The sequence below is a fragment of the Pteronotus mesoamericanus genome, unplaced genomic scaffold, assembly GCF_021234165.1.
Source record: "Pteronotus mesoamericanus isolate MK-2021 breed Mesoamerican mustached bat unplaced genomic scaffold, CSHL_Meso_final contig_90, whole genome shotgun sequence".
In the NCBI taxonomy this organism is placed as follows: Eukaryota; Metazoa; Chordata; class Mammalia; order Chiroptera; family Mormoopidae; genus Pteronotus; species Pteronotus mesoamericanus.
Window position 1 is genome coordinate 16,453,638 of NW_026555277.1, and position 288,358 is coordinate 16,741,995.

The 288,358-nt window shown below is 42.1% G+C and overlaps 3 protein-coding genes across 3 annotated transcripts; 2 read left to right on the top strand and 1 right to left on the bottom strand.

The window, feature by feature from the left end:
- The first annotated feature begins 23,285 nt into the window (after window positions 1–23,285).
- Window positions 23,286–190,298, top strand: PLEKHM3 (pleckstrin homology domain containing M3). The gene is made up of 9 exons (XM_054585747.1): window positions 23,286–23,447; window positions 25,335–25,503; window positions 41,328–42,195; window positions 59,172–60,107; window positions 88,416–88,561; window positions 97,459–97,652; window positions 114,457–114,520; window positions 164,498–164,655; window positions 188,832–190,298. Exons 3-9 carry the CDS (start codon window positions 41,589–41,591, stop codon window positions 189,007–189,009), a joined length of 2,283 nt encoding a protein of 760 aa, XP_054441722.1. The 5' UTR covers window positions 23,286–23,447; window positions 25,335–25,503; window positions 41,328–41,588; the 3' UTR covers window positions 189,010–190,298.
- A 49,064-nt stretch (window positions 190,299–239,362) lies between these two features.
- FZD5 (frizzled class receptor 5) lies at window positions 239,363–245,472 on the top strand. Its single transcript, XM_054585748.1, has 2 exons — window positions 239,363–239,773; window positions 240,056–245,472. The coding sequence occupies exon 2, from the start codon at window positions 240,310–240,312 to the stop codon at window positions 242,068–242,070; it is 1,761 nt and encodes a 586-aa protein (XP_054441723.1). The 5' UTR covers window positions 239,363–239,773; window positions 240,056–240,309; the 3' UTR covers window positions 242,071–245,472.
- Window positions 245,473–253,289: 7,817 nt separating this feature from the next.
- Window positions 253,290–284,898, bottom strand: CCNYL1 (cyclin Y like 1). Its single transcript, XM_054586198.1, has 10 exons — window positions 284,673–284,898; window positions 276,167–276,241; window positions 274,457–274,491; window positions 268,451–268,551; window positions 265,300–265,335; window positions 264,100–264,151; window positions 263,170–263,289; window positions 259,532–259,698; window positions 255,639–255,801; window positions 253,290–254,474 (listed from the first exon to the last, which is right to left on the bottom strand). Exons 1-10 carry the CDS (start codon window positions 284,896–284,898, stop codon window positions 254,364–254,366), a joined length of 1,086 nt encoding a protein of 361 aa, XP_054442173.1. The 3' UTR covers window positions 253,290–254,363.
- Window positions 284,899–288,358: the final 3,460 nt, after the last annotated feature.

The following is a 288,358-nucleotide window of genomic DNA, read 5'->3' on the forward strand; positions in this document are numbered from 1 at the left end:
ACCAAGATTAAAGAATTCACTCATGTTGTCTACTAGTCTTCATGATAGGGGAACTCAAGAGTCAAAGATCTTGGCTGTAGTTATAGTTGATAGACTTAAGTGACTAATGCATGTTGAAAGCAGTTTTTCTAAGAACTGGAATACAAGACCTATGTGACTCCAAGAAGCTGACAAGCAGTTCAACCTTTGTGTCCCAGGGGGTCTGCCAGCCATCCATCTAGATGGTGTCTGAGTCATTGTGTTCCGGTGAAATGGATAAGAAATTCTTGATCAGCTGACAAAGAAATACTAGGAAAATCACAGCTGGACTGCAACTCTTATCTGATTAACCTTTTTTCTAAACCCCTTAGAAACTAAGGAGATTTTCTATCTCCTTAGAAATCTCTTTGGCTTTTCTTCTCCATTTGTAGGATGCAGTATTTCTCATTTAGGTACCTGAACATTTTAAGTTAATTCTTGACTCTTGTGTGAGGTATGGGTTTAATTTTATCTTCTTGCTAATATATTATTGGTCCCATTATCATTTATTAAAAATCCCATTTTTGCCTGCTGATTTGAGATGCCACTTTGTCATATACTAAATTTCCATATGTTTTGTTTCTATTTCTAGGTTTTTTATTTTATTCTGTTAGTCTGTTTGTTCAGCCATGGACCTGTATGATGCTGTGTTGGTTATAAAGGCTTTACAGTATGTTTTAATATTTGATAGGACTAATCCCCCTCTCAATTTTAAAAATTGTTTTCCTGACTATTTTTACATGTCTTTTCCATATAAACTTTAGTATTAAGTGGTCTGGTTCCACAAAGAAGCTTGTTCTTTTTATTCAGGTTGTGAAAACTAATAAATTGACTTAAGGACAACTGATATCTCTGATGTTGAGTCATTTTACCCAAGAATAGATATTTTAATTATAAAGGCTTTATAGAATATTATAATATCTGGTAAGGGTAGTCCCCATTCAAAGCTTTTAACTTTTTTTCCCTATTTATTTTTTCATATAAGCTTAGTATCAACTTGTTTGGCTTTATAAAACACTCTGTTGGTATTTTTATTGGGATTGTCATAACTGATACATTGAATTAGGGCAAACTGACATGTCTCCCAAATCTGATCACTTCAAAATAGATAGTTTTGGTTTGAATACACATACACACACACGCCCCAGAATCTAAAAATTCACAGCAGATGTGAAAAGAACCAGTTTCATTCAATTCATCAAGCATGTACTGATTACCTACTACTTGCAAGTTACTATAAAATATAGGTGATGAGCAAGGCATAGTCTCTGTCCTCAGGAAGATAACTACCTTAAGAGAGCCATGTGCACTTACATAAATAACTACAATGTGCTACCCCTAGCATTTAAAACAGTCTATCTGTTGGGTTAGCAGGTCTCTGAGCCACAGAAATCTACAGCCCAAGTATCAATGTGAAGTGCTTACATATATCTATGGTGATCCATGGTAGAAATGTCATTTGTTTACTATTGTATAGACTGCATGCTAATTAATTATTCTCCAGGTATCCTGACTTCCTCCAAAATGGTCTCTTTCAAAGGAGAAGAAAGGACCAAGATGAGACCACTCATGCATTCTACAAATAAGTATTGACTGCCTTCTGTATGTGAGGAACTGCTCTTGGAGCTGAGATCACAGTAGATACAAGAAAGACCACATCTGTCCTTGTGATTGTTGCATTCTAAGGGCCAGAGACTGAAAACAAACATTAAGATATTTAAGACATAACTTCAAGTAGTGATAGAGCTGTGAGGAAGAGCAAGGAGAATTAAGCAGAGATGGTGAGCGAGCACCATCTCTCCCTTGGGGAGAAAGCATTTGGGCAGAGACTTGAAAGATATGAATGGGTAAACCAAGCAGAGGTCCTTGGAGAAGAGCCTTGCGTGCACACGGGAGCATGTGCAGAGCAAGGGACCACTTGGAGGCCAAAGCAGCTGGAGGAGAAAGCCAGGAAGAGACCTGGAGAAAAGGCTTGAGATAGACAAGGTCAAGTAGAAACACTAGGCAAAAAGGAGTTTGGATTTTGTTCTGTGAGAAGGGACATTTTTGACAGGAGCGTGGCATGCATGATCTGATTTATGTGTTAAATCTGGCTGCCACAGGGAGAAGGAATTATAGTGAAGGCCCAAGTGGGAGACTGGAAATGTGTCACTGTATAGTTCTTGTGAGAGAGGAAGTGGGCTTCGATCAGGGGACTGCTGTGGAGAGGGAAAGAAGTGGAAAAGAGGAGGAATGTGGGACTTTTTTAGAAGTTGAACTAACAGGACTTGCTGAGGATCTAAATTTGGGAGTGAAGGGAGGACAGGAGCCAAGGATGGCATGGGGGTTTCTGGCTTGAGCAACTGGGTGAATACCATATACTGAGAGGGGGTGACTACCGGGGAAGGAACAGATTTGGAGCAAAAATCTAGAGATCTATTTTGGACACATTTTTTCGAGATATTTGGTTACTTCTCATGAATTTTTAATATCCCAGAAAAAAATTACATGTTCCTTTTCTATTTTCCTCTAGTCTCCAGTTAGAGTTGTGCCCAGGAATGTTTAAACCATAAAAGAAGATATGGTAAATGATCATTTGGTCATTTCTCAAGGTCACAAACATTATTCCTCTATAAAATGTATTGTTGATAATAAAATACAATAAAACAGTGTTGTTGATAATAAAAGCTGTATAGATCTAGTTGATTTCAACTGTAATCAAGCAGGAAAGAATTAATGGAGGTTAGACTCATTTGTTTGCAATGTTTTACATGGTCAGAAGCAGTGATGAATTTATAGTTTTCAACTGGCTCAGGCTGATGGTGCATTGGTTACCTGGGGGCAGGTACCTTAAGAGGTATCATCTCTGAATTGGAGTTTCTTAGTCATGCAACATTTTCTCAGCATCATAGGCCTGCATACTCAGGCCTGAGATGATCCCCATGTGGGATACTGGCCGACTGCTATTGTTATCCTTGGACACCCCTTTGTTCCCAGAGGATTTCCTATGATTTCCTAGGTGCAATTATCATTTGGGTTTTGTTTGTGGCACTCTAATGAATCTATAAGATCAGACACATACCTTAATGATACCATAAAGAGTTGAGGCAGGTGAAGTACTTCTAGGTGTTCAGGTGTGCAAATGATGAGGAAATACCAATTAATATTATTTTTACCATAAAAACACCTCTTAAAACAATAAGTAAAATATGGGTTTTTAAAAAAAAAAGCTGTGCCGGGATATTCTTTATAAAAAAACCTTGAGTTCTGCAGTCGATTCTTTTCTGGCTGAGCATCCTTGGTGTTCTGGGAATGGTGAGGAAGTGCAGTTAGTCCAGGCCCCAGCTTGACATCTTAGAAGGGGGAGCAGAGCAGAATATCTAGAGCCATTGTGAACCATAAGTTATTTTGCATTTTGTGGGAAAAGAACAGTGGGATTGGTGGTAACAGGAGACTGGACTTTGGGTGGCGAACACACAATACAGCGCACAGATGATGCATTACAGAATTGTTCACTGAAACCTATATAATTTTATTAACTGATGTAACCACAATAATTTTTTTTTTAAAAAAAAGAGCAATGGGATTGGACCAAGTATGAATGATTTACATCTTAAGCATCAAATGTGCACATTTTTTTCTAAAAGTAAAAGCTGTTTTTTTCCTATAAGAAAGGTAATATAGATTTAATATAGAAACTTAAATACAGAAAATTATAAAATAGAAAACTTACATTAACTATAACCACTAGAGATTACCACCGTTAATATTTTATTTATATACTACAAATATATATGTAGTATGTAGTGTGTATGCATGTATATATAAAAGTCATCTTTCAAGGATATTGATTTCCGTGAGTATATTCTTTAGTGGAACATGATTGAAAACTGAAATATCAATTTCTAAAAGACTTCAGGTTACAGTGAAAAGTTACATAGTGTAGATATAATAAGTTACGTGCATTTTATATCAATCTATGTGTTAAATCTTATCATTACTAATAATAGCTATTATTATCACTAATAACAGTTAATATTATTAACAATAATCATTATTATTGAACCATTGGTAACAGAAGAAAGTATAGTTTGCTGGGATATATAAGTCCCAACCCCAAGTTATGACCAGACATGAGGCAATGAACTGTATAAAGCCTCGGTTTCCTCAAATACACAATTAAAATCTTGGGCTAGATCAAGTCTGAGGCCTTTTTAGTTTTAAAATCTTGCCCAAGCCTTGTTTTGGAATATGGGCACTTACTGAGATGCATTTCCTCAGATGCAAAATTTTACTTTTGAATATTTTATCTAAAATACACCTGTCTTCAAGCAAAGAAAAATGGATCACATTTTTGAAGAATATTGCATGCTTTGAAGATGGGGCCTATTTACAGAGACCAATTTGTTTCTCTGCATTATTTTAGCATGTAACTCTATTCCATTCCTGAAGCTCTCTAAGTATCTGAGGCTTCGAAAGTGGGGGTGGAGGAAGCTTATTACCATGGAGATAGATGGGAGCAAATGGTCACATCATCAAAAGCAAACTAGAAATGTACAAAGCTTTTGTGATGCCGATCCCTTTTTTTTAAGTAAGAAGAAGAAGAAGGAAAAAAAGGCACAAATAAAAGGACAGATCTCTCTCATTAAATCCAACACTAATTTAGTAATCAGTGAAATAAAGGTACTCTTGAGAGCCTGCTGCCAGAAAAGACAGTACAACAAAGAACCACAGAAGGTTGCTGGCTGCCAGGTGTAATTTCCAGGTACTCCAAGTGCATTTGGATGCCCTGTTCTCTTAGCTTTTCTTTGCCGATTGCCATCTTCATGGTACATTCGAACTATCCATTTAGTCACCCTAGTGTGTTATCCAAATATTTAGGAGGAGAAAAATTGTGGGAAAATAATCTTTAATTTTATGATTCCCCAAAGGAAACTGTTTAAAATTAAGAGGTACGGGAAGCTAAGAATGAGTGCTAACTTATTTTTCTGTTTGTTACCTATCATTTTGGATAATCTGGAAATAATTTTGATAGTGGGATAACAGTCAAAGTTGGGATAAGAGTCAAAATTTACATGAGGTAGCTTATATCAGAATAAAGTCATCATCCATTACATTGCTCATGTTTATACAGCTTTTTTATTAACCCTGTTCATATTTCATTTGATTCACAGAAGCTGCCAAAGCCTAGAGGCAGAGAAAATTTATACTCAGTTCTTCATAAAAACTCAAAAGAAAGAAATCATTTAAGAATAAATGTATAAAAGTTACAAAAAAAAAAAAAAAACTTGGCCAAGATTCTGCCTTGAGCTTTCAGTCTATAAATTATAAACAGTAATTTCAAGCTCTTGGGGTGTTTTAGACATTGAGGTGATACTTTATAAGTATTTTGTTCTATTGAGAGGGACAATGCAATTCTCACTCTATTTTAAAATGTGAATTATCGCCCTGACCCGCGTGACTCATTGGTTGAGCGTTGTCCTGCAAACTAAAAGGTCGCTAGTCTGATTCCTGTTCGGAGCATATTCCTGGGTTGTGGGTTCAGTCCCTGGTCAGGGCACTTCCAAGAAGCAAGAGATTGATGATTTTCTCTCACATCAATGTTTCTCTCCCTCTCTTTCTCCCTCCTTTCCCCCCCTCTAAAAAAATAACTAAATCACTAAATACATACATACATACATATGTACCTACATAAATACATATGTTTTAAAAAGGTGACTCCATGATGAACATAAAATGACAAGAAAAAGAAAAAAAATAAAATAAAATAAAAAGGTGAATTATGAGAAAAGCTGTCTTCTTCCTTATCTTCTGCCTCCTCTTCTTCCTCTTTCTTTTCCATTTCAGATTTCTCCTCTTTGCTTAAAGCACTAAGAGAGAACACTATTCACAATTTTAAAGACATTAATTTCCTTAATTGATCTATAGATTCAATGTAGAACTAAATAAAACACCAAGGTGATTTTTTTTTAACTTGATAAAATAATACTAAATTTCATCAGGAAATGGAAACAAGGAATTAGAAAAATTCTGAAAAAAGAGTAACGGGAATACAATTATTACAACTATATATTAAAATGCATTAAAAAGTTACTATAATCAAAATATTTTATTCTAGAGAGGAAGTAGACTATAGACTATAGTCTATAATAAAATAGACTATAATAGAATAGAATGATCAGAAATAAACCTAAATACATGTGTGAATTAATGTGTGAAAAAGGTAGATGGATCAAATACATGGGAGGTGAAGAGGAGGCAAGATGTATTCATCAACAAATAACAATGGGTAAGCTGAGGAATAAAAAATAAAGTGGATTCTATACCATACTTTTATATCCAAAAAATTCCCAGAGTATTCAAAGATATAAATGTACAAAATAAAATTATAATATTAGTAGTTCAAAACTTTGGTGAGTTTACTAATTGGTAAATAATTATGGTGTACAAAAACTAAGACACACGATCCTAAGGTATTAAAGGAAGAAAAACACTTCTTCCCGCCTTGGCCGGTGTGGCTCTGCTGATTGGAGTGCCGTCCTGTAGACTAGTGTGCGGGTTTGGCTCCGCGGTTAAGGCACGTACAGGGGGCAGCTGATGGATGTTTCTCCCTCGCATCGATATTTCTCTTTCTCTTTCCCTCCCTTCCTCTCCTTCTAAAATCAATGAGCCTGTCCTCGGGTAAGGATATAAAAAAAAATCTCTTCAAAAAACCACTATTGTCTCCCACAATTTCACTCTCCAGACTAGCATTACTTCTTGATGTACAAAATGTTTGCCTTATCCCTAGATCAGCCAGCACCTTCCTCTCTGCCCACCTCTATACAGCTTTACTTTGAGATCTGACTTCAACCCAAGAGCCTTCCCTGACCACCCCAGCCCACTGCAGTGATTATAATTCCTTTCTCATAAGCTCATCCAACAATTCACATCTTTGGGTTTTACTCTGCAACAGAAGAGATGCCAACACCCCTCCCCCAGACTTTGGATTCCTGTAGAATTCTCTCTGTGCCCTTCTGTCGCCCTTTAAGCTCTCTGTGTACCGGCTGCCCCTCATCTCCATTTTAAACTTTTAGAGAGTGTCCACTTATAAATAAAACAGAAAGTGTGGCACAGAGAAAGTTCATGTCCAAAGAACTTAAGTGCTCAGGAAGGAGGGAAAACACTGTAGCAGTGAATCTAAAGCTTGCACTTTTCCACACCCTGCATTAAGCTGAAAGTGTCAGAAAAATTAAGCAGTGGGCTCATGGGGTAGAGTGGCCCCAAACTGCAAGCAAGTCAAATGTCCATCAATAGTAAAGTGAATAAATAAAATATGGTTGTACTGTAACATACATAAGTGTATTATGGTAAATGTGGAATAGGATACCATGAGTGGGGGAAAATGAATGAACTATAGCTACATGTAGTGACATAGATGGATTCTCATCAATATTTGAGAAAGAGAAAAGCAACCGCGGGTGTCCAGGAACTGGCCCCAGTCCTTTCAGCCAGCCACTTGCAGGTCAGCCTTGGTGTTCTGTTGAACATAAATAATTTCACAGAATACAACATCAGACAAGGTCTGTATGTGACCACAACAGATCAAGACCAAAACAAGACTACTCTGTAATCATGTCTGACCACAGACAAAACATCAACACCATTGCCAAACCATGAAAATGAGCAAATATCCTCTTATCTAACTAATATGAGTGACTGCTGCTTCTTTCCCCATCATGGGTTTAGCCTCAGTCCACCCTTCCTTCTGGGTAAGATATAGTGAGTGGGATGCCCATTCACAGAAATGACCCCTGCTTCCTGAACAGGGGTATTCAAACCAGAGCAAAGCCCCACTTCTTTAAGTTCTCCCCAAATCACCTAACACAAGCCAAAATCCTATAATAAATCCGAACGCCCTCTTACTGAGACTGCAGCTGGTTCCCCAGATGTGTGTTTTCACCCTCCGTGAGGCATAAGAAACCCAACGTGCTCGACTGCAGAATGGGCCTGCTTGACGGGAGGGCACTGGTACATTAAATTCCGTGAAAGAAGTCAGTCTCCCCAAAATATAAACTTCCATGTAAATGAAGGTAACCAAAGTCGATACTAATGACATAGTTTAGGGATGCATTACCACATGGGTGATAAAACTATAGAAATAAGAGGAAGGAAATAATTGTGTTGGTGTAGTGTTAGTTCTTTGGGGAAGGCAGGGGTGGGGGAGGTGGAGGCGTTACCGTGCAGTGGTCACCAGCGACAGGTGCTGCTACCGCCACAGCGCAGGTCGCAACGAGCAGAAACATGGGAACGGATCTTCCAGCTGTGCGTGTGACCTCTTCTCCAGATGTGCCTGAGAGAGAAGAGGATTCAAGCATTATTCCACTTGACAGGGAATGGATTCAAGAGCATGTCTGGTGATAAAGCTTCAGTCCAGACATAGCTTGCCTTATTCAAGGATGAGTAAGAAAAAACACGGCAGCCTAGGAAAGAACTTTTGCAGAATTGGAGAAAAGAAACAAGCTCCAGGAGTCTTCAGGAAAGGGCTGGCCCCAGAGACTGATTTACTGGACGACGCTGAAGAAAACACCAGGGAACTGATAGTCTTCATAGGCCCAAGACGGACTCTTTAAAAGGGGAGGGTTATGAACAATTAAAGGAAGGAAATAAAATGAGAAGACATTAGGATGAAATGAAAATGAAACCAAATTTTTTTAAAGAAAGAAGAATATGATAAAGAGAGAGGGGAAAGAAGTTAAATGTGAATGCTGGACTTTTTAAAAAACTTCCATTGGAGGCTCAGCAAAATCGATGCTGTACTGAAGTAAGGGACAAGATAAATAACTCTCAAAATACAGAGAAAAGGGCAAGGAGCTAAAGAAGTTAAGATGGCTGAAATGAAAGGGAGCGAAGAAGAGCAAGTCAAGCGTTCCTTAAGAGGAAGCCAGAACAAGCAAAAAGACACAATTGCCAGACAAGCGACAGAAGGGTGGTTCCCCAGTGGAAGGTGAGGATGAGGGTGTGGGAGGGCCCTGTGGAGGCGGGACCAGAGCTGCCAGGGGGAGCAGGGCGCTTTGAATGGCAGTAATGGGCGGCTGCTGGTCAGGCGGTATCGGGGGCCTTCCGTTGCGTCAGAAAAAAATAAATAAATCAGAGCCATGGTAGAATAGATCCCAGATAACAAAAGAATGAATACAGATGTTTAACCAGATCAAAAGTCCTAAAACCGCTAAACCATGTCTCATGTGAAATCAATTAAGAACAACCCACACTTAGACATATTTGGACAAAATTTTTAAACCACAGGATTTAAGGTGGGGAAAATGCCACCACATCCATTTTCTCTCCTTAAAGAAAAAAAAATGCCTAGAACAAACAAATATACAAATAGGACTTGTCACAAATGTTTCTTTCTTGTCACACAAAATTCTTAATGACAGTGAAGCAATGCCTCCACAGAATGCTAAGGAATGAGGTTCAAATCCAACAGTTTTTAGCTGTGTTTTCATTCAGAGAAAGGCAATATAAAGACATCTATTCGCAAGCACTCAGAAAGGCGTTCTTTATCGCTGACTGTCGACATTTGCTGGCACATGCTGACAGTAAAGAGCAGACAACCAGTTGGCTTCATTATCGCTCCATTGCCCTGCCCTTAGTCTGCCACAGGTTTTAATAATTCTGATAAATTTATCTGTAAAGCTGAATGCCAGACCCTAGACCTCTCTTTCCCTAATTATCCACCAAAGAAAAAGCTGTGGTTTCAGTCCGTTAGGGTCCCGCGGTCACTGCCTGTATCAGGACAGGGAAGGTTTTTCGTGTGTAACAGACAGCGCAGGGCTGGCGAGCATGTCCGCTTTGCCGTCGGGAATGTGTGCTCCCTCTGGTTTCTTGGCGTCAACACCCTTCATTCCTGTTTTTTGCCCTTCAGCTCACAATCTCGGTGCTGAACTTCAAGATCCTGCGCTGATGTTATACGCAAGAAGCAGGGAAAGTGAAGGCAAAATGTTCGCAAGTCAAATCTGTCCTTTTTTATGAGGAACACATTAGCTTTCCTAGATTTCTGCTTACATCACATTGGCCAGAACTTGTTATCTGTCCACTCCAAACTGCAAGTCTTTTTATTTCAGTGGGTGCATTGCCATCCCAAATAGAACGGGGTTCTTTTGGTCCGGAAAAAGGATACCGTTTAGGTAAAAAACCTGGACATTACATGCTAACTATTAAATTCTTTTGTTGCTGAAAAGGTCATGTAATAAATAAACTGGGGGTATCCTTGAATTTCTCATAAGGAGAAACTTGTGGTTGAGAGTCACTACCATTTTAATAGTTCCAGTTCCATAGCATGAGGCAGATCCGTGCTGGGGTCCGAATAATGCTTGTGTCCCTGCAAAGTCACATGCTGGAATCCTAACCGCAAAGATCACGATGAAGTTTCTGATCAGGAAGACGTCCAAACTTTTAGGGACGGGACAGGCTGAGGCTGAAAGTCTCTCCCACCAAGAAGAGGAAACCACCTCTTGTTGGAGAAAAACTTGTGGAGTTGAGAATTGTCTCCCTTACAGACTCATAGATACAGAGAGCAGACTGACAGCTGTCAGAGGGGAGGGGGCTTGGGGGCTGGGATGAAGGAAATAAAACAAACACAGACAACAGTGTGGTGATGGCCGGAAGGAAAGTGGGGGAGAGGTAGAAGAAAGAGGGAAAAGGGGATCAAATGGTGGTGGAAGGAGCCTTGACTTGGGGCGGTGAACACATGATACACTATATAGATATTGTATCACAGAGTTGTACACCTGAAGCCTGCATAATTTTATTAGCCAATGTCACCCCAATAAATTCAATAAAAAGATTTTTAAAAAAGACAATTCTTGAAAAGTCTGGGTCAAGGTCTTTCATTTTACTTTTACTTAATGCTAGACAGATATAGGCATGGATATAGATACACATATATGTATAGCTATACATATACAAATAGATATACATCTGAAGATATTGGTAAAAATGTACCTAGATGTAAGTACAGACACAGATATAGGTGACTAAGGTTACTACCAACTAAAGAGCTGGCAGGCCACTTTGAACACATTTTCTCAAAGTTTGAGCTCACCAGATGGCACAGCCATCTTCACAACTATATTCTAAAATACCTCTTTCTTCAGATTGTCCCCAGCCTAAGAGCCACGGGTGACACAGAATGGCACTGCCTTACATGATGCCTCATTATGCAGTGAAGTACTATGGGGCCCTTAAAAAGAAAAATAGGGTGGATCTTCAGGATTAGCAGGGAAAGACAGGCACGGATGTAGAGAACATGTTGTGAAATGAACCAAGGAATTTGCAAAGCTGTAGATAAAGGAAACTTCTAGTTGGTGTTTTTTGGGGGAGGGGAGGGGATTAGACTATGGCTAGAAAAAATTCTAAAGGAATGCACAGCAAAATGTTACCTTTTTCTTTTTTCTTTTTTTTTTTTTTCCTGGAGAGGAGATTTTGGGAAAACAGTCTCCATTTTTCTATGTTATAGGCTTCTCTAATATTTTATTAAAAAAAAAATACTACCTTTGAAATGAGAAACAACTAGATGTCTATATGTTCATACTCTGCGGGCAACATGTTTCCCCAAACTCATTTTCTTACAAGATCTGGCCTTGCCTTCATTCCACTCCCAGGCTTTCAGCCTCAATCAGCCCCCTGCATGCTTTTTACTCCTGTTATTCCTTCTTCCTCAATTCTACCTGCCTGACCTTCAGGGAAGGCCCAGACTACACTCAAGGGTCTTCTAGAAACTCCTCCCCCAGCTCTCAGTCCATTTAGACTCCTAATTCCCTCAACTGTTACAGTAACAGCTTTCCAAAGTCGGTGTGTATCTGAACCCCCTGGAGGGGTTCTTACTGTTCCTGCTACCCCATCCCCAGATTCTAATTCACCAGGGCTGCTGGGGCTGCAAAGTTTGCATTTCTAACAACACTGCCCAGTGATGTTGATGCTGTGAGGTGTAGATTACATTTTTGGAGGCTCTGCTCTGATCTACAACTTAACAATTTAGGACTCATTGTATTTTGATGCTTTATTTTATAAAACACATACCTCTTTCATTAGATTGTCAGTTCCTTGTGGCTAGGTCCCTTGTTTCACATTCTTCTGCATCCTTTCCACCTGGAGAGCTGTGAGTTGTGCATTGGATCCATGTTAACTGAGGCCGAGAGGTTTGCAGGTTTCCTGGTAATTTAGACAGGGGTAAAGATGATGTAAGGGTTTGCAGCAGTCTCTTCCATGAGTACCAGCTCCAGAAAACTTTCTCTCCCTGGCCCTGAACTCCAATGCATCTGGAATCCATGCATATGACTGTGCAAGGTTACACAGGTTTACACAAACTTACTGGCCTCGGGAGGATGATTCCTTCTGCTCTCAGATTCTCTGAAAACATAACTTTATAATAAAGACTTACTTTCTTTAATTTCCAGGCTGTCCCGCAAGTAGTGGAATCCTGAGGCTCACTGACGCAACTCGATTATGATAGAGCCTCAATTTAGGTGGCCATAGCTAAGTGGAAAAATGCAAGTGTGCCATTGACTTCTAGCTTTAGTTTTTAAAAGGAGGGATGGGATATGCGGGCCTGGTCAGGCCACTGTACAGATGCCTGATCCAACTCAATGCAAGTCAGGGCACGCTCAGCAGGCCCCATGTGGGCCAGCCTGACATCCACCTGTCCAGAACAGCTTGAGAAATAGAACGCACACCCAGTCCACGCAGGTCTTCTATACCTGCTGAGGCCCACTCTTCTTTCTCCAACCAGTAGAGAAAGTCACCTGTTTTCTTGGGAACCACAGACAACCGGAAAAATCTTACCCACCCATCTCTATGCCAGCATGCCTAGAGTGCTGAGAATCTCAAGCCTTGATTTTCCTCTTCCTCGTGGGCTAAACACCCCATTCTCTTTCCCACCAGGTCTTGAGGAGACAGGAGGCATGATTAGAGCTTGTGTGTGTTTATTTGTGCCTTGTGAATCTATGTTACTGCATAAAGGTCCACTCATGGGGATAAGAATGGGCTTTTTTCTACCCCAGGATTGGAAAATTAGTCTTTGATCCCATAGGAAAGGAGACCAGGCCCTCTACACTGATATGGAAAAATATGGGATATAGGTATTTCCCAAATATATCAATAGTAGTCATGGGAACCTCTCAGGAAACAAACTTCGGTTGTAATATTGAAAACAGGCATGAAGAAGTGGGATACAGTACTTTGAATTACTACCTAAAGCCTGACAGATATTTATGAAGCACTCAGTCACAGACATTGTCCTGGGTACTAAAGATGCACAAGTACAGACATAGTTATTGCTTATGGGGCTAGTGATTATTCCCATGACACTTACTCATGAGTAGTTCTTAATATTAAACCATTCAAACAAATATTAAGAGTTTAATTGCAGTAGTGCTGTGAAGAAGGAGTATATGGTGCTATAAATGCATGAGGCAGAAGCTGTCAACCTACCAAGACTGCAAGGGAAGGCTTTCCTGAACATCTCACGACCGAGCTGAGAGCTGAAGGCTGAGTGGGGGCTACCAGTGCCAAGAGTGTTCTAGGCAGAAGGATATGCAAAGGCCCGGTGGCAGGTATAAGCCTGTTGAGTTCATTCACCGAAAGAGGTCCCAGCGTCTGTGCAGAGGGCTGGGAGGAGCACGGTGCAAGGTGTTGCCAGAGGGGAAGAAAGACCTTCACTAAGTAAGGGCGGAGGTGGAGCAAGAGCGCTGCTGGGAGACCAGCGAGGGGACTACAGCAGTCATCCACAGGAGGGAAGACGGAAGCTTGATGTAGGGCTGGAGCAGGGAAGATGAGGAGTGGACGGCTTGGGCCACTTCCCAGGCAAAACTAATAATGTGTGAGAGTCCCCCTTGTGAGTTGCAAGCCTCCAGCAAAACTGGGTGTGTGAGGACTTTATCACAAAGCTGACTGATAATAAAATAGGAGTTTGCATTTAGGTGGCCATCCCAAGTTCAAAATGTAAGCGTGGGATTGACTTCTAACTTAAAATTCGGAAGGGAATCATGGGACAGGTAGCTTTTCTAGGGAAGTGGAGCCCTGGAAAATGAGTAGAAGCAGCAAACTGAAGAATTGCCCAGGATTGTCATCCTGCTTTATTACCACTGAGCGATGCTGTTTCCAATGCCAAGTTCCCCAAACACCAAGGGCCAAGGACCAATAAGGGGTGGGGGTGGGGGGTGGGGGATGGGGATGGGGCAGGGGAGAATAGCTTGGAATAGAAGAGAGAAAAAGACAAAGATGTTTTCTAATTTTGAAAACCTGAATCCTAATCAGCAGGGGTCCCCACAAAGTTTTTGTGAAGTTCATTTTGCAGTATGGTAACTTCTGGCTTTACTGTCAGCATCTCTAAAGACAGTCCCCAGAAATAAAGGGGCCAAGAAGGAGCTTTTTTAGAACCATTAGCGTGCCCCTCCCCCACAGTCCCATTAGTGAACCTTATTAAACCAACTCAGACAAAGAGCAAAGATGCCCTAGTTAATGGAGAGTCTCTGATAATTACTCTGCTCAGCTGCTTCTTTTAGGGTCTGAATGGCTTTTAAATAATGTTTCTCTTGCTGTGGTCGCAGACAATGACCTAGCAGTCTGCTTTAAGCGGTGCCGATCCCATTAGCTGAAGAATAGCAAATTCTGTGTGTGTCTGTGTGCCAATGAGTGAGCGAGTGTGTGTGTTAGTGAGTGTGTATGTGCGTGTGTTGCAAGGCTCAGCTTATAGTCGAGATCACATTTAAATGTTGCTTTCTTCCTCTTTTCCTCCCTTCCTTTATAAACCTATTCCGCCCAGGAATCTGTGGGGATCCAAAAGGAGCCACCCTAAGATGTGCCTCAGTGGTCTGTAGATTACTTTGAGCTAAAGGCAACTTTAGCTTCTGGCTCAAGAGGAACTTCTGCCCTGCCCCCCCCCCCCCCCCCCGCCACCTTTAACTACCTAGAAGAACTTGAATCAGTGGCCTTGCCCATAATAAGAGATTATCAGAGGTAACTTCTTTTGACCTATCAGTTCAGGGGAAACCTCTATTTACTAAGCGTCTGCTCTTCTTATCATCCTGCAGTGACCCTTTGCAGCTCCCAAGGCACCTAACCGCATCCCTAGCTCAGGACCTAACCGCATCCCTAGCTCAGGACCTAACCGCATCCCTAGCTCAGGACGTCTTACACACCTCAGTCCCCCTTTCTGAACCCCACGTACACGTGGGGTCTCTGACTCATTCATGTATGCAGGGTTCCTCCACATATGTATGTATTAAATTTGGTTATTCTTTTCTTATTATTCTTTCTCTTGTCTATTTGATTGTTAGACCAGCCAGAAAACCTGGACAGTAGAGATAAGTTTGTTCTTCCCCCACAAATCAAAGGCATCACTGTGTCAACTGGGTCATCTATTGGGTGAAAATCTCTTCCTAAAAATGGCAGGGGGCCCCGCATATGCCTGCAGAAGATGCCTCACATTTTTATTTACTAGTCATTTCTCTGCAGGATGTGATTTTAAACTTATGCCTGTCCTCTAAGGACTTCAAATCCCAAACCACAATCATGCAAAGAATATAAAGTTACTCCAGTACATGTCTACTGGTCAGAGCTAAAAAAATGTGGAATGCTTGATATATGTGGGGAAAAAAAGAGTAGGGACAGAAAGAATAGGAGAAAACACAGAAATCCTTGGAATATTTCTCTATATGGCCCTCCCTCCTGAGACTTGCAACTCTCTCTCTCTCTCTCTTTTTTTCCTGGTAATTAGGCTACAGAGTTATATTTAAAGTCTCATTATATCCTGGACAGAACATGTAGGAAAAGGCCAACCTTAACTTATTTAGGAAGGATCAAATTCTCCAAGAGCAGTATAAATAAGTTCAGTGACAAGAAAGTTTGTAATGAAAATATGTAAAAGAATGTTCAGAAATGCTGTAGCAAATCAAATCTGGCTGAAACTCGCTCATCTTTAACTGAGGGACTTTTTCAGGGGTTCCAGAATGGCCTGATTCAACAGCTTTTTTAACAAAACCAGTGTGAACACAGACCAGCATGAAGAAGGGGGTGAGTCCAGTATCACACACACATGGGAGCAAGTTGTAAGCAGCTCAGGGAGTCTCACAAATCACCCACCAGCACACAAGCGCACGCACGTGATCACACACACACACACACACACACACACAACTTGACAACTCTGGGAAGAATGATTACACTGCAGCCAATGGGACAAAAAGAGCCATTTTCTGGTTCTGGGTTCTAGAAAGACATCATAAACCAGGAAATATTCTACTTGGGTTAACTAAGAGATGCTCCGCTCAGTTCTCACTCTCATTAACTTAAATATCCTTTTATTTTAATGACTGTGAACTGCTTCTACATAGGGCTCCTTCTGTATGACTTACATTTCCTGTCTTGTTTATTTTCAAAAGCAGAAGCTCACAGTTACCTGAGACATGTTGTTTTCTTGTCTGTGCACCACTGACAATCTATCTCTACAGTAACACTTTGATTTGCATAATAATTCGTTCAAATGTGTGAGATAAGGATTCATCCTGCAGGAACAGAAGAACTCAGTGTTTTGCTCATTGAGCTCTTTTGTGTCGGTGAGACTCATTCCGGTGAAAAAAACTAAATAGCTTGAAAGTTCATTCAGATGTTTGGGGAGGTGACAGGGGACTTACAGATCACCAAGGAAGGAAAGGGACACCCAGTGTTTCTGGGCAGGTTTGGCCCTTGGATTAGATTTACAAAAACGAAACCCAACTCTTTTATAAAATCACTCTTCAAAACCAACTTGAATTCTGGAATCTCAATAGTCTCCGACATTACAGATATAAATTGCTCATTAGATCTTACTCTGAGCCATCATGGTGCTTGGCGCTGTGAGGGATGCGTCTGAGAAGCGTCATTCATGATCCCAGGCTCTGTGGCTGGGCTCTGAACTCAGATGTCCTCCTGATGCCCAACCCATAGCCTTTCCTACTGCAGCAAAGCCTCTCCTCTGACGTGATTACTTTATCATAATCCTCTAAGAGCTAAAGATGGACACCTCTATGAGAAGAGCTGCTCCCCAGTAGAACTTCCAAGCACTGCCCTTAGCTCTGGGCGCCTGGGCCGGCTGCTGACCCAGGCTCAGTGCTGTAGGTTCTCCTCTGGCTGCACCTCTCACTGGCCAAGAAGGGGGCTACCTGGAGCCCCCTCCTTCTAGACCGACCAGGCACCCAGGGTCTCAGAATTCCTTGCCCGCAAGGTCTATCCCCAGGACTGCCTGGGTTTTTCCCCCAGGTCTGACTTTCTGGGGGCTGATCCCGCTGCCAGGGTGTCCTCAGAGACCTGAGGGCTGACTTTAGCTGGGGAAGTGGTACGTGAAGGAGGCAGCTGGGGTGTCTACGCGGGCATGTGTGTGGTCTTGGGGTGCAGGACAGGGTTTGGGGTGGGAAGCTGAAAGCATCCATTTGTTTTCTTTCCCCGGTCCCTATAAATATCAGGTTGTGCCTGCCCAGTTCTGGTGAAATGAAACTTAGCCCTTATATATATACCGATATTGATATACTGTATATGTAGACATATATATATATATATATATATATATATATAGACACATATATAAGTATGGGTGTAGGAGTGATATATACATGTATTCTTATAATACATATATATAAATATCGATATATATACACACATATATAGATAAGTATAGATGAACACACACACCCCTCTGCAATGTAGTATCTTCACATTTAGCTCCTTCCAATAACATTACAACACTTTGAGGTAGCTAATGTCATTAGCATTATTAAATTATTATTATTATCACCATCCCCACTTTACCCATGGGAAAACTTAGGCACAAAGAAGTAGAGTAATTTGCCCATGGCCCGAGAACTGGTAAGTGCTAGAGTCAGGATTCTAACCACAAGGCAATGGAGCTTCTATTTGATCTCCTCTGTTTTCTACCTCAGTTCTATTGTACTTATTCTGCAAGGTAGACTCAAACCCTTGCTTTTTTAATAGAGGTCCATCTGAGCAGCTCCATCTTCCTTCCAATGTTCTGAACTTCTGGAGTTTCTTTTGCCTTTATTACTCTGGATACTGACTGTTTAAGACAGCGGGAAGCCTTTCCATATGTTTATATATTAGCTCTACCATCTAAAGGTGAACAGTGACTGGACTCTTGGCTGGCAGTTCGCTGAGTGGACAGGTGACTGGTTTTCCAGAACAAGCATGGTAGACTCTGTGACGGGCTGCCCTGATCCCGCATCAAAAAAGAACTTTGCTGCTGCAGCTGCTGGGAGTACTGTCAGGGGATTGCTTTCAGTGGCCAGCCCCTCCGGGGGTTGTATCAGGGGCAGAGAGCTGCCTTGCCCCTGGCCATGCCTCCTCCCAGCGTGGCCCACAGCCATTGGCTGATGGACGTGGGTGTGTAAAGGCCTGCCACTTGGGTCAGTGTTGTGCGGAGCAGGCTTCTGCTGACTCTTGAGGCCCAGTTGTGCACATCTCCAGTTCCGTGTTCAGTGACACAACATCCAGAGCTTAAAATAAGGCTGACCTGGTATTTACACCATGGAAACTGGAGAACCACTCTGGTTTTTCAGAGTCAGTTTGCCAGCACCCTATATTCTTGGCTCCGTTCAGGACTCCTCTGAAGCCTCTAAAGGGCCCCTCTGTCACTGAGGCCTTCTCAGGTATTAAAAACAAGACAACAAGCCCCAAGTGGCATCATTGATGCTAATCTCCCCATCTCCAAATCAGGACTTAATGCTTAACTAAGGATTCGGCATTCCTAGGAATGGAATCTTAGAGCAATCCATCGGAAGTTACCTAGTGAGCACTAGTGACATAATCTGCCTGAGAGACCCCTGCCACCCCTGAAGGGAAGTGACTTGCTGTAACCAATCTGCTTTTTCTTTGTTCCCGATCCCTTATGCCTATAAAAGACGTTCATATTGTACAGCTCCTCAGAGTTCCTTTCTATCTGCTAGATGGGATGCTGCCCAATTCATGAATCGCTGACTACGGCCAATAAAGTCTTTAAAATTTACTCAGTTGAACTTTGTTTCTTAACATAGTGTTGGCGGATCCTCTTGTTGTGCCCTTTACCCACCTCTGCTCTTGCCTTTTCCCCCGCACACGTGCTGATCCCACGCTCTCCCTGCGTGCTGACCTCTCTCGGAGAGTCTGCTTCCCCAGGAACTCAGCCTGCAAGAATTCTTAATGCTGTTAAAGTTTATCTAAACTTTGCAGATTGCTGAGGAATTTTATCAGGAATGCTAGGATTTTTCCCAGAAAGACGTTGAGAATATAACATTCAAAAAGGTTTCCTCCCACATCAAGGCTGAGACCATTTTCCTTGTGTAAGGTTTTAACTTCCTGAACATTCTCTTAATAGGTATGCTCTTACTAGAGGCCCCTGGTTAGTACTAACCAAAATGTAAGCCATCAACCCCATAAATAGAGGACTGTAAATTCCTGTAGTACCTGCTTGTTGAATGACTAAAATGCACCACAGATCATTCAATCAAATAAGTTTTTCTGCAAGATTCTCTCACTTATTATTGATCTTTCTGGTTCAAAAAGGCATAGTATGTGGTGGTAGAGTGGGAAATCATTGAATATTTTGCTTTGCTAAAGGCTTTTCACTCAGTGTAAGAGTGATAATCAAGACTTAAAAGCATGTATGGCTTGACTATCAACTAATCATGTAGAATCCTGGTCCTAATGAAAGAACAAAGTTCTGTAGGTACCCTCCCAGCAAAATAGGGTCAGGTATTAAACCTTTGGGTGCTGGATATTAGGATGGATGGAGTGGGGATTCCTTTGGAAGAGAACTAAGACACTTAGGAAGCTTGGAACAGAAGCTAGTTACAAAACTGTAGTGAACTATTTTAATATTTTAGCAATGGGTATGGCCTTGTGGGTATCTACAAGCTGAATAGCAGGCTCATTTTGTTATTTCAAGTGCCTCCACTTACGACTTTAGCATTTTCCATCTCAAATGCTTTTAATTTATCCAAGAACAAACAAATTATATTGCATTGCTCTCAATGAATAGCTGAATCACATTTTCTTGGGAGTATTTGGGGAGATGAAGCGAGGTATACTTGGCTTGTAAATGTTAAACTCTAAAGAGCACCAACATTCTCCTGATTAAGTTTAAAACATTTTTTGATGAGATTTTTATTTCTTGGAAGACAGCATTGCTTTATTGAATCCTGGCTTGACCATTACTTTAGTAAATGAAGGCTAAAAAGAAGAGAACTTAATGAAATCTTCTTACATGTCATTTGGTGTTTCATTTTGTTGTAATGCACATTTATTGAGATCGTTTACTAGGAACAATAATAAGTGTTATGGAAAATACAAATATGAATAAGACAAGGGCGCTGCCCTTCAGGGGATGCAGATGGAGATATAATGGAGGGGCCTAAAGCAGGGTAATGAGAAAGGAAGAGTAACTAGGAGTGGTAAGAATTTGAATCTGAACTATTGAGTGGGAGGAAAGCAGTATTTGGGATAGAAGTCTGGAAAGGTGGAATGTTAGTCAAGATGCATTCAGTTGTGATGGAAAACAACTCAAACTACCTTGAGCAAACAGGGATTTAATTGGTGGTACCAACTGTGAGATCTAACAGGTCTAAATAGATAGGTGAGCCTATGGATTTGGGGCAATAATGATGTGTCAGTGTATGCTCATCAACTGTAACAAACGTGCCACCCTGGTGCAGGATGTTGATAATGGGGGATGGGGGTTGTGCATGCAGGGGGTGGGGAGTAAATGGGAACTCCTCTTTCTGCTCAATTTTGCTGTGAATCTAAAACTTCTCTGCAAAATAAGATGTATTAAAAAACAAACAGTAGGGCTGCTGATAGTAGATAGCCTTCGGAATGGAGACATGAACTTAAATGTTTTAAATTTAGAGAAGCAAAGTGTCTCCTGACCAAATGGAGGCCTATGAGCCCACCGCTGCCCAGCTGAGACTGTCCTCAGCCTTTATTTTTTATTCCTTTTCTGGTATCACTCCCTTGGTTCTGTGCTGGGGAGCCAGATTAGTGATCGTGAATAAATTCAGTAATTCTGCAAATATGGTTTTTTAATGCATTTTATGAGCCTTACCCTGTCCTTAATATATGGTGGGAAAAAAATGTCCAAGCATGAGTGAGCCCGGTCCTCAGAATTCATAGACTGGTATAGTTTTTCCCAAAGAAAAATATTCTGTGATGAGGTAAGAGGAAGAAACAAGGAAAGTTAATCAGTTAGTAGCTTGGGGCTGAAATTAAAACTCTACCTGCATTCCTGAAACTTCGAATTAACTTCCAGGCAGCTATTTCAGCAATCGCTTAGAAAAAATAGCCCACCACCAAATGCTACTTAATCGTGTTTCCGAACGAACTTCCTGGAGGGCTGCCCACCACGAAGCCAGAAACAAGTGTCTCTTCCTTAGGGACTATTCACCTATTTCAGACCTTTTCCTTCTTCACCTTCTTCTGCCCTCCTAACGTACAGCTGCTATCAATACTTTCAAAACAACTTACATTTTTCTTCTCCAAACTCATTGTATAAAAGAGCCCTTTCAACCCCAGGATGGTGAACATCATTGTCTTCTCCATCTAACCCACTGCTGATGGCTTAGACTGCATGACCCAGGATTTGGCTAGCGTATGGCTCAATAAACTTTTTTTTTTTTCAGTGCAGTTTTTGGTCTCAAAGTTTTTGGTTGAACATCACTTATATTGGAAGCACTTTAAGACACTTGTTCAAGTCACAGAATTCAACATCCTATCCATCATTGACCTACAAAATAAAAATCTGTGGTGTGTAATGACCCAGGAATTTGCATTTTGAATAAGCATCCAAGGGCATTGGCACTGGAGCTGTGGTGTCACCTGTTAGTTCATTCGAGGTGTGGAGGCCGAGTCACAGACCTCCTGAACTATAATTTGCATTTGAACAGGATCCCTGCACATTAAAATTGGAGAACCACTGTTTTAGAGGATGCTGTTACACCCTGAGGCTTGAGAATCACTAGTCTAGGAAGACTGATGAACATACAAATGCATTTGGCATAATGCAATGAGTGCATTTAAAGAGGAACCTGTGCGTTCCTCTGGGTGTGTATGAAAGGAACAGGTTCCTCTGTCAGAGGTTTCCAGGAGAGGCGTGATGTCACTTGTTTCTTAAAGAGCAACGAAAAGTTGCCCAAGATAAAGGGGTGGAGGGGGTGAGAGCTCTCATCAGAGAAAGCGGAAGTACTAAAAAGGCCTGAGGCAAAAGAAGACACTATCTTTACAGAACCAGAAATGCATCTCAAATTGCAGTGTCAGTTTTTAATTGTGTTTAAACTCTGAACATCAACCAAAGAAGATATTTTCTCAAAAATTCAATGGTTAAAGGTTTTCTTATTAATCATTAAGGGGGAGAGGAAATCAGATTTTTCAATTCCTATAACACTGCTTTCTCTGGCCTCCTTTGACTATATATATATTTGCTTTCATTTCTTCATTCATTCAAACATATATAGAATGGGCATTGTGCTTTGTGCCTATTATGTGGTGGTGAGTACAACGGAAATAGTTCCTGCCCTCAGGGAGTTTATATAATAGGCAAGGCTGAGTGGAGGTGAAACAGCCAAGAAAACAGGTACATAAATGTGTAATTATAAATTGAGAAAATAGCTAAGATGTGTGCTATATTGTTGAAAAAGGCAAGTGACTTTAAGTAAGGTCATCCAGAAAGATCATTATATCCTCTTGCAAGGAGGCCAAACTCACTGTGGGTCCGTGTCGGTGGAGTCTTTCACTAAGAACCACCTGGGTCACCTACGAGTGTTTCTGCTTTGTTGAGAATCTGAATGCAGGTTAAAGACCTCCCCTCAAAACCATCCCCTTTCTACCTGATACATGAACGGACAGTGAAAATTGATTTTCATTGCAACTCGAAACCTGAAAGGAGAAGCAATCTTCAGATTCTAACAGGCCTATTTTCAGAAAACTTAACTGAGTGATTCTCTTACACAAAGGAGCTGCTAAAAACCGATCCAAGTGAAAGTTTCCAACTGCAAACATCACTTAGGTGCTGGGAGGAGCAATGAGGAGACTGGGGGGCACACGCCATTGTTTTCAAAATGTATGTAGAGAAAACTGTATCAGAAAACAAAGAGGTAGGAGGCCTGGCGGGTGCAGCTGGGAGGCCAGGCTTCACGGGTTGGTCCTTGGGCAGGGAGGACGTGTCTTCACCGCCTGGAACCTTGTGTGTGCGGGTCTCGCTTCCCGGCCTGCTGGGAGGAAGCGTTTAAGAGTGGGACCGTGAGAAGCGCTTGTAAACAGGGAGCCGGGCGGGGATGGTTCGCGGCCAGACCGGCTGTCATCGTGAGTCGGGCGGGTTCTTGAAGCCCAGTCCCAGCCAGGAGTAGACTGCAGGCCCAGCAGGTGAAGGGAAAGAAGCAGCCAGGGGCCAGGTGAGCATCTACCTGCTTCTGTGCTGCCAGGCTGACCATTGGGGGAAGGGTGGGGGGATGACAGGGTTGTAAATATCTGAGAAGCGCCCTAGGGTGGCGGTGATTCTGCTGTTTCTTCCGCGCTCTGTTTTTATTTCATTCTGGAGACTGCACTACAATGCAGTGGGTAATGGGTGATGGGAAATTACATGATGCCTTGTCTGGTGATTTTTGTCAATTAGATATATAAGTAGAAAGCAGTGTTCTTTCTGTGCGTTGTTTTTAGTACCCCCAACGCCCTCCCCGCTTCCTCCCCTGGGTCCAAGAAGCCAAACCTCAGCGGAGCTTTGAACTCTCATCAATCTGGGACGCCTAGAGAAACAACTATTGTTCTTCTGTTGACTCCCCTCATTTTTAATGTACCGTAAATGACTCTGTAACCGATGACAAGCATGATTTGGTCTTCTCTCAGAGAATTACTAAGCTAAAAAATTCAGGAGAAGGAAATTTGAGACCTACTCCTCAAATGAAATAAGGCTACTAAGATGTACAAATGAATGACAAATTAAACTGATATAGATTTGTAGCTTGTAAAGCAGGACATATTTGAATTTCCCAGCTTAAACTGAGGTTGAGCTATGTGCTGTAAACTTATTTGGAAGTTTTTTTCCCCCCTCCTTTTCTTTTTTCCTCATTGGAAAAGAGAAACACCTGGGGGTTTTTCCTATAATATTTTAATTTCAGTAGTCACAATGACTTGTGATTTGTATTCATTCATAAGGTATTTTATTATAAGATACTAGATGTAAGTTATAATTAGAGTACCTAAAATAAATACAAGGCAGTTTTTGTTTCATTAACTTCAAATGCCTTAACCATAATTGGGCTAAAAGGTCAATAGACATGTGGGACCTTGGTCACATAATCTCAATTTTAGTTAGTAGAAGGATATTAAGTTAAATTGCACAAGTACTTTTAAATTGTATACATTAAGGAAATACTATTAATGCCTGATGAGTTTGTCTTTACAATGAATATTTTTACAATGTAATGGTTAATAGCAAGAGCTATAAAGCCAGACTGGGTTTGAATTCCTTCTTGGCCATTTCCTGTTTTGTAATGTTGGACAGTTCACTTACTATGTTTCTTAATCTGTAGAATGAGGATAATAACAGTACTGATTGCATAGGATTGCTATGAGAATTAAATGTGTTAATATTTTAAAGTGCTTAGACAGTGCATGTAGTAATTGCTGTATGTGTGATTGTTAATAAATACATTAAGTAAAAATATACCAATGTTGAAAGTAAAATGGTGGTTGCCAGGAGCTGGGGGGCGGAGCAAAATGGAGAATTGTTAAATGAGTATAGAGTTTCAGTTTTGCAGGATGAAGAGTTCTAAAGATTGGTTGCACAACAGTGTGAATATACTTAAAGGTACTGAACTGTACACTCTAAAATGGTTAAGATGGCAAATTTTATATAACGTGTATTATATGATTTTCCCACAATTAAAATTTTTAAAAAGTACCGGTATTAATAAAGATATATATTCAGAATCTTTATTAGCACACAGCAGCCCCATCCACAGTTGCTTTTGCCATTGTGAAAAATGCAACTCTGGCCGTCATCCGTAAGGTTCATTTATTTGGAAAACTCATGCAGTTGAGACATCATAAAGGGCACAAATTATTTTAAAAAATAATACTTAAGAGTCTATGGCAGGCACAATTCTAAAAATGCCTCTACACCAAGATTGCATGCCCTAATCCCTGGAACCTGTAATATGGTGTAATATCCCTTGATCTGTGTATTGTGTAGCACAGTTAAATTTAGGGTGGGGAAATTATCTGGGTTGGCCTGATGCAATCACAGGAGCCCATAAATATGGAGCATTTTCTCTGGCCAGGCAAATCAGAGAGCTTTGAAGCCTGAGAAGGACTGAACATGCTGTTGCTGTTTTGAAGATGGAGAGGACACTTGAGAAGGAACAGAGGCTGCCCTGAGAAATGCAGGAGGCCTAGAGTTACCGAAGGTGGCCCAGCATGGAAACTGGAGCCTCAGACCTAGGGCCACAGGTAACGGGAGTCTGCCAGCAAACTGGATGAGCTTAGAACTGGATTCTGTTGCTGAGTCTGTCATTGAGAGCCCCCCTTGGCCAACACCTCGATTTCAGCCTTGTGAAAGAGACCCAGAGAAGGGAATGCCGATAAGCCCACCTAGACTCAGACCTTCAGAATTATGAAATACAAAATGGGTGTTGTTTTAAGCTACTAAGGTTGTGAAAACGTGTTACGTAGCAATAGAAAAATGGGCAAAAGACAGGAACAGGCTGTCCAGAGAGGAGAAAATGAAATGACTAATAGACATATGAAAATGCATTTTCTTACCATTAATCAAAGAAATGGATTGGAAGCACTAGCAAGGTCCATTTTTGCAGCTTTCAAATTTACCTAGATTTTTAAAAATTATAACTCTCCACGTTAGTAAGTGTGCAGACACTCTCAGGTGCTATAAGGGGTGTGCAAATGATATAACCTTTCTGAAAAACTTGTTGCCTTAGTGTATAAAAACCTCGCTAATGCTCCTGCCTCCTGATCCCGTAATTCCACTTCTAGCAATCTATTCAAAGGAACTCATGAGAAATATTTTAAAAACTAATGTTCACAAATGTTTTAAATGGTTTTGGCTAGAAAAGTCAGATATTGGCAATAGTCTAAATGCCCCACAACAGGGGGACAGTTTAAAATAAATTATGGTATCGTCAAAAGATACAGTGTTATAAAGACATATAAAAGGATATTTATGAAGATTTTAACTATAGAAAGGTGATTATCAATTATTGTTAAATGGGTGGCAAATAGAGTAGGGAACTGTATTTACAGTATGCTCTCAACTATGTTTAAAAAACACAGATCTACCTACATAGGAAAGGGGCCAAAAGAGCCAAAATGCGGCAGTGCTTTTTCCCATTGAAGGGTGAATAGGCATTGTTTATCTTTTAAACTTTTCTGTATTTTCAAAATGTTGAACAATGAACATGTAGTAATTGTGTATAATCACAGTAGTCCATAAACATTATTTTGAAAGCTGTTAAGTAAGTCTCTGTGCTGTGGGAAATACAATGAATCTAAAACGTTGTCCAGTCAAATAATGGAGAAAATAAAAATTCATTAAGTAACTTAAATATGTTGCAGAAAGTGATTTTCTTTTTTTTAGGAAAACTATGGGATAGGAAATGATACGAGGTCTGTCCAGAAGGTGTCAGCCATATAATATGAAAAATGGAGACATTTATTGAAGAAAATACAATAAACACTGTCTATGGGAAAATGATGTCTCAGTCCCCTTCAGAGCAGGCACCTTGGGTCCTCACACAGTTCTCCCGATTGCCATCAGCTTCCCCACAGTGTTTTCCTGAATCTTTTTGACAGTCTGAAATCTCTTCCACTTCAAAGGTGATTTTAGTTTTGGGGAAAACTAGAAGTCGCAGGGAGCCAAATCTGGGCTGTGGCAGGGCTGAGTCACCTGGGTGATTTGATGTTTCACCAAAAAACTCTGCACAAGACATGATGCATGAGCAGGCACATTGTCATGATGAAGTTGCCAATCACCAGTTGCCCATAGCTGTGGCCTTCTGAATTATCCGAATAGTTTCCATGGGGGGATGTTCAAGCTTAACGCAAAATTTGGTACAGATTTGTTGCTCTACTCATTCAATCATTTTGAACACAATGGCCAAACAGTACACATGCTCACTCAATGGCATCTACTGCCCCCACTGACTAGTACAGTGAAGTCATCATTGTTCATGTATGCACATTCCAGTCCACTCCCCTTGGATACCAGGTTACATCTATGGCACACAAACTGTTTTCAGTATATTAACAATGGCTGGACTTTTTGTGGATAGACCTCGTAAATATTGTTGGAAAGTTTGAAAATAAAGTCAGATACCTTATTTCTCAACAGGATATTTCTCAATAATCAGTGAAAGCTTTGTGGTGGGAAAAGTCACTGAACACTATACTGAACTAATAGGAAAAGAAGGTGCTTGGTTGAATTTTTATTAAAAGTCTTTATTTTTTCATACATTCATGGATTTTAGGGTTTGCACTATGGATCTCAGTTACCTATACAAGTGGAAAATAAAGAACGATGATGGATATGTAACCATTTGCAAAAAAAAAAACCAAAACAAAACAAAAGAAAAAAAACCCCCTGCATGTTATAACTAGGAAAACCAAGCTCAACCTAGGCTAGTAACATCTGCATTAAAAAACATCCAAGGCTAATATTTTATCAGATACTTGATGTACGCTATTCCTGTTTAATCATGTGCATAACCTAGTATTTAAAGTCAAGTCATACATTCATATACTGAGAAGCAGGCAGGTAGATGGGTACTACTTTAATTATGAGCTTTTGAAGACCTGATTTTAACAGAAACCTTGGGCAGATTTTTGATGATATTCCATCCCTGGACAGTTTCCAGGAGCGCCAGCCCCAGCTGCTCCTTCACTTTCCCCACGGGCTCCCTTTCCTATTTTCACTTTACCCTAACCTCCCACACCTGCAGAAAAGTACGGAGTGTGTTGCCCCATTGGCTGCTAGCCAAGTGCCAGTTTTCTCTATGTGAAACAGTAACACCTTAAAAGAAACCGTTTGGAGGGATATCTAGCAAGGGATTTCTTTTTTCTTTTAGAGTGGATTTTGCATTTGGTTCATAAGCTTGGAGCTAAATCAGAGGACAGAGTACTGAGTGAGAATGTGATAAAAATGACCACCAGCAGTAAATTCCATGCATGATGTTTGCTCTTTCATTGGCTACTATAGATATTACCAGCTAGACAATAAAAAGCCCACATAATTCACCTTCATACTGACAACAAGGTAAGAACTTTATTTGGTCCATGAGTATAATTAATCTTGATGGCAACATGAGTTATGAGCAGAAACCGAAGTCAAAATAGAGAGGCTATTGCATTGAGATGTCAGGCTTGCTATTTTCATGAACATTTTGTTTGTTTTTCAAATACTCATTAACTGTTAATTTGAGTTATGTGTTTCAAACTGAATTCCCTGGTTATATGCCACATTTATGAGTGTGGTAGAGATTTATTTGTTCAGTTATCTTGATTAGTGTGACCAATTTATAATTCAGTACAAACTAAAGCTGCCCTGTTCTGCCTTATCTAGTTTACTTTTGGAAATTTATCTAACTTGGAATTTGCTAAATATCCACTTCATCTTGTGGTCTGTATATGTGATTATAAATATAGATTTTCGGTCACAGAATAGGGAACATGTATTATGGGTTAGAAAATGTCAGAAATGTAACCAGCAGTTTTTCTGCTCCAGGAAATTAGCTAAATGATCTCCTCCCATGTATCCTTGATCCTTTTTTATCAGCACTTTAACTTTTCCAGAACAATTTCTCTTCTACCCTTAATGATTCATTGATTCGTAGATTAAACAAGTAAGAACTGAGCACTTCTCTGTGCTCTGGCACAGAGCTCTTGTGCCTGGAGCTAGGAATACAGTCTTGGGCAAAATAGGCACACTCTTGCCTTCATGAAGCTCATAGTCTGATGGGGGAGACAGTCAAGTAACTGGGCCATTTTACACAGCATGAGAAGTATTCTAATTGAGGAAATCAGGGTGCTGCAGGAACACATAAGAGGGGGGTCCAAAATGGATGTCGAGGCGGTCAGGGAAGAAGTGATACCTCAGCAAAGACCTGAAGGCTGAATTAAAATTAGCCAAGTTGTGCGCCTGTGCGTTGCAGGCTGGGATGTGGGGAGGGAGATGAAAGAGATGAGCCCAGGAAGGTAAGAGGCCATGAGCTCTTAAAGGCAGTGGCAAGGAGTGTATGGTTTATCCAGAAGATAACAGGGTTTTAATTTCAGAAAGCCCACTCTGGCTGCGGTGTGGCAAACGGATTAGCGGAAGGCAAAGCTGGGTCTGGACTAAGACCGTAACAAAGGAGAGAAATGGATAGATTTGGCACATCCTGTAGAGGTGGAATCAATGTGACTTGCCGATCTGGAGTGGTTGTAGGTGAGGGAGCCGGAAGGGTTAAGGGTGAAGTTCATCTTTCTGGAGTAGATGATAGCCTTCACCATACAGAGAATGGCAGGGGGAGGCGCCAGTTGAGGGTAAGACAAGGAGTTTGGTTTTGTGCATATTAGGAGTCAGGGGACAACCACAGGCAGTTGCATATGTGAGCCTAGAGCCCAGGAGAACAGTCTGTTCCTGATCTACCACGTGGATTGTAGCTGAAGCCACAGGAATGGGAAGATCACAGGCAGAAGAGGAACTTCTTTAAAAGGTTATGGGGGAAGTGGAGCAGTACCTTCATTTATGATGTGGGCAGAGGAAGGCGAGCCTGTAGAGGGGACTGAAAGGAGCATCCAGAGATAAAGGAGAAACACCAAAGAGACTGCCAGTGAACTCACGAGAACAGTGCAAGGAATGGGTGGTCAATAGGTCACATGCTGCTGAGTGTCGGTCAGGTGGGGAGTGGGAAGTCTCTGGTTTAGCAATAAGGAAACTGTCAGTGACCTCTGCCTGTGCAGTTGCAGCTGGGGTGGAACCAGATTGCTTCTGTGGGAGAGGAATGGGTGGTGAGAAATGGAGTCAGAAAGTATAAGGGACGACTTTCAAGAAACTGGGAAGAAAAAGAGAGGAGGGAGAAGTATCCTAGCTGTGGAAGAACTTGGGGGACAAGAGAGGGTTTTGCATACTTATTTTTTCTTCTTTGAGAAGAAGTACTCCTTTTGAATCATCCTGCTTCTTGCATTATGGAATCCCTTCCCTCCAGGACCACCAGAAAAGCCGATGCATAGCAACTCACGCTGCTGTGAATCTTGCAGAAGGAACCCTTGAGTAAATTAAAACCTTATCTTGGAGCTTCCTAAACTAATTCCTGTCAGCGCACTCTTTTTATAGACCGGTTTGTTGGTCTATAATGGGAGGAGATGAAAGAGAATGTGGTGACCCTTTCCCAGGTACCATACAGACAACCCCTGCTGCCACCTTGTATCCTGCTTTGGAATTCACAAAGCACTACATCCTATCAGCCTTCGAGGAAGGTAGGACAGGTATCCTTATTTGACCTACATCTGAAATTCAGGTTCAGATGACTTGCCCAGAATTCTACATCTGGAAGTAGTACATGGAAGATTCAAACTCACATGTTCTAATTCCAGATCTTATGATCCAAAGGTAATTGCCCTTCACTGAAAAGTTAGGTATAATATCTGTATTTTCACTGTAGTGTAGTCATAGGAAACCCTGGGCATATTGTCTTTTAGTACACTTAAGAAGTAAGATTGAAAGTTGTGGATCAACTTTTTTATTTTATTTATACATTGATATTTGTCCCTGCCATCACCTCTCCCCCTCCCCCAAAAAAAGTTAAATTGGTTTTAGGAGGAGGCAATTTATTTGGACATGCTTTAAGCATTAAAATGTGCTTGAATTATCTATAGTCACATCTAATTTGAGACTATTTCTTTTAATTCTTTTGACACAAACACTTATTTCCAGGTTTTTTAAAAGCAAACATTTTTACAAGTGTTTCTATTTATTGGCTAAATGAAAAATGATGTCTTAGGGAAACATTAGTAAAAGGTTTGGGCAATTAGGACTATGTAAACATTTGCAAAAGCACTTGTTTGGCCTAAATGAAGTCACAGTTATACGCTTGCAGGCATTCCAAGTATTGTGTCCAAGGTCACTAAGAGAATTGAGCTTAGCTGTTTAGTTAGAGAGCAGCCTTTTATTCTGTTTGTTCAGGAACCTCTCATCCACTATTCCCTTAGAGAACTTACAATGACACAGAAGTATTACAGAGGTGATTTTTTTAGTAAGTTATATAAGTATAAAGTTTTTCCTTGGACATAAAGATGATATTTAGCAATTAACTTTGTGAGTTGTGGGATTAACACACAGAAATATTTAAAAATAAGTATTAAAGTTGCTGGTGTTTGACACTAAAATTCAAAGCATCATGTGTGTAAAATTTTAGCTATATTATCTGAAAGCAATTAATTTACTATGAATTTTCACATAGGACCGACTATATATACATTTTAGAGTCCTTTCTACCTACCTATTGGCCATATTACCTTGGACAAGTTACTTTATTTCTTAAATCTCAGTTTCCTTACTTAAATTGGTAATAATCATAGCAGCTCTTTGATAGGGTTGTTGTGAGGATTTAACAATATAATGCAGCTAAAGGGCTTACCATAGTGATGACTGCCCTTTATTAAGTACTCAATAAATATTAGCCATGACTCCTTTAATCTTGGTCTTGGCTTAGGAATTATAAGAGTTATCCTTATTGTTTAAAATACTTTATTAGATACATCATTCCACATTTAACATGCACCCATCCTCATTGAAGGAGTCCTCTGCAGGGCATTTTTTAGAGTTTCGTACCACAGTAGTGCCTGATGCTGGGCAACTGTTTGAGTCTCAACTGTCCTATGCCTGTCATTCTAATGTCAGATCAAAACAAAGATATATGGGCCAATCAGAGTTCCAGAACTCAACTCCAGAATGCTTATATGCTGCAGGACTGTTTTGTAAAAATTCATTCCACACTACTAATAACCTATAATAAAAGAAATTTAGACCCAGATTTGGAGGCGAAGATATAGTTCCTATTGTTTTTCCTCATACTTTGTAAACTTTCCCTTTGTCCTGTATGATGGGCAGATGTTTTCTGGCCTTCATGTTGTACATAGTAAAATAGCAAAGACTCATCCTGCTATTTTGCCTTACCTTGTCCTTATCTTTGAGGGTCAAGGACAGTATTTTGTCTGCCTTCGCCAGCCTTGCTTATTTTTGGACAGAATTGTTAAGAGGCTGCTTTGTAGTCAACGTCATTGTCACAGATGAAGTCCAAAAGGGAGGGAGGGGCCATGGATGCAGTCCATCACCACTGTGTGGGTCTGTCCTTTCATGTAAGTGAGTCACCTTTTGATCTTATCATGGGTTGTTTCTCTCCAGATGCCATTTAGCAAAGACCCATGCTTTTTTTTTTTTTTTTCCTTCCATCAGGTGCAAGTGTGGCAGAGAAAGAAAAATAAATCAGTTAATTACCTCTCATGTACATTCACCCTAAATACCCATAGGAGGCAGTTTTGTAAATATGTGCTAACCTATAAGCTGGTTACTGTTTTGAGGGTTAAAATTGTAAGTAGACTCCCTTCTGTCAGCTGCAGTGACCTAAAGAATTAAAGTCAACAGGAAGTGAGGCAATTACTTATTTCTCATAACATCCCAGCTACCTAGCCAAGGCCTTCTGTTGACCAGGTGTTTCTGTGGGTCAGAAGACGGGGACAGCTTGCGAGGAGGCCGTTTGCACTCTCCCCTTCCATGTGCGCAGTCTGCAGTTCGCTTCAAGCTCACTCTTTGGTGGGACCTCTAAAGCTGTTACTCTACATTGACAGCTTCATGGCAGAAGTATCATTTCTAGAGCAAGTATGGTTGGTTTTGTTTGTATGTTTGTTTCCTTTGTCTTTTAACAGAAGTTATCTTTGTATGTATACATGGTATTGTGTCATTTGATTGTGTTGTATCACTTAAGACCCTTTATTGTCCCTTGATTAGTAATGATTCCATATTTATCCTCCCATAACACCTTTTGCTTACTTCTGTTAAGGCACCTTTTTATACTTGGTTCTGTGTTGTTTCCCAGTTAACTAACTAGCTCTTGGAGGACAGGAGCTGAGTTTTGTGTTGCTAGCATCTAACATAGCATTTGGGTACTTGGTCCATCCTCTCAAAAATGCTTGTTGGGTATAAATGGTTGTGTGGTTAGGAATCAGCTAGCTTCTAATAGGAATAACAATTGTTTTAGATGTTTTACAAAGAATTTTTACCTACATTATCCACATTTGTGCTTACAACTCTCTAAGGTAGGGGAGCAGGTATTGGCAGGACTTCCATTTTACAGATGAGGAGGCCCCAGGAGACCCGAGTCAGCCTGACTTGTTGGAAGTCATTCAGCATGGAAGGCAGTGCTAGGACATGAACCCTTTTCTGGTGTCAGAAACTTGTGTTCTTCCCGTTGCTACACCTCTCCCCATTGAATAAACTCAAAACTGGGTAGCTCATGGGTTGGATTCAGCTTTACTCCTTGTTTATGGTCCTTCTAACACCAGGGCCCCTGAGCAAGTTAAAGTGATTTAAAATGCAATTGAACTTGGGTGGTTCACAAGACTCGGTAATTAGACAGGGGTTCCAGGAAGTTTTTTCTCTTTCCCATGAGAACTTCAGCTGACAACAAATGAGTCATTTGGTCTCTCTTTCATCATCTTTAAAATAGTCCTGCTACTTTATTCACCTCTCTTGGATGAGTTCACTACATGTATTTATCAAGAAGCTTATCAAGCACTTTGTAAACTATACTCTAAGCCATGCATGTATAGATGATTATACTCAGTAAAGCCAAGTGATTTTTGCTCATGTTAACTGAATTTGAAGAGTTTTGTGAGAACATTGGATGGAATTTGGTCCTATTGGGTTTGGAAACATAGCCGCCATTACACAGCCTCAAGTGGGAGATTGTAAATAGTTATATAAGCTGGTGACATCTTTAAATTTAAAGCTACTTCCCTAACTCTTTTTGGGTGTCTCGCATATCTGGGTCACAGTGCGCCTCCTCGGGGGTGGTCATTACCTCAGGTGTTCCAGTCTGTCACCCATTTAGCCCATGCCATCTGGCTTTGCTCTGGTGGCACCTTCATGGATACGGGTCAGTTATTCCCTTTTGCAGCTGGAGGCTGACTCCATCAACGGTGGTTTTTATGGTGGAAATTCCTACCGTCTTCTTTTCAATCCTAGGATGAAGATAATTTTTTTTTTGCATTTTTAAAGTTATATTTTATTGATTACACTATTATAGTTGTCCTAATTTTTCCCCCTTTGCCGCCTTCCACCAATCTCCTCACTCCCTCAGGCAATCCCATACTATTGTTCATATCCATATGTCATGCTTATGTGTTCTTTGGCTACTCTATTTCCTGCGCTGTACTTCACATCCCCATGGCTATTCCATAACTACCAATTTGTACTTCTTAATCCCCTCACCTTTTTCACCCATCCCTCTGACCTGGGATGAAGATAATTTAAATGGCTCTTCAGTCCGTTTTTACATCATTCTTCCCTGCCATGGAGGTAAAAGGCAATGCAGAACATGAAGTCTGCATTTTTAGACACTTATACAACTGAAGTTTGAGTCTGTCTTGTTGCTAAAAGTAGGACATACTGGAACTCTGGCCATTTTATGAAACGGGCTTCCCAATCAGAACCCTTGGCTCTTCAATCCCGTGGTTGACCCAGGGGCATAACAACATTGCTCCCTTCAATAACAAAGCAACCTGAGATTTGAAGTACGCTGCTTATATTTAGTTTGGTTTCTGGGAAAACATCTTGGGGCATCAAATGTCTCAATGATTTTGCAAGTGGCAAACAATAAATAAGCATGGAGATGTACTGAAAAATGTTTTAAATTGATTGCTGGGGGTGGAGGGTATTTCAAAGGAATGTCTCCTTACTGGTATTGGAAAGAGCTTGAGCCCGAAGCTGCTGGAAAATGAGACGAGCTAAGTTACTGATTTGGAGTCGTTTACAAAATGATCTCCAAGTGCTGCATAGGTGCTTTTGTTTCTATAAAAGGTCTGAGTAAGGTCTTTTGCTACCTGACCTTTGCCATGTTATTTTAAAACTTGGTTTCAATAGCTTACAAGCTCTCTCTCCCAAGACAGAATGTAAATGCTCAAGTCAATATAATATTTTGGAAAGCATGTCAAATTTTACTTCGACGACTCTATAATGAATTCACATATACCTTTGTCAGAAAGCTAGAGTGAGTGGTATTTATATTTGCAGGTGTCAGTGCTTTACAAGCATACTTTTTATGCAGTTGTCCATTCAACAAATATTTACTGAGCACATACTGTGTACTGGCCATAGTTCTAGGCCCAGTGGGGGTTATATAAGTGAAATAGGGTAAAATTGCTGTTCTCAATTTGACGTAAGTCCAGTAGGGTAGGTATGTGACTATAGGCAAGTTATGTATCTTTGCGCCTCAGTTTCCTCATCTGTAAAATGGGATAATAGTACCTACATGAGAGTACCAAAGAGATAACTGTAAGCCAAGTCTTGGAGTTGGGAAATGCTTTTGAGCAATAACATTCCTATGTAAAGGAAAAGAGTATATTTTGTGGAAGAAGAGTGGGAAATCGTATGGGCAAGCCAGGCCAAGGTTGTGAAAGGCCTAAAGCGTCAGGTTAGAGTTGGGTGTTGCAGTCAGTGAAAGTTTCATCAATGGATTTCACTTGCTACTGTCTCTCCAGGGCCTAGAACTGTGTCCGGCCCATTGAGAGCACTCAGCAAATATTTATTGAATGAATAACTGACTATGATTTTAGAGAAATGGAGCTTAATTTTGTCATGAGATCTGCCAGTTAGAAAGGTCCTACAAGTAGTTGGGAACGTAGGACCAGAAGCCAGGCCCGAGATTGAACCCGAAGGTGGCACTTTGGGAAGCGTGAACAAAGAAGTATTATTGAAGTCAAAAGTATAGATAAATTGATTCAAGAAGCACATGTAGCTGTAGTCAGAGAAGAGAGCTCAGGCAATGCCCCCATTTGGTGAGGAACCTGTAAGGAAAGGAGGAAGATGGAGACTGAGAATGAGAGGAAAACTAAGAGGGTGAGGTGCCTGTGATGCAGGCGGGAAATGCTTGAAGGGGGGCCAGTTAAGAGCATCAGGGAGGCTCGGGACTTTGAAGGACACAGTGGGCGTGGGATGAGGGGGTCCAGGGATGGCTGTGGAGGAGAAGTTCAGTGGAGTGGGGTCCTGTGTCCGGTTGTAAGGTGTAGGTGGCGCAGAGCACTCTGGGATGTTTTTCAAGGTTAGTATTTACAGGCATTTGCCATTTGAGCATACATTTCAACAGTGTACCCAAACTGTTTATATAATCTGATTCCAATTAAATATTGCACAAAAGCACAACTATTGACTTATTCTTTCTGAGTTATAAGATCATGACTGATTTCCCTCCTATGTTTGTCACTATTTTCCAAAATTTCTATGAGTATTACTTTTAGAACAAGAAAAAAACAGTATACAAATTACAAAGCTGTTATACTTCCTATGTATTACATGGCAATAAACTTCTCATTTATTGAAACTTGTATACAATGTAGCCATTGAATGTTCCTGCCAGGCCAGGCCCATGAAAACGGGTGGGATTCCACCCGTGTTCCCAGCTGTCCTTCTCCTCTGAAATACCCCTGAGCTCTTTGTGTGAGGTCTGCATTTGCACCATTTCCTTATGAGCTGCTTGTGGCTTATCTGTACTTCACCAACATGCTTACTTTGTCCTTATAACAAAAGGCACCACGAAAAATCATAACCTCTTGTAGCCTCATGGTCCAGAAATGTCATCTTACTGAGGTCAGATCCTCTGGTGGTGGGTCCTTCATGTTATGTAAGTCTTAGACAACTCTCAGTGAGCCACAGCCTTAACCAAAGTGAAGAACATGTGAAAGCCACATGTGCTGACCATCCTTGAAATCGCCCTTGATTTGAAAAGGATCGGCAGAAAGTTTACCCTAGGTGTCCGTGGCACAGCATTTTTCTCCATAGTCCAGCTGCTTCTAAAGTTACGTGGCCCCAGACACCCAGTCAGCCCTCATTAAATTCTGATTACAAGCCATTTAGTCCAGTGGGAGGAAGAGGGTACTTTGACCAAACAGCATGGGAGAACATGGCATCTCTGTGTGGGCTGGGCTGGCCTTGCTGCTCCTATCTGCTTCTGCCTCTCAGTGGGAGGACTGCTGGATTCATCCTGTCAGTTAGCCTTGCCCAGTGAGCACGCAGGCAGCGGATTTCCCGTTAGAAGGTGGCAATACACTGATTCTCCATCCTGTTACCTTTTGATGCATTCCTGGGATTCTTGGGGCTGAGCTTCCATTACCACCCTAACACACAGATCTCCAGAACTTAATCTTGCAAATCTGATACTCTAGCCAATACCCATCCAGCAGCTGCTCCTTTCCCCCTCCCCTCAGCCCCTGGTAACTACCATTCTACTTTCTGCTCCTATGAACATGGCAACTTTAGATACCTCATGTATATTGAATCATGCAGTATTTGTCTGTTTGTAACTGGCTTATTTTACTTAGCATGAGGTCCTCAAGGTTCATTCGTGTTATGGCATGTGACAGGATTTCCTTTCTTTTTAGGGCCGAATAATATTCCATTGTATGGATATACCATATTTTGTTTACCGCCTCTTTTGTAAATGAAGTTTCACCAGAACACAGACATGCCCATGCATTTCCGTGTTGTCTGTCTGTGGCTGCTTTCCCCGCTATTGCTGTAGAGTTGAATAGTTGCAGAAGTGACTGTGCGGCCCACAAAGCCTAAACTATTTATTATTTGGCTGTTTACATTTTGCTATCTCCTGTCCCACTGGGGAGAGTCTGAAGGGTTCAGAGGAGTGATGTGGAGGCTGTTACTCGAGGAGGAGGAGGAGCTACCTTGCTGTGTTACTCAGAGGAGGAAGACCTTGCTGACTTCATCGGGGGGGGGGGGGCACAGGCATGGATAAGGAACATGCCCTTATAGTCTAACTGAGGTGGAAAAGACAGTTTACAAAGTTGACTTGTTTAGTGATGCTTCAGACATTCAGGGAAGAGACAGACTCAAAGGGACTGATTCCTCAGGAAAGACTTCATAGAGGGCTGGGATTTGGGATGGGATGGATGGGATCCATGCAGGGCAAGGGAGGCCGCTTCAGCCCCCTCACCGTACCTCAGCACATGAGGCCGGACAGCAAAAGCACGTAGAGCTGTGCCTGACAGTAAGTGCTCTGCTGGAGTACAGTCCCACGAGGGCAGGACTTTACTCTGTTCACTGTTGTATCACCAGTGCCTAGAGCACAGTAGCTGCCTCAAAAAAATATGCAAGGAATGAATAACTTACTGCTGCTCTCAGTAACTCCTTTTAGCTATTTAATTTGTACTGTGCAAATACAGGCAAAGACTGGGTTTCTCACACTGGTCTGTTCATTCATTTATTACACTAAGGAGTGATTTTTGGGGGAGGACGGCTGTTAAAGCAGCAGCTGTCTGTATTGTTTATTGCTGGAGATAATCGTGATGTGGAGAGAGGGCTATAAGCCAGAAGTACTGACAACAAAGGAAAAAGGAGTAAAAGAAAACAATGTCAAGTGATTCTAAAGATAGCCACTAAAAAAATTCACTCATTTATTCAACAAATATTTTTTGAGCTGCAATTGTGTTCTGGGGTCCAAGGGTGAGCAAAAGAGGCAGTTGCTGGCTGAGGGGATGTTGACATTGAAACTGGTAATTACAAATGTGATGTGTGTAACTTACAGAAGTTCAGGTGCCATGGAAACCTAAACACAGATTTTAACCTAGAGAATACTTCCCCAAGGAAGTGATGAGTCCTGATTAGTGGTTGCCGAGTGTCAAACTACTGCCAAATTTTGTGTCTCCAAACAATGTATTCTGTCTCATGTCTCTGGGCTAACTGAGCTCAGCTGGAAAAGTCTTGCTTGGGATTGCACATGAGTTGCAGTTAGATACTGACTGGGGCTGGAATTGTTGGAAAATTCGACTGGGCCCTCATCCAAGATGGCTTCTTCACTCACATGCCTGGTCCCTCTGTGCTCTACTATGTGCTCTAATGTCTGTTACCATCCTCTAGCAAGGTAGCTTTTCGGACTGACTTTCTTAGGGGCATCACAGTAGACCGTGAACTTCTTCAGGGAGAAAGCTGTGTCTTATTCATTTTTTCATCTTTAGTGACTTGATCATGATGTAAACTTATTAAATGATGAATGGACGGATAGATGAGTGATTTCCAGATTCCCTTGTTAAATAGCATTGGAATATTGTTTTAAAGTTGCATTATTACTACCCTTTTATGAGGATTAAATGAGGCAATGCAGGGAAGTGTCCATGGCACCTCTTGCTCTCCCTGGACCTCAGTGAGTCGCTCTGTGAGAGCTGGGGTTGAAAGGATGATCACAAAGGTCTATGGTTTTAGAACGTGTACAACAGAAGTGTTGCACAACCCAAGACAACTGGCCACCAGTGGTTCTTTGCTTCTCACCAGTCTGTGAAAACACAAGCAGAGAACACAAAGAGTATACTCCTAGATATTTTGATTTAAAAAAAAAAAAGGAAGGAAAGAAGGAAAATACAGAATCACTTTGAAGGTATTGATGCTCTAGTATGACCCAAAGAATTCGATGCTGAATTTTAAGCACTGGGTAAGAAGAGGAATATCCATAATATAATCTTAGCTGAATAACTTAGTGTTCTGCACCTTGATGCTGCTTCCATAAAATCGGAAACATATGTGTTATTTGAAATTACACTAAAGAAAGAACTAAACGCTATAAGATTTATTATGTATTTCTTTTTTTTAGCCTCTCACATACAAGATAAAACTAAAAAAAAAAAAAGAAAACAAAACCAAAATTTCAGGATTAGAGAAGCAGCACAGCCCTGCCGTACAGTTCAGGAGGTGCCCGCCCTCGTGGAGACACAGAGAACAAAACCCTGTTTGCAGCCAGAAAAGTATTATAACTGGTTTCATCTCTAAATATCAGTCTGTGCCATGTTTCATGAGTGCTTACATGATAATATCCAAGTATAAAAGGAGACAAATTCACAGTCATTATCACTTTACAAGAGGTTAACCACAGAGTTCTGGTGAACTCCAAACCTCCTTGATACATTTAATATAAAGGGCCGTATGTACTAGCCTATTTACAAACATTAAGCAATGTAGATTGGTGCTGTTGATTGAAATGTTTAATGACCTAAGTGCTAAAAATGATTTTAACTAACCATAAAAATTGCAGTTTAAAAAAAAAGAAAGCACATCCATATTCTATTACAGTAGCTTGCAGAGGTGTTCCTAGTTGCCTAGTTTTACCTGTTTGTAAGTAGTCCGGGGGAAATAAAGCCCTTGCCTAGTTGTTTTTGGCATAAATACACAGGTATATGTGGCTGTAGAGTATGTGAAATGTAGCTAGCATGGCTGAGGAACTTTATTTGATTTTAATACATTTAAACAGCCCTTAATGGCTAGTTTCTACTGTATGGGACAGCCTCACCATCAAGGTCTGCTCTCGTGTGGCCTGGCCTAGATCTTCCAGTGCTCAGAGTGGGTCAGTGCCAGGACTCTCTCTGCTCAGCCCAGAGGCCGCGCCTGTGCTCCTAGGCCAACTCCTCCCAGCCTTTCCCAGGACAGCTGGAGGAGTTCTGAAGTCCGGCCATCTTTAGGCACTGCGTAGCCTAAACCGAGGAAGCACAAGCACAGGTTCATTCGGGTGTAGTGCAAGGACAGATTCTCCCTCTCTACAAATTATCAGTGCTTTCAAGGTTTGTGAAAGAACTCATGCATTTAGGACTTTCCGACTGATTACCATAGAGGCCCAGTCACAGAATCCTACTCTCTTTTGCTTACTATTTTAGGTCAACATATCACAGAGATTTGCCAGGGTAGTCTTTTCACCATTGCTCTCAAAGGCTTCTCTGTGTGAGTAAAAGCTATTGACCTTAATTCCCCTTATCAAGAGTTCCACTCTGCTCTGTGTGAGTGCTAATACAAAGCAGGTAGTGATGTGTACTCTTGACAGTGGAACTTCTGTGCATGTGTCGTCCACCTGTGGGCGTGACTGCCATAGAAGAGATGGGAAGATGGGGAAGTAATCGGGCAGGTTGTGTACTGCAGAATACACTGAACTGTGTGTCAATGTTGTCCTTTTTATTTTCTTCCAGGAAACTAAGGATTGCCGTGGCATTGCTTTGACAAGTGCTTCCTGTTGTCTTTACAGAGACCTCACTGAAGAATAATCTCAAAGGAACATTCGCCTCCTGACACCTTTGTTAATGGCCATTGTCCGCGAACAGATGCCTGTCGTAGCTGGGAAAACATCAGCCACCCTTGTGCTTGGCCTGCTCCAGGCAGCCGAATGAGGTTCCTTCCAGTTGTTCCCAGAACTCTACTGCCCAAAGCATCTCCCTTTGTTGGGTGACGGCTCATGAAGCCCTTTCCTGAACCAGCTTAGGAGGCTTAGGCCTCCAGAACCCACAACATGGAAGCTTTGGAAGTGGATGATATCAGCCCGGCCTTGGAAGTTACCGAGGATTTCTTTAGTACTTTCGACAGTAAGCTAGACAAGGCTGTGCAGCAAGCAGAGGTGTACGGGATTCAGGAAGTCCCTGAGCTGGTGGGGCACGAGGTACTCAGTAACATCACAGACAATGGTGCTATCAGAAATGTTGCTTCCCTGGGCAAGGGGGGCATGATTTGGGACCACTGTAAGACCAGACTCTTAGAAACCAAAGCTCAAAATGTCTTCCCTGCCAAAGAACAGTTTATGGTCCAGAAAGGGACAACCCCAGATAACCTTTCCTGGATGGAACAAAAGGAAGCATCAACCTTTGATTTTTTCAACATCTGTCAGCGTCGGAGGAACAGACCCCGTTCCGTGAATGACTTATTGGATGAGACCTCTACTTTTAAGCCAGGCCATGCTCGATCGAGGTCAGATGTCACCCAAGTGGACTGGAGGGTCATCCTCACGACCACGCCTTTGCAGCAGCAGCCGCAACAGCCACCTCTTCAGGGCCCTCACTTCCCCAGGCCGTCTCTTCTGTCGCCCTTGCCAAACAAGATAGAAGATGCTCAAGGAAATACTGGTATGTTTTTCACATCTGATTGCTGTTGGACAGTTGTTGATTTCCCTTGGTGTCTTTACATTTGTCTCATGAGAATCTTATTCTCCAGTATCCATGTCTGGCTATGCTTACTTGAGCATCTTCTTTTATTTGCTTTCACACTTTACCTTATCTCACAGCCTTATTATCTTCATAGGCTAGGCAGTACTGAGTGAAAAGACAGCTCTGGTTAATCCTTCCTAGACTTGTATGTTAGAATCAGAATGCTCATCATTAATGTAGCATTTTCACTTTGCACATTGCATGATCCTGCTTATTTACATCCATCGGTGTTCATTGGATCACACGTTAGGCATAGCCTTGTGCTATGAAAGATTTAAGGGTGTGTGAAGACACCATCGCTGCCCTAAAGAACTCCGTTAGCCGAGGGGATTGACACTCACAGAGACTCCGTGAGGTACCCAGTAGTGAGGGAAAGTAGATGATCACCTGAAATGTCTATGAGGGAAGGAACTTGGGTTCTATTCCACCTTGTCAGACTTCTTTGGATGAGGGAGGGACTGTAACTGTAAAAGCATAGAAGAAGGAGAAGACATCCTGGGCTGGACTAAGATGCAGAAAGAATCTCAGTGTAGAACACCTGGTCAGAATTAGAGGTGAACAAAGGTGAAGAGAGGGGAGTTCCAGGGAAGAGCAAGTCTACCCTTGCAAGAGGGGCCAAGGATCCCATGGCAGGTAGTGGGAGGCAAAGGCTGGAGAGGTTCATTAGGACCTCATGGTAGGACCTTGATTTCTTCTCATACTTGCTACACATACCTGCACTTATATACTGTATGCTACATAAATATACCTATGCACTCACACATGGACTTTGTCTCTTCTGTGACAAGCCGTTTCTCTTTCCCTCAGCATTTTCCTTCAAATGACCTCTTCTGTACAGGCTCTCCATTTTTACTACCTACGATTCTTCAATGACCCTGCTTAACCCTTCATATAGATAACTTCTGCTCCATTACCTGGGGAGACTAATTTATGTACTTAACTGCTATTTTAGTGTTACTCCAGTCTCTACCATTGCTTGGTATTCCATTGGTACATTTAACATTTTCATTAATAAAGCTTAGTTTATAAATGTAACTTGAGGCAAGGTTGTGATTTAGTGTGTCTGTTCAGGAAAGGCAGCGTTCCTTGTAAGGTGCTGCATTGTTTTCATATCCAATTCAAGTCCAGCCTTTTCAAAGGCTGGATTTTCCACGCAAATTTTTGGCTTGTGATTCCTTGTTTTTTCCCCTAGAGTTTCATTAGCCTTCTGTAACGTCGAGGGTGGTGACCATGAGAGTAAAAAGAAAAGGACATTTTAAAGCACAAGACTCGGCAACTGATGGGTTAATAGGTGACAAACAAGTTGTAGTGACTGCCACCTCCATTACCACCTCCCCACCCCCCACCCCCCCCACAGCCTGGCAGAATGAGAGCTCCACCTTGAGCCCAAATAGGTGTACTCCTTTGATTAGCCAATAACCTCTGTTGTTTTTTGGCTTCTCAGAGTTCACACAGATTTTTCACGCACCTTCATAGCCATTCCCAATCTCTGGTACAGCCAAAGTTAAGAGAGTGTCATCGTTCCAGTTTTATTTTTCCTATATTGTTTGTTTAGCAGATGCAAGAACCAGACCTACTTTAGGTTCTCTCTTTAGTATATTACAGTTATGATGATTCTTTTTTAATTCTCTATTTTTTAAAAAATTGAATGTTAAATGATGTTGAAATATAAGTACTGAATGGTGTTATGAAACATAAACTGTGACAAATGGCCTTTGCTGATATTATTATAATGTAACCTGCCACCGTTTGGTCATCCATGAGATACACATCTCAGCAGGAATTGGCAGAGTTGGGCGAATGCCACGTGAAGTTTCTAACACTTTTTCTCTTTGGCATGTCCTGGAGAGCAGGCAGGGTAAACGATGCTTTTGTTACTAACCAGGTGAAGGGCAAGGCAAGCAGCGAGTGCCCACCGGCCATGCAATCTTGGGCTGTGGGCAGAGAGGAGCTCTAGATGCGTGGCTGGTCACCCACTCTGCCAACTGTAATTCTTACAGCCTTTGGGGAGGGCATGCCAACACTCAGGTTCATTTTAGTCTAAATCAGCCAAGATCTCTGAGCTAAGTTTACTTTAAAATGTCTGAAATTAGCGATCCAAACTGAAGAAAGGCTTACTGTTTCTCCTGAAGGAATATGCCAAAAGCAGAGGGAGGCGGCGTAGTATCCTGGCTGGAGCTGGAGATTTGGGGTCCGGCCAGACCTCGTCCTTGAGCTCCAGACTTGCATATCCGGCTGCCTGGTGAACATGTCTGTTGGAATGTCTCACAGGCACTTTAAATTCAAAGTCACCAAAAGTGACCCATCATGCTCCCATCTCCTACTCCTGCTGTTCTAAAAATTAACAGGGGTTAATGCGAGGCTGTGGGCTCTTCAGAAGAAGTAAAATTTAGTCACGTTGGTTTCCTTTGATGAGGTCAACTTGATGTTGTGTCTAGCTCTGTCACTCTCTTACCTATGGGCTTTATTACTGTAAAGTTTTATGTTTTCTCCAGCTGATTTTTTTTTTCCTGGCTCCTTTTCTGAGCTCACCTTGAATAGCTTAAAGACTTACTGGGAGCCCTGGCTGGTGTGGCTCAGTGATTTGGGCGTTGTCCCGCAAATGGAAAGGTCGCCCGTTCAATTCCCAGTCAGGGCACATGCCTGGGTTGCGGGCCAGGTCTGCGGTTGGGGGCTTGCAAGAGGGAGCCAACTGACGTTTCTCTCCCTCTCTTTTTCCCTCCCTTTCCCGCTCTCTAAAAATAAATAAATAAAATCATTAAAAAAAGAAATCAAACGACTTACCAGGAACATTTTTTTCTCTTCGTCCTCCCCTTCCTTCTCTTTTGCCTCCCTTATCCCTCTTTTTCCTTTCTTAACAACAAGCCCAAGGGTTTTCATTAGGTCAGACTGCTGCATCATTTGCCTCATTTAGTGAGGAGTAACTGGGCTTTTGGGCCTTACTGAGGGTAAATGACACTTTGGGTATAAAGCAAACCAGGGTCTGGCATAATGAGGGCAGTGGTAGCTGGGGTGTAATATCGGCTATTTGTTAATGGGCGAAGTCCCTCTGGTCAAAACAAGGTAGCGTATTGGTTAAAATCACTGGCTCTAAACCTATACCGTTAGTTTCAATCCTTGTTCCAGTGCTTACTAGCTCTGTAACACTGGGCAGCTTTCTCAGTCTCTGTCTTTATTATTATTATTCTCTTGTCATAATGTGTGGAAAAGAAGTAGTATTCACCTCTGTTTCTTGTATGCATTAAATGGGTTAAAACATCTAAAGTACTTCCTAGAACCATGCTTGGCACAGAGTAAACAATAAAGGTTTTAAATGTTTAACAATGTTATTTTTGTATTGTTAATTGAATTTGAAACTCATGAATGAGAATCAAGGCGGCGTTACCATTCACTCCTAGTTTTCCACGGCACAGTCTATTTCATAAAATGGCCTCACGAGTATTTCTTGCATTTGCCTGCCTATAGTGTTCTTTCTCACTGCTACTAACTGGTTTGTTAATGAGAAATAGACCACTCATTCCCTCCGCATGCTGACTTGTGATCAGCGGTTTCCTGTCTTCCACACCAGAGTTTATGGCCACTGAGGAAGGCATTGTCTCTTACTCATTGTTTTATCCTCAGGGCCTAAAATAGCACTCAGAAAATAGGATATGCTCCAACATGCTTTTAGCGCCACCGCTGGTAAACAGGGGCACCTCGATTTGAACCCAGGCAGGCTCCTGCCAGAGGTCATGCTCTTGACCACTAAGCTAGGCTGTATCCTCACTCTTGAAACCAGTAATCAATCCTCAGGCTCCAGAACCCTCCACTTCCAAAGCCTTCCTGGCAATCAGTCTCTGTGGGGGTAGAGGGTGGGAAGTAGTGTGAAAGAAACAGACCTGGATAATGTTCGTGGAACTAAAATTAATCTCTTAGGGGATCAGCTGGTTAGGAAAAACTGAGACACACCAACTCAGTCTAGCGAAAAGCAAGGATTGTTTTCTGCATTTAACATATTTGCTAAAAATCATGGACAGTGCAGAACTGGTCACAGTTCTTCAGGAGACCACGGAATCCGCAAAAGGAAGGCTGTAGCTTTGCTTTTCACATTCTCAAATGTTAGCTGTGCAGAGAGCTTAAGTGAACTGACTCCCCTGGGTTCGTAACCATGGAAAGATGGCTTAGGGTTTTGCCCCATCTTTGGCTGCTTTTTTTTTAGTCTCACTTAGAAGCATGCAAATACAGTCTAGAGACTGCATTGCCTCAGGCAGGTACAGACCGAGGACAGACGCCTTAGGATGCAGTGTTGCCTGTGCTAATGGCTAAAGGGTCCTGCCAGTGGGTTCCACTAGGCCGATGGTGGGTGGTTTGACTCCCAACCCGGTTAACACTATCTGCTCTACCTGGGGACCAATCAGATAGTCAAGAGGATTAGCTCATAGACTGACAGGAAGGAATAGCTCTGAGGTAAGCCATAGGCAACAGGGGCAGTTATTTCTAAAGAACCCAAGGCAGTGGTGGAGACCAAAGCTTCCTGAGGGCCGGCACCTGGCCTTTCTGCCATCCCAGTGTCTGCGTGCCCGGGGCAGCCCGAGTGGGTACGATGGGCGCTCGCCCTGAGGGAGGGGCCTGGTCCCACTGCAAGAATGGCTGCTGTCGCGTTCTAGCACCAATCTTAGTTCTATACAAACGTGCTCTTGGCAACTATGTATGCTTCACCCTTTACCGCTTTGCATCAGCATCATCTTGTTCTTGTTCACTGACTAAGGGTTCAGCCACACGCACCAGAGAATTTCCCAGAGGGTAAAGAAAACAGGGTGTTAACTTCATAGAATTATGATCCCAGTATAAACATATATAAAGGTAGGAACATAAAAAGTCATATGAACATGAGGACATTAGATATGTTATCCTTATGAAAAGTAGGTTGTATGCACACTCACAAACCCTCACTTATACCTACAAGTGGGTATGCAAAGTACAGGAAGGCGAGGCTGTCTGGAAAGAACGCTCAAATGGGACTCAAATGTATCGTGGCGGTTTGGAAAAATCTACTTGTCTGTTGCCTTTGGTTTATAAACCTAGTGAAGCAGGTTAAATTATTTCTACAATCCTTCCCAACTCTAAAATTACATCATCCCTAGGATGTACTTGAACTGACCCTGACTTATGGTTGTGTGGGAGCTAATTACTGTAGTCAGATCGGTGATGGAAATATAGGTGTGCTTTCAGTGTGCCTTGTAACTCTACTTCTGGATGAACTGCTGTTGTACTTTTAAAATCATTCTTTTTTTTAAAAAAAGAAATGCTTTGCATTAGCTCTGAAGCTCTGAAACTCAACAGACTGCCAGAATCTGACTGACTTTCCCTCCCTGACTGTGTTCACATTTTCATCTGCTTGCCAAGGGCAGTGGTCAGCTGGGCTTTTGTTTCAGTCGGTTTCACTCTCTGGTGACCTGGTACCATTCCTATGGCTGTATTTTCTTGTTCTAAGTACTTTAGGAGATGGTCTCAAGCAGAGATTTTCTTTAGGGCTAGAAAAACCATGGCAGTATGGTTTCTTTATCCTGAGTTTTATGTTACTCTGTTTTGATTCCCTTTCCCCCCATCTTTCACTTGAAAAAAAAAAAGCCAAATTTGGAACTTATACTAAAATGACTGCTTTTTCAATTATGATGTTTCTCAAAAGCCTTGGAGCCAGTAGAGGTGGGAATATTCCTGCAGGCTTAGAACAAGTGAGGTCACCAGGACATGGTCTCTTGCTGAATTTATGATTCACCCTTCAGCAAGATTAGTCAGTGCAAAGAAGTTGCTAAAATAGGTCAAAGAAAGTTGATTTTTATATGGTTGTATAGTTTCCATTGGTTACATTATTGAATGTTGGCTGATGGCAGCTATTCGGAAACCCAATGTGCCTCATCGACAGCCCGTATTCTGATTCCTATCGTATCTACATGGGAACTCTGAAAGTGAAGCATCTGACGGGTTTTTTTTGTGGCTGCTCTGTTAATGTATTTTATCTTTCTTGGCCAGAAAGAACTATAGTTACTAATTTGACAAACTGCTAAAGTTACTTTTTAAAACACAAATCTTTTCATGCTGCTCTGTTCTCAAAAATGAATCATGATTCCCCATTTTTTACAAAATCAAGTATAAATTTTATCAAGCATCCAGATGTATTTCTAACCTTATTGCCCACACCTTTCTTCGGCCCCTCTATGTGCCATTTTTGAATGCGCCATGTGCTTTCAAGCTTCCGGCCTTTGCTCATGCTGCCTCTTCATCCCAGAATACTGTCCCTGCCTTTTTCACTTTTCAAAACCCTCTATTATCTTTCTTTCTTTAAAATATATATTTTATTAATTATGCTATTACAGTTGTCCCATTTTTTCTCCCCTTTATTCCCCTCTGCCCTGTACTGCCCCTCCCCTCAGTATCCCGCGCCCCCGCCCCCCCCCCGCCCCCGCTGCTTAGTTCAGGTCCATGGGTTATACATATAAGTTGTTAGGCTTCTCCATTGCCTATACTATTCTTAACTTCCCCCTGCCTATTTTGTAGCTACTATTTATGCTGCTTATTACCTGTACCTTTTCTCTCATTCTTCCCCCTCCCTCTCCCCTCTGATTTCTATTTCTATGATTCTGTTACTGTTCTAGTTGTTTGCTTAGTTTGTTTTTTTTTTTTAAGTTCAGTTGTTGATAGTTGTACATTTGTTGTCATTTTACTGTTCATAGTTTTTGATCTTTTTTTTAGATAAGTCTGTTTAACATTTCATATAATAAGGGCTTTTTGATGATGAACTCCTTTAATTTTACCTTATCTGGGAAGCACTTTATCTGCCCTTCCATTCTAAATGATAGCTTTGCTGGATAGAGTAATCTTGGATGTAGGCACTTGTCTTTCATGACTTTGAATACTTCTTGCCAGCCCCTTCTTGCCTGCAAGGTTTCTTTTGAGAAATCAGCTAATAGTCTTATGAGAACTCCTTTGTAGGTAACTGTCTCCTTTTCTCTTGCTGCTTTTAAGATTCTCTTCTTATCTTTAATCTTGTGTGATATAATTATGATGTGCCTTGGTGTGTGCTTCCTTGGGTTTAACTTGTTTGGGACTCTCTGGGCTTCCTGGATCTCCTGGAAGTCTATTTTCTTTGCCAGATTGGGGAAGTTCTCCTTCATTATTTTTTCAAATAAGTTTTTCATTTCTTGCTCTTCCTCTTCTCCTCCTGGCATCCCTATGATTTGGACATTGGAATGTTTAAAGTTGTCTCAGAGGTTCCTAAGCCTTTTCTCATTTTTTTGAATTCTCGTTTCTTCATTCTGTTCTGGTTGAATGTTTATCTCTTCCTTCTGTTCCCAATCATTGATTTGAGTCCCAGTTTCCTTCCCTTTACTGTTGGTTCCCTGTAAATTTTTCTTTATTTCACTTTGCATAGCCTTCACTTTTTCCTCCATTTTGCGACCATACTCAACCAATTCAGTGAGCATCCAGATTACCAGTATTTTGAACTGTGCATCTGATAGGTTGGCTATCTGTTCATCGCTTAGTTCTATTTTTGGAGCTTTGATCTGTCCTTTCATTTGGGCCATATTTTTTTGTATCAGCACTCCTGTTACACTGTAAGGGGCAGAGCCTTAGGTATTGACCAGAGCCAGGCAACCGAGGTCGCTTGTTGTGACGCTGTATGTGGGGGAGGGGTCTGAGGGAACAATGCTGCTTGCTCAGCTCTTGGCAGGCTCTCAGTCATGTCCCCTCGCTACTCACAAGCAAATTGGGCCCTTCTCCTGCTGATTCCCAGGTGGGTGGGTTTGTGTAGGTTCTAGGACCCTGTGGGTCTCTCTAGCAGACTCTCCTGAGAGGCTGGGAGTTTCTCCTACTGCCACATCCCCCACAGGTTTTTACCTACAGAGGTTTTGAGGCTTTCTTTTCCCACACTGGAACCCTGGATTTCGTGGTCTGTCTCACTCCCCAGCTGTTCCTCATGGTTTATCTGCATGCAAATGTGGGACCACCCTGTCTTCCAGCTGCCACCTTGCTGGCATGTCCTCTCCACCCTGGCTGCTGTCTCTGCCCCTCCTACCAGTCTGGATGAATGTTTCTTCTTTACTTCCTCTGTTGTCAGACTTCTGTACAGTTTGATTTCTGGCAGTTCTGGTTGTTTTTTGTTTTTAAATTTGTTGTCCATCTTTTGGTTGTGCGAGGAGGCAAAGTGTATCTACCTATGCCTCCATCTTGGCCAGAAGTCCAAATTCCTCCATTATCTTTCTAGGGCCAATTCAAATGCCACATCCTCTCTGATACCTTTCCATACTTTTCTCAATTAAAATTCTTTTTTCCCCTTTCACCCTATGTTTCTACAGCACATTTTATTTTTATTCTGCTATACATGATAAGTAATTGCTTGTACATCCATCTCCCATACTAGGTTGGAAGTACTTTGATGACATGAACCATATTGTAGAAAATTTTGTATTGTACCAATATGAGCATATACAAGGTGTTTGGTTGAATTTTATGTATTGGTGCTTGGAAAAGCAGGACATTATAGTTTGGGGGTATTTCCCCCCCCCCAAAATGGAAATTGCCTCTCTTTTCATTTTCCTTATCTATAGCTTGAGTCAAGTTGAATGCAGTTTGTTGTTATTACTACTGTCATTTAATGCGAGTTAACTATATACCAAATTCTCTGCTAAGACGTGTTTATTGTTTATCTTATTTAATATTCATAATAGTTTAATACAATAGATGACATGGTTCTGATTTTACAAATGAGGAAGCTGAGCCTTAGAGAAATTGACCTCACGCCAGGCCGTGCAGCTAGTATGTGGTGAGGCTAACATCCCAACCCAGGCTGGACGTTGGAGGCCACACGTAACCACCCAATAATACTGCCTCTCAAGCTGAAGGAAGTCCTAGGACTTATTTCCTCCACCACAAATAAAACAAAATTTGATCCAGATTCAAAATCTGGATTTTGGAGTTCCACTCTCAATTCGTACACTTTGTGGTATAACCTTGGCCAAGTCATTTTGCGTCCTGGAATCTCTTTCCAGATCTGTTAAATGAGTTAGAATGTTTTCAGAAGCAAGTAATATCATACTTAACTAAAAGTGGCAGAAATGGTAAGGCCACTTATTATATATTTTCATCTATCTAACAGATGGCTATTGAACACAGTGAATGTCAAGTGCCATATGCAATAAACACTTAAGAAGTTTGTATGTAGGTGGTCCCAGGATCATCAAGGATCTAGGCGCCTTCCATCTTTCTGCTCTCTTCAGTGTATTGGTGATGTCTCTTCTCTCGCCTCATTGGTACAAGAAGGCTATAGCAGTCCCAAGGGTCATTTCCTTACCTCTCAACAGCCAAAGTCAGGAAGGGAAAGCAGGGCACCTCCTCTGGGTCTCTTTCCAATAGCACAGTGTCAGTAACCAGAACTGGGACACATGCCCGCCCCTACAGCAACCTCTGGCAAAGGAAAATAGAATTACTGTGATTGGATTAAACAAATCATAGTTCTTTTCAGGGGGCTTGGGAGAGGCCATCTCCTCTGAGCATATGCCACCGACCCAGAACAAAATAGGGTTCTGTTGGTAAAGAAAGGGCCGGGGAGAACTAGCCAATGGGATGAGCAACTAGCAGGCTCTGCCTCTGATGGGCTGGGTTAAAAACCTTTCTAAGTTTCTATGATTCTGTATGTTACCCAAGATATAGTATTGATGTGCCATTTATATTAAAATCTATTGGCCTAAGTATAGGAGATTCTTTATACTTAATGTCTATAGAGTAAAGAAAAAGAATAGAAGGCTTACTATGGTAAAGACTGAGGAGAGTTTGAAAGCTGATGTTTGGAACTATCTGAGTGAAAAGTTCTGTTAAGGTGAGAGATCACCCTCGTCACAGAAGGCAGAAAGCCTCTGTAAGAAGCTCGTTAGGCGTGTGTGATCTCCCAGTCAGGATCACGCTTGAGAAGTGAAATTGTCTATGGCTGTATTGACTGCTATGCTCTATCACTGATGCCCTGAGCAAAGACCTTAGATGCAAAAGATCCCTAAGTTGATGTATCTAGCCAATATGTAGCAGGGATACTATCGGTCAATTTCTGCTGGAGCTTACACAGGTGCTATGTCTTTTTTCTTAGGTTTATCATGAAGGAAGAACAAATGGGATATTATCTTTTACCTACGGCAAAACAGTATCTAAAGTAGCTTACAGGAAAGATATCGCTGGAGCTTATTTAACTTCTACGAGAATAAGTTTAACAAGTACCTGTGAGCACTACTGGGGCCAGCACTTTACAATGGCCTGTGGACCATATTTAAAACGTGCAAGGCACAGCCCTTCTTTGGTTCCTGGAGCATCATTCCCTTCATGTTCTTTGCTGTGCACATTTGTGGCAGCATCCTGTTTAATCGGATCCTGTTAATTTCACTTCTCTCATGTGCCTCTAATGCTGAGACCACAGACCTAAAATTAGTTAAAATTTAAAAGATTTTTTCTCCTCTAGTTTCTGGGTTAAACACAGTTGAATACTATACTATGATATAAATAAACTCGGAATACTGTGTTTTGTTAACCAGGAATGTAAAGAAAAGAGAGATGAGTGTGATGGAGAATGTCAGAGAAGTCTTCCTGGAGGAAAGGAGGTTTCAGCTGAGCCTGGAGGGTGGCGCACAAACTCTCCGTGGAGGCGAACGCAGCGTGCGAGTGAGATGGCCGGGCGGCTAACCTGGATCAGGCCTGCGTTTGGGAGAGTGCAGCAGTGGGCTGAGGTTATGCAGGACCTTCAAAGCCAGGCAATTAAACTTAATGTGATAGGTTTGGCAAGAAGCACTTGGAAATTTCTTGAAAGTCAAGATTAAAAGGGTAATTACAAGAAGTCTGGAAGTTGGCAGGGTTGAGGAATAGTTGGGGCAGGGGGAGTTAGCATGGAAGCTTCTTTCTTATAGCTTTTGTGTCCATGTAAAGGGACATCAGTTAGGCTAACACGCTTGGCCTCTCTCCCTCCTTTGTGCCCTTTGCCCCTGGGGAGGCATGGTTTATGGGCAGGTTAGGAGAGGAACCAGGCAGTTAGGGCGCAGCCTCCCTCAGAGGAAGCACTGCTTCTGGCCTGCTCCTCCATTCATCAGCCTGTCCGGGGCAGGCCCCTGGGAGGGGCAGCCTGAGGCCATCGCTGCTGCTGGTGACTCGGGGGTAAGTCTGCATAATCCTGCGGTTCAGTGTGGTAGGAGGACCCTGTGAGAAAAGTTCTACCTATTGACCACAGAATCTAGAGGAGGAAGGAATCCAATAAAATGAGGAGGAGATGAAAAGGGGTGAGGAGGAAGGGTTTCATGATTAAGGATAGGGTAGAAGGCAGGCAAGGTGGAGGAGTCAGAAAAATGCCTGGGTTAATAAGGAAGGAGCACCACGCTGGAAATCTCTAAGTACTTTAGCATGAAGAGGTCTAAAAAGTCTAGGATATTACTGTCATGGAGAGAGAATGAGGTCCCTGGAATCAAGGAGGGGGTGAGGAACCTCCTTGATAAAGATGCTAAAATCAGATGGCAAGTGCATACATATATTTTTTCCCACCTCAGTGACACCACAGTGCTTTCCCTCAGAGTCTAGATGTGTCTCAGCATCTTTCTCAAAACAGGGTTCCAGGCTGTAGCAGTCAATGGAAATTGCCTTGCATGACTGCTTCAGGCAACCAGAAGGGTCTGTTACTCTAGGCTGAGGGTGGGTAGAGCTGAGAGCAGGTCAGCCTGTAAGAAGTGAGGTCCAGGAGCCCCCTGGAATTGGAGTTGAGGACTAGAGCTGAATCCTGAGGCCTAGAGGTGGTAACTAACCCCAGAGAAACATGCAGTCTTGGAGGAGAAAGTGGGGCTGGTGGGTGGATGGCTAGTTCTCAGGAAACTCTGTGTGTCTGAGGAAGTGAAATTATGCCCTCTCATGCTGTAGGCTATCAGTGTAGTGCTAGTAGTACCTGGGCCAGAGCTGTGAGTTAAGGTTGAACCAAGTGGCACTGAAGTCTACGAAGCAGGAAATGAGATCCGGAAGTCAAGAGAAAATAACAGTTGATACAGGTAATTGGCATTGGCCATTCATGAAGAAGAGCCTAACTGTAGGGGGTATCTTTGTTTTGAAGTGACGCTATAATTTCTTCTTTATTTTAATTCAATTTACTGTATAGATCTGGAAGTCTCATAGTAGAGTCATTTACCAAAACCAAAGTATAAACACTTTGAGAACTTGATATCGTTGTGTCTTCAACAAAGCTTAGTCCCCTGCTTTGCACATAGTTGGTACTCAGTAAACATGTGTCAAATTGCTTTGTTTCCTTATCTTTGAGCCCATTTAGTAGTTGTAAATCCTTGTTTCCTAGGCTTTCAGATCTTAAAATCATCTATCCTAATAGCTGACTATAGAATGGATAGTTTAAAGGGAAATTGAAAAGAAAGATGCTGAAGGGCAAAAGAATTATAATATATCTGCTAAACTTCAAGAGGTTATCATTTTGGGTTTGTCTAGGACAGTGTGTAAAACTGTTGTATTATGAGTACTCCATTAATTCTTCACTTCAGCTTCCTTTCCTATTTATTAATTGGTTATAAGAATTTAAATGTTTCCTTTAATTTGCCTAGACAATTTTGATTTGGAATATTGATACCGCATGGGCTTTGGAGTTCTTTGGAAACCATAAAATATTGCTCTTTGTCTTTCATACTAACTACTGCCTGATCTTCAGAATCCTAATCTTGTGACTTGATTCATGTACTGACTCAGGCATGTCAGATTGCCTTGCTAAACTCGATTACCTAAATATTTCATTTATTGCATTCTGGGACATGGTGGTTTTTTAAAAGACAAAAATTGCATAAAATAACCAAAATTAAAGTACATAACAGTTCAATAATTATATATGCTAATATATGTGAACATACCAATTATTATTTATGTCACTACATAAATACAAATATAGACATTCTATATACTGTCTGAAGGCTTCTGCTCAAATGGCACACGGGCTGACCTGCGCAGAAGGATCATGTGTGCGGGGGTGTGGAAGAAAAAATGCGGGTTTTTTTTTTTGGTTTTTACCTTTCTTGCTGATTTTTTGAACAACTTTATTGTAATTTAATACATATTTGATGAATCTGAAATAGAATCTGAAATATGAACTTTAAGATCTAAATAGCAGTTGACAGAAAACATGGGAAACAAAAAAACTTTTAAACAACACCATTAAGGTACAGTCTGCCAAATCCAGGAAGTGGGAAACTCTAAAGGACAAATGGACTAATTCCTTCAATAAATACATGTCATGAAAAAAAGGGGGAAGAGGGTGAAAAGGGGGAAACTGTTACAGATTTAAAGATACTTAAAAGATATAGGAACCAAATCAATGTGTGAACCTAATTTGAGCAAACCATCTGTATTAAAGAAATTAGACATAGACAGTGTTAGATAAGGAATTATTCATGTTGTTGGGAGTGAAAATAGTATCTCATATATATTTTAAAGTTCTTATTTGTTAGAGATACACCCTGAAGTATTTATAATAGAAGTGATAGAATGTCTGCAATTAGCTTTCAAATATCTCAGCGAACAACAACAACAATAAAGAGCCAGAGTCGGCGAGGAGGGGAGAGGTGGAACAAGCATGGCAGAAACTTGGTGATTTTTGAAGCCGAGGGACGATTCCATGGGGATATTCATTGTGCTCTTCTACATGTTGTTGAGTGTGTTTGAAGTTCTCCATAATACAACCGTACAAGGCCACGCTAAGGAGGTTGGATTTTAATGTGCAGCACCAGGAAACTTTTGAAGGTTGACCTAAGTAGCGACCCAAAAACGTTAAGCTGGTAACGGTGTGTGAACTGGCCAGGAAGGCGGAGGGCTAGAAGTGGGAGCCTGTGTAAGAGTTTGCTTAAGGGGCGGCCACAAGAATGGAAACATTTTTGAGAACAGATAGAGGAAACAATGACAAAAGCGGAACTCTGAGTGGATGGTACAGAAGTGATTCACGTGCAGGACAGGGAAATGCCCTTCTTCCTCTTCAGTCGGTAGCATTTACTGTCCTCAGACCACTGCACTGGCTTCCCAGTGATGAGGAGGAGAGAGAAAGGTGTCCTCATGGAGGAGGAATTGAACCAGGTCTTCACGCGAGAATGTGGAAAGCAAAGGGGAAACAAAGAGTTCTTTTTACAAAAACTTTTAAATAAGGAATTACTGTCTGTGGTTACAGCAGGAAATTTACAGGCACGGCCATTCGTTTTGACCATCTTTCTCTATATTTTATTGAGACAGCACCATAATCTTTTTCAGTGGTCCCATCTGAATCATTTAGTATTAGTTAAGATGTATTATTAATTTGTAAAACTGAACACTTGATGGTAATGTGTGTGGGTTAATTAAATGAGTTGAAATGATATGGTCTGGGGAAACAAAAGTCGAACTACAGTAAATTAATAAAAGCTTAGATTTAAATATATAACTTCTGCTTTGTCAATAGAAAAAAAAACATTAAAACATTAAACGAAACTTCAGATCCAATAGAAAGTAGCAGTCATTAGAGATTAAAGAGAAATGGTAGTTCTCCAGTTCTCTACAATCAAAGATAATTAATACTTCACACCCAAAATATTAATAAGGTCTGATATAAACAGGCACTCCGGAGAGGAATGCACACCCCAGAGAATAGTTGTCTGATCACATTTGCTTTCTTCTTGATTCTTCTTCTTCAAAAAATTACACTACACACTGTCTTTAATTATGGGTCATTTCCTATGACTAATACCCCCTCTTCTGTCTCTAGTTAACACACCTATTCAGAGAGGGCTGAGCCAAGGTGGGGAAAAATATTGAAACACAATGCATTTTTTTACCCTTCTGCATCAAGAAGGTGGGGGAACTTTCAAGGCTCCCCTAAGACAACGTCTCATTCAAGCCCCCCAGGACTTCTCACCCGCCCCCCCCAGCTGGTACAGCTAGAAAGAAGCAAGGTTTTAGTCAGGTTTGCTGCTGGTTTGGCCCAATTAAGAGACTTTCTAATTCATGGTAGCCGCTGTAAAAAGCTCTCAGGGAGGAAAGAAAAGGAGAGGAAAATTCCTAGCTAAAAGCAAGAGGAGTGGTTTTTATTTTACCCAGGGCTTCCTAGCTGAGCCGCTGGGTCACAGGAGGGACGGGGACGGAGGGAGGCTTGGTAAGCCGTCCTATTATGGGAAAGGTGGAACTCTCATCAGCGCTCGATGGAAATGAGAGGGGCAGAGGCGGCAGCGGTGTCTGACAGCACTGCCTCCCATACTGCATTATCGGAACAGAAAGAGAACCTGAGAATAGGCATCCATTATCTCTCTCTACAAAGGGATTAGTGAGGGTTGCAGGAAATTAATGGCTTTTGCATTAACACAAATACTAATGAATGTCGGGACCAGAGATGTAAAGCAGGTAAAAGAGGCTTTTCTCTGCCTCATTTCTTCCCTCTTCTCTTCTGGTTTGCTATTTTAAGATCTAGATCTGTGTTACTCTTTTTTTTCCCCTTCAGCCAAGATCAGAAATCATGCCCTTTGGGAGTGTGATTTGTCTTCTATAGGGAATGACTCAATTAGCTTATGACTCTCTCCAATGTGTGTCAGCGAAGAGATAGAAACATCTCAGAATAAAAATCTCTAGCAGAGAGGACTGCTTCCTCTTGCACAGTTGTCATTTTCATGCCTGATAAAAGTATCAAGAAGCCTCCCAAGTGACATCCCTTTTTATTACAGTTTTAAGCTTGTCTATATTGTAGCCAATCATTGATTAAAGATGGCATGACTAGGTACACTTTTGAAAGAGAGAGGAAGGGAGGGGAATTATATCTACTATATGCTGGGCATTGTGCTGGAAGCTTTATATCTAATTCATTAAGTCTTTTAAGGTACCTACTATGTACCAGGCATTGCATTATGTGCTATGATATAAGGATGAAAAGACAGACCTCACCCCTGCCCTCTCTACGAAGCACGGACTTAAAAAAAAAACTTCAAAATGTATTTGTTTTGATATTTAAATAAACGATTATAATACACCTTGATAACAGCCCATTGAAGAGGAATGATGCAGTCGGGATACTGGCTACTGACCCCGGGGTGGGGGGCGGTGTGCAGGCATGGGGGTGGGGGTTGGGGGAGTCAGGATAAACCCCCTTTCTGGAAGAGGGGGTAACTGGGCACAGGGTCAGCATTGGCAGCTGGTAGCGGTGGTGGAAAGGAGCATCGCAAGCGGGGCAACAGCATAAGCACAGTCAGGCTCAGAGGTGAGCAAGAACTGCTATCTAAGCAGAGGCCTAAAAAGAGAGCGAGTTGCGTCAAGTCTGGAGAACTGGTTATGAGATGGGAGGCTCCTGAGCTGTCCTGGGGCGGGGGGGCTGTCTGTGAAACAGGAGTCTCTGAGCATCACACTTCCTGCTCTGTCCTTTGCGTTGACCCCTCCTGGCTTCAGCACCCTAAAGGAAGATGAGGATTAGCCGGGAGTTAGGTCAGGTGGCAGGAGAGACGTTCTGTCTTGTGTGTGGATACTCTGCAGGGTGTTACCTAGAGAACAAGAAATGCTGGCACAGTGTAATGGCTTCATGGGTCCACAGGGCATAGAGAGTGTCGTTTTCCCCTGTATTTCTGTTTTCCACACAGACCTCTTCCTGTTACATTGGCATAGCTCTTCTCCCCAGTACTCACTCTTGTAATTCCATCCTAGTTTAGTTTTTAGACCTGAGATTTTTCTCTAATTACATCGCGTCAATTAGGTACTATGTTGGAAGTTCACTGCTTCTGAGTTTAGTTTGAACCAGAAAGGTGCTGACCCCTTATCCATTTGGTTTCTTGCACCTGCCTTTTCATCTCATTCAATTTATTCTTATTATTGAATTAATGCATTGCTTTTTTTTTTTTTCCTTCTAGAACACAAGCAGGCCTTCCCAAACATTGTGAAGAAGGGTTACCTGGAGATTAGGAAGGACCACGATAGCTACTGGCAAAGCTGTTACGCAGAGCTCTCCCCTTACAACTTATACTTCTACAGCCTCGACAGCAGTGGGAATCAAAACCCCTATGCCACGTACCAGCTGTCCCACTTCCAGAGCATCTCTGTTCTGGGCAACCTCGAGGCCAGGCTGGTGGACACTGTTCTGTATGACAACACTCAGCTCCAGCTAAAGGCAGAGTCACCGTGGGAGGCTCTGGACTGGGGGCAGAAGCTCTGGGAAGTTGTGCACGCCTCCGTGCCTGGTTATGTGGGTCGGCAGGATGAGCTGGCAAATTCACCAGGGGTTGGTTATCATTTTGACTGTACACAGAGTCATTGTTTACAGAAGAAACCCAGTGAGCTGCTCACGCGGTCCCCTGTCTCTGATGGCCCCAAACAGTACCAAAACATCCTCAAGTCAGGGACGCTGTACAGGTTAACTGTCCAGAACAACTGGAAGGCATTTACGTTTGTGCTGAGCAAGGCCTACCTTATGGCTTTTCAGCCCGGCAAGCTAGACGAGGATCCCCTGCTAAGTTACAATGTGGACGTGTGTCTGGCTGTCCAGATGGACAACCTGGACGACTGTGACTCCTGCTTTCAAGTTATTTTCCCCCAAGATGTCCTCCGCCTTCGTGCTGAGACCCGGCAGAGGGCTCAGGAGTGGATGGAGGCTTTGAAAACCGCGGCCAACGTGGCGAGGAGTTCAGAGCAAAACCTGCAAGTCACACTGCGGAATAAGCCCAAGGATCAGATGGGTGGGCATGAACTCAGGAAGAACAAACGTCAGTCCGTGACCACCAGCTTCCTCAGCATTCTGACGACTTTGTCTTTGGAACGAGGACTCACTGCTCAGAGTTTCAAATGTGCAGGTAGGAAGCAGATTTTTAGCCTAAAGCTTATTAAACAATTCTGAATCTCACAATTGGAATTCAGTCACAGCTCCTTTTTGTTTAAAAAGCTATATAGAACATCTGTTTGTCTTCATGCCATGCTGGTGAAGTAAGTATAGAAGCAGAGTCGACAGACCCCACTGCCTCAAAATGACTCTGCCAAAGCATTACCAGACTAGACTCTAGGCTTCCTGAGTCTGCTGTGATTCTGTTTCCCCTGCTTCCTTAAATAAAGGTCACTGTGAATGTGGACGCCGTGAATCGTTTCACAAGAGACGTTCAGGCGCAGCGCTGGCTCCGGGCATGCTTAGGCAAGGAAAGCGTCCATGTCCAGTAACTGTCAGCAGTCATGACCTCGTCAAGTCCTGTTAAGGTAGAACCTACAGAGTCAGCCTTGACAGCAATGGGGACGTGAGTAAGAGAGCAGGGTAGATGGTGACTCAGCAGATGACCTCTGAGTCACGACAGGCCTGTGCCTTATCCTGGGGAAGCCTGGGCCTTCTGGAACTGCTATGGAAAGGTGAGACACGAAGTGCAGTTCAAGGCCAGTCATTTGTTACTTAAAATCCTGCTACTGCTTCTCCCCTCTACTCTCCATCCCTCTCACCTTCCCCAAAGCAGTGAACTAGACAGAAAGAAACCCTCACTAAACCAAGTCTATATACTTTAAATGAAATCAAATGATTTCCCTTTTGCTAAACCCCACGATTTGTGACAAGAAATTTACCACAAAGGCAGCTTTAATTGGAAGCCCAATGTGGAAAATTTTAATTCAGGTACATCAGATTTTCAAGTATATTGTTTAAAAATGTACGAGAAGCTCACCACCGGCTGAGACCAAATTTTAAAATTTGTGCTTGCGCCCACATTGAAAAGCCATCAATAATGGTGGCGCACTGAAAACCCCCGTTTTGACTTTAGGTGAGTTTAGACTATTTCGGTGATGGTGGCCTTCTCTATCACGGGGGTGGTCGGGAGCAGGCCAGTTATCCCTGCCCGCCCAGTGGCTGCGAAGCAGAAGCAGGGCCGGGTAGGGCTGGAGAGAGTGGGAGCCCGTAGCCGGTGAGGGAGCCAGACTCGGCTGCGGGGGGCTGGGGGTGTGTGTGTGTGTGTGTGTGTGTGTGTGTGTGTGTGTGAGGCCAGCCATCTACTTTTGAAAAATGGTTTTGAAATAAAGATACGTGGGTTGCAGTGCAGTTCTTTAGAAATGATTAGCATTTCGGTATCTAAGTATACTAGTAATTACAGTATATTTCAGTTCAGACATTCAATGGTCATGTACTGAGTGCTTGCTCTGTGGACGTTCGGGAATTATGGGGTACTTTTCTGGCTTTAGGTTGCTGAGAGGGTCACTTACCTGCCGTGATATTAGAATCAGGGAGGACAGCCCAGCTTAGTTCTCAAGGTAGGGCCGGCGGCGGTAGCTGAGTTGGGAATCTTTCTAGTAAACAGGGAAGAAAAGCCTCAGGTGCAGCATAAGGATTGTTACGTAGTTGTCACCTAATTTGCCTCCCTCTCATTAGTTTGCTTCCCGCAGAAGAGCGCGCTGTTCTGTATTGCATTAGTGGTGTTTTTAGTACTCAGAAGAGGGAGAAATGCAGGTAGAAGGTACCATTCAGCAGGTCCACTGCATCTGGCAGGTGGAGAAATGAAAACAGGGAAAAAACAAAGGTGAAGGGTGAGTAGAAGAGGCAGGAGAAAGGATGCAAAGTGGAAAAGAGCAAAAAAAGGATTAGATAATGGGTGGGGATAGCATGTCTGGGCAGCTGCTTTGGGTTCCATATTTGAGGCTGCCTCCCTTTGCTGTGTGCACTAAATTTGGCTGGTTGGAGCACAGGTTGGTAGCAGGGAATCCAGGAGACAGGGGTAATGCAGTGTAAAACTCATTTGCTTCGCTCAGCTTTTACCTTCATGTTTTGGTTTGGAGTTTTAACAGGACATAGATAGGCTTTTAATTTGGGGTGGGGAGAAGTCGATCCTAATTTGTATAGTGTGGCCAATTCCAAAGTCAAAAATTTTAATTTCATTTCATTGCTCTCTCTTCTACCAGAAACTGCTACATTCAGTTGCTTTGTGGTACATGTGGTTTTACTGGGTTGCTTTTCATTTTCCTTAATTGCTGTTGCATGGAATACTTGATTCCTATCTCAGGTAGGAATACTTCATCTCCTGTAGGGGGCAGAGTGTCAAAAGAAAAAGGCAGGAACTTGTTAAGCAAAGCTCTGAATGTTTTTTAAATTACTTGGGAGGCTGTTCATTATATCAAAGATTATTATAGCAGATGGAACTTTAAAAATTGATCTATGTTTCTCACAAACACAGTTAATCTAAACCAGCTGCTTCTTCGTGTAGTACTTGTGTTCCCTAACTTTGCATCCTCATAAAAACACTCATTCGGTGAAAAAGCTGGTTGCATGGTCGTGTTTACCTTCCAGAAGGCCAAAAAGTCCAGTAAACTGTTTTTAGTTGAATCTTGGCTTTATCTATTATTTTAAGGAGAAGCAAATTGACTATATTTCATGATTTTAGTGAGCCTTTTTAGACTGTAAGTTTTTATATCCACTTAGTCCCTCTCCCTTTAAATAGTTTTGATGAATAAACCTTAAAAGTGGAAGATTGCACTGAGTAGCTCTTTATTAATGATGTCATTCAGTTGCTATTCAGGAGAGCCACAAATGTTGGCTTTTCAATCTACAAAATAGTGCAGTTGGCCTTATTGCACTCAATTCTTTCTATAGGTGAAGAATTTTCTATATCCTTCTTTGAAACTTAAAGTGCCCCTGCAGAGAAAATGGACCGCAACCGTCCAAAAATGTCTGAGGTTATGGTTTTGCAAATACATGCTTATGTATAACTGTATATTTCTTAACATGTGCCCGAACTTTTTATAGTTGCGTTTGATTATGTGCGGTTGGTCCCAAGGCCTCCTCTCCAGGGCCACGGCCTGCCCTGTGCTGGGGAGCCCCCGCTGGGGCGGTCTGCTTGCCGCTCTGGAACCCACCTCGGTCGTCCCTGCCTCCATGGCCTTTACACGTGCTGTTCCCTCTTCCTTGAACGTATGCCTTTGAAAATTAATTTCTTTCATTCATTCTACCACATATGGTGTGCCAGGTTTCTGATCACGTTTCTGAAACTTGGATGCACCTGGGCAAGTCATTGCTCCAAGAAAGCAGACATGGTCCCTGCTCTTGTGAACTTGCAGTCCACTAGGGAAGATGGTCGTTAATCAAATAATGACATCATGAATGCCAGCTGGCTACTGGGACAAGAGCTTTGGAAGGCTGGCGTGGTCACGGGATTAGAGAATATCAGCAGCGGCGGTGCCATGCACAACTCTATGACGCTTCAGATAGTTGGTCATTTTTGACCTACCAAAAAGGGACAGTTTGACAAGGTTGAACTTAGCATTTGGCCCCGAAGCCGCAGAAAGTACCTGAGCAGAGGAGCACAGGATGCAAGTGGTATTGAATAATAATTAATTTGGTGGTGCTTTAGTACAGCTTTTCAGAAACCCTTCTGTAGCAGAAAATGAGGTGCGCTTCTTTGGCGAAGTTACCGATCGGGATTCTAAATGGTGTTTGTTTGGCAATGTGGAATCAGTGCTATTAAAATATTAATGCTAAAACAAATGATTACGTGGCTTATTAAAATATTTATGAAGTATGTACCTGTAAGTGGTTCTAAGTTAGGTTGCTCACAAATAGCTGTATAAATTAGGTTATAAGGCAGCAGCCCTGTTTTCTTCAGGAATTAGACATGTGTACATACCTCTTTCCCCTCAACAGATGACACGGTTTTCTTGGCACTGGTACACACAGATATTTTTCCTGTAATTTCCCAGTAATCAAGAAACCTAGCAATTGAGTACAGCACTATAATAAAAGGACTCAGGGCCTTGTTTATAGGTGCAACAGGGAGGCATAAAGCTCACCTTTTAAAGCGTCCCTTTTGTTATTGCTTTGTAATCTGGTAGTGAAATCAGATGGCCCACTGCGGGACAATGTTCCCGATCCTGAACTGAAGTTGAAAATGTTAACGGAAGAGACAGCAAGAAAAACAGTGAGCCCTGGGGATCCTCGCCACCATTTTCACACTGTCAGTTTTTTATAGTTTAACTCCTTTGGCTGCTGTTTAACCTCTTGGGACTGCTGTCGGTAATTACGTCTCTCCGGCTTTAAGAGCTTTTTGCTTTCCTTTTTCTCCCCCCCAAGCCCTTGGGAGGGGTTAGCCCAAGGTGGGGTTGGGAGGGGGAGCAGGAGTTTTGCTGTGAATTCTTCAGCCATTTAGTGCAAATTCCTGTAATTACCGGCATTGTGTCCTCTCTGAATGGCACATAATACAGCAGAAGCCATTCCTAATTGAGACCTTACAGGAGGTACAAATCCTCTCTTTGTTCAGCCTGACAAATTAGTGCCAGAAAGTGGCAGGGTCCGAGTGGGAATCAAAGGCAAGAAACACAAAGATGGAACTTAAGGCTACAGTAATAACCCTCTCTTGTCCTGAAGGAAAAAAGGGAATGACCAATGAAAAATGAAGTTTTTTTTTGTTATAAATTCCCTTGACATGACAGCACCTCGGGGCTGCTCTATTTATTTAGCAAAAGTGATTAAATAGTAATACAACAGGGTTGCCCATTGTTTCCCTGGGCGCCCCCACCTCACAGACCCCCGCTGCCTCGGCTAATTGATTGACAATGAACCTCTGATAAAGAGGTATGTTGTTAGGACCTGGGGTGGGGGGAGCATTTTTTCCCTCTCTTTGTGTGTCTGAGTGTGTGTGTGTGTGTGTGTGTGTGTGTGTGTGTGAGATTTCACTTTTGTTTGAATTGCCCTTCAGTTTTTCTTTGCCCCCCGACCCCTCCTTTCCCCCTTCTCCCCCTTGCTTTTTCCCCCCAAAAGCTTTTCAGCGCCTGCTCCCAGCTGACATTCACAAACAGGTAAAGAGGAATTAGTATTGTAGTGCAGGCTTTTGACAAGTTTATCTTTGGAGCGAACTTCCTCCTTTCCCCCTGCTCCATTTAAGGCAAAACAGCAGTGTGAGAAGAGAGAAAGAGGAAGGGGGCTGATTATTGGTGCTTTAAGGTCAGAAAAGTGGTTTTTTTTTTTCAAGTTTCTCATTTGTGGAAACGGATGTCTGAAACTAGTCTTGAACTAAGATTTCCTCTTAAGTTCTTTATGCAACTTTTTAAAAGCTTGTGCACTAATGGCATTTACATTTTGGAGAGGGGGTGTTTTAGAGTAGGAAATAGAAATTTGAGTTACTTAGTCTCCCCCCAGTTCCTGAAAAGTGGGGATTGATTATTTGTGGATAGAATCTGGCTGCTAGACTCCGAGGATGCTGCAAATTGTGGGAAGACGACCAAAGTCCTCCAGGCAGATAATTAATAGCCCCTAGTTTTTATATGTGCTCAACTAGCTAAATCAGAGCTAAATCCCTAATTTAACTCTGTTACAGCTGCAAAAACAAATCATTTCAAGCCCCTATGAAAGCAAAATATATTAAACAAACAGTATCGACCTTGTTAATACCACTTGGCATTTCATGTGATAAATGAGAGTGTCTTTCTGGCAAAGGCCTGTTTTATGACATTGTTTAGACATAAAGGATACCTTTACCCTGGTAATACAAGCATCACTGATAGAAAGTATGAGGTGGTTAATTATTCATTAAGTAGCTGCCAGTCTGGAAGTAAGCAATATTTCTGAGTTGGGCATAGTTAGTTACTTATTGGCCTTGGAGTAAATCATGCAGAATAGCAATTCTTAGGAAAAAGAGAAATTAAATGTGGAAACTGACTATGTATGTGAGTCTAGGTAAAGGAGATCTGTGGGTTTTTAAGTGCGAGAAAGGGAAGTTGTATATTGTGCTCTTAAGAAAAGAATGTTCTAAGGTAGCCAAAATCTGTTTTGATTTCCACATGAAAAATTAGAAGATCCTCTAGATCCTAAAGTGCCAAATCTCCTAAAAAAGTGAGAGAAAGGAAAGAAATAGACTTTCCTTGATATCTCCAATTCCCGTCTTTACAACTATTTTTAAATTTGTTTCCCACTTGCTAGGAATGGTAGTGAGATGAAGATTTATTTGAATTAAAGAATGGACAGTTAGCCAATTGGAGGAGAAAAGGACAATGAAGGAAAACTGAGATACGCCCCCGTCCCCCAAAATATCATATAAACAGCTTAGGTAAACAAGAATTGTTTAGTCCATTGCTGTCTTCTCACCTTGTATTGTCAAGTCATTGTCTCTAGCTTGTGTGTGTATGTTCACCCTGAAGGGCTAGGTTTTATTTCCCCACCTTGAATATGACCATGAACGGGTTGCTGACAGTAAAATCCTTAAGTGGAGTTTGGTGGAAGGTTCATTTCAATAAACATTTATTAAACTCCTCGTGGGCACCACACAGATGCTCTACCAGGCACCTTGGGATATGCAAGTAGGGCGAGGTACAGGCTGTGCTTTTCAAAGACTTATAGAATCCTCTCCAAAAGGGTAGGAAGAGCTTGAACGGGGTGAGCAGGAGAATGGGGCTGGGAGAAAAGGGGTTAAAAGCTTTTATGGTCACTGGCTTGGAGATCAATATATCCTGCCTCTGCTTATGTCAGAGAATCCTGTTGTAGAGAATTTGAAAGCTGAAGAGCTAAAGTGCTCTCTTCCCTCATTTCCCCATTTTAAATTTCATCCTCATATCTCCTACAGAATTAAACTGAGGGAAAAATCCACTTGGCTTTTACTACCTGTCAAGGATAAAACTTGAATTCCTGGTGTGTGCTCATGTAGTAGGTGCTATGGGAGATATAAGAGAAGCATAGAAATGGGCTGGATCCCCAGGACTTTACAGTCTGGTTGAGGATGCAGAAAGGAAGACGAGGGATTATTATACAGGTCAGGCTTATGCTATATAGCAGCAATTTTTAACTGGTGTGCAGCAAGAATTTTTAAAACATGCACTACCTGACTATTTAGTGAGGGGCACTGACCTCTTTTCTCTTAGATTGTCAAAGTAAAAAATGACAACAGCCAACACAATAGCCACCTGGGGTGAATGAATCAAAATTGTACCCATTTTCTGTGTGTGTTAGATAGGGAAAAATAAAATTTGTTGGTGTGCCACAGAGTTTTAGTAATAAGCTTATGTGCCATGAGATGAAAAACGCTGAAAATCCTTGCTATTCAGCACATAGTTTTCAGAAAAGCACTTGGCAAAATCCTCAAGACAGAGAAACCTGGGTCATCAGAAATTAGTTATATAATTTCGAATGATTGGCAGCTTTACCCAAGATCGTTGACTAATGGATCCCTGTCAGCCCAGGGGGCTGTCAGTGAAGGTACATGATAATAATGAGAAGCAGCATAATTTAGCAATTAAGATCAAGAACTCTGGCATCAGGCTGGCTGGGTTTCCAGATCTGCTTCTCACCAACTGTGTGACCCTGGGTAAATTACTTAACCTCTCTGTATCTCTATTTTTAAATCTCAGATGTGAGAAAATAATCACATCTACTTCATACATCTGCAGCGAGAATAAAATAAGTTAACAGGGCTTGGAACTGTGCCTGGCACATAAATATAAGGATTAGCTCTTTTTATTATTTGCCCAGATAGGATAATAATTACCTTGATAAAGATATTATAGGCATACTTATCAAATTTATAGCACTCCCAATATGCTGAATGACAGAATCCAGATTCTGAAACACATGCTAAGGAATGGACCAAACAAAATATGATTTAGTAGGGAATAAATAGATAGCCCTATACTTACATTCAGAAAATGAACTGCAAAGATAGAAGGTAGAGGACATACGATCTAAGAGCAGCTCAGTGGGCATCCACTTGAGGCAACAGGAGGCCAGAATCTGTGCTGCTGTGGTCATGTCAAAAGCATGCACAACAGGTCTAACAAGAGAGGTCACATTCTCATTGTGTTCTGCCGTGGCCAGCCCTGGACATTGCGGTTATGGATGCTGCTCTTGTAGAACCAACAGCCACATCTGCTGACATAGGAAAGGATGGTGAAGGTACTAAATACCATGTCATACAAATATGACCTAGGGTAGGGAGGACCCAAGTGTTGTCTTCACTTATCTGAAGACTGCTACTTAGCAAATAGGCTTTCACTGTGTAATGCTAGTGGACCAAGAAATGTCCAGAGTGGGATGGATTTTCCTTAGTTAAGATTTGATGGTCATGGGTGAAAATGAATAGAGTGGTAAGAGCTCTGGCCAGTGAGACTGGAAGACCTCAAATTGTGACCTCCAAGCGGATCACGTTGCTTGTCCCAGCTATAGTTTTCTCATCTGCAAAGTGAAAAGAGGTATTGAGTCAGCCCCTCTGCAAATGTTTATTGAAGCCCTACTATGTTCTAAGCACTGTGCTTAATGCACAGTGAACAAGATAATCCCATATGTCCTCACAGAAGTTGAAAATTGGAAACCAGACAATTAAATAAGTAATCATAGCACATAGTTGAACTTGAAGGTTATTGAGTTTCCTTTCAATGCTTGCATCTCTATGGGATATTTTAGAGGGAATGGCCTTGCACTATATGGTCCATTTTATCTCTCATTCTGTGATTCTTTGAATCCCTATGGAAAATTAGAGTAATGTCCTCCATATAAACCTCATTTCATAAGTAATATCTTTTTCCTTTGGAGAAGAGATTGTAAAGCTGTAGAAGTATCACTTGAGTAAGGAGACTGGAGACGGGACTCTTTTCCCTGGCTCTGATGTCTGTCACTGGGTAAATGATTTTGCTCTTTATGCACGGCCCCCCCCCCACCATTTTTTTTTTTTTTTGCAATCTTAAGTTTCTGCAGCCATAAAATCGTTTTAAATAATAATAAAAGTACATTAAGAATGTGAATACACTCTGAAATAATAAAGTGACTCTTTGGGAGAAGAAGAATGTTATATAATTTGGGTTTTGAACTATTTCACATCCTAAAATTCAGAGAGATTTGATCACTTTGTATAAGTGGGCTGTTTGATATTATAGGATATAAATTTGCTTTTTTGATTTATTCCTGGTATTCTCATCATAGAAGTCACATGTTGGTCTTTGATATGTTTCAGAAGAATAAAATCATTTTGAATTTCAGAAGATATAGATCTTTTGATAGACCTTCCTGAACTTCATAGGCCATAGCTGTGCTATCTTTTTTTTTTTTTTAAACTGTTCATTTCTCCCAGTCTTTGTTGCTATACTTTGGTCTGGAAAGTTCTTGTCCCTTTTTGTAGCTTCCTTTATGGTTAACATTGTTCTCATCATGTGTTCATTTCCGGCTAAACTTCTAAAGGAAGTGTTAATGTACTATTGGACTGTCCATTGAGTAAAAAGTTTCTATTTATTGACCTTTCATTAGGAGAGAAATTGATCTAGGTGTGGTTTTAGGATAGACTGGGGATATCCCATCTGGGGGTCGGTCAATATTCTCCTTAATTTCTAGCTAAGTTCCTTGAGAAACTGAGCTTTCACAGGCTCCTCTAAGAGCAAGAGCTACTTGAGAGGTTTTCTAAAATCCATTATACTGCCTAAAAGCAGAAACGTACTTCAGTAAAAACTGGCCATTTTTATCAATAAATACAGCTCTAAATAAGAAAATCTAATAATAGAGTAAGACAAATTTATTTCACACATTAATATTTTCATCTACTCATTCATTCATTCACCAAACACAGGCCACATACAGTCCCAGAAATTCAGGTGTTGGGGTAAACTAAAAGTTAATTTTAGCAGTAGGAAATACAGTTGTATACAGATCTTTATAATTTGAAATATGTTAACATAGAAAATATTTTAATCAAATCACATTAATAAAAAACAGAAAGTGTGAAACTCCTTTACATGTTCCAGATAAAAAAAGGCCTGCAAAGCAGTGAGCCCTGAGATTAGGGGCAAGAGGCAATGTCTTGGGTGTGGTTTTGTTTTATGCTTTATCGAAGGCTTCTGGGTATGAAAAATTCTTCCCGTCCTTAAAGACTTCCTTCCAAGCCTTCCTTGACTACTCTACCCTCCTCCCCCCACCACTCCAATCTCCGAGGTAGAAATGAGCATTCTTCCTGCATGACCCCACCCCCTCCATTCTCCTGGACTCCTGTCATTGGCTTATGACTTGTGTCTGATGTTTGTGGGCCGGACCACAGCACCTCTTAAAGTGTGGTCAGAGCTCATTTGCCTCAGCATCACGAGGGTAATATGGGGAGCAGTAGTTGGACTCTTCTCTGTTAAAGTTAGGATCTCTGGAATCGGGCCCAGAGATTTTAACAAACTTTCCAGTTGATTTGGTTGCATATGAAGTTTGAGAAACCACTGGCCTATCCCTTAGAGTGTTGTTAGTGAATGAGTCAAGCCATACTTCAGTTTTCCCTGGGTTATTAAGCACATTTCCTCCAACTGTTTCTTCTATGTATGTCGAACATTGAGGTATCAATGTGCTGATGATGTCCAGATTTCTATGTCTTCCTTACATTCTGGAAAGTGCAATGGTGTTCTAATAGGGTTCTACCCAATGGTGACTACAAACAGAAGTGATTAGTTCAAGACCTTACCCACATCCTGGCTTCCTTTTTAATACATCCTAACATTATCCCTCGTTTTTATTTTATTCTTGGTAAGCATATTTAGTATTTGAATTTTGATAGCCTTTATTTACCTCTCTCGCTTTCTTTGCTACCAGCTGGGTCATCTTTCATCTACCTGATGACAATGGTCTTTTAACCAGTCTTCCTGCTTCCATTCTAACCTTTCTCAAGTCTTGTCTTAACTGCAAGCCATGCGATCCAATTAAAATTCAGATTGACCCTCACACACCTCACTTCACAGTCCTTCAGTGGCTTCCCATGTCTTTTGGCATGAAGAGAAGCATCCTTATAGTGTCCCCACATGATTTGACTCCTATCCCCGACTTACCTTCAACTCTTACTTTCTTGTCACTCTCTCCCACAAACGAAGTTCAGTCCACAGGGACTTCCCTCTGTTCCTTAAATGCACCACATCCTTCCCACCTGCCTCAGAGCCTTCCCACATGTAGTTGCCTCTCCCTGGAACGTTGCCACCCTCCCGACCACCCCCAGCTCATTCTTCAGGTCACTATACTTAAATATCACTTTCTCAGGAACACCTCCAGCCAATTCCTCAGACTGACTTAGGACCTGTTTAGTTCCCTCCACTGGGATGCTGGTGTAATACCTCTTACTCTAGTACTTGTCATAATTAAGATTACATTATCATTTGTGTAATTGTTTATTTAATTACACTCTCTCCTCAACTTAACTGCAAATGCCTATTGGCAAGGGCTAGGTCACCTTTTTCATTGCTGTCTCCGTAACTGTGCATCTGGCACCCTAAATATATCTAATCATCTCTGTTTTGAACCCTCCCTCCCCACTTCCACCATTGGGTTCCCCGCTTTCAGCATCTTTTCACAGAATCCTAGGTTGGAGTCATCTGCAGATATAATTAACATGTTCTTTGCTCCATCACCTAGGATGGTTTTAAAATATTAATAAATGATGGAGCCAAAATTTACCTTTTGAAAATCAAGTTATGATTATGAAGGCTTCTAGGGACTTTTAAAATTTTTTATTTTGTTAAGGAATTCTTAGTTTTATTTTAATTATTTTAAAATGTGATAAGTATATGTAACACTTGTTTTTATAATTATTAATATTGATGCAATAAAAAGGCACTAATAATTTGCTGCTATATTCTTCTTTAAAATTATTTTTTATGTTTTATTGAAATTATTGGGTTGACATTGGTTAATGGAATTATGTAGATATCAGGTATATGATTCTATAATACATACCTATATATTGTATTGTGTGCTCACCACCCCAAGTCAAGTCTCCTTCCACCACCATTTATTCCTTCATTTACCATCTCCTACCTCGCCCAGCCCCCTTTCCCTCTGGTAATCACCATGGCATTGTCTATGTGGTTTTTGTTTGTTTGTTTGTTTGTTTTTGGTTAATCCCTTCACCTTTTTCACTCAGCCCCCCAACCCTCTCCCCTCTGACAGCTGTCAGCCTGTTCTCTGTATCTATGAGCCTGTTTCGATTTTGTTTGTTAGTTTATTTTGTTCATTAGGTTCCACATATAAGTGAAATCATATGCTATTTGTCTTTCTCTGACTGGCAAAAAGTAAGATTTCCTTCTTTTTTATGGATGAGTAGTATTCCATTGCATAAATATCCCACAGCACTTTTATCCACTCCTCTATTGATGGACACTTGGGCTGCTTCCAAATCCTGGCTATTGTAAATTATGCTGCAATGAATGTAGGAGTGCCTGTATTCTTTCAAATTAGTGTTTTAGGCTTCTTTGGATGTATTCCCAGAAGTGGAATTGCTGGGTCATAAAGCAGTTCCATTTTTAATTTTCTGAGGAAACTTCATACTGTTTTCCACAGTGGCTGCACCAGTCTGCATTCTCACCAACAGTGCAAAAGGGTTCCCTTTTCTCCACATCCTCGCCACACTTGTTGTTTGTTGATTTATTGATGATAGTAATTCTGACAGGTGAGGGGATATCTCATTGTGGTTTTAGTTTGCATTTCTCTGATGATTAGTGATGTTGAGCATCTTTTCATATGTCTATGGGCCCTTTGTATGTCCTCTTTGGAACAGCATCTATTTAAATTCTTTGTCAGTTTTTAGTTGGATTGTTTGGGTTTTTTGGTGTTGAGTTGTATATAAGTTCTTTATAAATTTTGGATATTAACCCCCTATCAGACATGTCATTGGTGACTATGTCCTCCCATTCAATGGGTTGTCTTTTTATTTTGTTGATGGTTTCCTTTGCTGTGCAAATACTTTTTAAGTGTGACACCCTGTTTGTTTATTTTTTCTTTTGTTTCCCTTGCCCGAGGAGATACATCAGAAAAAATATTGGTACAAGAACCATCCAAGATTTTACTGCTTATCTTTTCCTCTAGGATTTTTATGGTTTTGAAGGGAAATTTTTCTTTTTAATTTAAATTTTTGACTACATACCCTTGGCTACTTTTAGAGCCTTTGTTACACTGGTATGAGGGATAAGTGTGAAACATTTTCAGACTTACTTGACCCTCTCTCTGCAGGACTGGGCTTCCTCAAACACAGGGAGCAGACCCTTGCTCTGCACACAGGAGCATCAGAGTTTTTCTCACTTGCTCATATCCTGTTTCAGCCTCATTGGTGCACTGCCATTCAGTTCTGGCACTAACCACCCACAGTCGGTGCAAACACCGTGAATGAAGGCCTTGATCCCCCGCAAGACTGCCCCCACTGCAGGTGCCAGCCACAAATTCTGGGAGTCCCCAGGCCACCTGCGCTCCGTCTGACTAGCTACTCATTTTGGGATTTCCACAACCCCCACAAGGTTGCTAATGGGCTGAATGACATGCAACTCAGGAAAGCGATACACTCACAATTACAATTTTATTAGAAAGGATACAAATTGGGAACATCCAAATGCAGAGATGCAGAAGGCAACACCTGGGAGGGCTCCAGATACAGAGCTGTGGGCCATGTCCCTGTGGACTCAGGTCACGTCGCCCTCCCAGCACACTGATACATTCCTAACCAGGAAGTTCCACGGTTTCAGCATCCAGAATTTTTATCAGGGTTTCATTATATAGGTCTGCTTGATTGAGGTCAGGCTGGCTCAAAGTCCCAACCCTCTAATCATGCAGTGGGTCCTTCTGCTGACCACCCCCCATCCTGAAGCTATTTAGTGGCCCACCATGAGTCACCTCATTAGCAGAAACTCACTTGCGATCCAAAAGGCTCATGAATACTAAGGACATTTATATCACTCAGGAAATTACAAGGGTTGTAGACGCTCCCTGCCAGGAACCAGGGAGAAAGACCAGACAGTTCTTTATTATACAACAGCATAGGACGCTGAGTGGACCATTTCCACAGCAAAAAAATGGAACCTGGATGGAAGGAGGCTAAGTGATATTATGCAGTTGCTCCCAGAGAATGAGGAAGCCTCAGCCTGCTCATCCCGTTTGGGCATTTCCAGTCAGCTTCCGGCACTGACTGCACCCACCTGGGGAAGGAAGATTTCTGGTGGTGTCTTCTTTGGTCTTTCTGGGACCAAGCAGCTTGAGAAGCAGCCAAGAAACGGGCTGGCTCTGGGCTGCTGGGCTGGCGGCCCCCCGCCCAGGTTGGGGGGGTGATGTGCATGTCCAGTGGCTTTGTGACCCCCCGCTCTCTAACCCAGATACCGCTCTCAAATCTTGGTGTAAAGTAGGGGATGTTTTCTTTTTCAAAAGATATTATAAAGGTGACCAATCAAATGAGTTTTATGTATTAGCTTTCACTGAAAATAATTTTGTGTGTGCTACACACCTCTTATAGATGGAAACTAGGATTCTAAAACCAGAGACATGAAAGCTGCTATCAACTTTCAAAAGACTGAAAATCATGTTCTTTTATTTCCTCCCAGCCTTATTAAGTTATAATTGACAAACAACATTGTATAGCTTTAAGGTATATATAGTGTGATGATTTGCTATGTGTAGATACTGCAAAATGATAACCACAGTAAGGTTAGTTAACACATCCATCACTTCACTTAGTTACCTTTGTTGGAGAGGGGGAGAATCTTTAAGATCTACTCTCTCAGGAAATTGCAAGTAATACAATACAATATTGTTGACTATAGTCACCATGCTGAAAATCGCATTCTAACCAGGTAGGTACCAACATAACAAGGGGTGTGTCTTGCTCATTTTTTTTCAGTAAAGTAAATCATGTGAGAGCTGAGTCAAAAGCCTTGCTGAAAATCACTTCCCCTTCAAATCACAAGGCCTGTACCTTTGTTAGAGGATAGGCTTTGGTGGGGAGTCTTGATCTCTTTCTCCACCTTTACCAATAAAGATGTTCTTTTCAGATTCCAGACTTTTAGGAACCAGGCAGAATAATAGACACACATGCTTTGGTGGCCAGGAAGCATCCAGACTCAGTGGGATAAGTAATCAATTAGGAGCACAGAGGTTCGTCTTCTATTTATAGCCCTGCCTCCGTCTGGTTTATTATGTAGCCTCGAGCCAGTCTTTTCAGTCTTCTGAATCAGCATCTTCAACACCATAACTTGAGGGAAGGTTAAGCTGCCTTGACAATGTACAATCCAAATGTTACAAAGATATCAGCAGAACCAAAAGTGTCAAATCTTAATTTAGTAATATTGTATATCACTGCATATGTCCCCCAGAAAATAGGAGAGAGGTTCCCCAAGTGATTTCTTAGATGAGCAGAAGTCTTCTTGAGGTCTAATGGATGGGGAACCATTAGGAAAATGATGTTTCTCATCCATGGTAGGATGAGGAATTTTAACTGAGTAGAAGGGGCCCCATAATGCAGAGGGTGTCCTGGCAACCCCTCGAGCCCAGCTTCCCTGTGTGACCCTCATCTCAGTGCTCTGGCTGCCCACTTGCCTCCCCCGTTCTTCCCCACTTCCATTCCCGGGTGCTGTCTGTCTGCACCATCACCCTTATAGAAGGGCTCTCCAGGGTTAAAACTCGTACCTCTTCATTCTGTCCCCAGGGGTCAGGAAGAGGGAGATCGCAACACCCTCAGGCATTGCTTGTAGATCACAGGTACTATCATATAAGGGACCTTAAATCCGGTAGACTTACAGCTGGAGTCCAGGCCATGCTGGCCTGTCCCAGCAGACAGAAAAATTGCTCCCTGCAGGCCAGACTGAGTATGCCAGGGTCCTCCTAAACACACCCGGCAGATGCCTTATTTTTCCATCTGTGAGGAAGGCTGGATAAGCGATGGGGAGAGAAGCGGGGAATATTGTTACTCTAGGAAATTCCTTTCAAGTGGTGGCATGAGGACCAGGAAGGAGGAGTTTCCCACCTACCACTTCTAAATGTCCTGACAGAAGCAGCCCATCTTGTGATACTAAACATACAGTTAAAACATTAGCTTTGGAGGTGGACACAGACCTGTGTTTTCAGAGAGACAAAAAGCTTGGAAAGCAGGCCAAAGAAGGCAGAAGGGAAAAGAATAAAGGAATAAAGTGGACCAAGGAGGTCCCTAAGTTTTCCGGAACATGAAGAATTCAGTTTGGGGTGAAAATGAAGAAATTCAAGCATGGAGTTAAAGGAAGCTGATGAAAGTGATCTTTTTCACTTTGTGACTGTCGCCAGCGCCACTCAGATCCGCTCTCCTGACTTTAATGTCATCAAATTGTTGTCATTACTAAAATAGCTCAAGTAGGAGTTACTCTAAGAGATGCTGCCATGGTTTTTTAGGACGTCTTAGCAAAGAGGAAAGGTTGTTCTTTTAGGATATTGTAGAGTTCAAAGAGATGAGACTCTTGCAAAGTCGGAGGAAGAGAACCCAGCATTAGGCATGGGGGGTGCTGTGGAAGAGAAGTAGAGGGGACCGCGGAGGGACAGCGACAGCGGCCGCAGACTGGGTGAGGCTGGTGAACGCGGGGGCTTCTACCTACCTCCGGCCGGGAGGGAGCGCGAATTCCAGAAACAGCACGGAAAGACAGGTTGCTGAAAAGGTAAACCGAAGAGATAATGTGACTTTCTAAGTCAATAAGAGGTTATTGACCTTTCGAAGCAATCAGCAGAAAGATAGAACTGGGGAATCACCAAAAGAGTCAGTGGCGCTTTAGTACCATGTTAAATGCCAGGAGAAATCCCGGTAGCAAGAGCCCCGGCGGGGCAGGCGGTGGCCTCTGTTGGGGGGAGCGAGGGCTCGGGAGCCCGGCTGGGGCTGGGGCGGGGGGCTGCTCGCTTCGGGCACAAAATGCGAGGGAATGCCGAAAACCCCTCAGTAATCAAGATAAGTAATATTTTAGTGTAATGGTATTTCACAGTAAAAATTAATACTAAGAAATCCACGAAGAGCAAAATATAAAATTATATATGACTGCTTTTTCCTGTGTCCCCCAAGGACTATGGTTCTGGGGATCATTCCAGGAAGACCTTTCTTCCGGAAGCTTTCAGTGTGTCCATCCCAGGCAGCCCACCCGGCATTGCCTTGTTCCGCGGGTGGCGAGGTTGACCCTTGCTTCCTGCCGAGGGTCGCGGGGCGCCACCGGGGAGCCCCCGCACCCCCGCGTTGGAGGCCGAGCTGCCGCAGAGCAGCGTTACCGCGCCGCCGCCGCCTTCCTGTCTGAAACGATCAGCTTAGTTGGATCCCCTCCGTTTCTGCAGTTGTTTTTCAAGTCAGAATTATTGGTAGGCAAGTGTTTCACCAGAAGGATTAAGCTGTGAGGGACAGAGCCCGCAGCGTGGAGCAGGTGGCCTGAGCAGGGAGCCTCGCCGCCGGCCCAGGGCGTGCAAGGCCGCCCGGGACGGCCCTCGCTACTCCGACCTAGCGGCGGACTCGTTTTCTTTAGATGAGAAGGTCGAGCCCGTGAAAGGGCTTTTTCTCCTCCGCATAATAGATGGCATATCCCTCGCTTGTGCAGAAAAGTGATTACACGGATCTCTTACTGTGCTCCTTCGTCTTTGTACTGTCACGGGGTCTTTCAGCAGTGGCACTATTGGCATTTTGGACCAGATAATTCTTTGTCATGGGAGGCTGTCCTGTGCATTGAGGGGTGTTTGGCAACATCCATTAGATGCCAGTAGCTACCCCAATTCACCATTTTGGATAACCAAAAATGTCTCTAGATGTTGCAGATGTCCCCTATTGGGACAGAAACCTCCCTGGATTGTGAACCACTGCACTATCAAGAAACAAGACCTACTGCGTCTTTGCTTCCTTGAACTGCTTGCTCTTTCTTACCTCTGAATAAAGTGGCTTCTACTGAAATGCACGCTGATCATTTCAGACCATCGAGTGGCTCATAAAAAGACCTCAGCATCTTAATGGGTACATTTAAGTAAAAGTAGTAGGTTATAGAAATAGAACCCTCACCAACCATCATTCAGTATAAATCTATGAGATGCTTTCAGTCACAAGAAAAAGAAAATCGAATTCAAACTGATTTGTACAATAAAAGGGAATTATTCTCCATCAGTGGAGCTTTAAGTGTCAGTTGCTCTGACACTTAAGGTCAAATTTTTGAACACTGTTTTTTTAACTTAATGCTTCAAACAAATATAGCCTCTGCTCCCCCAAAAGCGGCCTCTTCTGACTGAGATTTCTCGTGTAATAGTCACAAGCTCAAAACTCATGGGCATCTTTGAGGAGCCCACGCGCTTTCCATTAGTCAGCTGTCAGACGGTTGGCATTTTATCTCCACAGTGTCTCCTTTTCCCCCTTCCCTGCTCCCCGGCCCGCGGCTTTCTCAGGCTCAGCCTGGCACACTAACTTACCGACTGCTTCTTCCGCCCTTTCCAGTGTCTTCCTGCCAGGTAATCTCAGGCTGCTGTTCTGCTTCGGACGACCCTAGCTGTTCCTGTATCTTATGGATTAATTAGGACTTCTTCCCATGAGCATTCCGATTCCTAGGTTCTAGTGTCAGTTTATAGTTGAAAGCTGTCTGAACATCCCTCTAAGCTGCAGTTAGCTTCAGACATCTGGAATAGTCCGTGTTTTCCCAGCGTGAGCCCATTTTTCTCACTTGAACTTTTCTTTGCCAAAATCTCTTTTCTTTAAGGTGCAGCTTAAATGCCCCTGTGTCTACACAGCTATCCTTGATCTCCACAATGAGAACGATTGCTTTGTCCTTTGCTTGTCTCTCATCTTCTGCTTCCTACCTTATAGATTTGTATTCTTACCCCCCCCCACTTCATATTCAGAGGTGATGCTACTGCTTGTGAGGTCCTAGGCTGAGTACACTGATGAATTAAATTATATAGTTCTGTAAGGTTGATTCATATTTTCTGTGCTTGTCGTATTATCATCCACCGTAGACAATTTTTATAGTATCTTCTACAAGGAAATAGCTATGTCAAAATTCACCAGCCACTATATAGTTCATTGGTTTGCTCATAGTGCCACACCAGCTACTTCTCTTAGACTCTGCCTTTTTTATTCGATGTATAACCATAGATAGACTTAGTTTATCACTCTCTGCCTCTGTTTCTTCATTTGTAAAAAGGGGATAAAAACCTACCTCATAGAATTGATAAGAGAATTGTGTGTGTGTGTGTGTGTGTGTGTGTGTGTGTGTATAACAGTGCCTGGCATATAGTAAGCACTTTGTAGAAATTTATTTATCCATTTGCCTATTTATTATTTCAATTTTAAATTGCTTATCAGTTTTTTGAAAGTCTCTGGGGAAAGAGCAAACAGGGACAGAAGTTAATGAGAAAGTCTAAGAAGAAAACAAGTATTAAAAAATACTAAATTTAGACTGATTTAAATATACTAGATACTGAATTTATAGCATTTCATTATTAAACTTTTCTTATCTTACCCTTCTATAAATAGTAGTGTTGAAGCATCTTATCATAACAAAATTAAAAGTGACCCAGTGACTCAAATAATTTCTTTGGTAGTGAAAATATGTGTCACAGATCATTATATTTATAACTCAAGGTAGCTGTTTAGTAGATAGAAAAGCAGTCAGAATTTCTAGAACAGTGAACATATTTACTTACTTGTCTTAGCAAAAATCAAGATTTATTGCCTTTCAAGATAAATTTTGACTAAATATTGACTTTAGGCTCTCAATCATTGTTTACTTGAAAGACCAATAAATCTTGACACTTCTCAACTTGAGTTGGAGTCTACTTGGTATTCATTAATTTATTTAATAAGATTTATAATCTTAACAACATTCCATGAGCTTGAACAAACAAACATAGAGTTTAGCAAGAGTAGAAAGTCTTTAGTTTGTATTTTCTTTTCTTCTTTTTTTTCTTTTCTTTCCTTTTTTGCTGTGAAAAGCTTTATTATTTTCATTTGGTCCCCGGCTTGGGAGAGGGCTCCAGGGTGGTTAAAAACTGCCTTGTGGCTGCAGGGGGCAGAAGCCCTGACACCAGGGGCATGCAGAGGGGCCCCTCAAAGTCCGCTGGGTTCTGGAGGCCCCTAGTCCTGTTTGAGGATTGAAGAGCCTTTCCAAGATATACTCACCCAGTCCCACCTACGCAGGTTAGTCAGGTGGTCACCCACCTTCTTGATGAGTTTCACCTCCTCATCCAGGAAGTGGCCATCCAGGAAGTCAGAGAAGAGGTCTGTGTGGGCGGAACCCCGGGCCTGCCGACCCCAAAGGACCTAGCTCAGGTTCTTCTCCAGGACCATGGCCCTTCACAGTGTTCATGGTTTTACCCTGCTTATCGTGGGATGGCTTCAGCATGTCCTGGAAGAGGATGTGCCCACCGTTTGCATTTTTATGAGAAGCTTGGTGCTCTCGCCCTTCTCCTCACAAAAGGAGTGGCCCAACCCCTTCCAGAGCTCCACAGTCATGGTGGAAATAGAAGCCCAGAGAGAGTTAAGGTAGGAGTCCCACAGATGCAGGCTGACTGGGTGGTTGATGGTGGCCTCCACCTCAGTAGAATAATTCTGATGAATGTAGGAGCTCATGGTTGGTTGACAATAAGGAACTAAACCACAAAAATGTGTGTTGGATGGTCCTGGAGGTAGGGGATGGCCAAGTAGGTGGTTTTGGAGATGGTGAGTAGAAAGGAGGTTGGAGGGCGGTTGGAGGCTGGAAAAAGGAGGGCTCCTCGGGTCCGTTCCTTCCAAATATTGTTGAAGCAAGAGACAGATTCAGGGAACCTCTGGCATGCTGGCTTATATTTTCAGTCAGCAGTAATTACATAACATGTGATTTTCACTTCATTGCTTACTTCAATACAATACCTCTATATTTAATATGACATACAAGTCAAAGCTAACTTACCTATTTAAATATTCATTGCAAAAAAAAAAAAAAAAAAAAGACCTTACTGAGACTTGTAGAATTTTACAAGTCTCTAAATTTTACAAGTCTCTACTTCTAAATTATAAAGCAATTAGTATTCAAATTGGATTTTTAAAATTATCATTCTTTGGTTGCCTTAGTCCTGTAAGTATAATCAAGTGACACATAATTATACTTCTTAGGTAGCCTCTGTCTTGGACAGTTGATATTTGTTGGTCTCAACCTCAGTCTGTCTCTGTTTCTCTAGATATGATGTGGATTTAACACTCATTGCATCCTAGGGCAGAGCTAATACTTTACAAGCACAACATCCGCCATGCTCCTGTGCTGAACTGAAACTCCTTTAGTTAGATGCATCCATTTTGTCCAATAGGAGTTACTAACTTCTCTCACGCCCCAAGGACAGAGCTGTCCTAGCAACAGCTACAGTCCGTTCTACCAGTGCCAGCCTAGGTTACCCTACATGTGTCAGCCGCCACAGGAAGCTTCTGTCCAAGTGTTCCTTATGTTATTATTTTTTTAATGACCCTCACCCAAGATTATGTTTATTTATTTTAGAAAGGGAGTAAGGGGGGGGGGTGGAGAGAGAGAGAGAGACATTGATGTGGGAGAGAAACATTGATCAGTTGCCTCCCATACGCTCCCCGAGCAGGAATCAAACCCCCGACGTGTTGGAGTATGGGATGACACTCCAGCCAACTGAACCACTGAGCCAGGGCTCATTTATGCTTTTTAACATGTGTCAGCCAGCCCTTTGTGTAACTCAATTTTTTCAATCAAAGTTTTAGCCAACAGTGACAATTTCTTTTTATAATCACTCATTGTTATAAAGTCCATTTATAGACAAACATAAAATGAAACCCATCAGAAAAAAATTATTTTCTGATGAAAAGAAATGAATTTCAGCATGGCTCTTGAAAGAACCAGTCAGTACATTTCAAGATTATGCTTTGCTTTATTGCGCTTCACAGATGTTGCATTTTTGAAAAATTGAAGGCAGGACCTTCCACCAGCAAAAGATTACTGCTCACTTCATTGTGATACTCTATTTATTGTGTTGGTCTGGAACCAAACCCACAATATTTCCAAGGAATGCCTATATGCGTATTCCCTCCCAACCATGAATTTTACATCCCCTAGGAAGAGAATTCACTATCATAAGACTTAAAACCTTATGGAGAAAATAGCTTTGAGAGGTTGCAGTCTAAAGTGAGCCCATAAAGTAAACAAAGGGACAACCTACAGAGGGACAACCTACTACAGAGGTCGGCAAAAGTAGGCTTAGAGTTGTGAGTACATGCAATGTATTGTTATTTATTAATTATTGGATTATTTTCGTATGGACCACTGTAAACCTACTTTTGCACCCCTGTATTCACATTAGCATTCTAGGCAGCACACAATGGATTTTTCTTGATTTCCCCTTTTGTTCCTTTAGTTTCATTTGAGATGCTTGTGGGTACTGTTTGCCTTGTAACAGACAAAATGCATACTCAGAGGCATTTGTTCTCATGTGCCTGAGTCACCATCCAAATAGTTCATGTCTTGATGGACTTCAGGGTTAAATAGGTGCCTCCTTCTTTGTGGGTCACCACCTTGTCCCACAGACAGAATAACTTAGCCATGTGAGATAGGAAAAGTTTTAGATCACTTATAGTATCCTCCCCTCCCCCTTATCCACAGTTTTGCATTCTGGGGTTTCAGTTTTTCATGGGCAACCTCGGCCACAAAATATCAAATGGGCAATTTCAGAAATAATTCATTAGTTTTAATTTGCACACCATTCTTATTCGTGTAATGAAATCTCACACCGTCCTGCTCTGTCCCACCAAGGACATGAGCCATCCCTTTGTCCAGTGCGTTCTTGCTGTGTCCTCTGCCGCCGCCGCCACTCGTCGCTAAAGTAGCCGTCTGGATGATCAGATCACCCGTTGCGGTATTGCAGTGCCTGTGTTCACGTTCTTCTCTTATTGTTATAATTGTTCTATTTTCTTATTAGGTAGTGTTGTTAATCTCTTACTGTGCTAACTTATACATTAAACTTTATCATAGGTATGCATATATAGGAAAAACAGTGTCTGTATATTTGTGTGTATGTATGTGTGTGTATATGGAAATATATAGATGTGTGTATACACACATACACAACACACACACATATATAGGGTTTGGTACTCTCCGCAGTTTCAGGCATCCATGGGGGGGTCTTAAATCATATCCCTCACAGAGGAGGGGGGACTAGTGTACTTCTAAATTGGTGTTTCTCAATGCCTGCCACCCTTGGCTCTTTTCCATTACCGTTATGTAGAATTCTGTGGCCTCACTTCCTCCTGTGTTAACTTGAGAACACACATGTGGTCAGACTGGTATCCAAGCTCTGTCCCCTCCTACAGTGGAGAACGCACGTCATACCCAGGTTTCCTTTCTCTCCACCTTTTTTAATGGATACCAAAGCTACAGCGCCAAAAGCTGCTCCTGCCTGCTGTCCGACAGTCCTTTGCTTAGACGCTGTGCAAGCGTTGAGCTGCTGCCAGGATCATTAAACAGTTTTCAGTTGTATACCCAATGTGACACCTTATTTCGAAAAGTACATGCTCAACACTTAACTCTCAATGAGCCAATGGTTATAGGCCGTAAGCTAGGCGGCTAAGTTCTTTATGATTTTTTCTCTTAATTCTTGTAAAATAACAAGTCGTTGAACCCCTACTTCTGTTTTTCATTTCGGCACATCTAGTGTCTAAACCACATGGTCAAAGTCCAGGCCTGCAAGCCACATTTTGCACAATGCTTCCCACAGCTCACTGTCCCAGGCCAGGACATGGGACAGGACAGAGGACAGAGGGGCAGGGCAGGCCCCTCCCGTCCCCTACGGCCATCTCCCCTACCCTGAGGGTATGCAGTAAAAGAGGGTATGAAACTTAACCAGTTTCAGTTTTTCTGTGTGAACTGAGCAAATGAGAATGTATCCCCTCACTCTCTGTCTCTCTTTGCCTCCCTTTTATAGAGCTGCCTTCTCCCTTTTCTTTTTATTCGCCCCTGTTCTCTTCGTAGAGCTTTTTTACCTTCCAAATACAAAACACTGGGCTTACCTTCCTAAACTGCATACAGGGGCAGCATGGCTGACCACACTTGAAAGCCTCGTGCGTGTTTTTTCCATGGTGAGAGGGATTCACCTGGATCCAGCCACAGCCCGTGGTACTTTTCTTTTACACCCATGAATTTTCCAATTGCTGGTCCAGGGCCAGAGGGCGGAGTTGGTAGCCATGAAATAAAGAAGGTTGGCTTCTCCTCAGATCTCAGCTTCAATAACACTGCGTTGCAGCCAATTGAGCTAACTGGGTACATTTGTTAGAAGAAAGATTGTGCCTTTGTGGAGAATTATGCCAAAATTTCTGCTTCAACCCCCAGCAACAGATTCTTTGGGGTGTCTTAAAAGGCCATTTGGGAAATGGACTTACATGGAGCAAATAGAATTTCGGTTAAATGGTTACATTTGTTTCCCAAAGTGTATCAGAGGGAAGCTAAGCTCTTCAGAGCATGTGTTCATTAAAGATTTGAAGTGGGGTGGGAAGCAATAAAAAAAAAAAAGGCCAGTAGGTTCTCTTGTGAGATAGTTTTTTGTTCCTATGAATTGAATACACTCTCTGAAAAGTTTCAAAAAGAGACTGGGAAGAATGTATTTGCTTTGATCCAACATGTGGAGTGTTCCCTACCACAAATGCCCTTTAATTTAGAAACATTGTTGAAAAGTCTATTTGAAGGTACATACAAATATAATATGTAAATAAGCTCTAATTAGTTATTTCAATTAATTATATTTTGTTTCTGCTTCGCAGCTCTATTTTTCTTCCCATAGTGTTGCTTGTCAGAGTCCAGCTTTGGCACCCTGCAAAAAACATGCTTTCCTAACAGTAATTATTAAGAAAACACATTTTTCCCTCTCTTGAAAACTTTATAATGATAGTGAAATCCCAAATTGTGTATCTTTACAAGGAATTGTTTCAGACATTTTTAGTCTATGATTTGCTAGTATAATATTAAAGAAGGAAATCTGGCAGTTAATTGAAAGACTGGGTGTTTCCTTCTTCAAATAAATGGTATGTGTTGTTTTTATAACATGAATCTACATCAGGCCACCAACTAGTCTTTAATCTTCTTTCCCGACCATCCTATGTTCTTCGAATGATAAATGTATTGGATTTGAAGATTAAAAGTTTTAATTCTTTCTAAGTCAAATAAGATTCTTCTCAGTGGGGACAATGAATGCTCTGGAAAAACACTGGTAAAGTGAACTCAGCTTGTTTCTACATAGTAAATTTTTGGAAATAGACTAAGAACCTGAAATGTTGATTTTGGAAGCCTAGAAAATAAACTGTGTGACCAATTATGAGCTTTTCACTGAGCCCACGGTTTGTACACCCTCTGCACTTCACTTGAGTAGAGTTAGAATCATAGAGCTTGCAGGACTTTTGTAGACACCTAGAAATCAGGGAGCAATGCTCAGTTTTTATCCACCTTAGCTCCTGGTGGTGGTTGGGTAGGAATGCAAGTTCCTGAGCCCGACCCCAGATCTACGGAATAAAAATCTCTGAGATGGGGTCTACATTTTTCGCAAACATCTCTAGAAAATTCTCATGCTCTCTGAATTTGGCAAACCACCAATTTAGGCTAACCCGTTAAATCTGCAGCAGGGAAGCAGGCCTAGTGAGTTGATGGGTCAGACTTTCATGGTATCATAGACAACAACAGGCTTCCCGACTCGAGGCTTGTGCTTGTGCACTCACCTTGTAACCAGAACAGTCCTGAGCAGGCGGATAGGCTGAAATCTACTTCTGTGATTAGGGGCAATTTCAGCACCAAGAGTAGGAGAGCATGGTTCTAAGTAAGGTATAAGGGCAAAGACACCCAAAGACTAGAGGTCAGAGTTTTAGTGCCGGTAGTTCTGTGTATAAACTAAAACCTGAATGAACCTGAGGCATGTTATCTGAGCCTTTTACTCCTTTAGGAGCCTGGAGACCTCTGCAAATAGCCAAGGATATTTAGCTCATTTGTTAGCTCATGTGGTTGAACCCTCAGTGTGTTAGGCTTTGGCCCTGTGTGACTGGTTGATATACACATCTTTAGGCTACATGCTGTCTTAAAATGCACACTTGTGTATTTTAATATTGCCTAGAAAATTACAATAAAATCATATGCTTCAGTAGGTACTACTGATATTCCCAGTAAATATCCAACAAATGCTTACTAATGTTTATTATTTCCAAAATTCAAACAAAAAGGTAAAATAACCTAAATTTATTTTTGCAGTATTCTGCAGTGAGAATTTCAACTATAAGTATGATTCTGAATTTGTATAAGATCATGATTACTTTCTAAATCATTAGGAAGGATTGAATTCTATTCAGTGTCATTTTGTCATTAAGTCAAGTTGACTGTCTATTAATTTTTGGAAACTGCAATACCCCATTTTCTAGAATATGTCAAGATCCACTCAACTCTTTTTCAAACTCCATGTATGAACACGTGTGTAATGTATAAATCTTAGAACAGACAATATATTTTCACAGGAAAATAACAAAAGTAGGCTTTCAAGAGACAGATGACCAAGTTAGGAGTGTCTATTCTAGAACAGCTGTGGGAAATTAAAATCCCTTTATATGCATGTGGCTGTATGTGTGCTCAATAATATTCAGTCTGTCATCTCTTCAACATAAGCATTTAGTGATGGTCTGCCATGAGCAAAGCTTTGTGTTAAGTGCTGAAGGTAAAAAATAGGCCTGAGAAGATAGCAGTGCGGTTTTGGCTGCACGAGCACATAAAAGGGCGTACCAGCGTAAGGAGACAGGCGTTACATGCCAAATGGGCAGTGTGGCCAGCGGGCGCAGCAGACAGCATCCCGGCGTGCAGAGCCCGGTGCCTGGGGCAGCGCCTCCTGAGCATCTAGTAGGGGCGACGTGTGTGTGGCTCCTCCTTATCTTTCCCACAGACCTCACTCCTCAGCCACTGGGAAAAAAAGAGGAACTTGTTAGGATTTTGTTGGTGCTCAACAGTAAAGTAGTAGCTTTTTGGGGAAGGAAGAGTATTGAGCTCTTGAAGCATAATACCAACACCTTTACTTTCTGTCTCTCTATACCTCTCATATTTAAAAACAGTAGGATCTCATTCTCTTTTTGATGGATGCACGGTGAAACTGCTTGATTACTGATGCCATTTTATTTCTAATGAAAATGAGAGTTCTGTGAGCTTTATGACCCTTTTATTCATGCAGTTCACATGAATCAGTATCTTCTTAGGTTGGTGATTTGTTAAGTAAGTGTGTTTTAGCTCTTTCTAATGGAAATGGGGTGCAACACTGATCATTATATCATCATTATTATTAATATTAGTAGTAATTTATTTTGTACCTATATCACGAAATAGGCTTAATACGAGATTTCTTTGATAAATGTAGTCCTTAGCACCCTGCCGTGAAATGGGTCATATGGAAGGATTTCTAAAATGAAAGTTGTAAAGCAAAAATGTCAAGAAAGGGCCGCTGTTTATATAATCTTGATTACCTGTCTGGATTTTGTCCGCTGGATTGATTGTGGCAGAGTTGTACGCTCAGCAGTAGAAGGTAGTTCCTCCCATCTAAAGAAAATTAGTGTCTTCTTTGTGGCAGAGCCGTGCTCACATCCAGGTTCCCTGACAGCACCAGGACAGTGCTCACGGGACCATGGACTTCCCTGGACACAAAGAGCGCCTTAGAAATCACCTGCAGGCAACCAGTGGTCTTGAGTACTTGGCAGGATTTGGCAAAGCAGAGATCAGAGAAGAGGGCCTTGTGTAAGGAGAAATGCCACCTACCAGGATGTGGGGGGTAGAGTGAGCACACTGTGTTTATTGGGGGGACAGTGTGGAGAGTTCCCTGACTGGAGTAAAGGGGCTCCATTCCCAGTGGAGAGGAGCAGGAGCGGGTAGCTGGAAAGGTGAGATGGGGGCCAATCAAAAGACACATTTCTTTCATTGATTTTGGAAGCAGAGGCTACATACCGGTTTTTAGGATTATTTTAGAATCAGACAAGCTTAGAGCCAAATCCCACTCTACCTGTTGTTGGCTGGGTGGCCTCAAGACAAAATACTTAACTGGGCTACAGCCTTAGTTCATTCATCTGTAAAACAGAGCTGGTAACATCTTCCTCATAGAGATGTATGGCTCACATAACGTCCTGTATGAGATGCCCCAATAGAGTGCCTTGTGGCATTAGAGTTTCTGAGGAGGGTGCAAGGAGATAAAAGTGGGCTTGTAGGGAGACCGATCTGTGGCAGCTACGTGCTGAAGAGCTGGCATCAGAAGAGACCAGGAATGGGACCAGTGGGAGCTGTTGGGCTAGGAAGGAGGACACGTATCTATACATGGATTCCCTCCAATTTCTTTCCCCTTGTGGAATTTTGTTTATCTTGAGGGCTGTATAGCTTTGTCCTGTGCTGTTAACAGTACAGTAATCATAGACTCTCGTTTTTGCTTTGAACAGGATGCCAGCGATCCATAGGCCTTTCTAATGGGAAAGCCAAGGTGTGCAATTACAGTGGGTGGTATTACTGCAGCAGCTGCCACGTGGACGACAGCTTCCTCATCCCAGCACGCATAGTCCACAACTGGGACACTTCAAAATACAAGGTAGGCCCAGAAACCGGTTCACTGCATAACAGCAGTCTGTTTGCATGTTGTCACATGCACTATAAAGACAACGACATAAGCATTTGAAGCAAACTTGACTAGGTAGTCTCATAAAAGCTACAAGATCTTTTCCTACTTTCTGCTCTGTTGTGTTATCTCCCTCCCTTCTGTGGTTGTAACTACCGGGACTCATGATGATTCCCAGTTTTCTCTCGAGCTTCAGTTTTTCAGCTGAAAGTGAGGTCTGTGGAATTAATTGCCTAATGTACATCTCGACTTCAGTTTTCAGCCTAGTTGTCTTTGAGATATGTGAATTGGTTAGCTGCATTGTACAGCATTTTCACTCTTGCATAAACCAGGTACTAGAAATTGGCAAGGCGAGGGGTCTAACCCCGCACTGGAGTGGTACTTTAGGCTTAGGATTCTTTTATGATCCTCTGCCTGCCACGTAACAGAGAATTCTGCTCCCTGATCTGACTAGAACTGTGCTGATCCTTCTGCCTGAATATTATCACATCTGTCTTGAATGACCCTTCCGTCCAGGTGCTGGGTACAAAAATAGTCCGTATAATTGTGTTTGTTTACCTCCTTGCTAATAGATGTCTGAGACTTGCTTTCATTGTAGCTATAGCACCTGGGAACAAGGTAGGTGGAAAGGGGACCTGTAGCTTTGACCTCCCTTTGAAGGGGCGTGATCTTTGAAGTCTAAAACGAACGTGGAAATTGTGAGTGATCAGTTGGCTTACATTCCTGGGCAGCGTCGCCTCCTTTTTTACACAGTAACCATCCACATCTTCACTGTGTTCAAATGCCTCCTTCTCATCCTTCTTAGTATATGACCTTGCCTCCTTTAAGGAGAACACTGAGGCTACAAGATAGGAATATGAATACCTACAAGTCCTGTGTACACCTCAATCTCAGTGTGCCCCAAGTGAGCTTTATCACCCTCAGCTCATGCCCTCCCAAGAACACGTGGCTCCTCTAGTCAGCACTGCCAGGGCCGGTAGACATCCCTGCTCTGCCTAATCAGTTAGCAGAAATCAACTGTGGCATTTTAGCTCTCAAGGTCGTGCTGTCTACTTAACCCGTGACTCCACCACACTCACTTGAACCCTCACTCAAGGGAAAGAATTCAGTAGCTTCCTAACTGTGTTTCCTGTCTTCAGTCTTGCCCCAGCAATATTCCAAAAAAAAAGTTCTAATTTGCCGCCCAAAATTTTGCTCCAAAAAAGTCCTAATTTCGCCTTGGGTAAATTTTGATCCTTCCTCAGTCTCAGTCCCTTCATATTCAGGGTGACTATAATAGTATTACCTATTGCATAAGGTTGCTCTTTGCTTAAATAAATGAATCACTGAGAGCACCTAGTGCTGTGCCTGGTATATAGTAAGTGCTCAGTTAATGCCAGCTTTTAACATGTTTCTACCTGAGGTCAATACCACTCTCTTAGCTTGGCATAAAGATCTCTGTGATCTTCGGTCCCTGCCTTTGTAGCCCCTTCATCCACTACGTTCCCTGCCCCATGAGCCTCTTCAGCAAGATCTTGCTCTTCCTGCTCCCCAGTCCTGCCGGGCCATTCACACCTCTTTCTTTCTCTTGCCCTCCTTCCACACAGCAAACCCTAAACCCAGCTGAAACCTCATTTCCTCTCCTGATTCTGTCCTTCCCCTCTCCCAAACAGAGCCTTCATCCTCTCCCCTGCATCTTGTACTTGACACTCCGAATACAGGCTATAAATATATTTGCCATGTGTGTATTAGATAAAAACTTATTTAGAGGGAAAGAACACTGGTTGGATTTGGTTTAGACAGTTTAGACTAATCTGCTTGGAGCAGGGCTTTGACAGCTGAGAGAGGTGTGTGGAGGGGGTGTGAGTGAGGCTGTCCGAGCCCCACCATCATTGAGGGCTTAGGCTGGTGGCACCTGCCAGCAGCCGATATGCCGATCAGTGGAGCCAAAGCAGGAGAGGTGTCCCTGAATGAGGAAAATGAAAAATCTGGGCATAGTTTATGAAGACACGAAATGAAGGAAGAAATCCATATCTGTTTGCAGTGAGCTGTAGAGGCCACCCAAACCGTCAACGATCAATTTAGCCATCACTGACGCTTGCAACCTTTCTATGAGGCAGGCATTTTGCTGTGGTGGTCATTCAAATGACAAGGTTTGATTTTAAGAGGATAGTAACTAATTGAAGATATCAGGTACCCTCACTTCATCCATGCTGCACGTGAGGAAAATCTCCTTTGTCAGACCATTCCTTCTCAGGATGTCAGTGGACAAGAGAAGATTTTAAAGCAAGAGCAGAGCTGGTCGATTTTATCTGGATCATCTCTCACGGGCATTAAGTAACTACAGTATATTCCATTTAGTGTGGTGTCTGTCTGTCTTTGCTCAAATGCAGGATTTAACTTAATGTTCCTAATTGTGAGGATCAATTCAGACCTATCAGTTTCCAAAACCAGACATCTTTCTGTTAGATCTGCCTGCTCTCCCTAATAGCACGTACGTGACTGGCTTGACTATCCATTTAAAAGAGTGAAAAAATGGTCTCGCAGAGCAGGATGAAATCTGTCATCTTAAGCGTTTCCTTGTCTGTCCTCTGGGGTAATAATAATCCTAATTATTTTTAAAGCAGGATTTCATCTATTTTCCGGTATACATCCTGCAAATTGAATTGAGCTCCAGGATTACCCAGCAGCTAAACCCTATCCTCAATTTCTAAAGCCATTTTCTAATGAAATTCTCTTTGACAATAAGATAACTCACCCCGCCTCCCCACACCATTCAAAAATACGAAGCATGACAAAGAGGTGGTAAGAAACTCAGACTTAGCCTCAACTCTTCCTAATAGTTCCCCTCCATTGTGCTTTTAAAAAATATTTTTGTATCCTAGCCTGAATATTCACATTCCATTTAGCTAGGGGTTTTCCATGTTACATAAACCATTTCCTGTCTCTATTATCTTGAGAGGCATTCAAAGCAAGCTCTATTGCCCTTGCAGAGCTGGAGAGCCGTTCGCTGATGGGGAAAACCACTTGTTCAGAGCCATTTGGAGATTTTGAGAACAAATTGTAATTAAACTTAAGATCTCCTGATTCCTCCTCCATTAGCCCACAGTGCCTGTTTTAACAGGACCAAGTAGTGTGTGGTTGGGATTGATTTCATTAAGGCTTTCACCATGATTTTTCAGAGATGGGAAAAAAATACTGGAAGAAAACCTTATACCAAAGCAATAAGTGGTTATCTGACTGTGTGGTAAGATTATGGGTGATCTTTTTTTTTTTCCTTTTTCAATTTTTATTCTCCAATTTTCAGTAGTGTGATTATATTATTTTATAAATTTTAACTGTCACTTAGCTTCATATATTCTGTTTAAGAGGCAGAGACAAATGTATTTGAAAAAAATAAATTAAAATAAAACTTAAAGAAACAAAAAAAGAAAATATGTATTAGAAATTAATGTTTTTTAATGCCTCAGAATTATGTTTATGTTTGTCTTGTCCTGTGATAGAAAACTTCAGTGTGGACTAACATGGTGTGAGAGGCCATTTTTCTGTAAAGAAATTGCCTTGCACTGCTATTCTTTTATTCTTCTGTTATGAATATACTTTCAGAAATCTCAAGATTCAGAAAGTACAAAGAGTGTATGCATGTAGATAATCTCCCTCTCACCTCTTTCTCCTACCCACCCTGTTCTTCTTCCCTCACGCAGGCAAATTACACAAACATGTGTTTTCTTACATAGAAATGGCAGTAGGTGATACAGTATATGGGCTACTCTTAGAGAACTTTCCACTTAGGTCATAAAACTCTTCCTTGGGCTTAAATATATATATAGTCACTCCAAATTCCATCGTGAATTTTACACACACCCCCCCCAATTTATCCAACCTGACCTTTTGGGGGATTTTTTGATGGACATCAAGGTTTTTCCAATCTTTTGCTCTTACAGACAGTGATCCAGTGAATAGCGTTAGGCATCATTTTGAATATAAGTTCCTTCATTTATGAGTGAGATTACCTGCAGATAATTTTCTAGATGTAGGTAAGTATGTGGAGCGAGATGGATGTTGCCAAACTGCCCTCAGTCAGTGTTGTGTTCTACTGCACTTTTACCTGTGTCTTCTTGCAGGTGCCTTTCTTCCCTTCTACCAGAACATCAGCTGTCATTTCTGTTGTCACTGTGCTGCCTCTAGTGTCCTTTCCCTTTTCTACTTTATTACCTCTAAATAAGTTGTGAACTTAGAAACAAATCACCAAGCTATTAGAAGTATGTTTAAAGTAAAAGTGTGAGGTTCAAAGCCACAGCCAGAGTATTGTCAAGTGCTTATTTATTTGTCCAGCAAGCATTTATTGAACAGGGATTGTGCTCACCGTTCTAGGCTTTGGGACACAGTCTCTGTCTCATCGATTTCTCCTGAGGGAGAAAGACAGTAAAGGAATACACAAATAAGAGACTTCTCGATGAATGAAGTGTTACTGGACTTTAGTTTTTCATTTTGAGTTAAAATCAAATGGGAACCTTGTATGCCAATGTATTGCCTAGTTATATTATAGGTTAGTCTCTATTTGTAGACCACTTGCTTGCTGTTTGTCTGGGGAGGAGGGATCGCCTCTTTTAAAGAGTAATGAGCACATAGTTTATGGTAGAGTTATTAAAAAATAAAAAGAACTGTGAGTGTAAACAGTGCTAAAAAGCGCAGAGCAGAGTATCTGGAGATCTTATGATTCTAATTATTTTGGTTCCAATTCTGCCACAAAATGACCACAGATAAGTCACCTAAGCTCTCTGGACTCAATTTTCTCTTCTAGATTAGTTCAGCATTTCTCAAAGTGTGCACCATGGAACACTAGCAAGTTCTGTGCATGTTAATAGTAGTTACTCAAAAAGAGGGTCCTGTAGATGGGCCACAGGGAGATCAGCTTAATAATCTGAACAGGGCCCCTCCAGGAGAACACAGTCCTGGGAGCTCCCAGCTTGGCAAGAGGATGAATCTAGGTAGAGAAAGATGCTCCTTCCTCCCATTGGTGGGCGGAGCCCGGGCTGGATTTCATCTCCCACCACACCCTCCGCCTCCCCAGCAGCCTGCACAACTTCAACAGCTGCCTTGTCTGTACTCAGATATGTTTGGGACGTGGCTGGGGTAAGAGGGCTTTCTCTAGTACAAGATCTTCCAGGGCTTTAATACACTAACTTGCTATACTTTGAGTAATCAAGAGAAAAATGATGTGTGGCATATTTCTTGTGGGACCTCAGAACATCTGTTTTGCAGGATTAGTGTTCCTTGGAACACAGGTTGAGAAAAACTGAACTCGATTATCTGTACCAATCCTTGCTATTCTAAGATTGTGTTCTCATCTGTTTTATTCTGATACATTTTCCTCTCTTAACAAAAGCTGGAGTCCTCGCTACTGCCATCGCCACCGCCACACCATCTCCAACTTGCTGTTTGCCCCATTGCTTTAGTACCCAGGGCTCTTTTCTGTGGGGGGCATGCTAGGACACTCTTCTACATCCTCTCTCTCAGAATTATGTGAACCTGAACAACATTCAAGAACTCTGTTTTTAAGAGGTAGCTCTCACCAGCGTAATAAATCTATGCACCAAGGATGCTTAACGTTCAAATTAAATGACGCGTGTTTATTTATAAATGCATATGTGTATGTAGCAGGTTTTGGTCATTATTAATTTCAAGCTAATTATGGCCTCATGGCTATTTTCTGCCTCAGGGGTGTGAGGTGGGAACACACCCATCCCCCCCCCCCCGCCCCGGGCTTCCTCCTCCTCTGCTCCCTTGACTCACGGAGACGCAGGGCTGTGAAGGAAGAACCAGTTCACAAACTGCAATGCAGTCACAGCTTTGAGTTCTTACAGCTTAAACTATTCTGTTACAAGGTTAAAGAGCTATGGGAAGAATTTCATTTATATTAATAATAATAAGAATTAAATATCTAGTAAAATACTAACAAGTCAATAGGTAAATGAACTATATGGACCCTATAAAAACTTTTTAAAAGGAAAGAGCATTGGGCTCATGCATCTGCACCTGTGAGCCAAGTTTTCTTATCCATCAGAGGCAACACTCGGCCTTTTCATGTTTTCCATACGTTCAGTTGGCAGGAGGCGGGACAGCAGCTCTCAGCTTTCAGGTGAAATTGTAGTCGGTGTTCATGTATAATCCACATAATATTTATATTAACTAGAAGGAAACTTTTTGTCATGTAAACTTTATCACCTAAGAATGTCATTGGCTTCCTTCTCTAAGTAACTATATATATTTTTAAACATTTTCTTTTTTAAAAAGCTGTTAAATTACAGCTGAGTTTGAAAGTGCAATCCTCATGGACGGCCATTTGGAACTTAGGGAAAAAAAAAAGTGCTCTATTTTGCAAAAATGGCATTTCATGCCGAATTCTGAGTTCTCTCAAACAGTTCCTCACCAGTAAATGACTCATTCTCAAAAACAAGCATGTGCTCAGCCTTGCTGCCCAAAATGGCTCCGCTCGGCAGCAATTTGTTCACCTCCTCGGGCAGCCACGGTCACAATATGCTCTGTATTCTTAACCTAGTTAATAACCTCGTGGAACAGTGCCTCAGACATTATTGAAACTAGCTCTGTTTTTGTTTTTAGTAATTTCAGTTTATGAATGCTGATGTCAGTCGCTGCTGTCCCATTTGTCTTACTGCTTTTACTGTCTCTGTAAAAGACTTTCCCCCCCTCCTTTTGGGCTTAAGTGCCACCTGAAGAGAGAAGCCTTTTAAGGCCTGGAAGACTGGCCAGTGCCCTTTGTCCTTCTGTTCACCTACTAAAAGGTAGCATTGTTAACCTAATTCAGCAGGGCCCTGACTCAGTGTAAACACTGCTCAATAGCGCCAGAAAGACTAATTGAATTGTACAATACATCATTTTTCAGCAACAGTTTCAAGTGGATTGTACTTCATTTTCCAGAACACCATTTGCTTTTTTCCTCATTTAAGATATTTAAATATAGCAAATATTTAACCATGATAAATAAAATATATTTGAACCCAGTTCGGTCTTTCCCCACTGAACTGTGAGCTACGTGAGGACAGGGCTATGCCCGTTTTACTCTCCGCTGCACGCCCGATGCACCCTGCAGTGTCTGGCACGGACCCGCGACTCTGTGCCTCAAAGTGAGGCATTACTTAGTCCTGCCAACTGTTATTTCCAGTATAGTAACACAGTCAAAGGGTTTGGCTAATCCTAGGTGCTTGTTTGTGAGCTGGAGTTACAGAGATGGTAAACTTCATTAATTTTAACTCTGTAACTCTGCAGGACCCCAGGATTGTGCAACACAGCAGGGACCTCAAAATAATTGCTTTTAAGGAAAAAATAATACTTTTATTAGAAAAGAAAGTTGATGCATGTTTTGCATCTCTGTAAGGAACAAACTTTTCTATGAGCTTTACAATGAAAGATAGTATTGAATTTCATAAATATGTTTTCAGTCAATACACAGTAGCCATACATTTAGTTATCTTGGGTGTTCAATGGCTGTGTCTGCTTATTGTACTCCCCTCCGTCCCGTCCTTACCCACCAAGTGAATTTCTACTTATCTGTCCAGACCTGGAGCCTGCGTCACCTGCTCTGCCAGGCCTGGCGTAGCTCCTAGCTCCCTTGTCCCAGCACAGTTGACTTCTCCCTCCTTTAAGCTACCACCATATTTCTTTAGTGGCAGATGACAGGCTATGTGCTACCCAATATTTTGTTTTAAATATTTGTCTATCATACTAAACAGTGACGTCCCTTAAAGGTAGGGACTGTATCCTATTTAACTTCATTAATAAGCTTCTAGCCTAAAGTGTGGAACATAGTGTGTTTTCCATTTTGTTTTTAATAAGCAAAGTTGTTTGTTTTGTTTTTATGATGAGTTCCAGCCTTACTCCCAGTACATGAGGGGTTTCGGTGGAAACCTGAAGGGGTTTTGCCTTCCATAAATAGAAACTGAGCCAACTCTATGTATCACTAGTGAATCCTTGTCTGTTTCAGTGAATTGGAATGTACAGATTATCTGTGTGTTACGCATTATTTAAGCAACTCCTTCTGTCTCTTAGATGAATTGGTTTCTACTATTTATTGTCCTGATAACAAAGACATTTTACAATCAACTTTTCATCGTTAACTACCAGAGGTAGAGATAGACTTGGATGAATATATTGGCCACAGGCCATCCAAATTCAAAGTTGTTCTAATAAGAAAAACTCCTTTCTGCTCACTAAAGTGTGTGTTTGAGCCTGTTTTCTATGCATTGAAATTATTCTGCATATAATTTTTTCTTTTTTGAAATATTCTTTTATTCCTCTTGAATTTTATAATATGTGCATGTTTTACCTATTTTTTGAGAGCGGTTTCTTATAAAAAGCACTATAGAACATACATACATACATATATATGCATATACATATATGTATTTTTAAAATTAGTGAATCTTAATTCACTTTAATTTTTTTACTTTTTATTTTGAAATAATTAAACAGTCACAGAAAGTTGCCTAGATAGCACAGAGTGGTCCTGTATCCCTTTCACCTAGTTTTATCTCCATTGGTTACATTTTAAATAACTAAAGCATAATATTTTTTGAAAACCAGAAAATTGACATTAGTAGTGTATTAGGTCTGTATAGTTCTGTGTCATTTTATCACGTGTGCAGATTCACATAATCATGTAATCAGGAAACAGAATTAGTGAATTCCTTTGAATGTCAAGGTTACTTTTACCAGTTGAGCTTCTGGAAGAGGGAAAGAAAAGCCAAAATTTATATTTAGTTAAATGGGCTCCTTTGTTTGGCTGCGATACTTAAGTTACGGTTTTTAGTTTGAGGAGGTGTTAAAGCCTGATGACTCACCAGAACTGATTAGGGACGTTTATTTTGTAGGTGTCTAAGCAGGCCAAAGAGTTTCTGGAGTACGTGTATGAGGAGCCCCTGATCGACATCCAGCAGGAAAACCCCATGCTGTACCTACACGCCGAGCCCCTGGCCACTGTGGTGCGGCTGCGGCAGCGGCTGAAATCGCTGCGAGCCTATTTGTTCAGCTGCCGGGCAGCCGTGGCTGAGGATCTGCGCCGCAGGTAAGAGTCATAAATGTCAGATGGCTCCAGTTTGTTTTTCTTGCCTGCCCTGGGAGGGCGGTTAGATGATCTCCAGGGGCTTTGCCAAGGCAGACCGTCTTGAATGCGGCAGTTCTCCCTCTGGGCTCATCTTTGACATTTCCTCCGAGGTCCTCTATCAGGTTGAGCCAAGCAAAATGAAAACAATATCTCAGCCTAAGTGCAGGCTTTTAACCCAAGAATCAAGCTCCCAAGATGGCAACGGCCTCTCTTACCTAAAGGGTAACTTGAAATAGTGATTGTGGCAGTGTCTTTGTGGGTAACTTCTGTAGCATCTTAAACTTTTCCCCATTCAATTCTTATTTATCATCAGTAAAACCAAGCATGTTTGAACTATTTCATAACTTAAAAACATTTCGTAGTAGGCTATAAGTAGGGGGCTATTCAAGTCTTATTTTCCATAGAGAAAGGCACTTAGTAAGTGATGCAGGCGGTAGAGCTAGAATTAAAATGCGCAGGCCCGGGTGCTTTTTTATAGCGTTTTTGTCTCAGAGTTCACAGTGTGCACAAGTCTATACCAGGCTCCGGTCCTCAACGTCAAATTGAAATGAAATGTGCCTGCTCTCATCAAATTCCTTCTTTTACAGTTAGATTTTATTGGCATTTAAATTCTCACTTTTGGCATATACAGACTAGCTTATACTTGATATAATTGTTGATGGTGTTCATAAGTCTCTAAAAATACCTTTTAATTTTTTCTGTTTTAATAGAAATGACCAAAAGCATACGTTAGTCATGGACTTTGGAGGTACGCCTATGTGCATAAGAACCTTTGGAAAGTATTAAAAGTGATACAGTTTGCTATTTGAGATACAATTAGATCCAAAGACATTAATATAACCTCAGGCATCTGAAGAAGACATCTTAAAAAGAACTAAGTGTAGATAGTGAAGAATACATAATATCTAGACAAGCTCTCATAAAATAATAATGAAAAGGCAGCTGCCATAAAGCGGAATACTTCTTAGTGGTAGTCATTCTATTACCTAGTTGTTGTTTTTTTTTTTTGGTGTTTTTTTTTTTTTAAGAAAGCCCTAGAAATTGGTCAGGATTTGTTCTTATAAAGTCTAGGCAAATGTTAATTTAAAAATGTCAGGGCTTTCCCTGAAGGAAAGTAAAATTATATCTCAAACTAATTTACCAACTAAATTGTATACAAGTTTTTTAACATTCAAAGTATGTTTCTTCTATTATTTTCAGTACCTTTTGGCCTTCCTCAAAGCTGGTTTTTTCTTGTGCCTGTATTTTTAGATGGTATTAAAATTTGTGCATGGGAATTATGTTAGATATTATGTTTCTGATATGTTTTACTTTGGTTAAGTATGCTAAACAGGGCATACATTTAGAAATTAAATAGGAGATCCTCCCTTCATATGGATGACTAAGACTACCTCTGCTGTTCCTACAGTCTAGTGGTTCATTTCCGTGTACTCTGCCTTATGTCCAGACTACCAGAAAAGGAATGGAAATTCTAGAAGGAAGGCACTCCCAAGGCTGTGAGAATGAAGACAGTATTTTTTTTCTTTCCCTTGATTTTTCTTCTCTGGCCTTGTTCATGACCATTATGTAGTGCAGTGCCTGGCACAAGGTAGATGCTAATAAGTATCGAATGGATAGATGGAAGGAAGGAGGGTTGGATGAATGGCTATTGATAGTGTCACTTTAAATCACTGAACAATGGCTAGTAGCCCAATTTTAAGGAAAGAGTCATCTTCAAATTCTTCTTTTTCTTACTTCCCTATGTTACTTAGCACAGTGTATGACCCATCTGAAAACCTCAAAAATAGTTGCTGAATGAACAAATGAACTAAAGAATAAACCTAATCAGTCAAAAAAATATTTAGCTGGTTCTGTTTCTGGGCTAAGTCTGAAATCTTCCCTTTCCCTCTCACTTCCAGCACAGCACCCTGGTTCCGCCTCAGGGAATTGCACCTTCTGTCTGTCTGTCTCACTGAGTCTCTTCCCTCTCCAGTCGACCCTTCGCATGAGACAAATTTCTAAAGTATGGGATTCCAGATCTGCATACTGCAGTTCATTATATTCAAGTTCATTATATTGCTCTACCCTCTCAAATATCTTGCACTTCACACACAAATAATATTGTTATTTTAGCTTTTCCATACTTTCATGCTTGAGGTTACCATGTCTTTCCAGCCTGGCACCGAGCAAAATATACCAGTCACAAGCGTTCTTTGTACAGCTTTTGGTTGGGGGGCAGGGAGGGGGCCTAAAGGGAGAGGCTGGTCTTCTTGAGTTATTTAAAATCTTTTTGATTTATTTTGAAATAGGACTATTCAGTGAAAGATGTCTAAGAGATTTTCTGGGATGTGTCCATACTTCTTGCAGCTGGGCCATACTTAATATGAATTCAGTCTACAAAAGTAACCATAAATACCAAGGAGAACGATTGCGCACCTACTATGCTAATATCCTGTCCCCGCGGGTCATCTCTTACCTGTGTCTCACTTTTATATGGAATCTGACTTTTTAAAACAAAATTAGTCAGCAGCACCTTTAGGGACGGTCAGCTTGCCCAGAAGCTGATCCCTTTGTTTTGCCCGGAGATACAACAAATGCCGAGATGTTTAAACAATGAGGGAAACCTGCTGGACACGACTGATCTTACATATCCTTGATAGAAATTAAAAGAGAGAGAACTTGATAGGCAAGAGGGGAACAGAAAAGAGTAAAGAAAATCCAGTTCTTATCTCAGCGTACAAGGCATTCTCTCCTTGCCTGGGTTTTACCTCGGTGGAAGAGTAGCCATTAATCTCCAGCAAGTAGGCCCAACATGCTGAAGCCTTGTCAGCACCGTATAAACAGAATAAAGCAAACTGTTAATATTGCTGTCGTGAGAAAACCGAAAACAGACTGATTAATTGTATCGGCGCTCGACCGCCAGGGAGCCAACTTTGGTTGTCGCCTTATTAGGGAAGTCACAGTTTGCTTTTAGTCTTTTCATTATGATGGCCGTCCAGTTTTCGCCCTCACTGTTTTTGTTATTGTTGTTAAATGAACGCCTTGTTCTTGAACTCATACGGCAAATCCTGACTGGCATAGGTGATTAGTTTAGAAAAAGTCAGTGTCTTCCATGAAGTCTAAAATGTTTACAGTGCTGACAACTCGCTGTTTCTGAGGACTCCCAGATGGCGACCCTGAGGGACTGGTTCAAGGCCTAGTTAACTTTTCATGAGAGGAATTATTTACAGTGTCCACACATGAAGGTGCATGAAGAACTCTGAGGAAAATCTCAGCACCGGCAGGACATCTGGGTCAGCAGCCCTTAGGGAAGGCCCTGGGAAGGCCCCTGAGAAGAGCGGGCGGGGGCCTCAGCCCTAGGCTTCCTGCGGAACTCAGGAACAGTAGGGTATAGGTGTAAATCAGAAGTCACGGCTGAGCACCGCCCTCAGACGTGTTTGGCTTGGCCTTTCAGAGATGGCCCCGCCAGGTTTTTAAATTGTTGAAATAGTTGCAAACATTAAGTAATCAGGAGTTTTCGTGAACACACAAAATGAAGCTAGCTCACTGGATTCTCGGAAAATCAGACGCTCTGATCTGCACAGGGCTTCCCCCATTCCCGGAGGGCAGTGATCAGCTTGAGACGCTGGGCTCTCTACTCTGCCTCCGTCTCTGTGCTCCTGTTGTCTCTCCCAAGACACAGTGGCATTTGGTATAAAATATGTCACTGCCTTGTTTTTCTTATCCCCGGCCTGTTTCATTTGGTTATGTTGGTACCTGTGCCCGTGTAAGATAATTATGATTTTATCAATTAAGAAGTACTTTCCCATAAATATGTTATTTGTTCTTTACAACAGCCCTTATGGGTAGGACCGAGGATTTTTAGCAAGAACAGAAAGAACTGTGACTCTGAGATGCTATGTGGCTTGCCTGAGGTGACAGAGCTGGTGAGCAGTAGGTCCACAGGCTTTCTATCGCTAAGATCGCTTCTGCCTTCCCGGGTGCGTTTGCTGTTGGTGCTGGTGACGTCCAGAGGTCTCCAGACTCTTAAGAGGAACTGCTTGTAATTCTTCTGAAGCCTTGGCTGAGGTCATCTAGCAGAGTATGAAGAAAGGCAGGGAGGTGGCATGCAGTACTGTCCCATGCGCAGGAAGGTGGGAGGGCTGACACAGGCACCCTGTGCTCACTGCCAGCCCACTCAGCCTCGGAGAGGAAGCCATGACAGCTGGCTTGGCGCTCACGAGTTCATTTTCTCTAGGCGGCCGTTTACCAGGCCCTTGCAGTTCACAGACCTGTAAATTTAAAACAAAAATGTGGAGACATCTATAGGACTGTCTTATATATGTCTATAGCCAAAACAAACTTAAACATTACCACCTGTTTCTCACTATCATTTCATAAAAGAACATAGTAACACTAAAAAAAAAATGTATGCAAACAACCTCAGAAATCAAACAGCTTTTTAAAAATCAAATAGATTTAAATTTATTCTATTTTTTTCCCCTCATTTTACCTTGTACTGCTAAAAGCATCGCCAGACTGATACCAGCTGTTTGGACCAGCTTTTCAGAAATCCTGATTTAAGTCATATTTTCTCTTCTGAGTGGAGTGCAATCATCCAATCCAGGGAAAGACATTCTAGAAATTAATGTGGGTACTTCAGCATTTTCCATTCTCTATCAAAATGTGATTTGGGGACTTGGGGTGCCTGGTGAATCCAAAGTTTCTATTATGATATAAATTGAAAACTGGCTTTTCTCCAACACTAGTTGAGGCCAATAGGCAATATTAAGTCTATTCTCTCAGTTACTTAGAGCAGAACTGTGTTGATTGGGTGAAACAGTGGTCCTACTTGGCTTAGACCATTATGAAGCAATTTAAAGTTTCATATTCCCTTAAGACTCCCAATTAAGCTTAATTAAGAGTCTCAAGGGAATATGAAACACAATTCTTCAACCTTCTAAACCACCTTTTCCTGTCTTTGGTTTCACATTTTATTTGAAATTATATCCAGCATTAGTTCTCAGGGACATATCAGCTTTACTGAACAATGAGAAATATCTATGATAAAGATCACCATTTTTATTAACATTATTTATCCTGGTGATTACCAGGAAAAAAAATAATGAGTGTATGTGTGTGTTGTGAGAATCTCATTGCTGCTTCTTCCTTCAAGGAAAATTTGGCAGCTTGCTGAGATCTTAGAGGAGTCCCCATAAATGTCACCTGACATTTTCCCTTTCCACTCCTTCTCTTGTTACCCTAGGGAGAGCTGCCTTTCTAGTGAATTCACTGGAGGGAAGCTAAGTTCAAAGGTTGAAGTGTCCTTGGGATGCCTATCAATGTGTGTGTCTAAAACTGAGCTCCTGATATCCCTGCCTTCACTCCCTTTACAAGCTCTGCCTCCTGCACACTTCCCCACCTCCATCCAAACTCCCTTCTCTCACATTCCACATTCAGTCCATCAGCGAATCCCGCCAGCTTCACCTTTAAAATACACCCACTCGTCACCGCTTCCATTGCTAACCACCCAGGGCCAAGCCACTGTCTTTCCCCTGAATTATTTCCCCTGAATCCTTACAGTAACCAGTCTCCCCCTTCAGCCTGTTGTTAAGGGTATAGCTAGAGTTGACTTGTAGCTTAGATGATGTCACCTCTGATATAAACTATCTAATAGCTTCACCTCTTGCTCCAAGTACAAGCCAAGGTCCTATGTGGTCTCATCCCCCATTACCTCTCTGCTTTTGTCACTACTTTCCTTCTCATTTACTCTGTTCCAGTCACACTGACTCTCTGTTGAGCACACCTGGCAGGCTGCTATGTGAGTTCTATACTTTCTCCTTCCCCCAGAGGACTGCATAGCTTACTTCCTTACCTTCTTTATGTCTTTTCTCAACTCACCTTAATGAAGCATCACTGACCACTCTATTTAAAATTGCAACCAATGAATAGTCACAGAGATGTAAAGTATGGCATAGTGAATAGTCAGTAATACTGTATTAACTATAGAGGTGGCAAATGGGTGTAAGACTTATGGAGTAATCGCTTTGTAAAGTATATAAATGCTTAATCACTACGTTTTACACCTGAAACTAGTATAATATTGTATGTCGACTGTAATTGAAAAATAAATTAAAAAATCATAATAGTGACAATCTGAAAAAACATTTTATTGTTGTTCAGTTACAATTGTCCCAGTTTCCCCCACCGTTGTTCTCCCCTGCCCCATCCAAACCCCTTCTCCCCAAGACAATCCCCACACCATTGTCTTTGTCCATGGGCCCTTTATACATGTTCCTTGACTTACCCCTTCCCCTTATTTCCCTTGTTATCCCCCTCCTCTCTCCTGTTTTTGCTCATTTGTTTTGTTGATTAGGCTCCACTTATAGGTAAAATCATATGATATTTGTCTTTCACTGCCTGGCTTATTTCACTTAGCATAATGCTTTCCAGTTCCATCCATGCTGTTGTGAAGGGTAGGAGCTCTTCTTTCTTTCTGCTGCCTAGTATTCCATTGTATAAATGTACCACAGTTTTTTGATCCACTCTAAAAAAATTTTTTCAATGAAAAAAATTGCAACCATTGTCATACACTTCCTGTGCTTCTTTCTTTTCAGCCTATTACCACATAACATGGTATTTTATTTTGTCTGTCTTCCACTCTTAGGCTATTATTTGTAGGCACAGAGGTTGGGCTTTGCTCTACCTGTACAGCCTATGCGGTGGCCCTGCTCTGCCCACCAGGTATAAGCTACGTAAGGGCATGGCTTTTTAATCTGTTTTGTCCACTTCTGTCTCCCCTAGACCTAGACCATACCTGACGTATAGTGGGAGCTAATAAATATATCTTGAATAAATTAATTAGAAGAATAAAGTACTAGCACCAAGATTCTACCCACTTAATTTGGTCAAACATTTTTCTTATTATAAAAAAGAAAGTACTGTTCATCATAGAAAACCAAAATATTTAAGAAAGCCCCACATTATTCTACCACTTTGGTGCATATCCTTCCAGACTTTTTCCTCTGAGCTTCATACTATATGTACTTCTTTTAACCCAATTACTCACTCAGTATATTGTATCATTTTATGCCAGTAACTATTTGTCTAAAGCATCATGAATCATTGAGCAAAAATGGTGTTTTGCTGTGTTTGCACACCTATGTATTATTGACCTTGGAAGAAGTAAATGAGGATGTTATTCAGTGTACCCAACAAAAGATTGCATGAGCTAACAATAAATTAGGTGGGAGAAATCATTTCAGGGCAATACCTCCTCTTGTCCCCTACCTCACCCCATCCCCCAAAAAGTCAGATGTATTAGATGGAGGTATTTCTGTTACAGAGAGAAAAGATTGCACACTGTTCTGAATTGAATACACTTAATTAAGAAAGCCAGCTTATTAAGAATGTATCTCCTGGGGTAGCCCCATTCTTAAAACACAGTCTACACAAACTGGACTTACTGTGCCTCTGAACTGCATATGAAGAATACCTTATAAATGAAATCTGAGATATAAATGTGTAGTTATTAGCCAACAAAGCCTGGTTAATATTGAATTTTAGAAGAAGAGGCCCATTTTAGCAACAATATTATCACAAAATTAGTCTCAAAATTAGTTTCATTAAGAACCACTAATTATTAGCACTTCCAAGTGTATAGATAACCCTTTTTTAAGCTCAATAAATGAATACAACTCATGTTTTCTGTAAGACTTAATATTAGCCAGCCATTGTGGATAGTTTTGAAGTTAGCTAATTAAAAGTGTCATTAGCTGCAGTTGAGGCTTTAGTCTCAACAGATTAGCTGTGTGAACCTATCAGGAGTCAGAAACGACTAAAACACAGGATATCTTTTTGATAGTTTTTGAAAGCAATCATTCTCATTCTACATCAAGAATTCCTTTTCCCCTGGATGACCTCTAGAACTAAGGTTTTCAAGTCATCCAACCTCCTGATCTCCTAATAGCTCCTCCCCCTTCATTTTCTCTAGAATCCTCATTTAGCAAATTATAAAAATACCAATATCAACACTCTAGAATGGACCTACAGACTCTCTAAAAAGAAGACAGTGTTGTTCAAAACTTAACAGATAAATAAACTTTGAAAAAAGAACTCTGGCAAGTTATATATTAATTTCACTATAATATACACATAGCTTTTTATTTACTCAGAAATCCTTCAGGAAGTTAGAAAGTAATTTTATGAGATTACATGAAAGATACATAACCTTTCTAAAGTTATTTTCTAAGAAACAGCAAAAAATCAAATTTATTGCAGGAAAAGTGTTATATTCTTGGGACTGTTAAAAAATACTGTAAGAATTTGAGCTAGGAGCTATAATAACTGTGTTATATTCTGTCACTCTTATAATCAGACCCAAGAATAATCACAACCAAAATTACTTCCCAAGTATTTCTACTCCAGGGAGATTGTTGCTAAGAAATTTAAGCACAATTTCTGAATGAGCGGGAAAAAGAGACCCTTATTTCCCATAATCATCTACCCAGATATAATATCTGATGTGATCTTGCCACTTTTCATCCAATGAGATTAGCAAAATGAGTTATCTAGAAAAAAATGATTGAAGTTTGTTTCTTCCACACAGGTTGCTATCAAAATATCTGCCTTTGATTTCAAATTGTTTTTCCATTAGCTGGGAGCATGGCTGGACATATGAGTCCTGTCCACATCCAGCCTAATGTAACTATTTCAGGAAGAGTTTGCAGCTCGTATCAAGAACACCAAATTGCATCTCCCTGGAGATGCTTCGCGGTGCTTTTTGCTGATCTCGGTGTGGATGTGTGTGCCCTCCAAAGGAAAGACACCAAGGCTCTCAGCTCAGTACAAATTACCTACCCTGGAGCATGTATTCTTGGAAAACACAGTAATAATACATGAATAAATGATTTTCCTTTTTATATGATTCCTTATGCACCTCTATCCATATTCTTCCTATAGACACTTATAATTTAGAATCAAAATTGGAGGATGTGTTTTGCTGTTGTATTGTCATTTTGACTTTGTGGGGGGGGGCGAGGTGGGGGGAGGAGAGGTCTTTCCTTTAAAGCCTATGTTACATGTGTTGTAATATTTCCTTTGCAACTTTTTTCTTTTTCCATTTTAATCATTGGGTTTTTAAATGCCAGTTGTGCAACTCTAAAAACTGAGCTTCAGGGAAATGGCAATATTATTAAATCTATCAAAAATCCTGCAAAGGGTCTGCCTACTTCAGAGCCTAAGTTCCTTTTCTATCATCAGCATCAGGGCTTGGTGGAAGCTGAGTTGAAGTCCTCAGAAATTAGTCAGGTTAAATGAGTCTTGATATATTTGACTCCGTGTACTGGTACAGAATGGAATGAGGACCCCCTACCTTTTTTGTAAAGACTCCTGCCTTTGATTTCATAGGCAATTATCTCTGCATTTTTAACCTGAAGTACCAGCTGCATAATATACGGGCTCTGAATCATGTATGATCTTTTCCCTTAATTTTCATCTTTTCTCACCTTTCTCATTAGAGCAATCTATAATGAAGCCTAAGTTACCTGCGCGATGTGTCAGGCAATTCTAAAGATAATAAAATAGAAAACGTTAGCACTAGAAATGACTGTGCTACTTGGTTTTCATGACCCTTTAGCAGCTTTCTTCATTGCTCTTTGGTGTCAGAGAATGTGATCGTGCCACCTGCCAGGGACAGGTGAGTGAAGTGTCGAGTTGACTCTCCTCACATTTGTCCTTTGGCTCCCGTGTCGGAACCAACCAGATGAACTTGCAGTGGCATGAGCGGGGCTGTCCTTGTGGTCAGCCTGCTGGAGAAATGCTGTCAGACCTGATGATTAATAGGCTTGCGGTGCAGTGAGGTCACTTAATGGACAGAAAATCCAAAACACAGCAGCCTCATCAGAAAACAAAAGGCAGCAGCGCACTGCAGCAAAAATCCTGTTTACCAGATGACTACTAAGTCAGAGCACCTTCAGTCAGTTTGCAGCTTTTGGTTCCTAATATGTTGAAGTTTGGAGGGAACATTGGAGAAATCAGTAATTACCTTTTGACATGTTAGTAAAAACGTGAAGTATTTCAATTAAGAAAATGCAAGGCATGTGTGTGTGTGTGTGTGTGTGTGTGTGTGTGTGTGTGTATTTGAAAGAGCTTCCAGCTGGTCCCCATTCTATTTCCTTGAAGCCTTTCCAGAGCCAGGCGCCCTCAATTATCACAACTTTTGTATCTGCAGCTTCTGTTTCTACACTGGCTTCTCCATTTTATCATGTAAATATGCCCAAGTCTCTCCCACATTTAAGAAAAGAATCCTTTCTTAGTCCTACATCCTTCTTTAGCTATGGCCCAGCTTCTTGCCTTTCCTTCCAAGTTAGCTTCTTACAAGAGTCGTCCGCCCTTGGCCCCTCTGCAGTCTGGTTTCCGTCTTCCTCCCTAGAGCCATCTGTCTGCGGTCACTCATGGATTCCCATTTGCCAGACCCAGCAGGCACTGTTCAGGCCTCGTGAGAGTCTTCCCCACATTATTTGACCTCTCTGCTGCCTTTGCTGCCGTTGACCCCTTTCTTCCTTGTTGAAATTCTTTCCTTCCCTGATTTCCCTGACGCTCGTTCTTCTGCTGTTTCTCCTCCCTGGCGAGCTGTTCCTTGCCCGTCCCCTTCCTGCAGCTACTCCGTAAACAGTGCTGTCCTGCCAGGGTCCATTCTTCCTGTCGCCCTGACACGGGCTGTCCTGGCTGTGGTTGATTCTCATGGCTTCACCCAACACTTCTCGGCTGGGGGCACAGAGATCTCCTGCCTGACTCTGGGCAACTCTCCTTGGCCATTTCACCAACGCCCCCAGTCCTCTGCCCTGACAGCTGAGCTAGGTTTCTCCCCAAACACAACTCCTCTTCCTTATCCCCAGAGTCAGTAAATGGAACTGCCATTTACTGACTAGACCTCGCTGGAAAACTGTGAGTGATCCCCAACTCCCTCCTGGCCTTTGCTTCCTGTTAGTCATCATGACCCGTGCATTGTTTTTGAACCCCAAGCAACTGTTTAAATTCTGTTCAGGCCCCCATCGTTTCCCATCTAGTTTACCAAAACAAGTATCCATCATTTCACCCCCTGCCCCCATCCCATTCTGCTGACATTGTTCTTTTAAAGGCGCAAATCTAACCCTGTCCTTCTCCCACTTGAGGCACTTTCATGGTACCGCACCTATTTTAGGGCACTCAAGGCTTCTCCTGTCGGGCGACATTCTGCCTTTCTAAGCTCACATGCTGCAGCTTCCCCACCTCACATGTACACACGGACAGCTCCTTCATCGACACAGGCGGCCGGTCCTCTGAGAGCCTGTCTCCCTCTGGCCTCTCTGTTCTTACCCACCTTCGCCCTCCACCTGGAGTGCCCATCCTTCCACTCACTCAGATTAACTTGGACTTGTCGGTTCCCTGAGGCCTTGCCTGGCCAGGTACTCCGCAGGCCTCCCTCGCCCTGCATGCATGACTACAGACCTCAGCACTGCACCTTGTGAACTGGCACGGCTGCTCACTTGTCTGTTTACCCCCACTGGTCTGTGTACTCCCTGGTATTTAAAAAACTCCACCTGGACCCCCCAAATCTCTAGGTCCTAGCACAGTGCCTTTCACATGTCATGTACCCATTGTCTGCTATTGCAGTGAAATACATGCTGAATTTAGGTCCTGATTCTCGGTTTTCACCATAGCAGTAACTCATACAGGTCATAGGCTGGGCTTTATTTACGTTAGTTCACGGGAAATATGATCATATGTAGTGTTTTCTGACAAACAGTGCAAGTAATCATCCATTCTTTTTTGAATACATTAATAGCAAAAGTTAATGCTGTCTTGGCCTTCTCAAGGGTGTGCCAAACTCTGCCTCCCAGACATGCAGGCTTGCCAAGTGGCCCCCAAAGCGGCTGCACATGCATCTCTGCGCCTCCTGCAGCGCCGCTTCGGGCCCCTAATCAGATCTGCCTCAGGCCCCGTAATACTACCTGGGCAGGCCTTGGGCCTGCGTGTTCCCCACAACCCCTTCCACCAGAGTGTGAGGGGAACTGACCCCTGGGAGTCCCTTCTTGTCCCCTCCTAAAGAGCTCTTGGCATTATCTGTACTAAAACAGCTGTAAAAAAAGCTGATTGGCATTATCTGTACTAAAAGTCTGTTTTTTTACGGCTACCACTAAATCTGGACACAACATCTTCCCAAGACACAATAGGCTCAGGTCCTTTATCTTTTCTGCATATATTGCATTTTCCAGTGCTTCATGCCTGTTATGACTGACCTCATGTGAATTATAGCATTAGACACTGAAGAGTGATAGAGAGGAGACAGTAGATAAGGTGCTGCTGGAGGGGCTTAGAAACTCTTCTAAAAGGAGAGAGAAAATAAACCTTTGTGAAATATATTTATGCACATGGAAACACTAAATAAATACACAGCTAACTTCGGCTGTACAAATAATGTTGAAGAAATATTAGAAATGACTGTGCCACAGGTTGGTTGGTTATTGTGAGAAGACAAATAATGAGCTGTTTGGAAGCAAGAAGGACCCAGCCTAGTAAGGAAAAGCTCAGAAATAAAAACCACACATCTATGGTAAATTTATAACCAAAGAGCCAAGAACGTACAGTGGCAAAAGGACAGTCTCTTGAGCAAATGGTGTTGGGAAAACTAGACAGCCACATGCAAAAGAGCAAAACTGGGCAATAAGCTCCTTTGACATAAGTCTTGGCCATGATTTTTTTAAATCTACCATCAAAAGCAGCAAAAGCAAAAATAAACAAGTGGGACTACATCAGCCTAAAAAGCTTCTGTATAGCAAACCATCAACAAAATGAAAAGCCAACCTTCTGAATAGGAAAAAATAATTGCAATTCATATAGCTGATAAGGGGTTAAAATCCAAAATATATAATATAACGAATTCATACAACTCAGTAGCAAAAACACACACAAGAAAACACCAAATATCCAAAATATATAACAAATTCATACAACTCAGTAGCAAAACACCAAATTGATTAAACAATGGGCAGAAGATCTAAATAGTCATTTTTCCCAAGAAGACATACAAATGACTAAAAGGTACATGAAAAGATGTTCCATATCACTAATCATCAGGGAAATACAATCAAAAGCACAATGAAATATTGCCTTACAACTGTTAGAATGGTCATTATAAAAAAATTTTTAAAAAGTGTTGGTGAGGATGTGGAAAAAAGGGAAGTCTTATGTACTGTTGGTAGGAATTAAATTGGCACAGCTACTATGGAAAACAGTGTGGAGTTTCTTCAAAAATGAAAAATAGGACTACCATGTAATCCAGCAATTCCACTTCTAGGTATTTATCTGAAGAAAATGAAAAGATAGCTGCACCCTCATGTTTATTGCAGCATTATGTGAAATAGCCAGTTACGGAAACAACTAGAAAATATGATATACACACACATGCACGCATACATACATACATACATACATACACACACAATGGGATATTATTCAACCACAGAAAAAGAATGAAATTTTCCATTTGCAACACCACGGATGGACCTTAAGGAAGTTACGCTAAGTGAAATAAGTCAGACAGAGAATGGCAAATACCTTGTAATCTCACTTATCTTGGAATCTAAAAACAAAACAAAAAAAGGAACCAAACTCACCGATATAGAGAACAGATTGGTGGTTGCCAGATGTGTGTGTGTGTGTGTGTGTGTTGTGGGGATGGGTAAAGGGAGTCAAAAGGTATAAACTTCCAATGATAAAATAAGCCGTGGAGGTCATGTACAGCATGGTGACTGTAGTTAGTAACACTGCATCTCATGCATGATGGATGTTAAGAAGACTTACTGTGGTGATTATTTCACAATATATACAACTGTTAAATCATTATGTTATACACCTGTAACTAATACAGGGTGGGGCAAAATAGGGTTATAGTTGTGACTATACAAAAGACAGAGTTCATTCTTGTATTATTATTAATCATTGTATTATTTTCCATACAAACAACAGTAAACCTACTTTTGTCCCACCCTATATAACATAATGGCTTATGTCAATTATACCTTAATAAAATTTTTTAAAACAACTGGATGTTGTCTTTATTGCTTATCAAATATGTTCATTGACATATCCACCAGCAGTTAGCACAACATCTGGCTCATTTTGGGGACTTGATAAGGGTTTGTGGACTGGATAACTGACTGGCTATGGTACTCTAGTAAGGGAATATCAGTATGATTTCATTTGTAAATTAATAATAATGGTTATATCCCTTATGCTCTCAGTCATAGAATTTTTGGGTTTTAGAGCAGAATAACTTTAAGTAACAAAACACTATAGGTAATGCTACCCTGCATTTGTTCCTGCTACAGTTCATTCTAGTTGCCTTCCTTCTTCTAACTCTAGCTGACCTCTGTTTGCAAAAAGCAACAGAAGAGGCAAAGCTAATTTTGAAATGATTTTCTAGCCTATTCACTTGGTTCACTGTCTTCATTTATCAGCTCTGCTGCCACCTTGCTTTCATTTTACCTTATTTAAGGTATTTCATCAATGGCAATCACTTTTGGGAGAATGATTATGCCTCCCATGCAACCATGCTCAAACATCCTCTGTCCCTGTATCAGATCATCATACATTACTATTCTTGTAATCCCACTGAAAGACTGTGTTTCCTTTTCTGCATGTACATTTGGGTCTCCAGTTTTCTCGCAAATATTTAAGTGTGTGTGTGTGTGTGTGTGTGTACTTACAGCAAACTGACTTTAGTTAATAATACTGCATATATATGTGTGTGTGTGTATACATACACATATACATATACATACACACACACAGTAGTCCCCCCTTAACTGTAAGGGATATGTTCCAGCACCTCCAAAGGGATGCCTGAAACCACAGATAGTACTGAACCAAACATACTATGTTTTTTCCTATGCACACATACCTATGAAAAAGTTTAACGTATAAATTAGGCATAGTAAGGGATTAACAACAATAGCCAATAATAAAATAGAACAAGTACAATACTAAAAGAAGGGTTACTTGAACACAAGCACTGAGATACCACCAGTTAATCTGAAAACCAAGATAGCTACTGAGTGAAGGATGGTTGGCACATACAGCATGGATATGCTGGGCAAAGGGATGACTTCTATCCCAGGTGGGATGGAGCAGGACAGCACGAGATTTCATCATGCTACTTAGATTGGTGTGCAATTTAAAACTTATGAATTATTCCTGGAATGTTCCATTTAATATTTTTGAACGGCAAGTAACTGAAACTATAGAAGTGAAACCACAGATAAAGGGGGACTACTGTATTTTTAAAAAATCTTTAAATGCAATGTTGTATTCAGGATTGGCTCCTTGAGCAGACAAAGGGCATTAGTGATACAATTGGTGAAATCTGAATGAAGTCTATAATATACATAATAGCTCATTTTTTAGTTTTGATCAATGTACCATGGTTGTATAAAATATTAATATTAGGGGAAGCTGGGTAAAGGGAGAAGGAATGATTTAATCTCTAGGATTTGTCAAGTAATGCATACTTAATTGAAAGACTGAATAATGAATTTCCTAGTAAGCCGGATGGATATTAGATCAGTGGTTGTAAACTCTGGCTGCACTAATTATCAGGAGAGTTTTTGTTTAACACTGATTTCTGGGTGCTACCCATGCTCATGCCCTGTTATTTTCTAAAAGCTCCCCAAGTAATTCTAATAGACAGCCAGGGTTGGGATCAACCATGTCAGACCATTCCAGAAATAAATACCCCACACATTACTCTCTTTCAATAATCACACTGTATTGTAATTACCAGTTTATGTACCGGTAGTTCCTTCATTTGACTTTATGCTTCTTGAACTCAGATACTAGCATTGTCTGATTCATAATTGTCTTCCTAGTGCCTCGCACATAGTGGACAGTCATAAATGTTTATTTAACAAATTGATAGTTTCTTTCATTTAGACACAAGAAAATTGCATAGTACCATACAAGACAAAGAGAGAATGCTAGAACCACGAGTTTGGGGGTGTGTGTGTGTGTGTGTGTGTGTAGTATTGTTTTCTAACCATTTACAGTTTGGTACCTGTCTCCTTATCCATAATCTATTGTTTGTTGTTTAAGTTCACTCATTGTCACTTACACAGATGCTATGAATTGACAGCAGCAAAAGTTACTGGGCTTTGTCAGGGAGTCCCAATTTGAATTATTTTGTTCCATTATTCCCATTTGTACCTTGGTTCTAAAACTTATCATCACTATACATGTAAGAGGATAGCTCATTGGTGTGACATTGAGCACTACTGTCCCTGCTTATAAAACCCATAGGAGCCTCCGGACAAAGACACATAGATTGCCATCCCAGTGATTTTTCTCAACTGCAAAATCTATTAAATTAGGCATAGGTTAATGGAGCTGGAAAGATATTTAGAGAATGGAATTCAATCACCTTCATTCAACAGTGAAGAAGCTGGAGTAGGTTTTGTGACTTGCTAGAGATGGCACAGCTTGTTAGGGACACAGCTGGTACAAGAAACCTGGTGCTCTGACCCTCGGGCCTGGACCCCTCCATGGTACTGACAGCACCTTGGATTCCACTAGAAATCAAAGATCAGACTTTTACTTCCATCTTGCTCTCTGTGTTGGGAAGAAAAATATCTGAAAAAAAAGGCCTTATTACAGATTTCTCATAGAGTATAAGGAGGAGTTCATGTGGAAAGGGGAGAAGACAGATTAAAGGGATCTTGAATGAGATTTTGAAACTTACCAGGAAAAAATGTGTTTCTGTCCTTGTTTTCAGAATTTTCCCCAGAGAATACCTCCTTCAACAGATCCACCTGTATTCCCTCGCCGATCTGCAGCAGGTAAGTACTCAGAGGGACCATTTCATTCCGTTCTTTCCCTGGGGAAGTGTCTTTGTTGATTATGGTCTTGGCACTGAATTTGGCCATGCTAAGGTAGTTTTCTTTCAAGCCCTAATAATTGATTAATTTATCTTCAGAATGGAAAACATGAACTTAGTATAAGAAGATATTCCAGGACAATAACAAATGTTGGCAAGGACATAGAGAAATTGGAGCTCTCGCCCATTGCTGGTGGGAATGTAAAGTGGTACAGCCATTGTGGAAAACACTCTGGAGGTCCCTCGAAGAATTAAACAGTTACCATATGACCCAGCAATTCTACTCCTAGATATACCAACAAAATTGAAAACATATGTCCCCTGTAGCACTTAATAAATGCATATTCATAAGCGCCAAAGAATGGAAACAACCCAAATATTCATCAACTGATGAAAAGGTAAACAAAATGTTGTATATCCATACAATGATTATTTGGCCATAGAAAGGAAGTACAGTGCTGATATGTGGTACAACATGAACGCACCTAGAAAGCATCATGCTGAGAGAAACCAGACAGAAAAGAATATGTTTTATGATTTATTTAAATGAGGTGTCCAAAACAGGCAAGTCCATGGAGATAGAAAGTAGATGAGTGGTTACCAGGGCCCGGGGAGGATCGCAGAATGAGGGGCGACTGCTAATGGTCCGGGGTTTCCTTTGGGGCTGATGAGAACGTTCTGGAATTAGAGTGGTGATGGTTGAACAACGGTGCGAGCACGCTAAAGAACACTGAATTGTGTACTTTAAAAGGGTGTGTCTTATGGCATGTGAATTATATCTCAGTAAAAAAAATTGTACGAGGAAAAAAGGTATAAAAGCAGTGACTATAGTAAACTCTTTGTGCTCAAGCCACACAGTTGGATGACTTTAAATTTTAGTAAAACGTAACAAAGCAGGCAAGAGTCAAAAGCATCTTTTTATGCTTTTTTTAGTGTACGTTCTTTTAATGATTGACAGGTTAGCAGCCAGGAAGAAAACTGACATTTGTCCATTCAGCCCCAAGTTTTGAATATGTTAAGCTTTGGTTAATCATTTAAATCAGCCACTCCCTCCCTAAGAAGACACTAAATGAAGGCATATCTGTTGATTCTTTCAAGAGTTAATTTTAAAAAAAATTGCAACAACTTTCAGAACATCTCCAACTACTGTTACTCTGTTCTGTTGTTTTCCTCTCTGGTTGTTTTCCCCAGAAGAAATGAGGTCAACTAGAAAGCTGTACAGATCCTTCAATCATTTTAAGACTTTTTAAAAATTAAATCTTAAAAGTAGTTTAAACTTAAGACTTTTGTGGTCTCTCTGTCCCCTAGAAAAAGGAAATTTATTTTGAATGGTCGAAATAGCTTTAGAGCATTTAGTTGGAGAAGTCTGAGAGAATACTAGAGTTTTAATCCCCCTTGTGCATTGATTTCAAACCTGCTTGTGCATATCAGCCCCCTCCACTCTTTCAGCCCTGCCGGCCCATCACCACGGATCCAGTTGCAGTGATGTGCTGGCTGGGATGGGAAGGGATCTATGTTTAATCACGATTGCCCGGTGGTGTTCAAGGGGAAGCAGTGATGAAAATACCCATTACGCATTTATCTATTTTCTAGAGCACTACCTGGTCATAGTATCTGAGCACCAGACTATCACCTGAGAAGTATGTTGACAATATATTCTTGTGAAGGTGGTTGAAAATAGAATGGGTGGGCTCAAAAGTGAGTCGTCTTTGAGGAAGCCTTTGAAAAATGAGTTTTGATACCAGATTAAGAGGAAGACTCAGAGTAATTCCATATTCATTTTAGAGTGTCCAAGTAGTATCCATTTGACATAATAAAACCTGCTTTTTAAAGCTTTCCTATACCCTGCTGGTTTTTTTCCTTTTTCTTTTCTTTTTCCATGTAATAATCAAACCATACGTGCCAGGCGGCTTACTTCAATCTTGGTGGGCCAGACCATTAGCCCCCGGAGCCCCATAAGCAGCTTAATCAGTTTTCAGCCTCAGTAGTAAAGTGATAGAGGCAAAGCAGCCCATCAGACTCCCTGTGGGCGGGGCTGCTAGAGCTCCCCGCATCCATTTACTCCAACCCGGTTCTTTGTGCCTGGCTTTAAAACCTCCAAACTTATCATATTTAGAAGAGGTTTAATTCAATTACTTTTCCTGCCTGGGGTGGGTTAAATTGGATTTAGCTTTTGATCTGTCTACATCTCAGCTATCAGTACCGAAGGGCACCTCCGCCCCATCTAACCTTGGCTTCTGAGTACATTTCAGGCATGTTTTCTGGATCTGCACTATTCTTGCAAGTAAATAGGTAAAGGAAGGGAACACATGGAGGGGGAAAAAACCACTGCTTTGTGACAGAGCATGTCAGTGGTAGCAGGTGACCCAATTTAACTGGCCCACTTGCCAGCCCCGTACTGCCCTGTGCCATCCTGGCCTCCGTCTGGCTGCTTTGTCACCTGTTTCATGTCAGCTTCAGGAGTTTTAGAGTAAGTTATTTCTCCCCCTTCTATTTCCCTCCTCACTCCTAAAATGAAGTTCTCTATAAAAGCAGGTCTTTCTCTTTCTATATAAAAAAGCTATAGAAACATGCATTTTTATAAATTTTTCAGGGGAGGGGAAGGCAAACTAAAGCAAGTAACTGAAGAGTTATAGAGCTTAGTAATAGTATAAATATCCTTCCTAAAGGCAGATTCCATTCTACAAATTTCCCTCAAGTGAATTTGATTTTTCTTACTAGTTTTTATTTAAAAAACAAAACATAGACATCTTCCTTTCCAAGAAGAAAGAAAGGTAAGAATTTAATAAACATTGTAAAGGGGTATTTGTAATTTAAGTATATACAATCTTAAAATAATACAGAACACAAAACACTAATAATACCTTAAATAATGATGCTGAAAATACAAAAATATTTACAATCTTCTTATCTCTCTGTCTCTCTGTATAAGTCACAATCCCTAAAGTTTTAGCCAATAGACGTAGTTAAACAATTTGTCTAAAGATTGCAAGGTACCTTAATGCTTCTGATGTCACATTCAAGACAGTTTTTTCCCCCTTCTCATTATTTGAATTTACCGGCCCCTTGGTATGCATTTTCCCTTACGATCCTACACTTGGATGCCAGTCAATAAACACCACAGCCTGACACCGCTTAACAGAGGGAACCCCCTTGTTCTGGGAGTTGTAGTCACCTGCCCACTGGCCAATGAGTGCCCATTATTAGCAAAATTTGTAGCTTATGCTCGTAGTGAGTCCCTCTGTCTATTTATTTCACCAGTGATTGAGTTGTTCACTGGATTTTACTAGCACACTGTGTAAGCAACACAAATCATGTCCTGACTCATCAGTGGTGGCACAGGGACATGTAACACATAAGATAAGAGCAAAACGCCCCTCCTGGCCCAGTAGGGCCGAGGACGGGAGCAGAAGGTGGCAGCAAGGGCTTTCCAAATCCCAGGAGCTCGGGGGTCCATCGGCTTGCCTTATTCATTTCTTCAGCTTGGAATTGCAGGTGAATTTCTGTTCAGCAAAGTAAAAACTGCCAGAATACAAAATCCTATTATATCTGCACTCTTTGAATGTAAATTGACAGAAAATGAAATCTTATAAACAGAAACTTTCTTTGAGGAGGTAAGAATGCGTAGTGGCTTTTTGGAACTGACAGGTGGTTCCTGATAAAGGATTTGGCGGGCAGTGACTAAGCATATGTGAACAAATGGACCAGTATTGGTGCATGTTTTTTAAAATCTATAAATCTCAACATTTATTTTCTTTTAAAATTTTAATTTGTATTTTTTAATTACATTCTACTTTCAATATTATTTTGTATTGGTTTCAGGTATACAGCACAGTGGTTACTTTACAATGTGTTCCCCCCGATATCTTCAGGACTATTGGTGCATGTTTTGAATGGGGAAACTGAGGTACTGCTTTTTAAGAGCTTTCTACTGGTTTGATACTTTGAGAAGGGGAAGCAGAATAGGATTTGTGTTTTGTTATTTTCAGTCTATCCATCATTATCACAATCCATGGACAAGCTTTAAGACGGGAATACAGAATACAATAAAAAGAGACGCTCCTATGAGCCAGCAGGAAGAACGCCATAGCTCTCCATGCAGAGCCCTTCCCCTGTGAACCTGGGGTGGGGGGGTGTACACCCGGCTCCTTACTCACAGCGCCGGAGCTATTTTAACACTGATAAGAAAGTTCCACATTTTACCAGTAGAATACATTAGTATATGTAAGTTAATGTTCAAGAGATTGTAGTTGCTCGTAAGGAGCAAATCAGAACCCTGGTTTAATATGTCATTCCTCATTCTTTGTAAGTGATAGGAGAATTCTTCTAAAGTTCCTGCCACTTGCTGAAAGGAAAGGTCAGATTTAACTTCTAAATTTTGGCTACCCATGCTCTTGTGACAAAAACCTAAAATGTATATTAATGACTAACGCTTCTGGTGTTACTCACCTTTGGGGCATATGTAAGTTAAGCACTGAATGATTCTGTTTGTACGTGATTCATGAGAAAGGATACTGGATGATCCCATGGGTGAGGCAGCCAGTTAGAGTAGCCCCTCCCCCTCATTCCCTCCACTGGCCACCACTTCACCTCCCAACACACACGCTCCTCTTGTGGGACAGTCTGAAGAACTGGCCTCCCCATTGTTCACCTTCCCTAAATTCTCAAACTAGACTGTACCTGCAGGTTAAGGCAATGTAGATTCTCATTAATATGAAATATATTACCTGAGAAAAATAAATCATTATTTTGGCACAAATTCATCTGTCTTAGTAATAAATTGAAAACATAGCATGACATTTGAGGTGAGAGAGATCTCAGCAGATAAGATTTAATGATGAAAAAAAGATGGAAAAGTCTGGAGTTTGGAGAACTTGCTAACGAGATGTGAAGTGGGAAGGGTGCCAGAAAGGGGGACCCATAGCACTCGGGAGCCATGAAAAGAGAGAGGAGTAAATCAAATGCGAACTACCTTTCTCAAGTTGCCTAGAATGGTCTGAACTATTTGTTTTATGCTTACACAATAAACACTTACACTAAGCAGCTGGGCATGTACTTTCCGTGAATTGATGGATAGATGGATGGACACACACATACTATCCTAACCTCACTAGCTTTGTCCTAAAGGAAAATCAAAGTAATTTTTTTAATGTTAGCCCCTAAACAAAATACTAGAAATGCTGACCTGTAAAATAAAAACACAGCATTCTAAAACCAAATAAAAACCTCTGCCTTTTATGTATCAGAATAACGGTGAGTTGTTCAGTTTTGCAAATTGCCTGCACATTGAACATTCCTGCACAGCAGGCCAGCTTTTCAGTTAAATTTTTGCTAGTTTTCCATACCCGTAGACCTTAGGAATTGTCATCTGCATGACCCAAACATTTGTCAGAGTTGGCCTCTGAAGAAATCATGCAAATTGTAGTCTTCCCTTGAGGATTTTCTAGTGTTTCCTAGCTAGTGAGTATGATCACCAAAAGGCAACGTTTTAAGGCATTTCAAGGCCACTTTTTAAAAACATACTTTAGTGAATTCTTTCCCGAGGAAGCTATGCAAGTTATTTTGTATGGCCCTGCCCTGCCTGCAAACACAGACTCAGAGGCCCTTGCTCCCTGTGGGCGCTATTCAGAGCCAGCAGACGGAGGCCAGCCTGCGTGGGCACCAGTGCAGCCGCCCTTTCACCGTGGAAATAACAGGTGATGACCTTTACTCACACAGGGGAACATGGTGCCTCCGTACCACAACCAAGTCACCGGTCCCCAAGCCTCAGGAGTCCGAGGAACTTGTATTCACAGCTGCTTAGCGCCTCTGGTCCCCACACCATTGTCCACACAGGCGTTAGCAGGCAGGATGACTAGTTAGGAGCATTCGAATTTAACAAGCAGAAAAACAAAGTATGACCGCTTGCCTGTGCTGCGCTGTGGCCAGTGTCTGTGTCACCACTCCGGCCGCTGCCTTCAGAAACCCCTGAGCACAGTAACCTGGGCTGAGACATGAGCGAGGCCTCCAGTGAAACACCACCAAACCTCTGTTAACTGCTTTAGCCAGTTAATGAATTAGGAAAGAGGACTGTTAGGTTATTAGTGGGAATGTCATGCCTTTTAATAAGTGGATCTTTAACAAGTGATCTTTCAAGGGGATAAGGAAGGGATTGAATGTTATTCCTTGAAGGATGGGCTGGTTGGCAGCAGAGCAAATTGAAAGTCACCGTTTTCTTGGAGAGCAGTTATACCTGGGGTAGGTGCTCAGTAGGTCATGCCTTGTGCTCAGTCTCCCAGGACGTTGCAGACCTTGGATGGCGGGCAGAGGGACAGCTACTGCCAAGTGCCAGGGCTGGAGCCTGGGTCTTCTGACTGCCCCACTGAGATCTCAGTCTTTGGAATTCTGCTGATTGTGATTACTGGGTTTTGATGTTTTGGTGATGGGACCAATTAGCTGAGTGAGTTAAAGTAGTTGATTAACAAGGTGCTGATACAGCTTGCTTGTTATACCAGCTGGGCAGTCTTTGCCCAGAGAAAACTGTATGTGCACACCCAGGCACCACACCCGGCTGTGTCCACACACCTGGCCGACGGAGCAGTGAGGGACTGGGGGGAGGCAGGCCAGGGCTGTGGCAGACAGGCCAGCTGCGGGCACAGGCTCTGCTATCTGGGGGAAACCAGGTCAGAAAGGTGACTGTGTTGTGAGTGTTGGGTGGAGAGCCTCGTCCTCCGGGTAAGAAAGAACTGTGTTGAGATCAGGATTCAAGAAGCCAGGCCTGAGTCCTTCGGGTGTAAATAGCATTGTAACAGCCACAGGACTGAACAGTGTTTAGGCAGTGCTGAGATCGCTTTCCTGGGGGGCCAGCTACTTGGCCCCCATTTGTACTTTGGTATCCAGCCATCTGGGTCAAACCAGCAGTCAGCGTGGACTCTCCCCTGCCTGACCCCTCGGCCTGCACTTCACCCATGAATTTGTTATTAGTCACTAGGAACAGGCAAGAAAAGATTTGGATCAAAACTCATTACATGGTCAGAGAAACAGAAATGTCAGCCACACCACTGGTTGGTTAGTATTAGTTATTGGTTGCCCTATAACAAATTACCCCAGGTGTCATAACCGAAAAGTCAGCCTTCATTGTGTCCCACAGTCTCTGTGGGCCAGGAACTCGGGGTCGGGTTAGCTGGGCAGCTTGGGTGGGGAGCCTGTTAGGAGGTGTCAGTCCAGATGTCGGTCAGGACTGCAGCCACCTGAAGAAGCCTTTGACCTCCAAGGTGAGCCGCTCCCACAGCTGGCAAAGCGGTGCTGGTCATTGGCAGGAGGCTGCACTCCTCTCGCACGGGCCTGTCCACGGGCTGCTCGGGCGCCCTCGTGACACGATGGCTGGCTTGTGCGGGATCTGGAGCATGAAATCCAGGTGAAGCTTCAGCAGCCAGGCAGCTTCACTTTGGCCACATTCATACCCATTTGAAATAAATCACAAAGGCAGGCCCACATTTTTGGAAAAGAGAATTAGACTTCACCTTCTAAAAGGAGACTTGTCAAAGAATGCCTGTTTTAGAACCACAATATCCTGTAAGAATCGCATTTTGTATTTGTATTTTGCTAAACCATTTGAAAAGCATTATTCTCAAACAACTTTCTGAGAGAGGCACGTCTGCCTTTATAATACCCCTTTACAGGCAAAAAACAGAGACCGAAAATTAGCTGGCTGGCCAGAGCTGCATAGCTCCTGCTAAGTGACTGAACCAAGACTGAGCTGAGCTTTTCTGGCTCCTCAAGCAAGTGTTGGAGCGTAAAGAAACAGGCAGTCTCTTGGGTCCTCTCACACTCGCCATGCTCATGGCACAGAGATATGAAGGGGGAAAATATTTTCAAAAAGCTCAAAAAAAAAAAAAAAAAAGAAATATGAGGTCAGGTATGATTCCTGTAGTTATTTCCTATAAACAGCCCGAGAGGCATAAAGGACACAAATGTACCCCCTTGGCACGTATGATACCCTCACGGGGAGCAGCCTTGACCCCAGGGGGGCATTTAGGTCTTTCCCCCTCACACTTATTCTGTCTTCCTGGTCAAACTTCCCTTATGTCAGCAACAGCCAGCATGACAGGGGACCCCAAAGCCCCTGTTTCTTCCTTTCTATTCGGTTCATTTCCCAATAGCGGTTAAATGCCTTCAGCATGCCAGGCACTGTGCTAGGAATAGAAGGCACAAAGGTGAATAAGCCACAGGCCTTTTCCTCACCGAGTTCACAGTCTAACGAGAGAGGTAGACAGGCATTTTTAAGTCAGTGGATTTGAACACTTGGGAAGCACATCTAACCAAGTGTGGCAGGCCCCATTTTGTTAAGACAGCCACAGCAGTATCTTTCATCCTACACGCCCTTCTTACACTATGGCTTTGACAGTCCTCCCATTGAGAGGTGGTGGTGGAGGGGGCATGGCTGTCTTTCCCTGAGTTTGGATGGGCCTGTGACCATGGAGGTGATGCTATGTGACTTCCAAGGTTAGGTCGTAACATGATACAGCTTCAACCTTGTGCTCTCGGGGGATGCCCGCTCTTGTGAACCAGCCACCACATTACCTAGCTCATGAGGAGTCCTGGCTTACAGCCACCATCAACCACCGAACGTGTGAGTGGAAATACCTCCAAATGATTCCCACTCTTGGCTTTAAGGGGGCTACAGATATGGCTACAGATATCATGGAGCACAGACAAACCATCTCCACTGTATCCTGCCTAAACTCTGACCCACAGAATCTAAGCATAATAAAATGATTGTCTTACACCACTCAGTTTTGGGCTAATTTGTTTTCAGCAATAGTAACCAGAACGCCTGTAACTCAGGTGTCAGGGAAGGCCTCCTCAAAGCTGTGACTCTAAGTTGGGGTGTGAGCCAGGCAGAGGGAATGGGAAGAGGACTTTCAGGCCGTGGTGGCCGCAAACCCCTTGGTGACCGAATCCACAGCGTCTCTGTCAGAGAGACAAGCAGGAGAAACTTTTCATGACTGACTTTGACATTTCTGAAGAACATTTTGTCTGCATGCTTCAGAATTATTTTGATAAATTGTCTCAACAGACATTCATGGAATGAGTATGATGGGATCGCTTCACTTTCCTCAGAAATAAACGTGTCATGAAGAGTCTAGAAAAGAGTCTCCAGCCTAGAGCTGCAGAGAGTGTAGAGCTTACAATCTTTCCATCCCAACCTGTGCACCTAAAACATGAATCTAGTTTTCCATCACCAAAACTAGTTTTCTAGTTTTCTCCCTGTTCATTTACTTGCTTAGCAAACATTTATTAAGCACATTCTCTGTGCCCAGAGCCGTGGTGACCTTGAGGTTGAGAGAGCTTGTTTTCTCAGCAAAGGACTAGTGATTCTTACTGACTGTAGTCAAGCTCCCGTACTCTGCCTATGTGCTGAGGACTTGTGGTACAAGGCTGCCTGTGATTCTGCCCAACCTCGTGATAGCCAGTGGGATTTTACCCCTGGGTGCCTCCTGTCAACCATTCTACCGCATTTGCTGTTGGTCTTCAAGGGGCCAGAGGGATCCCAGGAGGGCTCTGTCTAGTTACGTGTTGAGGGCTTAGGAGGTTCTAGCACTTTCACAGAGTCCATTCACTTGATGATGCTCCAGAAATGGAACTGGGAAGTATGGCAGCCTCATTAGACAGCATTAGCCCACATGTCAGCCAAGACTGCTGGCTATATGTGATAGACACCTGCCATTCCGTCCGCATTTGGAACTTGCTGCTCCTCAGCAATATCACCCCCATCTTCCTGAGGAAAAGAATAGAAGGGTAACTGGGGCAATTCTTCCTATTATTGTTTTTTATTTTAATTTCTGGCTAAATCCTATTAAGCCATCAACACATTTATTCCTGGGATGTTAAGCAAGATTCAAAATCACCTGTGACAGCAGGGAAGGTCTTTACAGCACAGCAAATAAAGAAAAAGTATAGGCAGCAGCCTCGGTTGTTGGGAAAGCTGCTGAAGCATTAATAAACCTGGACTTCTGTAGCTGTTGAATGGCTTTCTTGTCACTCAAATTCACTTTCTTTCTGAGAGTTGGTCATTCATTTATTCACCCGCATAGGAAGAAAGTGAGAAACGTCTATGATGTACCACCTACAGTGTCAGGTGCTGGGGACGGGATAGAACAGGGGCAGCGGTGCTGGTATGCCAGGCACATTGGGAGGGCTGCCCGACCAAGGCAGTTCACATTTTAAGGGAGGGAGGTGAGGCTTAGAACACTGTCTAGCTGGTTAGATTCCTGCAGAGGCCAGGCAAGTGGCATCTCTGCCCGAAGCAGGGCCACGGTGAGGTTTCAGCCCGTTCTGAGAAACCAGAGAGCGTCCCCCTCTGAAGGGGACAGCTGTTACTCCGTCGCCTGGAGTTGTCATCCCTTCCCGTTTTCCAAGAGAAGCCGGAAATCCGTATTTTTATGTGAAATTTCTCAATATTTAAACACTCTGCAGGCCAAACAAAACACAGCCACTGGTTTTGACCTCTGCTTTATAATAGAGAATGCCTGCTTTTGTTCCGTCAAACTAATGAATGCTCAATTACAAGAAGGAATTTGGAGGTTAGGGTTAGATTGTGCTCCTCAAAGGCCTGCAGACCCCATCCCAAACCCTTAAGATCCTAATTGACAGACGGGCGCAGGCTGACAGCTGGGCTCTGAAAGTGGACACACACAAGGAAACAGGCGAGCTATTCCAGGTCACTTTGCAAGGTCAGGGCAGCAATGCAAACATTAGGAATGTCGAAGACAAAGGTCAGGTGGCAGTGAGGAAGTCCTCCATTTCCTTGAGCTGTCGATTAATAAATCATATTCAAATTGTATCACCAGATTCCCACTCCCTGGTATTGCTTTGTGAGGTGGAAAATTAAATAGAAATCAAAATTAAGATGGTTGTCAGGAGACCAGCAGGCCAAGGTGAGGCCAACATGGGATGAAGTTTCTGCCTGGAGCAAAGGTCTCCAAAGAGGTAATGATACCGGACCTTGGGCACTGCAGAGGGGCTGGGTGGTACAGTGGTTATGCACTCGAGCCCTGGAGCCTGGCTGCCTACGCTCCAGTGGCAGCTCATGCCAGACTCACTTAGTGACCCTGGGCAAGTCACTTCTCTTTCTTACCTCAAAAAGCACTTCACCTCTGATGTGGAAAATAATAGTACCTTTTCCAAAAGGCTTTTGTGAGGCTTGGAATTAATATGTATCAGCCACTTAGAATCTGCTTGAGCAGCTTGAACCTGAGTCATGGCCCCTCACTTTCATTCCCAAACGACATGGATTTTAGCACCTGCTCCGGCTCCTCCACTAACCCTGGGCTCTGTGCAGCTGGCCCGCACTGCGCCTGGTGTCTGTGCAGGCTCCAGGGGCTTGGGCTCCCACATCTCCATGTCCCACTCCACCAGTGTCCCGGGGGGCTGGGGATTTGGTGGGCATTGGGGGTTTCCAGAGCAAGACGATGGCTATACAATGCCTGAATGACCTCCTGGCTTCCTATCTGGAGAGGGCAAGGAGCCTGGAGGCTGATCTCAAAGACTGGAGAGCAAAATCCAGGAACCCCTGGAGAAGAAGGGACCCCAGGTCAGAGACTGGAGGCATTATTTCAGAACCATGAGGACCTGAGGGCTCAGATCTTTGCAAGTTCTGTGGACAATGCCTGCATCCTTCTGCAGACTGACAGTGCCCATCTTGCTGCCTATGACATCGGAGTCAAGTATGAGATGAGCTGGCCATGCAACAGTCTATGGAGAATGATATCACTAGGCTCTGAAATGTCATGGATGATACCAATATCACCCAGCTGTGGCTGGAAACAGAAATCAAGGCTCTCAAAGAGGAGCTACTCATCATGAAGAACGAGGAGGAGGAAACAAATGGTCTACAGAACCAGATTGCCAGCTCTGGGTTGACCATGGAGTTGGATGCCCCCAAACTCGGGAACTCAGCAAGATCGTGGTGCATATCCAGACCCAGTATGACAAGCTGGTTCAGAAGAACCAAGAGGAACAGACAAGTACTGGTCCCAGCAGACTGAAGAGAGCACCACAGTGGTTACCTCGTAGACCGCTGGGATAGGAGCGGCTGAGGTGACACTCACAGAGCTGAGATGTACAGTTAGTCCTTGGAGACTGACCTGAGCTTGATGAGAAATCTGAAAGCTTGGAGAACAGCCTGAGAGAAGTGGAGATATGCTATGCCAGGCAGATAGAACAGCTCATGGGATCCTGCTGCACCTGGAGTCAGAGCTGGCCCGGGCCCGGGCAGCGGGGCAGTGCCAAACCCAGAAGTACGAGGCCCTGATGAACATCAAGGTCAAGCTAGAGACTGAGATCACCACCTACTGCCTGCTGGAAAAAAGGGAGGACTTCCATCTTGGTAGCATCCTAGACAACAGCAACTCAATGCAATTTATCTAAAAGATGACCACCCGCTGGATTGTGGATGGCAAAGTAGTGTCTGAGCAATGACACCAAAGTTCTGAGGTGTTAAGGCAGCAGAAGTTGGACATCCATTTGGGGGGCAAGTGGGAAATAAAAAGTCCAGAGATCATTGCAAAAAAAAAAAAAGAAAGAAAAGAAAAAAAGAACTCTGCTTGACACATAGGGCTGAGAAGATAAGCTTTCCTCATTGTATAAGGACTGGCAATCATGTTGTTATGAGACATGGCCCTTTCATAAATGTGGCTTTCTGCTGTGTCACCAAGACTCTGCATTTGTGGACACTAGACTCCAGCTGTAACCAAAGAAGTAATGTTTGCTACACCCCAGCTGTGCCAGTAACCAGGTGGACCAGCACCTTGGAAGGGAAAGCTTCCTCCCCGCCAACCCCCTTCCTCACTACCTCCAGGTGGTCCTAGACTAGCCTTTCCTCAGTAGCCTTGCAGAGGAATTGCAGCTGGAGAACCCACCCCCAGGCAATGAGATCTCCCTAAGGTTAGGCTAGAACAGTAAGTATGGCCCTCCTGAGCCTCGCCACCTTTCTTTGGTCTTGCTGAGAGGACTTCAGAGTTTGAACCAGAAGGTTGGTTTTGGCTTCCCAAACAATGGTAGGCACCTTCAGTAACGGTCTCTTTGAAGAATGCATGCCTTTTCAGTGGGTTATGCAAAGATATCTTTCTTTTCAATTCTGTAGAATCATAGAATATTTTTTGTGCTTAAAAAAATACTGAGTCTACCCTATTTCTGCGGGTATGGGAGGGAGGTGCTTACCAGACTGAAATGTTGGCAGAAACAAAGAGAACCCATGTGTCTTCCCACCTGCAATTATAGTTTTACTAGCATGTAAAGCACACACAGAATCTGCAGTACATTCTTCCCTTGCAGGAGGGGAGAGGCCCTGCTGTGAGTGTAATTGGCTTTCTAGCTTCCTTTAACGCTGAGGTGGAAGGCAGCTCGGACTGAAGGGCCTTTACTCTTAGAATTAACTGATGTTGAATTGTGCTTAAATTCCACATATCTCCCTGAGTGTATGTCTTCCATTAAGTCTTAGTCAGAAGTGGAGACACAGCTTACCTCTGAAAATATTCCCATCCCAATCACTTCTCAGGGCTTTGTAAAAGCTGTGCTTCTTTTCTTTTCTAATGGATTTTAACTTAACCCTCATAGGGATTATCCTCAGCCCAGTTAACCAGTGTGTTAAAGATAGATGGCATCTTTAAATGACAACTTTATACAGTACATCCAATTTTGGACCACTTTTTTTTTCAGGCTTTGGCATTGTACTATATCTGTTCCCAAAAGGAGAATCACAGTCATATTTGGATAGAAACCACCTTCATCACTTTACCTCTTGAGTTTTAAGTTTCATCATTTGTGAGGTGAAAGGTTGAATTAAGCAATTTTTATAGCCACTTCCAGCTTTAGGACCTATGTTCCATGACTTTTGATACTTGAGAAGCAATTCGATTACTTATACCTGCTTTCTGGGGTTTCCCAGCCAGTCTGCACAAAGCCACCAGGCTGTGGGCATAGCAAGGGCCTGAGAGCCAGAGGCAGCTCCCAGCCCCTTCAGTTCCAAGTGACAAATGTCAAGACTCATTTGCCAGGAGTCAACTGATGATTCGCTTTTTGGTCACTAAATAGCTGTTTCAAGCATTTTCACAAATATGATATGAAGGATAGTTTATATAAACAAGTTAAATATTTTGATTTTACATATTCCTTAAAGACAGACAAGGCATTTTTCTTAATACCTTATTATCCAGTGGCAGTTACAATAACACCCAGCGCACACAAGTTGGCCAATAAAAATATGCAGAAGATAATATGCCGTCGAGTGGGTTTGCTATATCAGTCAGGTTATCTGGTGAACTACGGGTCGGTGTTTGTGTTGGGCTAACAGCAGAGAGCCCACTGCAGCTCAGGTGTGCATAAGGGGCAATAAAAGGATAGGGCATTATAAGGGAAGGGTTAGAGCTGAAGAAAAAAGGGAGTTGGGGAAGGGTATTGTGAATGGATTCTTGGCTAGAGCAGAGGTCAAGGGTACAGAGAGAAAGTAGTGTAGGCAATCGCAGGTAATAAAACTACCAATTTGAGTTTCATCTTTTTCTCCTTTCTCTGCCTACTGCCTGCTGGGGCAGGGACTGATCATCTGACAGACAGGCAGACAGAGCTAAAAGGGCCAGGGTTTTCTGTCTGCTTTCTTCAGTCCAGAGTTAAGGCACAATCTCACTGAAGGCAGGGGGCTTGCTCAATTCATTGTCATTTCATATCACTTAGTCAAGGAGAGAGAGAGGGACGTGTGCAAAACCCATGACCCAGGGTGACAACAACAGATCATCATTTAGCAAGTCACATAATCTCTGGTGCTTAAAATCTTTGTAAAATGAAAGTGTTGCACTAAATGATTAGATTAACAATATCTACTAGCTATTATATGCCTCTAAAATATTAGTTACTTTTATTGTTGAATGCTTGACTTTAGGCCAGACCCTGTTTGAAATGGATGCAGATGACCTTGTTTAACCCTCACAACAGTCCTCTGAGATCGATGCTATTATTACCCACCTTTTACACATGAGATGAACTTGCCCCAAGTCATCTAGCTAACTGTGGAAGAGCTGAGATTTAACCCCAAGCTGTCTTGTTGTAGCACACACCCTCCTTTGTTTCATTTCCTCAATTTAATATGAACTGTTTCCGACTCAATCAAAACATGAAAAATAAGGAGCTGGACCAGCGGAGCAGTCTGCCCAGCAGCTGAAGGATTCCCTTCTCCAGGGCACACACCACACCGCGGCACTGTACCTGTTCCTTCCAGCACCAGCTTCCTGTGTGTCCAGAGGCAAGCTGGTGCCAAGATCCAGGAGGCAGCAGGGCCAGGCCCTACTACTGCTGAAACCCACCCAATCCTTCCAGTGGGTGAGGGGGAGGAAAGAGCAGGGTAGAATGGGGAACAAAACCAGGTAAATGCATCCATCCCTAGGCCCAGAGTGCCAGCACCACATGTGGCAAAAGACCCGGAGCCCAAGAGGCTCTGTGTAGACGTGACCAGGCCCACCTTCTCCCAAGTAGGCCGCAACCCCTGCAGCTGTTACAGGTCTGTTTTAAGCGCTGTTGTGGCAGTCAACATAGTTCCATTCTGTCTAACCCAGTAGGTGACCTGTAGTCGTCAACAACAGCAATATTCTAGAACGCAGAACTAGATAACCCATAGGATATATTAATCTATAGTCCAGAAGGAAAAGCAGGCTAATTACATGTGGATTTATGATACTGTGAATTTTCTTTTTGTTGTGTTTTTCAAAAGTTTAGAGGTAGCACATTCTATACTCATAGCTAGGGCTGACCTGTGCAGTGTGTTTGTGTCTATACCTAGTCAGATTCCCAAGTGGACCTCTGTGGTAGAACTTGTCTCTCACCCCACGTGCATGTGTACATGTGCATGTGCACCTGTGTTCATAACTATGACTATTTTTAATTCCCATCCTTTTCCTTTGACTCAAATCATTGGCATATACACCGATCAAAGATGACTCTTTGCTACTCAGGATCCTCATGCCTGGAGTTCTGCCAGTGTCCCGCCTGCAGAATGTGGTTAGAAAACCCAACTCTTCTACAATTGCCTTCAGCCTAAAGGTTCCCTTCAGCTCCTGGAAGGAGAGAAAGCAAAAATCTCTGATGCAGCTGACATTTTAGGTGTGTATGTAATTTACCAAATTGTTGGCCACTCAGCTCTTAGTCAGTGGTCACAAAAGGAATTAGCAGCCTTCCCCTGCTACCCCCAAACCCGAAGGAGGAAGGGTGTTACTCAGCTTTGGCACAGAGGCCGGCTGGCACACAGTGTCAAACAGCAGCGCGGTGGTACATCTTGGCCACAAAAGACTTTGGGTGGTAGAAAGGGCCAAAATAGTTGTGGCATAAGTTGGCCAAGATATTAAGCAGATCTGAGTCTAATTTAACATGCAGATAACAACTCTTTTTGTTTTCCAACTGGCTGCTGCTTCCTCCATCGCCATGGGTCCAGCATTTTCAGCCAGGAGTTAGTTCGTAAGGACGTTCAAATCTTTCAACGTGAGATGTAACGGTCTTTAGACGGGCTTTCACATTTGGCTGGGCAGGATGGAGTACGGATAAAAAGGCACATGGGATCTGGGGAAAGCTGAAAATGGATCTTGAGGCTTGAATTCCTTCTATGAGTTTGCTTAAGCCACAATGCCTGAGCTTAGAATAGAGAGGCAGGCAGTCTGTCTCCTCGGGATAAGGAAGGATTTGGAACTCAGCTACTGTGAGGTCTTGGCCCCTACTGTGTTTTCTGGTTTGTTTTGTTAGCAGGAGCAAGTTATTCTAGTTTCTTGCTTCTGGGGTTTTCTTCAGCACACTTATAAGCTATGAGTCTCCACCCCGCTGATGGCAATGGGCGGATGGAATGGGATAATGAAAGGGGTGGAGAGAGACGTTGATTCAGCTGCTTAGGATGAGGGAGGCAAAGAAACTTTAGACCTCTGAGTAGCTTCTGAATTTATCAAGGGTGGGGAGGGAAGGGGCACCACAAGGACTGAAGTCGTCCCAGCCTAGGAGAGAAGCTGGTCTTTCCGAGATACCACTATGGGCAGCTGTGCTAGTGGGGAAAACCAGCTTATTGTTTGAATTATAGTTTTATTACCCATGAAGTGGTTAGAAGTAAAGAAGCCATAGTATTTAGAAAAGTAATCAATGAAGTGTAACCAAAAGTGATTATGAGATATACCTAAAAATGGTAAAAATGGTAAATTGTATGTCTATTTACCACAATAAACAGAAAGCATACTATCACCTTAGAAATGATTATGAGCACCACAGGAAATTACTGGCGCACCTTGACTTATGGACTATATTTTACAGCCTTTCAACTATTTGTTAAGTGCTAGCTAGCTCTTATGTACTGTGATGCTGTGAGTTCAAAATGTGTGTAAGACAAGACATGTTCTAGGTGGGCAGTGTGCTGAAAAAGCCCTCCTAGCAGGATGTGCTCAGTCCCTGGTTGGGAGCAGAAAGGGGACGATTTTATGGTTCTTGCCAAGACTGTTAACCCATTCTCAAAATAAAATATCACCTGTGTTACCTGGTTCTGTGGCCTGCTCCCTAGTGAAGATTCAACCTTGAATGCAAGTCTTTATCCTACTTATCCTGGTCCCCACTACTAAGAACAGAGCCCAGGCAAGAGGAAGTGTCCGATAAGTATGAGGTAAATGGATGTGTCAGTTACAGGAAGAGGAAGGCAAGGATGAGAATGAACTCAAAAGAGGCTGTTAATTCAAGCTCTGTTATTGCATAAGTGAGCATTTGTGAACTGAAGACCTCGGCCACATTTATCTCTTGTTTTCTCTTTAGGGCTGTTTGGTCCCGAGTTCAAACAACTGCCTTTCCAATAAACCTTTAATTAACCGCAGTCTGTTGTTTAGTTACAGCACACCCTCTGGAAGACAGGTTAGCCCAATGGTTGAGGGCATAGAGTCTAGAGCCACACAGGCTGGGCTTGCATCTTGGCTGCATCCCTTATGACCTTGAGTAAGTTACTTAAACTTGCTGTGCCTCAGTTTCCTTATCTGTGAATTACATAACCCCCAAGATTGTGAGATTGTTATAAGTATGTCAAGTGCTTAGGAGAATGCCTGGCATATAGTGAATACTCTGTGGGCACCGCTGTGGAAAGTCCCTCACGGTCATATTAACAAGGTGCAGCTAATTTACGACACTGTCATATGGCTTTATCAGACACCCTACGAACACAGGTGCTTTCTCCTTTTTTCTGACCAGCAATTAAAGCTATTTATGAATAACAAGAATGCCTTAACTGGCATTAGACACTTAGAAATGTTACAAAGGGGATTTCCTGCCTGGACAATTTAACATGTATTTCACAGCCTATTTCTACCACTACCAATATTTCCTAGTTTAGATGGCCTCAATTTCTCCATCTCTGACATGGATAATAATTTACCTTATATGACTAATAAGGAAATGAATAAAATATATATATTAAAGTTTTACTGAAGTATGTTAGCAAATTATTAAAATGTGTAATTAAAATGCTTTTTTCAATTGGCCCAGCAATCACTGATACTGGCAATTAAAAATACTTTGAAATTAGTAGTTGACTTATTAGTAACCATACCCTTTAAAAGGCATATTGCAAAGCTAAGTGACGATAACCCAATAGAAGCAGCAAGAAGTACAATTAGTCATTATGATATAGACTGAAACTCAAAAATTAAGAGTCTTCTGGGGGTGATACTGCTAAGTAACATTTCCTTTAAGAATGGTGTCTATTATCAGGTCTTTTTTTTTTTAACTGGATTTTTACAATGTATATTTATTTTTTTATTACAGTATATTGTTATAATAGTTTATTTTATTATTATTTTGTTATTCTTTTCCTGTTCCTAATTTATAAATTAAAGTTTTTTTACATTTATAAATCATGTTTGTTCTATGACAGTTGTCTCAATTTTTCCTTTTCCCCCCTCCACCCATCCCACCCCCACCCCCCCCCCACAGTCAATTCCCACTCTGTTGTCCATGTCCATGGGTCACTCATACATGTTCTTTGTCTAGTCCCTATTATCAGGTCTTTTAGCATATTCTTAGTAGTAAATTACATGTAAATGTGCACAAACAATGACAAACAGTGCAAATATATAGTACATACAGTCATGTATTTAAGGAAATGGTCTCCTTTCCATAATTTGAAAATTCCCAGTAACTCCTTTTTATTTTATTAAGCACACATTCTCACTTGATCCTAACTACCTGCTTCCTAGGATGCCCTATAATTTATGCTGCTGGCACTACCTTGTGACAGGAATTATGAGTACTACAGCCAGTTTGAGATTCTTACATAATGAATGAAAAACAAAGAGGAAAAAGTAATAACCTGTGAATGGGGGAGGCCTGGGTCTAGGGGTGGGGGGCCGGAGGAAGGGAGGAAGGCATGGGCCCAGGAACGGCCTTGGAGCCGGGGTGAAGAGCGGGAGCTGGCCGCCTCAAGATGTGTTATTTTTACTGTGGCTTCTTGCTCCTCTCCACCCCCACCTCTTCCAGTCTGAGCTTGGAGTACAGTTGAATTTTCACCACAGAACTTGGCTAGGCCTCCTCAGGGACTTTCTCTTTCCCATCTTTCCATAAATTATAGGTTTGCGCATGAGAGCAGCACAGATGATTCCCATTATCTTTTGGGTTGGGTTAGGATTTTTTTTTTTTTAAACCTCCTGCCCACTCTTAAATGTGTATCCTAGTTCAGGGAGGTGGAGCATTGGTTAGCACAGTGCCCCATCCACCAACAAATTGGTCCCCCTCTTCCTTAGTAGGATGGTTTCAACCTGGTTTTCTTGACCAGTGTGACTGTGAGCATTTTCCTTGGGCTTTAAAGACACTCAGAAGTCGTCACTCCAGCAGAGTGGGACCTGGTCTGAGCTCTTTGCCCATATCCCCAGTGCCTGGAACAGTGCCACATGTACTGCACTCCCTGAAAATGAATGAGATTTTGCTCCTTATTTTGGTGGTAGAGTGACATTTCTAGGACACTATTATACCTTCATAAATGACCCCTTCAGGTCATTGTAAAGTAATCAGACAGATCCGGAAGAGTTAATTTACCCCAGAACATAGAGGCCATTTATAGGTAGGGTGTAGAGCTCACTAAAAGCCGGAGACACTGCTAGTAGTTATGATTTACTGAACGCCAACTGCAGGTACTCTTTTTGATTAGATACCCAGACCAGATGCAAACTCGGTAAAGGAAGGGGAAAGAAGTTCTCACTGCATTGCCTCTCACCTTATTTAGCTCTTTTGGTCTCTTACAGTACTCCAGGTAAGCCTTCTCAAAGAAGCAGGTCATGGGGAAAAGTGCAAAGACAAATGAAAAGGTGTGGCTCAATTCCACTTTCAGGATCTGGAACATTCCTTTGGTTAGAGACATAAGAGTAGAGTGAAGGAATTTTTTTTAATGTCCTTGACAACAGTGTGGAAGGAAGAAGAGAGGTAGGAAAGGACAGGTAACATTTTTAAGAAAGAATAGTGAATGTTAGTTAGATGCAGAATTCAGTAGAAAAGTTGAGAGACCCGCCAGAAAGAGCAAAGCAAATGAGGACGAGAACTTGGCCTAATCAGAAGAGAAGCAGCCTAGCAATGAAGAGGTCTGTGGAGGAAAGGAAGGCGAGTTACAAATGGGACATCTTGACAGCAAAAAGGAAAAGCTGAGGTGCTCAACCTGACACAGTGGGTAAAGAAACAACAGAAGTGGAGTGGAATGGAGTGGGGAGTGGAGTGGAGAGTGGAGTGGAGTGGAGAGTGGAGTGGAGTGGGGAGTGGAGTAGAATTGGGAGGGGAGAGGAGTGGAGAGGAGTGGGGAGTGGAGTGGATTTGGGAGGGGAAGGGAAGGGAGTAGGGAGTGGAGTGGAATTGGAAGGGGAGGAGAGGGGAGGAGAGCGGAGGGGAGGGGAGGGGAGGAAAGCGATAAAGATGTTACCAAGAAGCATGTAGTAGGACTGGAAGAAACTGTCCTACAGTATATGGACAGGGACTGAAGAAGACATATTTTTAAAATCCAGCTTTTTGTGCACTAGGACACTGTCAAGGTAGACTCAATATAGGGTCTAGAAATTGCTTAAAGATTCCAGTATGACCTTATCTTGTATTTTAATAAATTAAATATGTACTTGTCCACTATCTCTTGCCCTAACCTTGACCAAGACCTACTAAATTAATACCCTTTCTTTCTACTTGACTGCCCTGGCAGCGCTGTTGTTCTCCCTGTGCTAAATATAGTTCCAGGGACAGAAGGGATGACACATGAAAGGCAGCAGCTTAGGATATGTTAATATATGTCTTTCTTGTTCAAGACCAACTAATCCATCTCAGGAGCTCACTAGAACTACTGCTTTTTGATGTTAGCTTATTTATTTGATGGTTTAGTGATAAGTCCTCCCTTACTGTATTTCATAATAAGAATTAAATCATAACATGTGTAGCCACTCTGAGGGTTAAACCTGACATTAATTCTGTTGTTTACTCTAAACAGAGGGGACATTGATTTCATAATTTAGAACCATAATTTAAAATGTATTTGGATGGCCTTGTTTATCTAAAGAGTGACTTGCCATTAAGATTCCGAAAGCCATTCTCTATGGTGTGACCTTTTTGTGTCAAATGCATTGTGTACTGTGCCTTAAAAATATATCATTAAGACTTGCCCTTGACCAAGTAAATGAGGTGGGGAAGAAAACTTATACCAAATGAACAATAAATTGCCTTATATGCATATGGACCAAGTTATTCATTTTAATTCAAATTAGCAAAGAAATTGTCATTCTTATCCCCTAGCTACATGTTCTTTCCAGCAATGTATTACTCTATTACTATATGCCTGGTACAGTCTAACGCAAGTCCAAACCTTTTGGTGTTCCTCAAAGTATACGTACAACTAACATTTTTGAGCTCTTAATATGCCGCTTCCAGTTCTAAGAGCTTTATGTGTTTCAACTCATTTGAGCCTATCAACCAACCTGTGAAGTGGGTATTGCTGTTATCCCCACTTCATAGATGAAAACCTTAGGCAGAGAAGGTAAGTCACTTGCCAACGGCCACCAGCTGGTACCTGGAGAAGTCTCAGAGTTGACCTCAAGGAGGCTGATGTAGCCAGTGCTCTTAATTAGTATTCGAGGACACCTCTGATTCCATAAATGGCTACCAAAATGATATTAGTTTGTACAAGAGATACTTTTAGGTAGTCCATGGTCATGGCATTAAATGACATTTCATTACATAATGAGAAAATTATTCCTTTCAATCCTCTTTCTGTCCTTTAGGTTAAATCCAACAGAAAGTTTCATCCTGGTACTGCTATGACTTGAACCCCTAACACTTGCTAGTCTTCCTTGTCAACAGAGAGTCAGCTGCAGGCTCAGGGCCTCCCAGCAGTTGCATTATCTTGAAAGTATGGCCAAAGAAACCGGCTTTCCACTTACTGATATTCTTATAAGACTTTCATTTTTAAATAAACTTGTTTAAGTAAATAGATGACTCAGATGAAACTGAGTAAATAACAACAGGTGAAATGCAGCCATGATGTTTGCGGAGGTGTTTTCACATGACTGAAGTTTGGGAAACACTGTCCTCATTCTTCTACTTTGAAATTCACTTTAAAGCAATGGTTTTGGCGAGAACAATAAGGTCCCTGTTCTCTTATCACAAACATTCCCAACTTCCCTCTGTGGGTTGAGGGCTCATCTGGGATGGAGTTTTCACCAGGTCATACAGAAGGGAGAAAAATAATATAATGTGGAGAATATTCAGTAACACCACATATGTTCAGTTTAAAATACCCCTTTTTCCTGAAAGCATATACTTTCTACCTTTTAGGTGTTAAAACCTCCTTCCTTTCTTGTGAGGTGATGATGACAGATAATAGATTTTGTTTTTAGTGTCCTTATTCAGCAAAGTTAAAAATTGTAAAACATTTTTAAATGTTGTCCTGACCCAGAAATCATGAAATGTGGGTGCCATTGCTTAGTCGCTCTCTCTCCATGGACGAGGCCCCTCAGTTGCCTAGGAGTTGTGACTACTTCAGGAAGGGTGATATGGAATCACGCCAGTCTTTCTTTCTAAAGTGCATTCAAGCATTTTCTTCAGGGAAATTATTAAAGAGTTCCTGCTTGTGAAATTCACTTATGTCTGTTCTCTAAGTTTATAGTTTTCCTATCAGGACTGCCTTGCTAATCATTAATGAAATAATTTTTGAAAGACAAGCTATCTCTGAAATAACTAGTTATTACAACCAGTTCATTGGAATACCTACTTACACTTGCTAAGATATGTTTATTTCCTTTTCGATTCCAGTATGGAATTTAGAGCTCAATTTTAGAAACACTTTAATAGTTACTTTTTTTTTTTCCTTTTACATTGCTGTTATTGTTATTGGGACTCGGGAGAATAGAAAAGATAAAATCTTGGACATATTTAAGAAGATTGTAGAAGGTCATTTTTCTGTTCTTCATTGCTTTGACCAGCATTGTTTTACGCAAAATTTTAAGTGTTGGTCTGGAATGAGGCTATTTGGAGATGCAGAAAAGATTTATAAAAGGGAGAGCAGGAGGCCCCAAATGCCCAATGCGAAGGAGACTAGAAGTGGAAGGGTTAACCATGGGGTCAAAGCACAAATGAGAAACAAAATTCAAAGACTTCAGCAAGTTTTAAGGTGGTTTGTCAGGATAGGAAAGATCTGGCAAGTTCAAGGCCAGCAAACCCAAAGTAACAATTTCATTGCCATAGTCACTGTTCTACAAAAGAAACTAGAAACTATTTAGAGAGCTCTCAGACCTAGACACTCCCAAGCCCCGGGGTCACTCTGCACACTCAGAGGACATTACTGGCTTGCATGGAGCTTTTATTTTACTAACTCTTAAGATATTTGAGTAGCCTTGTCTCTTACAGGGCTTTCCTTGGTGCCTTACAAGTTCTCATTCTCCTGTACCCAATGGCCTCAGTTTCAACAGCAGATAGCAATGACGTGTTTTTAGCCTGTCTCTAAGCCCCATGTCCACATGGAGCCTTTCATGATTCCGTACAAGGGGGCCTGGAATAGGCCTATCAGACGAATGCCATTTTTGTTTTCTTGAGAGTAGCCATGACCCACAAGACCTGTAGGAGGCCGGGCCAGATGAAGTATGTGGACACCAGGCAGGCAACTGTTGGACATCCTACTCACTGATACTCTATAAACATGTTTTCAATATGTACTTGAATAGTATGGAATGTATTTAGTAGTTAAGGGAAGGGAAACTAATTAGCTATTAATAAAAAAATGCCCATATACTTCTTTGTGTTGAAAATGAGGGATTTATTACATGCATTGACACTACCTTCTTAGCTTTTTTGGAATGGGATTCCTATTAGTGTTTTCATAACTCTGAATTGGATAGTGTTAGTCAGTCAGGCTTTCCAAGCAACATACAAGGATATAGTTACAAAGTCTTGTTCAGAGATATATTTAAAAAAATTTTTTCTGACTTTCATATCAGCACAATGTTTCCAATTTTTCTATATTCCAGATCTTGCCATCTGAGACTAGCAATGGTTTTACTTCTTCCTTTCCAGTCTGAAGTTTTTTCTTTTTTTCTTAATTGACCTGGCTAGAACCTCCAGTAAAAGGTTGAACAAATATGGTGAGAGCAGACATAGAGTCTATTCCTGATATTAGTGGGGGAAATATTTAGTCTTTCACCTTAAGTATGATGTTAACTGAGCTTTTCATAGATAGCCTGTATCAGGTTCAGGAAGCCACCTTCTTTTCTTAGTTTATTGAGTATTTGTATCCCAGAGAAGTGTTAGATTTTGTCAAATGCTTTTTCTGTATCTGTTGAGGTAATTACGTGGTTTCTGTCCTTTATTCTACTAATGTTGTCTATTCTACTGCTTGATTTTCAGATGTTAAACCAACCTTGCATTCTGGGGATAAATTCCCAATTGGTTATAGTATATAATTCTTTTTATATGTTTCTAGAGTCAGTTTGCTAGTATTTTGTTAAGGATATTTGCTTCTTTTTTCAGGTTTTCTATAGTTCTTATTTTTCTCTACATTTTCTGTTTGCAGTTTTTGCCAAATCAGTTTACTTTACTTAACCTTTATGTTATAAAATTAATCTTTTGCACCCACGTTAGTTGATTGCTAATTCAGATGCCTGTCAGCTGCTTCATTCAAGAACTGTTTCCCTGGCCTACAGTTGTTCTGTACACCTTGCACAGGCCTACCACCCAAATGCTAGTACTCCACATATAAATAAGGTTTTTTTTGTTTTTTTAATTTTCACTGCCATCTACTTATCCTGAAGTGGGTGTAATTCAGTGCCAGTAATTTCAGGAGTGGCTGTGAAAACCCAAGCTCACTGACACCTTATTTACAATTTATTTGGTGATAATGCAATGCAGTTTATTAGTTCATGCCCTGGGACTGCTTGGGCCACACCATAAGCTGGCTCTGATGGTGAGGGGCTGAGAAGAACCTCATCACTGGACTCTGATGTTTGGGTTTATAATCCCTGATAGAATAGGTCTAAAGCTACAGGAGAAAAAAAGCTCTCTGGGATTCTTTCTGTTTTCTCTTGTGTCAGCCATGGTTTTGGAAAGCAGATCACAAAAGAATACTCACATCTTATCTTCCCCTTTCAGACACTTTTCTTTGAGAGAAAGGACACAGAACAGCTAGTTGAGCACACAGTACCAAAGTTTTGCCAATTGGTGGTGGAGTCACATGTGTGGAGCCTCCCAGGTTTAGAGTGCACGGTTCACTATAACTGAGCTTGCTGAGCAGGTATGACAGGTACCAAGACACAGACTTGGATCTGCCTTTTAGCCTGAACTAACCACATCATCAGTGGAAAATGGTTTTTGTTGTTTGATTAGCCAACTCTCATTGTGATAACTCAGAGCTTTTATAACTGTTTTCAGAGACAGAGAAGGAAAACAAGAGAGAACAGCTCTGACCATGGTCTAAAGCCAGGCTTCTGTCACTGAGCAATAAAGAAAAAAGCTCAAGTAGCCCTTGCATAAGTGGGAATTTGCGGTTTCTAAAGCTGCCCATTCCCCAAACGACTAAAATATGTTATTGGCATTTGGCACTGTTTCCTATGTTTTGCTCTCCTTAAATTTCTCTTTAAAAGGGTTTGAGTTTAAAGACAGAACCACTGAAAAATGCAATTCAATCATAGAACTGTGAAAGGCCAGCCCAGCGTTAACCCCAGGATGCCCTGTTTTGTTTTGTTAAACCAGAACTTTGAACCAGGCTTATTCCCAGTGGGTGCTAGGAAGCCTAGGGGTCTGCAGCAGAGAGGGAAGGAGGGAGGCAGAGGAAAGAAAACGGGGCAGGCCAGACTGGCCCTGCCGTCGGGCGGCGCCGCCAGGCGCAGAGGCTTCCCTCCCTTGCCAGGCCGGGTGGCTCCGTGGTTTACCCTGGAGAGGGGCAGGACGGGAAGGAAAACTGAGGAACCACCCACAGCCGAGGGAAAGAGCGCGAGGACCTTACCACAGGCTGTCACAGGGCTTCTTGGCCCCAAATCACTTTTTAAAAAGCTTTGTGTTTCCCCCCACCCCCCGATTGTAAATGTATAGTCATTGCAGAGAATTGGGGAAGTACAGAAAATTGCTAAAGAGAAAATCACCATGAGGCAGCCTGACAGAGAGGTTCAGATCCCAGCCCTTGGGGGACCTGAGTGTGAGGTCCAGCTCTACTGCCAGTGTCCTCACCTAGAAAACGGGGGTAGGAAGATCCTTACAATGACCATGAGAGGACTGAATCAGGTTGCCTACCCTGCTAGTGTTCATTGCCGTTGTTTTGTTAAGGATCACATCAGTCATTCACCACCATCACAGTTAGCATTTAGATACACATTGGCTAGTTTTTTTCTGTGCACCTACAGGTACAAAACGTAGCTTATTCTTCACAATGCACACACTTTTATCTTGCTTTTTTAATGTATAAATAATCTTCAGAAGCATTAGCTATTTTGAATTCCTGTATAAGATCTCATCGGCTGTAAATACCTTCTCCTTTTTGTTGGACACCCAGGGGGTTTGGATTTTGTATTATAAATACTATGATGTTATACATCCTTGTATGAAATTTAGTTTCTGATTAAGATTAACTCAGAAGAGGAACTACTGTAGTCAGAGGATTTGAATTTTTAAAAAATACTCTGGATACAATTTACTGTATTTATACCCACCAACAGTATTAGGCAAGTTCACCTTCATATCACTGGGCCATTAGCCATTGTCATTTTCAAAACACATAGTTTGGGTAATTTTAGAGGCAAAAAAGGACTTCATTATTGTTGACTATTATTTGTGACGCTAAACATTTTTAACATGTTTTACTGCTACTATTTTATTAATGCGCTGTTTGATGCCATCTTTTGCCCATTTGAGGGAAGGCTGTCTTTTCAGTTGATTTATATGAGTCCCTTATATATTAGGCTATCCACACTTTATGTGTGATATTTTCCCTAATCTTATTGTTTGCCCTTGGTTTTTATATATGATGTTTTTTTGATAAACAGAATTTTAGAACTTTGGTGTGTTCAGATCTATTTGCTTTTTTGTTGTGTGATTTTTTTCCCCTGTGGCTTTAAAGCCTGCGAAGCCTTTCTTTCCCCATGCTCAGATCAGATCAATGATATTTTGCATTTTCTTCTCTTTTTTAAAGAGTTTATTTTATACATTTAATAATAAATTTCTGGGATTTATTTTACTTCATGGTATAAGCTGAGGATATAGTTTGACTTTTTTTCTCCAAGTAGTTAAGCAGTCATTTTGCTCCTTTTTTTTTTTTTAAATAGGCTTAATTCACTCTGTTTTTCTTGTATAAAATTATGTGGTGGCCACAGATGGACCTGGATCCTCTGCACAGACACTCTGGGGTGGGTCTTTACAAGATGGTCAGTGAATTCATGTAGGGAAAACTTGGTGCACACGGTATCTTTCCAGAGGTCAGGGTGAGATAGCTGTAGGTCTTAAGAGATGGCATCGAAGGTAGCCTTGGCTTAGGTGCCTAGGGTGGCAGTGCCGCCCTCGGCCACCATGTAGCAGTTGTCAGCCGTGGCTTCTTGGGTGCAGCTGATGCCAGTGCCCCTGAGGACAGTGATGGGGCATGCAAGCACAGAGCCACAGTGGCCAGTCACCTTGCAAGGGACAGTATGGGACTTGCCGATCTTGTTTCCCCAGTGGGCCTGCTGCACAGGGACAATAGAGAGCTTGGCCAGTATGATGGCCCCATGGATGACAGTGGCCACTTCTTTTGAGCACTTAACACCCAGACCAACATGTCCATTGTAGTCCCCAATGGTAACAGATGCCTCAGACTGGGTCCTCTGGCCAGCACGTGTCTGCTTTTGCATAGGCATAACCTTCAAAAACCTTGTTCTTGAAGGATGTCCAAGAAAAAGTCAATGATCTCAGATTCCTTGATGGGCGGGGAGAAGAAAGAGTTCTCCTCCAGGAACTAGATCTTCATGTCCTTGAACCAGGCAGCCCAGCTTGGCGATGGGATCTTCTCCTAGTCCTCAGCCTTGCCTCCTTGAGCCCCGTAGCCTCAGCCCAAACCCCACCCTGGCTGCGACCTCAGCCTCAGATGCTGCTGCCAAATCTTCCACAGAAACCACCGTGGCCTCTAGGCCCTCCCGCAGCACTGGCATCATCCATTATTTAGTGTTGCTTCAGAAAAGAAGCCATTCCACTTTTTAATAATCCATTCTTTCTGTGTTGACCTTTGATTTCCAAATTCATCATAATCTAATTACATGTGTGTCCTGGAGTCTGTTTTTGAGTTATCACTTGTATTTCTTCAATCCCAATCTCAATACTAGTTCCAGTTATTTGAATTTCATGATATATTTGATATCTGATATACAAATACATTCACATATTTTTATTTTACAAAATTGTCTTACTACTTCCAGTGAAGATAGAGGCGTAGATAGACATACTTCACCTCCTTGTACAACTACAAGAAGAATCACAATTAACCTCAAAACAAAAAGCACCCAGAACTGCCAGAAAATTGAACTGTGTGGAAGTCCCAAGACTGTGTAGAAAACTAAGGATTTAAAGAAGCCACATTCATCCAGATGAATAGGAGAGGTAAAAAGGTACAGAGAATAAGAAATATAATTGGTAGGCACAAAATAGACAGTAGGGAGGTTAAGAATAGTATAGGAAATGGAGAGGCCAAAGAACTTATATGCACAACCCATGGACATGAACTAAGGAGGGGGAACTTCTGGAGGGAAATGGGATACCAGGCAGAAGGGGGCAAAGGGAGAAAAACTGGGACAACTCTAATAGCATAATCAATAAAATATACTTTAAAAGTTGTCTTACTTATGCCTGCTCTTTTCTTCTTCCAAATCAACTTTGGAATCACCTTGTCAGCCCAATTTAGTTTTTATAAACTATTTTAATAATTATGCTGTTCCAACTTGGATATTTGTACTTTTTTCTCAACAATGACAGTTTTTAGCCTGGGACTTGTAGCTATGCATATGTAGTTTGAATATATGCAAAAATAATAAGCTAAAGAATTAAGTAACTCATTTAACCATCTGAAATACAAGTATGATTGAATGATCACAACCAAAAGCTGCCCAGTCTCGTCAGGAGGCTGTTGCAGAGCCAGTCACTTCCTGTCAAGTTGTGAGACTTTACAGATTGCACATTAATATTCACTTTTCAGTACAGAAGGAGCGGGACGTGTACCAAATGTTCAAATGCTTTGGTGCTTTTTTATTCTGCATAATCGACAAGAATGTTAGCTATTCCAATAATAAAATGCTTTTCAAGATCAGTTTCAAAATTGCCCAGTATGGCCTTTCGGGCTGCCCACAGAAGTCATCCTCCATTGTCCTCATGTTTGGAGAGCTGGCTAGCTCATCCTTTAGGAATTACACATGTCCCTGGAGCTCATGAATCACACATCCCCCAGAGGTTCCGCTAAAGTACATGTGGTGTTTAACTGGCAGCGACGTCTCCATTTGCCCTCTGTGTTCATACCATTAGACCATAGCCCAGTCCGGTCAAAGATTTGCCATTTTGCTTGGACAAAGTTGCAATTTAATGTTTGGATCTAGGGCTTGCCATAGGAATATTCCAGAAATATTCAGTTTCAGCTTTTTTAATGCCAAGGTTGAATGCTCTTGGAAAGGCCTAGGATGGAAATGGAACAAGACCATTCCTCCTTAATTAGTGACCTGTTTATACCTGTGGAAAGCAGCAGAGCAAGAGGCAGCAAATGAGTGGCCAAATAAAAAATGCCTTTGAAACCAAGTGGCATTTGAGCCAGGAGTGAGAACACGTGACGTTAGAGGAATTGAGGTGGAATAGGAAGAACCACACGCTGAAATCAGATGTCCTGGGTTCAAACCTCAGCTTTGATGTATGCGTTTATTGCCCCCTGACCATGAAGCAAGACCCTTAATCTTTCCGTGTCTCAGTTTATTTATCTGTAAAATGAGTATGTGCCATTTATTTTGGGTAGTTGCAGTAAGAATTGGAAATAAAAACAGAAAGCTTCCAGAACTCACACATGATTATAATAATAAAAGATATTTACTAAGGTCAAACTTTTTCAGGGAATAAGGAGTAGACAGGCATCAGGAAAGAGGGAGATGAAGGGGGACAGTAGATGAAAACTAGAAGCAATTGTGGAAAGACAGGCATGTGGGGAGACCTTATAGGACAGGGCACACTAAGGAGTAGACCTCATCCTATAGCAGCTGAAGAGGCTTCAGGGGGGTTCATGAAAAAAATTCCAACTCTGGGAAGTCTCTAAAGCACAGTGGTTAACCCTGGGCCTGGCAGTCCAGCCGCCTACGCTACACACTTAAGCAGAGCAACCTTGGGCAAATGACTTAAGCCTTCTAAGCCTCAGTTTTATCACCAATATATTGGTAATGATAAAAATACTGGCCTTTTAGAACTATAAATTAATAATAATAATAGTTATTATTTAATGCTCACTATGTGGCTGGCAATGTTCTAAGTGCTTGACTTGTATTATGTTAAAGGACATAGTGAATGAGAATTGAGGGCAGCGACTGACATATATTAAACAGTCGGTCACTGCTGAGGGGTGGTACAGCCGCTGATGTCATTATTCTTATTGTTTGGTCTGGTCTGTATTTTATAAGATCCTCTAGTGGTAGCGTGGAGAATAGGTTGGGGTGGTTGGAGCAGGAGGCCAGGAAAGCAGATAGGACAATAGTAGTTTCATATATATGTTTAAAAATTCATTCAGTCGTGCCCTGGCCAGGTGACTCAGTTAGTTGGAATCGCCCTGTATAGCAAAAGATTGTGGGTTCCAACTCCCAGTCAGAGCACATACCTAGGCTGCATGTTCTAGCCCCAGTCAGGGTGCATACGGGAGGCAACCAATCAGTGTTTCTCTCTTGCATCAATATCTATGCCTATATCTATCTATCTGTCTGTCTGTCTGTCTATCTCTCCCTCCCTCCCTTCCTCTCTAAAAATCAATAAACATATCCTCAGGTGGGGATTTAAAAAATTCTTTGAATTGTATACATAAGGTCTGTGCACTTTGCCTATGTACCTTATACCTCAATTTATGGAAATATAATAAAAGAGATAGTCAATGAAACCTCTTCTCCCAGTTTCATAAGCTACTCTATAACTGCTTGGAGTTTCAATTAGCTGTGCTCTCTCTGTACACACACACACATGATTGTGAGGGACTAACAAAATCCTTTTCAGTTAACCATGCTCCTGAAGGACAGGGAGCCCAAAGAAGATGGAAAAACTTCTACAACTCATACAAAATTCTGATCCGTTGGAAAGTTTCCCCTGTGCTAGACCTCTCAGCAGTAGCGAATCTAGATGAGCGTCTCCTCCAGCCTGGTGGTACAGAAATACCAGAACAGAGATAGACAGGGTGTTGGGCGGCATAGAGAAGGATGTTAGTCACTGGACCAGATCACAGACTCTCCTCTGTCCTCAGCCCTCTGGGAAGGCTGGCTGTCTACTGGGCTTCCTTCCGTAGGGCACTTTTCCATTTAGGTTTTACCAAACCTCGGAACATGTCACATACAGGTGGGCATACTATTTAAAATGCTTTTCTCTTTGATTATATTTGAAAGTCCTCCTGTTGTAAAACCACAGTTTTCATTTCTTTCTTAAGGCCAAGTCTAAGGCAGGTCAGTCAGTTCATTGACTTTTCTTTGGATTGACACCAAGCTAAGTGGTTAAAAACATTCAGATTGGGTAACATACTTCCTCTGCACAGTGCCCTGGGTTATGTGAAATCACTGAGACCTTTGCATACATGGGGAATGGATTTTTTAAAATCTGATACCAATACTGTTTCTCCTGTTGACTACAAAACAATCTAAAGCTGCTGGAATGTCCAGACCCACCAGGTGAGGAAAACCAAACAATGGGCCTCTGCGGATGGAGCCAGTGCGGGTGGGTCACTGGGGATGGGGCAGGGAGGAAAAAGCCCTGGCCCAGCAGAGCTGCGAAGGGGCATTTAAAACATTTAAGTGAGATTCATAGAAAATGCAATGTGCGTTCTAACTGATTGCTTACTTACTAACTCCCAGTTAGGTATTTAAAGAGATAAGATTAAATGTCTAGAATTCAGTGATAATTATGTCAACAAAACCACCTTAAATTTCCTGGCATTAGATATGGCTTGTTGACACTCTGCATATCTTATAAGTCATTCTAATTGGGGCAATGTTACCTTCCAAAACCTAAAACACCCCAAGTCAGGAAACATTCTGATTAGACAGACAGGTCTCCTTGGATACATGCATTGAGTCTGGGGCAGTCACAACGTGTTCACTGATAGGCAAACTTTCAAGAACTTTTGTGAAAATAAACAGAGTGGGGACAAGTGAAAGCACAAGTCATATAACACTAAGAATGGAAGGTTTTTCTACATTTTTATAATGCTCACATATCTGCATATGGAAAGCCCATCTATATATCTCTAAAGCCATTTTTATAGAGCTGTCATTGGGTTTTTTAAACAAGTTAAATATTTATTATAAAAGTGACAAGTGTATTCAGTATTTAAACATTCAAAAGTACAGAATTTCTTTGAAGGTACCAAAAGGTTTATTACTTACCTAGCTCGGGCCTCTGGGATGAGCAGAGTGCTCCGAGCAGGCCCACTGTGGCTGGCGAGAACAAGGGGGGCAGGCTGGCCGGGCTCTTATCGTGGTCGGGGTTGGGGTCTGGGCGAGGATTCCCACAGGGGAGGATTCCACAGGAGGCTGGGTGGTTTGAGTCTCCTTCAGGTGCTAACGGGGGAACACTTGGGCTGCCTGTCAGCTTGCCCAGGTGTGAGGCTTCAAAGCTGTTTGGGGTCAAACATCAAACTCTATTACAAACATTATCCGCACAATCACCAACATGTTCTTCGATGTTACCACCCAAATTTCTCTTCCCTCTCCACTCTCACTATACCTTTCTAGTTTTAAAAAAGTTATCATCTTTGAATCTCTGTGAATGACTTTTTAAATTGAGGTGTGATTGACATGTAACAGAATATTAACTTCAGGTGCACAATATAATGATTCAATATATTTTTTTCATGTTTCTCACTACCTTTGATCAGGTTTTTATTTAAAAATTAGCTGTCCACAGTGATTTGACCTTTATGGAATAAACAAATTTCAGTTTATGCTGCAGGCTTCTTTTCTTCTGGTGGATTTCCAGAAGAAAATGATGGTGGATTTCTTTTCTGTGGGCTTCTTCTCAGCCCCTGGTGTCTTGGTAGCCTTTTCTCCCACCAAAGGCTTCTGTTTTGTAATGCCAACAGCCTTCTTTCCTTTCTTCCCAACTATGGGCTTCTTGCCTGGACCCCCGCTTCTCATCTGATTTGGCTTCTAGTGCTGCTGCTGCTGCTCCTCTACCCACCTGCAGTTTGTGGTTCTTGGCCTGGGAAAGAGTGGTGTTTTGGCACATCGTGTTTGCACATGGGTTTAGCTTCAACGTGACTCTCAGGATTTTCAGTGGATTCTCCTTCAGGACTCTGCGATGATTCTTCTTGTGTGATGCTTGAAGGGATCTTTGGATCTGTGGGCTTTTCAAGATTCTGCTAAGGTCTGTACTGAGCATCTTATGCATGGCAAGGTTGTAGTTACTCTTGAGGGAGGCTGCTTTATGCCAAGTGCCATACAGATCATCTAACTTGCGGAAAGTACTTTAAGTCCAAATGCAGAAATGGCCCACATGCCCCAGGAGCAAATTTCAAAATGTTCAGTTTGCTTATACTAAGCAGAGTAATTCCAGGGATGTTTCTGAAGGCTATGATAACACTATTGTTCTCATTATAGATGATGCAAGGTCCCTGCACTAGATACGATGGCGGCGTCTCATTTTGCCCTTGTCAGTTCTCTTTTGCTGAGAGTCATAGACCTTTTTGATACTATTCCAGGCCTTATGTTTCGTAAGAACCAAAACAGCCTGCTTGGTCTTCTTGTAGCCTTCAACTTTATCTCCAGCCACCAAAAGAAGTTCAGGAACTTTCTCAATACGATGGCCTTTAGACATGACCAGTGCTGGTAAGGCCGAGGCACCCAGGGCAGAGCCACTGGCATTCCCCTGGTGTGTTGTGTTCACTCTGCGGTGCCAGTGGCGCCAGGTTTTGGTTGGTGCAAACATGCGGCCCCCAAGACACATATTCCCAAAAGTGCCCTGGCCAGAACAATGAGTCCCACCACCTCGAACTCTGGGAATTGGAGCCACAGTTCTGCCAGTACCCCAGGGGTCAGCAGTGGTTTGATGATCTGCCAATTCACTGACAGCACAGGACTGTCTATTGTTTTTGCCAAAGTTGGTGTGAACAAAGTTCACAATATCTGGTCAATGGGAGCCTTGAACATAGCAGGCAAAGTGGCACTTTTGCCAGATTCCCCCTTTTTGGAGTATATTGATATCAGTGGACAAGCACATGCCACGGCAGGGAAAGGAGAAGGCCATTCTCCTCTCAATCTGGTGGCTCCCGTGGGAAAAAGCTGGTTCAATATTTATATATATTGCAAAATGATCACCACAATGTCTAGTTACCATCTATTACCACATATAGTTATAAGAATTTTTTTTCTTATGATGAGAACTTATAAGATCTCTCTTAGCAACTTTTAAATATGCAGTGCAAGGTCTGTCTGGAAAAAGTCCAGCCATTGTTAATATAACGAGAATGGTTTGTGTGACATTGGTGTAACCTGGCAGCCAAAGAGAGTGGACTGGAATGTGTGTGTGTGTGAACAATGACAACTTCACTGTACTAGTCAGTAGGGGCGGTAGACGCTGTTGAGTGAGCATGTGTACTGTATGGCCATCACATTCAAGATGACTAAGCAAATAGAGCGACAAGTCTACATCAAATTTTGCACTAAACCTGAACATTCTTCCACGGAAACTATTCAGATGATTCAGAAGGCCGCAGCTATGGACAACTGGTGAGATTAGCAGCTTCATCATGACAATGCCCTCATTCACACATCACATCTCGTGCAGAGTTTTTGGTGAAACACCAAATCACCCAGGTGACTTAGCCCCGCTATAGCCCAGACTGGGCACCCTGCGAGTTCTGGCTTTTCCCAAAACCAAAAACCACTTTTGAATGCGAAGAGATTTCAGACTGTCAATGAGATTCAAGAAAATACAACTGGGCAGCTGATGGCAATTGAGAGAATTGAGTGAGGTCCCAAGGTACCTCCTTTGAAGGGGACTGAGGTGTCATTGTCCTGTGTACAATGTTTCTTGTATCTTGTATCTTCTTCAATAAATGCCTCCATTTTTCATATTACATGGCTGGATACCTTCTGGACAGGCCTCGTACAACTTTAACTACAGCCACCATGCTCTGCATTACCACTCCGACTACTCCCGCCTTGGGCAACCACCCACCTGTTCTCTGTATCTATTAGCTTGGTGCGGGGGCGGGGAGGTTGTGTGTTGTGTTGAATATCACATATAAGTGAGATCATACAGTATTTGTCTTTCTCAGTCTGATTTATTGCACTTAGCATCATGCTCTGAAGATAGTATATATGTCATTGCAAATGGCAAGATTTCCTTCTTTTTATGAATGAATAATATTCTACTGTATATATTGCCACTTGCCTTCTAAAAAGGTGGAACCAATTTATACTTCTATTTAGTATCTTGAGAATGCCTGTTTTCCTATACCCACGTCAACTTTTTATATCAATGATATTTTTAATCCTAGACATTCTGAAAAATAAAATGTAACTTTACTCAGTTACTTTAATTTCCATTGCAAGTAAGGTTGAAGCATCTTTTTTTATATGTTATTGGCCATTTGTAGTTTTTGTGAATTGCCTGTTGATTTCATTACCTGTATTGAAATTATATTGTTGGCCTTATTAATATGAAAAAGCTCTTTCTATATTAAGGGAATTGGCACTCTTTCATATAAGTAGGAAATATTTTCCCCAGTTTTCTGTCATATGACTCTGTAAATAATGTTTTGTATTGTACTAATTTTTAAATTTTATATATTCAGATTTACCACTCTTTTACAGGTTCTAGGACTATAAAAATATTTACCCCCATGTAAATATTTTTCTAAGATTTTTCTCTAATCCTTTTTTATAGTGTTAAAAATACTTCTAAAATGGTTATCTTTTTATATTTAAATCTTTGTGTTATCCAAAATTACATATTTTAATCCTCACCCAAAGGTATGTTTATTGATTTTAGAGAGAAAGGAAGGGAAGGGGGAGAGAGAGAGAAACATCGATCTGGTGCCTCCTGTATGCACCCTGGCCAGGGATCAAAGCTGCAACCTAGGTATGTGCCCTGACTGGGGTTTGAACCTGCAGCCTTTTGATGTATGGGACGATGCTTTTAGCCACCTGGACAGGGTGCAAAATTACATTTTTTTAATGAAATGAGTTAGAGATTCAACTTTATTTTCCCCCTAATGGCAAACCAGCTGCCCCAACATCATTTATTAAATAACTTATTTCTCCCTCACTTTTCTTGTATACTAAACTCCCACATGTATTTCAATCCATAACCTCAGTATATAGATGCCCAGCACACAGATGCCACAAACACAGCAGATAATATTGTTGAAAAACAGGATTATGTGAAATCATAATCAGTGCTGTGTATGAGTGGTGGTTTACTACTTGTTGGCACCTTCAGGCAAAGAATAAAAATTACCAACAATCTTAACACAGTGGCATGCAAGCTAATAAAGAGCACCTATTTTGATTTGTATTCAGGATTTGTTTTTCCTCATATCGGTGGCCAAATTCTATTAGATCACAGTGTTCTAGCCATGAATTTATTTTGGTTTCTCATTTAATCTTAGGCATTGCTAGTCCCATAAAAGCTATTAAGTAATAATGATGTTAAGCACTTATATTGTATCTTTCTCTCCCTAAGTGCTGTCTTAACATTAACTAATTAAATGCATTGATGAAAGGAAGGGATTTTCAGCCTTCCTCAGGAAAACTGATATCTGGTTGCACACCTGTGAGGGGCTGATTCCTAAAAAGCATTAACTCTCCTTTGAATGGCCCTCAGCAAGAAGAGGAATAAAAAACTGGTGACATTATTTCACTTCTTTTGAAAATTACCTTGGGTATCTTCTAATTAGTCTGGCTAAACTCACCTTTTATCTGTCTCCCCAGATACTCCCTTTCTACGTTCCTGGGGGCATTCAACAAGCTTCTTTTGATGTTTCCTGTGTTCATTAATCACCAAATCGTAGAATTTTCCAACTGAGAGGGATCCTTACTGATCATCTCGTTTTGAATGACCTAGTACAATCACTTTATTTTGTAGATGAGGAAACAGAGGCCTGGAGAAGTTAAGTGACTTACAAAAAAGGTCACACAGATTACAAGGGGCATCACTGGGAAGGGAGACCTAGACTTCTAACTTCCGTTTCAGATCTCCATCAGCTTCATCCTGTTGCCTCCCTCTTTGGGAGCCTCTGACTTGCCTTTCGCTCATCTTTCTGTTTAACCTTTTTTGCTTTTTCTTTCTTTTTCTCTTTTGCTTCCTTCTTTTTCATACTTTTCCTTCCCTTCTTTGTTTCTGCATTTTATATCTCTCCTAACTCCTGATGGGTCATCTGACATGATCAGATAATGTTGTTTTTATTTCTCCTTTATTTATCTCTTTAAACATGGGGTCTTTGTTGTTTTTCTGTTAGGGTGTCTTACATTGGCCTTTACTCAGGTCCTCTTTGAAAAGCCGTATTTCTTTCCTTTCTTCCACATACATGCATACAGGGAGTTGTTTTGCTTAGTTTCTTTTTTTTTCCCAGTTGTATTTGCTTCTCTCTTTTCTTTAATAAAATCATTTCCCTAGTTTTAGTAAATAGAATAGGATTTATGTTGATACAAAGTCCATTTTCGTCACAGAGTTTTTTGTTACTTTATGAATTTCCCATATGAATACTCCATATTGAGAAATTTACACAAGATGGGACCATTTAAGTGAATTTCATTACAAGAAGTAAATAGGTTAGGCAATAAATCTTCCTATAAGCCAAAGGCAGATCCAGTTCAAATCAAAACTGTGGGTGTAAACCTTGATCAATCTAGACTGTCCATCTTACTTCCTTGCAGGAACTGAGTCAGTGTTAGAAATGTTCACTTCATGGTGAGCCAGCAGGTACCCAATAACCTCAGAATCCTCAGGCTGAACCAAACCCTAAGGCTGCCTCTGGCCCCAGATACCCTTCCAAACTCCTTTTCCTAGAGTAGGGAAGAGAGTTTCAGAGCAAGCAACGGTCTGTCACTAATCAGCTGGGTGATCTTAGGCAGCTCACATTCCTTCTCTGGGCCTCAGATTTCTGATATATATATAAAGCAAGGAAGCTGTGTTTAAAAGGCCACTTGGGGCCTTTCCTTGTTTACTATTTAACAAGTTAGTAATGCCCTAACTAGGAGCAAAATGAATAGTAGAGACCTATATCAGATTTATTTCAGGCATATATATATAACTAACTCAACAGAGAAGTAAAATTCTGCTGAGAATTTTTTGGAACTGTGTCAATTTAAAATATTGTGATCATTTTCCCTCATAAATAATGCATATGTACTTATATCAGACTGTGTGGCTTGTTTGGGGACTCAGAACATGTGGACCACATAACCGTACTTGACTCTTTGCAAATGCTTCCAGTGAAGTTCCACGAGGCTGTGTCTGCACAAGGCCACACCCCTTGTGGCACTTTCTATAGTCCAGAAAGATTACCTACTGGAACCCCCATCCCATATGTTTTTCTGAGTATGAAATTTATGTTCTTCAGTTCATCTTTGCCATTCAACAACTAAAGAAAACTGAAATTGAAATTCCTATATCTTTTATTCCCTAAGACTTGGTTTCCAGCAGGAAGCAAAACATAATTTGATAGGAATGATGAGGACTACTCACAAATCTACCCAATTACATCAACCCAATTCAATTATCACATACTTTCCTAAGTCTGAGTAGAAATTGTCACCCTTGGGAAAGGATCAGGGAAGAACTATTTGATGACATCATAATCCACCCTCAGTGAAGTGCTTGATTAGCCAAAAGCTCAGCGGTGTTAGAGCAACCCATAATAGGTAAAGGGGGGGGATAGGGGGGAGCAGCTAATTAGGGAAGACACAGTTTTCTGTTTATATACAAACATCCCAGCATTGAGCCATGATAAGGAGCTCAAAGGTTAATTGTGGGAAAATGGGGTTCAGCAAACATTTTGAACTAGGAAAATCCCCTATGATTTTTATTTTCCAATTTTAAGGATTTATGATTAAGAAGAGTAAAAATTAGAATTACATGAGAACTCAGAATATTCTCATTGTGTATTAGGGTTTTCAAACTTGAGCAAACTCCACAGGCTGTATTTCCCTAATGCTCTGCGAACTGACATGGCCTAGATCCCTAGACTTCACTGTGCCCACCTGTTATGCTGAGAAATGGCACTCAGAGAAAATGGTGAGTGCCACCTTTCATGGGCCTCTGACCAAGCAAATGCAAACTAAATTATATTGGAAATCACCTTACAGTGTGTGACAATTTTGATTCTTCCATTTCATCAAGCTAGCTTGTTACTAGTAAGTGGCAGGTGGCTTTGTTTACTGTGAATGGGGTCTTTGGTTAGACTTTTAGAGGAGGGGCCATTTGTCAAGTGCAGCAGCCCTCTTCATCAAAATATTCCCAACAGTTGGCCAGAATCTAAATGCTGCACAATGGTTGAGGAATGCTTGTATTCAGATGGAAGGTAACTTGACAAATCACGGGGAAGGAATTAGCCAATGCATACAAAAATTCAATGAGAAAGAGCTTTTTCTTTCTTTTTTCTTGTCCAACTTGCTAGTGCTCTGTCCCTCTCCCCCTGTCGATTTTGAATTTTGTGCTGGTGCCAAGGGAGTGAAGGTAACAAACATAAAAGAATCATTTGTGCCCATTTCCCAATCCCACAGATCTCTATTGGCTGCCGACCTTGAACATGACACTGCAATTTCCTGGTGCCACACATGAGTAATAAGCAGCTGCTTCTGAAACTGTGGTTTGGAGAAGACAGCACTAGGTTATTTTTTAACTTAATTGTAATTTTTGATTGGTCTGCAGGAAAGTAAATCAAATAAAGTCTGTTGTCTTAGTCTGCAAGAAAGCCATAGGCCTCAAATTCCAATGCTGACCATCTTGACCAGAATAGAAGAGGGGGGAAAATGTGTGTATCCCTGAACTGGAAGCTGGACCAGGCAGCTTTCGTGGGGTAAGCATATTTGGTATATCTGTCAGCTAGCTGGATCATGGAGAGTAATATTTGATGGTTCCTTGAGTGCTCAAAGTGCCTGAAATGATAGAGGGAAAGAATTTATTGAGAGACTACAAACGTGAAAAACAGCAAAATCAGGAAGAAGGTATCAGCCTGATGCTGCAATTTGTCCTTATCCTACCTTGCAATAAGAGGACACGCCATTTTAAGTTACAAATGGAAGTGTGTATTCTTTGAATACCCAGTCAGAAAATACCTCTGAAATAGTCATATACGCATGCTCTCCAAATAAATAATATCAGACTAGTACCCTTCTTAGTACAAGAAATTAAGTTGAATGGAAAACAGAAGCAAACTCTTTCGCCATATTTCAGACATCTGCCTTTTCTCCAGGAGACAGGGCAATTTGGTACATGGAGAAGGTGGAGGAGGTTGATTGAGCGCAGAGGGCTGAAGAGATGGGGAAAGCGCTACATATACTTTCTGCTAATTACTTTGTCATGATTTTGTTCACGTAGACAGGCACTTTGGGGAAATAAAATAAGGGATAACTAAACCTCAACCCAGAGGCCTATATTGCCATCACTAATGACATATGCAATCATTAATGACATATGCAAATGACTACCTGATTGATGGCCTGGTGACTTTTTTCCTGGTTTATTTTTATTTATTTATTTTTATCTTTTGCCTTCTAATCATTTTTTAATTTTTCAGTTACAGTTGGCATACAATACTATACTAGTTTCAGGTGTACATCGCAGTGACCAAATACCACATAACCTACCAAGTGATCATCCTAATGTGTCCTGCACCCATCTGAAACCACACGTCGCTGCCCGAATATCACTGACTGTATGCCCTATGTTGCATTCCACATCCCCACGACCATTCTGTAAAAAACAGTTTGGACTCCTCAATCCCTTCATCCCTTTCATCCTCCCCATACCCACCCCCAACCTGGCAGTTGTCAAAATGTTCTCTGTATGTATGAGTTTGTTTCTGTTCTGCTTGTTTATTTATTTTGATTTTTAGTTTCAATTGTACATAGACATGTATTCATTGCCATTTTATTGTTCATATTCTTTATCTTTTTTCCTTCTAATTCTTAAAGACCCTTTAATATTTCATATAATCCTGGTTTGGTGGTGATGAACTCCTTTAGCTTTTTCTTGTCTGAGAAGCTCTTTAGCTGTATTTCAACTCTAAATGACAGCTTTGCTGGGTAAACTTGGTTGTAGGTCCTTGCTTTTCATCACTTTGACTATTTCTTGCCAATCCCTTCTGGCCTGTGAAGTTTGTGTTGAGAAATCAGCTAACAGCCTTATGGGAGCTCACTTGTAGGTAACTAACTGCTTCTGTCTTGCTGCTTTTAAGATTCTTTCTTTGTCTTTAACCTTTGGCATTTGAATTATGATGCGTCTTGGTGTGGACCTCTTTAGGTTCATCGTGTTTGGGACTTCCTGGACTTGTATGTCTATTTCCTTCACCAAGTTAGAGAATTTTTTTGTCATTATTTTTTCAAATAGGTTTTCAATTTTTTGCTCTCTCTCTTCTCCTTCTGGCACCCCATCATGGGACTGTCGGTACACTTGAAGTTGTCCAGGGGCTCCTTACACTATCCTTATTTTCTTGGATTCTTTTACTTTTTACTGTTCTGATTGGGTGTTTTTTGCTTCCTTATATTCCAGATCACTGATTGATTCTTGGCTTCATCCACTCTACTGTTAAGTCCCTGTAAATTATTCTTTATTTCTGTTAGTGTGTTCTTCATTTCTGACTGGTCCTTTTTTACACTGTTGAAGATCTCACTAAGTCTTTTGAGCATCCTTATAACCAGTGTTTTGAACTCTGCCTCTACTAGATTGCTTGTCTCCACTTTGTTTAGTTCTTTTTCTGGAGTTTTTTTCAGTTCCTTCATTTGGAATATGTTTCTTTGTCCTCTCATTTTGGCAGTCTCCCTGTGTTTATTTCTATGTATTAGGTAGAGATGCTGAATCTCCCAGGCTTGACAGGCTTTGACAGAGTGGCCAGAATGTAGCAGGTTTTCTGTAGGAAACAGTGGAACAGCCTTCACTATCATCCAAGCTGGATAGTCGAGGTGTATCACCCCTATGTGAGCTGTGTGCACTGTCCTGTTGTAGTTGAGCCTTGATTGCTGTTGACAGGTCAGTGGTCAATCAGCTGCAAGGACTGGCTGTGACCACTGACCTCCAACCATTGTGAAGGATCAACTGTACAGGGGCCATAGAGCAGGGCTTACTTCAGTGGTACTCTGGTGCCTGGTGAGTCTGCCCCTTGAGTGTCTCACTTGTGGAGGTGGTTAGGTGGTGATGTTTCAACATGGTCTGAAGCTGTCCACTGGGTATGCTGGCTCTGGGGCCTCCCAGGAGATAACAGGCCAAAGTCAGCCACCACCTGTGTTTTTCCCAGGGCCACCCAGCATAAGCTATAAAGCAATCTGCATATGCCTGCTACTTGTGCTGGGCTTGGAGGTGCCCAGGTGAGGCCAAGCTGCAAACCAAGGCTAGCTGCTGCTAAGGTCACTTAGCAAGAGGCATGGGGCTTGCTAAGGCCAGATGCTGCTTGTTGGAGAGAAATTAGGAAAATCTGAAGTATAAGCCAAGATAGGCCATATGTATGGAAAAGCCACTGGAAACAGTTCGAGTGGGCCTGAAAGTTGGGTGGGGTGGGGCAAACTGTGGGAGCCAGGATAATGGATTCTCAGATATGGTGCCTGCCTTGCTGGCTCATCAAAGGAACAATGGCCTCTGCCAGCAGTTCTGTCTGAGAGAAAGCTGCGCCGCCCCCAGCTCTCGTCCTAATGCCGGAAAATTCATTTCCTCCCCTTATGTCTCCAGTGCCTTTCAAGCTGCTGTCCCAGAGCTCAGAGAGAGTGAGTCTGAGTAAGTCCATGTTCAGACCCATTAAGAAGAACTGCCTGGGACTCTACAAGTCCTCCACCTCCCTCAGCCTCAATCTACACTAGTTTTTATAGCCAGAGCTATGGAGACTTCTCTTCCTTGCACTGGAACCCTGGGCTCAGGGGCCTGATGTGAGGCTGGGACCCCTTGCTTCTCAGGTGGGACCTCTGCAGCCAAGATGTCCCCCCCAATTTTTATTTGGTACGTATTTGGGACCAGCCTGTTCCATGCCTCCACCCCTCCTACCATCCTCTATGTGCTTCTTCTCTAACTCCCTAGTTGCAAGTCTCCCATCCAACCAGATTTCAGGTAGTTCTGAATGATGGTCGCTCTGTAGTTTAGTTGTAATTTTGATGTGGTTGCGGGAGGAGGTGAGTACCACGTTTACCTACGCCACCATCTTGACAGGAAGTCCGGCCTGGTGACTTTTGATGGGTTGTTATAAAGTTATATTAACTTGTGACAAATTTAATTACCATATGCTTCTTTTCTTAACACTTTGCCAAGTTACATTAACTTGTGACAAAATTAATTACTAGGAAAAGAATACGGAAGACAAATTCCAGCCTTGTTTTTTCCTTTCCATCCCACTGCTTCCCAATACCCAGAGACGATTAAGTTCTGAGGGAGTATGGAAAAGTCTGTAATATAAGCCACTCTGAAAGATTCCCTAATAAATCTAACCACCATGCACCAGGAAAATACACACCTAATTTGTCAAGAAGCAAAAACTATATTATGGTTAGATTCTTGTCTTCATAAGCTTTAGCCAGTATTATGAAGAAACTACTTTTGGGGCTTACTTTTTCCCAGTCAGTCCTGGCTTGCTCTCAGAGACACTAGAACCCCCTGGATCGACTCTGGACACACAGCTTGTAGGACTTTTCCCCATGCTGGGCCCGACTAAGAACTGTTGTCACCCTAGGGGGCACTCCAGTTTAGGGCTGACATGGCAGAGTTCTCAAGTCCAGCCTCCCCCAGGCTCTGCTCTTGTTCCCCCGTTGCCCGTGGTCATTTTCCTGGCCCACTGGCGTTCTAACAGTTCTCTTCTACTCTTCGTTCTCATTTGGAACCTAACAGTAGGAGGATCCTTGGGCTTCAGTCTTCTGTAAGGCTGTCATCCTCCTGATATTTGGGGAGTGTGGCCCTAATCTTAAGCCCCCACCAAGGTGGCTAGGAAGTAGAAAGGGAAGTCATAAGACTCAGGGGCAGGAGGAGATGGTGAGGGGCAAGACACTTGATTTCTTTCTAAGCAATTATCCAGAGTAAAGATATATGTGATTTTTAAAAAGAACCCTAGGAGATACCACTCTTGGAACCTACTTTTTTGTAGTGATGAAACCTCTAGACCAGAAGCCAGACTGTTGGATCCTGTTCCTAGTGTTGCCAGCAGTTGCGTTCAAAGATAAGATTTAAACCTCCTAAATATATCTTAATCCCTGGAAAATTATAAGTATAAAGTTTTCCTTTTGAAATATTAAAGAAATGTTTGTAAAGTCTAAACTATACTTATAGGCTATTACCTCACTTTTCTGGAGGGAAAACTGTCAGCAGCTTTAGCCCCTTGGAACATGGTCATGAACCTAAGCTGACAAATAGGGAGAGCAATTAATCAAGTGAAAAGAAGCAAAAAGAGCCCCTGAGTAGCTGAGCTGCCACCAGATCCATGCACCCTTTACGCTCCTCGCTAAGTCACACAGCAGAATGACTGACAATGTTGGGGACACAAAGACAGCCCTAAGATAGGACTGCCACAGCCAAGGGAAAAAGACGGGAGGCATCCGCAGCCAGCCAACGAGCACTTAGGTGCCTGGCAGAGGGGGGTACTTAAGGCAAGCGTGAGACTCAGTCTTTGCCTCTAAGCAATTTACATTCTCTTAGGTTGCTCCGTATAAAATCGACATTTTTTTAAAGTGAAATCACCATTTTATAGTGAGTATCACCATTTCGATATGTTCAGTCAACAGTTGGATAAGCAAAACAATCACATTTTAAACAATGGCAAAGAGTACAAAACAGCATTGAGTTCTATATTAAATTACACAATGTAAAAGTAATTTATGTGAAGCACAAGAGATCCAAACAGCTGAAGTTGCCAAAGATGGCTTTCCAGATCATGCCAGAATAGATCCAAGCCATGAAGCCTAGGTGAAATTTAAATAAGTGTTAAGAAAAGAAGCGAAACTTTAGATAGAGGAAATGACATGGGTGAAGGCACAAGAGCAAGAATAAGCATATTCTGCAGGAGGAAAAGCTTGCTCACAGCAGAAGGTGCATAGTAAGAAGTGGAAAATCAGTTTGGATGGAGTGCATGGAATCAGCTTATGGAGACACCTGCACATCAGGAAAATGTAAGATCCAGTTTTGCCCAGTTCACTCTTGTATCAAGTATATGGGACGTAGTAATTCAATACAACGCTATGAAATGAATGAAGAGAGAGTTTTTATTAATGATAAAATAAGAGTTTGCCAGGGTTTGAGGGAAGAGATGACACATGATGAAAGTGGAGTCTAAAACTGATTAGTAAACACGCTATTTGGGTTGAAGGAAAAAGACTGACATCTGGAATTAAAATTAGAAGATTGAGAGGAGTGATAAGAGTGTTGGGCAAGACGAGAAAAAGAGACTTACACCAGAGACATTTAAAAGAGAATCAACATGAACTTTGAAAATGTTATGCTAAGTGAAGGAAGCAAATCACAAAAGACCACATACTGTATGATTCCATGTATATGAAATGTTCAAAATAGGTAAATATGTGGAGACAAATTAGATTATTGGTTGCTTAGGGCTTGGGAGCGGTTTGGCGGGGGTTGGGGGGAGGGAAGGAGTAATTGCTAATGGGTCCAAGGCTTTTTGGAAGAGTTAAAGAAATGCTCAAAAATTGATGGTGGTGCTGGTACACAACTCTGTGAATAAACTAAAAGCCATTTAATTCTAGACTTTAAATAGGTGAATTACATGGTATGGTGAATTATATCTCAGTAAAGCTATAATTTGAAAAGAGAGGGAATCAATAAAATGTGATGAATGACAAAACGTGTATGTGTTCCTAATGGAGAAAATGGGCCTCTCGCTACACTCCATAATTTCCAGTCTGATTCTCTTTGCAATAGCAAGAATGTCCACTAACACCATTGGTACTTAATACTGGTTTCGGAGCACTGGGTGATGCAATAAGACATGAAACATAAACAAGAGGTATAATATTAGAGAGGAAGGGACCAGGTTATTACTTTCAGAAAACCCATAAGATTCACCTAAAAATGATTTGCATTCCTGAAAATTCAGTAAGATATAGTCATATACTAGATGTACACAGAAGTCAATATATTCTAATATACCAGCAATAGCTAACAAGAAAAAAAATGTTACATAGCAGTTCAACTTTGAAATTACCTAAATATAACAAACATGAGTGGCTTATACAGGGAAGAAAGCAAATTTTTATTAAGCAATAATAAATGAAGATTTAAGAAAATGGAGATTTAAGAAAAAGAAGAACATGAAAACTATATGAAACGGCAATAAATACATATCTATCGACAATTGAATCTAGCCCCGGCTGGTGTGGCTCATTGGTCTGAATGCCAGCCTGCGAGCTGAAGGGTCACCAGTTGAATTCCAGGTCAGGGCATGTGTCTGGGTTTGGGCCAGGTCTCCAGTGGGGGACATGCAAGAGACAACCACACATTGATGTTTCTCTCCCTCTCTTTCTCCCTTCCTTCCCCTCTCTCTAAAAAAATTAATTACTTAAAAAACAATCTAAGCAAACAAGAAGAACAAAGACAGAATCATGGATACGGAGAGTGTTTTCATGGTTGTCAGATGGTAGGGAGGTGTGGGGGAATGAGTGAAGAGGTGAGGGGACTAAAAAGTACAAATAGGTTGTTACAGAATAGCCACGGGGATGTAAAGTACAGCATAGGAAATGGAGTAGCCAAAGAACTTATACTCATGACCCATGGACATGAACAATGGCGTGGGGGTTGCCTGAGGGAGTTGGGAGTGCTGAGTGGGGGGGGCGGGGGAATTGGTACAACTGTAATATCATAATCAGTAAAATACAATTTAAAAAAAATAAAATGGAGATACAGGTCAGGTCCTTTGATAGGGAGACTAAATATTATAAGGATAGCAATCCCCAAATTAACTCTTTAAAGCTTATTAAAACCCCTGGGTAGAAATAAGCATACATTGTTGGCAGTGTAAGTTTGGTGAAATATTTCAAAATGTTTCACAATGTGTACACCGTTTGTCTCAAGGAGATCATCTAGACAGGGCAAAGCTTTATGCTCTGGATGCCCAGTCTGCTCCTTTAGATCCTAGGTGATAACTCTCAGGTCTTCCTCAAGGTCTTCTCATCCTCAGCTCCTCCAAACAACCTTCACCCACCTGGTTTCTAGAACTGTTCCATACCCTGATGTTTTCCCCTGAATGGACAATAGTTTGTGCCTCTCTTTAAATGTGTCATTAACCTTGGTTGTTTAGGAAAGAGTAATGTAAGTAAAACCAAATAGAACTGAAATATTGTTACCACAGTTTAGAAATAACCCTATGACACATTGGAAAGTGTTTGCTGGTGTCCGGGTATATGATTTGGTAGTGGTTATTTCTTAGAAAGTGCATCATGTGTTGGTATTAGGAGTATGCTTTACTGGGGTCTGCCGAAGTTAATGGTCCGTGAGAAAGTAAAAATAAAAAGAGCTCTGCCTATGGCTTTCTGAAGGTAATAGAGAGGGAAATAAGTTGAATAATGGTGGGAAATGGATTTGCTTGATTCAAAAAAAAAAAAAAAAGCCAGCCTAATTTCTACTGTCTTCATTAAGAAAAATAAATCCACTCTTATAAAGCAGTAAACCTCATTTTTCTGTTCACTTTCTGCCTCTTGATACAAAAGTAATATACATTGTTTTAAAAACGCAAAAAAAAGAAACTGTATACAAAGTGAAAGACTTGCTTTTCCAACTTGTTCCCTTGCCTAGAGTTAACTGGTGTTATATTTATGTTTAAGCCATTGTGAGATTATGCTGTGATCTTTAAAACCACTTTAGCCTTTATCTCCAGTACTATTCGTAGCTTCATTTTTTGCAAAATACAGTATTACATTCTTTGTAGTCTTTTATTTTTGTAATGTCAGTTACAACTAATTTATTCTCCTTAACATGGTAATTTCTCTTTAGGTATGATTTACATTGCCCTCAGATGTTATTTTTTATGTAAAATTTTCATTTTAACTATGTAGTCATTTGAAGGTATCCATCTATTTCCAATTATTTCCAAATTAAATTTCATCTTTTTTTCCTGTATCCAAATCAGCATATGTATACATTTGCACCAATAGAAATAAAGGCAGGCTTTATCTTGTTACTGTATGAACTGCTAGACTCTTTGAAGCCCATGCAGTGTTAGTTAAGTGAGGAGGGATCTGACCAACCATCAGTTCCAAAATCCTGGGTGTTCGCGGGCCAGGAGGTGAGGTAACTGTGGGAGGTAGGCAGATGCAAGACACCAGGGCCTAGTGGGGACAAGTGTCCCCAGGAGAGCACATGCCCCAGTGGGAGCGAGCTGCCCCTGTCACAGCCGATACCCTCGCATGTTAGAGTTCACGCCTGGTTCTGCTAGATCTAAGGAGTTTTTCAAAAGAAGCCACAAAATTTAGATTTGTATGTGAAATCTCCCAACTATTAAATTGGCTCATTTTTAAAAAACACTAAGATTTTTTTTTTTAACCTCCAGGCTAAATATGACCCTCATACTGCCAAATTTGTGACCTCTTTATGTTAGGATACTTGTCAGCAGCAAAATAAACCTATTTTTCTACATTTGTTATGTGTTCTTGGGGGAGATACTGAAAAACTATCCTATTAACTCATCAGAGAAAGAGTATTATTGAATTTACAGCATGAAGTTCTACATGCGTATTTACCCCGTATGTTTTCAGTCTATTTTAGGAACTCCACCACACTCCTCTTATTCCTCACCATAGCTGTGAAGTTGGTCTATGGAAGTAGGACTCCCAATCCCCTACACCACACTACAAAGAAGAATACAAAAGAAGTTTCAACATCTCCATTTTCCAACCTCCAGTGGTTTAAACCAAAGGGTTCTTTTGGAGCGAAAATACTATGTCTTTTCTTTCTCAGAGTTGCTGAGAAATTATAATTAGAGGTTTTCCTGTTGCGTAAAGGAAAGGAATTCCAGTTCTTCTCATCTGCAAGGTTTCCATTCTCAATGACTTGCTTCCCTGTCCCATTTCTCTTTCTGCAGGTAATGGAGGGAAAGCTGGCTCCATTCCTGGGCAAGGTCATTAAATTCGCCACCTCACATGTGTACAGCTGCAGCCTTTGCAGCCAGAAGGGGTTCATCTGTGAAATCTGCAACAATGGAGAGATCCTCTACCCTTTTGAGGATATTTCAACAAGCAGGTACACACCTCTTGTCTTACAAACGTATACCTGAATATGTCACATGCAGTGATATTGGCCAAATCAGCCAACTTTCAGTGAAATACTGTATCTCTGTCTCTCACTCGGTATCATATTTCCCTTATTCTTGGTGAACATTTTTTACCCTTTGGTTTTCTATATTTATTTCCAACTCACCTCACTACCTTTATCCAGAATGAGATAACAGAGTTGCAAGGAAACATCGCCTAGCTCTGCCTTATTAGGTAACAAAGAGGGTGCAGATTCATTTTTAGAATGAAGCCTGGGCAGGAAGAATCCTCACAGCCATTCCAGGGCCAAGTGATAGGCGGTGGGAAATCACAGCCTCAGAGGAAGGCCAAAACGGGGTGGATTACTAGGAATAAAACTAGAGGACACTGGTGAACAGCTGTCTGGCCCACCACATGTGTTTGTCCACAGATGCCCTGCAGTGCAGTGATGAAAGTTTTAGGACCAAAGGAGAGAAAAGTGGGAGTTTGTGTGGGATTTTTTTTCTAACCAAAGTAACATTTGGGCATCATCATATCCATTGATTGATGAGTGATTCGCGCCCCCCCCCCGCCCCCACTAACTTGAGAGCAGGATTTTTACCCTTGCTTTTCTTGAATCTTAAAATGATACATATCACTTTTCCTTTTATCCAAAAAGCATAATAGAAAGATATGCCATGTGTGTCTATGTGTGTACACTGGCTTCTTTGGGCATGAACGTCATGGTCCGTTTCCCACCCTGCAGGGCTCACTTACACTGTGGTTCAGACAGAAGGTGAGGCATGAAGCCGGGGAGAGTTGAAGCGTGTAGGGTAGTGTTAAGATATTAACAGTTGACTCAGCCCTTCTGGCTGCTTCTTGAACCCAAAGGCTCTTTGTAAACATCCAGGAACTTTGTTCCCACACACAGAAAGACAGACAAAAACATACACTCTCCAGCTTCCAGTTTCCTGAGTGGACAGGTACTTAGCTCAAAGCCTAGAGATTATATACTGCTTAAAAATGTACACCACACAAAAACTAATACACCAATGTTCGTAACAGCAGTATTCATAATAGCCAAAAAGTGGAAACAACATAAATGTCCATCAACTGATGAGGAGATGTCCACGTAATGGAAGATTATTCATCCTAAAAAGGAATGAAGTACTGATATATACTGCCATGTGCATGAACCTTGAAGACATTGTGCTAAGTGAAATAGCCAGACACAAAAGGCCATGTGTCTTATGTTCTAATTATAGGACATTTTCCAAGGAAGCAAATCCTTAGAGACAAGGTATATTAGTGGTTGCCTAGGGCTTGGGGGAAGGGGAGTATGGACAACCAATGGATACCGATATTTGAGGGGGGTGATGAAAATGTCCTGCAATTAGATTATGATGATAGTTACACAGTCTTGTGAATACACTAATAATCAGTGAATTGTATACTTTAAAAGAGTGAATTTTATATTATATGAATTATATCACAATACAAAAGTTTAATAAAAAAATAAAAATTAACTTTAAAAAGGCTTTAAACTGAGCCCTGGCTGGTGTGGCTCAGTTGGTTGGACTGTCATCCCATAGCCGAAAGTTTGCTGGTTTGAGTCCCAGTCGGGAAGCATACCTAGGCTGCAGACTTGATCCCTGGTCTGAGAACCTGCAGTCCCTGGTCCAGGCGTGTTTGGGAGGCAAACAACTGATGATTCTTTCTCACATCGATGTTTCTCTCTACCTTCCTCTCTTTCTTCATCTTACTCTAAAAGCAATGAAAAATGTCCTCAGGTAAATATCCTCAGGATAAAAAAATGTTTTAATGCTTTAAACTGAATAAACCATTGCTGGACCACAAAACAAGTCTCAATAGATTTTAAGATTGAAACTATACTAAGTATGTTCTCTGACATATAGAATTAAGAGCCTCAGTAACAAAGAATCTGAGAAACCTCAAAATATTTGGAAATAAAACAATACATACTAAAAACTCTGTGTCAAAGAAGATATCAATTACAAGAAACATTTTAAAATATTTTGAAATAAATGAAATACAAAATTTCAAAATGTATGGAATAACAGATAAAATAATGCATAGAGTGAAATTTATAGCTATAAATACCTACATCAGAAAAGAGGAAAGAGGGGCTAAAATCAACAACCTGAAAATCCACCTTAAGAAACCAGATAATAATAAGTAAACTAAACCCAAAGCAAGAGAAGAAAGGAAAAAATAAAGATTAGAGCAGATATCAGCCAAAGAGAAAACAGGAAAACAATAGACCAGTGAAACCACAAGTTGGCTCTTTGAAAAGATCAGCAAAATTGACAGCCCTTTAGGTACACTGACCAATAAATTAAGAGAGAAAACACAAATTTCCAAAATTAGGAATGAAAAAGGTACAGCAATTTAAAAAATTATAAGGAGGTATGTATAAACAACTCCGTACCAGTAAGTTGTACAACTTAGATGAAATAAATTTCTAAAAAGACAAATTACCAAAAGTGACTCTAGAAGAAATAGAAATATGAATAAGCCTGTAACAGGTAAAGAAATTGAATTAGTAATTTTTAAATCTTTCCATAAAGAAGACAAATAGTTTTACTGGTGAATTTTATTGGATATTTAAAGAAAGAATACCAATCCTTTACACCAGAGGGGCATTACATAGTGATAAATGGGTCAGTTATCCCAAGAGACATAACAGTCCTTAACGTGTATGAACAGAGAATCAAAACTCATGGGGCAAAGACTGAGAACTGCAAGGGGATGTATATATTATCAATATCAACATGTGCTATATATAAGGAAGTTTCATTTCACCAGAACTGGGCAGGAACAACCTGATATTTACAAGGACCAGGGAAAGAAAACAAATGGATGCTTTCAGCTTCCCACCCCAAACCCTGTCCTGCACCCCAGGGCCACACACATGCCCGCGTAGACACCCCAGCTGCCTCCTTCACATACCACTTCCCCAGCTGAAGTCAACTCTCAGGTCTCTGAGGACACCCTGGCAGCGGGATCAGCCCCCAGAAAGTCAGGCCTGGGGGAAAAACCCAGGCAGTCCTGGGGATAGACCTTGCGGGCAAGGAATTCTGAGACCCTGGGTACCTGGTCAGTCTAGAAGGAGGGGGCTCCAGGTAGCCCCCTTCTTGGCCAGTGAGAGGTGCAGCCAGAGGAGAACCTACAGCACTGAGCCTGGGTCGGCAGCCGGCCCAGGCGCCCAGAGCTAAGGGCAGTGCTTGGAAGTTCTACTGCGGAGCAGCTCTTCTCATACAGGGGTCCATCTTTAGCTCTTAGAAGATTATGATAAAGCAATCACGTCAGAGGAGAGGCTTTGCTGCAGTAGGAAAGGCTATGGGTTGGGCATCAGGAGGACATCTGAGTTAAGAGCCCAGCCACAGAGCCTGGGATCATGAATGACGCTTCTCAGACGCATCCCTCACAGCGCCAAGCACCATGATGGCTCAGAGTAAGATCTAATGAGCAATTTATATCTGTAATGTCGGAGACTATTAAGATTCCAGAATTCAAGTTGGTTTTGAAGAGTGATTTTAAAAAAGGGTTGGGTTTCGTTTTTGTAAATCTAACCCAAGGGCCAAACCTGTTCCGAAGAGCTGGGTGCCTCTCTCCTTTCTTACTTGATCTAAAAGTCCCCAGAGTCTAAAAGTAGACATGTATTGTGGTGACTTTATATTCTTTGCATGATTGTGGTTTGGGATTTGAAGTCCTTAGAGGACAGGCATAAGTTTAAAATCACATCCGGCAAAGTAAAAAAGAATGTGAGGCATCTTCTGCAGGCATGTGAGGGGCCCCCTGCCATTTTTAGGAAAAGATTTTCACCCAATAGACGACCCAGTCAACACAGTGATGCCTTTGATTTGTGGGAGAGGAACAAACTTTTCTCTACCCTCGAGGTTTTCTGGCTGGTCTAACAATCAAATAGACAAGAGACAGAATAACGAGAAAAGAATAACCTAATTTAATACATACATATGTGTGGGAACCCCGCATACATGAATGAGTCAGAGACCACACATACACATGGGGTTCAGAGAGAGAAAGGGGGACTGAGGTGTGTAAGACGTCCTGAGCTAGGGATGCGGTTAGGTCCTGAGCTAGGGATGCGGTTAGGTCCTGAGCTAGGGATGCGGTTAGGTCCTGAGCTAGGGATGCGGTTAGGTCCTGAGCTAGGGATGCGGTTAGGTGCCTTGGGGGCTGCAAAGGGTCACTGCAGGATGATAAGAAGAGCAGACGCTTAGTAAATAGAAGGTTGTCCTGAATACATACACACACACACACACACACACACACACATACACACACACACACATACACGTCTATATATGTATACATATATACGTATATAGTTATAGATCTATTGATATAGATTAGATATAGTTATTTCCACTATTATAGTTAGAGACTTCAACACCCCTCTATCAGTAACTGGCAGAATGAGCAAACTGAAAATCTGTAAACATATAGCTAAACTGCAAAGCATTATCAGTTACCTAGATCCAACTGACATCTTTGTCAATTCATGTGATTCATCCAGTAACAACAGTATACACATTCTTCTGAAGCTCACATGGAACATTTACCAAGAGAAATAACATTCTGGGCCATAAAGCACACCTGAACAAACTTAGAAACCCAGAAATCGTGCAAAGTGTGCTCTCAGACCACAATGAAATTAAACTAGTAATCGATAATAGAAAGATACCTGGAAAACCCCAAAACATTTGGGGAATAAACAATATGCTTCTAAATAACACGAATTGATAACTTATGTCCACACAAAAACCTGCACAGGGATATTTATAGTACCTTTAATATAATCATCCCAAACTGGAATCAACCAGGCAGATGGATAAATAAAATATGGTACAGTTGGCCCTTAAACAACACAGGGGTTAAGGGCCCTGACCTCGAGTATAAGTGCAGTCGATCCTGTGCATGTGTGGATTCCCAGCCTCAGAGCTGACCCTCTGGTTTGAACAACAGGTTTAAATAGACTTGAAGATGCAAGGTGTTCAAGGGCCAATGGTATATTCATACAATGGAATATGATTCATCAATAAAAGACATGAACTCTCAAGCCACAAAAGTACATAGAGGAACCTTAGATGCATATTACTAAGTAAAAGAAGCCAATCTGAAAAAGCTACATACTGTATGGTTCCTGAAAATATGATATTCTGAAAAAGGCAAAACTATAGAGAGTAAAAAAATTAGTGGTTACCAGGGGCTTGGAAGCGGTTAGGGAGGGATGAATAGGTGAAGGCCAGGAGATTTTTAGGACAGTGAAATTATTCTTTATGTTTCTTTAATAATGAATTCATGACATTAGACATTAGTCAACTCATAGAACTATACAGCAGAGAGTGAACATTAAACTGTGGGCTCTAGTTAATAATAATGTATCAATATCAGTTTATTAATTGTAACACATATACCACACTAATGCAGGGTGTCAATAACAAGGAAAACAGGGGGCAGGGTGGTGAGTAATATAGGAACTCTGTACCATATACTCAATTTTTCTATAAATCAAAACTGTCCCACAAAGTAAAGCCTCCTGAAATAAAACAATTTATCCAATTAACAGTTGACTCAAAGTTCAAAGCTGAACAGTTTTAATAAATTTTATTAAAACAATTTTAGGTTTACAGAAAAATCACAAAGATAGTGCAGAGTTCCCATATACCCCTCACCCAGTCTCCCCTATTAACATCTTACATTAGTGGGTGCCTTTGTTACAATTAACAAACCAATGTTGATATGTTATTATTAGCACAAGCCCATAGTTGTTTCCAGTTTCCTTACTTTTTACCTAATATCCTTTTTCTGTTCCAGGATCCCACAGTGCATTTAGGTGTCACATCTGCCTAGCCTCCTCTTGGCTTTAGGCTGAAGTGTCTCAGACTTTGTTTTTTTGACCTTGACAGTTTTGAGGAGCTCTGGTCAGGTGTTTTGTAGAATCCCTCTATTGGGATACACGTGATGCTCTTCGTATGGTCAGACTGGGGTTAACAGGTTTGGGGAGGAAGATCACTTAGCTTCCCCCGCCACCCGCTCCCCGTGCCACGCTCTGTGGAGGAAGTCACTGTGTGCAGCCCACACTTCGGGACTGGGGAGTTACGTTCCACCCTGCTTGGGAGCGGAGCATGTACAAAATTATTTAAAATTCTTTTCTCTTTTTTTGCTATTTAAAATTTTTTAAATTAAATTTATTGGGGTGACATTGGTTCATAAAATTATATAGATTCCAAGTGTATAATTCTATGAAACAATCTGTATATTACATTGTGTGTTCACCACCCAAAGTCAAATCTCCTTCTGTCACCTTATATTTGACCCCCTTTACCCTGGAATTATCTTGCAGGAGAGATTTGTTTTTTCTTCCCTGTTTATTTATTTTTTTCAATTATTTTTTCATATCAGTGTGAACTTGCACATATTTAGTTTATGCTTTGGGTTGTAATCCAATCCTACTTTATTATGTTGCTAACACTGTTCCAGCTTTGGCCATTCGGCTCTTTCATTTGTCTCCTGTGTCCTTTTGACATACCCCAGTCATGGTGGGGGCTTTGTTTTTGAACATTTCCTTACTTACTGGCACTACCAGGTGTTCCGGGCTCTAATTTTTTCTGCTGTAACCCTAGAAGCAGCCATTTCTCCACAGAGCCTCATTCCGTTTACTGTAGAATATTAGAAACCAAGAGCAGGGCGCTGGGTTACACACGCGCCTTCACAGGGCTCGCTCAGTCCCAGGACTCATCCCAGGACTGGGGCACAGGTGCTCCCCTGGGACTGCACGGCACAAGCGGCTGTGAGACCGTCAAAGGCTCCCCAGGTGATTCTGCATCACAGCCTAATAAGGAAGACGCTCCCCTAGGATAGCTGTGGCCCTAGTCAGCGCTGCGGGTTTCTCACAGCCAAAATGACCACATTAGCATGGCTGCGGGCTCCCTAAGGGCCTTCGCCCAGCAGGAAAGAATTCATAGCTATTTAGGATCCTCTGATTCTCCCTTGGTCAGATGCGGTTCTCTCAGCTTGGACAATTACCTGAGTCCAAAGGAGCCCTGATCAGCCTTCCTGGACCTCCAGGATGGTAATGCTTTTCAGGAACCTGTTGAGCTATTTCTTGATGTTTAGTTTCCAGTTAAACAGTGGAAGTGGATTATGCAAGTCAATAGGAAAGGACAAAAAGAAACACTAATAAAAGATTTAGTAAAAGAATCTTTAATCAGAAATAGAGTTGCAGGTGTAAAACATGTCTGTAAAGATGTGCTGAGTAAATAAATATGATAAATAAAAATAAAGTTGAATAGTGGGGTACGTTTTTAAGTCTATATGTAACTGAAGTCTTCATGGATGGAGTCATATGATAACTGGGATTTGCTTCATAATAATCTGATAGTTGGGAGAGACAGGACAGGTGTAGATGAAAGATTGATTATTGCTGAAGCCGGGTGGTAGGTACACAAGGGTTTATTACGCTATTCTCTCTGCTTCTGAGTCTGTTGAAATGTTCCATAATAAAACATGTTTAAAAATCTATATATAAAAATCTTAGAAGTGAAGTATTTAGTGAATTTGTTGCCACATATCTTTGACCAGCTTGCTAAATTCAGTACCTCCATGTTCTCAGAAATATACTTAATATCCTTTGAGATCCAAATATTATTGAATAGTCTAATTCAGTTTTAAAAATCCACAAGCATTAGAACTATTTAGTTCTTTCAAAAAACGATGGATTGAGTGTGCTATGTTTGTGCTTTGGGCTAGGTTCTGGACACGCAGAGTGAACATGGCATACTCCTTGCTCACAAATAGTTCCCAGTCTCTGGTAAGAGAGATGTTCACTAAGCCATTAGGAGGTTGTATTAAATGTGGGAAAAGCCACAGGAAAGGATGTAAACCTGAAGTTCCAACAAGGGTATCGTCCACAGCAGTGATGTACATTGTAAATGGAAAAGAAGTTCCACAATTTCTAAAAATATTAGAGCTTTCTATATTGGACTCCACAGCACCGACTTAGGTAATTTAATATTAGAACATACTTGGTTTTACCATGTTTATTTGATTAAGACCATATATCAAACATTGGTCAACTCCTCACTTTCTTTTCCTTATTACCGTATTTTGCCATGTACAATGCCCACCCACATTTTTGTGCACATTATACATGGGATTATTATACCCAATGTATGTAAACATTATACACAGCAAAATACGGGTAAATTAATTGTTATACCGAAGAAACCTTCATGAATGTGTAACTTTAAAATAATAGCCTTAGCATTAATTTTTAGAACACCATCTCTGGCAAACAGAAAATGTTCTGGTTTTGTAAGAATAATAGTACTAATACTTACTGATACTAATGGTAGTAATTTACATATCTCATCATTTAATTTGTAGGCCAGTGGTCTGAGGGAATATTGTTACCTTCATTTTAATAACAAGGAAACATAGGTTCAGAGAAAGCAATTACCTAGGCCCAAGAGATAAGGCCAAAACTTGAACCCAAACATATCTAACCCTTCAGTCCAGGCTGTTTTCATTATACATTACTGTTTCTTCTGTACCTGTAGTCTTCAAACCCTTTTTGCAGCATGACCTGTAAAGAAATTGGAAAAAAAAAATGCATACCTCTATCATTAAAGAAGCCTCCCCCCAAACTGTTATTTTGAATTTTGCTTTTATTTGCCACCTGGAAGTTTTTACATTTAGAGCCGTGAGCCAGAGTTAGGTTGGGGTGGGAGGAGCTGCTGTTAGGGGACTGGGGCAGGTGCTCACAGCGGGCGCAGGGCGGCTTGCTGAAGGTGACCTGTGAGCCTCCGGCCTCCGGGGCAAACCTGCCTGTGACCCCACATACCTTCCCCTCCATCCGGGAGAGAATGGTGACAGTTTTACCTTGAAATATTTGTTCTTCTCGAACATAAATTATACGTACCTCTCTCAGATTTAAATAGGAAAACACTGAAAGCCAAATCACCAGGTTTTCAATACAATAGGAAGAGCCAGAATCTCCAGATTGCTTTACTTAAGACTCGTCCTGCACATACCCTGCCAGAGGACTAAAACAGAAGTCCGGATTTAGGAGTCAGAAACATTCTGTGAACACAACGATAAAATTGCACATCCTAAAGAAACAGAAATGACAACGTGTGCCCTCTAACTTCAGAATTCCAAATCAGAAGATGAGACTGATACTTTTCTAAGACATAAGTGAAGACAATGAAAAGAAAAAAAGTTTCATCAATCCACAAAATAACCCAGAACATAGTTGTTGTTTTTTTTAATCCTTAAATTGCCTCCTGTCCAGCAGCTTTCTTTCTGACATCTCCACAGATCTCCAATCTTCTCTTGCTGTTAAGGACAGAATGCTGCTAAGGAGACCATTCTGCTTCACACATTTCTGTGAAGATGCTCTTCCTAAATCTTGAAATGCTTTCAGATCCCAAGTACATAAAGCCTTCATCTTAAAAACACTCAGCATGCATTTATGGGACTTAGAAAATATACCATCTACCATGAATCAGTGCCATCCTTTCTGTCTGACCCATTTGGCTTTGTTGGGTATTTCATGTGACATACAAATCATCCCCCCAGGTTTTCCAATATGGAAAATGCTGCACTTCAAGACTTTATGAGCTCCATGCCATTGTTGGCTATATTTAGATGTGAGTATACATAACATTGAACTTAGTGTGTTTCCTATAGTAGGCTTTCAGCAATATTTACTGTTTGGTTCAGCTCTCCCAAGAATATTAGGAGCATTCATTAAGAACACTGACAGCTCTGACTGGTGTGGCTCAGTTGGTTGGGCTTCATACTGTGAAGCCAAAGGTTGCCGGTTCAATTCCTGGTCAGGGCACATGCCTGGGTTGGTTTGGTCCCCAGTCAGGACATGTACATGAGGCAACCCACTGATGTTTCTTTCTCTTTCTCTTTCCCTTTCCCTCTCTCTAAAAATAAATAATTAAAGTCTTTTTTTAAAAAAAGAACACTGATAAAGCTTTTTAAATAAACTGATTACTTAAGAGAATTTAAAATACTTGCACTAAGTGAAGCCAGACAGAGAAAGACAATTACTGTATGACCTCATTTATATGTGAAATCTAAAAAGAAAAAGAAAAACTCAGATACAGGGAAGAGATTGGTGGTTGCCAGAGATGGGGTGGAGGGGTGGGCGAAAGGGGTGTAGCTGCTCAAAAGGTACAAACTTCCAGGTGTAAGGTAAGTTCTGGGGATGTAACGTATAGCATGGTGACTAAAGATAACAATATTCTACCATATATTTGAAAGTTGATAAGAGTGTGGCTTTTAAAAGTTCTCATCACAAGAAAAAGTATATTGTAACTATGTGAAGTGTTAGATGTTAACCAAACACATTGTGGTAATCATTTCCCAATATATACATATATCAAATCATCACTTTGTATACCTGAAACTAGTACAATATTATATGTCAATTTAACCTCAACACAACTGGGGAAAAAATACCTGCAAAGGTAGAGGAACAGAGTAAAAGTCTGAAGGAACACTACAGCTTTACACATAAGGTTGAAGCAATGGAACAGCCATTGAAAGTTCTGTCGCCTTGGTCCCTGGCACGAGCGTCAGCCCGCCCAAGTGAACAGCATTCACGGCCCCAGAGAAGGCATCCAGGGAGGAGTCCTCCTGCGTGAGGGGTGTCTGCAGCTCAGCGGTTACTCTTCTAAAAGGGTGATATGTTTTTGCGAGCACTGGATTTTAAAGCAGGTTGAGCGTTACTTGCCAGTTTTCTTTGTGTGCACTATTTGACCCCTCCCTCCCTGCCTCCCAGAAATCACGACTGCACACAGGACCTCGAACTTTTCAACACCAAACTCTTACCAGTTGAGTTAACATACTCTGACACCCCATCAAATCTGCACACATTTCAAGAACATTTCCTACACCTCTGGAGTGAGAACAAGCGCTGGCCTCATGGAAAAGTCTGTAGCAAGTGAATTTCTAACATGGCTTATCCTCATTTTCATTTTTAAAATCTGTTTTCCCAAGTTAGCTTCCAGAAAAAGAAGGCCTCCCAAAGAACTTGCTGTCATCTGTCTGGCCAACTCTAGAAATGTCCAGCTTGTACTGAAGAACACACTTGACCTTTTGAATTGGCCTTTGTCATTGTGCCGTTCATTGTAATCCCCCCACCCCGGCCCTGAGGACCTCAGCTTGTTGGGGCGTGCACTTTGTTCTTGGCTGTGCGCCTTCTGCCCTCCTTCAAGCTTCATGTACACATGAAGCTTCCGATAGCTAAGTGTTGTCAGACCTTATAAAGGTGTGTTTAAAAAGAGAAGTAAAATGCTTTGTTATAAAGTATAGGATTTTACTTCTTCCCATAGAAGATGCTGAGATGCGCGATTTTTCTCAGCACAACTTGAACAGTCCATAAAGAGCTGTGTTTTCCGTTGCCCTCATTCGCTTTGACTCCTCCCTGGAAGGTAAATGTGGAGATGGCTTTGCCTAAAATTATCACTCATGTTTGCGGCTAGAAAAATCATCAAACCCCAGATTTGCCTGCAACCTTACAAAGATTATTCCATTTTTCTGGGGAGCCAGTTGTAGTTTGTCGCTTCTTGGAAGAGAGTTTCATGTTTAGGCAGGACTTGTTTTGGTGGGGGCAGGGGAAGTGAAACAAAACTCAGAGGAGCAGAGAGCAGCATTGCCCAGGGCTGGTCTTCCCTTGTGGCTTCCTATTTGCTCAGTCTTTGCTTTTTGCAAGTCCTTGCACAAACAGACTGAATACCTGGATTATACCCTCATCTGGACTAGAATACACTTACATTACATACCCTTTTCTCACTAATCAGCCTGACACATTCCTTTGTGGGGAAACGGTTCCAAAACAAACACTGTCAGCGCATCTAATTAGCAGGTTTGTGGGCAGTGCTTGGCAGTCCTGCTACATCCTGCTCAACAATAGAGAACAACAGCCTTGGCTGGGTCGGGCTTAAGGGAGGGAACGGCTTCCCTTAAGCATATACACTTTCTTAATGATATTTCCTTTCTGTGGCTTTTCTTGGGAAGCAGCCACTCGGTGAGTATTGTAATGAGGTGTGGGATCCTCGAAACAGCTACAGGAAATTTGGACTCGTCTTTGCAGGTACCTTTGCGGAGGAACCATGAGTTCTCTCGCCTTGGTCTTTCCTCTCTCTGGTGTTGATGAGGAGCACATTGAGGGACTTTCTCCATGGACCTCTTAACACTGATGGCGGAAGGCAAGGCTCCTGCCAGTGTTCTAGAATCATAAACTAACAGAGATGGAAGAGGCTGTGGAGAGCACCTAGACATTTAGGGGGCAGAAAAACAAGCCCAGAGGGCTCCCAGATTTTGTGAGTGGCAGAAGCAGGATAGTGACTTACCGACATGAACTTCTACTTTTCTTAGGCTATATGGCTGCCCCCTCGTAAGTATATTTGTGTCGATGAAGGTTTTCTTTGATTAAAACCTCTAGCACTGTGCTTGTATTTTTGGCTTTTAAACTTTGGTCAAAGAGTAACTTGGTAAATAACATTTCACCTTGGCCTGGTGGCTCCTATATTCACATGTCAGAATGTCTCAGAATGTCTAGCACAGACTTTTGTGAAACCCTCAGGACTGACCTGACCCTTTATGCCATTCAGCCCCATGATAAATACGGTGCATTTATAAACACAGTCTTAGCTGGTGAGGCCACCATTGTTTTTTGAAGCCATTCGGTCACTTGAATAGATGGCTGTCACCTCCACCTACGCACACTGCTCACCAAGCTTACAGTCAGTGCCCGGTTAATATTGTGTTAATCATCTTACTCTAAACATTTTAGACAACCTAATTTTTGTTGATCGTTGCGGGGCAGGGGAATGTTCCTCATTGTTTAAGTTACACTTTAACTTTCTAACCAAAATTAATTGATGTTCATTATAGAAAATATGAAAAGTACACAAAAATATAAAGAAAATTTCTCTAATATATGTGTATATATATTTTTAATAAACTTGAGATCATATTGAAAACATAAATGTATATCCAGCTTTTTTGTCACATCATATCAGATCCAGGAAAATAATCACATTTAATTTAAAAACTTTTATTGATGGGTACTTTAACAGGACAAAATTTAATTGGCTCTAAAATCATTAAGACCCATTTGGTAACTAGAGGCAGGCTTGTCCACAGAAAGATCACTGGCCTAGAAATAAGGAAGCCTACAGGTTGTTCCTAACTCTGCCACTAATTTGCTGTGTGACCTTTGACAGACCACCGCCCCCCCCACCCCATCAACATACCAGGCGTATGGCACAGATTTAAGCTCTTATCGACCAAAGAAGTAAAAGCTTCACTTCAGCTTTATTGCTTAGCATTTTGTATTAGCCTATTTCATAGGTTGTCATTATGTTTTCTGTAAAGGTGACTGATTTTGCCAGAATTTATCCATAGGGATTGAGATGTAAATTCAAACTGTCATTCAGCCCACCATTTTGAAACAAGGTGAGCTTGACAAGGAAACAGACTCTTCTATTTTGCTCCCTGCCCCATCCTCTTCATCTAGCACATCGCCCAGTAAATGCTCGATAAATAATCTGTGAATAAGTGAAGGATTTGCTTTATTTTAGTTTTTCGAGTCTATACTTAACATATTTTCTATTACTTTACACAGCTTTTAAACTAATTCCCGGGAAATTGTCTACTTCATCGTAGACATCACCAAGATATGTGACTTTATTGAGTGACAGCTCAGTATGTTAGGGACAGATGTGTTTTACTGGCCCAATGGAAACTTTAATGTCAAAAATATGAGCTTTGCTAAGCTACTCAGATAACTTAATTTTCAGGACATCTTTTAGGTCATTTTTTAATGTGTGCTTTTTCCTTCCCTGTAGGACTGTAAATAAGTAACCTGAATACACAATAGGGAAGAGAAGGAGTATTTACCTTTCCATACAAAAAATGTTGACTTTTCAGACTGAGCAGTATGTTCTGAAATGAATTGTTTTATGCTTTAGAATTACAAAAGGCACAACAGCACCTTGGTTTTGTCAGTGTATGTTTGTAACAGTTCAAGACTTTTTTTTCTTAGAAGTAATCATGAGAATACAGATAGTAATATCTTGTTAAAGTTGTTTTTAAAAAATCCTTTTTTGTTTTATTTTAATGTCTGATGTATGGTATCACAATTTTATTAAACCCCTTTGGTACTCTGAATATTAAACCGCTCCGTGTTGCATCAGAAAGCACCTATAAATGCTATCTGTAGCTACCATTAAAAATCATATGCTATCTAGCTACTGCGAATAATTATCTGTTCACTTCAGGATGTCTTCAAATGCTTAAAACAGAGACAAAGGCCCAGGCTATAGATGTGCACACTCTGTACAAAAGTTGCCATATGCACCGAGTTGATACCAGAGCAGAGGACCTTTTTTGTAGAGACCGAGGGAACCTAACAATCATTCTCGTGTCACTCTCATCCCCTGTAACACCCACACTTGCCTCCACCCCCCACACCCAGCCCCGCCGCCTGCCCCTCACCCCCATGAAAGCCAGCACTGCTCCCAGAACCACAGCCATGGCTAGAGGAAGAGTCAGGCTGTTGAATCCAGTGCGGTAGCCGTTCTGCTCCACTCTTTCGGTCAGGACACTGGCCTGAATTTGAGGGACCCAAAACCATCTTAGGAGGGCAAAAATCTCCACTACAAACCCTAACGCGTCTCGGTTACCTCTGGTGATGGTTGATGGTTTCCAAAGACTGCATTGGTGGGGCAGGGTGGGCTGGTGCGGGGGCGGGGCGGAGGCCTGGGGTAACCAGGGTGGTTCATGCAGTGCCTGAAAGAGGCACCAGCCCAGGATTTAGGGACAGAAATGATGTGAACATCAAAGCAGCAATCAAGAAAGATGACTTTTTCCTTCCTCTAGCTTCCCTGAGAGCCTACTTAAGGTATATTGTTGAACAGAGAGAGACCTAATCAGAGGAAGCTTAGTATTTACTTAGAGAGTACCTACGAGCAGTAATTAACCCTTCTTCTTCACGCCTAACTCCACCTGGAAGCTTCTTACCTCAGTTTTTCTCACTGAAAGGCCTAGAGAGTTTGCCCAGGCCACCACCCAGAGACAATGAAAGAGAAAAGGCTTAGTTGTTAGTTAGCACAACACTGCTAACCAGATGCAACCAATCAATGCTCTCTCTCACATCAATGTTTCTCCCTTTCTCTCTCTCTAAAAGAAATGAAAAAATGTCCTCAGGTGAAGATTAAAAAAATATATATATATATAAAACAGGCAAGAGGTATAAACTAATTTACTGAAAAAAATATGCAAATGACCAATAAGTACATAAACCACTACATATTATTTGAAATTAAATAAAATGAGATTTACCTATGAGCTTTGAGAAAATGCAATAATAGATACGAAATGTAAAGCCTATATAAAAATACTAGTTAATAATCACTTCCTAATTTCATTTTGCCAAGTCCATAGTTTTGTTTGAAATATTTAGAACAGCTCTAATATTAGCCAGCTGTCTTTGGAAATGATTGGCCTAGAACAGTGGTTTTCAAACTTTCATGTTCATAAAATTCTCGGGAGGGCTTGTTAAAACACAGATTGCTGGGCCCCACCCTAGAGTTTATGATTCAGTAAGTCTGGACTGGGACCCGATAATTTGCGTTTCTGACACATTCCCTGGTGATGCTGGTTTGGCTGGTGCAGGGACCACACTTTGAGAGTCACTGACTTAGAACACATTGAGTATTAGAAAATTCTGTAAAACCATCTTGTTAAGAGAATTGTATTGGTTAGAGGAGACAAATAGGGCATTAGTCTGAAGTTATGATGATACACTTTGGGTCATTTCTTTGAAAGCATTTCTCCTTCTTAATTTACATCAACTTATTCCTAACCAACTAATCATGCTGCTCATAAAATTAGATTTGGTTTACCTTCTGAACTGTTTTGCATTTTTCTAATGTACCCATGCTTGAAAATTTTCTTTAAGTTTGGCTCCATTAAGTGTCTTAGTGCTTTGAGGAACTGAAATGTAATATGTTAAATAGAAGTAAATCCTACTCAGAATCTTAGATACCTATCTTCCTTATAAATAATTATTTCTTTTAAAGAGACTTACTGCAAAACTTGACAGTTAAATTTTTCATTTTTACATTAAAAAAACGGTTGCCTGGTAAATCAATGGAATCCTTATATAAACCAAGATTATTCAAGATTATTTTTTTTAAATCTGTATTAGCTTAATAATACTCTCATATTCACTTCCTTTGTCTTAAATGTAGCAAGATATTTCTAAACATCTCTTGGGCTCTTAGAGATCCTTACAGAAAGACATTGCTCTTATTTATGGATCTCTGTGGCTACAATTATAATATATAATAGATTTTTCCTTTTCTAGAAATTGTAGAAAAATTTTAAATTCTCCTGCAGTTCCTTTACTTTTCTAAAATTAAGTAAAATTTTCCTAAAGTAACCCCCAAAAGAGATGGACATTTGTTTGTTGAGAATTATATTAACTGCCAGGTGAACCATAAAAAATACCTTAGAAGTGTTAGAAATATCAGTTTTTCCCTATCCCCCAAAAACTATCTGAGACAAATCTATCATGGTTTTATACAGCTCCATAGGCTATTGTTGAGAAGTCCTGTCACCGTTCACAAATCATCAAGAAGCATTTATTGAGCTTTTGCACTAAAGATAACAGCGAGTTACTGTCCCCAGTAGGGTAGCAAATTAACAAATGAATTAATTAACCCTTGTTTACATTCTATTCCAAAGCCAAGATTTTAAGTAAAGCTTTTGCCAAAGGTTATTAGCTGAGCTTGGTTTACAAACTAAAAGTGCAAGACCTGTGAAAGCCAAATGCTTTGTGGGGTGCAATCTGGGGAAAAGCCTTCCTTAATTAACTCTGGGGATTAAGAAGTAAATAAAAAGATCATTGCAGGACATACCAATTGTTCTTCCCAGATTCGAGTCTTAGCAGGTATTAAGGGATGTTTTGAATAACTTAAAAGAGCATGTGGCCAGTACCGGGGGAAGGGCCAGATTTCAAGTCAGAAGACTGGAATCAAGTCCACAGTTGATCACTCACTCACGAGTTCTGGGACCAGAGGAGCCACTAGTTATTTTATTCTGTCATTTCATTTTATCTATTTACTGACTGACTTATGAAAAACTGTAAAATAAAGAGTACCTAGCTCAGAGAGGATAATTTATGTAAAAACAAGGGCAAAGGGCCATACAGATGCTGCCTGATTTAAGTGTCTAATTTTGATCTTGCTGTATTTGCATTTACCATTCAGAATTATTGCAATAGCTTTACAAGCTAGCACATATACGCCTTAATCTGCCAGACATTTGGCCAAAGGAGCTGGATCTTTTCCAGTCTCTTACAATTCTAGTCAAACCATATGGATACCTTTTCAGCCCCCATAACCCTATCCTCTGCCAAAAAAAAGAAAAAAATTACAATGAACACTCCTAAATGTGATACGCCCAAATGTAGTTCATTTCTCACTCTACAAGGAGCCACAATAGTTCTGGAATCCAACATTTCCAGACTCATTGCTCTTTTTCCCCCTCCTGCCTGCGTCTGCGGCGGAGCAGAGGGGCCTCCGGACGGAGTGGACCCCGGTGACCGCGGCGCAGGGCTGACTGGAGGTGGCCATGAAGCCTGGACCCCCTCGGCCATCAGCACCAGGCTTCGTCAGTTTCTCACTGAAACTGTACGTTAACCTTTCTTTATTTTAATCCCGCTATTTCCCCCAATAGAGTGAATCTGTTACATCAGATCATTTGTTTAAATCATATTGAATTCATTTCATCTTAGAATATTTAGTACCATGTCTGTGCCCTCCTCTAAACAGCATATATACATATATAAGTAAATGTATAGAACATACACACCCATGCAGGTATATACCGTACATGGCATTTGGCTGATTTCCTAGTGAGGCAAACTATGAGTTGTTTGCTTATGTTCATTTACTTACACGATAACAGAAGAAAACACCAACCCAAAACATTAAAATAACCAGGGCCCAATAACTACCCCCTAGCTAAGAGATTTAAATAATTATCTTGGTTTCTTGGAAAAACCAATAATAGCTAGTGGTCCTATGAGGCGCAGCACATAGTAGCTATCTACCAAACCGCACTCGGCTGCCTAATAACGTGAGCTTACTTCTGCACCCCACCCTATTCACTGTGGGCTCTGGCGTGTGGAAATCAGCCAAAGCTCTACTACCCTGCTCTGCAAGCCTGTCCTTTCGCTTGTCAGACATCCAACCGAACTCAAGCCTGCCTCTGAATCTGAGTGAAATATCTGAGGTCACTGCCTGAGCCAAAAATAAAAATGCAGCCGGAGTCGGACCCAACGTCAACAGAGCAGGAGCATTTCAGTGACCTCAGCTTGGGGTAGGGGCCTTTAGCAGTTTCCTGTGACCTCCCTGTGTGCAGAGAGAATCTGGAAGGGCACAGACAAAGCCATCGAGCCTGTCTCTAATTGGTCTCACATCATCAGCATTCCAGAACAGGAAACTGTCTGCAGCCGGGAATTCTTGCTTCTTTGCCATAATATCTGAGAAGCAAACCTTTCTCCCCTGCATATATCTAGCTCTGTTAGTTTGTAGCAGGTCGGTTTTCTTGGTTTTGACAGCTGTACTAAGAATGTGTCTGTCCCATATCTTGGCAATTGACTTAGGTTTCTAGGTTATGAACTTCTCCCTCCCTTGCCATAGGTCAGTTAGGAAGCTAATTTTTAGGTCAACGACTGTTCATAAAATGTAGAGTCTCATTCCATGATGCCTTTACTGAGACACAAAGTGAGATTTGTGTTGCCCCCAAATGGTAGAGATGTTCTCCTGTCCCAAGAAAGGGGACCGGTTTGCCAGAGCACACGTGGATGACGGATGCCACTGTCCTGTGGCACTTTCGCCCAAGCAGACCTCAGGCTCCTCCTTTCTCGTGCCACATCCTGTGGGGAGCCCAGTGCTGCTCTGCACCCGGTTCATGCCAGGGTGGCCATGCCAAGGGTTAAAGCACAAAACTTCCCGAGGGGGCAGTAAGCACCTGCTGCCGCGAGCCAGCACCCCCTCACCCTCAAATGAAAGCCCTGCTGCTTTATTTTTTTTCTTGGAGAAGTTTGGTGCTGATGAGGGTGGGAGAAGGCCTAGGAAGAAATCCTTCATATTTAATTGAAAGTTTATATGACGGGGCAGGGGCAGCTCCTTTCGTCCAAATTCCTGATGGTCAGAGCTGCATGTACTAATTCATATAAACTATTTCATAGCTTTTGCTTCATCAATGCAAATAAATAAGATTTAAAGTATTGTTTTTCACTTTAAGGCTCGTCTCAGGCTGGCCCAGCTTGTCGGCTTGGGCCTTGCCCAGGAGGGCCCACAAGACTACATTCCCATCCTTCGTCCACGGACTTTGGGGCAAGGAAATTTGGAAAGAGGAGGGCAAAACCCAGAGTGGCTTTTTCCCTCCTGCACAAAATGTACACGTTGGAAGGAACCTTGGATACTATCCAACCCAACCTTCTTTTTCACTTTTGTGGAAAGTGAGGTGCAGAGATGAGTGACTTACACAAGAGCCCAGGGCCTGTAGGGCCGCCCAGGGCCGAGAACTCCGGGTTCGCCACTCCATCGAGCCCTCCCGCTGCAGTAAGAGGCCTCATCGGTATTCACCAGCCTCCTCTTCACTACAGTGGTTGCTAAAACCTAACTGCTTCAGTGACATAAAAGCAATTTATTTTACAAAGCAAATACAGAAGTTTTTGGTTTTGATTTGCTAGATGACCTGGACAGGGCATGGAGAAGCAAAGAATACGACCAGGAAACTGCCCAAAGGTTCTGGGCCAAGGAGCAAATATGACTGAGGGCCAGCCACCAAGATGGCTTTTGGGGAGGACCGAAAAATCAGAGTGAGTTGATAGAAAAGTTAAGAGTTACTGAGCAATTCAGAGAATTGTTCTCTAGTGATATCCTAAATTATTTTGAGACCCTAGGGTGATTAAGCTAGTGAGTTTCAGCTATTTTAATCAAACGATATATTAAAAATACATACTTGTGAAAGCGATAAGAATAGGTATACTATGCTGGACTTTATTGATTAGCATAAGCCCAGGGAGCGCACTGTTTTACCCCTGGGAGGCCTTCTCAGGCAGGTCAGGCCAATGGTTCTCAACCGGGCTGACCTCTGCCACACGGCACATTTGGACATTTGGCAGTGTCTGCAGACATTGTTGGTTGTCACAAATGCAGGGGATGGAGGAAGGGTGGTACTAGCATCCAGTGGATAGAAGCCAGGGATGCTGCTAAACATCCCACAATGCACAGGGCAGCCTCCCACAACAAAGAACGACCCAGCGCAAAATGTCAGCAGTGCTGAGGTTGAGATGCCTGCGTTAGGTGAAGCAATGGATGTTTTCAGGAAAAACCCATTGGATGGCTGTGGTCCGTAGCCACTGTGTGTCCCTGCGGTGGCATTCTCCGTGACATGGGAAAGGGAGGACATCGGTCTTTGTTCTCTGTGGTGCACAGCCACAAGCAACAGCAAGGCAACAGCTGACGGCTGGGACTGAATGACTCAGAAATGGAGGTGCCGGCTTTCCTTTGATTTGTCACTCAGGAACACTGGAGGGACATTTCTCTTTCATTATCTGTGGCAATTTTCTGCACAGATGATTACACTAGTAGATTTGCCTTATATAAAAGACATGTTTCTGAAAAGTTGGCATTTGTTAAACCATATTTTAGGTAAAGCCAGGACATTCAGTAAATACTAAGGAACCAGTGACTTTTTAACGTGAAAGGACCTTTTTAATAAAGTCCTATTCTCAAAGAGGAGCAAACCTACATATTGCATTTTTAATGTAAATACTTTCTTTTTCTTGAACATTACATTTTTGTTGCAGAGCTCAGTAAAATTTATGTAAGAGAACAGTTTCTTTTCTTTCTTCCTTTTCCTCCCTTATTATCCTTTAAAGAAAAAGTCAGGGGGAAAATTAACAGCAGAGTCTCTGAATTTAGGAAGGTCATTGATCAGTCTATCCATTATACAGTTCAAAAGATGCCTGCTGGGTTACAAATTGTTAGAAAACAGGACTTGGTTCTATTTTGAAATCATTAATTTTTTATCTCACTTTTTTTTTTCAGTTACTGACCTTTGGTTAGAAAGAGCAGGTGCACTTGGTCCCTCCATCACCCGTGGGTGTTTGCTGCTCCAGAAATATTCGATAAGACTCAACCTCTACCGCGGGGTGGGGGTGGGGGGCTGGTATCAGCAGAGATAAGGGAGTGGCACTGAAGGAACCCAGTGGTTCTCTCCTTATCAATCACCGCCCTAGGGCAACATCCCTATGTATATAAATCACTGACTAACTCAGCAGGGCAAAGGGGGCAGGAAGGAGGAAATTTATTTGATAAAGCTACCATTAGTGTCACTTCACTGATAGGAGGTTGCACAGAGGTATGACCCAGTGGGGACAAAGCCACCACCACTGGGGAGGAGCTGGCCAGGCAAGAGAGGCAGACCTCGGCCTCCCCTTCATCCCCACTAGAAGGAAGGAGGGGCAGGGGGCGGGGAGATGCCACAGTTGAGTCAGCTTGTCACCTGCCCTGGCCAGTATAGCACCAGTGGCGAGAAGGCTAGAGCCCCCAGGAGAGGAGGTGTCACACTCTGCTGCTCCTTCAAGCCATTGCCGTTTGAACCATACACATTCGCCCATTTCAGTCTCACAGGCCCCAGTGAGTAGGAAGGAGGTCATTGTGAGCGGCCTGTTTTACTAATGAGGGAACCAGAGCACCGCGGACGTAAATCACTTGCTCCAATCACTCAAAGAAAGATTTCTGACTGGAACACAATTGTCTGACTCAAAGCCCCGCACTTCCCAGCCCGACGGCACGCGCTCTCACTCAAGCGGCCAGGCCTCAGGAAGAGCCACGGCTGAGTGGCCGGGAGTCCTGGGTTCTAGTCACAACTCTCTTGGACTCACCAGGTCCTTGGGGGGTAATCGCCTGTCCTCTTAGAATCTTAGTTTTCTTATCTGTAAAATCGGGGGCGGGGGGGGGGGTTGACCAAGGTGTCCTCAGGTCCCCGTGGTGACATAAGTGAGGTCAGGCTGCAATGAGGCTCACAGAAAGGCGGCAGGCAGCTGCCTCCGCAGAAGGGGCCATCTCTCTCAGCTGTCTGACGCACTCACTGAAGGCCAGGAACTGTGCTAAATGCTTTCTTCATTATCTCATTGGAGCCTCGCAACACCTCTGCCAGGTATATGGTCCTGGAAACTCCACCTAGCAGATAAGGAAAGGGAATGAAGCTCAGAGAGGTGAAGTAACTTGCTCAAGGTCGTCTCAGTCTGCTCAGGCTGCCGTACACGATACCACAGACTGGGTGGCTTAACAGCAGAGATTTATTTCTCTCAGTTCTGGAGCCTGGGAGTCCCAGGTCAAGGTGCAGCAGGGCTTGGTGTGGGGAAGCGCTCTCTTCCTGGCTGCTAGAGGGCCACCTGTCGAGGCCCTTCCCCAACCTTCTCTCTGAGCTCCCTGTTGTCCCTTCTTGTAAGGACACTAATCCTGTCAGATTAGGGCTCACCCTTCTGACTTGCTTAACCTTAATTACTTCCTAAAGGCCTTATCTCCAGTTATAGTGACATTGAAGGTTAGGGCTTCAACACAGGAATGAGGCGGGGACACAGTTCAGGCCACAGCAGTCAGACAGCCAGAAAGCGACGTGAAGCAGGGTTTGGAAGGCAGCCATCTCACTCTTTGCTTACTTTTCTAACCACCAGAGCTTATTGGGCACAGAGAGCTGAGCTAAGGGTAGAGATGGCTGGGTGTGGCGAAGCTTCTTTCTACCCCTAACCCTAACTCTCCCCAGTGTCTCTCACTCCCCTCCCCACAAGGGTGGGTAAGAAGGTCCTCCTCTGGACAAAACTCTCTGAATCCTGATTGGTTCCAAGGGGAAGTCAGTGGCAAGCAAGGCAGTGGTGCTCCAAAGACTATCCTGAGCCCAGGAATGAAACTCAGGGTAAGACAGGGAAAGAAAAAGAGGCGCAAGGCTGAGCCCTGAGGCCTGGTTCCTTTGTAGCCATAGCCGGCTTTGTACCTGGTCCAGTGATGGCCCCTCCCTGATGTTGCTGATGAACAAAATCATGTAGGCCCAATTTCCTGGGCTCCAGGGGCAAGGTAATAGTTGCTTGTCACTCATGTGTGGAAGGATGAGAAATTAATCCACATTGGCAAGCCACCCACTGAAGCAGCTATAGTTGTGCCTGTCAGTTACTCATTATTAAAGACTTTGCAGTAAAAACAAGCCATTTAGACTCCTGTACAGGCTTCCACGACCAAGCCAAACAACAAACTAGTCATCCACCTGGAATGTCTCCTCTTACAGATTATAATATCTGTGTGCTGGTTTAAAAAACTATATTCTCTTTCTCGCTCCCTCATGCTTTACTCTTTCCACTTGTTTTATAAAGGTAGACTCAAAAGGGTCGGTGGGTTTTCCTAATTAAAAAAAAAAAAACTCAGAAGAACAACAGGCCACAGGATAGCATTCACAAATGAAAACGTGTCATTTTACCTTCCCACACTGTCCAATAAAGGCAGGGCGTCGATAGAGAACCACTTAGCTCACGGTAACTGCCGTGGAAAGCGGCGTTTCCATAGCCGTAGCCCTGGGGTTGTCACTGGCGCCGGGAGCATTCTCAGTCGTGGAGGCCCTGCACCCTCGTTTCTGTCGCCTCCCCCTAGAGACACTCACACCCTTCTTTCTCTGTGGAGAGGAAACTAACACAGAGTTTCTAGAGCTCTGTCCATCATCTCTGGGGTCACAGCATTGTTAGTTGACTGCTGGCTCCAGTCTGCCAGCAAGCGAAAAGCCTCTTCTCCAGCTACTTCTAATCACAAAAAAAAAAAAAAAAAAAACACCCAAAAAACAAAGTTTTTCAAGTACAATTCAACCTTGAACATTTGGGAAAAAAAGGGAAGCACTCATTTCTATGAGTCATTTCTCTTCCCAGCGGCGGTGCTGTGCAGAATAAAATGTAGTGTCCCAGGCTGCACGCAGGCCACGGGGCTGCAGGTGTTGTGTCTTGCTCATTTGAACCTTGCTCATCACATCCCTCGTTGGCTTTCACAGGTGTGAGAGTTGCGGAGCCGTTTTCCATTCTGAGTGCAAAGAAAAGTCTGTCCCCTGCCCGAGGTGTGTCCGCCGGGAGCTGCAGAAGAAGCAGAAGTCTTTCTGGCAGAGGCTGAACATGGACGAGAGCCTGGAGGAGGCTTGCAACATGTTTGAGCTGTCCTACCAGAACACCTGACTGGGCAGGGGCCCAAGGCCCGGGATTGGCCTCTCAGTGATCCGGCAGCCCCAGCGGCTTCCTAGCTAGCCAGTTAGACCCCTTTGGATGAAGAGTACGTCTCACCTTCAGCTAGATACAGATATATATTTATACATATATAAGTACACACACATACCTATACGTATGTTCTGTGTAAGTCGATGTCTAAAAGGTCCGTGGAGCCTCCGTGGCTCAAAAAACTACCAATAACTGATTATACTTAGCCATGAACTTCAGCTGCTTGCTCCCAAGCAAAATGTGGTTTACACACAATGCTTTATGGTTCGGACATGTTTCTTTTTCTTTTTGTTTTTTGGCTCTCAGGGGCCATTTTACTATTACACAGGAGGAAGCATTTCCAACAGAACAACAGCGCTTTGGGGGTTTTTTGTGTGTGTTATTTATTTTTAGCCTTCATAGCCCAGTGAGGTAACTGAGGCAAGCACCCATCACCATCTGTTTCCTAAGAAAATCTTCAAAACACAGGAATGACTTTGGGATCCTTCCAGGATCCGGTGTCCCTGGCTCTCTCGCTGCAGTTTCCTCCCCAGGGATCGCCTGAGCTGAGCCGAAAGCATTGGCAGTCAGGAGCGCGAGCTCCCCCGACAGAAAGCATGCACCCCTAATTTATCGGGAGAGCTAGTGATGGTTTTGAAGTCCATCTCAGAAAAGTTTTTTCTTAAAAAAGAAGAGACGGCTGTGACCAATTACTGCATGTTGCTGCTCCGTTTGCTGGTACGAATCTCAGCTCCGCCAGTGAGGCGACGCTCCACCCATCTCCCAGGGTGTGAGCGAGGCTCTCGGGTGAGCGGCGTTCCAGGGCCTCCATGGGTGGTACTTACGATATTTTAATGGTGCTGGCCTGAGGAGATTCCCGAGGATTGTCGTTAAACACATCCGTGTGTAGACTGGTAAATACATAGTGCATGCATTCCAAGAGACAGTCTTCAATTTCTTTTCGCAGAATCCTGTGTGGGCAGTTCCTACCTATTCACTGTAAATGCTTTATTTCTCATCCTTCTTCGCTGCACTTTTTCAGTTTGACCTTTGTCAGTTTAACCCCTGCTACTTTCATATTTTTTTTAATCATTTAAAAAAAAGAGTAGCCTGGAACTTCGAAATACCAACATAATACTATTAAGAAAATACCAAACTTACAAATATATTTAATAAATTAAATCTAATATTGTTTAAATAAATATATACACATATATATCATTGCCACCTTAAAACAAAAAGTGCTCAAATAATATCATAGGAAGAAGAAATGTAACAGATTGCACAGCCATCTGGTCGGGGAGTGCTCTCCCCCGGCAGTGCCCTCGTAGGAGCCAGCCCAGGGGGGCGGGGGCGGGAACGGCAGGGATGGTGGCGCTGCGGTGGCGCTGGGGGTCACGGTTCCCACTCCTCACCTCAACTCTTCCCAGACAGAAAAATAAGCTTATACTGAAACGATGGTACGTTTAACTCCATGCCTCCTTTTCCCCACACCTTGCTCCCCTCAGATCCCAACTCATTACACTCCTTAGAGACGTGACGTTTCAGGCTGACTTTTGTGCGGACTGTCAGCTATAAGCACTGCGCCTCTCCAGCTGAGCCAGTTCCTTTGGCCCCAGACCACACATTTCCACTCAATAGCTCAGCACCACACATGCATTTGTTTTCTAATTCTATAGGAGCTGTATCCAAGGCATGGAGTTTTGTTAAGAGACAAGGGCCCCATTCCCGAGATGCCTTACGGTGCCTTTTACTCTTGGAAAAACAGGTTGACTCCCCAACCCCACCCCCGCTCTAGCTATAGAGAGCGTTGCACACAAAAGTAAAAGGGTGGAAAATCTCAAACAAGCACTTGGCAAAGAGGCAAACAAATTTGATCATCTCCTCTTTCCTACCCCCCCCCCCTTCCGTGAAATACAGCACTTATATTTTTCAGCCTCAAAGAAGATAGCAGAACAGGATCTTTCACTAGAGAATTATGGGCCTGCTTATTATAAAACAGATGTGCTCCGATGGCACAGTGCCTTTTCCCTCACCCCCGCTCCCTGTCACTGTAGCTTACTCCTGCCTTCGCGGTAATTAACGCATCTGTGACTCGGACCGTCAGCGAGACCGCGCCCAGCGCAGCGCGTTTGGAGACCCGAGAGCACAGCCGTCTCCTCCCCTTCCAGCATGTTTGCTCTGTGTACAGAATTTCCTGTCCCGCCTCACAGGCCCCCAGGGTCAGACCCACCATGAGTCAGGGGGACATTCTGGACCCCTGATCTCAAGGCCTTTCTTGTCGCCGGGGCCCGTTCCGAGGGCCCTGCTAAATATCAGCAGTCCCCGTGAACTTCTGAGGAGAGCTTTCCAGATGCGTCGTTTTCTGCTTATTTTCAAAAGAGGAAAAAATAGATGTGCCATCACCACCAGCTACCAAGAACTGGAGCTGTTTGCCAGCGGCTTCTGCGTTCTCTCCTGTCTGTGCATCTCTGACAGCCCGGCCGGTGCCAGCCGCGGGCCCACGCGGCGCTCGCAGCCGCCACCGCCCAACTCGGAGAGGACAGCGCAGCGGGCGCGGAGCTGGGTCTGCCGTGAAAATTTAGAATTGCTGTTTTCAGCCCAGAATGCCTGAGAGCGCATGAACGCCCTTACTGTTTTCAGCTCCAACCAATTACTTGGTGTATGGTTAGGTAATTGTTCCACTGCTTAGAAACTGTCGAAACAAAAGCAAATCTGTGGATTACCACCTCCGTAAGACCAAGCTAATACCTGCTTTCCCTCACGTTCTGTTTTTCATCCCATATTAAATATCTTGCGCCTAAAGCACATGAGAAAATGGCCAATTAATCTCCTAGAGCTGGCAGCCGACCCAGGAGAACCTCTTTTCACTTGAAAGGCCCATTCCCGGGCGTATCACTTGAGGAACTCCCTCCTCTCAGCGCCAGAAACTCATGTGTGAGACAGCCCGACCCTGGTGAAACGTTGGCACCTCACCCTACAGTAAAGAAGCCAGTTCCTAAAATAGACCTCAGTTTGCACTGCTGCAGGAAGGCCACAAAGTACTTAAAAAGCAGTCAACTGGAATGCGACTTGTGTTCTCTCCAGGGCTGCTTTTTCCCAATTTTGAAAGCCTCTTTATATGAAAACCATGTAAACGCCTGTCTTCCCCTCTTTGCTTCACTAAGCCTTTTCAGGGGCCTGTATTATAGTCGTTTTCATGTGTGTAGTGCTAAAGGTAATCTTTTTAGGAGCTGCAACATTTGATTAGCCGAGAAGGTAATACTCTTTGATTGTTCTAGACCAGGCCTGCACCAAAAAGGGACTATTGCGAGCACTTGGGATTTGTGGCTTCCAGCCCACTCCGCGGTGCCCCTTTTCAGACTCCTGCAAAGGGACCATGCATGACTTCCTCCCGCTGCACTGAGAACAGAGGTGTTTATGTCACTAGCTGTTGAGAGCAGCCTTCACTGAGCAGGAGGGAGCCCCCTCGGGTGGGGACGGGCCTCTGTTTTTGTCTCTGCATACGTACACACTGAACGCTGATGCTGGAGAGTGTCTCCCCATGCCTCCCTGAAAAGGCCTGGCTTCCAGACCTATGGGTTGGTTCTCTGCCCACTGGGCCAGAAAGGCCTTGTGTGAAACACTATATCAAGGTGGGCACCGTGTGATGCCACACCGAACACTTTCTGCCCAGAGTATTATCTGACGAGGCTGAGGGACATTCTGCTCCTAATTTAGGGCAACGCTGATGCTGCTGTTCAGGTGTCTGGGCAGACACTGAGCTGCTGTACTTTATTGAAATAACTGGATTATGAAGTAAACCTTCAACTCCTGATTCTAATACTGCCAGGAGTCAACACAAAGCCTATTTTATATTTTTACTCCTCCCAGTAAGGAGAGGTGCATGCAATTTTCTCTTTTGTTTCTTGAGTTTTCTGTCTCACTACTTTTCTTACTCAAAGATGATGTGAAAAAGTAGAGAATTTGCAGCAAGATGGAAAGAAACAAACACCTCCCTCCTGGGCATGAATTGAGTCATTGGAAGTCCCCTGGTTTTCTCTCCTTGGTACTTGTGAACAGCTGGGCAGTAGGAGCTCCGTGTGTTGTGCACCTTGTACCATTCTTCTCCTTCTGAGTCGAGCAGAACCTGTCGCTCCAGGCCGCACCCAGACATGGGTGAATAGGACGGTGCAGTGAACCCAGACAGACAACTGCTGGCTTCTGTCACATGGGACAGTGTCTGGACAGTTAGGTCCAGCACCCAGCAGCCTGACTGGTCATAACTCTAATTTCATTGTATTCAAAAATCTCTAACCTGAGGAGTTTTCTGTAGTGTGTTTTAGTGAGTTTTTACCTCAGGAGGTAAAAATCCAAGTCCTTGTTAAACTCTAGGTGAAAGTCAAAAGAAATGTGTGGACTGAGCTCCTTGGCACCCCTGTAGTTGTTGGGTTTTGTGTAAAATGGGTTCCAGGTGATCATGTTGCCTGGCACTTTGCTCACAGAGTGGCCTCCGGTGTGATGGGAGGCATCGTTAAACTCCTGCTGAGCTCCAGTGAAGAGACAACTGCAGTTCTGCTTTGGTTCCTCCCTGTGAAAACAGAAGCCATCTTGTCCAAAAGGTCTGGAGTGAAGCCAGTGATTGCCGTAGACGACCCAGGCGCCCACAGCAACTCAGCCCAGTGAAGCTTCCCTCCTACTGGCCATGGAGCTGCAGGCCAGCCTCCCTCCTCCCCTTCCCTTGACCTTCCTCGCCCCTAGTCCTGAGCCCTGGCCCAGATTCAGGCCTCATAGCTAGCACCCTGGCTAGTGGACCACTGGGGCCTGAGGCTCCTCCTCCACACTGGCCAGCCCACTAGTTTCCTTCCCCGTAGGAGTGCCTTATAGTACTGCTTTGTGCTTCTAGTCTAGTCTATCTGACCCACTTGAAGCCTGCAGGACTCTCCGCCTAGACATGGATCACTTTGTTTCTTCTCCCTGCCAGCTACTCTTTACACAGATCCCTCAGAGCCTGCATATTCCATATGCATGTCAGACCTTCCACCTTTGTTCAACCTGGTGCCTTAAGCTCATGAGAGAAAGGGATTCCTGTGGGAAATGCATTGTTGAAGTAGAATGGCAGAAACGCTGGCTTCTTAGCTCCATTGACGCTTTTACCAGGACATACAAAAGATACAGACCACATAATGTTTTCGCTTTGTTTTATGCTGTTTTTTAAATCACTCCTTCCGTCTGCTTGCTTGCTTGCTCTCATTAACCGGACTCAGGGGAATGCCATGATGTCACCGAGGCCAATGGGCAGAGAAATTAAACCAGTTATCCAGACTTGAATCTGTAAAGTCAGTGAACTTAGCCTTTTTCAGGTTAAGAAATTGCATAATAAACATAAAAGGATTTTTTTCTTTATATCAAGGTTTCTTTTTATTCTGCCACCTGTTTTCCAAGTGGGAAGCCTCTTGGATAAATTGTCATATTTGTGTGGTATAGGCAATGCAACGAGCTATTATTAAATGGGGCTTTCGCTGCTGGAGGCCTGGGTCCTGGCTTTGGTCACCTAGCAGAGTCTCAGTGTGACTAGCCAGTAGCCTGCTGCAGAAAATTTAAGGGGGGGTGGGAAGTCTGTCTTTAAGGAAAGGGAGAAAGAGGGAAAAAGCTGAGGTTGCAAATGAAGAGCACCGAACACCGTGATGCAGAAAATTTCTGCACGACTTGTTCTCTCGCTCCTGGGCCAGAATGGTGCCCCATTTTCACACTTGGGCTCATGCACTACAGAACTGACTGAAATTTGGGGTTTGGGCTGTTGTGTCGCTGTCTGTTGAGTGATGTGTAATAAGTAATGTGCTGACTTACATATGTATTGTTTCTGTTTTCTGGATTTTATTGTCTTCTGTCATCACTTATCCATATTTTTGTTTACATCATTTTTTACATATCAGTACCTGTGATACTATGAAATGAAGTTGTATTGTTGACGAGGCCCCTAGTTTTTATGGTTATCTGTTAAGTGCACCAGTCCCTAATGTGTAAAGTTATCTCGCTCTCAATAAACAATGCAGAAAGGACTTTCTTCTAGGACAACTTCATTAAATTATTCTTTTTGCAGGTTTGGTGAAAGTCCAAGATGAGCCCTGGATGTTAATTAGAAGTCAAGATTTGAGCTTTCTTAAAAGTGAGCTACTAGGGCTTTAAAATATCTCTTAATATTAATTTTACAGATAGATTTTGTTTTTTTTTTAAATTCATCAGTCTATAATATTCTCACCAGCCCTTTCTATGTTTATGAAAAACATTTTTTTTTAAATGCAGATGTTGTGTTATGGGCCTTATTTGCCAAGTAGGGCATAATGATTTTTTTCAGTTCTGAGACAAACCTGCCAAAGCTCATGCATGAGCTGTCCTTCTACCCAAGCTCATCACCCCCAAGCTCTCTTGCCCTGGTTTCATCTCGCTTCTGCACTCTCCAAGTTAGATGGACAAGTGCTGGGCAGGAGGCCACCAGGCAAGATCGCTAGTCCTTCCTGCAGACCCTATTTTGGGAGCAAAGAGTGAAAAGTAAAGAGTAGGTGTTTATGTGAGAGATAGCAGCCCTCTGGGAGGTGAGACGTGATTGGAAATATCCACACCACCTTCCCTGGCCTGGCCCTCCACCTTCCACCATAAAGGCCAGGGGGCACGACAACTGTCTATGTGGAACCCTGCAAAAGCACCGATTAAACTCACTTTCTCAAAGAAAGACATTGAAGGGACTGAAAAGGTGCTTCTGGTTAACCATTTGCCAAAGGTGAACTCTGAGCCTCACTCCCCAGGACACACCTACCCAAACAAGTTCATGCCCAGCCTCCACCCTCCGGAAACCAACCAGAGCTCACACCCCGGCCGTCCAAGGAGTGACTGGACTTCATCCTCACAAGAAACCTGACACAATCCATGATAAAAAGAAATGAGTTAATGTTTCACTGACCCAAACTAGACACTCAGGCACACGTAGTCAGAGTGCCTGAATTCGCCTGATTCACAGGACAAGTTAGCTTTGCCCCAGTTGCAGTAAACGAGGGGCTGGATAAGTCCAGCAAGTTTGGGTGTTATCAGAAAGAAGCTGTGCAAACACATCTTCGGAAGGGTAGAGAGACACCATCTTGATCATCTCTCCCCACCCTCAGGAGGTAGCGATTTGAATCTCCCTTAATTGTTCCCCTGCTCCCCCAACCTGTCCTTTTGAGGATGGCTCAAGATGGTGGGATTAATCAGTGGTTCCCACATTAGCAACACAAGAAAAAAAAAAAATGTCAGGACCCATTATAGACAATTGAATCTCTCAGGATGGGCCCTCGGTATTTGTATTTCCCTGGATGATTCGCATGTGTTCTGAGAGTTAAGAACCACTAGGTTAAATGAAGCACATTGCCCTGAAATACCATTTGCTTGGCACACTAGTGGTCCACAGAGGAAGGGTATCAAAGAGATGCAGAGGGACTGAAGGCTCTGGTTGTCCTGTAGCTGACGGCGAGTGTTTCCCTCCCCCCCCACAGAACAGTGCTTTGGAATTGCTGCTCACAGACCGCAACGATTTTCATAAAACGTTACCTTTTTCTCCTTTCAATTTTCTTCCAGGGTGTGGTTGGCTTCCATTTATTCAGCATATATGATCTCCAGACAGACTGGTAAATAGAAGTGGCCAGGTCATGGTCACAGGTGACGAAGCAGGCCTCGAAGGGATTCGTGTTCTCTCCCTTTCATTTTTTTTATTCTTCCTGGTTACGTTGCAATTGTCCTCCAAGTCATGTATATATGAGAGCCTAGTTTAGGCCCAGCCAATGAACGTAAACCTCATCACTCTCGACGGTGGTGGTTAAAACAGAGAATCACTAGGTGCTTCTTGCCCAGAAAGGCCCGGGAAGCTCAGGAAACCTTGAGCTGTGTCCAGCTTTGCCTTCGTTCAGGAGAAGAACACTTTTGAAAGGAACCAGAGTCATTCCAAATGCAGGTACCTATTGAACGGATGGTTTGCAACCTCCGCTACTGGTTACAGGTGAGTGGAAACATAGGAAGACAGTTCTCCCCCTCAGCTCCCTTTATGGCGTCAGGGCTGTAAGGGTGACAGTGTTCCTCACTGACAGAGCATTTTTCCAAAAGATTCAGAGTCTTAGACATGACCTCCTCCGTGCACACAATGCCAACAGCCACCGCAGGAAGGAACTTATTCAAAATCACTATAGGAAGCTAGTCGTGCTCAGAGGCAGGAAAACGCTAGAAATGAATTGGGGTCTACCAGGATCTTATCTGGAACTTGCTCTAAAGCAGCATCATTAGAAACCACATTCCTGATTAGGGAAAAAGATGTTTTACATTTATTTTTATTATTACATTGGCTTCTGATTGGCATAGAGCATGCCTCCCCCAGGAGAACAAAGGCCCCTGGTACAGGATACCCAGGAAGCCTGAGGCAAGCACACCTGGCAGAAAGATATAGTTCATTCTCCCCTGTTTGCATCCATTTCTTCATGGCCTGGGCAAGAAAGACTAGGAGGAAGAACACGTTGTTTCCATAGTTGAGCATGCAGAAGAAATTCTGATTTACGTGCACTGACTTCCAATTTACCTGGACAATAGGGAAATTCACTACTCCTCCACCTTTATTTCATATCCCTCCATTAAGGGCTATTGGTTTAAAGCAAATCAGCTAGAGTTCACGAGTTCATACAACATTTCAGATCCTGCCAAACAACCTCGGGCAGCTGTCGGTCTGGGGGAAATTCCTCCAGCTCTGATCCAGACGCGCCCGGACAGACCGATGTGAGAAGCCCTTCCAGTGACTCCCACGATCTCCCAGTATGGTCCATTATTCTGAAGCTGTAAAGCTGCTATTAGCACAGTAATTTTTTCAAATGAACATTGAGCTAAATTATCTCAAACGTATAAAGGAACATCTCTCACTGTGTTATGGAAAATTGCCTTCCAAATTACAAGACTATACAAAGCACATATTAACTTGGGGCCCAAGGACATCCAAATTGCCTTGGCTTCTGTGCTGTATTGTGACGACATGCTCTTAATGATGTCCGGCTCCGAGGGTACCACAAGGTGCGCGCTGCTATGAAAAGAACCCAGACGCTTTCTCTGTGAAGACCATCACACGCATGCTCAAGCCCAGCCAGCGGTATTTTGCTCTGAGATGCCAGCCTTTTGCAGAGGAAATAAATTCCAATTGCACAGGCAAGGAAGTGGATTTGAATTCTAAACTGGGTCGCCCTCCCCAAAGGGCTTTCTCACTGACGCCCGGGAGCAAGGCAACTGAGGCAGCAGCCATCTGCTACCCCAGGGCCCAGAGGACACTGCTGACAACAGCCGTGTCCAAAAGTAACTGCCACTCGTGCATGTTCGATTCCGGGCCTGGTGAAATGGGGAACGCGGGAGGGCAGGCACCGGCCGAGAGGCCTTGCCCACGTGCCAATGCCGGCAGTGAGCGTGTGTGAGCATGGGGTCCGAAGGGCAGCCCGGCCCAGCGCGCCCCCAAACCAGTCCCCCAGCACCCAGTCAGCTCACACAGCCCACCACGGGGAGTTTCTAGGGAGGATTATTCGATTTTGCCTGGGTCGTTTCACCGATTCTTGTTTTTCATTTTTTAACTTTGAAGAAATATCACAAAGCAAATCCCAGACATCATGGCATTCTGTGCCCACATGCTTTAGTGTTCATCTAAAACATGTTTATTTCTTTGTCCATAGTCACAATGTCATTCCACACCTAACTGAATTAACAGTAATTCCTTGTTATCAGCTGGCGCTCAGTTCCAAATTAAATTTATCTTTTTGTCTTAAAAACATCTTTTGTGTTTCTTCACACGATAAGGCTTTTACGAAGTAACTATAAGCCCATGAATGTCTCCACCCAGGCATGGAAACTGTACAGGGCTGCGGTGCCTCCCTGGTTTCTCTTCCGCGTCTATAATGTACAGGTGTCCCACCTGTCCTTCAGAGGACATTACCCCCCATGCCCGGTGGCCCTGGTGGACTGTCAATCAAAGCCCCCTTTCTTTGTGGACCCACAGCCCAAGCTCAGTCAGCCGGAATTTGAATCTCAACGGGAGCACACACGTTGGATTTCAGTGTCTGAAGGGGTGGTCCATTAGCCCCTGCTCCCTCGAAACTGCCCTGAACCCTGTTCTTCCAAAGACCTGGGCTTTCTAGTGCTTAAATTCTATGAACTTTGCAACCCGTGGCTTCTCTCTTTAAGTGAACAGCGGCCTTCTGACAGTGTCTTTCCCTGCAGTTTCTTACTACGAGTCCTTCCGTCCCTCGGCCCTGCGGCCTCCTCCGCGCCCAGGCGCCCCCCGGACGCTGCAGGGTGACTGTGCTGGGCGTGCGCCGGCCTGCCCTCTGCGTTCAGAAAGCTGTGCCAAGGCTAGGAGGGAAGTTTTCTCTCGCTGAGAAGAGGTGCTTCTTCAACAGCCTGCTGCATCCCCGACAGGATGACAGTGACGTAGCGAAGGGTGCTGAGTTCTGAACTAACGGAAACAATTTGCTTAAGAAACAGGATTGGTTCCCACTCAACTGAGAAGAGAGAACCATTCATCTGCAGAAATGGCAGCTGCCCCAGGGTGCAGAAGGTCCTGTCCCGTCTGTCCCCTCCTGGTCCATGTTCCTGAGCCAGCACCCTGATCTTCGTGGGCAGATTCCTCACTGAGCCCCCAAGATGTCCTCGCCAAAGACGTTAGCATTCGAGTGTTCTTTATTCTGTTCTTTCATCGGATGAGTCTTTCACTTTAAAGTCTAAGATAGTCACAAAATAAAATTAAAAGGCACAAAAATCTGTGAGAGAAGGGCTCTTCATAACAGTCCTCCCAGATAGAAGTTTGTCTAAATACCTTCTAGAAAATGTCATTGTTTGCTGTTGTAGGCACATCATTGATCATCTTTTTTTTTAAATCAGATATAAATAACTGATTAAGATTGTTATTTATTGCAGGCTCCTAATTATCTACCATTATGGTCAAAACTTCTCAACTTTAACTCCCCCATAATAAAACTTCTGATCTAGGGCGAGGCAGACAGAGGTAACGGAAGGAACAGGATTCCCTGCTGCGCTGGGAACATGATGCTAGAGTGGCAGTTCTAAACCGTGGTCCCTGATCAGCAGAGCAGCAGCAGCAGCAGCCAGGAAAGCGTTAGGAGTGCATGTTCCTGGATCCCACCTAGACGCTGGGGAGGGGCCCAGGGTCTGTTCTAACAAGTCCTCCCTCCCCCCACCCCAGAGGATTCAGATGAAGGCTGAAGCCTGGGACCCTGCTGCTAGCAATTCAGCCCCTCTTCCAACTGCCTCACCCTTTGGCCAACAAACGTTTTTTGGAGGCCTCCGGTGCACTAAGCAATCTGTTAGGTGCTGGGGATGCACAGACAAAGACAGAGGCCCTCCAGATATGCAGAAAGAGACCAGGGAGAGGAGAGGAGAGCCGGGGAACCAGTAGGGCCACGCTAACCAATGCTGTGGCAGCTGCTAGATTCCAGCCCCCTTCATGCTGGGTGACCTTAGACAAGTCACTTCGCCTCTTAGAGAAGAGGCCTCAGTTTCCTCATTTTGCATTCTCTCTTGGGATAATGACAGGTGTCAGGTGACAGGGCTGCTGTGAGATGTCAGTGGCAGAATGCCTGCAGGCCCTGGCACCAGGCCTGGCCCACAGGAAGGAAGGAGACTTCAGGTCCTGTCATTTTCAGGGGGGAGAGGGAAGGCGGGAAAGAGGCTGTGGTGCTCTCCTCTGGCCAGAAGAAGCTTCTGGGAGCGAGCTCATCTGGAGTTGGTTTGGGAAGGTGGGTCATTCTGTGTAAGGTGGGGTACAGGCTGGACCCAGGCGGCCCTGAGCTCCCTGCAGGTTCCAGGTGACATCCTGGTGTTTCCCAGGCATTCTCCAGTGGCCCTGAGAACCCCAGCAGCATAAAATTTGGCTACCACATTGTTCTTGTCCACCACCCTGCCCAAGTCCCCTTTAAAGCCATTTGAAAGGTTGCAATCACTGTCTGTGGCCCCCGGACTTGCTCAAGGTCTAACACGCCACCAGCAAATGGGTAAGCCTTCTCTCTCTGGCCTCCTTGCCCCCTCACTGAGAAATGTGGTTGGAATGGGGACCTGCAATCTCGGTGCCTGCCTTCCAGCCACCCTTTTCCTTTCCTCACTGGCCCCTCCCACTTGGCCGGTGGTTTACAGAAACACGGCATGTTGGACATGGAAGGTGTCTCCCCTCGGTTTCCCTGCCCACCCACACACATCTGCACCAGGACCCTGACGTTGGCTGCAGCGAAGCCTATACATTTTTTCCAAAATAATTCTTTTCTCCTTCGTTCTTATTATTCGTTTAGAAAGCTCGGCACAAACTGCGGCACTGCGCCCCCTCTGTGGGTCTAGCCCCTCTCTCCATCAGGAACCTGGGCCCCCAGTCCTCCTCCTCCTCCTCCTCCTCCTCCTCCTCTTTTATTTCAGCAGCCTATGATTGGAAAAGAGCGGCCCCCCTCTTCCTCCCAACTCCGCAATTGTCACCGCCAATTAGCGCATTGTTAGGACACACAATGGCGTTACTGTAGCCAGTGGAATGGGAGGCCTTTGTGCTTCTCCAGCCGGCCGTGGGGCAGTCAAGTTTCATTTAGAGACTTAAAACACAACGCCAGGAGAAAAATGCTATCAGAAAAGCAAAGAGAAAAAAGAGAGAGAAAGGGGGGAAAAAAGCACAAAAAAAAAAAAAGAAGAAAGAGAAGAAAAGGAGAAGGTGAAGATGAAGATGAAGGAAAAGAAAGGCAGGCTGCAAATGTTGAAAAGGGAAGAGAAAAAAAAAATCTGCTATTCAGGAGTTAGCCCGAACTCATGAAAGGCTCTGAGTGGTTGCTGCGCACTGAAGTCCCCCCTCAGAACACAAAAGGGGCTCGAGCTTAACAGTAATTAGTGGTCTGATTGTGCTTGGAACACTGTGTGTCTTTAGAGGATTTTTCCAACTTTTCTATTTTTTTTTTTCAGTCTTAACAAATAAAGGAGGTAGGAGGAGAAAGGTCGAGGCTACGGGAGGCAGGGGGCCTGCCAGCCATGCCCCCCCCCACTCCCAGCCCTGGCCCCGGCAGTCTGGGGTGGGGGCGTTCAGCCTTTTTCTTTGACAGGTAAATTGGATTTTATTCTCTAAAGCATATAACTAATTACAGAGCGTATTTTTCTGTAAGAACGTGACATATGGGTGCATTTTAGAGTCACGGCTGTATTTGTTTCAAGTACCTTTCGAGCAGCCTGGCCCTTTTTGCAGCCCAGAAGATGCCCCCAGAGGCCCAGCCCTTTCATCCAGAGCCCATGGGTTGTGGATTTTTTCTGTCAGCAAAACATTTATGTCCAGGAGAGCTTTTTTCTGCCTGTAAAATTAATATTCCAGTTTAAACACACGGGAGACCTCAAAAAGCAGCCTCAGCTTCGGAATCAGTATTCACTCGGAGCACCTGTCAGGTAGGGCTCAGGCTGCTGTTTCCTCCCTCTCTCCCTCCCTCTGTTCCCTAAAATGATCGGGTATGTTCCCTGCTTGTTTGAGCTCTCCGCGCAGGAAAGGGCTCTGGGCAGAGAAGCGCCCTGAACTTGGGCTTGTCTCCTTCCCCCACCTGGCCCCTACCACACCCTCCAATTTCTAGAAAAATGCCAAGACTCACCAAGTCAGTCTTACCACCAAACAAGGAGATTCTTGTGTTTTTTTGTAATGACGTAGCCCAATGCAGCCAGTCCATAACTTGTACCTCGTTACTAGTATTTTTTATTTCCCTTCAAATGCATTAAATGTGCCTCCCCTTTCCTTCTCCCTGGGTCAGACCAGATCCTAATTTTTTTAAACAAATAAACAGATATCATTCTACAGACAGTTTAAATAAAACGGCCCCAATTTTAGAAACAATATAGAGCTTGTGAAGTATCTTACTGTGAAGTATAAGCAAAGGAAACTGGGGGTTGTTTCCAGGCCTTTGTATAAGACCAGACGACGTGGGGGTGGAGCACCCAAAAATGTGAAGACCAGGGTTCTAATCCACATCCCACCAGCACGTGGTCACGCTAGACTTCAGTGAGGGGTTGGTGTCCGCGTGTAAAGGTGGGGGAGAGGGGCCGGGGCGGCCTGGTGGGGGGGTCTCTGTGCTGCCCGCAGGTATTGCAGTGAGAATTACCAGGGACGTCCCTTGAAAAAGGAGGTGACTTGGAGCAGCCCAGGGCTGGCACTGAGTACACACGGGCTTCTTCCCTGGAGGGGCCCTCCGTGGTGGCTGTTTCTTTTCTTCCCCCGCCCCCCCCCCCCCCCCGGCTGCGCTGGGGGAATTGTCCGTTCTCTTGGTGGAGGTCTTGTCACATGCACGCTGGCTCAGCCCAACACCACCCCCAAAAGAGGGACACGTCCTGGTTAGGTCAGGAAATGAAAAGTGAAACCCTCTGAACACGGCCCATGGAATGTCACAAATACCCAAGTCAGGAAATGCAGATCGGGGAGGCTAGTGAAACAATGGTGACTGACTTCCTCTGAAGGCAGTGTTTCTAGGGCGGGAGGAGAGACGGGGACTGAATCTGTTCCAGATCTGGGTCAAGGAAAAGGTCTGCCCGGAGGGAGCCAGCCGGTCAGGTAGGTCCTGAACGGGTCCTTGGCAAGAGGCCTGCGGTGCGACGTCAGCACCTCCCACTGTCCCTCCACCCGCAGCCTTTTGCTTTGGGCTGAACCTGCAAAGAAGGAGGCACAAGAGATCTAGCTCAGCGCCGGACAGCCCAGCCTGGGCCACGGCAGCGAGACTTCGGGTCTGAGACCGCGAGGCCTGCAGCTCGCGTCTGCAGCTCGCGTCCGCAAGTCCGACCCCCACCCCCGCACACTATCCAGCCAGGGTGCTGTCCTCAGCTTCACGGCCTCCTATCTTTCCGGGTCCTGTCCTCTTGTGCCCTGTCCCTTCTCCTGTCCTTGTCCTCTCTCCAGGCCATTTCAATGGTTTCTTTAAAAAAAAGAAATTTGTTTATTTCTAGAGTGAAGGGGCAGGAAAGGAAGGGAGAAAAGGAGGGAAATATCAGCACGAGAAAGAAACATGCCTCTTGAAAGTACCCCTCCTGGGAACCAAACCACAGCCCAGGCACAGCCCTGACCAAGAACTGAACTGGCGACCTTTCCGCTTTGCGGGAGGAGACCCAACCAACTGAGTCACATCAGTCAGGGCCCAATCGCGCTTCTTAACCAACCCTCCCTCCAGGCCCTTCCGTGCTGCCCCCAACATGCTCCTTGTCGAATGCAAGCCTGATCTTGCCTCATCCCAGTTTAGAAATACCTGCCGCCTGTCACCTTCAGGACACAGTTCAAGGCCCAAAGCATGACCAGAAAGCCCCTGGTAACAAGAGCCTCGCTTTCTCTTTAACTCCCTCTCCTGCTACCAGGGCGGCCTGGTAGGCATGCGGACTGTGCATTGCACAGGTCCCCCGTCCCTCCTGCCACCTCACATTCCTCTAACACCAGAGTTCTCACAGGCCTCCAGGGTATTTTTTGTAGTTCCTTCTATTTTGAACATTCTCCCTATTTGCTGAGCTGCTCATCACCCATCAAAACTTTGCTTACCCTTCCCTGAGAAGCTTCCCATTTCCCCTGTCCAAATAATCCACTGACCCTTTCCAAATGTCCACTTTTCAGCTTGTCACAGGCTATTATTATTTATTCCCTGCCTCAATGTATAGGTTAGGAACTGGAGCACAGTAAAGATTGTGTCTTGCTCAGTACCAGGGGGGTTTTTTGGGGGTTTTTTTTTTTACATTTTTTTAAATTAAAAAAAAAATTTTCAGTTACAGTTTACATTCAACATCATTTTGTATTAGTTTCAGGTGTACCACATAGTGGTTAAACAAGTACCAGGATTTCTATTGCTTGTCTGAGTGACACTGAATCAAGCGTCGTATTTAAGGAATAACTGCTTATTGAAATTCTCATTAAGTTTTCATTCCAATGACCATTCCCATGGTATGTGTGCAGATTTATTGCAACTCTGCATATCTTCATTCCAGCCTCACTTCGGTCCCTCAAGGCCATGGTGCAAGTCACTGCCGTCTGGGACCAGCCAAGTGGCCTCTGCTAAGGGGTAAGCCTTAAAGTAACACTGTCCAATAGGACTTTGTACAGTGGCAGAAGCATCCTGTGTAGCTGCACTGTCCTGTACAGAAGCCACCAGCCACACGTGCTACTGAGCACTAGAAATGTAACTAACGCAACTGAGAAACTGGATGTTTAATTTTATTTCATTTTAATTCATTTAAATTTAGATAGCCGCGTGTGGCCAGAAGCTCCTGTGTCACACGACACGGCCTTCCGTGATCTCACGGATCCCTGCCACGGGCGAGGGAGCACCTCCGCTCACAAACCTTGTTGCTCCCAAGACTTCTGTGCACACCACAGGCATTAAGCACCTCCTGGGGAGGAAGGTTTTCAATGAAAGAGAAAATATTCTTTCCTGTCTTCCTTGATTGAAACCAGCAGCCTCTCCCTACACACATTCTGTTGACAACCAGTCTGGGGCTCCCTGGTGTAGACACGCTTGGTCTTCCCTGTGAAATGAGAGGAGAAAAAAAGCCTTCTGCACCTGGGAGGGAAATACCTGTTGGAGTCAAGTGTTTCTGTTATGGTTACCAAGGGCAGTGAGGCTAGCCTGCCTGCATGCCTTTCCCCCAGTGTGGCCGCAGGGTTCCTGCTAACCTGGGGCTCTCCACAGGCCCACCCCTGGCTCGGGGCAGGGCACCCGCAGGGAGTCAGCCGGGCGCTCGGTTGTTAAAGGCGGTGAGTGAAGCCGTGAGAGGGGGTGAGGATCCCATTTTCAAGGTTCATTGTTCCTTTCCGTGAGGACTTCTGTAACTGATACAGGTAACAGTAGATCACCTGGGGACAGTTTCAAAGACAAGAGCAGCCAGGTGAGTAGAAATCACAACACATCTCGATGGCAGAGAATCAGGATAGCACATGCAAATCACAGAAGAAGGAGCCCCTTGGCCCCTTTGTGTTTAAAATGATCCACACACTTGCAGAAAAGGGAAAACCCCTCTAGGATTTGAATTATAAATTCAAATGCTGTTTTAAATTATTATCATCAAAAGGATAGATGAATTTTCAGGCCCCCAGGAAAAATGTGCGTCCTTCGCCTCTACTTCGCTGCCACCGCTCACACGCCCATGGCCTCCAGTTTCCCAGGGGTGCTCCCTGTTTTCACAGGCCCTGGAGCAGGAAATTCTAGAAAATTAGCTACGTCTAAGAGTGGAGAGTTAAGATAAGAATGAGGGAAACGATAATTGAAACTGTGGGGGTTTTCCCCTTCAAGTTCTGATTGCCTTCAAAAACAGGTACACAGCATTCCTTCCAGGAATCATAAAATTCAAGTTGAAGGGTCCTTCCTAATCTTCCTTCTTCTCTCTGAGAACAGCTGTTCATACTAATTATTCTCAGCTGACTCTAAGTTTACAGAGGCTCTGAAATGGTTGTCCACTAAAAATACACTTTATCAGTTAATATTTGGGTCCAGTGCTGTTTTTAAGAGGAGTTGTGTACAAAAAAAAAAAAAAAAAAACAAAAAACAAAAAACGGTAACCCAGGCCTTGGCTCCAGAGGCATCACTGTTTGTCTGGTGCGACAAGGAACAAAGTTTGGAGAACGACACAAGGGCTAATAGAATTCTGTGTTCAGTTAGGAGTTGCCAACTCAGAGCTGGAAAGACACAGATCTCTGTGGACTGCAGGCAGGAGGCGGTGTCACCAAGGAGCTGAGCAGAGCCACTCCCGAGGGAGGACAAGTCCCAGCCACCACTGTGGCCTGGGAGGCTCGTCCATCCAGTCCCAGGAACCAGCAGTGCCTCAGGGAAGTAATCTCCGAAGAAGGAGGGCCTCTGCCAAGGAAGCTGTGGACTCTGAGGGTCAAGGACACACAGTTACTCTCCCAGACATCCCCATACCCGAATGTGGGCACAGAGCAAACCAGAGATTTCCACCCTGTTCCCCTCCCACTACAGACACCGGCGAAGTCACCCACTCCTGGCCTTGGTTCCTGTTAGTAACCCCGATTCTGCGCTGGGGACCACAGACACAGAAAGGACAATCATGAAGAAGATTTCACTGACTGCCCCCGAAGGGACAGAGATGAATTCCCAGCTCTACTGTTTACCACAAGCTGTGTGACCTGCAGCAAGTGACTTGGCCTTCCTGGGCCCTCCCCATCTGCCAAATGGGGATACCGGTTCCCTTGCAGGATGATTATGAGGGTTAAATAAGATTAAATAACAAATGTACAGCATTCAGCAAATTAGTTGGTACATATTAAGCCTATAATAAGCGGTAGCTATTACTATTGACATTCTCTTTCCTGGAGGAGAGGTGGGAAGGCTGAGTTAAACATCACTGTTCCTTTTTGCACTCTTTAACCTATGGGCTATTTGATCGCTACTCTCATTTTGGCCAAGTGCATTGCAGTACACTTTCACTACAGTGCTTTTCAAATATTCAGAAACTTGATTATCTACTATTTTCATAGCCATTTGGCTTAACTTTTTTTTTCTGAGACAGGTAAACAGGTTAAACTTAGGGAAAATTGTGCTAAGAGGTATCGTGAAGAATTTACTTAGTTTCTGGATTTGACCCATCCCACAAACCCTACAAAGGAAACCACTAATGAAACACTTGTTGTCCGAAAGTGGCTTAGCCATTCAGTAGACGTTCATGAAGCTCCTACTATGAGGCGTGTCCTGTGCTGTGTGCAGACAGCTGCCTGACTATGTGCTCTCTTTTCATACTAAAAATTTTCACTAATAAATATCCCTTAGATAATCAAAAAGATCATGACAAGCACTTGGGTCCAGAATGATGTAGAAACTTATTTTTAAATGTATATAATTTGCCATGTATATAACAGATGAAAGAAAGACTGTCCAGAGTATATGAAAATTGTCTGAAATCCCATTTAAAATCATGCCAGGCAACGGGCAATTCACAGAAAGAGAACTTAAATTTGCCAATCAACACAGGCAACATACAATGGCACATTATGAAGTAGTCAAAAAGAATGCTCTAACATAGAATTACCATATGATCCAGCAATTCTACTCCTGGGTGTATACGCAAGAGACCTGAAAGCGGGACTCAAACACACTTGCAGAGCCATGTTCATAGCAGCGTTAGTCCCAATGCCCAGAAGGTGAAACAACCCGCGTGCCCACCCACAGATGAATGGACAAACAAATGTGACAGGTACATGTCATGATTGTTCAACCTTAAAAAGAAAGAAATTCTGATACATGCTATATAACATGGATGATCCCTGAAGACATTATGTTTAGTGCAATAAGCCAGGCACAAGAAGACAAATACTGTATAGTTCCAAGTATATGACATATCTAGAGTAGTGAAATTTCATAGAGACAGAAAGTAGAATCGTGGTTGCCAGAGGCGATGGGGGGGTGAGGAATAGGGAGTTGGTGTTCCATGTGTGCAGAGTTCAGCTGGGGAAAAGGAACTGTACAACATTGTTAATGTACTTACAGTCATTGAACTATATACTTAGAAATGGTTAAAATGGTCAACTTTATGGTATGGCTATTTTACCACAATAAAAAAAATGTTTCCCAATGTAAGCACCAAAATAACCATCAAACTTTTGTTCTTTTTTCACTTTTAATTATGCTTCAGGAATAACCTTCCTTCCCTTCTCATTATTTATAAATGCAAGAAAAGAAACAAAGTAGACACAGAAAGAGGTCTAAGATAAACCATTATATGAAAAGGTTGATCGATACACTAGTTTTTCATTTATGATAAAGAAAAAAATATATATGTAAAAGCATAGTGAAATGTCTCCAAGCAAACACCCCAAACTGGTCACAAAAATTTCTTCTGGGAAGGAGAATGAGGGGTTAACAGGAACTGCTGATTTATCTTCATTGTTAAATAACTTAAAAATAGGTCCATAAATCCCCAACACCAGGGAAGGAGGCCTGGGGTCTCCTGCCCCAGTGGGTTTGGCAAACAAGGCCTGGGACTGCCATCTCTGAATTTGAAAACACCCTAAAAGTGACAAACAGGCTAACCCACGCTCGGGGAATAAGGAGGCCATTCAGAGTGCCAATATTATGACCCACTGCCTGTCAAAATAAAACCAGACTCGTGAGGTCATGAGTTTCAGTTTTCGGTGTGGAAAGTATGGCCACCGCAGTTCCTACTCCGAAAGACTGAGACGAAACATCTCAGCCTTGAGCCAAAAATATAGAAGCATAAATACCATGAGACTACATTTTATTGCTATGATGTAGGCAAACTGTTTAACCTCTCTAAGCCTCAGTTTCCTCATCTGTAAAATGGGAATAACAAGAATACAGCTCCGGAGGGGGTGTGGGGAGGTTGTGAGGATCATAAAACATCTGGCATATGTCAAACACCCAGTAAATACCATTCATATCACATGAAGTCATTTCCTCAGAAGGGTACCTGGAAGTTAGGCCTTTCGAAAACCCAAGTCAAAGCTATTTCTCTCCCTCGCACAGTACCTGGCATTTAGGAGGCATATACTAAACAGGACCCTGGGCCACACTCATCCCTAGTTCTCAAACTTCACAGGGCATCCACACAATCTGAGGGATTTGTTTCAAGTACAGGTTCCCAGAGCCTGTCCCTGGAAACAGTGATTCAGTTGGGTTGGAGTGTGGCCCCCAAATCTGCATTTTTACCTCCAGCTCTGTATAGAGCCGCACTTAAATCCTATTCTGGGACTAACGTTCGAAAAAGATGAGGCAGAGTTCAAATATCTCCACCCCCGGGCCCTGAAAATGTTCTTTTCCCTACTCTGCTTTCCCTTCCTTCTCTAGAAGAAAATGACCACTCCTTTTCTTCTCCTTCCTCCAGAGTTTTGGGAAGCACAGTTTCTAGAAAGGATGCCCTTGCTATTTCTGGACAGTCTCAATAGGACTGTTTTTAAGAGAGAAGGGAGGGAACGGAAAAAGGAAAAGACGGCTGCTTGGAGAGAGTGGGAGGACACTAGGACGGCCGAGGACTTCGAAGCGTTTGGCATTCAAACGAAAAAACTACGGATCCTTAAGAGTCCCGTGTGATGGGCAGGCAGACCTTTTCCATCCTCTGGGACAACATCCAAAGAGTTTTCCAGTTGGAGAAAGAGCGGAAATGAGAGAGAGAGGAAAAAATGGGCTGGAGAAAAGGAGGGTGGGGAACATGGAGGGAGGCAAACAGACGACCACAGGATGGAACGACGTAACTTGGATGTGGGTTCAGGCCAAGACAAAGGGTCCCTTTTGCAGAACCTTTTGCACAAAATAAATAAATAAATAAAAATAAAAACTTACCTAATGCTTTCTTTGGATTGCTGCCTCTCTGCAAACACCAACTAATGAATTCGTCTCTGCCCAGGACAGCCCCTCCAGAGGGAGGTAAACAGTTACGGGCTCTTAGGCCATATCTGCTAAGTAAACCAGGACTACAATGGGCTAGAACTTAAGCAGCTTGTGTGGCGAGAGGCTGTGTACAGTTAATTAATTGCGTCACGTCTGTAGCTGATAAAGCAAGTCTAGTGAGTGGCTGTTTTTAAAGTCTCACAGCTTTAGCTGGAAGTCGCAAATTAAAATAGCTGCTTCTCCGAGAGATCTGAGGTTCCAGGATTGAACCTTTACTAGGGCCTCAAAGGAAGGGGTGAACTGGCTCCGAGAAACTTGAGGAGCTGGGGTTGGCCCAGAGGGGTTGGAGCTCCCTGCTAAAGTCTGCTGCTAACACAACCATTAGCCTGGACTGTTAACTCCAAAGACAGTAAAGACACGGGCACCAATACAGTGCTTGTGAATGACATTCAAGAGAATCCGTTTGTCCACCTCTAGATCCAGAGGCCGTCCAGCCACGACCGACGCTCCATCATACCTACACTGTCCTCTTCCAATGGGCTTCGTTTTTCTTTTAACTGTTATAGAAAATTTCAAACATACCTATGAACCCCCTCACCCCAGGAACTTATTTCTCAGCCTCAACAATCAACTCCTGGTGAAGCTTGTTTCATCTAAACCCCAGGGTTCTCAAACGGGAGTGCGCATCAGAATCACCCGGGCGGGGGGGGGGGGCGCTCGTCAAACACATTCATGGGCCCTCTCCCGGAGTCCCTGATTCAGTGGGTCCGAGCTGGGACTTAAGAAATTGCATTTTCAAGTTCATTGGTGATGCTGATGCTGGTCAGGCCGCCACCCGCTGAGAACCACCGATCTGTATACCTGCTCTGCTTTCCTTTCTGGTATTTTTATTGATTTATTATTATTATTATTTTATTGTTGGTATTATTACAGATGTCGCCCTTCCCCCTCCATTTGCCCCCTCCACCCAGCCCTCACCCTGGCCTTCGCCACTTTGTCCTCCGGTATTATTATTAAACCTAATCTCAGCCATCATATATTTCATCTGAAATAAAATGCCATTATTACACCTAAAAAGTAATAGTTTATTAATATCATCAAATATATAGGAAGTGCTGCTCAAATTTCCAAATACCTCACAAAAGTCCTAATTTTTTACAGTTTACTTTCATCAGAATCCAAATAAGATGTATATATTGTGATTGCCTGTCTTTTGAGCCTCTTTTAATCTTTATCCCTCCTTCAACACCTTTATTTCCTTGCCATTAACTTGCTGAAGAACCTTTATTTATTTTAAGAGGTAGAATATCGGCGTGGCAAGCTCTCTGGAGTCCAGCTGCACGGTTGGCTCCCCCACCAGCCTTGTGACCTTGTTAAGTGAGTAACCTCTCTCGGCACAGGGGGACTGGTAAATGTTTAACGACCAGCTCTCCAGGGGAGGCGCGGGCGGGGGGGGGGCGGGGGGTGGGGGGGGGGGGGGGAAACCCATGCCCTGATTGGTACGTTTGTCTGTCGATTTCTGTAGCATAAAAACTGCCACCATGACGGATTTCAAACTGCCACCACGATGCCACAAAAGGGAAGGGTTGGGGAGGGAAGTGCGGCAGCACAGTCTGACCCAGGATCTCCACGATACCGACAGGACACACAGCAGCAGCCCCTGAAGCACAGACACGAGTGCAATGTAGTTAGTTGTTAGGAAGTGATGAATTTTGAGTGTTTATTAACTTTGTTTTTAATATAATTTATTTGGTGATAAGCTTATGTAATTTAAGTTTTAATAACGGTTGTGTTTAACCTCTAGCTTGCCAGTCAGCACTGGGTCCTGCACGTGGCTGTGCCTAAGTCTCGCCTTTCTCACCTGTGACGTGGGAGGCAGCACAGCAATGACACTTTGTGGTGAGGCTGAACGCAGACCATGTGCTGGAGCACGCAGTAAAGATTCAGTGTTTGTGCTTGGTCATGTGGACGTCAAGCACAGAGTGGCTCGCTCCCTCGGCTGGGCAGAGATTAGATTTCTACATGCAGGGGAAGCTGGTTTCAGAATTCCAGGGGAAGAAACAGCCAGCAGGGTGTGAGCTCAGTACCCCTGGGCCCAGGAGTTGGCCCATGGGCCTGGCTTCATTACCACACAAATTCCAACTGCCCAGAAGAAATGCTATTTCAGGAGCTGACTCAGTCCTGCTCCACCCTCCACTTTACACAGAGGCCACTTAAACTGTTTGCTAAAATCAAGACCCTTCTTTTGAGGTAGATCAGGTTACTGGGCAAGGTGATTGTTGTTTCTAATGGTCTGCAAACAGGTTCTCAACTGTTAATCCTTCCAGCCTCTGGGACACGTGGACAAGTCAGACTAGGCAGGGGCAATCCCCCATGTGCCTGGGGGATTGAGAGATGCTACACTCAGGAGGCTGGATTTAGGAGGGTCCTGTGCTAGGGAAGAAGTTGAAGCTCAACTCTAGGCTGAGTGCTCAGCACCTACACCCATTCCCCGAATAGCCCGCGACCCCCTCCTGGTGGTCTCAGGTTCCAAGGAGGCCCTGAGGGGAAGCCAGGGGCTGGAGAATTCATAGACATGCCAAACACTGTCTACATAATAAGTAAATAAAAGAGGCAGGATCAAGTGGCATTAAATCCTTCATGCCCGTGAGACTGAATTCTCAGGCCACCACTTCCCACCTATGAGAGCTTAGACAAATTACTTAACCTCTCCAAGCCTCAGTTTCCTCATCTATACAATGGGGATGATAAAGGTTTCCACCCTGTAGGGTTCTGGGTGGATTATGAATTATGTGTGCAGAGCACTTAGCAAAATACTTGGCATGTAATAAATACATGGTAATAATAGTTGCTATTAATATTTTCACAGTATTTTAATGCATGTAGATACTGTCATAGTTAATAAAATGCAAATCCATTGAAAGACATTGTTTTCATTAATAGTAGCTTTTCCATTCCATGTATTTTCTCATCCATGGATGTCACAAGTGTCGTAGAGAATATCTTTGGAGTGTTTAGACCTTAAAAAAGGGTCCTCATTCTTGGGGAACCACTGATCTAGCCTATGAGAAATCAGCACTTTCTCCACACACCTCAGGAAGGCTCAAGCCTATGAAAGTGTTTTGCACAGTTGAAGTGGGAAAAGGGCGTGCTGGGGATTCAACAGCATCGCCTGAGATGTCAAGAAGAGAGGGGCAAGAAGGAGGAAAGAAACCTGGGAGGAGGTGGCTGGGAGGATACAGCTCCTTTAAAGGAAAAGCCATTTAGAAACATATGATGTTATCAGAATATTCTCTTGCCTCTCAGTGACATCCACAAAAATCTATCTGAGCAGTGTAACATGGAAGAACAATGTTTAATGTGAAAATAGGAAACTGTTGACACTCAGAACAAGCCATTCCAATCTGGTTGCTTATCTCACGCAGAGCCTTCCCTTAGTTCTACATCCTGGAGCAGGTTACAGCCCAGAGGAAGGCGTGAGCCCATTTATGTGGACATATACGCCTAGAAAGAGTCTCTGGAGGGTTATCATGTGAAATAATAAGCAGCGATTAGCACAGAGATGTGAAATTTGGACGTGGGAAAGTAACTTTGGCTTACTTCATTACTTCTATATATAAAGGGTTGCAACAGTCATGTTCTGCATTTTTTTCCCTACTGTTAAAATTTAGATATAACTTACAATACTGAAGCAGACAGATCTTAAGTGTACAGACTGATCAGTTCTAACAAAGGCATACAGCCTGTAACCCCACTCCCATCAAGATACAGAATGTTTTCATCGCCCAAAATGTTCTTTCATGGCTCTTCCCAGTCACTCCTCTCCTTCCCCCAATCCCACCCGTCCCCCATCCTTGTAGCCCCTGCAAGCCCCTGATGTCTGGTTTTCCTTTTCTAGAACCTCATATAAGCAAAACCATACTGTAGATATCCTTGCATCTGGCTTGTTTCACTCAGCATAATGTCTGTGAGACTCGTCCGTGCTGTCACATATATCAGTAATTTGTTCCTTTTTATTGATGAGTAATATTCCATTGTATGGACTTACCACAGTTTGTGTTGTCATCTGTCGATGGGCACCTGGGCTGTTTTCAGTTTTCAATTGTTATAAATAAAGATGGGAAAAAAATCATGACTTTTTTTGAGGGCAAATATTTGCTTTGAAGTAAATATCTAGAAGTGAAAGTGTTGGATTAAAATTAACTGTTTTCTGCATTCTTACCCAGGGCTTGATCCACTCCCAGGGTGAAACAGAGGCAAAGAGAATTGGGGGTGGGGGGTGGGAATTAAAGCTGGATCGATCAGGAGGAGGCGGTATTTCCGAGCAGAAGATGCCGCGAAGTGGCTCCTTGTCTGTGTTTAAATCCACCGCTCAGGGTCCCAGCTTCTCATCTGGAAAAGAGGAACACTACAGGCACACCTTGCTTTGTCACACTCATAGGCATGTTTTACAAATTGAAGATCTGTGGCAACCTCGCATCAGGCAAGTCTATCAGTGCCGTTTTCCCAGCAGATCAGATGACGGTTAGCATTTTTTAGCAATAAAGTATTTTTTTAATTGATGTATGTCCATTGGTTTTTAGACAAGATGCTATTGCACACTTAATAGACCACTGTATAGTGTACACATGATATTTTATGCGCTGAGAAACCAAAAAAATTTGTGTGACTCACTCTGTTGAGATAATTTGCTTTGTTGCGATGGTCTTGCACTAACCGTGCATTATCTTGGCGGCAGGCCTGTGACGAGAGACAGGGACAGTGGGAATGGGTGTTTTCAGGTAGACACACCAGGAATGTGGACGGGTCCCTGCCAAATGGCTTGCCCTGGCTTTGAGGTGGGAAAACATGGTCAGCATCCCCATCAGTGAGCATCAGTGAGGAAAAGACGATGCTCACCGTGACTTTCTGGAGGTGGCTAAAGAAGAAGGAATGAGTGACTAGTCTAGATCCAGAAAATTCTCCCCATATCACCTCTAGCTCACAGTTCACTGGGGCCAATTTCCTTCCTCCACTATCCATTCTTCCTTCCTCCGCCATCCAACGGGGCAGGGGGTCCAGCTCCAGATTTCACATAAGGATAATATCTAAGTTCTCCAGTGGCCCCGGGGATGTAAAATAGAGCATAGGGAATATAGACAATAACATTGTAGTAACTGTGCATGGATGGTATCAGGTGGGTGCTGGAAATATCAGGGGGGTCACTCTGTATATGATTGTCTAACTGCTATGCTGTACACCTGAACTAACACAAAATAACACAGAATGTAAACTGTAATTGAAAAATAAAATTTAAACAAATGTTTCTGGTGGGGTGAACTAGGTGCTTGTGGGACTGGAGCAAACCATGTGAAAGGTCATGGAAGGCACAAGCGGGCCCTTTAGCATGGGTAGAGGGGGGCTTCGCCAGTGAGACTTCCTCGCCCTGGGCCCGAGAGGATCTCTGGGAGTCACTGATCACCATGCATGTGGCCCCATAAGCCACTCCTGCACGGGAGTTATTCCTGCTGCTCTGTAGCCTAGAAGAGGGTGTGTTTTCACTTTGTATCTTTTCAAATTCACCGTAAATAGTAAGGATCCAATGAATGATGAATAAATGAGTGAACCATCCTTCTTGTGGCTTCAAGTTGGGAAGAAAAGAGGCTGAGGCAACGTTTTTAGGTCTGTGCAGGATGGCTTCATTGCCCAAGTGACCTAATGCTGGATCATTATTTCCAGAGCGTTAGATTTTCCTGCTGCCAATTTCAATATAAGTCTCAAAATTTTAAGTCCCTTCCATGAAACTTTTCCTTGTTTATAGGCAGGAATATTTTCCCTCTGTGTTCCTGCCTCTGGCAAGATTTTAAACATCGTCAGGGCAGAAAAGTCCACCACTCAAAGGGGGAAGAAAAAAAGAGGAGAATGTGAGCATTATTATTTCACAGAATTTTCCCCTCTGGGCCAGTAGAGTGTCTGTGGATCTGATTAGACTCATTTTGCCTGGATCTATTAGTTCTTATTTAATAGAAACGACTTGCTCTTGTTTTTCTTTCCTTGCTCCCGAAGGTATGGCCTTGGGAGGGAGACAGTTTTGGCAGCTGAGAGAAGCGTAGGAGCAGGAGGAAGTGGAGACTCTGGACTCAAATTTAAGGCAAAGGCCTGAATAGTGAAGCTGTCGCCACTTTTTTTATAAACGCTGCAGAATACACTCGAATTATAGCTCCTAGGGAGCAATAACACCACTGACTTTTATTTTATTTCAAAATATAAAAATCAGCCCTGGCTAGTGTGGTTTGGTGGACTGAGTGCTGACCTGTGAACCAAAGGGTCGCCAGTTCGATTCCCAGTCAGGTCACATGCTGGGTTGTGGGCCAGGTCCCCAGTTGGGGGCATGCGAGAGGCAACCACACATTGTTGTTTCTCTCCCTCTCTTTCTCCCTCCCTTCTCCTCTCTCTAAAAATAAAGTAAGTAAAATCTTTAAATACATATCTGTACATATATGTATATACATACACATATGTACACACACACATACATATATGTATATATAAAAATCAATGTAACCTGGAAAGTAAGCCTAGGTTCTTTGGATTCTAGTCCTGGCTCACCACAAACCACAGTAGCTTGGACAAGCCATTTCAGGGCACCGTAGGGAGCTTCCACTCAGAAACACATACGAAACAGTAAGATATTTAGAAGTTACAATGAGGGATCCTGAGATCTAAGGTTTAGGGATATATAGGAAAGCAATTCAAGAGACTCTGCAATCAGCTACTTGTAGCCTTTTCCAGTCATCTCTCACTATCCTACTTAGCTCCCCAGACAAATGGAACAGCCCCCCGCCCCCCCACACACACACCACTTTTCCCAGCTGGGCGCCAGGTATATGCCTGATCTAGATGTTCTTCTTTTCTTCCTGAAGGGTCCGATGCCTCCCTGCCAGGCCACGGAGCTCCAGGACAAACGGGGGGAGGGTGCTGAGTGAGGCAGGCCTGCGATGGAATCTTGGCCCCACTCACTCCTGGGCATATGAGGATTTGGGTGAGTTACTTAATCCTACTTCCCAATGTGTAAAATGGGGCCAGTATTACCTTCATTTGAGGATTCTTATGAAGACTAAATTAGAGACTGTGTTTAGCTAATGCTAGCACATAACAGGTGCCCAAATAAATATTTGAGTGAGCAAAGGTACGGAACGATCCATGGGCGTTTGGGGAGTCGTGAAGCGTGAGCCTCAGAAAAGGATCTGAGATCATGAGCTCCATGAACTTAGGGACCCTGTCTATCTGTTTACCTGACACCGTGCCTAGCATCTAACTGGCACTTGATCAATGCTTTTTCAGTGAATTACTCCATATAGAAGTTTAGAGGACAAACTAAAAAGTCTAGTGATTATTTTGTCCTGTTACTCAACTAATGTCTATTAAGAGCAAACAATATGCCAGGCACTACGGCAGCCTCTGGGGGACGAAGAAGCAGGCCCTGCCTTCCAGAGGGCCGCAGAAAAGCCAGCTTTCCGGGCTGGGCGTTGGGAGGGTTGGGCGAGCTGGGCGAGGTGAGTAAGGGAGGCTGGCGGGCGGGAGTGCCAGGCAAGGCTGGGAGTGTGGCCTCTAGTTTGAGCCCCTGGTTTGAGAGACGGGGCGGTGGGGGAGGGTAATTCTCAGCAGGCAGGGGAACAGGGAAGATCTCAAGATAAAGCCAAGTTTTATAGTCAGATTTTCCATCTATGTGCTAGGCCGCTGGGGAGTTGGAAACTTCTTTGCCACCGTGGGGACAAGTTGTGGGGACAGATTGTGGGGAGGGAGTTTCCTCTCACTCCACAGGCGCAGTGGGCTTCACTACAGAGGCGCCCCACAGGTGGGACTCCAGAATCCTGGAGCTGGTCTGATCCCGAAAGTGGGGTTTTCCCTAGTGCAACACAAAGCCACAGCCGACACCCGAGGCCTGGGGACCTTCTGAGAGCGATGCGGATTGGAGCTGGGATGAACTCAGAGGCACTTCACTGAATATTAAACAAGCACCTTTCACTAAACCAACCCAGGGTGTTTCAGTTTGTCTTTTTTAATATGCAGCTAACTGTCCCCATTTTATTCCATATTATTTTTCTCTCTCTCCCCCCTCTCCCTCTCAAAGGTGGGAGTTTTGTTTGTTTGTTTGTTTGTTTGTTTGTTTTTTAATCTATCTATTCACTTAAAAATTATCCACTGAGAGTAAACATTCTGGAGATACCAAGAAAAACAAAATAGAATTCCAGCTCTCCAGCTTGGCCATAGTTATTAAAAAGTTAAATGTCATCACAGCCTTTGACTCAGCAATTCAACTCCCAAGAATTTATTCTAAATATATATCCCACAGGTGCTAAGACATATGTAGAAGGACAATCCCTGAACTATTTTAAATAACAATTCAAAATTAGGAACAATGCAAGTACCCACCAATAGGAAACTAATAAAATAGACTATGATAAATTTAAACAGAATACTATAATTATCCAGAAAAGTTGTTGATCTTTATGGAAAAGATCCCCAAGAAAGATTATGGAGTAAAGAAAAAACATATGTATTATTTTTGTTTCTAAAAATGTATGTAGTTATATGTATACAAAAAGTATCTAGCTTCTACAGATAAGCTGTCAACATGTGTCTAGTGGACACTTGAAACATGCCTAGTCCAAACCAAGATGTGCTGTAAGTATAAAATCCACAGCAAATTTCAAAGACTTAGTATGAAAGCAATAATTATTTCTTTTGATTACATGTTGAAATAATATTTGGGATACATTGGTTTAAATATCACTGAAATTGATTTTACTTTTTAAAAAACTTTTTAAAAAAGTACACCTGTAAGAAAATATAAAATTACGTATGTGGTTGACATTATGTTTCTATTAAACAGCAAGTACTGCTCTAGACCAGGAGCAAGCCAAAATGGGCCTGTTTTCATAAATAGAGTGTTATTGGCCCACAGCCATACCATTTGTGTAGGTATTATGTACGGCTACTTCCCTGTTTTAAGGACAAAGTTGAGTAGCTGCGACAGACATCATGTGGCTACAAAGCCAAAAATATATACTATCCTGCCTTTTACAACTCCTATTCTATAGAAACTACGATCTATAAAGATTATCTTTAGGGGCTGAGATGAAGGCAGATTTTTTGACTTTCCTTTTTGGCATGGGAGTAAGAATATATTATTTTTGTCAGCAAGGAAAAAAACAATTAAAAGAACTTATAAACCTGCCTTTAAGGGTTGCACGTTCTAGTAGGGGGTTACGCCAGTAAATAATTAAAGGGTCAAGAAAAAGTACAAGGTCACTGTTAGGTGTTTGGAAATGTCAGGTTGACAAGGATAATAATGGCCAGTAATTACTGAAGACCTACTAGGTGCTGGCCACTATGTGCAAAGTCATGCTTTCAATACCTTATTTCATTTTACCACAGTATCTTCATGCTACAGTTGAGGAAATTAAAGCTTAAGAGACATAAGTAACCTACCCAACGGGAAAAGTCCACACCCTTAACCACACTAGATTCTACTGAGGGGCTAGCCTGGAGAAGCAGTTTGTGAAAATCAAGGAAGACTTACTATCACCTCCCTGCCTCTATTTCCCTCTCTCTCCCTAACTAGTATTTTTGTCATATTTTCCTATGATAGCCTTGAGCCTGAGGAAGGCATTGTGGGGCTGTTCTTTTCTGAAATACACGAAATGCCTTCAAGAATGTCTTCATTTTAAGTATTAACCTGCTTGTAAAATACTACAATTCTGAAGCAAAATGTAACTTTCCCATTCTGCACCTTCCTTCCAACCACATTCTCTGTGCCCAGCTGGAGGGTGGCTTCCCAGACGTCATCCCTAAAACATATGTAATGCTTTTAGCAGTAGCAGTACGTGATGATATTGTCAGCAGACTTGCTTTTATCACTTACCAATAGAGCATATAGAACTCTTTACATGATAGCACTCACAATCTACTTAATTTTTTCACGAGTTTTAAATAACCCACGTTATTATTTTAGTAATCTGCTTTTTAAAATGAAAACATAGATTGAAGTTATGAACAACACTAGAAAATAATCTTTAAGAACCACTTTTACCTTTTAGCTTTTGCTTTCAGGAACTTATTTTTATGATTTCTCCGTGGACGCAGCAGCAGGCTGGGTGCAGCTCTGAATGTGTTGGAAGCATGTTTCACACCAATTTTCAGTCTGTAACTGTCTGCAGACAAACAGCCAGAGACACAACTGAACGAGGTTGTCTTTGGCCCTCATGTACTTGCACAAATAGCAATGTTATACACCTGTAAAGCCCAAGATAATTATGACTTGTCTGGAGAATGTCAAAGTCATGTCCAGGCAGGGTAGGCCTAGGAATAAAGCCTTAGTGTCTGTCTCTCTTTTTCCACTTTTCCAGCCACCAACCTAGCTTGGGCCTCTTCACCTTGTCCCTGGACTTCCGTTGAAGTCTCCCGGAGTCTGCTAACCTCAGGCCTTCTCTGCTACTAACCACTGGGCATTAGGGTGGCCAGATTACACTTCCCAAGTCATTGTTTTATGCATGTTGCCCCTGGTTAAAATACCTGAACAAAATTCCAGATCTTTATCTTGGCGTCTCAGGTCCTCCTCAGTATTGCTCCAACCTACCATTCTGCTCTGATCACCAAGTTGGTGTTTAAGCTCGTGTCCTCTCTCCAGCCAAAGCGATCCTCTTTGTCCCCAACTCGCCTGGCTCTTTCTAAATCCAGTCTCTGCCAAGAGAGTCCCTGGCTGGCTCCCGCAATCCTTTGGTTGTATCTAAATCCTCCCCTAACTCAAGGGAAGTCCTTCCAAAGACTCCCGATTCCCTCGAGCTCAAACATTTTCCTCATCCCAACATCAGGTTGATTCCACATTCATTCTCTGATCATGGGATGGTTTTGATTGTTATTGGTATATGTAAAGGTTATGTACAACCTCAGCTAGATTGTGATGGGTGAGAGGGACTCTTGTTCATACCATTTTATACATTCTATAAAATGTACCTGAGCACCTTCCATATAATACATTATCAATCAGTGTTGGCACAGATTAAGAGGCAAATCACTGCCTCTGACCTAGTAAGTTATGGTGATCTCTCACTGGACTCCCATACACTCTATCTGACCTTTGCCCATGGGCATTGTCATGCCATCTTCATTTAACAGGACATCTTGGAAATGCTCTATGTGAAAACATGGCCTCTTTCTCCTCCTCCTCCTCCTCCTCCTCTTCTTACTTCTTCTCTTCCTTCTTTCCTTTTCCTTCTTCATAGCTGAGTGCTATTCCACCGTAAGGAAGCACCATAATTTATTTAACTGTTTTCTGTTGATGGTCATTTAGATTCCCAATGTCTTGCTAGGAAAAAAATGCTGCTCTGAATAATTTTGTATGTCTGTGAATATTTCTGGAGGATAAAAGTCCTCATGCTAAAATTGTCAGGACAAAAAGTATGTTCATTTATAGTTTTGAAATATATTTTCAAATTATACTCTCACCTGTAAAGTTTGATAGTCATTATATTTAATGTTTGCAAAGCATTCCACTGAGCAGAAGACCTTGATTAAAACATTCCCTTATTTTTGTGCCTTTAAGATCAATCCCTACCCAATAGAGAAACCTACTTCCAAAGTCCTAGAAACTGAGAACTTGATCCTTCAACTTATAAATCACACAGTTTCTCCATGGTAGAAAAACAGAAACTCAAGCACCTAATTCTATTTTATGTACGGGAATATACTCCCAAGAAGTGTAAAAATATCATTTTTGTCAATAAAATCAAACAGCTAACAAGAAGATACAGCACAGTTCAGGATAAACAAGACAGATTTCAGGGTCAAACTGTAAAATTTTTCATCTTTCTCCTATAAGCTGTGTGACTTTGGACAAGCCACTTAACACTCCCTGAGGTATAATTTTCCCTTCTGAAAAAGAATTTAGTAGTATATGTTTTGACATGAATGACAATGTGTGGAAAATCCATCTACCTGAGTTGGTAACCAGCTCAGGAACCATGTGTGAGTACTGTTTCACCCCCAGTGTCTAGGTAGTTCCTGGAACAAAACATGTGACCAATATATAATGAACACATGAACCATATTTCATCCACTTGTCCACAGGATAGGTGACTTGTCCAAGGTCAGGTAATATATAACCAAGAAAAGTTGAAGTTAGCTAAGGGAGAGCTCAGACACGTGTACTGAACTGCCAGTCTGGACTATTATGTCTCCATCTGACCAAAGACTTCATAATTGTCTCCAGCTTTGCTTTATTCCAAATGAAAAGGTGTCAGGAAGGTACCTTCTGTAAGCCATTTTCAAGGTTTTCCTCCTCCCTTACCTATTCATGTACCCGACACTTTCAGGTCTCTGAAGAAATCAGACTTTATATCGAGCCTCCAAGTATTCCTCTTAGCCTTAGATCAAGCACATTCTTCAAAATCATCCAGTTCCCCACTCTATGTTTCTGTCCCTTTTATGGATATCACGTTTTATTTATACCCAAATAAAATATCTTCTTACCTCTCTCCCACCTTCCTCATGTCTTTCTTAACTCTCTACCAAAAACTTCTAGGGCCCATATCAATTTTCCAACATTCTGTCAAGCTTTCATGGTTTTGACTTTGTAAGCCTGCTCTGTAATTTCCTGGTAAGACCCAGAAATTTTAAATTATCTGCCCAAGCGTAGAGAGTAATTGAGGGCATGAGTAGATCTGAACTCAAGTCTCCAGGTTGCAGGTCCAGAGTTTGTTCAACAGTCAATGCCCTTATGTTCACTCCCCACAATTTGCCATTTGCCAAGTGCTTTTGTTTCTAGTTGCTCATATAATCATCATGATGGCCTCTGAGGGCACAACCTCATCTCAATTGCTGGGGAAACAACTGCCTCAAAATTCGGGGGCTTAAAACGACAACCACTTCCTACTCCAGCTCCTGCATCTGCAGTTCAAGTGACGGCTGGGGAGGTCGACCTGCCGATCTTGGCTGGATTTGTTCAGACATCTCTAGGTCAGCTGGATGGTCCTGTTCCGGGCTGGGCTGGGCTGGCCTGGGCTGGGGAAGCTTCCTTGGGGCAGCTCTGTCCTACATATCTCTTATTCCCATCTTGGGACCATGGGCCAGCCCAGGCATGCTCTTCACATGAAAACGGTAAAGATGCAAGAGGAGAAGTCTGTGATGCAAGCACATTTCCAAGTCTCGGCTTGTATCACATTTGCTAACCTCCAGAGCAGATGTCACAGTCAGATCAGTGGATCATCTCTTGATAGAAAGAACTGCAAAGTCACAGGGCAGAGGGTAATGATACAGAGAGGGATGAAGACCAGGGGCACTTCTACAGGCTACCCGGGGTTCAAATATCAAGCCATCTTAGATAAAGCTAATTTTCCTTTTTGCCTCCAAGCACAGGCCGACGCTTACAGCAGCAGCACCCAGAGCACATGGTGAAGTGGGACCGGGCACGAGAGGCCCTCCCACTGCTGGTGACTTCAGCACAAGCTGCTCTTTGGCTGCTGTGGCCGGTTAAACTGAATGAGGGTGACAAGCCGGCACTGGCTCAGACCTCTTGGCTCTGTATCCAGCTGCCCCCACCCTAAAGGCTTCTTAAAAGGTGATTCACTGCTCTAGGGAGAAAAAAGTAATTGAGGGTGTAATTTATATTGGGAAAATTGCTCTAAAAAAAAAAGAGAGAGAGAGCAACAGACCCAACACTCTGGCTCAAAGGGAGTTTCATACCAGAAGACTGGGAAAACTGAACGAAGAAAGTAAAAGGACGTAGGGACCTGAGAGAGCAGGTAGTGAGAGGTGGGGAAGAGGTCTAAAAACAGGGGGAAAATACCAAGGGGGGAAAATACCAAAGGAAACCCAGGGGAACGATACCAAGAAACTCCAAAATGACCTTAGAGGAGAAAAATGGAAGAGCAACAAGCCCCGCATTTTCTCAGATTTGTTTTGCTCTCTGAAAGGGCTCAAGAAATAAGACTGACACATGTAACACCAGGTTTTCAATGAAAATTTCTCCAAGAGATTTCTCTCATGCCCTACCCCTTCCATTGCCAGAATAAATAAGCTAGGAGGCTGGTCACATGCAAAATGAGGTCCAAACAACAAACTCAGGGAAATGTGAGAGGATCAGGTTCCCAAATCAAGTAACTTTGTGATCATCCGTTCTCTGTCTGGTTTAGATTGGAAGCTCACTGTACTTGTAGAGATTTTTATAATTATACAAAACAACATTCACATGTGACTATGCTAAGAAGGTTAAATTAAATAATAAAAGTAACATCACTGTCCACAAGTTGTACTAACAAAGGCCACAAACTTGTGTGTTTGAGGTTTAGAAGACATAGGTCAAAGCCCAGTGAAGAACTTACCTAGCCTTCCCTCCCCCTGGGGTTTGGACTTTCTCTAATTTTTTTCATTCAGCTTGTTCAGGTATCCAAAATTTTCTCTCTTGACCCGTGTTCTCCTCTATAAAAGAAGGAAGTAAAACTACATGACCATCAAGGTCCATTGCAGCACACATAGGTAATTCTGTATATTTCTCTACCCTTCCCAGCTCATTCCACTGAAGAATGAAGGAAATCGGTGTGGCATAAATCTTTGTCCCGGTATTTAATAGCAGGGGTCAGCTGGGATAGATATTTAAAATACAAAGCACAGTAGAGATACAGCAAGAAGAATTTCTCTCTGCAGGTGAAGCTTTGCCAGGTATGGACTCTGCGCCCTTGGACAAGTTACTTCGTCTCTTTATGCCAAGCTTTCTTCATCTGTAAAATGGAGCAATAACAGAACCTGTTATTGGGTGTTATGAGACCGAATGAGCTAATGAGTGAAGAAGCATTTAGAAAGGGACTTGGTACATAGAAAGCATTCCATGAATTTATTTATTATTATCTGCAAATGCAATTTTGGCAATTCTGAGGATGGCAGGTTTTCTTTCACAAAGAGGTGAGTGCTGATAAAAAATTGTTTATATATGAAAGATCTTGTTGTTGTTTTTTTTTTTTTTAAAGTGCAACCCTTATTTATTTTTAGCCTTGTTGACTAGTTAATGTGAAAGTGTAGCTTGGGTTTCTCCTTACTTGCTTTCATATCGGTTTACCTGTATCTATGCATTTGGTTTAGTTTACCTTACCTTCAACCAGTAAGACAATTGTAGTCAATGGTAGCTGCACATTAGAACCATTTGGGGAGCTTTAAAATTCTCTATGCCCAAACTGTGTGCACCGTCAGAAAGTGCAGATAGTGGTTGCGAGGCTGGGTGAGATGGAAGGAGGGGAGACTAGACAGGAGACTGCTACGTGCTTCCGGGGTACTTGTGACAGTCCGATTCTTGGAGTGGTGGGGACACAGGTATCCTCAGTTTGTAAAACTCCATTGCAATGTATCCTTACAGCACGAGCACGTTTCTACATGCATAATATACTTCAATAAAATGTTAAACATGAAGCTCTGTGCTGAAGTTGCACTAAAATCCAATTAAATCAAAATCTCTAGGGACAGGACCCTGGCGTCAACATTTTTGAAAAGCTTCCCAGGTGATTTCAATGTGCAGCCAAGGTTGAGAGCAGCTGCGGAGGTTCTTTTGGCCACAGCGGGCCCAGATGTTGGAATTGGCTTTCGAGCCAATGGTGGGAAGCCTCTTGGAGCGGCCAGGAGTCAGGGAGTTGGGACCAGGGATTGACTTGGGATTTGTTTAGGCATGTCCCAAGGCCAAAGGTCATTGGGCAAGATAGTGGGGACAAGAGCTCTGGACCTGGATAGAAGCCTGGGACCAGTGTCTGGGTCTCCCCTCCGTGGCTGGGAGACTTGGCTAGGCATATGGGGAACCTCACAGAACTGCTACTTCCTCCTCTCTTAACGGGTGCTCATGCTGGCTCCTCCTTACCTCGTTGGGTTCCCTATATCCCTTCCCATGTAGTGAGGGCTCCGCAAATGAGCTGTTATTATAAGATGTTGCAGATTTTCAAGAGACACTCCCCCAACCCCCCCAAAAGCATTGTATCCTGGCCTCTGTTTTCCAGCAGAGAGGCCTCGCAGTATTTTGACGTTTTCACTGCTCTTGCTCCCACCACCCGCTCTTTTGCACTGAACCAATAAGGGAGGAAGGGACACTGATCTGAGTTTCTCTTGCAATCAATGGCTTGCTTGTTGCACATTAATTTGACCCATGGGCACATGAACGGAAAATTGGCCACCATGTGGCCACCCAGTTTTCAGCCTCTGGGTGTTTCCTTTGGTGGGGCTTAATTAAGTCAACCTAGCTTTGCATCCTTTAAGAGAGAGCCATAGTTCCTTTTGTCCTGCCTTCTGCTAACCTCCACCAAGTTTCTAAGAATCCTAAAGTCAGAAAAATTCTTCCTTCCATGCTTCCTGAATCTTTATCTTATTTCTACAGTTGTACCTACATTTTCTTCTTCTCTCAGTCTTTGGGGAAATGAAGAACCATCCTACTCCACATAGCTCCTTCATACAATTGAACACCTTTAATATGCTCATTCTTCTTTCCTCCTTTGTCCTATTATTTCAGCATTTTGGAAATGTTGGATGGCTTTCCTGAACCTTCTTCATTTCCCATTATTCTTTTTATAAATGTAGTTCCTCAAAAATATAGTTATCTTGAGCACTCAGTAGATGTTATTGGATTTAACAAATGAACCCAACAGCACTTACCAAGGCTTGCTACATAGAAGGTTCTGGGCCGGGCAGTGAACAACATTGATTCCTGCTTTAAAGGAGCCCACACTGAGGTAGATTTAAAAATAACATTAGCACAAGGTGGGCTGTCAGATGCTCTGTGACATAGTCACAAACCAGCCAGCCATTAGAGTATGAGGTCGAGAAGGTAAATCTTGCAAGTGGCAGTTACCAAAGCTATTTGATGTAACAGAACTGGGTCTATAGTTGAACAAGTGTACCTGGGAAATTGCAATCATCTACACATCCACAAACAGTCATGACTTGTTTTCCTTTTATTCTTTGTTAGAAATGTCATTGCCAATTTGAAGTTTCTTATGTTAGAGTTAAAGAACTTTTAAAAACATACAACTTACCACCTTTAAAAAAATAAACCAGAATTGCTTATCTATGTTTTTGTGTTAGAAAGACTTGATTGGTTATATTAGAAAGACTTGACTACTAGCCTTAGAAAAGTCATTTATTTAATAAATCATCAAGCATTAAGGAGCAATGATATATCCCAAAACTAAAGCTATTCTTTCTTTCTCACAAAGGTTAAATGGGTGGAGGCTGAGCTGGAAGATGTAAGCAACGACGTGACCAGTACAAGGGCACCGACGGAGAGGCGGGGAAGGTCTGCAGATATTTGGCACTTGTGGTTGGAGCTGAGGCAGGGCCAGCAGTCACCTTCAGGTGCTAAAAGGACCACTCAGGACATCTCCCCAGGATTTTCCAAGCTACTTTCTGGAGTCCAGTGATCTCTTCAAGTCTTGTTTCCCAGATGTTTAAAAACCCTTTTAGATGCAACACCAATAGCATGATGCATGAAAGAAAAATTGGTAAGTTGGACTTCGTTAAACTTAAAAATGTTTGCTTTGTAAGAGACAATGTTAGATAATAAGACAAGCCACAGACTTTGAGAAAATGTTCATAAAACATATCTGATAAAAGACTGATATCCAAATATACAAAGAATCCTTACAACTCAGCAATAAAGAAACAAACAACTCAATTAAAAAATGGTCAAAAGAGCTGAACAGACCTGGCCAGGTAGCTCAGTTGTTTAGAGCATCATCCCAATACACCAAGGTAGTGCGTTCAATTTTTGGTCAGGGAACATACAAGGGGAAAAAAGTACCTAACATAAAAAATAAAATCTGGACACCTCACCAAAGAAGATATACAGATGGCAAATAAGCCTATGAAAAGATGCAGAGTTCATAAGGGCAGTGAAATTGTTCCATACGTTGTTATAATGATGGATACATGTTCTTACACATTTATTAAAACCCATAGAATATACAATACCAAGAATAAACCTTAATGTTGACTATGGTCTTTGAGTGATAATGATGTGTTGATATAGGTTCATTTATTGTAACGAGCGTGCCACTCTTGTGTGGGGGGTCAACAACAGGGAAAGCTGCGCAAATGGTCGGGGCGGGGGGGCACATAGGAACTCCGTGCTTTCTGCTCATTTTTGCTATAAACCTAACATTGTAATAAAAATAAATTATATTAAAAAGAAAAAAATGTGGTATCAAGCCACAAAATGACATGAAGGAACATTAATTGCATGTTGCTAAGTAAAAGAAGTCAGTCTGAAAGGCCACAGAGTTGTTTGATTCCAACTATATAACATTCTGCAAAAGGCACAATTATAGAATTAAAAAAATCATTGGTTGCCAGAGGTTGGGGTGGAGGATGGAAAAGGGATGATTGAGTGAAGCACAGAGATTTTTAGGGCAGTGAAGCTATTCTGTATGAGATGGTAATGGCAGATTCATGACAGCATTTGTCAAAACCTATGGAACCATGCAACACAAAGAATGAATCCTAATGTAAACCATAGACTTTTATTAATAATAACATTTATATCAGTTCACCCATTACAACAAATGTACCACACTAATGCAAGATGTTAATAATAGGAGAAGCTCTGAGTGCTCAATTTTCTGAAAACCTAAAACTGTTCTAAAAAACAAAGTCTATGAATTTAAAAAAAAAAAGTGCAACCTATTGCTTGTCCAGTTCATGATGCACTTAAACAGTAAACTATCTTTGCAGAGTGCCTTTGGGCAACAAGCAATAATGATGCAGCATTGCCAATGTGGGCAGGAGGGTTTTGAAAGCAACAAAGTCACCCCCCAGCTAGAGTGTGAGTAAGAATGGTGGAAGGGAACAGACGTGGTGTTTGGTACACTGGATTCCCCTTTGTAGCAAGAACCAAGGGGTCCTCAAGCACATAAAGGCAGCCTAGTGAGGACAGCACCACTCTGAGAAATAAACCACACCTGTGATTTGTTTTAATCTTGTTTTAATCAAATAGCCTAAATAAACAAATAATAACCAAATAATCTGTCCTATATGACCTTCAGTTTTCCCACTGGTGCAGCTAAGTGTACTACTTGTTATAAATGTTGCTGTGATGTTTTCAAGGCTTCCTTGAAAGCCTTAACAAAGACATCAACACATTCTTAGATATTATGATGAGGAGGAGGAAGCAGATGTGTGTGCTCATATACGATACGTAATAAGGAAGGTGGGGGAGGGGTTTTCTTTAGAATACCTATTTTCAAAAGCTCTTCTAGGCACAAGATATACTATTTTATTAATTTCACAGCTGATATTCTCCTACTTGTTATCTGAAATTTTGTCTAAGATTTTATCCCCTCCATGAATTATATGGACTTCAAGGTTTTGGGTTATTTTTTTAACCCTTGCAAATAAGCTCTGTTGAACAGGGTCTTGTCATGCTACTTGTTGCTATCGATAGAGTTTGTCAACCCACCAGTGAAAAGCAACCCGTCCTCCCAACACATGGTACCCTTTCAATAGTGGTGGTTCTGTAATGAACTTCAAAATCAGACACGAGAGGCATTTCTCCAAGTTGGGACTGGAAAATGAAAATTCATCAAGAGAAAATAGAATGGAGAGCTGAAGAAATGAGTTTGAGTCCACAAAGTGCGAGACATACGTAGCAGACCAGAAAATACGCAAAATGAGCCCAGGCTGAGTGAGACAGAATGCTCTTCCTAAGCTGCAAAGGGTGACTGCTTTTTCCTTCTGCATGAAGGAAAAGGGTTGGCAAGACTTTTCAGACTGAGGTTCACCTGAGTAGTTCCTACTGCGTTACCCACTGGGGCAATATTCTTCTTCCTCCCCAGGGTGGCCCTGCAGCAGAAGCTGTCACCCCACCCATTCATTCTCATCGCTTGGCATGGGACTGTCCCAGCACCAGTGTCCAGCAGTGTAGCTGTGAGAACTAACAGAAAGCAAGGGAGCTCTAGGAACACACCCCCAAATAAAAAGGGCTCAGGCTGCAAGAACTGTCACTTAAGAGTTATAGCAGAAATATAGTTTTGGTCACTAAAGCCTAATGTGAATACTGTTTTTGGAAAAAAGATAACATTTGTTTCCTAAAAACTAGAGGATATATTTTAGGGGGAGAGTTTACTCTCCAGCCCCACTTTAGAGCTAAAGACAGTCTGTAGACCGCAAACTCTATACTCGTGTTTTTCCTGTGAATTCATGTAGTAGATGTTTCAAAGTAACTGAGAAACACACAGAATTCATAGAATGTTAAAGGCAAAAGGGTACCACAGGACACTCTGGGTGAATCTCCTCATTCTATAATTGAGGACAATGAAGTCCAGAGACGTTAATTGTTGCATCCAAGGGCACACAGCTGCTCACAAGATGAGACTTGAATCCAGATTGTCCATGAACTAGCCAGTGTTCTCCCCACTATACTGGGCTCCATTTATCGGCACCACAGGAGGATGCGCATTGCCTCTTGCAGAATGTAGAGACTATTTTTTATAAGCTTGGAACTAAACTTGTGACTAATTAGAATACTGTGCTCCATCACCCTTTAGTCACCAGCTGAAATCCACTGCTCCATGTCCCAGCACGCCTGAGGCCTTCTGGGTGACCAGCTCAAAGAAAGATTATTGTCTCAACTCAGTTCTCTGTGCCTAGGTACCCACAAAATGGAAATCGTTTTACATGGGGAAGAACAAAAGGACAAAATGAGATGAAAAGGAACAATGTTTAAAACAGATAAAAGGAGGTACTTTTTTCCCCTACTACACACAATTGACCTGGGGAACTCACTGCAGCAGGATATTAAGATCAATGGTGAAGATTTGTGTTTTAAAAGATTAGACATTTCACATGCATATCATCAACAGCAAGACGCAATAGGATGAAAGTAAGATGGATAAAAGTTCTCAAGCTTCAGTGCATAAGTTGATCACCAACTGGGTCAGGTAAAAAGAAAAAAAATTTCTACTCGGTCATCTAAGATCTCACAGAAAGGCAGATCTGGGGTATTCCAGTCATCACTACCTTGTAACAAACCACTGCAAACTAGCGGTGTGAACTGCCAGGCATTTTATTGCGCTCATGGATGCTGTGGACCAGCAATTTGAAGGGGACACAGCAGTGATGCCTTGTCTCTGCTTTCTGATATCTGGGGCCTCAGCTGGGAGGACTTGAATATCTGGGGCTGACTCGAGTCTGGGGACAGGAGTCATTGGGAAGCTTTTTGACTCACATGTCAGACACCTGGCCTGGCATGACCTGAAGGCTCACTCAGCTGGGACTATCAACTGGATAGTTGTTACTTGCAAAAACTACGTGTTGCAAGAGAACCAGGTGGAAGCTGCATTGTCTTTGTGACCTTTCCATGGAAGTTCCATTGTATCACTTCCAACATTTTATCAGTCAAAACCATCGCAAGGGATGAGAACTTAGGACCTCCTACCTTCTCTCCGCCCGCCATGGGCATGGCAAGGTCGTGTTGCAGAACATATGGGATGGGAGAAGCTACTGCAGCCATCTTTGGAAAATACAATCTCCTAGGGAAGAGTGTATGTGAGATTGTATGAACACACTATGTAGTGGGGGAAAAAAAACTGATATATAAACAGAAAATCACATAACAATAAAATAAATTTCAAGGTAGTTATTTCTGCCTTTTAAATGTTTCCATAAGAACTCTTTCATTTCCTTTGATACATCATCACATTTAAATTTTTTCATTTATTTTCTGTCTTCCCGCTAGATTGGAATCTCCATGTGTCTAGTCCCCTGTGCCTAAAATATTACTCAAAAAATATTTGTTGAAAGAGTGGCAATTTGTTGAGTAAAAAGGTGTGATAGAGGAGTGGAGAGAGGGCTGTGGGAGTCCAGGCAGGAGCAAATAACTCAGCTTGACGAAAGGGACATTTAACTGGGTCCTGAATGATTTTGGAAGATAACCAACAATTTTTCTGGTGACAAGGGTGGAATACATTTTTGTCCTTAAATCTCCTCCAGAGACTTCCATTAGCTAAGTTCAAGTGGGCATATCCTCATGCTAAGAATATAGAGTACATGTAGTAGTTATGATGTTTCTGGTTGCAAGTGACAGAAAGCACTGACTCAATTGGCTTAGAAATAAACGATGTATTGTATCACATAACAAGAAGTCCAGAGTCAGGTAGATCAGGCAGCCTCAATGTCATCCTTCCTCAGTGTCAGTTTAGTCTTTTATGGTTGCAAGATGGCATGTGGTAGGCATCACAGGGGACAAAATAATACCCAACAGGGAAGAGCACTGTTTTTCCTTTTGAGTTAAATCTTTCCCATAAGCCCCTGACACACTTATCTCACATTGGCCCTCTCCCTTACCGGCCAGTACTGTGTCCCATGCACAAGTGTAACATATATACTGGTAAGAAGGAGAGCAACATGATCATGGGGAGCAGCCACATGTTACTTCCTGGGACCTAGATAGGAGCTCCTGCCTCTCCTGAAGCACATAGCTGTGCAGAAAATGGTCAATTCCCAAACAAAACAAAGAAACTTGGGTTCCGATAGGAAGGAGAAAGGGAAGATGATTCTTGGGTGGGTAATCAACAGTATTCATAATATTAAGGTTGGAGAAGGTTTAGGTTTTGTTTTCTTTGCGGATGAATATCACCTAGCACTTTTTTCTGTCCCCTTTTGTGTTTTTTTCTCATTTCCTTTCTCTATCTGCATTAGCAGATTTATTACTTGAATAAATCTAGTAATGTAACAATGAAAAAGTGTGATGTGTTGAGTGTATATTTGAATCTAGTAAGAAAAAATACACTGATTAGACAGAGTGTACTTTCAGATAAAAACAATGCTTCTGTTTCTCCCTGACAGCCTAGTCATGCCCAGCTCTCTGTCAGCTGTACCGTGCTTTTTCATGGTCTTATGTCTTTTACTTGTGCTGATTCCTCTGTCTAGGAAGTCCTCATTTTTTTTTCACATGTAGTAGATACTGAGGATTGCCTCTCCAGGCCTCACTTCTATCCTTATAGTAATTTAGTTGGAGAGATTGGAAATCTCAAAATTACATTTTCCAGACTCCCTTGCAGCTACAGTCTGGATTTGAAATATATTCAGTCAACCAGGCGCACTCCTGTAAGATTTGGCAGGCTGACACAAGGAGAGGTATCATTCTGCTGCTATTGCTGCTGGCAAGCCAGGTTTGAGAAGTAACATTAACAGCATTTAATGCTGTTGGACTCAGTGTCCTGTCTCTGTGTCTAGTCACCAGTTTCATAGGTGTGAAGAGTACTTGCAGCAGCAACACCATCCTGGCTTCTAGAACATAGCTCTGGTAGTGTGCCCCTGAACTTAATAGTACAGGGGTAGCTCCCTGTCTTCTGCCCCTCTAGCCCTTTCAACAATTTTGTAAGCCCCTGCTTGATTCTCAGTATTAAATCTTTCTCAGCTTGAAGTACTGAGAGTGGTTTCTGTTTCCTGTACGAAAACCTGACTGATAGAGCACCTAACTTGTATTCAGCCTTCTAAGCACACCCTGGGTCTTCCCTGAGTCAACAGGTTGGGCTAGGTGCCTCCTCTGCACTCCCACGATGCCCTGCTCAGTAAGCCCATGCCTCATCATGTTTGCACCCCAGCACCAGTGGTTGGCTCACAGCATGTACAGCATCAACATTTACTGAACTGAAACTTCCTCTGCCAAGATATCAGGAAGGTTCTGAAATCTAGTCTGAGGAGCATCCTACCTCATGCCTGGTCTGCAAAGCCCAAAGAACAAGTTGGCTCTAGACTTTTATTGGATTCTAGATAAATCCAGAGCCCTCAGCTTTTCCACACTTTAGCTCCCCTAAACATTAGAATTGAAGATTCGACCTGATCCCCAGGAAAGGGATGCTAAGGAGCAAGGGAAGTTATTTATCTCAAGATCTACTACCTGGACCCTCTACTGCTGAGATTACAAAGAGGCCTGTAATCAATGACGGCATAGCTTTTGGAATCAGGAAAACTTAAGTTGGAAGGTGTGTAACCTTGAGTAACAAGTTATTTAACTTGTCTGAACCTTGGGGTAAAAGAGATTATACATATAACATGCTTAGCACAGTATGTGCACATTGGAAATGCTCCATACCCATCAGTTGCTCTGATTACAGTTATCATTGTTGTTAACGGTGCCATCGCTGTACCACGATTCTGTTGCTACATAATTTTTCCTTCAGCCCAGACTCGCATGCAATTAGACTAGAATGCACTTTCCTACTACCTTCTCCGGAGGTATTCCATATTGCCTACTGATGTGATTAACCCTTTTTGCAGGAGATCCAGTGAGGCCCAAGTGTGGGACTGTATTAAGGAAATAACAAAATCATCTGTCAGTGGTTCTCAACATTAGCTGAAAATCAGAATCACCTGGAGAGTTAAAAACAAAACAGCACCAAAAACAAACTAACAAACAAAACCAAAAATCAATAGCGAGGGCCCTAAACTACAGATTCTGATTTAATAGGGTCCCAAGCAGTAGTGTTTCTTAAAGTTCCCCAGGTGACTATAATGTGCAGCTGGGAGCCACTGCTCGATGTGGGAAAGATTAGTTACTTCCATTACCTCTGGGGGAAAAGAAAAAAGCCTTTACTTTCTACAATCTCCAGCACAGTGGGGGAGGGGAGAAGGCTAAAGATTATAGTTGAGTTAATCCATTCTCACTATGACTCATCATGTTAATTCTCTGGTTAGTGTCTTGGTTTCTTGTCTAGAGGTGTCTGATTTGATGAGGACTAATCAGAAATGCTCTAGGACATGTAAGGAGCTAATCTAACAATACCTGGGAGCAGTCAAGTTGGCTCACGGGTGTCTCTCCTGTGCCAGCACTGCGCCTGCTATCGCTGGCTGCTGATGTCAGGTGTAGGCACTTTGATCAAGGACAAGTGAAATGATCCTTGCTTTGGCATCAACTCTAGCTGGTATCTAAATGCTAGAGATAGCTTGTGACAGCTGGGCGTGTGCTCAGACACAAAGTGCATCGAAAAAATGTAACTTTTTTTCATTATTAAAATAATATGCAAAATGTTGGGAAAACAGAAAAATAGAATGAACCATAGTAGAAATTAATAATAATAATAATAATAACAACAACAACTAAGACCTATATGGACTTACCAGGTGCTAGCCATGGCTCTAAGCTCTTTACCATTATAGATTCATTTACCCCTTATAACTCAGTGAGGTAGATAACTATTTGTAACTCTACTTTACAGATGAGGAGAGAGGACCTGAGTCTATTGTCCAATGTGGCACAGCTAGTAAAGGCAGAGCCAACATTTGGACTCAAGCTGCCTTTACCTGAGTATGGTCAACTTCAGATATAGCTCATAAGGTAAGCTGTATTCAAGGATTCAATGCAAATTGCTAAAATTTAAAAAGTTAATCTCAGTTGGTCATTCATTCACCCATTTATTACACAACTTTATTGAAGGCGTCTAATCAAAACCATTCTAGTCTTGATTATCAAGATATTGAAGAGTATACAAAGACTACTATCTAGCCCTGACCAGTGTGGCTCAGTAGGACACATACGGAAGGCAGAATGATGGAATCGATCTCTCTCTCTCTCTCTCTCCCTCTCTCATTCTCTCGGTTTCTCTGTCTGTCTCTCTGTCTCTCCCTTCCTGTCTCTCTCGAATCAGTTTGTCCTGAGTTGAGGATTTAAAATAAATAAAGCAAGAAAGGAGGGAAGGAAGGAAGGAAATAAAGACTGTCTATTCATTCCTATATCATTGAACTCTCAAGTGAAGTTCTTCAACAGAATTACACATGTATAATCAACGCAAGTCTAGTAAGATTAAGAATGTGGTGACTATTCCCTGATGACATACTCCAAAAGCAATACTTCAAATGTCACACACTAGATGGGATGGTTAGTTAGCTTCATTGTCTGTATTTTTGTCAATTAATAAACACATCTTTGACAATAATTTAAGTTGAATTTCATGCATTTGGCTTTGAAGAAACATTTTTGATATAGCAGTAGTGTCTTCAACTCAGAAATTGCTGTTTATTGGATGGATGGGAGGCTGAGTAATTGAATAGAAAAGAATGTTTGGCAATATTCCAGGTGCTTAAAAATGCATCTTAAAAATAATTGAGCCTAGCCAGGTGGCTCAGTTGGTTGGAGCATCACCCTGTACACCAAAAGATTGTGGGTTTGATTCCCGGTCAGGGCACATACCTAGGTTGTGGGTTGGATCCCCAGTTGTGTTGTGCACACAAGCCAACAGATGGATGTTTCTTTCTCGTATTTTTGTTTCTTCCTCTCTCTCTCCCTCTCTTCTTTCTCTCGCTTCCTCTCTCTCTAAAATCAATAAAAATATTCTTGGATGAGGATTAAAATATAATAATTTAGTATTTCTAATTTGTTGAGTAATAAACAATGACTCAAAAGAAAATTTTGACTTCTATCCTTTCCAATGACTACATAAGTAACTTCAAGCAAGTCATTATGGTGCCAGTTTTATTTGATTGTTGTGCAGATTAAATGAGCTAACATAAACTAATTATTTAGCAACCTGCCTAATGCTTACATATTAAACAGTCATATTTTAAACTGTCTTTAAGTTGAAACAATGCACGTTTTTAAAAAAGCAAAAATTCAAATGATACAAAAAACTATACAGTGCAAAATAAGTCTCTTTTGGCAAAGTTTCTGCTGTTATTACTACTATTATTAGAGATCTCCAAGCAAAGATAACACTTCACTATTGATTGGGCCAAGAGAGGTTTACAAACCACTAGATAACGTTTGAGTTAGAACCATGTGAAATAACACAAGTATTCTGGCTAAATTCCAGGAGGAGTGATTAACATTCTCCAACTTCAAATAATTTTTATTATTAGCCAACACTTGTCTATCCCCAATAATACACATGGTTGTATAAAGGGCATCGAATGAGACAGCCCTCCTCTGGCCTGTTCACAGTCTGCACATACTTTCCACTGAGGGTTCCCCTTCCTTTTTGACTGCTCTTCTCTGGCTTTTCAACTCCCACAACTCTCAGCCCTGGTAAGTGTGCCGACCCAGAGGGCCAAGTATTTCCAAAAAACAAAAGAGATAAATATGAACACCTGTAGAATTCTAAGGAATGGGAAATGTAAATACATGTAAAACATTTATTAATAGTTTTGATGTTTGTGAAGCTATTGATATTAATTCCTTTTAAACTCTAAGGCTGGAATTAATACACATACTCTTTATTATATGTCACAGAGCCTGTTGATAAGTGGGAGGGAGAGGGTTATTCTGCCATTTAGTCTCTCAATCTGTACAAAATGGAATCCAGGACACAAGAACAATAACCGCGGCCTATCTCACCCCTTTAGTCCAGTCCTGAGTCCTTCAAGTTCCCTGGCCCTCCAATCTTTTTTCACCTCCTTCCTAGGAGGAAGAGGTGGGGGAGTGGGAAACAATTCAGACCCTCTTTGTAAGCGTGTGAATGAATTTCGAGTATGCTAAACACCTCAGTCTTCCAACCTAATTAGAACACGTAGAAAAAGAGGCATTTTTAGGACATTTAAAACTTGCAGCATAAAAACCCATTTGGAGAGCGCCACTATGTGTCCCCGCAGTCAGGGCGCCCAGCAGGTCTTCCCGCGGGCGGCGGCTGCTCCGTGCGCCCCCCAGCCTTCGGCGGCTAGCGGGTGCGCAGCTAAGCAGCCCGCCGTCCCCAGGGGGCCCAGCGCCCTGCCCATTACAGAGCCCGTAGCCAGCGTTGCTTCTCACTGCGGGGGAACTGCCTGGAATTTTAAAGGATTAACATCTCTCGAGTCTTGCAAAGACAGAAAAAAAAAAAAATCACTTTCTTGTCACAAGCATAAGATGTTGTTACAAAACGCAAAAGCATAGGCTGAAGCCTCGGAGATACCTATTGTACATAGGGGGAATGGTTTAAATTGTGGATGCCACGACCCAACTACCTGCGTTCCAATCCCGGGTTTGCCATTTGAGCGCCTACTATGTGCAGAGCCCTAGGAATACCCCAGGGAACAAGATGACCTGGCTTGCGATTTTCTCGGGTAAACTATCATTTGCTCGGATACCTTGGTTAAGTTTCTATATCTATCTCTGTTTCTTCACCTGTAAGGAGTACCTGCCTCATAGAATTGTTGCAAGGATCTGAGATTTGTATTAAGATGTAAACTATTAACGCACTGTCCGGCACACAGTAGGGGCTCAGCAGGCATTCGCTCTTCTCTCGGTGTGAGCTCACCTGGCATGAGGACAGCACGGAGTGGGGACAGGTGCCACGGTTAAGAATGATTCTTTGAGCAGTTCTTTTAAACAAGCACTGGATTCTGTAAGAAAGCTTAGCTGCAGAGGAGATCTGGTAGGGGCCCCGGGAGCAAAGGTTCAGAAGCTAGAAGAACATTACAGGAAAGTGAGCCCCGCACCCGTGGACGCCAGCAGAGTACTCCTTGGGACTTCTAGTAAGGGTTTCCCGCCCCGGGTCTCAAGAAGGCGTGATTAGCATTCGCCCCGCCCCCGTCGCGTCCCGGCCCGTGATTGGCCTGCGTTGCTCGGCTGCCCGCTTGGGGCGGGGCCGGAGGGCGCCCCGAGTCGAGGCCAAGCTCGCGGGGCAGTGGGCGGGGACGCGCGGAGAGCGTGGCGGAGCAGCCCACCAACCGAGCCCAAGCTCGAGGGGGCGGGGCTGGGGCGGGGCCTCCCCGCGGGCCTTAGAAGCAGGTGACCGGGCGGAGCGGGAGAGCCTAGTCAGCCTACGGCCGTGGCTCCTCTACTGTCGTTGCCGCCGCCGCCGCCGCCGCACGCTGTTCAGTGCCAGCCGGAGGTGGGAGAAAGGGTGCGAGTGCGCGGGGGAGGAGCCGAGGCGGGCGCGTCCTAGGAGCGCCGCCACCGCCCCCAGGAGTCGGCTGGAGCAAGGAGCCCCCTGCAGGGGAGGAGGCGAGCGGCGGGCGGGACGAGGCGGCGGGCGCGCACGAAGCAGTCCCGGCGGGGCCAGCGCAGGCTGCTCGCGGTGCTGTGAGGCGGCGGGGTCCCCCAGCCTCCATACACCGCCTTCCTCTCGCCTAGGTGCTACAGGCACGTTCGCCCTTCGTGCGGCTTCGGGACCCCGGTGGAACGCACGGCCTGCCCCTGCCCTGCCCCGCCCGGATCATGCGGGGGACCCCGGAGGAGGAGAGGGCGAGCGACCGGCCTGCGGCGATCGCATTCACGGGGCGACCCCCTCTCTGAGACGCCCCCACCTGCTGCTGCCATGTGCCGCCTCCTCGGATACCCAGCCTATCACCAAACTTTCCAGGTGCCAGCTTGGCTCTGAGTCGCGTTTTGAGCGGAGTGTCCCAGGGACGGAGGACCCAGGCTGGCTGCAGAATATCTGCTTCTCTCCGGATCCGCGAAGGTGAGAGCCCGCGCCTTCCCATTCTCCCCTGTCTCCCTGGCCTTCTGCCCTTTTCTGGAGGGAGACTGATCGCTCTGGCCCCAGGGTCCAGCCTGGAGGGCCCAGTGGAAAGGGAGGTGGGGTGGAGTGGGGAGTCAACATTTCGGTTTCAGGACGTGGAGGGGGGAGAGAAGGGGAGAGAAGGGAGAGTTGAATCTAGAGATTTGGCGACCGCTTGCAGGGACTTAGCCGTTGACTCCCCTTTAATTGGGAGTGGTTGCAATTTTTCTTCTTTTTTTAAAGAGTACTCTCCCTGGAATCGGAGTCCTAACTACCCCTCCCCAACCCTATCCGGCGAAGAACTAAGCGCGGAGGGAGGCAGCGCCTTCCCCAAACAGTTTATCTTGGGGCGGATTTCTTGAAGAGAAAAAGAACCAACAGGTTGCCAGCCCCGGCGCCACAAACAAGTCGGCGGAGAGGGAAGCTCCGGCCCCCGGTTTCCCCTGCCTGCGTTGGCCCTGCGCGGGCTCTGCGAGGCAAGGGGAGGGGGGGGGGCTATGGCTCGGCCTGACCCATCTGCGCCGCCCTCGCTGCTGCTGCTGCTCCTGGCCCAGCTTGCAGGCCGGGCGGTGGCCGCCTCCAAGGCCCCTGTGTGCCAGGAAATCACGGTACCCATGTGCCGCGGCATAGGCTACAACCTGACGCACATGCCCAACCAGTTCAACCACGACACGCAAGACGAGGCGGGCCTGGAGGTGCACCAATTCTGGCCGCTGGTAGAGATCCACTGCTCTCCGGACCTGCTCTTCTTCCTGTGCTCCATGTACACGCCCATTTGCCTGCCGGACTATCACAAGCCCCTGCCACCCTGCCGCTCAGTGTGTGAGCGCGCCAAGGCTGGCTGCTCTCCGCTCATGCGCCAGTACGGCTTCGCCTGGCCTGAGCGCATGAGTTGTGACCGCCTGCCGGTACTGGGGCGCGACGCCGAGGTCCTGTGCATGGATTACAACCGCAGCGAGGCCACCACGGTGCCCCCTAGGCTCTTCCCAGCCAAGCCCACCCTCCCAGGCCCACCAGGGGCGCCATCCTCTGGAGGCGAGTGCGCGGCTGGGGGCCCATCAGTGTGCAAGTGCCGTGAGCCCTTCGTGCCAATCTTGAAGGAGTCACACCCGCTCTACAACAAGGTGAGGACAGGCCAGGTACCCAACTGCGCGGTTCCCTGCTACCAGCCCTCCTTCAGCCCCGACGAGCGCACGTTCGCCACCTTCTGGATCGGCCTGTGGTCTGTGCTGTGCTTTATCTCTACCTCCACCACCGTGGCCACCTTCCTGATAGACATGGAACGCTTCCGATACCCTGAGCGCCCCATCATCTTCCTGTCAGCATGCTACTTGTGCGTGTCTTTGGGCTTCCTGGTGCGCCTGGTCGTGGGCCATGCCAGTGTCGCCTGCAGCCGTGAGCACAGCCACATTCACTACGAGACGACAGGCCCTGCACTCTGCACTGTCGTCTTCCTGCTGGTCTACTTCTTTGGCATGGCCAGCTCCATCTGGTGGGTCATCCTGTCGCTCACCTGGTTCTTGGCAGCTGGCATGAAGTGGGGCAATGAGGCCATTGCGGGCTATGCACAGTACTTCCACCTGGCCGCGTGGCTCATCCCCAGCGTCAAGTCCATCACCGCGCTGGCGCTGAGCTCCGTGGATGGTGATCCAGTGGCTGGCATCTGCTACGTGGGCAACCAGAACCTGAACTCGCTGCGGGGCTTCGTGCTGGGCCCTCTGGTGCTCTATTTACTGGTGGGCACACTCTTCCTCCTGGCAGGCTTTGTGTCACTCTTTCGCATCCGTAGTGTCATCAAGCAGGGCGGCACCAAGACAGACAAGCTGGAGAAGCTCATGATCCGAATTGGCATCTTCACACTGCTTTACACAGTGCCCGCCAGCATTGTGGTGGCCTGCTACCTGTATGAACAGCACTATCGCGAGAGCTGGGAGGCAGCGCTCACCTGCGCGTGCCCAGGTCAGGACTCTGGCCAGCCAAGAGCCAAGCCAGAGTACTGGGTGCTCATGCTCAAGTACTTCATGTGCCTCGTGGTGGGCATCACTTCCGGCGTCTGGATTTGGTCCAGCAAGACTGTGGAGTCTTGGCGGCGATTCACCAGTCGCTGCTGCTGCCGCCGGCGACGGGGCCACAAGAGTGGCGGCACCACAGCTGCCCGGGACTATGCCGAGGCAAGCGCAGCGCTCACAGGCAGGACCGGGCCACAGGGCCCCCCGGCGGCCGCCTACCACAAGCAGGTGTCCCTGTCGCATGTATAGGAGGCCTCAGCCCCAGAGTGAGGGAGGTTGTTTTGTTTGGTAGCTTTGCCAAGGTCACTTCCGTTTACTTTCCTGGTGCTGATGCCCCCTCCTGGGGCGAGTTGGAGAGAGGGGAGAGGGCCCTTTCAAGGGTGTAGCTGTCCCAGGACTTCTCAAAGGGGCTCAGCTCACGTGTATTCTATTTGCGTTTCTTACTGCGTTCTTTAAGGGAGCCCTGTTTCTAATTTATATGTATTTTTCTTAATTTTTAACTTTGTTGCATTTTGGCAACAAAATTTACCTTTGCTTTGGGGGCTTTACAATCCTAAGGTTGGCATTATAATGAAGTTCCACTTGGTTCAGGTTTCTTTGAACTGTGTGGTCTGAATTGGAAAAATGTATTTCCTGTATTTGTGTCTTTAAAAAAAATGTGAACAGTGAAAGTTTGGGTTACTACGACTGAGAAGTTGACCGGTGTTCTTTTTCAGCTTGTTTCTTCTTACACTGCTTAAAGTGTCCAGGATGTTTAAAGGTGAGCTGCTTGTCCCTGTTTATGAAACTCCAGGTCATCATACCAAGGACAGCATAATGTGGTTAAGGCCTCCCCAAAGTGACAAGGTTAGGGAGTGTTTAGCGATTTTGTGTTCATTCTAGCTTTGTTTAGTGAGCTTTGGTTTCTTTTCTGTAGTACTTGTTATTATTCTCATTCTTACCAACGCTAGCGTTTTCGAATAAGTTAGAGGTAGCATTTATAGTGCCAGGTATAAATATTTGGAGTAGTGAAGACCTAAAGGATGGAAATTGGTTGAGCTTGAATTCTAGACTGATAAGATGTCAGCTCTGTGCCAGAGGAGTGGGTGGTTCTTCATAGGCTTCAGTGATCCCAAGTTTTTTACAAAACAACTTGTGTTGTAATTCTTGGTAAAGGTAAACCCGCTCCCTTCTTCTGGAACTACTTAGTGATAATTGCTAAAGGGGGCTGCTTTGTAGATTTAAGGACTAAAATGGGTATACCTCCATTAATTAAGTAAATTTCCAACGTTTACCTGCTCCACCACTGTCCCACCTCCTTTATCATGTTAAACAGCCTTTTTTTGCTTTTCTTATTCGTCCTCTCCTGGAGAGCTGTGATTAGAAACCACACCCACCCTTGAATGAGGTGCTTGAACTGGGGGAGGGAAGCTGGCTACCTGTGAACAAACATTGGCAGCAAGGAGAGAAAATAAGTGTCCCTGGACTTTGGACGAGTGTGTAGCCAGATATTTATTCCAAAAGCAGCAAGACATTGCTCTCTGTATCTCTGAAAACAAATGAGACCCATAATACACTCGCATTAGTTTTTTAAATGTTTCCCCCACCCCCACCTCGGTATAGTTTTCTTTCCCTTTTTTTCTGAGAAAGCCTATGTATTGGTGAGTGCGCGCGTGCACACGTTTCTTTGCTATTAGAAAATTCGGTTGGCTTTCCTAACACATTTAACCATCCGTTCGTGAAGAGGGTAAGGCCGTGGCTGAGGAAGGGGTGGCAGTGCGCTGGCCAGCAAGAGACCAATGACCAGGGCTGAGTGGGGGGCTAAATTCAGGAGGCTGCAAAGGTAAAAGCAATTAAAATTTGAGAATGCCTCCCTAGGGAAACAAGTCTAGGGAATTGGTGCTTCATTTATACCAATGTTGGAAAAGGAAAATTGAAACCCAGTTTAATTTTTACTTCATGTGTATTAAGTAAACAAATGAATGCATTGTTCCCATAGTGATTTAAATATTTCGCAGGGGTGGGGGGAGGAAGGAGCCTGGCATTATAGTTTTAGGGACTCTCAAAGCTGTTCAGTCATAAAAATGTACTGCTTACACACTCATCCTCTGAATCAACTGACATTTCAGTGGGTTTGACACAATCTAGTACACACAGCATAGAAAACGTCGTGCACATCTTATTTCTCTATTTACTCAGAAATGTCTTTGAGCCTTGAAATAGCTTTCCTGTCTGAGAGTCAGTGTCCCTCCAATTTTCTGCACGGGGGCCGTTCCTGCTCCCCTTGACCTCTTCCCTCATGTAGTGTATCTGCCCAGAAAGAACACAGGTGGTTTCTGCTGCCTTCTGTGGTTGCGCCTACTGGATTGTCCCCCTGCTGTCTTTTTCCTTGTCGAGGAAGCTAGGAATGGTGCACAGTGTATCTAAAAGTTGTGGGATAAATGGATGAAAATAATTCTTAAAAAAATTTTTTTTCATTTTGGCAACATGCCAAACCTAAAAAGAACAACCAATTTAAAAAACAAGACAGTTAACACAAAGGACACTAGGCCAAGGAGAGGCACTACAGGTAATGCGTTTGGGGGTTTACTTTGGAAGCTGCCTCTTTGTTTTCAGTCTCCGTTCCCACCCTCCGTTCCCTCCAGGGTACAGCCCACCTGCTTCCCTGAAGTCTCACTAATATCCACCACCCCGCCCCCTACCCAGGGGAAAGAAGCCACAGCTATTTACGGTCACCCCCTATTTCCATCCCACACACTATTCCCCTCCCCCGGATTTTCATCTTTTTATTAGACAAATGATCCACACTCATGAAAACAATTACAGAGTGAAAGGTGGTGGGGCGGTTTAGCAGTTTCTTCACAGCCAGCTTTATGACGTTGGAGAGAATTTGGGGCTCCGTTTGGTCTCACGTGGGCAGCTTCTGGGCCGTCCCTTTCACAGTTCCATTTTAAGTAATGCCTTACTTACTTTATAGATTAGGGGTGAAGATTTAGAAGGTTGTCTAAAGGAACTAATGAGACCTCTCAGAGCATCAGTTGACATGACCTTAGGAAGTGCTTTTAATTTATATTTCCCTCCTCACATTTTGAAGTTGTCTAAATTGGCTGAAAATGATTTTCCTTGGTGCCTTATTGGTTTACCCTTGCAAACCTTTGTCATATTTTCACCTGACCACTTCTAATGACGGGCCTGTGTGTGTGTCTTGTGTGTAATTGTGCGCATGTACAAGCTTAAATAATGTGCCGACAGCACTGTTTCTAAGTTGGTCTTCATTAGGCTGTTTCCTCCTGGGCCAGGGCTGCACTAATCCTGACACCGGCTGCCAGGAGAAAACCTCGTGGATCCCACACCGAACCTTAATAACAGCATCCGTGACCTGCACTGTCAAGTACAGAATGGGACCCCCAGAGCTAGGAAATGTAGTTGTATATTTTAATGAACTGCTACCCCTGCTAAAGAGGCTTCTCTCACTTTTGTGCTCTACAGAAAGACCAAGGGGGGTAGAAGGGACAAAGCTTTGAATAACTGCTTTCTAACACCGAATGTGGCAAACAGGACAGAGCACATCACAAATCTAGGCAGGTGTAAGGTACAGTGGCTGAGATTTGCCTGCTCCCTCTGCATGCCCTTTCTTGCCTCCAAAGACCAATCAAGTGATCTTGGGGGGGGTGGGGGGGGAAATACGCCTGAGTTGGGAAGGGTGGTTCTGGAAGAAAAAGCTACCAAGACATTAAAGCAGAGTGAGGGGGGAGGGGTGGGCAGGATGTAAGTCACTAAGTAACCTGATTCAGAACTCGCAAAGCTTGGCAGGTTGATGACAATTACAAGATTGATTTCAACCAGAATAATGTCTGTGGTACATCAATTTATGACAATATTACTTCATGTTGTTACAAACTGTATGTATAGTATGTATGTGATGTGGGTTTGTATATACATAATATATATTATATATATGAGAGATTTAGTGACTTTTGATACGGGTTTGGTGCAGGTGAATTTATTACTGAGCCAAATGAGGCACATACCGAGTCAGTAGTTCGAGTCCAGGGCATATAATACTTTTTTATGATTTCCATATATGTATAGTGCCTATCTCATGCAGTGTCTTCACGAAGATATCCCCAGAACTCATGAATCGGAGCCAGCAATATTTTATTTGTAGACAATCAACTTGAATCTGTAAATTATTACTGGCAGATGACTATAATTCTGAATCCATAGCACTAACAAATGGAAACCCAGAGCATCTTGAGAAGTTGTTTTGTTTTGTTTTGTTCCTGGAAGTCAATAGAACAGCTGTGTATGTGGTTATGTTAGTCTCATGATAATTTGCTGACCTTATTATTTCAGAAAAATTTTGTATGTATTATTATATTTGTGGGAAGGTAAAATAATGCTTTGAGATTTTTATCAAATATGGAGAGTAGTTATTTATGAAAAAACAAAGAAATGTCTATTTTTGTTTCTTTGTTCCCAGCTAATGTAGATAAATTTTAAAGTACATTAAAGCAATGGTAAAGAAAATATGATGCGCCCTGGCTGGTGTGGCTCAGTTGGTTGAGTGTCGTCCTGCAAAAGCAGAGGGTCGCCAGTTCAGTTCCGGGTTGGGCACGTGCCTGGGTTGTGGGCCTGGTCCCTAGTTGGGGCGAGTGTGAGAGGCAACCGATTGATGTTTCTCTCCCTCTCTTTCTCCATCCCTCCCCCTCTCTCCAAAAATTAATAAATAAAATCTTTTTAAAAAAAAGAAAAGAAAAAGAAGATGCTGTGCAAGGCTTTTTCTCTTTGTGCTTTTGTGGAGACACACTGCTTTCTAAGAGTATTTGAGGAGATACGTGGATTCTAATGTCTTAATCCGATTTCTCAAGGTGTACTTAAAATATAAATGGTAATGTTTTCATTAATAAGAAAATCAAGCAAATTCCATTCACTAGAAACAGAACTAATGAAAAGTTGTTTTACCTGAATATACTTCACAGGTTTCTCGCTGTCATGGTTTCATGATTCACTTGAAGAAATGAAGGGGAGCACATGTAAGAACAGAGACATGGCCTGAGACTGTTCTGTTGTACCAACCCTCTGTCTGTACTCTGCACCAGCAGCTTTCAACCTTTCTCATCTCATGGTGCACATAAACTAATAAAATTCTGCAACACAACAAAAATATATTTTTTGCCAATCTGACAAAAAGTCGGCATAATTTTGGTGTACAAAAAAATAATAATAGTAATTACCTACCCTTTTTTGCTCCAAAGAGACTTTTTAAAAAATCAGGTGCCTACACTTGTATATGAGGATTTCTGGTACCAAGAATTACCCAATCAGGAGTAACCTATTATGCAACATGACCAATAAGATGCAACTCAGTTACATGACCTATAAGACATATAATTTAACCTGGACATATTATTTGACCTGTTAGTACTTCAGTTTTCTCATCTGTGAAAACTCGTATCTTAGGGTTCAGAGGACTTATTTATGGTTCAAGACAGGGCATTCACATTGGACGGCTATTGTCATGTTGGCTGATGTCATTTTTTTATTTTGAAAAGAAAAAGAGGTCAGTGCCCCTGATGAAAGTCAGTTTTTGACTGTTTCTAAAATTCTTGCTGCACACAGGTTGAAAATCACTGCTTTACTCCTAAACCTATTGGAGTAGATGTTGGTGCTATTCTGTGTCTGGTTGGGGAACAGGAACTCCCCAAACTATTTATTATCCACCAGTTAGACCCACAACTTGATCTTAAGCCATAAATACAAGTCAGGGAAGCCAGGTAAGAGGATATAAATTGATTTAGAGTTGACACCTCCCTGATAATCCGGCAGATGCTTAGTAAACCTGAGATTTGGTTGTCAGAGTACTTTCTTAGTGGCTGCTGCTTTCGCAAGATGCAGATTAGCTGCCAGTCTACCAGCCGCCGCCACCTCACATGAATGCCTGATATGTTTGCCATCCAGCAATGCTCTGAGGCATAAGTATGGGAGAAGACAGGTAATGAGAAGCTCACAGCGTTATTTGGGGGAAGCAAGACAAATTGAATATGACAGTATATAATTCAGTGTCAAAGTGAGTGCTGGGAACACGATTAGATTGGTCCACAAGTTGGGAGGAGAAAAGAGAAGACAGCAGTAGAGCTGGATCCTGATGGAAGGGCCCCTGGGCCTTACCTGTACAGGACTCTGGTTGGCACATTTCCCAATGCTCTCTCATTGCTCATTTCCCCCAGATGGAAAAGGGAGGGAAAGGCAAAGTCACTAGTTGGAACAAAGGGACTGCTGGGATTCAGACGCTGGAGAAATACGTGGGCTCAGACTAGTATTGGTAATAATGCTTCCTTTAGTGATTTAATTACAGAGCTCTTTAGTTTGTCGTGGATGGAAACATGATTAAGAGGCAATAGAATGGTTATGTGCACAGGTTTGGGAGTTGAATGACTAAGTGTTCTAATTCCAGCTCCCCCATTTAAGGGCTGTGAGATCCTGGACATTTTACTTCACCTCTTAGCACTTCAGTTTTCTTATCTGTGAAAGGGGGATAATACTACTCTTCAGCCCTTAGGGTTCAGAGGATCCAAAGGATTAAATCAGGTTGAGATAATGTTAAGGTAAAGCAAGGAAGAAGCAGCTGTTCAGGCAGAGAATGGAGAGAGAATTAAAACACTAGGTTTTCAAATTTGAGTCCACGTTAGAATCATTAGGGGCTATTAAAAATGTGGATTCCTAGACTTCAGCTCCAGGAATTGAGATTTGGTAGGTCTGGTAGGAATTGAAATTTTGGTAGGGCCCAAGAAACTGCTGCTTGCTATTTTCTTAGTTTTGTTTACATTTACAAAAATGTTGCAAAAACAATTCAGAGTTCTTATATACCCCTTCCTTACCCATTTTTCTCTGATGTTAATATACAGTACATTGTCAAAACGAACACGTCAACGTTGGTTCATTACTATTAACTCCAGACTTCATTTGGACTTCACCAGATTTCCCACCACCACTCTTTTTCTGTCTCAGGATCCAATCCAAGAGTCTACATTACATGTAGAGAAACTTTGCCTTTCATAGCCACTTCCATTTGATAAGAGCTGGTCTGGGGACATCTTGAGAATCCCTAGGACATGTGAATGACCGAGCAAAGTCAAATTGCCCCCATCCCCACACTGGGGAGATGAATGCAGTTTTGAAGCAGAAGGGGATAAACTGGTGGAGGTGGAAATAGGTGGTTGTTTTCAGACTTGGGGTGGAATCCCCTGTTAGATGAAAGGCGTTACCTTAAGAAGCGAGATATCTCTTCCTAATGCCAGATGAAATGAGTTTTGGAGTTTGGAATGTGGGGATGCTGCCTAGACCAAGGAGATACATCCAGGGTTGTGGGCAGGTCAGGGAGTCAGCAAGTGCGGTAAATTGGGAACAGCTGTTTTGGGGAACACAGGATGGCTCAAATAGGGGATTAAAAGGGGTTTGAAGGAAGTCAGTCCAGTGAGGAGGTAAAGGGGCTTCCGTTTGGGGGGCTAAAAGTAAGGGTTAGTGAAATTGAGAGGACTAAGATGAAATAATAAATGTTTCAAGAAAATGTTGGCAGAATCATTTGAGGTCTCGAAGTAAATACTATTGGTAACTTCTGATGCTATCACTAAATTTCTCTAATTGTTCAAATTACTTAGTTCCCTTCATAGCAGTTATAATAATCGCTTAACTTGTTCATTTTTTAAAGACTGTTAACCTCTTTTGATTTGACTCTGGATTCCACTTAATTTCTAAACTATTTCATTTTCCTACTTCTTTCTGCACCCTAGAGATCCTAAACCACAGACCGGTATTCTTAGTATTTATTTCATATTACACAGTCTCTCATCTGGCAAACGCATTTAAAATAGTTGAGTGGAAATTGCCTCAGAAACCAAACAGATTGTGCTGCGCTCTAGGGGAACAGGCCTTGCTGAAGGGCTCCAAGATGTTTTGTATTGTTCGCTGGCACAGTGGCAGGCGGACCAGGTCGGTAAGTGGCTAAGTTAAGACTTTAGGTAATCTAATCCTTCACTTGTTGATAGATGCTGGGTATAATCTGCAGATTCTGCACTGAAACTAACACTTACCTGGGAGATTTCTCTGCCAGCTGTCAAGTGCTTTTCCAAGTAGCCCTGTACTCAAGAATGCAGCTTCTGGGTGAGGGAACAGTCTAGTCATTTTAGATGTGGTTAGGGAGAAGGCTTGGGTGATGAAAGATTTTAGCTAACCTACATGCCATAGCTAAACATTTCCAAAAACACTGCACAACCTGAATACAGAGTGAATTCTTTTCCGGTAAATACTGGCTTCAGCATTTTTTTTTTTTTTAAATCAGGGAATAGTGTATTTATAGACACAGGGAAACTAAACCAAGAAATGAACCATGAGCTGTTATAAAACCAGGATTTAGTGCTGCTGTATTTCAATAATGTGTGGGCATATGGGACATAGTAAGAATAAATATGAAAGAGAGGGGCATGTGGAATCTGATATAGCATGGAAGGAATTTCTCTTTAACCAGAAACATTGGGTCCTAAGTTGTTGTTTTAAGATGAACCATATGAAACTGTTGATAGGCAATGATTTTTGACATACAAAAATGGCAATTTGTTCAAACATATTTCAGACCTTTGTCTCGTACTGAAGACTTAACAGTTCAGTTCACAATATACAAAGTTAAAATTTCATTGAGGTCAGTATTCCAATAGGAAAAAAACTAAGAATGAAAATAAACTTGAGTCAAGGTAGTCAGATATTCTTTTATAGTCTTGTTACTTTAGGGAACAAACCTTCCCAGGTATAAAACCCTGAGAAAACTGTCAGTTACTGTCATACTAATAACTAGTTTCCATGTCCCACATGTCAGAAAACCTGTTCACTTTCAGTGGTTTATATTCTAAGTTGACTCAATTTCCCATTTATCAAAATGGCCTTATCACCTTGTAGAATTAAAGCCAAAGGGGAAAGACCAAGTTTTATTGATTCTAGTTAATCCACTAACTTGTTCCTGAAACCAGAGTTGTGCCCAATGTGCCTTCTCCAAACTTTTTTTTACCCTTTGACCATTCATATATGCCAGCATTGCTATTTAGTAGCTAGCATATTAGTATGGGGTGCAAACTGTCTTACAGTGATATGTGATACATATATATTTATATACGTATATTTCATCCTTCTAAACTAAATCAGATCATTTATCTTAATCAACAGTTAATCAAGAACAAGTGATGAGATTTGACCTTTAGGTGGTAAAATAAGATGCATGACAATACAGCAAAATTATCAGGGTTTACTGAGTATTGCTCAAGCCAAGTGGCTAGGATCTTAGTTGTAAAGAGATCTTAGAGAACCTTGTAAATTTCTAACTGAAATGTTAAGTCTGCAAGTAGCATTTTAAAGTCAAATTATGTGGCTTGTTTAAAGTCACCCTCCTTAAAGCAAACACAATTCTAGTTCGTTCTTTCATATTCTGCCCTGTTAAATTGCTTGAAACCCTCAACTCACATTCTAATGTACAGTTTCCCTGTAATTCCTTTCTCTCTGATTTTACCTAAGTTTATTTTCCAATGTGCTTTTCCCTCTTGGCACAAAAATGAACCATTCAAAGATGCCATCTAATGCACCATGCCACTGATTACTGTGGCCAATGATTTTAGGTGTAATAAATTCTCTTTAGGTTGAAAAGAATGTAAGACAAATGACTACATCTTAGAGGCAAGGGTCAAACCAGCTTATGGAAATACTTTAAGACCTCACTATCAGAGCTCATTGAAAACACGTAAGTAAAGCAGAGAGAAAATGCTATGTGAATAGAGAGAGGAGTTACAAACACACACTAGCCATGTTTTAATTAAAATAGGGTTTATTAGCTTTTCTTTTAATATAAACATGAGGAAGAAAAACCACATAAGTTTAGCACTCTTTTCAAAATAAAACTGCAATCAATACTTAAATCTCCAAGCTCTGAACTCCATAAACAATGCTTTGTTTTGTTTCTTTGAGGTGGTAGATTGTAGTATTTTATATACCATTATTTTTTGTTTCTGTCTTTTAAAAATGATGGAACCAGCAGTACTCAGTATAATGTGAAGCCTTGTATATTGAAAGAAAGTATTCCCTGGCCCAGAAATGCTTTGTTTATAGGCAAAATTTCTAGCAATACATTTGAGAAGGTAGGTAGAAAAAAGATTTCACATAGTTGAGAATGTTAACTTTTAAAAGTATTTCAAGTTTAGGTGACCAATCTTCTAAAAGATTGGTTACTTAACTCCCTGCCCTTTAAAGCCTGGGGTAAGGGTTCCTAAAATTCGTGTTTCCTCTTAAATAGCAAGACTGAAATGGGACACCTGCAGCCAAGTCTACATGCAGGATAGAAGAGCTATTTCCTATCACCTACTTTTAAAACGCTCCTATTAGGGTCCACTTCCTTTCAATGTATTACATGTGGATTAACACTGCTGCTCATAATCTTCCTTTCCCAAGTAGAAAAACAAAATAAAACTTTGATGATCAAAGCAGGTATACAGCACAGCCCTGCAAAGAACTTTTTTTTTTATTTTAGTGATTCGCTTTATGTTATTTAGATTTACATTTTTGTTTCTTCTGTGAAAAATTTTCTAATCTATTATACTTAAGTTTCCTTATAATGCTGTTTGTGGGGATCCATTATTATATATCCTAAAAGGTTAGAACTTAAACCATTAAGAATCTTGTATGTATCAAAATAGACCTATCATGTTTTAAGAGAAAGCAAATGTTACCATCTAATCACCCTGTGTTTATTGCAAAGCTATTTACAATAGCCAAGATTTGGAAGCAATCCAAGTGTCCATCAGCAGGTGAGTGGATAAAAAAGCTGTGGATGTAAAAAAGCTTTACATAATGGAATACTACTCGGCAGTAAAAAAGGAAATCTTACACTTTGTGACATAATAGAAGGACCTGGAGAGCATTATGCTACGTGAAATAAGCCAGTCAGAGAAAGACAAGTACCATATGATTTCACGCATATGTGGAATCTAATGAACAAAATGAACTGACAAGCAAAACGGAGACAGATTCAGAGAGAGGAGGCTGACAGCTCGGGGGGAGGGGAGTGTTGGAGGGCCGGGGGGGGAGGGATTGAGCAAAAAAAAAAAAGAAAAAGCAACGAAAAAACAAAAAATAAATAAAAAGCAATACAAATAACCTATATGATGACTTGCAAAGATTTATTTTTAAAAGAGGAGGGCATTTCTGTGGAGATACAAGGTGTCTCCCTAAAATCTCAGTGCAATTTTAATTTTTGGCACTTGAAGTATAAATGCTACAGCCTAAAAAACATTTGAAAGTTTAAATGTCTCTTAAAACTCAGTTTTGTATATTTTAAATATTACGCTTTTAGTCTTAATTTTTTGTTTCAGCTCCCTCTTGAAGATGGCAAAGATTGGCTGAAACAAAAAAATTAAAATTTAAATATTACTTTTTTGTTCCAATCTTTGTCATTTTACAATTTACAAAACTAAGTAAGTTTACAAGAAATAGAAATTTAAACTTTCACATGATGTTTTGTGAGTGGTGGCACTGCTACTTCCGCAGGAGCGCCCGGGAGGGCCCAGGCACACTATGCTGTACTTGGGGAGCACCAAATATTTTGTTACCTGCTTGTTATCACTGGACCACCATGTTGGTTGGAATTATGAAAATATCTTTTGATACATTAAAAAAAAATCAGAAAATAAGCATCCTTATAGTTATTTAAAAATCACATTATAGTTAAGATATGTAGCGTGGACCCAATATAACTAGATAATCAATGACTGAAACTTTCTCTTATCCCCAACATGCTAATATGCTAATAAGTAGTGCCTGCAAAGAACTGAATGACAAGTGTTATTCAGCAGCATTTTGGTTTAAACTGATTGCCAATAATGACTAGCAGCTTCCATGATGTAGTAGGAAGAATCCTTCAATACCTAACAATGCTACAGTCTGTTGTTAAGTGGCTTTATGAGTTGTTAGGAGTCCCATGTTTTAATGGTAATACTGCATTGATTGTAAAGGAATATGCAGCAATATTGGTGGGGGGTTTCTTTTTCCTTTGGGGGAGGGGTTTGTTTTCTTTTTTTTGGAGGAGGCAGTTCAGAAAAATAGGAAAGACATAAACATTATATATAGTTAGTGTCTTTCAAGTTTCAAAATTTAAACTTCAATAAAAAAAAAAAAGCCTCACATAGTTCACAGTTATCAGCCTACACTGTAAGCAAATACCTGTGTGTGGGTTGGGAGCTTTTGCTTGGAGTGGCGTTTGTAACTGTTTAGTAAAGGACAAAGAGTGTATTGCATTGACAAGGTCTCATTCGTTCCTATGAGCTACAAGCAGAATACTTGCTGTCCACAAGTCTCTTCAGCTTGATGTCTCTCTCACTAACTTTGCTGGTTCTGGAGCAGGAGAGGTGGTATTTCTCCAGTCCTCCTAGATGAGGGACTGCCTTTGCTGGTTTTTGAGCAGGTGACGTGGTATTTTTCCAGTCCTTGGAGATGAGGGGCTCACAATGTTACAACCCCTCACTTCTCCCTTAAGACAGGATGGCTTTAGAATGCTGAATACCAATAAAATTATCAGCGCTGAGAGACCTTCTCAGAGCAGCTCTGCACAGGTCTTTGTCTTCACACAATCTGGACATGGCCTAGGAAAGGCAATCAAATAGAACATAGGTCCAATTAAAGAAAACAAGGGTTCTAACCTCTAAAAAAGCACCACTGATAAGCCGTACATTCACTCTCCTTTATACAGTTCATAGTTTTGCTGCTTTGGGTAGCTGAGGTCTACACTGCCAGGTTCTGGGGATGCTACTTCTTGCTAATTCACTAAGGTAAGTCCTTTAGGGGCTGTGATTAGATTGCCAGAGCAAAGGGGAATTTAGACTTATCTAAAAACTGGGTTTCCAAAGATATCATGGGCATAATAGGCTCCTAAGAACAGTATCATCTGTTGCCTGTGTTCCTTAATGAACATACACTTGGGCAAAATCAGTGTTTACTCAGCTATTCAAATTCTATCCAATCTTCATTAGCTATTATATACTCTAAGCAAATTGTAATGAGGCACGTGTGTTCTGTAATTTATTGGACAGTAGGAAAAGTCTAATGACTGAAGCACCCTAAGGAACTATTTTACTTGCACATTAATTATGGTCGAAAAATACTTTATTCTAAAGTACCACCAAGGCACCACAGAAAGCGACCATTTCAGTTGTGAATAATTCTGTATGCTCACCAGAAGTCATAAGCCATAAGTATTACTTTGTCCCATCTATTTACCATTTCCATTAAAAACCCATGTACTTTCTACCCCCAGTATTTGAAACACACATCGTACAGTCTAAGTACACTTGTATGTTCCTCTGGTTAGCAACTAATGCTTTGTTAATAAACTCATGGGACTGAACTGGACTATATATAGAAAAGACATGAATTTGCACACTGATGTAAGAATGGTAAGTAGATTATATATGTAGATATAATTAGTGATACAGTTGTAAGAAATTCATATATGGTCATAAGGAAGGGTCAAATCGAAGACCATTAACAGGTTAAATTTGATTTAAAATATTCTGAATTATGGTCAGAGAAGAGATCTGTAATATTTTTTTTTTTTTTATAATGTGGGATCCTTGTAGAAACCATAAAAGACACCAGACATATAATGTGAAAGGGTTATAACAAGCTACTTTTCAATGTGTTAATTTTAAAAAAGCTTTGTATTTTCCTAATTACTTATTATGATATATCCACCGATGTTGGCTTTGGTGACTGACAGAAACCCTACTTAGTTGATTCCACAGCCTTACCTCTAGGTTCTGTGCTCTTTCTTTGCTAAGAGGCGAAAAAATAAAAGGCAGGTTGTTGTCATCTGCTAAGGAGCGAAGGTCAAAGTAGTATTTGGCATAAACACTGGCAGGAACATTAATATTAAACTGAAGTAGCTCCAGAAAATGCCTTTCCATCTCATTCCTGGGGTGGGGGTGGAGGGTGGGGGGAGGAGGAGACAAAACCAACACAGGACAATTTTAGTCAACTGGGCTATCTTCAAAAATATCATTCTGAGCTATTAAGATGGCTCTAAATCTTGTTTTGAAACAAATAAAGGCTACCCAGTTATATTAATACACTAATATTCAAACAAGGTACAGCTACTGGTGGTCCTTCCCACATCCCAGCACTTTGAGTTTGGGACAAGGGGGGAGCAGGTTACAGCCCTCTGGGCACCCGTGCTGCTGACTCGGGGCTCATTCTTCAGAGTTCCATTAGTGCAGCTGTTCGATTCGTGCTCCTTGCTCACTCGCAAGGCCCCACTATAGCGATCAGATGAAAGGAGTGATGTGTGCTGTTTATTAGCTCTGAAGAACTTGCAGGCATTTTCACCAGACCGATAACAGGAAGGGGCTTATTGAAGTAGAGACGCACCAACAAAAGGAGTGGGCACATCACCACGGCAACAAATGGATGCATCGAGAGCCACTGCTATTATCCCTGAGGGGGAAAACTCTTGAGGCAGCAAGGATTCATCTCAAATATATAAATAAATAAGCCACATTTGATGGGAACGGGAAGCCCTCCCTGTGCCCCGGCTCAGGGGCTAACGTCAGAGGGCGTAATGCAAGTTTCTGTGCACCTTAATCTTACTGGGGTGAGAAACTGTCACTATGACAGGACAGGATGCACTTTTTAAACTGGAAGCAGAGAGATTAAAGACAGGTACCTTGGCTGGACCGAACCCACTTTATGGTATGACCTCTGATAGAGATCTGGACTCAAACTCCAAGTGTTTCTCCTGTGTTAGGAAAGCAACCCTGAGACACTCAGCACCCACCGTCGTTGCTAGAGGGCAGGGGAACACAGCCACGGGGTGAGTTCGATAAAGTGGGCAAGGAAAGCTGGGAGCAGACCTTTGCTATGTGACCATAATGCTGTCACCTGCCAAGTGTTTAAATATAAAATTAGAGTAAATCATACTACTTTCACAGTAATCCCTTGACAGAGTTAATTATATAGAAATGATAAATACTTGAACAAACATGAGAGGCTTATATTCTAACATATTTGGTGTTTTAGTTTTAAAGTTTTAATATTTTATCCATTAGGTCAACAAAGGCTGTTCTCCTGAAAGCTGAAACCTTTATATGTGGACAGCAGTCAGAATATGAGCAGAGATGAGATATTCTCATTTGTCGAACTTTAAACCCAACTGAACCGACCTCCAAAATGACCTCCAAAATTCATTTCCTATTCATATGGCCATAAGTCTATAGAAATGTAAATCAGATAATGTTGTGATAATCAGCTAATCAGGACTTAATTTACTACAGGAATAAATGCACTTCACTAACCCTTTTATATTTTCTGCACTAATACATTTTAATTGTGTAGAAATACAGTACTTCATAGGATTAACATGCTATTAATAGAGATTTAATCATGGAAGAAAAGCATTATGCCTACAGAATATGCATTTTCTGGAGTTTTTGTTGTTTTCTCAATGGCTAGATAGCTGACTAGCATACCATTTACAGGCACAGCAAGTTTTCTGAATAGCAGCTGCTCAGTTTAACCTATTCTTCTGAAGGGAAATATATTCTAAAAAGACACATGGATGTTGGAAAGTTTTAGGAAAAAGCTGACAGACACTGACTTTTCAATTTAGACTCCAAATGAGACCATTACAAATAGTCAAAGCAAGGGGATGAAACCAATGTACACTAAACACTGCTGTAATGCCTTCCCTTTTCCAAAGATCATAAACAAAAGCTCCTGGTGTTTCTCTGTACACAAAAAGCACGTTTACAACTAGTCTTCCTGTAGCCAGACACTGCCACCATTGCCCCTGGAGCCCACACCTATGAAAAGCCACATATTTCCCTGCATGTTCTCTGATGGTACAATCACAAACAGAGCCCCAGCCAACTTAGTTGCAGGTTTTGAGAAAATTTCAGCTGCCATTACGGCAGGGCGAGTGTTCATGGTTGCAAATTTTCTTTTCCTCATGGGACTAGTCTGAAGATTGATGACAGTGGTGATCAAAGTCACTTTAGCTTCTGCAACTTCCAGAAGTACTTCCATTTGTTTCAAATTCATTATTTGCTGACACAGTTTGCTAAGACAGCTACCAGAAGTATCACCATTAGTCCTCAATTTACACTATTATCAAAGTGGGCATTTACACCAAAAGCCACTTTGACAATTACTGGTCCCTTCTCTTGGTCACAGGTATCCTCACTTCAGTCATAAATATGCAACTGCTAATTCTGAGTAAGTCTTATCTAGAAATTTTCTAGAGTAATGAGCAAAGGGAACAAAAACAAACTTTTGCCACTACCTCCCATGCTCTTGCTCCTCCTATGCTACTCAATATTACCCAGAGGTGTTCTTTCACATGTCCCGAAATGCCATCCACAAAGACACTCCCACTGGTAAGTGGGCAGTCTGAGAGTCTGCGGGCAAGTACCTCTTTGGCTTATCCAGCCTCCCACCCTTGGGGGCCTTCTCAGTAGTCAGTGTGGCCAGATCAAATGCCCTTGTTAAATTTAGTGTTTCCCTCTCACATCAGTGGTTAACCTACCGCCCCACGACGATGCACTGCTGTGGTTGCTGAGTGCCCCAGGAAACTCTCGAGCGGGATGGGCACAGGGTGATGCCCAGTGATGCTTCTCCAACTGCCTGAGAGGTAGGAGCTTCCTAACTCATCAAACTCATTTTGAAACACGAGCAATTCTTTTAAACAGGCAGGAGACAGCACAGGGATGAATCCTTTATATGTGGCTAATTTTCTTTTCTTTAATTAAAAAAAATTCTAATTCATTTTTAGAGAGGGAGGGGGGAAGGAAGGGAGAGAATGATTGATTGGTTGTCTCTTGCATGTGCCCTGACCAGGGACCAAACCCACAACCCAGGCACATGCCCTGACCAGGGCTCAAACAGGTGACCTTTCACTTACCAGGATGACGCCCAACCAACTGAGCCATGCTGGTCAGGGCTGTGGCTAATTTTCTATCACGGTTTCTTAAGTTTTCTTTTTCTTTCTTTCTCTTTCTCTCTCTCTCTCTCTCTCTCTCTCTCTCTCTCTCTCTCTCTCTTTTGCCATTTTACTTATTTATGCATTCATTGGTTGATTCTTGTATGTGCCCTGACCAGAGACTGAACCTGCAATCTTAGCAATATCAGAATACTACAACCAACTGAGTTACCCAGCAAGGGCTGGTCATGGTTTCATTTAACAACAGAACTTCATATAAAAAGACCTGTAAAAGTAAATATGCCATATGTCACTCAGGTTTAAGCTATGACCTCTCAATAGGCTAGTGCTCCTAAGACCGTAACAGTGGTCAAACATTGATTTCAAGGGCTAGATGTATGCCCCTTAAAAATGGACAGGAACTAGTAAATGCCTTTAGGAAAGCTATGAAGATATTTGTTGTTCTGGTAGTGAACTTGTAAAATGCCAAAAACCACCACAGAAATAATTATCAAGCCAATTATTACAAGAATAGCACATTAAGACCCACTTAATGGTGAGGAATATGAATTTTTACACCAAAGATGGATAAGAAAGAAGTATTTAATTTTATGCCGTATTTCAGTTACCTGTACAAAGTAAGCCTTACAAATATTTAACATATAAACTTTGTGGGGGCAAATGAGGTACTGGAAAATGGTTAGAAAGTTCACCAAAATCTTACGAACTCACATGTCCTCAACTGTAATGTCCTTGAGGATCTGGCAGTAGTCCACATTCCATACAGCCTGATCATCCCAAACCTTGGAGGCAAGAAGGACGGCTCCCAAAACAATTCTTTTCCAGTTAGTGGGACAAATGTCAATCTCGGCATAAGTTAAAAGCCTTTCTAAGTAAACCTGCAAAAGTAGAGAGCACTGGTCTTTGATTTTAGTTCAGTTTAAGTGCTGTGATAAGAACTGTTAGCAATGACAGATTTCATCTATTTTTTAACATGCCCTTTATTCTTAGGTTCTACAGAGACTTGCTGGCCAGTCAAAGCCAGAAGCCAAGTCACAGCTGCAAATCAGATACCTCAACTGCCTACTTTGCCCATGCAAATTTCCAGCCCAATATTTGGTCATAGGAGTGAATGTGCATCTTAGTAAAGGTCATCCTGAAGAAATGCATTGTTATTAACTTTCCACTTATAAAAAACAGCATACACGGGCCCAGTGTAAATTCAACTAGTTCGATAAAACACTTGAGTTCATACCTGGCTGATAGTTATATTGTGATTTTCATAATACTTGAATATGTAAGTCTCTGGTAATACTGAGCACACTTACATCCTCTTTTCACAGTAACTAGGTCTTTTTGTGGCACGCGCTGAAGATAAAAACTTGTGGTCAATGGAGCCTCCCAGTGGCTGCTGCTGTGTGGTGCAGCAGGGCAGGCAGTACAAACAAGGGTACTTGAGGCTGGGCTGTGCAACTGCCAGGTATTCACATGCATACCAAGGATAGTCCTCCTCATGTCCCCTAATATTCATATCTCCGTTATCATTTTATGCAACTCTTCTCTGCCTTACATAATCTAAGCTTTAGTCAGTTCTGGTGGTAACAGAGCTGCCAGTCTCTTCATCCCTGGTACTCCTCCAAATCCGCCAGGAAGCTTGTGAGATTTCAGGATTTCTTTTACATCTATTAAATGTCTATTCTACAAAGAACTGAGCAAAGTTAACAGCTAAGTAAAGATTATAGAGGTAAACTGTGATTTGTTGTTACCTCAAAAGATGCTTTGCTCAAGAGTATATATGCCATTTGACAAAAAGAAAAAAGTCCAGTTTTCAAGAGTATGTTGAGGTTATCAGACTGACAGCTCAGACTTGCCAAAGTTGTCCAAACTCAACTGTGTTTTCAAAAACCAATGATTATTAAACATTATATGTTCTTGGTGAAATTCTGCACCCATTCCCCAAAACTCAGTGCTCTCAGGTATCCTACTCTATACTTTATAGAAATAATTAGGGGCACTTACACAACACTAGCATTTAGTCAACTTCCTGTCATCTTTACCAGCAAACTTGCCATTATTCATTCATACCCCTTGCCCTCCTGTGGCAGTGGAATTGCGATTTCTCTTCTCGCTGAAGCTCACTCTTCCATCATGAAGTCAATCCATCCCACTTCTGCAGCACACTGTTCCCACAATTACCTCTTTATGAAGAGCCCTCCCTGTCTGCCAGAGGCTTTCCCCAACGTGATGCCTTATGTTGCTCCCACCTCGCCCCCCACACCCCTAGAATGCTTCCTCTTGTTCTGCTGACAGTAAATGCCCTGATGCTGCTTCTCACTTCCCATTCTGTCCTGAACCCACTTCAGCCTGTCCCCTGCCACTGTCACTTTACTGAAACAACCATTGCTAAGGTGCCTTCATGCATTCATACAAGAGCTCTTCACCCCAACTCTCCACTCCTCAGGCTTTCCCTAGAATCATAAAGGGCACTGCCATTTTACCTAGTGGCTGGGGCAAAACCCTCCATTTGAGTTAGCCTGCTCGAATCTGTTAGCAATTCTTATCTCTACCTATCATTGGTAATCTGACCACACTTTGTAGTCTATTTGTCCCTGTTCACCTGTTATCACTGTTATTGCCTCCTGACTCCTCAGCCTCCCAACTACAGTCGTTCTCCCCAGGACAGCCGCTTTAATTAAGGGCACTTCACTGCCCTGCTCAACGTCTGCCGAAGATTCCCCATGAAATAAAAATTAACTTATTCCCACGCCCTGCAAGCTACAAGGCCCTGTAGGATAGGGCATTGCCCTTCTATGCTGCCATGTCCCACATTCTTTCATTTGACACTCTGACTACACTGGCCACCCCTCACTGTTCCTTGAACACACAAAGCATGTTTTGCACTAGGCTCAGAATCCTGCATTTGTCCCCTCTACCTGTAATACCAGAGCTCCTTATCCTCCTCAGTTCAATCAGGACACAGTCCAAATGCTAGCTCTTTAAAGAGGCTGTTCCTGATCATTCTATCTAAAAGAGTAAGCGCTTGTCATCACTTTATCATTCTACCCTGCTTTATCTTTTTTTTTTTTAAGAACACTCACTAAAAAATACTTGTCTTCCTCACTAGAATACAAGCTCCATAATGGCAAGAATGTTATTGAACCTGTTCTCTCCTCTTTCCTCAGCACTTAAATCTGTAAGTACTATAAGCAACTAGGGGACAATCCCCAGGGGTGGCTAGGATGGTGGGAAAACCAGGCGAGAATAATCAAAGAGAAGCCAAGATAAAATGAGGTTCAACAGAGAGTGTGGTCAAATGCTAAATGCTTCCGAGAAGTTCCTCATTCCCTAAATATCCACTGAATACCTACCCTCTGTCACACAGTTCTATCTTCTGTCCACTTTTGAGTCATATGCTTTCTCTGCATTTGAACAGCTACTCTTAATTCCCTACTTCTAGCTCAGACTTATGCTCTAATCTCACCTATTGAAATGATCACTAGACACTGCCGCTCTGCTGCTGCAGGTCCATCAAGCTTAACGTGTCTACAAAGATCTCTCCCTCCGGTATTACCTAGCTCCCCATATGGAAGTAGCGCTGCTGCCTTCCTCAGCATGCGCTGAGCACTCCCAGCAGCCGCCAACTCCATGAAAAGGCCTGTGTCTGATCCAGTGCCCATGGAGGGGTCTCCATTCAGGAGCACAAGCTTTCTTTCCAAAATTTTAACTGGATACTAAGGGAGGAGGCACTGAACTAAGTATTCTTTCCCTGCAGACCATGCCATTGACTTTTCCCTTCAAGCTTGCTGTAGGGAGGAGTAATACAATCCTAATCACTTCTCACCAGAACAGGATTTACTATTCTAAAAGATAAAACCATACCATAGGAATTCTGTAAGGGTGACACAAAGATCCTCCCCAGCTGCAGCTTAGCAGGCAACTGGCAAAGCCTCTTCAGGTACTGCTTGCACTATAACCCTGGGCAACCTCATAGGCAGTCCCAAGAAAACAGGGGGGTTGGATTAACACCCATCCTCCGAGGAATAGAAAATTCAAGGCTATAGTTTTCAACCAAGGCACACGTCAGAACTGCCTGGGGCTCAGCCTCGTAGGCCTCCTCCCAGCCTGTGGGCCAGATGGCTTTGTTACTGCCCCCACCCTCCCCGACCAGCACACCTGCTGCCTTTAACTGCAGTTGTTTGAGATGGGAAAAGCAATTGCAACATTTTGAACTACAATGATTCTTAAGCTCCAATGTGTATATTTTACTTCCTGTGATAGGTTTCTCTTAAAAAAGTTCTTTTATTTGAAAAACAGGACCATACCCTGTGTACAAGATAGAAAGAGATGCTTTATGAAAGAAGAGCTCTTACCAAAGTTACTATTGCACATTCAGCTGTTAGCTGTGCGGCACTGAAAAGAGTACGAACAAATCTGTAAATAAATTTGTGTTCAGGATCATGCTTAAAGTATTCCTCTGGAATCGTTTCTCGCTGAAAGAAGAAAAAAAAATGCAACATAAGTATCCACTGAAGAAAAGTAAAGGATTCTTATGACAGCAGTCTTCTACTTATGCTCACATGCCCCTTAAAATAATTTTTATTGGGTGTCATGTCTATTAGTCTTTTATGGGATCTTAAAAAACAATAGCGGTTCAACACTCACCAACATTCATTAAAGAAAAATACAGGCACAGCCTCAAAAAATGTATGTATGTTCCTTTCCACCTTACCACTATAGAATTCTATCTAAATGTAAACTCTTTTTAGGTTTAAGTCTTGATCACCATATCATGTGTCTCTGCAATCAACTCTGAAAATACCCATTCAGTTCCCTGCAACCTTAAGGCTCTGTATACAGTGGTGTAGTCGTATACAGTCGTCACCAGCCACAAATTGCTATAAAGCACCTGAAGTGAATTTGATAGTTTTTGTCATATTGATTAACTTAATTTTCTTCATAGAGATGTAAGATATCTATCAAGTTTATTTATAGATATTTATATTGTTTGATGCTACTGAAAACTATCTTACAAATATATATTTTCTGTTTTGGGGGTACATTTACTTAGCTAAGCTTACTAATTATACAAAGCTGCAACTCAATTCTTACATCCCTTCTACAACACTCCTTTTGTAAAATAATTAGATACAACATGGGGTGGGGAAGAAGATTTAAAGAAGGATGATTTTGACTTCAAGTTAGAGGAGGTAATTTTTAGTACTTAATTTCAAAACAAATCAGCATGACATAAATACAGCTGTGTGAGAGAAAAATATAACCTCAATAAAACTGATACTTACTGTGAGTGGATGTGATCTCTCATCAAAAATATCCAAGGATCTATTTGCATCTCTAAAAAATAAGAATGTGGTTTAAAAAAAAACCCTAAATCAGAAAGTATTAATACCTTAGGAATACATCAGCTGGGAGTAACGAAGGGGTGGAGGGAGGGAGGAGCCTAAGCATAATACACTCTGCTCATTTGACCAGTGGTTCTCCAAGTTTGTCCTGCCGGCCTCTTGGGTTGTTCCCCTAAGGCTGTCCAACCCGCAACCCAGGATGGCTATGAATGCGGCCCAACACAAAATCGTAAATTCACTTAAAACCTTTCTTCTTTTTTTTTTTTTTGCTTATCAGTTTTCCCTGGTATATGTGTATTTAATGTTGGCCCAAGACAACTTTTCTTCTTCCAGTGTGGCCCAGAGACGCCAAAAGGTTGGACACCCCTGTGGGCCCAGCCCCTTTTCAGGAGGCCCGTGAGGTCAAAACCATTTTTATAGGAATATTAAGGCATTGTCTGCTTTTATACGGTCATATGCACTGACTGTGTAAAAACAAAAGTGAGGAAAACTGATTTCTGAGCATGTCTCTAGGCAGTGGTACCAACCTGCTCTAGCAGTCACTCTCTTCTTCAGAACATTAAGAAGACATTAATAAGGCAGACATTAAAGAGATTTGTAAGTAAATAGCACGCCTCGCACTCAACTTTTTTGTTATGAAAAATAATATTTTTAATAAAAAGTTATGTTAATACTATGGTTCTCAGTCATGGGTGATTTTGTCCCCCAGGGGACATTTGGCCATGGCTGGAGAGATTTTTTATTATCACAAAGAAGAGTGGGCAGAGGGTGCTACTGGCATCTTGTGAGCAGAGGGAGCAGACGCCAGGGATGCCACTGAAGAGACTATAATGCGCAATCCAATCCACCACCACAAAGAATTATCTAGCTCAAAATTTCAAGAGTGCGATAAAAATCCTGTTTTTAACATATAATGGACTTATTTTTAAATTCTCAATTTTAATTTCTAATACAAATACTCGTGGGGATCCACAATAACTTAAGCACTAAGAGTTCTCAGGCAAAAACAAGTGACTGACTTCAATAATGTAATAAAAGCAGTCTATATCTTATTCCAGTGTCTATAGTTATTACCTAACACTAAATTTCAAATCTTGCAAATTTATTAGCTAGAATAATAAGGCAGGTTTTAAAACTCACCTGTTCTTTATGTGGTAATATATCGCTAACGTCACACTGTGGAGGGAAAAAAAATTGTAACAATTGATTTTAATATGTCTGAAAACATGTTAGAAGGGGCTAAAGTGGAGGAAGACCTCCCAGCTGCCTGGCAATCCTCTTTCAGAACAGTATCATATGGGTGCTTCCCCCCTTGTTTTAGTTCTTTGGCTTTTAGCAAAAATAGGGGAACCAAAATGCTAAATAATATGCTGTTAGAAGGTATGTTTGGTTGATTATTATAATATATGTTATTACATGTTTGCCACCATTTGCCCTTCCACTCATAGAATCTTTCATCCTGTGCAAGATATATGTATTTGTGCACATGCTTAAATTGAAGCCATCCAGTAGTTTTTGTGCTTTTTTTAAAAGAAAGTTGTTGAGGCCCTGCATTTCAGTTCATCTAGTTCAATATCCACCTGCCCACCCATTTCCTATCATTTCCCAAAAGGTAAATAAAAGTGCTCTATACCAAATAAAATAATTTAAGATCACTTTTACACAATTATCAGACAATTTAATAGCAATAAGAACTCACAAAATCAATACCAGCTTTCCTGAAATAAGCAGTGCTAACAATGTAGCGTAATACTATACAGTGTAGTTATTTAATAAATTACTTCCAAGTTAGTCTAAATAAAATATTAACGAGCAGATGTAAGTCCTCAGATACTGTGAAAAATACTGTATTCCTAAGTTATTCAAAAATGTTGTGTATTGGGCAACAAATGGGTTCTCTTGGTTAGGTTACACACATTCTTCTCCTTTTGCCCTCGGTGTCTAAAATGAAGCTCAAAATAATTGAGGAAAGGCAAATCTGAATTTTGTAACTAGGCCCCTAGAATATTAGCAGCACTTGTAAAGAGGCCTATACCATTGTTAGCATGCATCAAAGATGGATACTTCTATAGTGCTTCAAATAGTTTTATCTTCAAATTGATTTTAAAAATCACAGAATTCAAAGCATAAAATTTCAAAGATGAAAACGACCACTGAACCTTAGGTAACATTTAATTCAACAACCCATTTTATGGATAAGGGAACCAAGGCTTAAAACGGACTTGCTCAAGGTCCCGCCAATAGTAAGAAGCAGTTCTCGTTCTCCTACACTCTATCCTGGCAGTGGTTCCCAAGCTTAGCCATACATTGGGATCACCTGAGGAGCCTTAGAAGCTACCTGGCTTCCACTTCTAGACATTCTGAATTATATGGCATTGAGAAGACATGGGGTTGTTTCTAGAGCTCTCCAAGTGATTGCAATGTACAGCCAAATTTGGGAACTCATGAATTAGGGTTAAGATCAGAATCACCCAGGATGCCTTTGTCCATATAATCATGCCTCACATCCTTCCTCGGCTTAATAACTTGTGAGACTGAGACAGTGTTGGGGGAGGAGGGATGGAATGCATGTTTTTAGAGACATATATTTTGAAAAAAGTTGCATACATGATTCTAGTAAGGCCCATCCACCCCATTGAGAACAATGTACTACTACCCCATGATAAATGTTTTTCAAAATCATCCCTAAAAACCAATTAGCTCTATTAATTTTCTCAGTAAACTTCTGTTTCACCAACAGTTAATGTACTGAAAATGACCATCTTCAAAATTTAATGAGAACAAAATAAAACTTACTGTACTTCCAAGAATTAGATTAATTTGGAGAAATAACCATGAAACTTGCTTTTCTGAGCAAGGTTAATCTTTAAAATTACTTTTGAATTATATGCTGTAATATCGGAATCCTTTGAATTAAAAAAAAAAAAAAAGCTACAGGATGCAGCCAAAGTTGAGTTTTTGGGGTTTGTTTTTTTTTAACTCATAGATTTAGTGTCTTGGCTGAATAAAAATATTCAGTGATTACTCTCAATAGGTGCCAATGCTCAGAACTTGAGAGACAAGGCTCAATTTTTGCTGAAACGCAACTTGATCTTAACTATTGTTTGAAGAGAAGAAAGTCACATTATTATGACGGTGAGCATGCTATTTTTAACAAGTAAAAATTACTGATAATTTAATTAGCAAAAAAAAAAAAAGCTAGTACATCAGAACAAAATTAAGTTTATAAGCTAATTAGATTTTTAAGACTGAAAAATAAAATCAGGGATGAGGCTATTAATATTTTCAGATAACATTTTCCAAATTGTGTCCTGGAAAATTAACACACATATTCTTGGACAACCCCAGTGGGAGTCAGGAATCTCTACATCCTGCTTTGTTTTTTTTTTTTTAAATATGCTTGAAATGTTCATATTAGGGTGTTTTTCAAGTGCATCTCCAATTGTGGACTATGTGGTGCTCCTAGGAATTAATGACTAGTTCTCATCATCATGACACACTGTTCATGTTTCCTTCAGAAAACACTTGACTATGGCTATGTTTTTGAAACTTTGCCTTTCTCATTTTTTTCTGCTGTGATTTTCTTATATATTGATTGATATAGTGTCTTGGATATTTATATATCTATATATAGATATATAAAATTAAATTTAATGTATCTATGAAATTAAAACCTCAGTTGAACAAATTATATCCACATAGAAATTAGCTTGAAAAGTTACTTCTTAAGACTGGTTTGATGCGTTTTCCCCCTGTTTAGGGTATAGGAAGGAGAAGTGAATTTTTATACAGAAATATTGTGGGGGGAAAAGGTATGATGGGGAAAATCTGACAAAATCTAATTAAATTTAAATACACATACACTCTGGTGCCAATAGGGGACAAACTGTTCCTTCTTCCAAGAGTAGCTTCCAAAGTAGTACACACACATTGTTTTAGGCCTATATCTCATAAAGAAATACTTTTCTTCTAGAACCATCCAATAAAAAGCACCTCTTCTTTTTATTAAGTTCAACAATGTTTTAACAACAGAAATGCATCAAATAAAGAGAAGCACTTTTTCTGGGATTTCTTATTTGCTAACTGGCTTTTCCTTCTTCCATCCACTCTAAGATTAAAATGGAAATTGAAAATTCATATTTAGGTCCTTGAAATCAATATGTTAATTGGCATCAGTTTCTTAACCTGATCACTGAAAAGGGCAATCAAATGACTGAAATTATATATGGGTAGGATGTCTTTAGCATAACGGGGTCTGTCACTCAGCCCCTGGCAACCTAGTTGTACTCACCATTGTATTGTGGTTCTAAGATTAGGCTGGCTGACTGTGCTGTCATCTAGAAATATTGTTGAGCATGAGCTATATTTTTTAGTAAGGTGCCCTGGAGATACCTGAAGGGGAAGGGAAATAGAAGAAAATGTCACAGTAAGTTAAACCTATAAAAGTGTGTTTTTTCCTTCGTTAAAATGTTAAACAATTAAGCATTAGGATCTTTCTTATACTCCATGAATTGTTTGAGCATGTTATCATGTACAGCTCTACGGGAAAACCATTAGATACTCTAATTTCCACAGACAAGATTTGAGGAATAGATTATAAAATTCTCTCCTTGATATAGTACCTATAATCAAACCTGGCAGACCCTTAAACATTCCCTTTATAATAATGTAAAATGTTTAGAAAAAGATTTCAGAGTTTTTGTCTTAAGCAAGGAAAAGCAGTTAAGATTTTCTATTTCTACTATTCATTTACTACAATAAAACATAATGCCTTATATAATATTGAAACAAGAACTTTTTTTTAAAGATTTTATTTATTTATTTTTAGAGAGGAGAAGGGAGTGAGAAAGAGGAGAGAAACATCAATGTGTGGTTGTCTCTCGCGCGCCCCCTACCGGGGACCTGGCCTGCAACCCAGGCACTTGCCCTAGACTGGGAATAGCACCAGTGAAACCTTTGGTTCACAGTATGGCACTCAGTCCACAAGCCATGCCAGCCAGGGCTGAAGCAAGAACATTTTATCGCAGTAAATGAAAGCCAATAATATATAGTAGTTCAGGAGACAGTGTGACAAAACACTTATCAGTTCAAAGGTGTGTGTGCGCGCGCCAGGGCTGCCCTTTGCTGACAAGCTAGGGAGTCAAAGGTCTCTCTCGGTCTCAGTTATCTGGAGGATAGGAGTATTGTTTTAAGATTCTCTCACATCCAAAAAACAGATAAAACAACTTCGACTATTTAATTCTCATTTCATATTTAAATCAGACTGTCATTACATTACTCCAGTGAGAACCTCAAAGAATGCTGTCCATTCATTTCTAAATGTTATTAATTCTATTCCCTAAGTTATTTGACACTCATCACAACCCTGCCTCACTCATGCTGCGCTCTCTGCCAATAATGCCTTTTTTTCCTCCCTGTCCCAGTAAGCTTAACTCCCTCCCCACCCCACCCCACCCCCCATCTACCTCCAGGGTACCTCTGACAGCAACCACACCACAAAACTTCTCCCTTTCTGCACACTCAGGCATCTGAATTACCACTTGTTACATGGTATCAATTGCTTAAAGGAAGCCCTCCGAATAGAAAAGTAAGCTTCTCAGCCTGGCAGGGTAGTGTCAGCCTACTGGACACCAAAAGGTTGTCAGTTTGACTCCTAGCCAGGGCCTACTGGAGGCAGCCAATCAATGTTTCTCACATCGATGTACCTACCTACCCATCTCCCTATCTACCTGTCTCCCTCCCTCCTTTCCTCCCTTCCTTTCCCCTTCCTCTCTTCCTCCCTCCCTCCCTTCCTTCCTCTCTCCTTCCCTCTCTCTGCCTTCAATATATCCTCAGGTGAGAATATTAAAAAAAAAAAAAAAAAAAATCAAGCTTCCCTAGGGAAAGGAGGACTTTTTTCCTACCTCCATCCAGCCACTGAGCACAGAATCTGAGACAAATCAGGAGTTCCACTAGTATTTGACAAATTATTTAAAATTAATTACAACTGGGAGGTAAATCTTACTACAAATGCAAATTAGAATTTATCTGCAGTGAAGAGGTGACAATGAACTTTTTGAGACCCTCTAAAGAATAAACTATCTTTAAAACACTTTAGAAGTATCCATTGATTTGTGAAACACCCAACAATACAAAAATAATCAAGTAATGAAATAGCCTAAACTATGTTAGGACAATTCTCTTCCTTAAAATAAGGCCAATAACTAATCCCAGTCACTGTAAGTAGCTGAAAGTAACAGTAGCATTCTTTAATATTACAGAATACCAACAATTTTAATATGCTTGGTTTTGTTGTATTTTTAAAAACGAATTCAGATGAGCCTTCCTTCCTCATATTAACATAAAATAGTTTTCAGCATGCTGTCATACTTTCCCATCAGTATCCCCACAAATACACACAAGATGGGGCTTAAAGAAATCCAGTTCATGCCCCTTAAAATAAAGAGCATTTAAAAATTGCCAGTAGACAACATTCAAAAATATCTCTAAAACATCATTTCACTTATTTCAGATGTTTTACTGCAAAGGTATTTATTCCTTATTAACCAAATCTTCCAGACAGCATATTTTTGAAAAGTGCCACTATTTGGGGGAAAATTCTCCTTTAAGCTAGAAATGTTTTAGCTATAGCTAAGACTCTCCTATGTTCCTTAAGCTATAGAGTTAACATGTAATTTATTTTTATTTTTGGGATCTCAAAAAAAGACCCCAACAAATACAGCATAAAAAAATGTAAATTCATTCAAATACTTTTATTCTAAATGGAAGATTATCTTTTAAGATCACTACTATTAAGGTGTAATATGGCATATAATATAGTATAATAAAGTCAATTATGATCAAAAATGTATATATTGGGGGAGTATAAAAGATAGGGAAAAAATGCACCAAAATACAGACCAGTTGGTAAAGCTTTGGGTGATATTTGCTCCCATTTTCCTCTAATTCTTTTTCTATTTTAAATGTATATTGGTTTATCTTTGAATGTTAGTGCTAAAACTTTTTAAATGTTTCATTAGGGAGGGTTCCTCTCTCCTTCCTTAATTAGACATGGGCTTACAACCCTATGGGGGCTCACTTAGTAAATCAGCAAACCAAGGAAACACTGACAGCTTTCCAAGCGGTCCAGGCCTGGTCCCAGCTATTCAAACTTTTCAGTATCAAGTATCTGGTATTCACTAGAGGGTGGCAGAATTAAGCTTCTGGGCAAAGCCTAGATATACTGGCTAACATCAGCTTACTTACCCCTCATCTTGCTTGAAAACTTTAGACAAAAGTCCTTTATGTTTAGTTAAAGCCTTACTGACTCTTGCTGGCTTACCACCTCAGTAAACTACACTGACAAACATAAAGATATGAAATGCAAATAACAAAAAAAAAAAGTTAAACAGCCAAAATACTGTTGACAATTGAGTGACCTTAGGTATTATTAAAGTTGGTCAACAGAATACATAGGGACAAAAAATCATACTTTCTCTTCATTCATTCAGCACTAATAACATAATAGATGGACTTTTATAATCTTTACATGGGAAGGGGTTGTTTAGTAGACTTAAGGTTCACTGGCAAAGACCAGAACAATAATCATACCTAAAAGTATAGTAAGTCACAACCCAAACCTTACTATCAAAGGTCAAGTACCTCCTGAAATACTGCCCCTACCCGTTGTGTCTAACTGACTCATTTTAATCCATTAAAAAATAAAGCTGAAGTTTATTTTTTCTCTCTACTTTTTCTACAAGTTTTGCATATTAATAATTAATGACTTTTAATTAACCTAAAATTTTCTAACACTTCATGCATTAATGAAAACTGTTCCATCTATGTTGCACATTAATGGGACAATATGGCAGGATGAGTGGTTTGAATAGAATTTTTAATTAAGGCTCTAGTAGAAAAGTGTAGTATGCTAATAATAGGTAAAGCCAAAAATATTCTCTGAATTAATGTCATTAATTATATTGAATTAAAACTTTAAACTTAGATTTACACTTTAAATATAGGTTCTAAATTTAACTTAAACATGGTGGGACTGACTACAAATTTGTTTCTCCTCCCCTTCTTTTCATAGATGTCTCATTAGAATTAAAGGCAAAAAAAGAAAAAGAAAAAGAAAGAAAGAAAAGGTTATACACAATATAGGACAAATGGCAGGTAATTTTTAATGTTTGAAAGCTGAAGAGCAGCAAGTGACATGGCAGAACAGAGGAAGCACAAACTTGGTTCCTACAAGAGTGCCTGGGGCAGGAATAAGAAAGCCAGTTTATCTGACAGTACCACAAGCAGGTTCAGATTCACAGGCTTGACCCCAAAATCCTGCAATAAGGCCTATCAGTTACAAAAATCCTGCTCTGTCCTGGTGCTTCCAGATAGATCTTAAGATACAGCCAGGGACCACCACACATCTGAGGAAAGCCAGCAAGTAAGAGAGATCAAAACAGTAAGAAGGAAATTAATGAGTGATAAAATTTAGAAGCAAATGAAAACTTCAACAAAATAATTCTTAACCTCGCAAAGGCAAAAATGTGCATTGGTGAAAAAACTGAATGCTATTAAAAAAGAATAAGAGACTATAAAAGAACTCTTTTAAAAAAATTAAAAACAAGATAGATAAAACAAAGATTCAATAGAAAGGCTGGAGCATAAAGTCAAGTAAATCTCTAGGAAGTAGAGATTTCTTTTTAGATAAAATGGAAAAAAGAAGGGGAAAACATTAGAAAATCATAAACATATACTGGTCTAAAAGTTCCAGCTTCTGAGTAATACAAATAGTACAAGAAAAGGAACAGAGAAAATACTGTTTTAAAAATTCACTTACATGAGAAAAGATCTGCAGACTTAATGGCCACAATAAAATGAAAAGGTACAGACCAAACCACATTACGAAATTTTGGAATCCCAGGGGTAGAGAAGGTACTAAAAGCTTCCAGAGAAGGAAGAGATAGGGGAGAATGACTAAAACTGGTAATATACAATGCATGATACAATGTCAACAGATTTAAGAGGGATGTTGTAAATGAGAAAACAGTAGAAATGTCTTCTCAAAAATTCTGCAAAAATTAGTTTCAACCTAGAATTCTACACTTGATCAAATAGGCAGCATTGCAGAGTGGCTAAAACTCTAAAATCTGCCCAGGTGCCCTTTCCTGGGGAAATGTGCTCCATGTGCTCCGGGAAAACAAGGGAGTATAACAAGACAGGGAAACAGAATCTAGGACATAGGGGATCCAACATGAGAAAGCAGTTATGTGAGCTCCTAGATGACTTCAAAGAGATATGCCAAGAAGACAGGCATAGAGCAGGCCCAGGGAAAACCAGTCTATACTAGAGCAGGATGATAAAAGGCTGAAGAAGGCTGTTTCCAAGAAAAAAAAAGGAACAAATGTGTTTAGTAGACGGAAAATATTTTTGATAGGCATGTGACATGTTACAACATTTGGGGGAAAAAATAGCTGTTAGAAAACAGGCAAGAGAATATAATTAGAAAATTAATTCCAAACACACAGAAATGAAGAATTACTAGGTATTACGTTAATGTAGCGTAAGTGTAGTATTTCTGTCTGATAATCATCTTTGTCTGTCAAATTACTAGATTGTTAGGTACAAATTATTATTATTATTATTATTATTATTTACTTTTATTTTTTTTAAAGCAGGGAGACCAACCTGCTTACTGCATTTGGCTATGTGTGAGATCATGGCAAGAGGGGGATTATATTATCCTGGAAAAGTGTAGAAGTGCTCAGATTTCAGTTACACTTGAGAAAAAGAATGAGGGTTATACAAGAAAATGGCACAGCCACAGAACTAAATGGCTCAGTGGTGAAAATATTTGCATAGTCATAGTAATATAAACAGTGATTCTGATTTTCTGAAAAACGTGTTACATGTTGAGGGAACAGTGGGAGGGAAATAAGAGCACGATAGAGTAAGAAAGCTTAACTTTCACCTGCTATGACAGGAAGTCCATAAATAGTGCTGAAATTAACTTAGCTGTTACACTTTTATTACTTTTGTTAAAAAAGTAAGATTTAAAATTAAGGCAAATCTTTATACTACAACCATGCTACTGAAATTTAACTTAATGTCAGAATGCTTAAAGAAATGGCAGTACTAAGCCAAAGACCTTTCTGAATTCATAAGCTTGGTAATAAGGAAAACAAAGGAGATTTAGAAAATCTACAAAAAGACGTCTATGCTAATAGTATTAGGTCCATTATATTTTTTAGGAATCATGGCAGACAACTTTTAATTCAAACTATTAATTTCTTACTTAACTTTTCAACTGTTTACTTACATGGTTTACATAGTTGTTCTTCCTCTTTTCTCGCACTAAGAATAAAAAAAATTAACTGATCAATTCTGATACAAATGCCACAGGAAAATAAAAGTTGCTGATTATCTGACAGATTACCAACATTCAAAATGAGACAAAATTCCATTCCATTTTAAAAATAATTTCCAACAAAATTTATAATTTAAATCACCTGGCAAGATGAGCCCCATAAAGTAAAGCTAAAAACTTAGTTTTACTTTTTGACCTAACAGATATTCTACATCAGGTACAAATAAAAGACCCTCCATGTACAGAAAAAAAAGGGCAAAGAAATTAGGTGAGGTGAGAAACAGCTAATACATTTTACTTGTTACGTATTCAATACCCAGTACTAGTTTCTAATCCTACATTTATACCCACCTTACTTGAATCACCAGGATCTAACCGCTGACAGCCCTAAGTACCAGTTTCTGGCCAGGCACTAGCCCTTACATACACCAACGCCCTCAGAAGCATTCTGAACCATTTATTAGTAATCAACTAAAATACCATACTAAAAAAATAAATGGGTCTTTACTCAACTGGAAAGTAACCTATTTAAATTTAAATTTTAAAATGAGTGTGCTAACCTAATAGAACATATCTACAGCACACAAAATTGACTCACTCTAACAAAAGCCAGAAGAAGAATAAACACTCTAAAGAGGCTCTTGGGCTGTACTTTGTTTCCCATACCACCTTCTTTAATGTAGGCTGGGCATCAGAGGCACTTATTCCTTAAGACCGAAGAGAGGGACATGGGATAGTTTTTCCTTTACTGTCTCCACTCTCTCTCTACATGTGAGCAGCCCATGGCTCTGGAAGAAACTGAGGAATAGAGCAATTCTAACCAAAAATGAACAGCTCAAGACAGGCAAAATACACATACACCATGAAAAGGCAGATTAGAAACCCCCATATTATACTGCGCTGCATTACTGAAAACACTACAGAACCCTCGCTTCTTGTGGTTCTGCTGTCATAATCAACTGGAAGACTTGATCATGTGTGGCTTTTTAAGAAAGTAAACTAGATTTAACATAACGTTAACAAATATAAGCAGGCAAGCAGAAGTGTAAAAATCTTGCAGTTCTGATTGTTATCCTGAAACAAATAGGACACGGGAAATTAACACATGCTGAGGCTAACCTTCTGGGAAACTCCATTAGGGATATGTTTACTCCGATATACCTTGGCACAGCATTACCTCAGAACGAGAGAGTTTTGAATAGTTTAAAAGTTCTGAGTATAAATCTGGATGTGATATAGAATCATTTGAGCACTATGTAAAATGGGGTCAAAATCACAAATTCAGTCCTATATAAACTAATTTCTTTCATTTGTTCAAATGAAAACCTCTGACCTAAATCCTATCATTCATCTTTAAAATGTGTGCTCTTTGGAACAAGGGGAAAAGGACATAGTTAGGAGAAAGAGACCACATCTAAATCATGTGGCCAATTGACTGTGTTGATCAAGAGGTGGCAAAATGTGTAAACAGTCCACCTGTTCTCACTGAAACAGTGGCAACTAAAGAGAAGTGTATCCATCATCACATATTAAAATCAAAAGGGTAGGTAGATGAAAAAGTGAAACATTTAAACCAATGTATGAATTCTTTTAAATACTTTCTATAACGCACAAAACAAAAACAGCTTTCAATCTTCTCAGAGGGAAAAAATACTGTCTTACCATCCGTTTGAGATTTGTTCAGGAAAATTGTGCTCGCTCTCGGGTGGTCGGAAGGGTTTGATTCCAAAGCCAACTCTGTATAAGAAGAGAAAAAGAAGTAATCATTTAGTTTTCTAATCACTTAGAAAAACATAAGATTAAAAATAGCTACACATCATCAATTTTAATCACTTTTAATAGTGCTGGGAAGAGTTTTCAGCAATGATAACAAGCCAATTTTAGTAAAGGCAACAATATAGAAATTCTACTGGAAAAATACAAAATTGTAGAATAAAACCAAGCTATGTCTTAGACTTTTTTTTTAACTTGCACCTAAATAATCTATTCAACTTTTAGGTGAAACACATTTGTGCTTTCCCTCTTCTATTTATCAATTAAAAATACACAGTCACCCTCCTTTATGCTGGTATTACTAACACATTCCAGGACGTCTCAAGAAGCAAGTTATGCAGTGACCAATTACTGTCAGATACCAACTAATGTTTAAATATGCCAAAACCAAGTGAGTTGTTTTTGGCAAATATTCTTTAGACATTTAGGCTAACTCTAACTCCATTCAATAACTGAACTTATTTAGTTGGCTGTGGTTTACTCGGGGGCTATTCACTGTGGCAGATTTAAAAGGATAGCATAGAAGCTCAATGTTCTAATCTATAGGAATACATTCATGATAGTGATATTTAATACTTTCATAAAAGTAATTTTTAACTTTTGCCCCCAATTTCCAAAGCTATTCTCACTTCTTCTTTCTATGCCACATGGTTATTTTGGGGCTTCACTAAGAATACTTTCTGGAGCTAATCATAGGGCTACTTGAAAAAAACTTCTCTGTACCTGTGTAAAAGTAGGTCTGCCTGAAATCCACCTTGCACTAAGGTGGGATAATCTAGTTCAGGAAGAATACAAACAGGTACTTGTATTTTAATAAAACAAAGTTTGCCACCGTATGGGATAACAAGGTTGTTATTAAAACAAACAAAAAAAAGAACCCTATGATACTCCTTAGTAATGTCCATCTCAAACCACTTAACTAATCATGTAAGAAAGTGGACCAAGATCCCAATAGAGGAATGGTTAAGATAATAGTTCCCAAACCATATAATAACGGTTCTATTTTTTTAAAAGGGCATTGTGTGGTCAAATCTAAATATACTATATCCCTGGTTCTTAAAGAATCAAAATGTACATTGATGTGTTAAAAATTGATCAGTCTAGTAATGAGTAATGTCTAACTCAGCATTTCATGAATTTTTCTACCTAGAATCCTTTTTTCTCCTCCATGTATACAGTTAGAATCTTACACAAACATAACTTGGGACTTCCTGGTTTAACAAGAATCTGAATCATGCATTTCAATGGCATTGCCAGCACAAGAAATTTATATAGCTAAACTAATTGCTTTATTTTCTAGAGAAATTCCTTCACTGAATTTCAAGTTTATTAAACTGCTTTTGGAGCAACTATTCTATTTGACATTTTTATATAAAAGGCCCATAAAATTACTTTAAAGGTTTTTCCACATATTTTAAAAATGAGACAATGTTAGCTATTTGGAAAAATAAATTAATTCAGCTGTGCACAAAGTGACAGGCAGAAATTTTCACAGCTGCCTCTAACTTCAGGCTTCTGAAAGGGTTCAAGACTACTTCCTACCAAAAAATAAAGCAAATACATTGCATTTTAATCAAAATATAAGCAGAAATGTTTGCAGAGGTAGCCATATTATGTATCAGTGCCTACGGCATGATAAAGATTCTTAATGGAAAGTCCAGGAAAAGTACCAGAATCAGAAAAGCAGCAGGCTTACACACACACACACACACACGTGCAAGTGCGGGCATGCCCCAAGCCAAGGCGTACTGCTATGGATGTGAATACAGAAAATGCTGAACAAGCCCGAGTGGCAAGAAAAAAAAATGGGAACAACCTTACCCTACCCTCTGGGGTTCAGGGGTGGGCACGTGCCCCAGGGCTGGCCAATCAATCACAGCTGGCCTGGGACCTCGTCAGGAGAGATCACAGGAGGGCAGAACTGAGACAAGTTCTGAGAATAACATTTAATTCCTGGATCGAGGAGTACCTTGATTTTTATTTTGTGAACTCTGGTTTTACAAGTCAATACTTTCTTTAAAAAATGTTGAGCTATTTTGAGATAGATTTTCTTTAACTGGCAACTAAAAGAAACCTGGTTAATCAATAGTATTAATTATCACACTAAAGGTGGGGACAGGTAAAATCCATTTGCTCACCCCTTTAACAAATATCATAAACGGTAATTTGTAAGAGCCAAAATAATGCTTTGTTTAAAGTACCCATATAACTTCGCACCGATCACAATGGCTATCATCAATAAATCAACAAACAACAAGTGCTGGCGAGGATGTTGAGAAAAGGAAACCCTAGCACTCTGTTGGTGGGAATGCAGACTGGTGCAGCCACTATGAAAACAGTGTGGATGTTTCTCAAAAAATTAAAAATGAAACTTACAACCCAGCGATTTCAATTCTGGGAACATATCTGAAGGAACCCAAAACACTAATTCAAAAGAATGTATGTGCCCTTATGTTCATTGCAGCATTACTAACAATAAGCAAAGATTTGGAAGCAGCATATTCAGAAAGACACTGATATATTCCAACTAAACAGAAATGTCAGCAGCTTCTGGGCCCACTGCTGGGCCCACTGCGGGGCCCCTGTACACTTAAGGCTCCCTCATTTACTGAACTACTCTATCATCGCCGCACTATACATTGCATTTACTATATATTATATTAGTTTCATGGCCTATAACACAAACCTTAGGGTCTAACAGTTATCATATACACAGATGATTTTATGTCTCTGAGTCCACTTTTCTTTCCAGTCAGGTAATTCCTACCGAACGGCCTTGAGCAGGCCTGCCTCACCAGAGGGCACACCGCACGCTCCTGCGCTCCGCGGCCCACTGCTCCTCGAGCCTCACTCTGCTTTTCTAGCCTCTGAAAATCCTCAGTCTGGCTTCCAAACTACTTCTGTAGCTGCCTCAACGTTGGTTCTCAGTCTTGCCTTGTTTTAATCATCAATCCATGTTTTAGTGACCGTGACTAAGATGTGACACTTCATATAGAGAAGTACACCTTTCTTTATGCATTTCTAAATAGTACTTTGCTTAGTGCTTCAGACTTTAAGAACATTTCTGAGTTACAGTTTATCTGTTTCATTTCACATTATGCAATGTTACTGTTTTAACCCCGAAGCTTAATTACTTTAATACACTAAAAAAGGGAGGTGAGAAAACAGGTAGTATCCCCAAAGCTACTCACATGATGTGCCTTTCTATAAATTCAATCCCTTTGTGCCATGTATTTGGAATTTAACATTCCTGCTCTATCAAGCTTCATATTTCAAACCTTAGGTAACTTAAATTTACACCACTCAGAGCCTGTCTTCTCCCATGTAAAACAGATATAAGTCCTATACTACCTGACTCAAAATATTTGAGATATTGATTTCACTTGAGAATCAACATATAGTTCATTTGGAATCCATATATTGAATCTCAAACGAAATTCAAGAGCAATCTATGTAACATATATATAAAGCACAATAAATGACAAAACAAAGCTTTTACAAATTAACTCAAAGCAAAATGAGAATGTTTAGCATTGCACTGGAATGTATATAAAAGGTTCACTCCTTACCCATACCCAAACATCAACTTAAATATGTGCTTTGGCTACTGACTAAAGGGAAAGGAATAACAGTTACACAATTAGCGAGAATTTCTCCCAGTGGTTTTTTTAAAAATAAGCACACACTTATTTTCCCTGCTTCTATCATATAGTTACTGTATGTCTTCTCCTTCCTTTTTTCATGTAACTTATCCTAGAGATTACCACATAGTAGTAAAAAGAGATCTTATTCTTTTTTATAGCTCCCCAGTTATCTGCTGTGTTGCGTGTACTAGTTTATTTTATTATACCAGACCCTTATTGGACATGAGTTTTTCCCAATATTTTTCTTTTGAAAATAATGCAACAAAAACTCTGTGAATATGTGGTTTCATATTTGTGGGATATGTCTTCAGGATAAATATCTTGACGTAGGATTTTGATTTCTGCATCTGCATTTTGAGATTATGCCAACGTCCCCTTCATTGAATCGAACCATTTTGCACTTCCATCACCAGTATGTGAAGGTAACTGTTCACAGCCTTATCAAAATGCCAAGTTTATGGACAGTCTTCAATAGGAGAGAAACTGCAGTATACTTTTATTTGCATTTCTTTTTCTGCGACTTGTCCATTCATATCTTCATTACTACTTTTAGATTCACTTAATTTCTTTAAGTCAGCCCACTTTAGACCCTTAGTGGTTTTTGTTGTTGTTGTTGTTGAAGCCGCTGTTGGCTTTTACCTGGTCTCCCTGCTTCCACGCTATTTTCACGCAGTAGCCTCTCCCCTTCTCCACCCCCTCCCCTTTTCTAAAATTAACATCATTTCCCTGTATAATCCTCTAATGGTTTCCCATCACAACTACATTAAAATTCCTATTTTTTGTCAAGGCACACTAGACACACAAGGTCTTAATCCACCACATTCCTCCTAGCACCCCTTTTCCTCTGCTGAAGCCATCCCCTTGTCCCTCTGTCCTCTGCCTGCGGTCGGTGAGGAACTCTGCATGGACAGCTCTCCTCCCGCATCCTCACATGGCTCCCTCTCAACGTCCCTAAGAAGAGCGACTGTCTTACACCATCCTGACTTTCTCATTCCTAAGTCGTCTGCCCCTGGGCTCCTCCAGAATGTTAAGCACCTGAGTTAGGGTAGGGGCTTTGTCTTGCATGTCATTGTCATGCATCTGGAATGGTATCCAACAGACATCTAACAATTTCAGTGCACCCAAACCAGTTAGGTTTCTCCCAATTGTTCCGTATCTTCTAAGGTTTCACCCAATGCTATCTTTTCTTTTACCATCTCAGATGAGCATTACTTTCAGATATGAGCATAGCAGTTATTCAGAACTAAAGACACAAGAACCACAGAAACCTAAGAGTCCAGTGAGAAACTAATGGTGACTTTACTTTGGGATTAAGAATATTTAATGTTAAAATACCTTAACTACAAAATGAGATCCTAATTAAGTTATAAGGAAGTATCTGAATACTACAGGGAGGTATAATGAATCATTTTTATCTGTGACATCAGAATAAAGCATTATAATGGGATTGTGTACAATTTCACTTTAAAAGATGACCAACTATAAAGGGTGGGTAAACGATTCATGCTCCAACCACTTGACGGTACACTGGACAGTTATTCAAAGGTGTGCGGTAGAGCTCCATACAGTCACAGGAAAATACATCCTGGAAAGCTCTCTAGGTGTCAAGCATAGTTCCAGGAGCTTTATGTCATTACTTCTCTTTATAACAAAAAGTTACAAAGCAGCACATAAAGAGTAACCATTTTTGTAGAATAACAAAGTATTATGTTTATATGCATATAAAAAGCTCAGGAAAAAAAAATCAACACCAAAATATTAATCAAAGTTCTGGATATTCTGAGCATAAGTGAATAACTTCAAATGCTTATTAATACTGTTATGCACACCCCTCACCCCCCAAAAAAAGAAGAAAAGAGGGTTTAAAATAGCTACTGAAAAGAGATAAGGTCTGTTGCTTAGAGGTTTTTCACCTGGTATTGCCAATTCCTTCTCTACCACTCCTCAGGGGGAGGGGGTAGAAGGGGTCACTGGAGAGAGCACCTTTAGCTGGCAGACTAGCAAAGCTCATAAGGTAAGAATATGAAACGCTGTATGAGAAGTTGATGAGTAATAATAAAATTGGGTAACAGAAACTTAGTCTTTTTTTATTATTAATATATATTAGATATACATCAGTTATATTAGATATAATGTTAGATAAAGGCAAGGTAGAAAAATTATTTTAAGTCTATCTGAAATCTATGCTAAGTTCTTAGAAATATTTCTTTTCAATGACTTGAAAATATTATGTTTTTCTGTTTCAGAGCATCATTCCTGTATGATTTTGTGTAAGTAACCAAATAATTCAATTCTCCATTGTAGAAAAGCCAAAATGCTTTACATCTAAGTAGGTATTTCTTAGTTTCTAGGGAAACTGATATAAAACTGAAATAAAGACATTAAAAACAAACTTTCCATGTGCTTGTACTTTGTACTGGGGGTTCTGACCTGTTTCTATGGAAACTTTATAGCAAACCTTCCAATTGAGTTTTCTTATATCACTTTATTGAATTCCCCCAAAATTAAAAAATAAATTGGAATAAAATTTTAGCTATCATGTTAAATATAAAAAGGTAAATTCTGTACTCACAAATTCTATTTTTTCAACTCTTCTGATTTATCACTCCTTATCATAGTCCTATGTTTAATCCTTGTTACCTTACCTGCCCTCTTACCAGCTTCTCTGCAAGTCTCTCTGTCCAGGGCATTCATGGCTTCAATGTGAAGTCACCAGAACAAATTCTTTAAAATATATCAACTCATTTACCTGCTAAATTCATGCTATTTTATGACTCCTACTTTTATTCTTATTCATCATTAAGTAATTTAGAAATATAGGATGGAGAGGTAAATGTTGCTTCTGAGTTGTGTACAATAATTTTGAATGGAAATAATCAACACCGGAGTAAGTTAAGAGGTTCATTTTATGGAGAAATTTTAAAATACAAACTGCATTCTAAAGAGTTTAAGCACCACAAGAACTAAACTTGGCGTATCTATCACCTCTACATCAGCCTCTTCTGTTCAGTAGCTTTGTTACACAGTCATTTCGGATCTCTAAGTCTCTGTTTCTTCATTGGCAATGGAGGGAGAATAGGGACTTCATTTGTAGTTAGAAGGACCAACTGATACGCATGGAAATGTGTTGTAAATCTTAAAAGACTATATAAAGGACTTATTTGGTCTTGCATCCACCACTACCCATCTATTAACTGGTTTGAGAAATCACTCAGAGGCTTACCATACAGCACCAAGCAGAGCAGAAGTGTTCACAAGTACTTACTTGCTTTGTGTTTAAAGGTACAATTATTTCACATAATTTGTTCCTTTTTTTTTCATGATATTTGAATATTCTGAAAAGGGAGTACTTTCCAGTTACCATGTCACGTCCACCACCTGGGTGAATCCACAGGCTTAATTATTCTAACTTTTAGAGAAATTTAAAGAGCTCAGTGAAAGTTTAAATAGAATAAGAACTACAAGACATTTTCTCTGCGAAATAACGAAATAATCTCTGACATTTTAATGAAACAAATGGGCCAATGGGCCTTTAATGCCTTTAAGGAACATTGTTTTCTACTCAAAGAACAACCTTCATTAGCCGAGTTGCTACCCAGAATTATTTTAAATCAAACATGTCCTCATTTCTCTCCCCGCTCCCTGCGCCCCCCCACCGCCCCGCCCTTTGGTCTTTAGAACTTTTACTTAACATTCGTAAAGTTGAACAGGATTCTAGGGACAGGAGGGGAGAGGAAGGAGAGGGAGCCATGGAGACAAACAATCCTGTGCAGGATCTGGCATCTTGACTCCCAAACCTTTATATATTACAAATTGAAGTCTAAGTTTATGTTTGTGTTCTCTTTTGAAACTTTTGACCCACGGTTTCATGAACCATCCCACCTGTCCTTTAGAACAAGCAAAGGCAAAACCTGTTAAGATACTGAAGTAAGGCAAGACATATTTGTGTCCAAGCGGGACTTTTGAAGCAACCAGCACTCTCTGGGTTCTGCTGGGCGGGGCGGGGCGGGGTGGGGGGGTAGGACCTATGCTCTGCAGCGCTGGCAGTAGCATTTCACGTCGTTCAGTTATTTTAAGTTCCCAATCCCACATTTTCTTTCCTTCTGTGTTCAAATTATAGTTGGAAGGAATAAAGCAGCTTCTATCCAACTGAAAATTGCCTACTTAAGAATACCATGTAGACTCTCCTATGCCAGTCTCTATTTTGAACTTAAATAACAAATCCTAAAATGTTTGTAATAACAAATCCCAAAATGTTTGTGTCTGCATTGCCCCAAGTATCAACTGCCTGAATGGGTGGGAGGCAAGGGTACCGCCAGGCCCTTACCTGGTTCCTTCACTTAGGCACCTTCTGGGCAGTGAAAGACAGGCTGATCGGAAGACTACTCCGAGCTTGGGGTATTAAAGTTTTCACTGAGACAATGGACCCAAAAATCTTTATGAAGTCCCACCAGACACTAAACAGAGCCTAAAACAGGTAGGGCGGAAGGTCTCAGGCTGGGATGAGAAACGGGGAGAGGGGAAAGAACTGACCGTTTGGTAGTGAAGAGGGAAACTGACCGGACGGGACGAGGAAAGACTAAGGGGTGGGGACGCCAGGCAGAGCCAGCCCTCCTCCCCGGTGCCCAGCCCCGGGAAGGCCGGCTCCGGGCAGGAAGGAGCCCGAGGCGGTGGCTCTCTCCCGGGGGACCCTGGGGGCGGCGGAGGCCAGAGGTACTCCCGAGAGCTCCCGTCTCCTGCCGCCTCCTTACCGTCCGGCATCTCCCGGTCGCTTATGTGCTGCAGGTGGTGGCCCTCGCCGGTTCCGAAATCCAACTCCGCGGGGTCCAGGGTAGCGGGAGTAGGTGCTACTGCAACCATGTCCCCAGCCGCCGCCTCGTAGATCTCAGACTCGTAGTCCGGCTCTGCCAGCCCCGAGCGCCGGCTGGGCTTGGGGCTGGCATTGGGCTTCACGCAACAGGTCAGTGTGTTCCCCATGAGGTGCCTACACTCCTCGCCCCTGTCGCCGCTTCTGCTTGTCCCCGACTCCTGCCTCAACCCCCGACTCCGCCGCGCTCAGTAGTGCCCCCTCCCCCAACAATGGCGCGGCCGGCACGGGCAGCCCCCGGGGCTGCGCCGCACAAACAGGCTCGGCCTCGTCCGCTGTTCGCCGGGCAGCAGGGACGCCGGGCCCCTGACAGGGCTCCGGGCCCCGCCGCACCTCTCTCCGCCGAGGAGCAACCGCCTCTCAGGAGTTGCCTAGTGGGCGAGAGCTGCGCCCAGCCCGACTTATTTAAAAGGGGTGGGGACCAGACAAGCGCTGAAAGCTACAACCACTGCGGGAAGAGAGCGCAGCCGAAGCTCCTCCTCCTCCCGCAACCGCCTCTCAACTGAAGGCCGTTGTCCAGGCTGGCACCAGCCAACCGGAACGCGTTCTGAGGTCACCTGGTTAGGAGGGACCAATCACGCCCAGAGCTCTCTCCACGCGGTCAGCCTCACTGAGAAGGTAGTGATCACAATGCCCCGCCCCGCCCCCGCCCCTCAGCGACTCCGCCCCACAGCGCGGCGCGCCCCACACTCGGGTTTCCATTCATCCCGCCGCCCGCGTGCTGCCCCGACTTTCCGGTCCGAGGGAAGCGCAGGGGACCTTTGTTAAAGAAGAAGCCCTGTGTCAGTGGGCTCTGTAGAAAGCCCCTGTCAGTAAAGAATCAGTTGGTTAGCAACTCTTTCACAGGGTCTGACAGCTGACTAATTTGCTGTATTTCTCGGGGTGAACTTAGTTACACCCTAATTTTTTGACCGTTTTTGTAACTAAATCCTCCTCTCCACCTTCTAAAAGTGTTAGTTCTCACCTGCCACTTGGTATAGCAATCCCTGGGGTCCTGGCCCAACTCTGAAAATGACTGTGTGTGTGTCTTGAATGAGACTCGAGGACACGTCACCCTTCCACTTCCTCATCGACATAATAGGGACCCAACTAGTCTTTCCCAGCTCAGAAACGCAGGGAGTCACTGGTTCGCTTTCCTCGCCTGTTTTTCCCTTCCAGGGCAGGAGTTTCCAGATTTTATTCATTTATTCATTCATTCATTCGCTCGTTCGTTCATTTAGCCAACAACAATGCTTGAAGCACGATTTTCTCACACGAAACAGAGAGAACCACAAGGTGGGGTACCACAGTCCTGTCTGATGAAGATGATGAGAATGTTAACATCTGGCAAACACTACCCACCCGACCCCATTCCAAGCTAGTTATTTAACCATCCAAAACAATCCTCATTTTACGTAAGAAATTGAGTCACAGGAGTGAAGTAACGCTCGCAAGATCACATGATTGTTCAGGGGCAAGGCCAGAGTAGTGTGGACTCCTCAAGGCACCATATTGTGATTACCAGAAAATAAAGGTAGAAGTAAAATGTGGGAGGAATGATGTATCAGGATTTTTTTTTAAAGGAAGAACATTTTTTTAATGTGCATTTTAATGATTTCATTTCATTCAACATTAAGTCTCTCCTAGGTGCTAGGCACTGTATGCGGGGAAACACTCCTGTCCTCATTGTCCTCAGGCAGAAGAGAAAACAAAGGCTTAGAGAGTTTAATTGTTTGAGATCACTCTATGCTGTACACCAGAAACTGACACAAAATTATACTGAATGTAAACTAATTGAAAAATAAAATTAAAAAAAAGAAATATAATTGCAAAAAGTGTGAACATCTACAAACTCTTTAAACACACAATGTGCCATAAAAAAGGACCAGAGGGAGTGTTCTCCTTTATTAAGAGGATAGCCAGAGGGAAAAGTCACCTTAAAAATCAGGGAAGCAGGGACGATTAATGTTTAATAGTTTAAAAGATATAAGAATTGATGGCAAGAATAGGCAATATATTGAAATGTGGGAAACCACAGTGGAATGGAAAAGGGTTAGATGAAGTTCAGTTTCAGTAAACAGAGTCTAGTTAAATCCATAGGACCTATTGACTGCATTCCATAATAATAATAATAATAATAATAATAATATTGTATGAACTCTTAGAAATGTATTTTGGATGATTCTTGTAACTTGAGATTAAGTTACAAAATAGTGCCTGCATTTAACAAAAGAAACGCACACAAATAGATATATATGTCATTGAAAATTAAAGAATTTTAAACTTGCTAAGCAAAAAAAAGAATTGGGAAGAATTATTAGGGAAATAGTTTTGAGAACATTTTGTTCAAAGGGAACATTGGAAACCAGTAAGAAAAAAACTCTCTCCTACTACAACAGTGGCAAGTCCAGGAGAACAAAGGGAAACTAATAGGAGTAATGTGATTTGAATTAAGCAAGAGTTTTATTTTATGATACAAACTGAAAACTTGCATTTGCCTACTAATGGTTAAATATCCCCTGGGAGAATTTTATGGTTAATGTTTGCATGGTCTGGAGTAAACTCATTTATTCAATCATTTTATTCATTCAGTACCCATTCAATACCTGAGTCCTTACCACATGTCACACACTTTTTAGGTGCTGAGAGTTTTGTTCTGACCAAGATATAAAAGGTGCCTATTCCTATGAAATTTATTTCTAGTAGAAGGGTCAGCAGACAGTGTTGCCCACCACACCTCAAACTCATGGCCCAGGCTGGCTATTGATCTCCAGCTATTGTATCTTTATTCCAAACATCAGGGCAGAAGAAAGGGAGTTTTTCAGAAGATCCACATAACACAGTGCTTACTGGCTTGAAGCTTAGTCACATGGCCACACCTAGCTGCAAGGGAGGCTTTAAAAATATAATCATATAGCTGAGTATCTAGTGCAAAAGGGAGAATTGGATATTGGAAAGTAACTATCATTCTACGCCACAATCTGAAAGGAAAGATTAGGAAAATTTAAACTTCAAGAATAATCATAATAGCCCTGACTGGTGTGGTTCAGTGGCTTTGGCATCATACTGAAAAGTGAAAGGTTGCTGGTTCAGTTCCCAGTAAGGGCACATGCCTGGGTTGTGGGCAAGGTTCCCAGTTCAGGAGCAACTGGGCAACTGACCAGATGCAAGAGGCAACTGATCAATGTTTGTCTTGTACATCAGTGTGTGTGTCTCTCTCTCTCTCTCCCTCCTTTCCTCTCTTTCTAAAAATAAATAAAATATTTTTTAAAGTATAATATGATAAAATTTCATAGCCCTTTGCAAGCATATATGAAAAACTTATACGAGCAGGTCTGTAATGATCTTTTATTGAACTAATGGGACAGAAAAAATGGAGAGAGTCTTAAGCTATAGAAAAATGGGGTTAGATGCAAGAAAGATTTTTATGGCAGTAAAGTGACCAGGATTACATATTATATGTGTGTTGTGACTAATAGGGTTCCCTCTTGAGTATTAAAACTAATCATTGGAGAATAACAAAGGAGCCCCCAAAGTCCAGGAAATAACAGGGAAAGATATCCTCAGGTGAGGATTTAAAAAATAAAGAGG

Bases quoted from the DNA above. Each gene is read 5' to 3' on its own strand.
- PLEKHM3 (XM_054585747.1), top strand. From the start codon at position 41,589: ATGGAAGCTTTGGAAGTGGATGATATCAGCCCGGCCTTGGAAGTTACC. The intron at 60,108-88,415 runs GTAGGAAGCAGA...TGCTTTGAACAG, and splicing joins TCAGAGTTTCAAATGTGCAG to GATGCCAGCGATCCATAGGC. The intron at 88,562-97,458 runs GTAGGCCCAGAA...TTTATTTTGTAG, and splicing joins GGGACACTTCAAAATACAAG to GTGTCTAAGCAGGCCAAAGA.
- FZD5 (XM_054585748.1), top strand. From the start codon at position 240,310: ATGGCTCGGCCTGACCCATCTGCGCCGCCCTCGCTGCTGCTGCTGCTC.
- CCNYL1 (XM_054586198.1), bottom strand. From the start codon at position 284,898: ATGGGGAACACACTGACCTGTTGCGTGAAGCCCAATGCCAGCCCCAAG. The intron at 276,242-284,672 runs GTAAGGAGGCGG...CTTCTTATACAG, and splicing joins CGACCGGGAGATGCCGGACG to AGTTGGCTTTGGAATCAAAC. The intron at 268,552-274,456 runs GTAAGTAAACAG...CTTCCCCTTCAG, and splicing joins AGAACAACTATGTAAACCAT to GTATCTCCAGGGCACCTTAC.